At 39.2% G+C, this 224743-nt stretch overlaps 6 protein-coding genes across 10 annotated transcripts; 4 read left to right on the top strand and 2 right to left on the bottom strand.

Moving 5' to 3' along the window:
- Positions 1-1834: 1834 nt before the first annotated feature.
- BDH2 (3-hydroxybutyrate dehydrogenase 2) lies at positions 1835-13737 on the top strand. The gene is made up of 10 exons (XM_021531457.2): positions 1835-2097; positions 3441-3521; positions 4924-5002; positions 6880-6976; positions 7554-7662; positions 8843-8903; positions 9572-9685; positions 10208-10266; positions 10967-11059; positions 12349-13737. Exons 2-10 carry the CDS (start codon positions 3450-3452, stop codon positions 12400-12402), a joined length of 738 nt encoding a protein of 245 aa, XP_021387132.1. The 5' UTR covers positions 1835-2097; positions 3441-3449; the 3' UTR covers positions 12403-13737.
- Positions 13738-15067: 1330 nt separating this feature from the next.
- LOC110471142 (sodium/hydrogen exchanger 9B2) lies at positions 15068-35606 on the top strand. Its single transcript, XM_031504705.2, has 12 exons — positions 15068-15399; positions 17995-18094; positions 19267-19450; positions 20763-20933; positions 23591-23733; positions 25515-25642; positions 26535-26710; positions 27243-27349; positions 28480-28629; positions 30943-31051; positions 31219-31355; positions 32338-35606. The coding sequence occupies exons 1-12, from the start codon at positions 15083-15085 to the stop codon at positions 32575-32577; spliced, it is 1962 nt and encodes a 653-aa protein (XP_031360565.1). The 5' UTR covers positions 15068-15082; the 3' UTR covers positions 32578-35606.
- A 2998-nt stretch (positions 35607-38604) lies between these two features.
- On the bottom strand, positions 38605-46072 carry CISD2 (CDGSH iron sulfur domain 2). Its single transcript, XM_021531458.3, has 3 exons — positions 45906-46072; positions 40036-40247; positions 38605-39027 (listed from the first exon to the last, which is right to left on the bottom strand). The coding sequence occupies exons 1-3, from the start codon at positions 46006-46008 to the stop codon at positions 38938-38940; spliced, it is 405 nt and encodes a 134-aa protein (XP_021387133.1). The 5' UTR covers positions 46009-46072; the 3' UTR covers positions 38605-38937.
- Positions 46073-59296: 13224 nt separating this feature from the next.
- Positions 59297-81711, top strand: UBE2D3 (ubiquitin conjugating enzyme E2 D3). Of its 2 annotated transcripts, XM_077782957.1 has the most exons (8): positions 59297-59718; positions 73647-73710; positions 73796-73827; positions 76187-76264; positions 77091-77196; positions 78531-78624; positions 79140-79189; positions 80219-81711. In XM_077782957.1, the coding sequence occupies exons 1-7, from the start codon at positions 59695-59697 to the stop codon at positions 79186-79188; spliced, it is 447 nt and encodes a 148-aa protein (XP_077639083.1). In that variant the 5' UTR covers positions 59297-59694; the 3' UTR covers position 79189; positions 80219-81711. The 2 variants fall into 2 exon arrangements, with proteins under 2 accessions (XP_077639083.1, XP_021387131.1); XM_021531456.2 differs by lacking the exon at positions 79140-79189.
- Positions 81712-94001: 12290 nt separating this feature from the next.
- Positions 94002-145790, top strand: MANBA (mannosidase beta). Its single transcript, XM_077782959.1, has 18 exons — positions 94002-94214; positions 102681-102775; positions 103266-103371; positions 105371-105541; positions 108103-108226; positions 110647-110822; positions 113433-113543; positions 118486-118637; positions 119727-119844; positions 121930-122016; positions 122516-122683; positions 124635-124853; positions 126142-126306; positions 128000-128144; positions 134383-134525; positions 136233-136490; positions 138698-143639; positions 145404-145790. Exons 1-17 carry the CDS (start codon positions 94032-94034, stop codon positions 138920-138922), a joined length of 2646 nt encoding a protein of 881 aa, XP_077639085.1. The 5' UTR covers positions 94002-94031; the 3' UTR covers positions 138923-143639; positions 145404-145790.
- NFKB1 (nuclear factor kappa B subunit 1) lies at positions 144121-201784 on the bottom strand. Of its 4 annotated transcripts, none has more exons than XM_021531451.3 (24): positions 201618-201784; positions 190360-190412; positions 189110-189194; positions 181793-181833; positions 179331-179429; positions 172197-172345; positions 170538-170701; positions 169606-169764; positions 167910-168014; positions 165969-166060; positions 165262-165400; positions 162725-162847; positions 161712-161798; positions 160689-160883; positions 157527-157668; positions 154293-154407; positions 152119-152320; positions 150298-150467; positions 149366-149468; positions 148336-148460; positions 147435-147501; positions 146943-147115; positions 146633-146810; positions 144121-145006 (listed from the first exon to the last, which is right to left on the bottom strand). In XM_021531451.3, the coding sequence occupies exons 2-24, from the start codon at positions 190402-190404 to the stop codon at positions 144819-144821; spliced, it is 2946 nt and encodes a 981-aa protein (XP_021387126.1). In that variant the 5' UTR covers positions 190405-190412; positions 201618-201784; the 3' UTR covers positions 144121-144818. The 4 variants fall into 4 exon arrangements, with proteins under 4 accessions (XP_021387126.1, XP_021387125.1, XP_077639084.1 ...); XM_021531450.3 differs by having other exon boundaries at positions 160689-160886; XM_077782958.1 differs by having other exon boundaries at positions 181793-181830; positions 201618-201724.
- Between the last annotated feature and the right edge of the window lie 22959 nt (positions 201785-224743).

Below are 224743 nucleotides of genomic sequence, written 5' to 3' on the forward strand. Positions count from 1 at the left end.
AAGCAATGGACTGCACCCTCTTCTGCTTCTCCCTTCTAGTGAAGGGAAAACAAACCAGATCATTGAGACAAGATGGACTCTTATTAACCTACTTATCTGTATTGTGAGACCTACATTTTGTATGTTTTATATGTTTTATTGACAATAAAATGTTAAGTGTTAAATATGTAAAAATGTTTTTGCTGTTCACTTGTGCTACGATCCAAGGATGCTGACTGCAACATTCAGTGCCTAAATGCTACCAAATTACTATCTCTTATATGGATTTCATCACTTCTATCATTATTATTCTTCTTGTCGCCATCCTTTATATAACCTTCTGCAGCCATTACTCATGCAGAAGCTTACTGTTGTCAGAGTTGTATGTAATTCTTTGAGTTTATCAGAAAATGGTTGAAGTCTGAAACATAGATCCTCCTCACTTTCCTCTCCTCTGTGCCCTCTACTGCCAACTAAACAGGAGTTGGGCATTCAGAACATGCAATCAACTCCATAAAGGATGAAATCATCATGAGATGAGAAAGTCATACCTAAGGAAGATAGATACCGGTATCAAAAGCATCATCCTTATCTTATAGGAATAAATCTCTGTGATGTGAGGTCCTGTTTGGGTCACCCAAACTGACAAGCAAATGGCTACACTGACATGTTCCTGAGCATTCAGCAGTTACTGAAACTGGGGGAGTCGCACGAAGATTAGATACCTCATGGATGTACTTCTTTAGCAAAGAACCAACTTTCTATTTACTTTAAATGGTTGAAAACTGCCAGCTACTGGGCCTACTAAGAAGGTGCAAGGATTTATTTCAATCTCTTGCCTGGAATGTGTTTTGAGAAGCTTTTTAAAGGCATGATGAGCCAAAAATATACAAGGTATATTTTATATTATTTTATATAAAATAAATACCATTACAGAGTTGGTCACTGCAATGTCTTCTTTCCAACCACAGCCACAGGTATTTATTTTCTGACAGGAATAAATGCAAAGTGCTGGGGTGTCGGTGGTGGTTTTTTGTTTGTTTGTTTAGTTTGTGGGGTTTTTTGGTGGTTTTTTTTGTTTTTTGAGGTTAGTTAGAAGTTTTCTGTGTTTGTTACTTTCTTTTATTTCCCACTATGATGAACAAGATTTCCTTTAGCTTACCAGCATTTTGGTGTTCTAATAAATAGACTGACTTATTTTCTTACAGAATTGGGAAAGAAGGCATGAATATATAGATCTGCCTCTTCTATATACAATTTCCATTGGATTTTTTTTGTTAATTATTGCTTGCTTGGAACAACTAAGTTCAGTGATTTTTTTATGGGGATTGAACTAAAAATAGCAGAGACTTACTGCAACAGGTCTGTGGCTGAATTTGGGTGGCAAAAGCCTTAGGGGCAGAAGGATAAATTATTTTAGCATATTAAGTCATTACAGGTTTTGTTTACTGGTAAGCTGTTTTAAAAGGCCTTAAAAGCAATCATAGTTTAGCAGAAAGACAGGATAAACTGAAGTTTGTTTATGTGTGCCCCAGTTTATCCACAGAAGTAGCTTTTTTGAAAACTAACTGATGTTTAGGCAGGACACCAAATCCCTTAATAGTACTCTCAGGTAGCTTTAAGTCTGGTGTGGACTTCTAGCTAAAAAGGTTTGTTCTAGAATTTTTCAGTCTAATGGTATTAATTGTGCTTTAATATATGCATGTTAAACCACTAGAAACAAAAGATACGTTGGTAAATCACCAGTTTTAACAACAACAAAAAATAATCACGTAAGTTTTTGGAATTTGATAGTTTATATTACAAAAAGAAATTGCTTGGAAAAACATGTTTGTGGCCTTTTGGTGGGAATCCTACTGATCTCTTGAATTCCCATTGTAAAAGTCAGCTAATGCTGGTCATACTTCTGTATCCTTTCCTGTGCAGGAGAAAAATCACACTTTTTTAAAATCCTGAGTTCACTAGATGGCAGCATCTCAATATGTCAACAGGAAATTACGTTAGTCTAGAGAAATTTAGCAAATCCCAACAAGCACAGTAGAAAAAAAAAAAAAAGCCCATAGAACTTCCTTTTGTACAAGGGTCGGTAAATATAACAAAGCTCTTTGAGATCTCTTGGTAAGTAACTATATTAATATTTATTTGTAAATGCTTCATAGAATCAGTATGTTCATAAAACCTGATTGTTGGACTCAAAAATGTATTCATAATGCATTTTGCTTCCCACATGTTAAAGCAATTTGAGGAAGTACTCAAACTGATCCAGGTGGCTTTTGGAAAGAAAAAAAATTTTTCCATTACATTGCTTCAGAAGTCTAATTTGTTGAATGTGTAACCTTCAGGAAAACAGTTTTGCTGCAACTTTTGTCAGGAAAAACATCTAACAAAACAGAATTTCTGATCAAAATAAAAAAAAATTTATTCAGAAAGTGGGGCACTCAATTTGACTTGGTAATTTGAGTCACAGCATGTATTTAAGCATCTCTAGAGGACAGCATTGGCTGCTAACATAGGGAGGATTATGGCAACTTTATTTAAATTTTTTTCAGTGAAGTAGTGTGTTGGATTTATGTGTATATTTAAAGACTTTGTTCTTATGCCACCTTTCTACACCCATATCTACATAGACAAAGTTGCTTGGAAGACTATGAAAGTGCAGGAGTTTTACTTATAAGGAATGCAATTAAGAAACTCCAGATACTACACTGTGATTGGAACACAGGGACATCACTTTTTAGGAAGATCTTTGAGACTCGGCATTTGTTTTCACTTGTTTGTCTGTATTTTGTTAAACGTAACACAGCACTTGAACAGGGCTGTATTTTGCCTTTTGGCTGCTCCACCCAGACTAAGGTAGCAGCTCCTAAAGGTTCCCTACTGTCCCAAGCACACTCTGTGTTCCCTGAGAACAGGGAACAAGAGGCAAGACTGGGAGCTTCATTCCCCCACACTTTCCTTGCTTCACTGGGGCTGGGAGCCTGCTGTGCTGGAAGATTCCTAAGGCAACTGAGGGCAGGTACCAAAGCCAAGGCATTGTGTGGAATGTGCTGCAGTCTATGACATTGAAAATTTGTAGAGAAACGGAAGACAGACCTGCTTTCTGAGAATACCATGGACAGTGGAAACACTTGATCATAAATCACTGTACTGCTGTTTCATCCTGGCTTTTTTTTTTTTTTTTTTTTCACATTTAAGAAAAAATAAAATCCAATTTCTGTTATAATGAAGCTTAACTTCTGAGCTCAAATGCCTTTTGACTTCTTGAGATACTTTATGTATAACTAAAAAAAAAAAAAAGATGGGATAGCCCTGTCTCAGAACCCTGGATAACTGAGGGTCACATGACACCCAAACAGTACACCCTGGATCATGTCTAGTTTTGGGATATGTTTTCATTTGATTCCTGGGGGTGATGTTTGCTTATCTTTGTTAAGTTTCTGTGCCATCCCGTGCCTGTGCAGGTCAGCACCATGGGGCGGCTGGATGGGAAGATCATCCTGTTGTCTGCAGCAGCACAGGGCATTGGCCAAGCAGCTGCTATTGTAAGTTGGAAAATGTTTGTTCTGCTGGGCCTGTACAAGGTCTCTCATTCTAGTTTGTCCAATGATACCTGCACCAAACCAGTTCTTGAATTAATAAACCATAGATGAGCCCAGAACTACCCAGTGAAAAAGTCAGGGAATAATATCATGTAGGCTTTGTGCTGTTCCAATTTATGAAAATCTTCAACTCTGAGTGAAGATGCTAGACAAGGATAAGAACAAGATTTGAAGAAAGCTGCATATGCTTTTCTAACAATATATGGTTTGTACTGTCTGTACCTTTTATTCAGTATCACTGGATACTGTGAGGATCCCCTACAGTAAAGCCAAGGTATTTTACCTATATTTGTGATTGACATAACCAAATTCAGATGACACCAACATGATGAGCAACTGTAGGAAACCCTATACAAATTTTGTTTGATTACTGTTAAACAGAATTCAAGGTTTCCAGTTAGCTTGTAACTTCTTTTGACCAGTTCTTCTCCTGCTACTTCCCTTTTCCATAGCAAATAAAAAATGCAGTAGTTATCTCATTATCTCTGTAATGTAATTAACAACCCAGGAAAAGCTCCTGTAGCATTTATGCTGGACTGGTTAGTTTCTCATGCATGTGGTTGAGAACACAGAAGCCTGCTGATCTTGGCTCCTACGTGAATCACTCAGTCCAAGGAGCATCTTCCAGATGGTTTCACTTTGTAAATATCCAACAAGCCATGGAAGGCCGGTGTGTTTAATGTCACTATCCTCTTAAGCTGCACTTGGGATGCTTATTTTGAAGATTAGGGGTACAGTCCAAGATGTCAGAATACTTCTGACAGACTTTACATTGTTAGCTGTTGATTTATCAGTAATCACAATAAAAAGAAAGGCTTTTGAGGAGACCATCAAGGATGAAGCAATGTCTCTGGTTAAATATTGAAAGTTATGCTGCTTTTAATATTGTTCTATTCCAATTACTTCGATACAAAGGATTTTGTAAAAAAAATCCTGGTTTATGACTTCTGCCTTTACCTGTCAAATTTCATAACTTTAACAACAGATTTAAATTAGAGTTGAATTAGTTAGATTTAAATCTAACAGTACAGACAATTCTAGTCCCATTGCTTACTAGTGCAGCTAATAAAGGCAACAATAATATCCATTATCTTAGTCTGGTTACTGTTCTTATACTTTATTTATGGATTCCTTCCTTTAGGGAAAACACCTTGAATCTGTCTTATCACACAAAGTTACATAATTGTGTGCAACTCTCTGACATGCCCAGAATGAAAACAGAGATCAACTGCCTTCAGCTTGGCTTGGCTTCAATTTCAAGCCAAAAAGCACCTGAAAATAAAACATATTTTATTTCTAGTATGACCTGGAATATCTAAAAATAAACTGCTTCTGTGTTCTCCAGGCTTTTGCTAAAGAAGGAGCCAAAGTCATTGCTACAGACATCAATGAGTCAAAACTGCAAGACCTGGGGAAATATCCAGGTAAATGGCCCTACAGTAGGCATTAGTTCAGCTCTTACAAGTTCTGTGTAGGCTGTCAGAGATACATTTTGAGGATAGGAAAGCTTGAAAAAGACAGAAAAAAAAGAAAATACCCAGACTAGTTCTTTTGATGTTTGCATCACTTTATGCTGTGGTGTGAAATAAGAGATCTAGCATGTAAAATATTGCAACATCAGCATGTCAGAGTATTATTCCAGACATGTGGAATAACTGATTTTCTTGTGTCACAGAAGAAGTTGATATTTGTTTGCTAGAATAGCACCCATTTCAGTTACCTTTTGGCTTCACTAGGCTAATTTATCAAGGGCATCACTCTGGAAGGCATGAAATGCTTCTTTCTCTGATCAAGAGAACATCTCACTGTACAAAAAGGTAGACCTAGCGTCTTGCATTTCTATGGTCTATACTTGGCTTGTTCTTTTAATGCATTCCTTACTGTCCTGTAGAATCCATATGTCTTCAGAAATTGAATTCTAGCAACACTACGTATGCCTATTCTGTTTGTACAAATGTTCAGGCCTGAAGGTGGTTTTTGTACTGACACCACAGGAACATGCTTCAAGGAGCAGGTTTTTGTATAGATGTGTTTCTAATCACAAGTGGGACATTATATTAAAAAGTATTTTTTCAATATTGAAATAAAAATAAGACTTGGATAAGAATTTACAGCTGAAAATGCTTCAAACTTAACTTGAGAGAAGAAAGTAGGTTTAAAAAATTCCTACTAAAGGCTGAGAGCAAAATACACAAAATCACAGCTGGCACAGGTTTTAGCATGAATATCAGGCTCTTCCAACTGGAGCTCACAAGAAATCCCTTTGCAATTGTTTGGGAACTTGAGGGCTTTTCAGGTTCCTTCTGAAAGTATTTGGGAAAATGTTACATTTTTTTCCTCTGCCAGTATGCTCATAAGGAAAGAAATAAATTTCTATATATTCAGAGCCATTTCCATCCTTTAGACATATGATTAATCAATCTGTAATTCACCAAGACTTGGCACTTTGAGGTCTTTGAATTTTATCCAGGAGTGGTAATTCCAATGTGATGTTAGTCACCAGCCTGTAGTCTGATCAAATACACAAATCGCTTCAAAAGTGTCTCTATCATTTAACTAAGGCACAGAAAGCCTTCTCATGGGCTTGTTGCTTTGGTTTCAAAAAACCCTAGGGTTTCATCAATTTCAAATCAAATTCTCCTTTGACAGCACTTGGATGCTTTACAGACAGCTTTACAGTGTTTCATGGAATCTGCTGGGTTGGTCATGTAGTTCCATCTAGTGCTCAAAGTGGCACAGGTTAGAGCAGGTTGCTCAGGTCTGTGTTTAATTAGGTTCTGAACATGTCTAAGGATGGCATTTCCTCTGCAGGACCCTGTTCCAGAGTGATTGCCCTCATTATTTTAATAGCTTATGCAAAATTGGTTTTCCCTATTAATTATATAAAGCTCATTCATAATATCATCAACTACACATGAGAATGTGGCATGTAGTGGCACTGTAAGACACATGTAACTAGTTCCAGGTGTTATTCTATGATAATGAGTGTGAAAGTTCATTATGATTATATAGATTCTATAATTGTTCTGTGCAAGAGTATAGTAGAATTCAATTTATTTTGAATGTTTTTATGGTAAATTAAGCTAGCTCATCTGCTTGTGTCATACTGTATAACAATTAAAAGAGTTGGTAATTTTAACTCCCTCCTGAAATTTTAAATAGCATGATATGCTGTCCCAAATTAACCACTGTACTAACTTAATCACTGAGTGAATTGAACTGTGCTATCCTCAGCATATCAGAAAAATACTCAGCTAATCCTCAATCAAATACATTGAAACAAATGTTGTGGTTTTTCTAGGCATTCAAATACGAGTTCTGGATGTCACCAAAAAGGAGCAGATCGAAAATCTGGCCAGGGAGATTGAAAAGATTGACATCCTCTGTAACATTGCAGGGTAACCAGATTCTCTTTGCTACTGCTATTTTTCTAGTTTTCCCTGTCCTCCAGAACTCCTTTATATTACTTCAATGCATTTTATTTGTTATATTTTAATGGATTTTATACTCTTAATAAAAACTTCCGTGTGTTTTCATCAAAGCTGAACTTTTTTATACTCTTAATAAAAACTTCCGTGTGTTTTCATCAAAGCTGAACTTTTTTGTACAGCCACATAGGCCAAGACAGAACAGCTCTGGAACTTTATGTTTTGCTCACTCTACTGATGTGGAAGGATGTACTGATGGCTTTGGCCCTTTGTACAGTTTGCTAGTGCTGTGCCTTTTTTTTTTTTTTTTTTTTTTTTTTTTTTTTTTGTGGTTTTTCTATTGCCGTCATTTTGTTGCACATATTGAGTCTGCTTTGTGTCCTTGATAGTTATCAGAAGAAATACACTGCTGCTTGCATTCTTCAAAGGAGCTCTTATCTGCCTGTTTTCAAGGTTGGAAAAGTTAATTACTGCAAAGCAGTGGTGGAAAAAAGGGCCATAGAAATGTAAACCACAGACAGTAATCCACTTCATGCACTCATTCTAGGTTTGTTCATCATGGAACCATTCTGGAGTGCGAGGAGCAAGACTGGGACTTCACGATGAACCTCAATGTTCGCAGCATGTACCTAATGATAAAGACATTCCTTCCAAAGGCAAGGCTGGGCTGCCTGTGACTTTTAGTCTCTGCTGCATTGTTTAAAGCATGACAGATCTCAATTGTTGCTACTGTGACAATATACAAAATACAAGAATGCCACTTTGGATAGTGGAGCCCTTAGATTACAGTGATGCTGGTGTATAACATTCTCTGCATTGCGTAATATTTCAAGTAGACAATTTATCTAAAGGATATGGTAGAGAAGATTTATTTGGGGAGCTGGCCTATGTAAACTAGCTAAAATACTTCAGACTTAATGCAGAGCAGTGAGGGAGACATTACAATACAGTGTTAATGTATTATACTACAGCACACAGCTGCACAATACCACTGCTACAAATTATTAATAAATCATCTATATTAATATTAATTTTATACAGCTCTGGAGACTACCTTGTGAAAAAATTCAGGAATGCTGATACTAACATGCTGATTAGAGCACAACAGCTCAATGAATGTAGCAGCTTGAAGATGCTTCTTGGTTTTACATAATCACTTGGCTTGGGTCTACAAAAGTGTGTGGACTGAATAAAGTGTTTGCATTCCCATAAATGCAAAGACCAGATTTGAAAATTGTGACCATGATTAGATGATAGCTCCTCTTGCCAGTATTGTTCCAGTTCTTTTTGCTTGGTTAGTTTGGTTTTTAGTTTGTTTGGGGGTGAGTTTTTTCTTAGCTGAACTTAATTTTCAAAGTTTGGGTTTTTTTAAGAACTTCAAGCATATCAGATTTTAGGATGCCTAAAAAGGTTGTAGCTTAAAGAAAATTAGCTACAATTCATAGATGCTAGAGTTTTGGACTTTAGTCTTCTCCAATACAGGAAGAGTTTGAGTGAGATCAGTGAGTTGCTGCATTGGTAGATGGTGTGTGCAGATGTCTGTATGGTGTCACTTACTGTCGTGACAAGAGGGCAATGCCTGAGAGGTGGCAACCAAGGAAAAACATCCTATCCTGGCATAGTTTGCAATCCTGACATGGCTCAGGGGAACCGAGTGAGAATTTCAGACTCTGCTTTACTGCTTCAGTCAACGGCACCTACCCATGCCAACTGAGCTTTGCTGCCCTGTGTGTCAAGTGCATGTGGGGCTGTTCTGTGAGTTGCTGTGGGCTGTTTTGCTGAACCTGCAGATGACAAAATAGTTTGCATTTGAGTGACATAAGTACTCTTTTGCAGATGCTTAAACAGAAATCTGGAAATATTATAAATATGTCTTCTGTGGCATCCAGTATCAAAGGTCAGTAGCTTGCTGGAGTTCATATAAATCTTTAAGGTGATGGATATACAATATAAATATTGTATAAACTTTGAATTTAGAGGACATTCTAAATTCAAAGCTATTTCTAAATCCTGTGGAGGGATCAGTTAGGAAAAAACAAGTGAACACATTCAACTCAAACATAAATGCAAGGACAGAGATGGAAAATTGTAGAAACTCCAAGATTCTTACCTCTGAGCTTTTTCAATGTTTTGTAGCATTCTTTCTGCCAGGATTTATTAACTAAAAAGATACTACTTCCAGTCCTATCTTGGTACATATGTTCTTCAGAGATATAATAAAGAAATTACAATTATGTAAGTGCTGTTAACTAGGCTTTCAAAAGAAGCCTGATCATGACTAACAGATGGATTTCTGCTGTTCCTAAATTTTTGCTGCTTGTTACATTTTCTAGACTACTCCCCAGAGTTACACTATTGAAAGATTGTGTACTTTCCTCTGGTGTATACCTGAGTAGAATTCTGGCATTTTGCATTTCAGCTAGCCTACCCTTATGGAGAGGCTACAGCTGCTACAGGAAATGCTGGATTCCAGAAGCAGGTGCATATTGAACAATCTTGACTCTTTCTTTTGTTTTTCCTTTTTATCTCTGTTTCTGTGCTGCCTTAACACGGATCTTCTGCTAGGAGTTGTGAACAGGTGTGTCTACAGTACTTCAAAGGCAGCAGTTATTGGGCTAACAAAGGCTGTGGCTGCTGATTTCATTGAACAAGGCATCAGATGCAACTGCATATGTCCTGGTAAGTGTTCTTACGTTATCCTGTGATCTAGGAGCAGATGCTACAAGGCCAGATTGAGTCTGGCTTTTTTTGCAAAGAATAGACTTGCAAATGGTAGCTAAAGTTACCAGCAGTCTACAAGAACAGAGCATGCTTGAAAGGCTTAATATAGTAAAGTTGTTAATCTGTGGTTAACTGGATGTTTAGTCTGATTAACCCAGTATCTGCACTTTATACATACATCATGCAGTATTTGAATGTTTTTTTTCAAAGATGCAGTCTCAGAAGTTAGAAGCAGGCAAGAGCTAGCTAACAGTCTGACCATTGTTTAACCATAAAAAAGATATTGAATCTAATTCTCAAAACTCTTGCTTTCTATGGAAATTTAAAATTCTGTGCTCTATTGGTGGCTTTGCAGTCTTTCTCCTGAGTTATATTACTAAGTTACACATAAGTGTTAAGACATAAAAATAGAACAAGTAAACTTTTGTTGTGATTGCTGATGCAGTTAATTTTTAACACTGAATTTAAAATTGTTCTTAGGAACTGTTGACACACCATCTTTACAGGAAAGAATCCAAGCCCGGCCTAACCCAGAACAGGTGAGAAAACAATTTATTACCTTGGTCACATGTATGTATGTTTAACTCTCCTTAAAAAAGAATATATAGCTGCACTTCTGCCCATATTCAAGAATAGTTTCAGAGTAGTGTGGATAACTTAGTATTATGTCTCCTTTGAAAGTGTGGTCAGCTTGAACTTGAGACAGAAGCCTTATGGCCAGACCAGAACTGAAGCCTCAGGATAATACTGATTAGTTGAATGTAGAGGGGCTCTCATCCATGGAAGCAACTCCAAGTGTTGGTTACAGTATCCAGTGCAAAAGCAAAGGACATTTTCTATTGTGTCATGTGTCAGCCACAAGGAAGTGCAAAAACAGTATAGACAGGGCGTTCTGGCCTATGCATTTTTCAATGTTATTTGGGATGCTTAACCATCCTTATCATATAATGGCAAGTTCTCATTTGCAGGACATGGGAATATCTACCACCAAAGGAAGAAGGATTTTATTTGCTTTATTCTGGAAGCAGAGATTTAGCTGCTTTCTAAATGTCACCTATTTTTTTTCAGCCTGAAATTCACATCCCTGATGATTTTGTTTTTCCAGCTTTAATTTCCTACTTAGTGTACTAAAGGAAGTTATGACTAGAGGCCTGTTTCCAATATTGCTTTGTAGATGTCAATAGGTAAAAAATAATTGGGCTTTTATTTTTGGTATACCAAATGCTCTTATATATCCAGGCACTGAAAGACTTTCTAGCCAGACAGAAGACTGGCAGGATGGCTACTGCAGAAGAAGTGGCCCATCTCTTTGTGTACTTGGCCTCTGATGAAGTAAGTATGAACAATAAAATGTCCTGTCACAGAATCCCACGCTACTTTGCTGCATCACAGTAGAGAGGGTACTTGTTTCAGGCCGATTTACATTCTCTTTGAGCTGGATTATTACAAAAATAAAAACCAAACTATGTTCTTTTACAGAGTTTATCCTGCAATACAAAAGGCATTCTGAATGTTGACAGTGATTGCAAGGCATTATTTGGTGCCATAGCCTGGTAATTTCATGTCACCTGAGCAAATTGACTGACTCCAGATCATCCTGAATGGTGAACAAAATGAGCTTGTCAGCTTTACCAAGCTCACACCATGGCTAGATCATGTTTTAAGGAGGTAGAATTAGTAGAACTACTGAAGATTTTAGCTAATGCTCAGGGTAAATCTGCCATCCCAGCATAAGAAAAACAACAGACCTGCTGTGGTTGTTACACACCAGACTCCTGATGAGCACTGCAAACAGCACCAACACTAATGAGCACACACCAACGTTATTTCAGCTGCTATAAATTTACTGAGACTAAAACCTGGACTGGACTCGTCTGGATGTGTCCAGCAGTCCTAATGTCCATGTCAAAATACTTCAATGGATTTATTTCAGTATTAATGTTGCTATCTATCAATAGTCTATCTAATGTTGCTATCTATCAGTATCTATCAGTTACTATCAGATTATCAGTAATCTATCAGTAGTCTATTAGCATTGTTGAAATACTAAAACAAAAATCTTTGTTTTAGTATTTCCATAATGCTAACAATTTTTTCCAGTCTGCTCACAGGGTTTTCAATGGTGTGTAAATAGAATTCCATGTTTTCAATATATTTGGCATGTTTCAGCAGTAACATAGGGAAGAATGTCAACAGCTCAGATGCTTATCCCATGTCCATATAATCTAAGTTTTTAGTTATGTCCCATTATAATTATTGGCTGACCTGGTCAGATTCTGCTCAGCTGAACAGACCTAATTAACATCACAGTGTGAGGTATTTACTCCTTCAGGTAAGATATCTGAAATGTAGCTTTTATAAATTTGTACTCTCAGGATGCAGTCTCATCTTAATGCCTCTAGTAATACTTTTGTCACACTTCCTTGAATTAAGTAAAAGGCTTCAATTTCTATGTTTGTTTCTATTTAGATAGTATATTAGTTACTCAGGTATTTTTATACACTTATTTTTGTTTTACAAAAAGAAAGCACATTTTTTTTAATTTAAAGAAAATGTGTTTCCCTGTAATTAAGAGTTGTGAAAAATTACTTGAAATCATTGTTTATTTTATGTCATTTCAGTCTGCCTATGTGACTGGTAATGAATTAATCATCGATGGAGGATGGAGCTTGTGATTGACTCTACCTGCAAATGGCAATTCATATTATGATGGGCAAAAAATGAGGATGGTGCTTCTTGCAAAGATTGAGATCATGCACGTGATGTCTTTCCCAACAAATTTGCTATCTCTAGATTTATCTTACTGATTAACTTTTCCTTAAATAGAGAAACACTGGAGTAAAACATACTTCATGTGGCTTCAATTTATGCCAACTCCAAAAACATGAAAGAACAGCAGTTTAATGTTTCAGATTTCAGGAGGCCAAAAATATTATCCACGTTACAAAGTCTGAGTTGTGTTTTAAGCAAGATCTGAGTGAAAGGAATTAACTATTATCTTTATTCTCTTCTTATGAGGTATTTGGAAATTAAATGCAATTAGGTTTCCATGTACAGGAACAACTATGCAAGGGCAATATCCTAGCAGGTATGGATGGGGTATATATGAGAGGAGTATTCTTACATACATGGGTGAATCTTCATTAATATACTTGACTTGTAGCACAAAAGCAAAAGGAATGATTTTTACCACTCTAGATAGAGCCAATATATTTGTCTCCAAAATTATGTACTAATATTGGACAAATTCTGTAAAATCTGTTGCTAGGTGCTACACTTTAGTACTCTATATTTTATTCTCAAGTACCAATACAGCTCACACTAAAGCACGAGGCAAAATGTCTCTGAAAAGGACTGTTTCTACAAGAGTGTGTGCTGATGTTTTTATTGTGATAGCACATGGTAGCTTTGATTCATGAAATAGAAACCTATTATTGTCAAGTTTCATTACTCTGGGAAAAAACATAGGTCCTGACCCAGAAATCTAAGGCAACGAATAACCTGAATTCACAAAGCATTTGTTTTGCTAACATACTGCTTAAAACCAACATGAATTGCATGGTCTGACTGCCTATAAATATAGTTACCTTTAACATAGCTCCATTTATCTAATTAATAAATGAAACTCTATGTAATTTAATATATATCTTCATATACATTTTATACATATATATGTGAGGGAGGAATTAAGGGCTAAATGCTACTTAATATGATTCATCAGTAATCAAAGCACAGGAAAAATGTACAGTATTGTCTGTGTGTTTCTATAGCAACATAAACTGCCATGTTTATAAAATTACTGCTTAAGCTTTTCAGTATCAGCTGAGACATTAATATAAATTACCTGATTTCAAAGATAATGAAACACATCTAGTTAAAATCTGGTCTCTTATTTTAAAATAATTGTATGTAAATCTAGATTTTACAAATGAGAAACACTATGAACATTGATTTCATTTGGCTTATTATGGGCTTAACGTTTACCTTTAATCATGGCTGGAACATTCTGACCTTGTGTAGATTGTTTATGGGGTTTTAGAGAATCTAATGTTTCAATCAAGTGACCCTGGCAGCCAAGCAGGATCAAGCTGGGGCACAAATCCAAAGTTATCCAAAATGGCTCCAAAAATGTTCACAGACATAAATTCAAATATTAAAAATTGAGGCTGGCAGGACATGATTTCAATGGTTTCAGAGTTTAATATGAAAGCCAAAGTCCTTCTTTTGTAGTAGGTGCAGAAGACTTACCTTGAAAAGAGAAAATTTCCCCACTGCAGTAACACAGGGAACATGTACTGTGTATTCTGAAAATATAATTAAGAATCTGAGAGAAAAATCATTATACTTATTGCACATTGACCATCATTACTTAATGTTTCTAAGCTCACTTAGAAGTGGTTGTAGGTGATTGTAGTATAGGGTTGCTGCTCAAAAATGGCTGCTGCTGCTGTTGTTGTCAAAGCACTTGTGTAAGAAAATAAGTAGCACTTGCCTTTAAATTGCACTAAAGGCACAAAGGGCTTTTTAGTGGTAGGCCAAGAATCCGATGGACCAGAAAAGTAAAAATCAGCAGTACTTTTCATGGAGGTGTTAACAGTTGCAACTCTGAAACTCTTCCAATGTCATGAGGTTTTTCAGCAGACTTGCAGGAATTATTAAAGGAAAATGCTTTTTAATGCTCTTGTGACCTAATTCCCTGGTTTGTTTTTAATGAAACTGGGTAATTCTTTTTGTTTTCCTTCCACACCAGTGATAATATAAAGAGGCTTTTTGACTTTTCAGATTTTAGGTCAAATTTTTCTCTTGTGAGGGAGGGAGGAATAGACTTCCCTGATTCCGAGTCCTTCTGGAAAATTTAATCTGATCAAAAAATGCTTTCATTTTCTCTTGGATTTGTATTCAGCTTAGTTCTGTGTGATGATACCAGGATCAAAGTAGCAACATGGGGTATTTGACTTGCCTTTCACATGGACTCAGTGCAGCTTGCAAATTGAGGGTTGAAAAAAAGAGAAGGTCTGAGAGAACATCTCGTTACCTCATGTGCACTTACAAATAAGGTGGATGAACTTGCTTTATCTTTAAGAAGTCAAAATGCCGGGATGGGAACATATGCAAGTTGTGTTTGTTCGGGGTGGTTTTGGAGATTGGTTGGTTGGGTTTGGTTTTTAATTCTCCTGCCTGTGCCAGTGCATTTTGTCAGAGCAGAATCAGCATTAGCTCCTTACCCTTTGCTTGCACCAAATCTCCAAGTCCTCCAGTGCTGTAGTCTGGGTTGAAGGATTGCGTGTGGCTCCCCATGCATCTTCCCACAGCCATGGGAAAGGCAGCACAGAAAGCCTTTTTCGTGTGTACTGGATGCAGCGAGTCTCATGGGCGACTGGCTACGAAAGAGACAAAAATCTTGGCTCAGGTCTGGTCCATCGCTCCCACCACCTGAGAGCTCGGACGCGGCCGTCTCCTGCCGCGCTTCCCGCGGTGCCCGCAGCGGGGCCCGCGGGAGCCCTCGGCGGCATCCCCGGCGGCAGCTCCGGCCTGGCGGGGCTGTGGCTGCGGAGGAGGGCCTGTCGCTCCAGCAGCAGCGAGGGAGGAGGAGCCGGAGCCGTCAGCGGGCTGTCCCGCTCGGGGCTGCGCGGGAGGAGCGGGTCCCGGCTGGGCGCCCCGCCGTGCCGCAGGTGAGCTTCGGGCCCCTCTGGCCGCGCTGCCTCCCATCCCCTGCAGCAGGAGGGGTGGGAACGGAGAGCGGGCGTGGCGGGCAGGAGCCTGCTCCCGGGTTTGCTTGGCGCCTTTTTGTGAATAATGATGGTTTGGGTGTTTTAATCGTTGTTTGCTCTGCCCGTTGCTGCGTGGTGTTTGCGGTATTTCGTCTGCGTGGCTTTCTGTACCGTGTGTGTGCAAAGCGGAACGCTGAGAGGCACCGAGGCAGCGGAGCTCCCGCCATAGGCATGCACGTGCCGTGCCTGTCAGCTCTCCCTCACTACCCATTCAAAAACAACTGAAACCAGAGGATATATGCAAACCTTTCTGCTTTCAAAACGAGAAGAGTGCATTTTACAGGGAGGTACTAAAATGGGTCTATTACTGGCTAGTCTCCATGGGATGGGCCTTTACCCTGAGGTATAAATTCCTCTCAGTGATTTCTCAGTCACTGATTTTTGTTGGCATGGAAGGTGAAATTGAAAAACCAAAACCCCCCTCCCCTCAAAAAATCCCAAAACCTGTGAACTTCCAAAAGACCCATGCTAACATGAGTACACTAACTACTCACTTTGGTCCTGTTGCTCCAAAGGACAGTTCTTGGAAGTAGGTTCTTGATCCTGCCAACAGAGTGAAGATCTGCCACAAACCAAGTAAGGACAGCACTGTTAGATTCCTTATTCATTCCCTGAAACCATTCCTGTTAAGCAAAACATTCAATATCCCTGCTTAGTCCATCTTGCCTGTCCCACACTCTGCTGTGAGCAGCACTTTCAGGAGCTGAAGCTGTGGTGAGGTGGACTTGACATTCTCAGAAGTATTAATAAATTAATTAACTCTTAGAAGTATTAATTAATTTTGTGTCACCTGCTATGTGACTGATCTGGGATGTTGCCTGTGCCAAGCTGGATGGAGAACAATATCTTTCTGTCCTTTGCTTGCACACAAACCAAGTGCAAAATTAAGTACGTGAATCCACCCTGGGAAAAGTGGTCAGTGAAGGGAAGGAGGGAGGCACTGGTAGGTTGCTGATACTTTCTGTTCCAGTTAGGAGGATTGGCATTTGTGGATTCCCAGTCCCAATGAAAGAATGAAAAAAAAAAAAAAAAAAAAAAACCACCCAAAACTGAAAGTATTACTGATGTCATTAAAAAAACCCTAAAATCACAACCATTTGGTTCTGCAAATACTAATTAAAAATACAGAAAAGTACTGAAAATTGAGTTAATAAACACTTTACCTTTAAATAAGAAAGGGGAAAAAAGCAAAACCATTAACTTATAACACATTGAAAGTGTTAGCCTATAACTCTGTATTCTTCTGCTGTGCCTTGGTCATGCCTCAGGCGAGTTTCATATCAGAAGAGCTCAAACAAAACTTCATAGGTGTTAGAATGGCCCTTGTCTTTATGGTATCAGCCCCTCCCAAATATCAAATATTTCATTTTAAACTCAAGGCTTGATAATTGTGAGAATCAGCTCTGACTTACTTCCAACCATCTAGCAAGAAAGGAATTTCTTGGCTCAGAAGTTCTGGCTTAACTTCACTGGTGTTTTATATGGCCAGAGCAGTGTAAAAGACTTGAAAGAAATTTAGCTGATGGAGAATATATGCCAGCCTTTGCTCTAAGAGAGAACACTATCAAGCCTTGTCTCCAGAAGTATGCCTGCCCCCCCTTTGATGGCTCACACTTGTGAAACTACAGTAAATATGTGCACCACAAAATATCTGACATACAAAACAGTACACTGCCATGTCTCTTGTTAGAATCTATGGGACAAGTAGTGGACCAGTTAGAGTTGAGCAAATACAATGATAACTATCCACAAATTACTTGGATCTTACTTCCGAGTCTGAGAAGTACCTCCATGGGATATAATGAGTAAAAAAAGAGCCATGTTTAATCAGGTTGCAAGCTGTGAAAAGTCCTGATCTTTATTCAAACAGGCATTTTCACTTTCTTAGATACTCAGTCAGTATCTTTGTAACTAGTAGCATCTAATAGAAACACATTGTTAAAATTCCTCTGAAAATCAACCTGGATGAATCAGGCTTGAGTAAGGGGGAGAGTGTCCCCTCCTCAAGTTTTATAAACCTCTTGGAGTTTTAGAAACTGTTGTTGTTCTAACTTCATTAAATGTCACTTGTACTGACACATGTACACAGGACCTGTGACACTTTCAGAACTAATGGTCCTGAGCGGTGCTGACAGCAAATAAAGGTTATTATATACTGAAAGGAAGCATAAATAGATAAAAATTACAGCCATAGTTTTAAGAAGGAATGAAGAGGTTATCACAGATAACTGTGATTCTAAAACTCAGGGGGGGTTTTGGGGGATTTTGTTTGTTTGTTTTTTGTGCTTGAATTTCTAAGCTTAATACTGTTCTTCAGTTAGTTTCTGTCTCTTATTCTTAGGTACAGCATACAGAGGGACACCATTAATCCTGAAACGGGGCAGAGGATTTTTCCATGTGGTCTGTGGGGAAAAGACATCACTGAGAAGTCACCCATTTGGAAAACAATGTTTATTTGCTTCTCTTTAACTTTTTCACCTTTATTTCTTTCTTTAGGCTTGCAACAATGGTAAGGGAAGATGTAAAGGACAGTGAAGATTCTCAACCGTCAGTATGTGAGAGAAATGACATGATTCCCATGCATGAGCAAAATGAGGTAATTAACTAGGATCCTAAAGTATCGTTCTAGTAAGACAGAATCCTCCTTTTCCTTTTTAAGAATGAAATTCTTAACGTAAAAGGCACTTAAAAGTAAGCACATAGTATTGAGTGTATCTCATATAGATATCAATATGACACATCCTTATGCACATGGTGATCATAGAATCATGGGGTAAACAAGTAACTCCATGCTGAAAACTCATGAGATTTATGTTCCATTCATGACTCTGAGTAAGGAATATAATATATATATATATATATATAGAGAGAGAGAGAGAGAGGGAAGAAACAGAAAAATAATCAGAAATGTGGAACTAATCCTGAAGAAGGGCCAAACCGCATTATAAGCAGAATTCCATGTCTACAGTATGACAATATGCTGACATGAATAATCATACACGAAAGGCAGATGATTAACTTGTCAAAAATAATGCTAAAATTAAGTGAGACATATCCAAAAATGGTCAAAAAGTGCTTTGGTTATAAATATGGACAAGTAGTGTACCAGTATAAGAGAACAGCTTCAAGGAATGACTCCCAGTTACAGTATTTCTGCATATCTACTTTGACTTATCAGCTTGAGCCTTCCAGCAATGGATCATGTGAGTAAAGCTTGTGCTGGCCAGCTATGCTATTTCTTTCAGTTTTGTTTTGTTTTTTGGTTCAAGGCTTTGCAAGAGTAGTTATTTAGGAATTATATTAAAACTACCATCTCCCTGGAATGATGCAAATCATTCATTCTACTGTGAAATCCAGTCTGGAAGCATAACCTTATCAAACTGTAGAAAATATTAATAAGTGTTTAGTTTTGTACACAAGACAAGCTGAGCCTGGCCTGCTATTATTGTTTCTTCATCAAATATGCAAATATTGTTACTGCACAGGTGCTATATCTGTTGGGACAGGAGCCCTGTCAGGTGCAGATAAAAAGGCAAATGTCCTGCAATTTCTCATGTGCAGTTCTTGGTGCCGCGCAAAAAAAACAAACACAGGGCCAGAAGTACAAAAAATAACATCAAAGCTGGGCATTCTTATAGTGGTTGTTCAGTTAATGTGGTCACCTGTAGCCAGTATGGATCCAGTGTATCTCAGCTGACTTCAGGTGGTGCACACTACTTCAAATACATACAGTGCCACTTCTGAGGGAGTCTCCTTGTTTGCCTTCAGCAGGGACCAACAGCAGGAGCCAAAGGTACTGATGGGAATGCACAAACAGAAGAAACTGCTCTCTTGAACCACTGCACTCAGCAACCTCCAGAACCTACAGCAGGGCCTTCAGTTCCTGCAAGGGCATGGAGGCAAATATTTGCTTGTCCTCCTCAGGGTTTACTGGCCCAAACAGTGACAAATGGTAGGTAAGAGAGACAGAGTTTAATTAAAATGAGAAGTACTTGTTTCTCTGAATGGGATTATATCTGTCTCCTGTCCTTAAAAATAATGAATGGAAGTAGCCGTGTTTTACTTCTCACACCATTATTTGAATGTTTTAGCCAGAGGGAATAAAAAAGATGAAACAAAGGTTTGAATGTACAGTTTTTGTCTCTCTAGTCTCATATGTTTACTCTGGTAGGTATGTTTTTGCACTGCAAACTGTTTTTATCAGAAAAAAGACCTCCTAATTTTTGTCTTGATAGTTTGTCCTTAATACCACAGGCTTGCAAAGCCAAGAGTCCTCACTACAAGGCAAACGGAACTATTTTCCTTAGAATTTGTGCTAAACTGAAAGCTCCCAAAAGAGAGCCAATTATTTAATATTTTTCCTAACAAAAGACTTTTCATGTGTCTTTGCTTCCACAGCCACTTGGAATTCTTAGGCTTTTATGTTTGGAAATCTAATGGTCTTCCTTTGCCACCCATCACCCTCAAGTAAGATTAAGAAAACTCCAATCTGAAAATGCAGGACATTTATTCATCACATTTTTTTCTTCTCCTTCAGTCTTCTGTTTTACATGCATGCATGCATGCCTGTTTTCATTGGGCAACTGTTGGAACAGATTGGTGAACCTTGAAAGAGCATAATGTTTTTGCATGCTTCATAATATTTTCACACACTGTTCTCATAATATTTTTCAGGATTTTTTCCCCTCTATATTATCCTGCTTTGATGGCTGTATCAAGGGAAGTATTTGTACTCCAGATGTCCAGAGACATGACCCTCTTCACCATTTTTTTTCCCAGAGATAACAATGTAGTGCACAAACCCATTCAGCCAAAAAATTATACTTCAGTTCTTTTAAAAATTAGACTGGAGCTGCATTCATCAGTTCAAAGATATGCTAGACTGTTCAACAGTAGATTTTACTGTGGTTCTGAAGTAGCTGAAGGAAAATAAGCAAATACAAGATAAATTAGTGAATGTGTTTCCTGTGAGTTTGGAACCTGTGAAGTACTTTTTCACAGCAGACCAAGGCTCACTAAATTTATTTTGATATTTAATGATGTTCCTGTTAGCAATTTTAAAATATTCTAGCATCTATAAAATGAGAACATCAGTCTAAGGACCCTCAAAGATTAACTGCATTATGATTAATTTTTAAGGTAAGTAATTTCATTTCTAAAAAGTCATAGTAATTTTTTTCTTCAATAGCAAAAAAAAAATGTGATCCAGCAGTAAAGTTGTTGTTGAGAGATTATTAAATATTATTTTTTTTTGTTTGTTCCAGTTGCATTTGTGGTCCTGGTTTGGGCTGTGGTTTGGTCCATAACTGGGGCTGAGTGTCTCCCAGGTGGAAATCTCTTTGGAATTCTGTTTCTTTATTTCTTTGCTGTCATTGGAGGTAAAATTTTTGGATTCATTAAAATACGAACACTACCCCCTCTCCCTGCTCTTCTGGGTAAGATATCCTTCCTTCTTTTCTTCCTGCATATTTTGTGTTGTTTAAACCATCAAGTAGTATTTGTATGGGTTTGGATTGGGAACAAATAAGCTGTGTCACATTCAAAATCTGTAGCTTTTCCAAATTACATTTCTGGTCCTCTCTGGAAAGGTGCAAAATTGCTCAGACTGGCTCAGGTGAAATTAACTAATTCTCTCTTCTTAATTCTATGTGGATCAGAGAGCTGTTTGCCTACAGACTCAGTTTATTGTCCTTCTGTCACAGTTACTTTAAATTTGGGTTTTAAGTTTACCAAACAGGAATATCAATCCAGACATCATTTTACAGTGGAATAGTAATCTCCTTGAAAAATTACTGCTATTTCTTTAGTACCTCACATAATGAAAATGTTTTCCTAAGAAAACGTTACAGCAATTCCCTACTACTGGAAGTCCAAAGGATTTCTTTCTTCTCCTTCCTTTATTTCAAGATAATTAAAACCTGAGAAAATAAAATTACAACAAGGAATAATTCTTCTGCAGAGAGTTATTCTGATTCAATCATAAACTTTTTTTTTTCACATCAGCATCCTATTTTATCTTACATAGAAATGCAAAATAGAAATGGGAGATGAAAATCATGTTAATTCTGACATATTTAAAATCTTTCCTGGTTTGATTCCTATAGGAGGTTTTGTAGTTGCTTAGATGAGTACAATATTTTGAAGTGCTGTGATGTCAGTGAAGCTGGCAATGAAGCTCCAAGTTCTTCTCACCAGCTATATGCTGTCCCCTTGCTATCTTTAGTGCAGGAATGAGTAAAGCTGCTGACAGACAGTAAAACTCCTCGGCGGGGTGGGCCTGCAATGGCCAGGTGTGACTGTAGCCTGCACTGCTGGTGTTGTGCCTGACACAGGAGATCCACACACGGCTCTGTCCAGGCAGTGTGTGTGCTCTTGTGCTGCCTAATTTCACCAGAGGAAAAAAATTCAAATGAGAGGGAGGGAGGTTTTGCATATGGCATGCATGCCTGCAGTATGAACATGGAATGTCACAGATGGGGATTCTGCCCTTTCTAAGTTAACACCCCTCTTAAACAAATAAAAGTCTTTCTGACCATTTGGGTTCTGTTTGTTTGGGAGTTTTTAATTACATCTGTATCTAAAAGCTATGAGTTGAACACTTAAACTGCTTGTCAGACAGGTAATACTGGACAACAGAAACTTCAGCATGACAGCACATGTCTCTTGAGTTGTTTAGGACAGAGTTAATTGTTCTGATCCCCAGTCTTTGAGGAAAACTGGAGAAATCTATGACTCAGAAGACAAGACAGGCAATGTCTGTGAATATTCTGGTTTTGCATTTAAAATACAAACCACGTGCTCTTACATACCTATAACCCACTTTTGCTAAGGTCCAGTAGAGTGTAAGGTGGCTGCCTGAGCATTTAAGCACCTTGTTGTAAGCCTCTCTCTCAGGAAGAAAGGAGTGAAATTGGTACTGAAACAGCCACATAATATATTTTGGGTGCATGTTGCAGAGAGGTTTCTGCAGCAAGAAGCACAGAGCAAATCAGCTGAGATATCCTTTGAGGTGGAGATTTTTTGCTTTGTTAAGTAGATTCCCAGATCAGGGTAGCTCTAAATGTTGCAAAGAGCATGTGAACAGTGCCAGCCATATATAATTGCCATGAGGTCCCAGAAATTAATGATGATACTGTTTTTCTGAGAGGTGGTAGAAAGGACAATGTCTGAAAGTTTAGAGTGTCCTGTGACAAATCAAGTTCACAGTCAAGGCTCACACTGAGCTGAGGCCAACCTGAACACAGTGATTTGTTTACTTTTTGTCTTTTTTTAGTTTCCTGTTTCTAAACATGCCTAATATAAAATTATGCCACAAAAATGTATATTTGAATCATCAGGACTCACAATGAATCCTCTGTAGGTCCATATTTAAAGTCAACTTTTCCAGTACTTTTCCATATCCTTCCAGAGCTATGGCTTCAATAGCCTTTCAGGAAGTCTCTGCTTGGACAGTTTTAATAATATTTGTAAAATGTTGTGTCTTGCAAGTAGCTCAAATAGAGGATAAAACAAAGTTTCTGATTTCCCTTCCCTTTTTTGCCCCTTTTTTGTGTAAGAGTCTCATTGCCAGAGCACTTTAAAATGTTTGTTAGTCCATGATGAGCTGGTTTAGATTATATTTCCTAATGACTGCAGCATTATGGTTCCTGTGATACCTGCATTTCTTACACCTAAGATGATTCCCAACTTCTGAGATAAACACACAATATTAGATGATCTTCCTATTTTTGTATTTAAACAAGCTAACAAGAAAAAATCTCTAAGAATGCAGAGGTGTCTTTGCTAAGTATGACCTGCACCTGGTAAACAAAGCTGAGTTCTTTTGGCTCAGACTAAAGCTGTGTATCAGCATCCTAATGATTTATTTATTGGTGACCAGCTGTGTTCTGAGGCCACTTTCACTGCTTTAAATGTGTTTATCTCTTCTCATGCCTCAGTCCCATTGTTAAAACACGGCTAATAATTCGGAATACAAATTGTTTCTTTTTCTCTCATAAAAACATGATATGGTGTCTATTTTTAAGGGTGCTCTGCAAGCTTTTCTTGTGCAATGAAAATTCATTTGACAGGAGCTTATTTGTTTTGACTTAAGGGATGCTACTTGCTGGTTTCCTCATCAGAAATACCCCGTTCATCAGTAACTTTGTCCAGATAAACCTACGCTGGTCTGCAGCACTGAGGAATATTGCTCTTTCCATTATCTTGACCCGAGCAGGACTCGGCCTGGATCCAAAGGTATGGCACCAGCCATTTGTGTGTGGTACACTATATAACAGCAATAAAAAGAAATTGAATAATTTATTCCATTAAGAATATTGAACTGCTCAGTCTTGGAGCATCTGCAGATTAGATCATTACAGAAAGCATCATTTCTGTGGTATAATTATATGTATGTTAATATTGGCAGCTGGATTTGTACAGTAGGCAAGCCAGCAAAAAAAAAATCTGAAAAAAAAAAGATTTTATGATCATTTTAATTTCCTGAATTTTGTGAGTGGAACATATTGTGGATGTGTGCACTGTCATGGTCTGTCAGGAAGAGTTTATGCTCCCTGACAAACTCCCTGTTAGTTTATACTGAAAATTTGAAACAATGCAAGGGATCCTCAGTCCTTGAAAGAGAATGTTTTTGTGTGGCCAGAAATCCAAAAATCCCAACCAATCAAAAAAGTGTAAACCCTGTGTGACTTTAACTTTTTTTTTAATCATTGCCATTTTAATGCAAATATGTTAATTGCAAAGATGAATCCTGCTGCACTACTGAAACAATGATTCTCATCACAATGAAGCCTGTAGCAGTCCTGTGAACAAAAAGTAGTCTCTGCACCCTAAGAAATGTGATACTTCATAACTTGATGAAGTCAAGGTTTTGCTTATTCAAAATGAGCTGGCTGAATTACAGCTGTACCATACTGGCCCCTCCCTGTTGAAGGAACCACTCAAAGTTTATATAAAAGTTAGATAAAGTATGGGTAGTTTAGAACATCTAAACTCATTTCTCTTAACCAAGAAAAACTACAGAGTTGCCAATGCTGCAGTTACTTAGGAAAATAAGGTTTTGTTAATATTGGAAAATACCTGTTTTCCTATATTATCCTCATCTTATTTTCCAAGACGTTGAGGCTTGTAGGAGCATGAACTGTGTGTTGTTGACGCAGCTTGGATGCCTAGTTCTGTGAGACTGCATTTCTTTCTATTCATAACACCTTTTTTTTTCTGAGGGAACTTAATTTTTGACTCCTTTTTCTTCCATGTGGTAAGAAAACTGTCACTTGGACTCTGTGTGTGGTAATGCTTCGATGCAGTTACAATTGTTCCTCATGTAATGAAAACTCTGAAGACAAAGAAGTCAGTTTCTCTTCTCAGTCCTGATTATGCTGGAATAAACTGGACTGGTAAAAAGTGGAGCTCACTGATTTTTTTTTTTTTTTTTTTTTTTTTTTTTTTTTTTAATTTCATGTCAAAATTAGGGACCTGTCCTAGCAGGCTCATGTTTGTGACTAGATATTAAAGACAGCTCTTAGAAGCAAATTGTGCAATTATGCCAATTTAGAATTTTTTTTAAAAGTTGCTGAGCCAAAACAAACTTAATCTCTGAATATCAAGTGAGAGACAGACAGCTGAAAGATGCTTGGATCCTTGTGTCAAGTCAACATAGTTCTGCAACTTTTCATGATTTGTTCATAGATTTTGGGGCAATTTTTGGAGGTGCTTGTGCAACTTCTGGGATTACAGTAAAATCTTTTATGGATGGAGCAAATGACAAGAAGCCAAACAGAATTTTCTGTTACTCCTTCCCGTGACATTCAGGAACCTTATCAAGCCTAGATTCACTGCCACACTTGAAATTTTATATCCAAATCTGGCTGGGCTTGGGGTTATCTGTAGTTTAGGCCATGTCATGTCCTATATGCATCTCAGACAGGATTCTTTAACAAGCCATATCAGATTGTAAATGTTTTTCCTCTCTGTGAAGCCAAGGGTACTGACACTATATTGTGCCTGTATGATTGCAGGCTCTTAAGAAGCTCAAAGCTGTCTGTTTACGGCTTGCTTTCGGACCATGCCTCTCAGAAACAGGCACAGCTGCTGTCCTTGCCTACTTGTTCCTGCATTTGCCATGGCAGTGGGGATTTATATTAGGGTAATGTATTGCCTTTTCTCCTGTAAGACAAAAGTGCCAGTTTCCAGGCTGCAGCTCAATGATCCAGCTGAGGTTGGTTCTCTGTGCCAAGCAGACACCTCAGTTCAGTGTCATTTGGGAGGCTGTGCTCAGCCCCTCTGGTCTTCTGCCTACCTTTTATGTCTGGTTCTGTGGCCTACATAAAGGTCATATTTTCAGACTGCAGAGGAGTACTTGCATCATTACTCTTCTGTGTTTGTGACCTGAGCACTTGAAGAAAGAAGGATGGTGCAATCCTTTTGAGTCTTGAACCACAACAAAGGAGGCTTTTAGGGACAGAAAATTATACCACAGTTTGGAGAATCTTCATACTGGAATTCAGAAATTCCACACAGAGAGATGCACATAGGACAGCCTTCCTGTCACAAGTCAAGGATAAGGATATGGCATAGTACATTCTCGAGTAACATCCTTGAGAGAAGACCTTTTCCATCTAGCCCTATTATCTAAATTCGTGGACTTGGGCCAGACCCATATTCTAGAACTCCTTCTCTGACACACACTGAATTTTATGAGAAGGAACTGGGCTACTGTGTCATAAGCATGTCTAGACAAGGTTTCCAGATGGGACAGTCAAGGTGTCTATCAGGGAGCACAACTGGCCTGCAGTGTAGACTCCAGATTTAGTCTGTGGAGCCCTTTACTTTTAATGTTACTGAGTTGGGCAGAAAGTGAAAGCTGAGTGCAGATGCACATAGAAATATCCATGCTTGTAATTAGAGGGGAAGGGTCAGGAAAATGCTTTACATAAAGGTATACTTATTTATACTTCAAAAGAATTAAGGTCAGAACATTTTGAAGTTTTTTTAGTTCAGTGCTTTCTTTTTGAGATGCTGAACCTATGTGTTTTCAGTTTTGTTCTAGGTGCAGTCTCCCCTGCTGTGGTGGTTCCCTCCATGCTGATTTTACAAGCTGGGGGATATGGGGTGGAGAAAGGTGTCCCAACTTTGCTAATGGCAGCTGGCAGCATTGATGACATTCTGGCTATCACAGGCTTCAACACTTGCCTTGGGATGGCTTTCTCTTCTGGTATGCTGGTTAATTTGTACATGATTAAATGCAGAACAGTGATATTTTGGAGAATGTGTGGTCTGTTATAGCTGACTGGTTTGTAACTTAATGGCATCTTGTTATAAAATTCATGTATAGCCTTAAATACTGAGATGGAAATTACTCATGTTCAAGAGTTAGTGTAACATTGTCAGCTTTGAGTTGTGGGTCACAATAACTTTCAGAGAGCATTTTTTCCATTACTGCTCCCTTAGCTACCAAGTCTGGGCCCTGCATGCCCAACATAATGCTTGGAAATTTCACTGGGTTTGGCAATGTTCTTACAGTGGCTCTTTCTCTGGCTTCTCTTGCACACTTTCTTGGCATGAGCTTTCAGAGAAAGGAAGTTGCACCATCCAGTTCCTTCAGGCCCATAGGTTCCCTCCTGAATACCTTTGCCCCAAGTAATTTAAGGCAGACACTGTCCTGGTATCACCCTCATAGGTGTAGAGCATGGTTTGAGTGAGGGTCTGTGGATGGCTACTGAATATGTTTTCCTTTTGCGAAATAGGTTCTACTTTGTACAACGTGCTCCGCGGAGTGCTGGAGGTCACTGTTGGCATAGCAGCTGGGGGAATTCTGGGAATGTTTATTCGATACTTCCCAAGCCATGATCAGGTAAAAACCTAGTTTAAAAAAAAATTACAGTCAAGTGATCCTTTGCTAAGGGATTATTTTCCTTAGTTATTGGTTTCCAACCTTCCTGTGAAGCTGGCTTTGGGGAAAGCTTTTTACAGTGCTAGCAGCTTCCAGATTGCTAACCTATCAAGTGAGAATGTGTTTTAAAGGTGATTACTTATTTATTGCACCAATAATAATGTATGATCTCATAGTCCTTCCTGATGGAAGTTTGGAATCCAGCTCACCATCCTGCTCTCATTGAAGAGAGTAGAAATGGAGGAAGCCTCTGATACCCATTTGAGACAGTAAAATAATACTTTATTAGATTGATGCAGAACACATTTACTTGTTTAAGATGTATCCAGTAGGCTAAGATTAAAAACTAATAAAGCAGATGTATTAGAGGTTTTAAGTGATTGCCAGTATTAATTGTAAGGTATTACTTTCCATAAAAATTACATTTATAGAAAGTGGTAAATTAATTTTCTATCAAGGTGTAATTAAATGAACAGAAAATTGTGGAAGAATGCAGATACGCTCTGGACTGTCAAAGTCAGTATTCAGAGCATCTATTGCCCTCAGTGGCATCAAATTTTCTTACTAAATAATGTAAGAAGTGTGATACAAGAGCTAAATGGATAGAAATTAGGAACAATGGTAGATAACTGTCTGCTGTGGGACTGAATGAAATAAAACTAGATTATTCCTGGCAAATGTTTGATTTGTCATTAAAAACATCTGGTGGCAAAGATTTCACCTTTCCTTGGATAAACTGTTGTAAGACTTGACTACACAGGTAGAAAATCCTCCTACCGCAGAGTTGAGGCAGAGCTGCTAGAACAGAGCATCATGTTCCTTGTGATAAAAATAGCCTAGTGGCAATAAGAATTTGGATGGGTAGAGGAAAAAAAACCACATTTTGAAAATTTGTATTCTTAGGAATTAATGTCTGAAAAGAATCCTCAATCCAACTGAGCAGTTCAAGTCTCACGTGGAAGCTTTGATTCCTTAAAAATTATAAATTTTTAATTTTCAAGTTCTTGTTTGCAAAATTAATGGGAGTGTAACTTTTTCCCCCATTTCTGAAAGAAATTAACTTTTTTGTTTGTCTCTTTCCTTCACTGCAGGCATCTTTGGCATGGAAGAGATCATATTTTGTACTTGGACTGTCCATGTTTGCTGTTTTTGGCAGTATATACTTTGGCTTCCCTGGATCAGGAGGGCTTTGCACATTAGTCTTAGCTTTTGTTGCAGGTGTGGGATGGTCTGATGAAAAGGTGAATTTTTACATAAGAAGCATATCTTTTCCAAAGTCTGGTGAATGTACAGTCTGACAGGAGCTTGAATTTCTGTCAGAAGTGGTAATAGTATATTTGTGAAGCGTTAGAGGGTGTACAGATTTAAAACAAACAAGCAAAATAAAACCCAACCAAACCAAGCAGAACATTCCAAATTTGTTTAGGAAGTCTTTAGTTTTTCTCAGGCCAGAAAGTATGTATGTCAGTAGAGCAATATGTATGCCAATACATATTGAGAATTGAGAAATGCTCAGCTTTTCTTAGACATCTTAAAGCATATGAAGGAGACTTAGTTGTGAAGGCATTTGACAGTAGCAATCCAAAGCTTCAATTCCCAGCTCTGTGAGTGTCTGTACACAGTCACTTTATGGTGAAGCTTACAAATGGGTGTCCAGAATGCAGTTGTGGACATGGCCTGAATACCCTTAGGGTATTCTGTGGTTTGGAGGAGGTGAAATGAAAAGCAGTGATTAAATATCCTTTCTCATCTTTCCCAAATCCTAGCCAGTGTAATTAGGATAACTTAGAAAGCAGGGTGCACACAATAAATAATTATACAAGGCCATACAAAAGACTGTTTTTTAGTCACTTTCTCCTAGGTACTAGCCTACTTCATCTTACTGCTGCTGCCTCACTGCCTTTCTGTACCTTGCTATGTCTGACTACCTCTTCTGCTTTATACCCATCTACATTTAATGTTTTGAGGGCATCTTTCTGTCCACAACTACAGCTTTGTGACATTCAGTAGAAGAAGGGGAAGAAAAAGGATAGGGGGTTAGATATACTACAGTCCATGTTATTATCCCCATCTTGACCATGACTTTACAAAGACACCAAGGTTTGTTATAACAATGAAAAGAAACTAAGATTGTCCAATTTTAAAGGATGAAAAACTCTTCTTGGGTCTTAAGTAGTTAAGGACATTACAACTGATAAAGCTCTCTCCTGGAAAGCTTTTAAACCATTTTGGGAGGAAGGACCTTAAAAGAGTATATGCAGTCTATAAAGGCTTAGTTTAAATTATTTTGATCTGTGAATGAAGCTTCATGGCTTTAAATATATTGATGTCAAATGCCTTAGCTCTCTTTTTTTTCTCAGATAAAGCTAGAGGTGTCTGTGTACTCAGTATGTTACCATGGTTTTTGTGCTGAGCTTCTCAAAGTCCACTGCCTCCCACTGTGCAGTCCATGGTGGAAGGCACTTAACAAACACTGTCTACAGAGAACAATGAACATGGAACCTATTCCTGGAACAGTCAGATGGGCAATAAATAGGCTGAAATCCATAAAGAGGGGATTTTGGAGGGCTTTTAAAAAAAATTTTATTTTATTTTGCCCAAACTGAAAAGGGTGAAATAACAAGGAGAAATGAGGCAAAAAAATATTTATATATATTTCCACCTCATTTTCTTCAAGGTTACAGAAGTTTTTGTGTTACTGTAACCTACTATTCCTTGACAGAAGAGCAAGACATGTTGCAGAATCAGTCCCAAAGAGAATACCAATAATGGGACATGTCTACGCCCTGGATTGATTATTAAGTGACAGAGCACTGCACTTACATTTTCTGCACACTCCTGCCTGAAGGCTCATTTGCTATCGTAGAACCCACTTAATTAAAAGACAAGTGCTATTTGATATGCTGTGTGTACCTTGTCATGTAAGTGGAAGATTCCTGTTTACCCTGTCAGGAGTTGTTTTAGGAAAATTGTGTAAAGCTCAAACATGAGGAGAAAAGATGGTTTTGCCTTTATACTCTATTGCAGTGGAAAGTTCAGCACTTGTTGCTGCTATGTGATTTCAGACTTGCTTCTGCTGACATGGAGAGAGGCCTCTGAGGGAGTGCAGCAAACAGTTAGGTCATGATTGAAACTTGGGAGAGTGTTGACTCTGCTTGGCTACAAATGGAAGAACATGTTTAGGCATGCAGTTCCCAAGGGCTCAGAAACTTCATGGCAAAGCTGTTGAAATTACATCTTTTTAAATACTGAAAATCAACAACACTTATTTTCCTTCTCTTGTCTGCAAGCTACTCTGTTACTGTTCAAACACCAGTGCTTTTTATTTCTCCTCTCAAAACATCAAACATTTATTTATTAGGACAGCTAGACTCAGTCTGACCTTCAAAAGGTGTACAACTGATTTTGAATGTTGTAGTATTTGGTCAAAGAAAGAGGAGCAGTTCTGGACAATCTTTATGAAACATTTTCACTTTGTCTTATGATTACTGAACTGTTGTGTCTATTTGGCCATCTTTTTGTGAATTTACAGATTCGTTTTGTTTTTATTGCAGAGGGAAATAGAAAAAATTGTGGCAGTTGCATGGGATATCTTTCAGCCTTTTCTTTTTGGTTTAATTGGAGCAGAAGTATCCATTACATCTCTTAGGCCTGAAACTGTTGGTAAGATCATTGACAAATTTTCCAGCTTTCATTACTGGCTTTGAAAGAATCTCTATAAAGAAACCTAAAACAAAGGCTATGATTGACCCTCCCCCCACCAAAAAAAAAGAAAAAGCAAATAGAAGCACCTATGCACAAAAGTACTGACAAGTGTTTGTCTGTTGCAGGGCTCTGTGTTGCTATATTAGGCATTGCCCTAGTTGTGCGAATCATAGCAACATTCCTGATGGTGTCTTTTGCTGGGTTTAATTTCAAGGAGAAGATATTTGTCTCACTGGCATGGATTCCCAAAGCCACTGTCCAGGTAAACAATCCAGCACAACTTTCATTCCAGGCTAAATCTATTTTTCCTTGGCAAAGCTCTCTGTAACTAGCATAGCAGTAAGCAGGGAAAGGCTCAGGCTCAATGACAGCTGAATATAAAATATTGACTGTTCATACTCTAAAGGACTTAAACTGCTTGAAAAGTGTCTGGAGAACTTTCCATGTGCAGGTATTTTGCTTGCATCCTAGGTTTACTCTTTATAATGACACTGAATTGTACATACACCACAGGAAATTTAACTATTTCTCAGCCATTGCTGATTATTGTGCCTTCACATACAGATTCTGAGACCTCTCAAAGGTAAAAGTATTTCCCTCTTACACATGACATGCCTGCAAGGACAGTCACATCAGAACTCAGAATGGGTTTCAGTTTGTGATTATTTTGGTAAGGAGTAGTCTGAGAGCCATATTAATAGAGATGGCTCTGGTTAGGTACATTCCTCCTGCTCCTTTATTTCAATGATTGTCAAGTAATTTAGACTTTGCCTCAATAGCATGATTACTTGCAAACAAAAGTTAATAATCAAAACAGGCAAGGCTTATTACATGATCAGTGAATTGAATTTTCAGAAGCTGCCACTAGTTGACTATTGTCAGAATACATTCTCGAAGTGTGGCCTTTTCACAACTGCAATACACAATACACTGGCCAGTTTAATTAATCACATATTCTCCATAAATGTGGATAAAATGGCAGCTAAGCAATGTTCTTCACAGGAGGAAACCACACAGATAAACTCATTAGCTTAGGAAATTCCAAGGATAGTCAAGTGAAAATTGTTCTCATAGGTATAATATAATGTTTACTTTGCTATGTACAGCCTAGAAACAAATGTGTTGAATGTACTAAAAATGTCAAATTTATGTGAAATGTTGACTAATGATAGGTTCCCTTTTTTCCTCATTCACTGCTAAAGATTACTTCTTGCTCCATCTCAGCAATGTTTTCTTCTCTGCAGGCTGCAATAGGTTCTCTTGCCCTGGATACAGCAAGACAACATCAAGATGAACAACTGGAAAAGTATGGAATGGATGTACTGACAGTAGCTTTCTTGGCTATCTTGATCACTGCTCCAATTGGAGCCCTGGTTATTGGCTTGGCAGGACCCAGACTTCTGCAAAAGGCTCAGACAAATAGCAAGGAGGATGAGGAAGGTGCAGAGGTTGGAGAAGAGGCAGAAGCCTGTGAACCTTCGTAAGACAGACAACTACAGCAGTCCGGTCCTTTAACTGCGACACTTCTGTTGAGTAAAGACAGCATGTCTAATCGTGTTGGAGGAACCTAAAACTATCAGTCACCCCTGCTATTTTTAAAGTAGCCCTGGTGGAGTTCTATAAAATATTTTTATGTGAAGCTGGTGCCTTGAGATGAAATAGATGAACATACAGTGAATAAGATGACCTGGCAATGAGTCACTGAGAAGTTAGCAGTCAAGAATTACTTGAAATGTGTAGGTGGTGAGGCCAGGGAGAGGGTCAGAATTGTTGAGGCATGGAGTGGAGTCATGAGGTAGAATATCAGGAAAAAAAAAATGGGGACTAATGTGAATAACTTCTTGATGGTTGAAACTGGGCTGTGAGATGACACAGTTCTACAACTCAAAGAAAGCAACTTCCAAGTAAGAGATGGCTGATACATAGTGAACAAGTCCTGCCATCAGTTGGTTAATGATTGTTGATTGATTGGTTGGTGAGTCCCTCTCCTTCCTCATCTGTGTTCCTAAACTTGCATTTCCCTGTTGCTGTTCTTCCTCACAGCTGAGCCACTCCTTTGTGCCTTCAAGGACTTTCAGGTCTGGTTGTATAGCAAGTGGTACTTATATGCTCAAAGAGACAGTTGGGGCCATCATAGACTGGTAATAAAGATGTTGGTGCCAGCAGAAAGAAGGATGGAGCCTGAAAATGAGATGAGGGTTGTGGGATGGCTGTAAGGACTGGGGGAGGTTGTATGGGATTGGGATGGCTGCTTCTTCACCTGTGTAGCTCAGCCTTCCCACAACATGATGTCAAGGGAGATATGCTGTCCTACAACCAGGAGTAACCTCTGTTGATCAAAATCCTGCTCTTGCCTTTTAGATTTGGTACTTGACAGATACCAGCAAATCTCTCTGGCTCCAAGTAAGTTGTTGCTAACTCCATTCTGAGGCACAGGGTCAATACAGCATCCATCAGAAACTGGAATTTACTTTGTTATTTTTTGGAGGGGCTACTAGATTGTGGCTGTAACTGAGGTGGAAAACACTCTCCTGCAGATTTCTACACTACAGTTTACTGAACTCATTTTACAGGATACTGTGTAGAATACATTTGATGGTGTCTAGATTTTGGCATTACTAAGAATCATTTCTATTTTAGCTTTTAAATTTTTATATGCAAAACAAAAAATTTGCAAAAATACTTTTAACTACTTAAATACTCCTGATGTTAACACTACTGTTTGCAGAGTCATATGCCATACAGATGAGCTGTATATGCATGCCTTTGTATAAGCCTTACTCTCTAAGCAGAAGAAAAGCTTCCTGAGAAATACTTGTATTTCATAGCCCTTAGTTCCAGCACAATGATAAAAATACCAGGAAGTTCTTTGGTAAGTCCCCTGAACAGTTGTCAAGTACACTGTATTGCTCTAACTATGCACACTGCTGTTCTGCTTCCTTGGGAATGTACCATCTTTAGTTCAGTTCAGCTTTGTCTCCTGACCTGAAAGGAAGATGCTTTCAAAGTGCATCTCATGGGTTTGAAGCTGGAGCAATGGTTAAGGGTGTTGTGCTTGGTTGTTATTGTGACATACCTGGCCCTCTGTGCCTGTTCTGCCTACTTCACATGCACTCCTGGTGTCCCCCTGGCCCAGTCCTGTTCAGTATCTTTAGTGACGATCTGGATAAGGGGATTGAGGGCACCCCCAGTAAATTCATGGACAACACCAAGTTGGGTGGCATTGTCGATCTGCTGGAGGGCAGGAAGTCTCTGCAGGGGATCTGGACTGGTTGGATCAATGGGCTGAGACCAACAGAATGAGGTTTAACAAGGCTGAGTGCTGCCCTTGGGTCACAGCAACCCCAGGCAGTGCCACAAGCAGGAGAAAGAGTGGCTGGGAAGCTGCCCAGTGGAAAAGGGCCTGGGGGTTCTGGTGACAGCAGCAGAACATGAGCCAGCTGTGCCCAGGGGGCCAAGAAGGCCAAGGGCATCCATCCTGGCCTGTATCAGCAATGGTGTGGCCAGCAGGAGCAGAGATTGTTCCCCTGTACTCGGCACTGGTGAGGCCACAGCTCAAGAGCTGTGTCCAGTTCTGGGCCCCTCACTGCAAGAAGGACATTGAGGAGCTGGAGTGTGCCCAGAGAAGGGCAGCGGAGCTGGAGAAGGGTCTGGAGCACAAGTCCTGTGAGGAGTGGTTGAGGGAGCTGGGGGTGAGTGTTCAGCCTGGAGAAGAGGCAGCTCAGGGGCACCTTACTGCTTACAGCCCCCTGACAGGAGGGTGTAGCTGGGTGGGTCGGCCTCTTCTAGAATGCAACCAGTGACAGGATGAGAGGACAGTCTTAAACTTTACCAAGGGAGTTTTAAGTTGGACAGGAGGAGGAGTTCCTTCACAGAAGGGGTTGTTAAACAGTAGAATAGCCTGCCCAAGATTCCACGGAATCATCTTTCCTGGAAGTGTTTAAGCAAAGACTGGACATGGCACTGAGAGCCATGGTCTGTTTGACATGGTGGTCATAGGCTGGATTCAGTGATCTCAGAGGTCTTTTCCGACCTCATTGATTCTATGATTTTGTGAAATGAATGTAGTTTTAAAAGGAGGTTGAGTATTTGGAAATTGTAATGTTGGTAAAGCTAACTGACAAGATGAGGAAATAGTGTTCAGTTCATCAGTGACTATAAAATAGTTCTACTTGAGTAGACTTTAAAGGAGTTCACTTTTTTGTAAAGCTTTGTAAAAAGTAGAATCCTCCCACAGAGATCACTATGCCAAATCTGGAATGTGTTCAATAACAGAAGTGTGATGTTGTAAGGATTACAGCCCTTTAAATTTGGACACAACCTCAAGTACAAAAGCAAACCTCTGATGAAGAGCTCTCGTTTGTGATAGCCTCTAATACTTCCTCCCCAGCAAAACAGCATCTCATAAATGGGATTCACCTGTTCCTTTAACCTCAGTGTGCTCTCAGTTATACATTAGATCACTTCCACAATTCTGAGTGCCTGAATAAACTATACCAATTAAAACTTGTCATCTTTTTTGTTAATCTGAGATTGAATAGATTTTTCTTTCCCTGCCATTTTATGTCGGCATTTCTCAAGAGACCCCTTTCCCCCAGCTTTTATTAAATCTTCAAAAAGTATCAGGTTGGAGCTACTACACAGACCAGCAAATCTAATATTAAAAGCTTTAATGCTTTATAATGTTCCCTCTCCTTATCTTCCAGAAAGAAAGAAAACACTTGCATCTTTTTGTTAAATGATATATCAGGACTAAGAACTTAAGAGACTAGGTTTTTTTAGTAAGTATCGTGACAGTTTCAGCTACCTTTGAATAGCAACTAACTTCGAGAGATTTCAGTTTTTATCAGAGTACAGGTGAAGCATGACATTAAAGACCACCTCCCTTTTAACAAAATGCCTTGAAAATAATTACTGAATAAGGCATACATTCAAGCTAATTTAATCATTATGCCATGGTATTCTCTTATTTGCAGAAAATAAGAGCACAATGTGCAGTAACTGATAACCAGAGTCCTGTTGCGATGCAGACACAATCACAGGCATAGTGTGAGGAACCTCGGAGCGTGCTGTTCCAGAAGGTTCACAAGAATCTCTGCAGCAAAAAGGTCTGACAGCAGAAAGTGTTCCCAGCAGTTACAACAGGCAGCATATGGAAAAAGACAGAAATTGTCTATCTGCAAGCAGGGAGTTGATCAGGCCAGGGGATGTGATGATGATGTGATTATAATCACTGGTTACTCTCTCTTTTTCAGCCAAATTGAGCTTTTTATGGAATTCAAACTCAAGTCTAAAATTAACTGGGAAAGAGTCATGGTGTAATACAGCCACAAAATGGAAGATGGTTCCTGCATCTTGCTTTTTAAGTAAAGAATGCAAGAGATCAAATTTTTAGTCAATTGCACTTCAATTACATTTACTTTGTCTAGTAGTTGCCCCAAATCAGACACCTTTCTCTAAACCTGTTTTGCAAGTTTATTTGTAGTCCATTGTAACCATGTTCAAATTAATTATGAAAAGAAAGGAAAACATTGTTCTTGTAGAAAAAAATGGTTGTCACAATATGCTGATTTCAGTTTCCTCAGATCTTCAATCAGGACTGAAGACCTGGTCCTCAGTTCTGCTCTTTATTGGTACTTAGGGCAAATTTATTCCTGTGTATGCCGCTTCCCAATTAGATTAGAAATGTCAGGTAATAGGTTCAACTTTTCAGTTGCTGGTGAGATACAGAGCTGTACAAGCACTTCAGCTTTTAGCTAGCTAGCTATCTCTGTAGACCTCAGAACAGATTAGTAAACTGAGATTTTCTATGGAAAGTTCTGTGGACATGAGGCAGTATTACCTTCACAGATTTTGAAATGCAAGGAAATGAAGATTTATCTTGCTTGTGATTCTCATTATATTATCTTGTGGAAATTACTAAAATGTCCTTTCTACAAAAGAACTTGCTCTTGCAACACTACAAATTTGTTCCATACCCTTACAGATATAAGCACAAACTAAAAACTCTGTTTATCCTACAGCCATGTCTGGAGTTTGCTTTTAAACTATCTCATCTAAGAGCAAGTAGGGAGAAAAAAATAGTTACTTAATCAAGTTGCGTTAAAGATAGAGTGAAGAGGTTAAACCTTATACTGTTCTTCTCTTCAAGAAGCTTTTTGGGAGAAATAAAACCATGTTGCTGTATTACTCACTAACAAAGTTTGTCCTAATTTAACAGGTTTGGTTATGATTTCAGAGGAAACCAAATACAGACGTATCCTGATAAAAGCTGGAAGCACATACAAGCCTGTGTCTAGTAAGTCTGCTACAGTAGACTGTGATTTTTAAACCCTGAAAAAAATATCAAAAATGGGGCTTTACATTTCACAGGAATTTCTTCACCAAACCCAAGAATTGGGGATTGGTATTCTATATACATCTGTAAGTGAAAACAGTGTAAGATACTTACCTTTATGTATTTTTCTCTGTTATGTTTCTTTCCTAATACATTTATCATTTGCTCATCCATTACGGTAAGACCACCATGAAGCATTTAAACAATATACATTATACCATGGCTCCGTTACACTTTGTAAAAGCAGGCATTTAACACACAGTCACATCCTAATCTGCCATCTTCTGCTGCAAGGCAAGACGTTTTGGAACCTAGAACTACAGCTACTGGAAGAGTAATGATCTACCTTAACTCTGCTGTTGCTGCAAGAGCCCTTATGTGAGAACATCTTTCTGACTCGCTTTCTGTTTCAGCACTGTGGTGACCAGCTTTGGCAACAGCTCTGGTGCTTCCCACCTAAGAATAGGTCAAATGAGATGCTGTTAAGGAAAGGGTGAGATCTCTCATGATACCATTGTCTAAAACTGTAGCATGGACCAACTTTTTATTTTTAAACTGATGGATACACTATTTCATGGGAGAATTAAGCATTTCAGAATAATTAATTAGAAATCTAGCAGTTAGGTAAGTAGTAACTATCTGCATCTGAATTTAAGCCTCAGCACAGCAACGTTCTGACTTGCCTAAATAATAATTCTGAACGGGTAACAAGCCAAGAGAACACCTCAGCTCTGCATCCTCAGTTCTGTCTCTTAACCCATTCATCCCTTGAAAATTCCCATTGCAAAAAGTAGTGACTATAGTGCAAGGGAACTTGCAGGAGGCAAATTTGTGTTTCCTTACCATCAACACAGGGCCCGAAATACAGGAGTAATGGTGGTGGGTGACCTGCTCAGTAGTTTGGTTTATATATATGGCCTGGAACTGCCAGCACTCCACCTGGGATGCTGTGTGAAACTTTCCAGCAGTGTGGGCTTTGTCTGAGCTGAGCTGTTTTGTCTAAGACCAACAAACTGCCCAGGCCAGATGTTCAGCCTTCATGACTCAACACTGATCTGCTGCCTGAATATACATTCACAAAGGAGGAAGCTGATATCTCTTTCTCCCCCACTTAAGTACACTTAAATTTGTTGCTGAAAAGCAAAGTAAAACATGATTTCTCAGCAGAACAAACTCAAGAGAAAAGTGCACTTGAAATAGTGACAGTTTTATAATTGTATGCTCATACAAAAAAGGCTTAGTTGTAGAAAGTCAATTTATTCTTGAAATAAACGACTTATTTACAGAGCTAGGTACTTTACAGTTTTACAAAGCAGGCAAAATTCTTCTCAGAATAAGGTACCAAAACAGCGACAAATTCGTCACTGTCTAAATGCAGTTTATTCCAAAAAGAAATCTACAGCAATCATGAAACTAAATCATACCAATCACATAACAAAATGCTGTCTCTTGCAACTACAACAGTATAAAAGACTTTTTATCAGTCATGATCTAGATTACACATCTGCTATACTTCTTTCTTCTTGAGTATTAGTGGACCTACATTATCTCCTGTTAATTCATTGTGCTTGTTGTGGGAGCCATCACAGACGGGGAACTGAAAAAAAACCAAACACAAGGAATTAGCATAATTCAGTACAGAAGTTGCATGGTGATTTCTGTGTTTCTTCCTATGCCCTGAGTACTCTGGTAATGTTGCTAGTTCCTCCTGTGATGTCCTGGTTCAACGTCAAACTCCCTGTCTCCTATCAGACACAGGATACTAAGGAAACCAAACACAGTTAATGGGTAGCTAAGTTTGTGAGATCCTAAAATAGCTGTTTTTAGACACAAAGAAAGGGACAAAGCCTTTTCCATGAAAGAACAGCAAACAGCCGTCACAGCTACAAATGGATTTACTGTGCAACTAGTAAGAGTGCTCTTAATAGATTTAGTCATTTGCAACTAAAAAGTACTTTTTAAAGAAAAGCTGAAATACTTTGCTGAAGTGCTAAGTCCAAAGTGAGAATAGCTGAGTTAAGCTTCTTCAGTTCAGGGTAGACTTTTCTGTTTTTATTAAAAAAAGGAAAGCATTTGGTCCAGGGAGAACAAAACCAGAGTGTGGTCAGGACATTCAAAACTGAATCAGGAAATGAAAACTGAGGCAAGATGAAATGCACTCATTTACATCTAGTTGATTTGGGGGATATGGAATATCCCAACCAGTCATCTCACTGCTCTGGACCAGATGGCAATCACCAACACAGGCCCAGCCTTATTTTCATTCTAATATGAACAACTTTCTAAGCATTGTTTTTTACAAAATAAAGAGTAGTTATCTCTTAATTACTTGCAATGTATTTCCAAATAGTAAAACAGGTTTGCTTGGTTTTGTCCTACTCACATGTGGTCACTCCCTAAACATTTCTAGAAAAACCCTACTGTGCTTCTTTCAAGTTTCTACAGTTGCTTTCTTCACGTAGACATGTTTTGCTATTCTACAAAGTTCAGGAGCATGTTCCAATTCCATACAAAGGCAACAGCTAAACACAGCAATACACCACCAAAGCACTGCTAAAAATATGCAAGTTTCAATCTCTAATCCTACAGTAGCACAACGTCTTACCGTCTTTGAACGCCAACACCTGCAGTAAGCTTTAGTGAGGCACAGATCTTCAATGTTTATCTCATTCACTACTTTGGGATTTTCCTTCTGGATCTTGAGGTTAATCAAGCTATCCTTCTGCTGTTTCTTCTTGGGGAGGAAGGGACGAACAGCAAGGTAACCGAGCAAGGCCAGCACGCCCAGGAAAGGCAGTAACCGCAGCCATTCTGAAACTAAAGATAAGGTGGTAGATTCAGGGTGGCTTCTGACTCCACTCCAGGATGCTGCAGCATCAGCTACTTTCACATGGCTTAGGCTGAGGGTATGAAATGGGGCTGCTCAGTCAGCAGGACCCTCAGGGCAAACAAGATTCCATTGGTGAGTCTCAAGGGAAAAAAAAAAATATTTAGATTAAGTCCTAGGATTTACTCCAGCGAAAGTAAAAATCTGACTCCTAGAATTTAATCTGAAATTGAATTTTATCACCCTAAGAGGATGATTCAATGGAAGATAATAAATACAAAACAAATAGATTTACTGAAATGGGCAACCCTAAAACACTGGCAAAACCTTCAGAATCTTTCTGGTTTTATTTTTCAGACCTGTGTTTGCTCAGGGATCTGCAACCAGTTTCTACAAAAAGGAGAAAGAATGACACCTAAGATCAGTAGGGCAAGTCACAGAAAATTGCTTTTTACGAAGGTAAGGAACTTCTTTCAAGTACAGGTAAAAAAAATAAAAGTATCCACTGCAGATCTGGCTGCCCTATTATAAATCATTATAAATTTTCTAGGCATACTAGTGAGAGAAGACTTACTAGACTTTTTAAGAAATATATCAATAATTGGCATTTATCTATATATAATATTTTTAAAATTTAAATATATATATTTATATATAAAATGTATAAGGTGGATCCACTTTTCCAGCAAACATGCTGTGGCAATACTCTAGTGCAATTTAAATACTGTGGTACACTAAAGGTTGAGAACATTTTTCTGAATTTCTGAAGAATATATTAAATCTAAACACTCATACAAAATAGAGTTTAAAAATACTTTAGAAGAGAAAGAAAAAAGTATAACAAGCTGGAGCACAAATAGCTGCACAAGCACCTTTTAGACAAGACACTAATCAACTTACTCTTCTAAATTATTTAGGATCAGAATATAGTAAGATTTTGTTCTACAGTTTGTTAATTGAAATTAAGATGTACAAGAAAGAAAACACAACAGAGCAGGCTAAGTCTGCCAGGTGGGTTGTAGCCCTGAAAAAATACATTATTCTGTATAGCTTTTATCTGTACTAGTAAAACACATGATTATAATACTTCTAATACTAATACTTCTCCAGTGGATTTTTCTTAAAGATTTAAATTCTCTGGAACCAGACCATGTAATGAAAATAATTTGTGGGATTATTTTTTTGTTCTTTGTTGCCTTTGATGTGACAGCCACATTTAGTGCATTTATCTGGAAATGCATCACAGCTGCATAAATGCTAAAGGCACTGCAAGAAGTCTCAGCAGTCATTTCCCAACTGCACATGCAGCAGTCCCTAAAAATCACAATTCACTATATTCACTAAAACCCACTTCAATATATTAATCTCTGGTGCTCTTTCCTTAGTTCCTCCAACAAACTGCAAGCCCTAAATAATAATTAACACTGAGATATTTAAATGTTTTCAGCTGCAAGGAATCCTGAGTTCCTGGACAGCAGTGCCTGTTTGCCTTTTCTAGCATTACTTTTCTGGAACATTCCATCAATTCCATCAGGAATCCAAAAACATTTTCTGACCTTACCTGAAGGACTGACTTGGAATGTATTTCAAAAGAGAGGAAAAATATTTGGTCACTAAAAAAAATTTCCAAACTTTGTATTTAACCTGTTGACAAAAATGTGGATCTCTACAAAGTTACTCCTCTGAACTCCAAGACAGAACAGGCATTCCAAGAGGCAGGAATTCCAGGACCAGGCCATCTGTCAGGTGTGTGGTGAATATAACTGGGCTAAAATTGACACACAAAAAGGACACATCTCACACTCTCATACAGCATCAAAATCGGAACAGTGGTCATGTCTATGAATGGCTCACAGCCAGTTGGGTTCATACAGCTGAAGGAGGAATGTGATAGCTGTGATAGCTCTGAGAAAGGAAATTAGAAATAAACATGAATAGGATGTACAAGGCTATAATTTAGGATGGTTATTACTTAATATTTGTACTAAGATAACTGTTGATAAATAGTTTTATCCTCACTAGCCAGTAAATTCTGTGCTTACTTCTAACCTGGGAGTTTCTGGAAAGCCCCCAGTTTCATTCATGTGTACACTAATCATAAACTGGCTTGTTATTGCCAAAAGACTGCCAGAAGCTCCTGTGTTTAAACTGAAAAATCAATGTGATCATGTTCTAAGGCATGAGCTACAAGACACTGTCAGAGATCTTTAGGCTGGGTGAGCAGGGTTGGGAAAAACCCTTCATCCACACTAATGCAGTGATGCCTTCCTACAATTGCAGACTGCTCTGGTTTTGAAGCCATGCATACCTTTCTGAAGCAGATGTAGGGCAATTCACAAGACTTTATTTTCACAGCTGACAACTCAGAATTCAGCCATTACACTGATTCTGGAGATTCTTTATCGGTTCTGCTGCCTGGGGAGAGGCAGATTTTGGAGACAGAAATGAAGAGTAGTGTATGGAACAGGTCAGTCTTCAGACTTGTGTTAGATAGAGACTATTCCCAAAGTTAAGTCCTGGAAAATATCATAAACCAGAGAATTCCAAGAAGCTGAGCCAATGGATATTTTCAAGGAGAGGTGGTCTTAATTTTTAGTCCAACAGTAACATGTCCAAAACCAAAAGAAATACATATACTATGAACAAAGGTACACACCAGCAACTGAGAGGAAAAGCAAAGCAGGTATTTCCTGCTTGTCTTCCATCAACTACTCCTTTGGTATCTTTGACTTATGTTTCAGCTACTTTTTGTGGAAATAACCCTATGCAGACCCAAAAGCAGCTTCTTACAGTAACAGCTCAAATGCAAATCAAAATTTTAACAAGTAATAACTACCAGTCAAAAGGAATATTGGAACTGTGTCTAAACTAATGACATTATTCAGGAAAATTTGAAGTACTTACTAATTACATTCTCTTCAGGACTAATAGGCAGATCTTTCCTGGTTTTGGTTGTTTGCTATTTTGAGGTGAATGTCTGTGGCATTTTAATGACACCTTCCAGGACAAAAAGCAATGCTGGCATGAGACATTACTGCTCATTTCACTGAACTTGACAATGAAAGACTAAAGAAGCAATGACAAGACACAGAAAGAGGCTTCTGAGCAGTACAGTGTGATATTTAGATAGCCACTTTCAAACCCAAGGTCAAACAGTCTTTCCTTCCTCCCTCACTGCTTTTACCTTCAGGAGGTATGCACTGGATATTAACAGTCTTTCTCTTCAAACAAGCAGTTTTTCATTCCGGTTTTGTAAGGTCACACCATACAACATATGTCCAGATCTTTAACCAGCACACTATACAACATCCTATAAAAAAGTCAGGGTGCTCCATATATTTTTGTTCTGTTGTTTCTAAAACTGGTGCACTACAGGAACTGCAGTTGCATCTGCCTGCAAGCTAATAAGAGTTTATAGAAGCAATGAAAGAGTTAAGAAAAGACTGCACTGTTCCAAATCTGGATTCTGGCCTGCATTTGCAAACAAGATCTATGCTGCCCAGTGTTTCATACTGCTGGTCCCTGATTAAGTTCATTAGATGCCACCAAAGGGCAAATATTAATGCACTTTAAATGTTTTTAGACCAGTGTTATCTCACTTGCAAAAAAGGAGTAAAGTCTGCCATTTGCCAAAGAATATACTTTGTAATTTGTAATAGCAGCAAACACAAAAGGTCACATTAATTTTCTCTATTGCCTAATAGTCTTTCCCTAATGACAATTCAATGCAAAATAACCCCAGCACTGGGAATCCCCTTCTCTTAGAGGATTGTAACTTTAGGACAGGACAAAGACCACAACAACACAGAAGAGGCAGCACTTGCTCAAGCAATCATTTTCTCAAATGAAACTTAAGACAACAGCTCTGCGTGCAAGTAAGCACACAACTCTTCAACCAGCCACCACGTTTCAATGACTTTGAATAACCTTTACACCCTAAGAGATTATATTTTTTTAATTTAGGTGCCTAGAATGCAGTGTCCTACACTATACTTCTCACTGTGTTGCATTTACCCTATGCCATAACTTGAAGCACCTGTACAGTTTTGCTTTTTTTCCTCCATTTTCATTCATATTCACCCTGGGTGGAAGATGTATAAGCACGGTGGAAGGTACCAGTCTAGCTTACTATTGGAAAAGAATGTAAAAATATAAAACTGTTCTCTCTATAGCTGTGTATTTTTAAATATACCTTTGCCACCCATTTTCAGAGTCCATCCAAAAAATCCCAAAGAACTAGAGGCAGTGGATTTTTCAGTTATTAAACTAAAAAATACTCAGCTCATTAAATCCTACCAGTTCTCAAAAGCAGTTTCTGACTCAGCTCCTTCTTTTGTTTGAACTTTTGTTTAATATTTTTTTCACATGTTTGGTCTACACTTAAGAAATCAGTTATTTGCTTCTTGTCCTTTCTCCAAATTCAAGGAAGTACCCTGAAGTCAGTGGGGTAAACAGTGTGACAGTTCTCCCATGCTGATGACACTATTTAAAAACCCCAAAGCCCTGATTTTGGTCTACAGGCCAAACCTTAGAGGTTTTCAGAATAAATCATATTACTACTGTGCACTATAAGTACAGAAACTGTACAAATAAAATCCTGTTGCAGAAAGACATGGTTAGACAAGTGAAGCAGTAAGATATTAAAATATTACTAAGCTCAACAAATTTTAAGTCATGTTGTGGTTACAAGGGCAACTGGCTTCATTAGTAAACTGCCAAATACTAACAGGAGAAGCTGCACTGTTCTATAGTTTGTTTTATCCTCCCCTCCCAACTTTGCAGCAGTAGAATTTCCCTATTTGGTAAATATGCTTGTGGAATAAGAATAGTTAATTTAAAAGAGATTTGCTCGTTCTTGAGGAAGACAATGATACTTGCAGCTCACAAGCAGCATAAACATGCTGGAAAAAAGGACTGCTCAAAGCCAGCTTTAAATAAACTAAGCCTGTTCTAAATTTAACAATTTTCTGACACTATTACAGTCGTGGTGTTAAAGATATAAGGTTGATTCTGCACTTTGATGCTTCTACTCTCTGTGGAGTGCTCTTTCCTTCTTGTCACCGAGCTAATGCTGTCACTTGACACTGCCTGTGGGCCCCCAGAGCCTCGGTGTGCAAAGCACTGAGCACCCACAGAAGTCGCCACTTTTCTTTCCTGTTCACTCTGTCACAGGGCTACAATCGATGGACTGGTGTTTCTACTCCCTCTCACACAAAATACTTACCAAAATCACTAAACTAAAAAACTACCCTAACTTTATCTTTGTGGCAGGTTCACAGAAAGAGATTTTTTTTTGTTTAACTCGGTACAGATGCTGTCTGTGACCTGTGAAGAAGACGAAGAGGAGGTGCTTTCGGCCTCCGGCTAAATCCCAGTCCGTCTCGGCGCACGGCCTCTGCTCACCGGCGCTGGTTCCCAGAGGAATTCCAGACGCCAACATTTTACTCTGTCCCTGCCCTTCATGCTGACGGCTCCCCCTGCCCCACATAGCCCCTACACCTCCTGTCGGGCCATCCTCCTGCTGCAGCAGCTCAAGGTTTGGGCTCCCCCGCTCTGTGACGCGGCCGGAGCGAGGGGTGAGAGCGGGGTCCCGGGCAGCACCGACCGCGCCGCCGGGGCGGGAAGGGGGTCCCGCTCGCCCCTCCTACCTGTGAGGCGGATGAAGCCGCCGACGCTCTCGGGCAGCGGCAGGCGCTTGAGGTACGCGGGCAGCTGGACCTTGACGATGCGGGCCAGAGTCTCCAGCACCATCGCCGGCCTCTCCCGCCGTCCTCCCGCGCGCCGGCCCGGGCTGCGCCCGCCGCGCACGCGCCGAGGGGCGGGGCCGCGCACGCGCCCGGGCAGCCCGGCCCGCGCCCCCCGCGCGCCGCCCGCGCCGCCAGGGGGCGCTCCGGCCGCCAGGGGGCGCGCGGGAAGGGACGGGACATGAGGGACTGTAATCATATGTGGCTTATGCTTTACAGGTTTCATGTAATTACCTGTCATCACCCTGCTGGCATTCAAGTTTCATTTCGTGTTAATGGTCTTATAAATATTGAAGTAAAAAGATTTAAAGTTTTTCTTCATATGAATGAGGTAGGATAACAGTGCTGAGAGGTTAAAATTACAGGGAGAGGTCCATCCTCCTTGTGTTTGGCAATAATTTGCACAGAACAAGACCTATCACGTCTGTTTGTTTGTTTGTTTTCATTTTATCTTATATCTAGGAGACGTAATTTTTTGGCATAGAAAATCCTCCCTCTATAGGCAGATGAAAAAGTGGGAAGGATGTAGCTGTTCTGGGTCAGTTTAGACAATCCATCCAGACCTGGAGATTCTAACATCAATCCCTTGGTCATGACAACACCGTTTGGTTCAAGGTGCTTTGCTATCTTAAGTGAATCTGTCAAGTGCTAGTAGCATATAGCACAGAGCATGAGAAGGAAAGCTGAAGCAGCACAATCCTACAAGACCTGTCTCCTTCCTTACGTGATCCTGATTGAAGCACAGTTCTCTCTCCTCCCTCAGTATACTGAAATCACACAATATCTATCCAAATCAACTGTGTACTTTTCCTGCTGGAAAATACTGGAAGCTAAGTTTAGGATAAATCAATTTTTTTTGTGCTTCTGGCCTATTACTTTTCTACCTGTGGCCCTACATAAACATTTCCTGATGAATCATCATCTTTAGCTAGTGGGAATATTCCTGTGATCTCAGAGTATCTAAGTTCCCTACCTCACATAAATTTATTCATGTAATGACTGTGTCTGATGTACTAAGATGATTCCTTCTTGTCTAGGTAGATGCCAGCTATTAGACAGGATAATGAAAGAGTAAAACATTTGGTTATTCCTGTAAAAATTGTACATCAGATGTCGTGATGTGACCTCCTTTATGAGACTTTCTGAGGGAAGAATACATAAGGTAAATACTCCAGCTCTAAATCAAACAACTTCACACTGAAGTTGAGACCCTCTGTCCTACTCTCCTCCTCTCCAGATTCTTCTGCTCTTCTGGATGCTGGGAGCACAGGAGACATTTTGGGGAAGCTCCCGAGCCTTGCTGTGCTGCCTTTGATCAGTGCTGCATTCAGCACACTGCAAATCCATCTGCACATACTGCAGAGAGGAGCTGCTAACCCTGTGCCCCTCCTGTTGTGTAGGGATCAGCTGACACAAGTCACGGATGGGTTTGGTATATCAAAGTCTGAAAGTCACAGATTATGGCAAACTTATAAAGAAAATGAAACCTGACTGAGATCTTTAACCAAAGCAGAAGCAAAGTGTGGTCTTTAGAAACCCAGTTTGAACCAGAGTACAGGAGATGCATGTTGACCCTGCACTTTGGCTACAGACTTCCTGTTTGCTTTAAGGTGTGAAATGTAAGCTTCAGGCTTGCTCAGTCCTGCAGGAGATAACTGGATTTTACAGAGCAATACATCTTTAGGCGCCACATCATGGGTTCAGAACTTAGTCAACATCAGGAGGTTTAGCAGGCAGGTGTGACATCTTCCCTCTGTTACACATGTTTAAAACCCTATGTGGACATTATTATTCCAGAGGCAGATTGCTTCTTCAGGATTTTATCAGCATATTTTTCAACTCAAATATCAATATTGTTTGGTATCTAGAAAATTGTCTTACTTTTTTTTTTTTTAGGTAGAGTAACATGCAACAATTCGTTCTTGTACATTTAGTTTAGTCTGTGAGCTGTTCAAAAGTAGAGATTGTCTCTTGCTAGAGTGTTTCTTGCTAAATTTGGCCACTGAAACTCTAGTATTGGGAGGGTATATAGAAGTTGCTGTAATAAAAGAGCAACACAAAAAGCCCAAACATAGATATTTGAACTGAACCTAGGTCACCTGTGTGGAAAGATTAATATTGCTTTCAGCACTAGGTTTCCTCTATCACTGGGATTTTCCACCTAGCAAGAACATTAGATAAAATGGAGCATGGAGGCTACATGAAAGGATAGCCATCCTTAGGGCTAGCTCAGGTCTTTGACATGTAATTCCCCAAACACTGCCCAAATGAGAACCAGCCCATGCTTTGATAAGAATGGTAGAAAAGTTTGTGGTGCAGATGATGTTTGGCAGAATTTGTTCTCGTCACTACAACATAGCTGCACTGGTCCCACTCACAGCAGAAATAAGAGTTGCCTTCAGCATCCACAAGCTGGTTGGTCCTGGTCCAGCAGAGTGAGGAAAGATGAAAAGAATCTGTTTGTGTACCTCCTTATATTACCCTTTGAAAATTGCTCTGTTTCCCTCTGCCCTTAATTCAGCTGTAAAATGAGATAATATTTACTGATCTCCTTAGAACATGTGAGATTTGCAAAGGAAAAGAACATTTATAAATTACATATATTTATTTTATTTTACCAAGTACACAACAGTAAGGATAAAAGATAAAAGGTTCTGAGGCAGCAGACACACAGTTCTTACATCAATAAAACAAACCTAAGTAGCACAGTCATTTGCTCAGTACTCTTTCATGGTATATGAGCTTTTCTATCAAGAGGATGTCTGGTGTTGTTTCTACCAACAATGAAAATGGTAGAAACTTTCCTGGAATTGGTATTGCCATTTTCTAAATTGTCCACCTAGAATAATGTCTGCAGCAGGCTAAAGGTACTACTGCCAACTAAAAGGGCTGCCTTCTGTGATCAGCAAACACAAGTCTCCTGTCTAGGAGGAACCTAGAGCTCTCCCTTTGTATTTGAATCATTTCACAGTGGGGTGTGATTAGCTGCTGTTCCTGCTGTATGCAAAGATCTCTCTCTCTCTTCCACTTCCCCAAAAGCAAGCAAAATCATTACACCCTAAAAGAGCTGTGGGAACTGTGATTCACTTCCTGCATTATCTCCATCAGCTAGTTATGCAGCACTGTCAACATCCAACTATTAAATAACTGAATCTCAAAAACTAAGCAGACTGGCTTAAAACTGGATATAAGACCACATAGATACAGTTACTTTCCTGTATTTTATGCATAATAACATTATAAGCAAGTTGCAATTGCACTGCACACAGGTTAGGTTTTTATTTCATATTTTTACATCCAGAGGTTTAGATGCCCAGAGAAGAAAGCTGAATGTTATGCTTTCACTTGGCTCTGAGACCTGGCACCTGAAGTGGCTTCTGCTGGTGTTTATTGAAAATAGTTACCTGTCCATGGTGGGCAAAGTGTTTGAGAGAAAAATAAGTCAAGGAAACAAATCACATTTATAGCAAAATCAGTGGGGTAATCATGTTATAGCATAATGTTTATATTATAAAATTACTACTAAATGAGCAGGCATTACTTTGTAATCTAGCTAATGTTCAAGAATTTTACAATGTAGCCATTATGTCTTGAAAGGAGGTGCTATCATAATTGCCTAAGTAACTGCAGTGTCCCACTAACAGCATGTGTTATTGTTGAAGTTTTTAAATCCCTCCAGTTTAGAATGGCACTTATTGTTGGAGATTGTAGGGAATTAATTTTGAAGAGAATGGCAAGAAGAATGTAAAGAAAAAGTGCAAGATTTCTAAGAATTGCATCAGGTTCAAACATGGCAACTTTTATTTATTTGTAAAAAATGCCATGCTTTGATCTCTGAGCCATGTGTTTAACACTTTAATTCCTTTCTTTGATTGCTACTGCTGGAGAGTGGGAAATGTTACCCATGAGTTGGGTATAAAACAAAGTTGAATAAATCTCCAGCTCAAGAAAAAAATAAGTGTATTCAGTGCTAATTTCCCAGATATCCCCAGCCAAAGTTCAGTTACTTTCTACTTACATTGTAGGGGTTTTTCCCTATAGCTGGAGCTGTCTTTTTATGAAAGAAAAAGACCAGGTTGTCACTGGTAGTGGTTTCTACAGCTACTCTAACAGCTGCAGAAATAGCACAAGATGAAATTAAGAATATCCCCTCTGTTACCCTGAGTTGAAATTGCATTTATTTAAAGTACAGAAAGCAACAAGTTGTATGACATGAAACTGTTGTAAAAAACATTAGTCAAGTAACACTAACAATGCACAAGCAAGTGCACAAAATTTCATATTGCAATGAGTTTTAAATTTAGACACATTACACAAATCACCCAGTTTTTCCATCCACACTAGGTAGCTGATCCAGTACATACTGCTTGTGAGGATTCAGAATGATCTGATTGCTGGTCACATACAGACTTGCATACATTTGGAACTTCATTGGCTTCCAGGGAACTGCTATTTCACAAGTTTTACTCAAATCAGAGCAAGTATCTTTAGGATTCACTAATATGTTCATAAGAGACCAGATATGTTATTGATTTGTAGCAAGTTCTGCCTGGTTTGTTGCAATAAATCAGACTGCAAAATCCCTGATTGTCCCCTGGGAGGAAGCTGCAGTGATGGAAAACAGATACATCCTCCCCTTCACTAAAGGACCTACAGAGGACAAAGCTGACATAATCTGGGAAGTACACACTGTTAAATGAACAGATGTGAAGTAAAACCACTATCAAAACACTCCAAGCTGTGCTCATTATGGGAATTCTGGGGACAAGAAGCTATATATATATATATATGTCAGTATATTCTCAGCAGCAGACCATTCTCCTTTTTAAACTGCATTGATGAGTGAAGACTGTCTATTCTTGGCCAGATACTTGAGGATATATTTTTTTCCCTTGGTACTTTACTCCCTTGGCATAAGAGCTGTCACTGAAAGATATTTCCTTCATTTTGGAAGGCAAAGGTGAGAATGACACAAGACTAATTCCTGTGACGCAATATGCATTCTTTGGCACCAGCTAATTATAGCTCAGAAAAAACTACCAGCTTCCCTGCTCAGGACAGAGCAGATGATCTCTGCTGTGGGACTGCACTCTGCTCTTGGCTTCTTCCTGTATCACAATGCCCAGTGACACTGCAGTGAAAGGGAAGTTTATCATCCCTTCTCAGACAGCTGTGCAACAACAGCACTGAGGAGATTTCTGAGCCTGGCTCCCCTCTTCAAGGTTAGCCAGGTCTGGCACTGACAATAACCCATACCCATTCTCTGTCATCTCACAAGAATAAAGAAGAGCAAAAGAAAAACCTCAACCCCAAAACACCATGCCTCTTTAGTTTAGACAAGCGTATGTCCAACAGATGGAGATGAAAGCCAGAAAAAAGTAGCTATCTTGATTCCAAGGCTATGACATGGAGCAGTATTACAGCTGGTAAATAAGATTAATACAGCCTCACTTATGCCTATCTTACTAATGCTTTTTGTTTTCTATTTTTTTCCAGACATTCCCCATCCTTTGGACCATAATTTAGTTATAGCACAGTGCACTTCTAGATCTACACAGCTGGCTGTTCCCTAGATCTTTAAGTTACTTCATTTACTTTTAAAGATACTGCCAGAAATTTTTATAAATTTTGTACTCCAGCCCAGTGCACAGAGCTGTACTGTCTGTAAATATTTTTTTAATAAAATGCTTTCTCTGCTGATTCAAAGGGGAAAGAAGTAACTAACACAAAATATAGGATATAAACATATCACCCGCAAATTTACAGAACTCACTTTACAGGAAATGTAATCTTAATGTCTGTGAAAGTTACATGATCATTGAGAGGCATTCATGTTGAACAACATGCTAGGAGAGTGCTTTTGGAAACTAGGAAAAGATCCTGGATCCCCTTTTTATTAGAACAGCACGTCTTTTATTGAATGCTAATTTTGTGGGAGTGTCTATAGTTAATTTATTGAAACACTTGAGAATGTTTTAAACTGATTTCCCAAGAGGCATTAAATTGTTATTAAGTTTTTTTTACTTTCGTGTGAGTTACTTTGACAGTTTCAGGTACAGAAATGTTTTGATTATTTAGGAAACAAGTAGTAGAAACCATTGATGCACAAAGTCCCTTAAATTGCCTGTCCAACACAATTTGATACTGTCAAATATCCTGAATGATGAATGGGTAAGGGTATCATTTAGTCTCCAAGTACCTGAGTCCTCCATTTCTATTGTAGCAGTGCTTTTCTTATATGAGAGTTAAATGGAGATCATAAAAATCATTTAAGATAAGCCAACAAGTAATCAGGAAGGAAATTATATTTTTTGCTGTTATTTTGAATTTAAATTGCTATGACTAAGAAAATTAGTATCTTGGATTCCACTACCAACTCCTTAAATGAGTATTTTTCAGGGGGCTTTTTTTTTTTACAAGACAATACCCTATTTTCCAAAGCAAAACAAACCAAAACATTTGCAGTCCTCATTGTCTTTATAAAAACAGATTCACATTTATTGCTTGGAAAAGTGACAAATCCATGCAGTATTTCTTGAAAAACTGAAAAGCATGCTTGACCTTGAAGAATGGAAGTCAGCAGGAGTACAGAAGCCAGGTTGCCTTTGCTTTATGATTTGCAATATTTTCAGCAACTCGCCAACACCTGGCCATATTTCATTACTACCATGACTGTCACAACCTACCTTCTCAGAAATACTGCCCTGGTCCATCCTCCTAATGATAATGATGAAATAACTGGCTAATTTCAGTATTGGTGACTTAGAGTCATCAACAATATTTGCCAAATTACAATAAGACAGCAAACAAGAATAATATTCCATCCTTCTAAGAGATATATTTGGATGTAATTACCTGGGTATTTGAGGTCTAAGTAAGCTCTCGGATACCTTGTGGTTAACTGGAACGTACCAAAGAAAAGATCAGGCAAATCTTTAAAGATGAGATTGCTCAAAAGGACAGAAAGAAAGTAAAATGACTCCTCTTTGCAATGATAATTGGCTAGTTAAAGCCCTTGTCTAAATAAATAGCATATATTCCTGACAGTTCAAAGACAAACAAACAAACCAACCAAACAACCAAACAAAAAACCTGAAGTATTTCTGTGGACTTCCTTATTTTCTTAAATCATTAAATTAAGTCAATATGCCATCAAACAATTAAGACACAGCACTCTATAAGACATTGTAATAATTTCCCCAGAGAAACAGCATTTTTTCTGTATAAAACACAATGGGAGAGGAAAAAAGAGACGAAGAATGTTCAAGAAAAAAAACCCTCTAAATGAAGAGTGCCAGCAAGTCAACCTGCTGCCTCTGCTGAAGTGTAATGTCTTATTTAGTTACAATTCGCTTGCAGGACTGCCTCAGAAGGAGGCATGGCCAGGAGAAGCAGTTTGCTGCAGGCTATTTGTGACATCAATGGTACTAGGGCTCCTAGCTCAGCGAGGGTCTCTGCCCCAGGTCTTCTGGAAGCACTGGCAGGCTGGTCTCTGCAGGGAAACCTACTGAGATAAAAGGTTGTTTATACTTTGGTGTAGGAAATACACCATCAGTGTCCTGATTAGCTTAGGCAAACTAATTCCCTTACCTCTAGTCAAACAGTGAAAATTGTACTTTGTGTGTAGCTGGGCAGGTGACTGGAAGCCTGCGCTTCAATAAACACAGCCTGGTGTGACCCCTGAACAGCCGTGCCCATGCTGGGGAGCCCGTGAAACACCTGAACTGGCCTGTTGGAGTAATACCTTTAAGCATTAACATTTTATCTGAACCAGCAACTTTAAAGCCTATTAGGTACACTGCTCAAATCCTTTCTTAAACCCAAACATTCCTCAAAGGTTGTGGTTTGCTTAGTACATTTGCATCCTGGAACAAGCTCTGGAGTAGCAACTGCATTAGGATGGTCCAAATCTGGCTAGCAATCAATTACATCAAAGTAATAAAAATAGACATATCTTGAAAGCGCTCCAGAGAATCCTTTGATATCTCCTTTAGTAAACACAATAGGTCAAATTACCTACTGCTGAAAACTGCTGTTAAGAGCTTGGTCATTTTCAGTAACAGTGTGGCCCATACAGACTTAGCTGGCAGTCTGAAGGCAGCCTGAGGGGACAAAAAACAGGTACAACAAGGAAAAGCAACCACCTCCAAAGGGATAGAGTAAAGTAGGTCACCATTAAACTCCTTTTTGACAAGGTCTCCAACTGATGTACCTTGGCCTCCTGAAATTGATAAAATTCCTGAGTTGCTCCAGAGAGGGGTTTTGCCCTCTGAATTCAGCCTGTGTTACCTTGTTTTGGCAACAGGGGATAATTGCTTAGCCCTTCACACCCCTCCTATTTTGCCATGTACATTTATGTTATCTATGTTTATTCGGGCATGTAAAGAATTCATACAAAAGGAGGAAACAGAGGTAGTTAGTAACTGTATGACAACAAAAAATTTCAGTTTTCAAATTTGGCATCATAATTGCACCACGCACATGCTCATCTGACTTTCATGCTTTAATATCCATAGAGCTGAATCAGCACAGAAAATGAACATTCTTGTTGACAAAAACTGCTAGTGACTTGACAGGGATATATTTTTCATCTAGATCAAATAGTAGTTTTGCTGAGGAAAAAGAAGGAGGTACACTCTATATGCATACTAATAAATAACCTGTAGTGGTTTTCAGAGATTCTGTTGCTTAGGTCTGTGAAAAAAGCATAAAGAATTTTATGTTGTCAGGATTATTCTTGTAAAATAGCTCTTATTTTCTGGAAGGATTTCAAGAGAAGAGAAAAATCTTTAACTGAAAGAAAACTATGTTGTTTCTATGAAGATAAAAAAGTGCCAAACAATGACATGCTATACAAAATCCTGAAGACCAGAAGATTTTGTGGGGGACTTCAGTCTATTTATCTTGGTGTAAGTTACTGAAGTGTTCTATGCTCTTGTGAATCCCACATGACTGTGCAATGAAAACTTAGCATATCATTATTCAACAAAGCACTCCAGGTTTTCACTGGGAATCATATGTAGTACTAAACTCAAGGCTTTCCAACTCCCTACACAAAGCTGCAACAACTTAAAATGGATTGATGCAGGGACTCGGCATTTTGCTCCGTGACTTAGAACTGAGATTAAAAGCACTTCTAATTCAAAGGAAATGTGGATTAGCTTGGGAATTGTTTAAGTGAAAATGTCAGAGAAGCTGTTGAAGAAATAATGGGAGATGAAGAATTGGCCAAGTTGGAATATGAAGAAAGTTACCTTTTATCTAGTATTTCTTAAAAACTAACTGCTGCCTAACACACTGACCTTGGCTTCACTCCAGATGTGAAAGGGGGTTGCCTACCTATTCTTCCTAACAGGAGACATAATGGTCACAGATGCATCAGCAAGGAAACACAGCACTGCTAAGGCTGTAACTGTGACCTAGTCATCCTCACTGAAGAGGAGAAGCCCACAGCTACACAGAAGGGCCTGATGATCTTTGGAATTTGAAACAGATAAAGTGGAACCCAATGGCATCCCCAAACCTGTTTTTTTCCACTGTCTTCTAATGGCACTTGGCAAATTCAGCATTTTTTGTTGTTGTTGTTGTTGTTGTTCTGTTAAAAAAAAAAAGGCCAATGGAACAATCTTGTTTTGTCCACTTTCTCCTGTGATCTTATTCTTTCTGGTATCCACTGAATCAAAAGGGTCCTCAATAAGGTGAGTTTTGCTCAGATTAAAGAAGGATTTGTCTGCAAGCTTGATTTACAATAATTAAAGGAAAAACAAGTTGGACAGGATGCTGAAAATTGAGGCCTGGTAATACATGCAAACAGGGAGAAGCTGAAGCTGTTGTTGTTCATCTTAGTGCTTTGTTTTCCAGCAGCATAAGCTGAAGTGCTCCAAACAGGAACTAATAGTAATCTATTGGATGGATTAGATGGATATCTTGCTTTTGTTGAAGTTTTTTTTTTTTCTCTCCTAAAATGGAAAATATTTTTGGAAAACATTTCCATCTTGTTTCCCCCTTTCCTCTCAGATATATGAAGCATCTTGTATGGAATGCTGCTTGGTGTCCACGATGTTTGGTTGCTCCACCTGTCTTGAAGGCAGGTAGAATAGCATGCTCCAAATATAAAACTGGTTGGTCTCGGGCAAGCAGAACTGAAAAACCAGCACTGATGTACAAGTAACCTCTGTAAACCTTTAAACTAAAAGGCTGGGCTGCTTTTCACTCAAATCCCCAAGGGGCACTGCTGTAACAGGCAAACAAGGCAACCTCCATTCTTGGCTGGACCATCCATTCCTATGTTGGACCATCAGGAAGTAGCTGAAATGGACTGGTGAATCCAGCCTTTGGAGGCTGTTGATCACTTGGTCACACATGGCTCTGGAACACCATATTTGAAAAAACAAAATTTAAAGACAGGTTCAAGACAGCTGGTCTGCTCTCAGTATTTTTGTGCAAACTGTTTATTACCAGGCCACATCTACTGAGGTATTTTGCATAATAAACCTCTAAAAGTCTAACCTGACTCCACTGCTGTGGAGGATTAGACATGGTAATACTTCTCTACAGCCACTTCTGAGGATTAGCTTCAAAAATCAAATTAAAATGAAGCAAACACAAATAGTTCCACAATAAGTTGCAACACCCTTATTCAGTAACCATCATCTGCACCTCTTGCGTTTTATATTACCATATGAGGAATCTATGCAAAAGAATATACATACTGTGTGTGGTAAAGCTGAAAAACTCTGCATGGGCAGATCAACATATTAAGATTTTGAGGCCTTGTTTGCCCACACATTCCTAGTGAAGTAAAAAAACTATTTGGTTTTATTTATTTCCAAATACTGAGGAGAAAATACATGATTTTTACCTCACAATTTGAGGAAAAGGAGGTGAGAGTGGAAAGCATAATGTTCTCCAAGCAGAACTGTGTGCTTGTGACTTGCAGAACAGGTCACAGAACTGTGACTGCATGTCTTGTTTTTCATTCCGACACAAGCCATAATTTTTTTTTTCTCAAAGGTCAGTATTTAAATGTGCAGATTTGTTTTTTAAAAATGACCAGCAAGTGCAATGAAGTGTTTGCCTAAACAAGTATACTAAACTAAAATTTGCAAATCTGTTTCTGAGCAATGGCTATAAACAAGACCTATCCAGTAAATTTGAAATTCTCTTTGGGGTCAAATGCTAATAGACATTGAATTTAACACGTAAGAAAACTTGATTTACCAGATTAACAATTCCAGTTGTCTTAAATTAGCAGGGGAAATTACACACTGCCAACAGTATGTTTATGCTGTTCTTAATTTCTTTCATTATACAGAAAACGTGAATCACAAGTCTGATCAAAAATGTTAATATAAAGTCATATTAGAGGTCATTAATCTCAAATAATAATTACAAAATGTAAAACTGGAATACTGCCAAGTATCTAAATCTCCTGAGATGACAAACCATAATGAAGCTCAGAAAGTTTGTGAGCAATTTACAAGGCAGAGCATCATGTCTGTGGTGCAAAGATAGACACGCTGGTGATTTGGAGCCGTTTAATAGCATCCGTAATCCAAAACTGGAACAGCAAGGTGTTCTTCAGCAATATTCTTGACTAAGATGATAAGAATGAAAATCAAATCATTTGTAATTACACTTACTGAACATGCTGTTCAGTACAATTAAAAGAATAAGCAAAAAATGAAGACTACATAAGGAAGCTGCTAGGATTGGTTTAGCAGATCATAGCAAGATAACTGGACTTTAGAAGTACAAGGTATTGTTTACTCTTTTGCTTGCAAATATCAGTTTTAAAAAACAATGGCAGTTCTACAACTGTGCTATTTTTAATAATAATAAAAAACCTCCACTGCTCTCCTAATTCACTGCTGCCTGTTGTCAAGCTTCATACTGAAAATGTTGTTACACAGTAAGCTTTTCTGAATATACTGCCTTCTCCAGACCAATAATAATTAGTATCCTAGACAGCAAGACAACTAACACTATGGCACTAAAACGAACACAAATGGAGCCCAGTGCCATTATGTGGACATCCCCCTGGACGTCAAATGTCATGTTTGTCACTTATACATTCCATCCTTACAGAAGAAGGGCAGTCAGGCAATCTTGCTCTTGTTTCACGGAAATGGAGTAGGAGTCCTTCCCCTTGTAGAGAACAATGTATAAACCTGCACCATTTATTACGGTGCAAAAAAAAACCCACGTGGCTGAGAGTGATCTGTTGGCACATGCTGCACAAAATAAAAAGCCTCCAAGGAGCTGAAGTGCTACAGAGGGTACTATTGTATATAAAACAATTGTATCTCATCCTCTAGAACTACCTAAAAGATTGTCATGAGCTGCGGGTCAGTCTCTTCTAGACTGCCTGCTGTGAGGGGACTAGAGGAAATGCATTAAGGTGAGACAGGGTAGTTTCAAATTAGGTATTAATTTTTCTCAATGTTTAGGTGGTAAAGCATTGGAACAGGTTGTCCGGGAAGGTGGTAGAGTCACCATTCCTAGAGATGCTTAAGAGGTGTCTGTTAACTGGCACTGAGTGGTAAGGTTTAGGGGGTAATGCCACGTGATGGTTGGGCTTTATGATTTTAAAGGTCACTTCCAATTTTGATGATTATATGAATATATGATGCATCTGGCCCTTGGACTGACAATCCACGTCACCATTATCTTCCCTTTGGTGATGTTTTGTCCCCTGTACTGAGACACTTGGTTGGACGTCCTCGTGTATGCCGATACGCCACTAAAAGGAAGCGTCCAGGCCCCTTACCCCCACACCAGGCCTCCGCTCTTCCGGGGCAAGAGCAGAGCTTCAGCTTCGTCACTCGCACCGCAGCGAACGCTGCAAACCCCATGGCTCGGGGGCTCCCTCCCTGCTCCGTGCCCCGGCGCTGCCGGCCGGCCGTGCCTGTGGGAGCGGCTCCTTCCCGGGCCGGGCGGGCGGTGACCCCTCCGCGGCGCCGGCCGGCGGCTGACGCGCGGAGGAACACCGCGCCGCCGCGTCAGCGGGCGCACCTAGATCCGGCCGCTGCCGCCATTTCGCGGGGAGGCGGCCGGGGCGGACCCGCCGCTAGCGGTGCGCGCCCGCCACCGAGCCCCGCGCCCGCCGAGCTCCGGAGCCGCCGCGACCCCGGCAGCCGCGGGCAGGAAGAGGCGCACAGCGCTCCCGAGGCGGCGGCGCCCACGGGCAGCCCCAGAACCTTCCTTCCCCTGCCCCGCCCGTTCGCCCTTGGGCCCGCCCTCGGCCCCGCCCCCCGGAGCCGTTGGCGGCGGCGTGCCGGGCCCGGCCCCGCCTCCCTCCCTCCCGCGGCGTCCGGGCCTGGCCAGCGGCGGCAGCGCGGGGCTCTCCTGCCCTTCCTCTCTCGCTCTTCCCTGGGCGGGTGACGCCTCTCGGCTCTCCCCGCACTTCGCACCCTCTCCCGGCCGTGACGGGAGGCGGCGGGCGGAGCGCTCCCCCGGCAGCCTCACGGCCCCGCTGCCCGCAGGCAGGCAGGACTTGGGCGGCCGGCCGGTCGGGCGCCCCCCCGGCTGTTTCCGGAGGAAGGAGAAGAGCAGCTGCCCCCTCCCCCCTCTCCGCCTTCCTCCCGGTTCTCCTCCTCCTCCTCCTTCTCCTCCTCCTCCCTCCTCCCGGCCCCCCGAGCGGAGCGCGGAGTCACCGCGGCGCGTAGACGGGCCCGGCACTCGCACACACACAATGGCGCTGAAACGCATCAACAAGGTGAGTGAGCACCGCGGCTCCTCCTCCTCCGCCGTCCCCCCCCTTCACCGCTTCGCCCTTCTTTTTATTGTTATTTTTGGGGTGTTTTATCTTCTCCTTCTCCCATCGCTTTCCTCCCCCTCTCGCCCCTGGAGTCTCGGGCGGGGGGGGGTGGAGGGGAGAGGCGGAGGCTGAAGAGGCCGGGCAGCGGCGGCTCCTTCCGGCGGGGCCGCGGCCCGGCTGGGGCTGCGGGGCCGCTCTCTCCGGGCCCGAGCTCGGCCCCGGCCCCTTCCTGAGGGCGGGGGCCGGGGAGGTCGGAGAGAGGCAGCTCCCGGGGCCGCTCGGATGTCAGCGCAGCCCGGGGTCGCTGCCGGTGCCCTTAGGCCGAAGCCGGCCCGGATGGCGGCAGCCCGTGTGTGCCGAGAGGTTTGGGTGCGATGGAGGCGCTGCCCGGGCAGCAGCTGGGCCCCTCGGCCGGGTTCTCCCCTCTAGTGTGCAACTTCTCTCCCGCATTGTAAGATGGCGGCGGGTCCGCCTGGCCCGGGCGCTTTCCGGGATCCCTCGCGTTCCGCAATAACGCGGAACTGACACACGGAGCAGCCACCGCGGCGCTGCCCTCGCCCTGCAGCCGCCCCTCTCTGCCGCCCCGGGGCTCTCCGGGCACCCGGGAATCCATCGCCTGTCCGGGAATCGCTTCTCCCCGCGACCGGCCGGGAGCGCGCTGCGCGCCGCCGCCTCCCCCCGTTGCACAATCGGAGCCGGGTGGAGCAACTTCGCGGCGGCTAACTCGGAAAAAATGCCGAGGTGATGAAAGTTTGGTTTTCTTTTTTGTGTGTGGGGGGGGTTGTTTTTTAAGATACCTCTCCCAGGGCTAGAAAGCTCCCGGCGTGAAGTTGCCCCTAAGTGGGTTTAGGTTTTGTCGGCAGGTTTGAGAATTGCTGGGATGTAATGGCAAAATGCGATGGGTGCGCAGCGGCGGAACCGGGAAGTCGCTGTTGGTCTGTGCTCCTTCTTACGCGAGCTACGTGGAGCAGTTACGTGTTTCAAGAGCTCAGAGGAGTTTCTTGGTCATCTCATAGCCTGCCAAGATGGCAGAACGTCAGTGTGTCCTGAAATCGGTGAATTTCAGTGTACAAAACGCCTTTTGTAGACAGTGTGTAAACTTCATGCCGCCTCTTGGTCTCGCTTTAATTTCACACAGTGCTTGTGGTCGTATTTTAGACAAAACAAGCGTTTTTTATAACGTTTTTAGTGAATGGATAGTACTGTTACCCTCGAAAATTTTAAATCCCTTCTGTGTAGATAGCTGAATGGATTGTCTTTGAATTATGGCTGTGCTCTGGCAAGGATTTCAAAACAATTCCTTTAGAATCTGCCATCAAAACTTGTTCCCTGTGTTAGTGGATGATAGCACTTGAGTTGAAACACAGCTAGGATACTCCCTGGTATGCTTTGTCATCAGCTCATGCTTATGAAACACGTTCAGGCACTGCAGGTAGGAATTTATTGTCAAATGTAAACCAAGACAAACCCCCACTTATGTAGTAATCTGGTGGTCAGAACCTGGAAACGATTCAGCGTGACTCTTGAGCCAGTAAGTCATCTCTGACTATAGCGTTTTGGCCTGTTGTGTACACTTTTGTATTGGTCCTTAATCTCCATTGCGCTGTGTAGTAGCAAGGTTCTTCCTTTATCCAGTGCAAGAGTTTACGGTTGGGAACATAGCTGAGCTAGGGTTTTTTAGGGCAAGAGTTTAGGATTGGGAAGATAGTTAGCTCTGTTAGTTTTTAATTTTTGCCTCCTTTTTTTGTATGTGTTTGTTTGGGGTTTTTATCAGTTTAATCACACCACATTACAAGATAGACTTCTAAATTCACGTGGAGTTTGTAGTTCTGATTTTTGTATTTGCAAACCTGGAAGATGACCTTAATTTGTGGAATGAAGCCAATCTTTGCATGTTGCTTTCTTCCTCTATTGGTTTCCAGTATAAATGTTTACAGAGGCTGCTGCTGACATAAAAAAAAAAACAGTAGGGCCAGTTCTATAACAAAATGGTTGTGAATGTAATTTTAATCCTGTCAACCAGTAAAATCCAGAGAGAGCGGTGTTGTCACTGATAAACTAGGATTCCCTGTCTTCCAATTGTAAGATCACAGATCAAACCTTGGAATTCTCTGCTTCCTTGTAGTATGTCTTTATCAGTAGATGAGAACAGGCTAAAGATAAACCAGGACCTCAGAACATTGTAATCACCATAGCTGATTTAGTTTGTGCTATTACTTGTCAGAACTAGAATTCATTGTCTCCTGCAGCAGATGACATCCTGAATGTACCAGTGAAGATATTTTCAGTCAGTTTGGTTGACTCCCTCTTTGTGGACTTGACATATCAAGCAAAATAACATTTTTCATTATATTGAGTAAACTAGACTTGAGACTCTGTTAGAGTGTGTGTGTGTGTATCTTTAATTTGAAGTCTGTTACACATTCAGAATGCAACCACTCGTAAGACATAACTGGCAAATTCTACTTCTGATTTGAAAATGAATGTAAATTAGTATTTATGTATTGGGTTGTCTACTTCTGGAACACCCTGTATAAAGCACTCCCCAAACAGAAGTAGCTGCCAGGTACACGGCCAATCCCAGAAAGATTATTGTTATGCTGGAGTTTGTTGTGGTATCAGTGCCATCTGCTCTGGGGGCAGCTTGTGATCAGTTGGCAATACTCTGTCCTTGATATGGCTTGCTTTGCAGTTGTTTCATGATAACAGGTTCTTTTCCCACAAAATTGAGTGTTTTCTTTCCTGAGGATGAAATTTTTCTCCTCCCCCGCTCCACCCCCCAACTAGAATTATCAAGAAATTCACGTTGATTTATGAGCATGTATCTAAATGCTTGGTGTATGCTGTGGCACATTGTCTTGGTCTGAAGTGTCAACAGTGCCTGCTAAAAACACATCCTGTAATTGCTGCAGCATGCTGGAGCTTCCTCTTCAAATGATGATGATCCGGTAGCAGGGAAGCATTTATGTAGGAGTAGGGAATCAGGAATGCATAAAATTTGGAAAACTTGGAAATGTCACATCATTGGTACACATCCATTTTATCACTGCTGTACATATCCATTAAAGTGAGGTAATGTAAGTGGCCTAAGTGATCTTGATAGGCTAAAAATAGAATTAATACAGGAGATGTATGCAAGAAATGTCTTGTCTGTGTAATCCTTAAGAAAGCTTGTGCCTGCTGTGTTTTATGGCCATTTGATTAAGCATAGCACAAGCCAGCATCATTATATTGGAATAATTTATTAGAAAATCTTAAGTGTAGTTGGCATCCTGGAAGATAAAGGCTGAAGGTGGCAAAACCATTTATTGCTACTTAAGTGCAGATAGAAGGCTTCCATTGACACTGGTGGAGTGGAGACTGAATTAACTATTTTCCTTAGGCTATAGCCTCCAGCACAGTTCCTAGATGTATAATTAATTGCAGCTTTAATCCCCCTTCTCCAGATGCCCATAGTAAGAAATGCTGCTAACTCTGGAAATCCAGTATTTTTCAGAGATGAAGTGTAATTTGCATCAGTGAGTCCTGCATGGAAATCTGCATTAGTTTAACCAAAGTTGAAGAGTTGGAAAGCCAGCTTATTACTTTATTTTTAAACTGCTACTTTTTTCTTCTGAACTTGGTTTGAATTTAAAAAACAATCTATAATAAAGCTCGTTGGAATTAAGTTTTCTTCTCTGGATGAAACCCACAACACTTTTGTGGGCAGTCTTGGATTTTGTTTAATGGGCTTTCTCAGAGTTGGAAGTTACTTGATTGAACTCATGCTTTGAATGAATGTCTAGAAATAAGTTTGGATTTGTGTGTTTAGGGGCTCAGAAAGTTAAGATTAGCTAGTTAATGAAATTCAGTTGATTTTAAATGCTTTAAACCTTTGTAAGTACTCTCTCTGTGTATTGAATTACCTTTTTTACTGAATTTTACTTTTGTTAAGAATATTCAGGGCTAAACTAAGGTCCTGCCCTCGGTGGGTAATCCAGTGCAATTGTCACACTCGATGGTAAGAAGGTGACATTGAGCCAGAAGGTAGTGGTTGGTTTTTAAATCATGATACTGCAGTAATTGCAGTAATGGAGTTTGGGAGGTCCTAGTATTGAAAAACTTAAATGTTTCTGAATTGGCTAGGTTTGATACTCTGTATTGAAGACCAGCATTTATTAATAAAGTATTGGATGTGTTTTAAGAACTGGTCATTTTTTTATGAGAGAGGAAAACCAGTGCTTCCTTAGCTAGAAGGTTTGGATGCAATAACTTAAAGATTTTTCTTCTTAATTGAACACAGTGCTTGTGAAACAAGTTCCCGGTCAGCATAGAACTTTAAATATGTGCATTGGAGTGGGAAGAAAATGGGGATTATCTGACTTAAGTGATCTAGAGAACTTCAGAGATCAATATTCCATTAGATGGGTACTTCTAGCATACTTCAGAAAGAGTCCTCTGGCGTATCAAGGATTTAGGTGGGATAATCTATTCGGAGTAGAAGAGTGGCCATCTCTTACAATCATTCCAGCTTTTAGAGATCTGATTTTGAAAGTAAGTCTGTGCTTTTGCTGTTATTCCTAGTGTGGATTTCTTCTAGGCCTGACGTGGAACTCTACAGAGCAAGCTCCCTTTGACTTGCTGCCCAGTCTGTAACCAGTTTGAGGCTTTTCTCTGAGCTCAAAATTAATGGTAAGAGTGTGGAGAAGGATGGAAACAGCTGCAAGCAGCAACTGTTGGGTACTGAGCAGTCAACTGCCTCTTGCCAAAGGCATCTCTCTATTCCTTTTGGAGCCCAGTTCCAACCTAGTGATCTCCTACCCGTGGATGTGTTCTCTGCATCCACTGGGTTGAACTGTTGGAGGAGAGAGAGGATGGAGGTTCTTAACCTTCTCTGAGGTGTCAAGTGACAGGTAGTAAGGTGGAGTGGGAAAGGGTTGAGCTTTTGTGTCATTCAGGTTAGGGTATTGATACGTCATTCCTGATAAATCTTTCTGTTGCAAATATGAAGGTTTTGCCAATTTAACTGTCTGTCCTGTAATCTTGTTTAGGTCACTCCCCTGTATCTCCCCAGCATCAGAGCTGGCAGATGGGAACTTGTGGTCTGCACTTCAGCATTAGGTCTGATCTCTCAGAATAAACTGACTTCTGCTGATGGTTTTAGGCTAAGATGCTATAGCTCACATTAGAAGGGCTGAGTTACAGGCATTCTTTCCTGTGATTGATTCAATGTAGTAACCTGACAGTAGAATGTGCAGAAAAAAAATTAGGAAATGAAAGCAGCACTGTGAATGTGTGGTTATATGTATAACTGCAGTCAGTAGTGCATTTTTAAATGTGGTTGCTTTTTGCCAAGTTGATCTTAAAGTCTTAAACTGTGTAGAGTTGCACATGCTCAACAAAGTTTTGTGAACTTTGGAGTATAAATTTAATGTCATAAACTCTAAGTGAAAAATGCAGGAGATTAAAAAAACCAACAAAGCCAGCTTCTCTTCACTGGTCTTCTTATAGGGCACAGATCTGATTAAATTTGGTAGTCATGTTGGGGAAGCTTTGCAAAAAAAATAGTTTCAATTACATTCACAAGTTTATGTTTATGCCTTTAGCAACTCTTTGTAAAACACTTGGATGTAGACAAGGTTTAATACTGGAAAATAGAGCATTGCAGGATTCGGGACTGAAAGCTAAATAGATGGGGGGATTTTTACCAACAGTAGACTTCAGTATGAAGTTTTTGTGTAAAGGAAGTCTTTGTTCTGAACATCATCCCTTTGCGACATGTGATACAATAGACATCTTCAAGATCTCCTGCAGTTTTTTCCACTGTAATTGTGATGGGTTTTTATTATGGTCTTAAAAAAAGCAAGATGAGAGGATTGTGGGCTGCTTTGCAAATGTTACGGCCCGATGGAAAAAGGTGACCAACATTTAAATCTCTCCACAAGCATCTGGACACCAGAGTTGCAGGCTGAACTGGGTGCAGATGCTGAAGTGCTTTAGGGCTTTCTGATGGGGAAGGCAATAAAATTGTATTAAATATTCTGTTAACTTTATAGTGAGATTTCTCTGTAACCTAGAGTTAGGTTGGCCAGGTATTCATCACTCTGTGACTCTGTGAGCTCTTCTAAGTATCTAATAAATATAAATAAGTGCACTGCTCTCAACCTTTGTTGGCCTATTAGAGTAGTAATGCTAAAAAAAATCTCTTAAATCAGATAAATGCAAAGTTTGTTTTTCCTTTTATCCTTAGCTGTAATTTTTTCTTGCCTTGAATAATACAGGAAGATCTCCTGAATTACTGTTTGCCCCATGAGCAAGACCCCCTTCTATTCCCCTACTAGAGGGTGTAGTCTGCTCATAAAGGTGCTTTGAAACTATTTTTTAAAAAAAACTTCCCTCATTTATTTTTTAAGATTCTTCTGTAAATGACTATTCTCTAGCTAGCTGAGGTGGATCTCAGCTGTAAGAGCAGTTGTACTCCAGATAGTTTTGCATTTTGTTCTGGTGGCAGTTGGTTTAGTTGTCTTGGTGTGAGTTGATTTTGTGTAACTGTACCTAATCCTATAGATGGGCCCTTAGAATGATGATGAAGGGTAGTTTCAGAAATAGCATAATATAATGAGGTAATATATGCTGTAGCTAAGGCAGTATAGTCAATCCCACATAGTTGTGTCCATAGAATACACCCCTATGGTATATTGTAATAATTTTCACATGTGTCTTCGTATTCATACAAAATATGGACTAGTGGAAGTGAAGATAGTTTTTTAAAAGGAAAGCTGATTTCCAGAGTTTAAGTTAATAAATGAACTTCAGAATAATATATCAAGCTACTGCTAAACAATGAATTCACCCTGCTGATTAAATACATGGTATTACTTGTTAGAATACTAATTTGATAACTTTTTGTTACACTGTCCTTGTTTTTTTGAGAACATGGAGAATTCTTTCAGCTTTTTAGAAAATGCAGACTGACTGATGTTTTATTCCATTGAGGCCACTTGTTGTTTCTACAAAAACTTGTCCTGTGCACTGCCAGTCTCCAAATTGTTGTTGATGTTGCCTTGGCAAACTCTGGGACTCTTCTGTCACGTGGAGCACCTGGTGTACAGGTGCCACTTCTGGTTATGTGTCAAATGCTGCTCCAAGTTTCTGTGCCCTCAACAAGCTGAAGGGCAGCATGTTAGGAGGTTCTTGCATAATGCTGCCAAACTCCAGCATCTAAGGAACATTAAGCCAGAACTTGTGTGAAAATGTCTAGCACAATGCCTAAATTGCATTTCTGAGAGGTAGGCATCGGGACAGAGTGCCTTACTTAGAGTATAAACTTCTTTCCACCTGCATCAGTTTACATTTGTCTGTACTGAATTTCACCTGCCCCTTTGTTTCCCAGTCATACTGTTTCATTTAGCAAGGTGTTTCTTGTGTGGCCTTTATTTATACCAGTTACCCTCTTCTTTGAGGTTGACTCTGCATTGTAGTTCTGCGTTACAGAACCAAAGATTATTGTGGTTCTTGTAGGAAAAAACTCTAAAGGGAAAAGGCATGCAAAGTTTCAGTGTCCGATATTCAGAAGTTTGGAGATGGCAAATACCCAACTGTCACTGAATTGCCCAGTAGTTAACCAGTACTTCACTTCACACTTGCCCCTTCAGTGTACTTTAGCCAATGTATACAGTCCTTATCCTACACTGAGCATAGGAGTGTTTTAATAAGCTCTGCTGTTTTCAGGGTATGGTAATTTGTTGTAATACCTCAGAATTGATGTGTGTTAAGCAGTCAGGTTTTCTTCATCTTGAGTAAGACAGCTTCTGTGGTTTTGGTTACTTTAGGGGAAACAAACTGTACTTTTGAGTTCAAAGCACAGCTACAGGTGTGTAGTTGCCACTTCTAAAAAGTTTGTTCTGAAAGCCTTTAGGGAGTGACCAGGAAAGCAAAGTCTGTAACTGCATTCTTTTTCCGTTTGGATCTGTTCAACTGCTTTGCAAAACACTGGACTAAGTAGCAAACCATTTTAGTTGCAGTAACTCTGAAATTTCCCAAAAACCATTACCTGTATTCTACACCTTCCAGATTTCAGAACAGATGAGAGCAGCTGTAGACAATACTCTCATTCACGAAGGGCTTGTGTACTGAAAGGTAGGTTCTTTGAAGAGATAGTAGGTGGTCACCTGAGTAGTTTATATCACAGTCCAGGTACACCGAGTGATTTAATTACAGTGGCACAGCAGTCTGGCATTTCCTTCCTTGAGTGCAAGACTTAAATCATGAATATTTCAGTGTTTGTCTTCTATTATGTCACAATGGTATTACGGCTAGATACTATACAAACAATCTTGGAGTGTAGGCTGAAAAATCCAGTACTAAGGACTGAAGGGAAAACCGTGAAAAATAGAAGCAGAATAACCAAAATAGGGAGAATCACAACTTTTGCATTGCTAGTTGTGTTTTGGGTTTCTTAAAAACCTTTTTGTGTTCATTGTCCTTGCTGTTTTTTCTGACTGCTTTTCATGTGTTTTCTCTGCAGAGTTGCTCTAATGCCTTTTTTTAATCAGAGGAACCTATGTCTTTCTGTATCTTTTCTGCACTGCCATTACACATTGCTTTTATCTATTTATTTTTTGCCAAAAGGACAGCTTGTTTGAAACAGATAATTTTCTGCTTGCTACATTTTTTGTGATGTCTATTATGCCATTGCTTTCTTATTCAGCTTAGAAATCCACATTCAGTGTCCTTACAAACTTACACTGCTTCCAGGTGTAATTAATTTCCATGCTGAAACGAATGTTTCAAATGCAGGTGTGTGGGATGAGGCAGGAGTTCTTCACTGCTTGACACTTCTTAATCTTCAAACAGGCTTAAATGTTCTTCCCCTCCCTTTATAGCTGCTTCCAATCCTTCCTTCTTTAAAGCTGTTTTCAGCTGTGAGCTAATGAGTAAGACTAATGCAGTGATGAATTTTTGGTTGCCTAGAGTTTGAAATACCCTGTTTGACACATCATTAGACAAGCAGTCAAGTTAATAAATGTTGATTTTTTTTTGATTGGCCTAAGCGTTCTTTTTTCTCTTTGTCCTTTTCTAGTAGGATTGGGGGTAGGTTTTTTTTTTTGTGTGGGGGGGGTTGTGGTTTGGGTTTTTTGTGTTGTGATTTGTTGATTTTTTTAAAAACATCTGATTTAACTTCATGTCATCTTTCATGTCCTCCAAGTTATTTTCTGGAAATTTAAGGCAAACCCCTCTAAATTAACCCCTCTAGGCTTTCTTGAGTACAAACCAGAAAGCTGCAATCTGTAATTTTAACAAATACCTGTGTTGTGAAGTAATATTAAATATAACTGTGAATTAAGGCCTGTGGAGGACAATCTTCAGTCATTCTGGTTGGATTGATCTTCTGTCACTGTGTTTAAGTCAGCTGCTACTATCATTAAAAATAAGGCCTGGCTATTTCCAGCTTAAACAAAAAAGCCATAGTAGTGCCACAGGGAGTATGGAATCTGACAAATGTGAAGAAACTGTTGGAGATGCTGCGTTATTTGGTACCTTGCAAGAAGGCAGCTTGGTAGGTACCAGGCTGTCACCTCTTACAGAATTTTCTGGGACCTGAAAACTTCTGTTTTCTTGTTCATGCATATTTGGATGAGATATCCTTTGTCAGTCTTTAAAATTAGTTTCTTAATTCTTTAAATGGCTTCTGTAATCTTCTAAATAGCTGGTAGAGGAGAGTTGTTTGAAGGATTTTTTTTAGCGACTCTTATGTCAAAAAAAGATACTCTGGTTTTATTATAGGATCATAATTCTGCATTCACATTTACATGACAAAGTTTTGAATCTGCACTTGAAGTTTAAGCCATATTTTCTATGTTAGTTACAATTATATTGCTGCAAAACAAGCAGGTTAGTTAGCTTTTTTATAAGCATTTTTTTTCTTGAAAGTACTGGTTTATGGTTTTTTGTTAGGTTTCTGATAAATATATAGTGAAATAGAAGAGAGGAGATAAAAAATGGGACCTGTTTCACCAGTGAAACTGAATCTTGCTAAAAATGTCATGTGAAACTGGCAGAGAACAATGTGCTGAATTTGTGTTAGTGCAGATCTGTCTGTTGCAGTGATGGGTACTGCTGTTCTATTTCTATTGATCTCTGTTTGCAAAACTCTGTTGCAGAATTGTGCATGTATTGCTCCTTGTCTGTTACATTGCTGTTGTCCTCTTAACAGTAGCATTGGTGCTTAGTATTTTAACAGTGTTCTAGTCTGTAAAATACTGAGTGACTAATCATCCTTGTGGAGGGGTAGGAACTATCACACTTTATATTTGGAAACTGGGACAAAGAAACGGTGACATGCTGGAGCTGCACCAGAAACCTCTGGCAGTGACAGAGACTGCTGGCTACGGTTGTAATTCAAGACTAATCCTTTCCCATAGGTGCATAGCGTGGTACTCCTCACCAAATTTGGGTTATTGCTTCTGTGTAGTCCTTCACACTTGCTGCTTGGGAGTTTTGTTTTGGTTTTTCTTTAAAGCTACTTCTAAAGTGAAAAACTGTGACAAGCGATTCCAGGAAAATGTGAGTTCTATTTTGGGGATTTTTAAGAAAATTTGGAATGTAGCTTAATATCCCTTGAGAAAGAAAGCACTACTGAAACCATGTTGACCAAAAGAAGCAAAGTTGGAGAAGTAGGTATGGTAGAAGGAATATGAGAAGCAGAAAGCTTTGATGTAAAAATATTAGATTCAATACTTACTTGTTATAGAATTATTATTACTCTTGATTGCTAAGCTGAGAAAGTAGATTTGTATATTGCTGAGTGGGGAGCTTTAAAAAAAAAAGACTTCTTCCTTTCCTTAAACAAAATGCTTCAACTGCACTCCAGATCTCACAGCCCACGTGCCTCTGCTTGTTCCATTTCCAGTTATTCCAGTTTGCCTGTTGTGTTCAGTAGAGTTGTAGCTTTCAGAAGGAGGTGCTTTTTAAAGTTACTCAGAATTTTCCACTCCCTTATTGTACAAAGCCCCCCTTTTTGTGTAGATGTGAAGTGTCACTCAATAGAGAGATTAAGTAGGTCTGGTGTTACTGTGAACCAGGATTTGCTTCATGTTTGTCCAACATGGAGTTCTTCCACAGCCCTTGACACTCTTCTGAAGTAAACAGCTTTACTACAGACTGTTCTGACCGTAGTATCCCGGAGAAGCAAACACAAGAGCTTATGCCACCTCAGCTTTTTTACCCCAAATTTAGTGGGTGAATTACTTGCTCTGTGAGTGAAATGCCAACTGGTGTACCATTTGTTCCCAGAATTATCTGTATATTGAACTGCTTTGATTAGCACAGTTAGGCTGGGTTTTTTTACTGAGGTGTTTCAGACCAGATAAAACTTTAGTCCTTTAGTCCTTTTGTTTTGTTCGCTGCTACTTTGTTATTTTGAGCAGCTCAAGTAGTTAAAAGAAGTATAGACATAAATTTTGAAATGATTGGAGCCTAGAATATTGAAACTCACTTGTTTCAGCTTTAACTTTTTTTTTTTTTTTTTTAGTATTACCAAAGAGTTTTTTGCAGAAATGTATCACTGGAACTTAATCTAATTTATGTCTTACATCTGCAATTACTTTTCTTGGTTGAATTATTGATGTTGAATTACTAAATTTTCCTGCTGTGGTAAGGTGCCTATTTTTATATTGGGAACTGAATTCTTGTTTCTCTGAAGATTCTAGTACCTTTTGAAGACCTCTCTAGTCTAAAGCACATATCTCTGACAGTCCACTTTATGCTGATCTTTTCTCATCCTTGTCTTCATGCTACTACTCAGTTTTATAATTTTCATAAATGGCACAAAGAGCCTTCTCATAGTTCTTAGTCCCTGTGACAGTTTTGAAAAAAACCTTGAGGCTCTAAATGTACTTCTACTATTAAATAAATCCCGTAATAACTGTACAACTGTATTAAAATAATAACATTTGTGTCTTTCTGCTTATTCTATTGCAATAGCTTACTTTAAGGGACATATCATTTTTCTTCTCAGATTTTGGAAATGATTGATCATTCTTAGAACTGGAAAATACATTTTGATGAGAAATAAGCCTGATTAACAAAATGTGCTGCATTTGTTAAATGGAAAAAGATGCCATAAAAATTAAAAAAACAAATTCTGTCAGAAGCTTCTACTACATTTTTTGTTTGCCTTTACACGAATAACTTAAATCTAAGTTAGCAATTTTTTCTGGTGGTTTATGAACAACATATGGACCTAAGAAGTGATATTTAATGACACAAATAAGTGTCATCAGTCCCCCCAGTAATATCTGGAGAGTAGCTAAATGCATGTACTGTGATGATCTGGAAAGAGCAGTTTCCCACACTTCTACAAACAGCAGCAGTGAATTGAGCTGTGCTATTATTAACTTCATTGTCCCATTGCTTATCAAAACTGATACGGTTTCATTTTGTAAAACAGTTTGATGCCAGTGCAAAATGGAAATATTATTAACTGGAAAATTTCAGAATTAACACACGTAAGGACAGGAAACCTGGGACTAAATTTTCTTGGTGTTTGGAGGGAAGGGGATTGTTGTGGGCTTTGGGTGATGTGGTTTTGTTGTTTGGTGGGGGATGGTTGATTGTGATTGGGGGTTTTTTTTGTGTATGGACTTGCACATGCTGAAGTGCTGTTATTCTTTCTGTGTTTGCAGGAGCTATCATCTTACCAAAGAACAAGGTGTTTTATGTTACAAGAAACATAAGCTGGGGTTTTTCCCACGTTTTGTGTTGGCTTGTACTTAGTAAATTTTTATGGAGTGCAGAATTTTTGAAACCTAAAGGATGTCGTTTAGGATCTTCCCAGGCAAGAGTTAGTTAGCTGTCTGGTCCGAATATGCATGTTTCCAGCATAATCGCTATATCTGGGTTTCTTAAATGTCTGACAAATTTCTTGGTTGAATGGCTTGTATAGACTTCCAGGAAAAAAAAAACAACTTGTGTGAAACTGTTAATGTGTAAAAGAGGGGCTGAATATTTTGCCTTTTCTCAAAACTTCTGCATACATTGACAAGTGCAGATTTATCTGTAGAAGCTCTTGAAGCACATTTTAGAGTCAAGGGAATGCAGGGGAGAAAGAAGGTGATTGCTACATGCTTTAACTGAAAGTGTAAATTTAATTTTAAGACACTGTCCAAAATGACTTGTGGAGCATTAAAATAGTTGAATGGAGAGCCTCTTTGTTTCCTCACAGCAGTATTGTTACTGCACAAGGAATCCTGCATCTGAAATGTCTGTTTCCATTCCTCTGTAATGGGGGCAGGAGAGAGCTGTTTATGCAGTCCAGTAATTTATAACTTTAAAGGCATAGTTGTCTTAAATGCAAAGTTTAAAATAAAAAATACAGATATTTTACTTGATTACAGCACTTTTAAGCCTCTTGAATTTTCTTGTCTGTTTTGATCTTTGTGAAGGTACATCCTTGCTGCTGGTAGTGGGTTAAGTGAAACCAAGTTTCTGTGGGGTTTTTTCTTGCTGTTCTTAGTTCTAATGTCATTTGTTACGTACAGAGTGCTTCCTGTTTCATGAAGACTCATCAAGTTTCTCTCCTTCCACTTCAGGCTTCTCTAGACTGGATCCTTGTCAATATAAATTAAAAAGTGATTAGACTTTGAGGGCTTAAGGCTTTGTGTCCTGCTTTTTCCTTCATCAGGAGTGTTTTCACAGTAGTGACAACATGTATTTGGAAAGGCATAGTCATTGTAGTCATAGGTGGTTTTGGTGCTACTTAGTCTGTTATAAAGATTTTTGATACTGATATAGTGGTTGGTAAGAGTTGTCAATTGCACATTCTTCTGTTTGCATATGGAAAAACTCTAAAGGGTTTTGCTAGATATGAAGTGAAAATTACTATTTTTGGTTTTGTTTTCTTAAAGGAACTTAGTGACTTAGCCCGTGATCCTCCAGCACAGTGTTCAGCAGGTCCCGTTGGAGATGACAGTAAGTAACTCTAAGTTTTATGTTTTGTTCTGCTGACTCAAAGCATATCATGCCTAGATAATAATGCGGAGTTTTTCTTTTGTAGTGTTTCATTGGCAAGCCACAATTATGGGACCTGTAAGTATTTTAATTCTTGTGATGTAATATTAAATGAGTAGTTCCTACTGAGGAGAAAACTGGGGTTTTTGGTTTACTTTTATAAGCTCCCCTTATCCGACTTAAGCTCTAGAGGTCTTCATTGTAGTAAAGGAAAATGAGGGAGGGGAAAAAGCCCACCAGTTCTGTTGTTGTTGTGGTGTTTTTACAAGGATGCAAATTTAAGCTGAAATAATCTCTAGAGCAGTGTTACGTATTATTACTAAATATCTAGAAACTTTGTTTGCATATAAGGTTTTCTAAAGTTTTACTCTAGCATGAACTTTGTACTAGGACCTGGTACTACTGTCAGGAATTAGTTGGGATGTTTTTGTGTGGATCTTAGAAGGGAATCCTTATTTGGTCTAGAGTAATGCTGAGATCTTGAATACTTGAAAGAATAGAAGAGGGAATAATCACTGAAATGGGAGGTTTGTTATGACTGTAGAAAAAAAAGTCAGTATTGAATGTTCAGTAAGCATCTGAAACCTGAATGGAACTTTTTCCTCATTAAGGAAGTAAAATATTTGCTTTTGTTGAAAACAGCCTGGAAGCAGTTCACATCTGGAGTTTTCTGATTATCTGTATTTAAAAGACAAAACCTGTAACTTGTGAAGACAAGCCTTCAGTGGGGCTACAAAGTAGGCATTAAATATCAGGGATGCTGAATTACCCTGGCTTTATATATATAGCTATAAGTGTGTTATTAGGAGGTGGCTATTAGAAGTTCACTGGACGGAAAAATGTCTCTTCATCCCAAAGTACCTGCTCATCATTGGTTGTAACTAAGTACCTCAAAAAGATAGAATTGTTCAATAGCTATATTCATACTTAAAGGGCAAGGAGTGTTGTGTACTACACTGTGTATGATGATTCTATGTGGCTGGCATCTGCATGGTCACGAGGTATTAAGCATTGGTTGAATTTAAATTGGGATTATTATTTTTAGTTTTCCCTTGTGGTTTAATAATGTACAGCTCCTTTTTTCCCCATGTGGTTTTCGTGGTGTCAGAAGGTCTGCGTTCCTGTTTCCAGGCTGCGCAGTATCCTGACAGAAGTGTGTCAGTGTGGTGTTAGTAGTTGTGTGCTACTGTGGGACTGCCTTTAATAACAGACAGGGATTGTAGAACCAATCATCTGGTCTTCCTGACGATTGGTGATTTTCCTGGATAGGTGTATGACAGTGTGCTTTGGTTTAACACATTTTAAAGAAGAGTTTCTGTAATTGATAAAAAATACAAGAGGTTATATTTTGATCACTAGATTTCATCAGAGACAGAATAGGGTATAACCCACATGTTGAGGGTTTGATTCCCTTGTCTTGTGTTGCAGATTTTAATTTTCTCGTATTTAAGTAATACATAGTTATTTCCTTACATTGGTAAAACAAAAAAATGCAGACATGTACTATGTATGCCTCAAATTCATCTTCCCTAGCCCTGAGTCCAGAATAACATCAAAGTATTCTTAAGGTTAAACAATTAAATTGTTAGCTCTATTTCAGAAATTTAGTTGTAATTTTGAGTTAAAAACCTTTTGCTTCTTTCTTCTTGTAACTACTAACCTACACAATCCCTGTTCAGTCGCTCCAGTTTTTTTCTTCTCCTTACTATCATGTTTTTTACTTCCACATTTTGCTTTACTGCTTATAGTTGACACCTGAATGAATTATACCAGTTATTCTTTCCTTGGAGCAGGGAAATGTGAAATACTCTCACATAGTAGATTACAGTGAATTTCTGTTAAAGAGAGGAAAAATTCACTTGAATTATGATTATTATTTTGTTTGTTTGGTAGGATGGGTAGTTGAAATTTTTTGTTCGGGTCTTTTTGGTGTGGTTTTTTTTTTTTTTTTTCCAAGGAAACAGGGGTCTAGATGTGTACTCAGAGGTCTTCTTCAGGGCTGAAGCTATGGACAGAATTTAGGAGGCCATGGGAGTCCACGGCCACTCTAAACTTGGGTGGTCACAACAAACAAGCTCAAAACACAGAGCTGGAGGGTTTTGAATCTGATGGGACCCACCACTCTGTTAACATTACTTCTTGGAGCTATCTTAGAAGCATTCAAATGCTTTTGCTCTGTAGTCCTGAGTGGATTCTCAGAACCACTGGGTTTTGTGATGCATTAGCTTGGAGAGGTCTACACAGAAAGTGACATGTATGTGTTCTGTATTACTTACAGTAGGAAGTAGGAATTGAATTTTAATTATGTCTCACTTTTATTGGTGGATTAAACATTTTGGTTTAAACAAATTTCCTCTCCATTTATTTAAAAACAAGATCTTCAGTGATATTTAGTCCTAAAGATGATAATAGGAGAATTATTTGTTTGCTTTGACAGAACGACAGTCCATATCAGGGTGGTGTATTCTTCTTGACAATTCACTTTCCCACAGACTACCCATTCAAACCACCTAAGGTAAGTATTATCATGTCATTTGTGAAATCGGTGCTTTTTAAAGACCAGTAAAGGACAGAAGTTGCCAGCCTCTGTATTGTAGTATTGTCGAGATGTCACTTCTTTTCAGGCTTTCTTACCATCTATTAGATGTCTGGGTCCCATTCTGACTGCCACAGGAATTGGGTGTGTTAGCATGTTCTTAATGAGCAAATCCATGTGTATGTATTCTGAATGTCGTAAAATATTTGGGTTCATTTCTGGTTTTCTGAATTGATAGGAAAACTTCATTAGCTTTGTGTTACTATAATATAATTTTTGCCAAGGAGACTGTCAAGTATTAGTGTGTGTAGCTGTTGGATTGGTCTGTAGGAATGTGACACTGTGGGTAAGGATTTACTTGCTGAGTGCCTAAAATCAAGTGAAGGGGTATTTGTTAAGAGTTTGGCAGTAATTGCAAAATATACTCTTTTTTGGTAGCTTTATCAGCCACTAGCTTTGTCTTCCATTTTTCAGTCAATAGGAAGGTGTGCTCTTGGAGTTACTGCAGTGTTGGAAGTTCCTTAGCTCTGTGACTGCAGTGTAGCTGGGGTTTAGGCACTGCTGTTGGGTGTCTTCACCAAAGGCAGCTGGGATTAAAACATGCATACATGCCTTCTCTCTGTTTGAAATAGTGCCTGGTAGTGGGAGACTCAAAGCTTGTGGGTGCATTTCCCTGAATTTGATGCAGTTTAACTGCTTAATCCTTTTCTTTTAGAGTAAATGGAATTAACTGATAGCTTGGCTGAGCAGAATGGGTGCAGTTATTGTCATAGACCCAAATGCACTCTTTGTTTTTTTGTTGCAGGTTGCATTTACAACAAGAATCTATCATCCAAATATCAACAGTAATGGCAGCATTTGTCTTGATATTCTAAGATCACAGTGGTCTCCTGCTTTAACTATTTCTAAAGGTAACTTTTGTGAAGAAGTTTTTCCATCTTGTGCTAAATACAGTGCTTTTAGCTTTGATTGTGTTCTTACCCATCTCTTTGATTTTCCCTTAACTTAAGCTTCCTCATTCAAGCCTGTGTTTTGCCAGTTTGATGATACTGCATTTTTAATGGATTTTTTCCTAACACTTTCTCATATATAGCTGTTTACGGCCTTGTCTGGCCATTTACTTGCTTCAGTATTCCTAGCAGAATTTACCAGCTTGGGCCCAGAGGAATTTGCTGGCATTTGGATTGAAATAGACCTGTGTTGGGGTGTTTGAGCTAAGGCTAAGAAACTGCTTGTTTGGAGCTTCCCATGTAGTTATACTTGCATGTTAAATGCAAGCTTAATTTCAAGTCAGTTTTTCAATACTGAAATTTGCATAATTTTTTCATCCTGCCTAGAGTTATGTGCATAGTTCTACTGGCATATGTGTGGTAAATGAATAAATCTGTTATTGATACATACTGCTTTCTACCACAGTGCACTGGCATTGCATTGCATTACTTAATGAACTTAGTTTACTGATCCTACTTCATGATAAATTGATGATGTGTTGCAAGAGGAGATTTGTGGCTTTCCTCATTTTACTACAGTAAATAACAGATAATTCTCAGATATTTTCATGATGATCTAATTGTTTTGCTGCAAAGCCACTGGTCACTGTGGCTTCAAAAGATCCCTCAATGTGCCCTTTTGTCTCTAGAACTTGTAATTCCTGTCTGTCACACAGTCAGTTTGTTATTTAAATGTGGATTCCCTGCATTTTAATGATTCACTGTTTTCTTCCAAAGCTTCTGTGAAAGTAGAAGATGAAGTCCTCATAGTTGCCTACAACAGTGTTACTGAGTTATTTGCCACATGTGTGTAGTTTTCAGTGCAGACCAAGATATTCTTGCCTCATGTACAACAACAAAAGAATTCAGTCTGATTTAAAAATTAAAAACTTAAATTTGAGGATTTTCTACTTTTATTGATAAGAACCGTGGATATGCTGTTCATCAGAGTACATAATGTGTTTTTGTTGGCTGCTATGTTACGTCATAATCTGGGGGACAGCAGTGCTGTTCTTGTGTGTGTACTGACAGCTGTCAGTATTGGGAAATAGGAAGCAAATAGTTCTTACAAACCTTTTAGCTAGTCTAGGCTTTTTACTTAACAGTGAGTTATGAATTTATATTGGCTGTTTATCAGGAAAATACTTTCTAGGTTCTGTCCTGTGATGACATTGTGCTAATGTAAAGATCTATGCTCCATTGTTTCTGCTCTTGTCATTCCTCTTTTGCTATTGAGAATGCTTTTTTTTTTACAGTTCTCTTATCCATTTGTTCGCTGTTATGTGATCCAAATCCAGATGACCCACTAGTGCCAGAGATTGCACGTATCTATAAAACAGACAGAGACAAGTAAGTACAGAAGTGTGCAAGACTGGCATTTTAACAGACTGTAGGAGTTCATTGTCAGACAGCAGTTGTGTTCTGTGAGCCTTTTGTGAAGGTCTGAGATGGAGAAAAACGTGTGTATCAAAGAAGTGAATAGTGCATAATTTAAAAACAAAGGAGCTTAGCATCTTTGAAGTTGTGGGTGAAAGAGACTTTTTTCACGTGCCTGGAAGTATTTTACAGTATATATATTACTTTTTTTGTTTTTCGGGTTTTTTTTTGTTTACCATGCATAAATCTAGTTAGATCTTCATAAATGTGGAAAAGACAGCTTTTTGTTGTTTTGATGCCTTCGTTTGGCAGCAGTTTGACCTTAAATTTTGTTTCTTTCCTTGAAAATGGGCGGCAGCACTTTTTTACCCGTGTTGAAACAACTTTATTTCCCTTAGGTATCTTTAACATTTTGCACAGATAGAATTATATGAAGCAGATTTTGGGGGGTTTATATATATTAATGCTAAATATATTTGTCCAATTAGGTACAATAGGTTAGCAAGAGAGTGGACAGAGAAATACGCTATGCTGTAGGGTAAGAATATTTGCAAATTATGGTGCATTTAACAAAATGGAAATTTGTCAGCACTTGGGTGCTGCATGTTCTAAGGCACTGGATTAACTAACAGATAATGGATGCACCAATTACTGAACGTGGAAATTTAACAGCTTGATCTGTGGTTAGTGTGTAATGTATTGGCTAGTCACTGTTTCTCACAGATACTACTCTTGCATGGTCAAACAAAAAAGTTAGTATGAAGTAATTACTGAGTTTTGAGCCATTTTTTAATTTGTTCTGGTAAGTATTTTACCCAGATTTTATCAGAATTTGGTTCAAAGTGACGCCCAGTAGCAAGACCCCATATATAAGCTATGAGTGAATTCAGACAGTCCAAATTTCAGTTATCTTTAATCAGCAGTGTCTGTCTTCCACACATAAACTCAAAAATGTATGGGAATTATGTTCTGCTTGTATAGTTAATTATTAACTTCTTACTGACAAGCATGGAGTTAAGTGTTAACTAATTGTCAGCTCAGTTCCTGTGGAAGTAGTATACTTTAAATAGTCTTAAATTTTGAGCAGTATATTTGTGTGAAAAGAATATTCAGTGCAATGAAATGCTTAGTGTTGGTTTTCTTTAAAATCAGAAATTTGACATTTTGTATCCAGTGGCATTATTAACCAAATAATCTTTACTTATGGCATGGGATATATATTGTAATCTTAACCTAAGAACAATATTCAGATAAAATACTTGACTTGTTTATTCCATCCCAGATAGGCTCTGTTTCTTCTCTTTTAGTATTTTTTTTCATAACAGACTTCTAGCAAATTTTATCGTCTTGACTTCAAGGCTTTTCCTTAAAACTAGAGAATGTCTGTCTTAATTGGTGTAGGGAGGGAATTGTTGCATATTTTGAGTTCAAGTATGTCTTGGTACAGAAAGAGACTTCTCACAGTGAATGAGAGAATGGAGAGGTGGGAATAAAATCATATTTCATCATAAACGATTTAGGAAATTGTCATTTTCATGCTGATGTTAATTCCTGGTTTTGTCTGCAGGTACAACAGAATATCTCGGGAATGGACTCAGAAGTATGCCATGTGATGCTACCTTAAAGTCAGAATAACCTGCATTATAGCTGGAATAAACTTTAAATTACTGTTCCTTTTTTGATTTTCTTATCCGGCTGCTCCCCTGTCAGACCTCATCTTTTTTTATTTTTTTGTTTACCTCCTTCCATTCATGCACATGCTCATCTGAGAAGACTTTAGTTCTTCCAGCTTTGGACAATAACTGCTTTTAGAATCTGTAAAGTAGTTACACAAGAACAATTGCCCAAGATTCAGAATTTTTTTAATGGAGCATGTGTATTATGTGGCCAATGTCTTCATTCTAACTTGGTTATGAGATTAAAAACAAACATTCCTCACTGCTCTAACAGATACTGAAGATACCACCTGAAGGGGGGAGGGGAGATGGATGTTCAGTTTTCTCCCATCAAAGAAGTAACATTGCTGTAGCAACATCCATCTTGTTCCAAACCTTCCAGTGTTAGAGAACTGAGGTTTTATTATATACTTTTGCTCATAACTGATGTGTCTGGAGAATTGGTACTGAATCTATAGCATCAGCAGAACAGAAAATGTGATGTATCTTATGCATGTCAATAAAGGAATGACCAGTTCTTGTTTTACAGAGAATGGAAATTGGAAGTCAAACATCCCTTGTATTCCAGAATAGGGTTTAAGAACATTTTTGTAATTCATTTAAATTTTGTTAGGAGGCTTGGAGCTATTAGTTAATCTGTCTTCCAAAACACTGTTTAATATAGCACTGAATAAATGATGCAAGTTGTCAATGGATGAGTGATCAACTAATAGCTCTACTAGTAATTGATTTATTTTCTTCAATAAAGTTGCATAAACCAATGAAGTAGCTGCCTGGATTAATCAATATGGGAAACAAAATCTTTTGTAAAAGCAAAGCTGGTTTTTGTATATACTGTTGGCATTTGCCTCATTGTTTAACATCAAATAATGATGTAAAGTTCAGTAGAGTGACTTCTGCCATTTTCAGTTCTAATGCTCAGTCTGTTGCAGGTTGGCACATTGCTCGGCCTGGTGGATGCAGAATTAATAAGCTAACATAGTCGTGTAGCCGTAGTAGGGGGCTGCACTTGGTGCTGGGAGCCCAGCGTTCAAGGATGGACTTGGGACCCAGCAGATCTGAAGTGGTGTATTGTGGAGATACTTCCTGATGCACCTGTGTTTGCTGACTGAGAATCTTTTTCTTCACCTTGTACACTTGACAACTGAAAGATCTTAATGTGGGGGTAATGATGAGGCAAAAAAAATTATAAAATAAAGTACTGTTTTGATGTGGGAATTGTCATGAGGCTGTGTTGAAGTGACTTTACTATGTGGGATGTTCGTTACCATTGAAAAGGACTTGTTCAGCCATGCTGCCATTTACATTGATGACTATTTTAATGCAACAGACACTTTCTTCATGTCAGGTGACTAAACGTGAATAAAGACTCATTGCTATTGGATTTTTGTTCTACAAGAAACATTGTCTTGTGCCATTAGTTTAACTTTAAGCAACAAGGGCATTATTAAACACCTGACTCTTTGCTCCCCTCTTCCTTCATATTTTTCCTTGTTTGATCCTTTTGGTCTCCATTCTTAACAACCATGGCTTCATTTTCTCTAGTCTTGTACTATCACTTTATTGTGCATCTGTGACTTCTCACTGGCACCACTTTTGCACTGCTTATAGTTATGTACATTCTGATTCCTTGTCCCCACATGGATGTGGAAAGCTAGATGTAAAATAAATGTTAAACCTTAATTTTTATAAAAATTTGAACATGTAGTTTGGACATGGTTTGTTCTGGTTCTAAACTATGAGAGTAAACTTGAAATGCTCAAGTTCAATTGGCTTGGAATTTAGAAACCTGGGCGCTCTTTAGCAGTACATGCTTCAGTGATGACTTTCTGAAATCTGTTGAAGTTGCAGTTCATTTCTACTTTGCTAACCAGCTTTCACCGTTTTGCTGGAAAATTGGAATACAGTTGCCAATAGCATTACAACTGAGGTAAAAGTTCATATTCTTAAGCTTAAAAATGTGCTGGTCTCAATTCTTTTTTATACTTGTGTTAGTGTGATGCTTATTACTTTGTCCTGGGAGTCACAGCCTCTGAAATCACATGATCAACTAGGAAGATGTTTTGTGAAGTGTAAGGCAGTGGGTGCTGGAACACAAGGAGATGTGCATTATGAAGGGTCAGGGAAGAAGAATCTTGTAAAACATTACATGGAAGATGGAAGTCTTGTTTGGACTTGTACCTGTTTCTTTTTTGCATCTGTCATGTTCCCAAGGAAATAATTTTTTGGAATTACCAAGTGTGTACTTTGATGAAAGAATGCAGATGGACTGTAGAAGTTCTAGATGGACACTGAAGGTCTGAAGTGGGAAACAGGAGGTGTGTTGTCCTTGAAGCAGACACCAGTCCTGTCTGGTGCAGGCTTCTTGTACAAGTTAACGTTTGGGCTTCCTCTTCAAGCAGGGGGGCAAGGGGAGGAGCTGGTAGACAGCAACTAATACAGACATGGTGAAGAAGAATTCTAAGACTTACCAAAAAAAAGCTTAATCAGTGACTACCTTAGTGAGTACCTACCAAAACAAGCAGTAGTCTAATAACTACAGTCAACCTTGGTTCCTTTGAAACATAGGGAGGGTGGAAAATTGTCCATTGGAACTTAATGTAAGAACTGAAAGGTTTGGAAATGTGAGTTTTTCTGTGCTGCTATAGTAAAATACTTTTTTTTTTTTGTCACGATAAATGCTGCGATAGCTTCAGTGGGGTCAGCTTCATGCTAGAAAATTTGGATTAAACAAAATTATTTCAAAGACTTGAGAGTGAGCATAGAGAACAAAATGTCAAGCCAAGACATGTAAGAAGGAAAGAAACTACAGTGTTCTTTCTGCAATAATTTTTTAAAGAATGCTTGCTGTGTTTTACTGAGGTTTGAATTTAACAACACAATTGTAATCAATTTGTTAAGTTTCACTTGAAAAACCTTGAGTGGTTTTAAGCACAAAAAAGTCTTCCAAGGATGCAGGAAAAACTTTATCTGTAACATTGGTAGGGATTTTTCTGGTTTTTCTGTCTTCTGATGTACACAGCATCTGTATTTGTTATAAAATGAATATATACACGTTTTTGCATGCTTGAGTAAAAAGATTGTACTCAGTTGCACTGTGCCATAGTTTTATATAAAGACAACATATGCTAACTTACAAAAAACTTGGCTTTAAGCAGACCACAGCAGTGAGATTTGGTTGCTGTGGAGGCATGGGACTAAAGTCTGGCAAATAATTAAAAGACAAGCAGTTAGGAGAGGGATATGGTGACTTACAGTACTGGTCCTGTTAGGCTGGGTCATTGTTTATGCCAGAAGTTTGCATTAATCAGATAACATGAGGGTTTAAATACAGCCAGAAATGTTCTAAATAACTCCATTGTATTATGTTTTGCAGCCTCCCTTTAATTATTCTCTCGTAATTTTATTTCAAACTCTTACTGCTTTAAAAAATATTAACAGGCATTATCATCTGAAGCAGATACCTTGGGTCCATCAAACGTGGCTGGTGAATCAGACGTCTTCAGTCTGCAGATCCCTAGTAAAACTTAAAACTTAGTTGGAATTCAGCTGAAGATTTCTTGCTGTGTTTATAGCTGTCAAAAAGCCCATTAAGTGGGTTGTTTTTCCCTCATTCGTTTGTAGTTTATACATGAAAATGAGACTAAGATAAAACTTACAGTTAAATTAAACAAATTAGCGCTAGAAGAATGGAATGAGATAATGCATGATCAATAAAAGATCTTAAGTCATTAAGGTTATTTTACTAAACCACAGACTATACTAATTCCTTCAAATGTGAAAAAACAAAGGTTCTGATTGGATTTATCTGCTTTCTGGTCTTTGGTTCTTGTCATTGAATGGATGATATTTTACCCCAGCGCCTTCAATATAAATACAATGTAGGTATAAACTGAAGAACAGTTGGATTCAGATCATGATAGGCAATTGTGTATTTTAAAAGGTAGATGGAATTGTGGCTAAAATACATTATGTATAAGGCTGAGGGCTTGTATTTTGGCAACAGTGCAGGACTAATGCAGAGAAAGCATGGGAACAGGAACAGGAAAAACTAAATACATGATGTCAAGAGAAGGTACAGAAGGTAAAGATAAAAGCTGCCTGTATTACTGTGAAGTGAAAATGGGCTGCTGTCAATTCATGCATTCTAATATAAAAGCAGCTGATTTCAAAATAATCTGGAATGAGATAGTTGATAAATTTAAGTGTCCATCTTAGTCTGACAGAGAATAGCAATTCAGAATAACCCTTAACTGGAAAACCAGTTCTGAGTGCAGACAGACAAACTTTTGCAGGTGTGTGTAGTGTAGAACAGTTCCTAAATTGATGTTTGTGATGGTTTAGCTGATGCCCATAAACTGACTTAGCATTCTTGGTTAAAGCAGCAGTAAATTCTGAAGTAACTTTGTCTGCAGTGCATTTAGAAGCAAGCACTCAGTCTTCTGCAGGGATAGTTTAAAGTTGTCATTGTATTTTTTTCTGTGCTACAGTGGTTGGTTTAATATCAACCAGTTGTGGGGGAAGAGTTCATTAGCTCCCACATAAGCAGGAGTAAGGGCTGTAACTATTTCTGGAGCAGCTGTGTGTCTTGGGTAGGTTAGAAGAGGTGACAGACATAATCTTCACAGTGATAGGTGCCAGAAGTGAAACAGTGAATTTGATAGGACAGCTGTGTGTAAAGTAATACCTTCAAATTTCTCTGGTAAACATCTCTGTTTGCCCAGAATAGCTTTTGTTTGTTTGGGGTATTTTTGCCTATGCATTAGAAGTATTGGTTAGACTTCAGTATATTCTTTAAACAGTGAAGGATTTTAATTCATCATGGGACAAAGCTTTATCAGGACACACAGTTGAACAGAATATATTGGTTTTCAACAGCTTTTAGTACTCATCTTTGATCTATGGGGTTGTTCCTGTGCTCTGGAAGAGTAGGCTCCTCTCTTTAAATGGCTTCTGCTGAGATTGATTGCTTCCTCTTCTGGAGCTTCAAGCAGAAATACTCAAACTCTGTACTTGGGGAATCCTAGGTATGGCAGATTAGGTAATTCTGGCTTTTGTCTAAACTTCATTAATCTTCATATTAAGTGTGCATTGTTCCATCACAGATTTAACATGCAGAGTATGAACAATTGCTTAGAATATGGTGATACAAGGTTATCTTCATGGGAGGAATGCTAGCTGTAGAGCTGGGCAGCTGGCTTTGCTCCAGCTGCTTCGGCAGACCAGGGTTCTGGAGACAGAATTTCAAAATGCCTTTAGTTTTATCAGGGTTGGGAATTCTGACTCAAATTTAGTCTCAGGTGTGATCTCATGTTTCATTAGAGGGAATTCAAAAATTAAGCTGTTACCTGTGTTTCGAAGAGCTGCCTGAGAGGTGATCTCTTAGGAAGCATTTGTAGACACTGAATGTGGTAGTTTTATGTGTGCTGAGGAGAAGTCTGTGCTTGTTTGTTAGTCAAGCCTGTTTTGTTTTCTTCCCTCTGGCCAGGTAAGCCTCACCACTTCTTAATTTACAGTCTTTGATGCAAGTCAAAAATGAAACTGAGCAGTCATGAGTCTTGGGGGGATTTTTCCTGTTCTGTTTGTTTTGGTTTTGATTTGTGGGGTTATTGGGGTTTTCTAGAGAATGTTGTAGAATAGAACTTTCTACTAAACATGCAATTCTAATCCTCTTGAGATCTAGAGGAACTGCAGTTTGCAACCTTACATAGAGAACTTCATGTGAGTCTATAATCCCCTTTTCCTGGCAAATTTATGAAGGTAAATAGTGAAGATCTGTCATAGCTCTGGCAAAGATCACTGTTGAGTTTGAAGCTGTTAATTCTTTGGGGAAGGATACTCTTGCAAAAACAAGCTTTGCAGATTATTTGCCATAGTGTTAATCCTGCTCTGACAGTAATTGCTTAAAATTAATTTACAGATACATCAGTAATTGAAGGATCTATTCAATTTAACCATTATTTTATTATCTTTCCTATTGAAAGGTTTGGAATGCTCTTGTTGGAGCAAGAGGTCCAGATCTCTGCATAAGGTTCTAGATTTTGTGTCTGTACTCAGAAGAACATGGAGGAGAGGATCACTGTTAGTTATTGTAGGAGTTCTCAGGTAACAAACTTAGTGGAACATGGCAGTGGTATTTTTCTAGAATGGATTAGTGCTGGTTGAAGAACTGAATTTAGTATTTGGGACTGGTAGTGTTCAGTATCTGTTTGAAGAGTTAAAGTACTGCACCTCTCAAGCATGTCTGTCTGGTCTAAGCTGAGTAACAAGCTACCAGAGCACAAGTGCAGATGATGAGTCTAACCAGCATTAAGAGGTAGAACTTTATTGTGTAAATGAATAGTGATCCCCTGGTTTTATTGGTTGGTTGTACTAAGTGCTCTGTTTTACAGTTTGAGTTGTATTTCATGAGGATATCTCTTAATTAAGTTATTGCTTACAGCGTGACTTATTTTTTCTGAGAATCTGTTCCAAATTCATTGAAAGCAGCACTTCAAGGTATCATCCCACAATCACAAGCAATTGAATTAAGAGAGGAGGTAGATAGATGGCTGCTACTTAACTTAGCTCTTTTTGTCCTACTTGTTATGTGCTGCACTTCACACTCAGAATTACCATTTGGTGCAAAGGATGTGAATTTTCATAGCTTTAACTATTTATAAGCTGAGAAAGAAGTAAAAAAGCATTCTTTTTGGCTTAACTGAGAAAAGCTTTGAAAAAGTGCAGGTAACCCTGAATCATATTTTTGCACATAATATTCTTTCCAATACTAGTAAGACTGATGTAGAAAAACATTCCAAATTTTCAGAGTGGAAGCGTGAAAAGACAGGTTTGTGGAGAAGCATTGAGCAGTTACCTTAAAATTTTTGGATGCAAATTTTAACTTGAAAACTTGAAACAGCCTTTCCCCCCGCCCCCCCCCCCCCCCCCCCTTTTTTTTTTTTCAATGTGACTGGTGTGGCGTCTTAATATCTTACACATGCTGTGCTGTGAGGGGTGGGAGCAGAGAAAAAAATGAAGGTGAGAAGTTGCCCTTTGCTGTTCAACTGAAGCTACATCTCTGGTTCCCAGGGCAGGAGACCAGATACAGAAATAGGTTATAGTTGACCAATCAGCCGTCCTAGACTAAGAAACTTCCTTAGGTTTTTAAGTTATGTGAGTACAGGTAAAACAAAGGTCATATATATATTAAGATCAGGAATCTAGAGTGCAGATATATAGAGTGAAGGGTGAAAGCTCAATGTTGTAAGCCTCAATGAGGTTTTAAAAAGAAGTTCCCATGAAGCATATGGTGACACATACTTCATGAATAATTTAGGGTGTGGACAGAGGAGAGGGCAGCCAGCTGTACTTTCTGAGCCAGCTGCAGCAAACTGATAAGCTCTTCTCCGAGTTCTCCTAGGAGGAAGTAGCAGTAATAGTAGTTGGTGGTTACAAGAATATGGGTCATTGCTGGGAAGCTGGAAGGATAAACAGTGGATCAGCATGCCTGGTAATGAGAGCACAATAAAAGAGGTCATGAAAAGCTTCCAAGTTCAAGCTACCACCAAGATGTTCACCAAACAATGAGTGACTTTCTAGTCATGCAGCAACTTTATGTCAGCATTAAGCTGTCCAGTGCTAACTGTGAGAGCAGGAGGTGGCAGAAGCTTAGCTGTACCCTTCTGTCCTCCAAGTAAACCTTCATGTCTCTGACCAGGTACGGAGGACTCCAAAGTGATTATTGTGGACAAATTGTTCCTTGTCAACTTGCTAGGCATATTGAAGTACTTCATTAGATTGAATTTCCTAAAATATATTTTAAAAATATTTTTAAGTATCTTTTTGGTGTGGTTGAAAATCCTCAGGACATTTGCAGGCCTTTAAAACAGTATTTCTCAATATGATGACTGTTGATAAACTGTACTGAAAATATGCTGAGAGAATCAACGTAATAGAATCTTTATTGACAGATTAGTACTCAAGATAATTTTGCATCTTGAAACTTCTAAGTTCTTAATAGCATTCTGGAGTCATTATAGCTTCCTGTGATGAAGAAACCCTTTCCTCAGAAAACCACACCTTTGGAAATGGTTGTTTGCTGAATGCTGTTTATTATACTAATATGTTAAAAGTGCCAAAAGCTTAGGTGGCTGTTAACTCTTCAATGCACTAATTGAAACTTTAAGTACTTTCAGAATGTTTGGCACTTCTGTGAAATGTTCTGTTGACATCAAAACGAATACTGAATGTTTAATACAAAGTTTAATTGAAGTTATATTGTATCTTTTGTCCTTTCATTAGATCTATACTAGTTCAGACTAGCTGAAGATCTTTGCTCTTGCTGAAACAATTTGGGAGGAGATTGATTCTCTTGGGGTTTTTACAACCTCTGTATGGGCTGCTATGGCCTTTGTGCTTATTGATAGTCCTCATGGTGAGAAGAGTTCTTCCATGGAACAGTGACATTTGTAGCAGCAATCAAAGGCATAGGGACTAATTTGAGCACCAGATTATTTGGATCCACTGGGCTGAGAATTTTGCTATAAACAAAATGTGTGAGTAGTATTTTAGCATGGCCACACCTTGAAAGGGTCTTTCTCTCACCAAGGACTTAGCTGAAGAGACAAGGTTATTTTCACATCCCTAAAGCTCTTTTTCTAATGGTTCTAGCCATAAAACTACTGCCTGCCTTCCCTTCTTCCAGTGCAAATATCAAAATACTAGAATTCTGACTAGTACCAAAACAAAAGATCTAGTCAGACAGTAGGAGAGGACACAAGGAAATGGAATGAAGGTGTGTCAGGGAATTTCAGGTTGGACATTAGGGAAAGGTTCTTTACTGAGAGGGTGATTGGTCACTTGGAACAGGCTCCTCTGGGAAATGGTCACAGCATCAAGCCTGACAGAGTTAAAAAATATGTGGATGTTCCTCTTAGTCATATGGTTTAGCTTTATTCAGTCCTGCAAGGAGAAGGGAGTTGGACTTTTGATGATCCATATGAGTCCTTTCCAATTTGAGATATAATCTATCCTTACAGTACTCTTTGTATACTGCAGTAGTCTTTTCCTTTTTGTTGCCATGAGAATCAAGCACATAATGCATTTTTTTAAACAGATGGGTGTATATATAAAGGAGTATTTTTAGTGCTGTTTATGTATGAAGTCATTTGGGAAAAAAATACAGCCCGTATTAAGAAGTATGCCTGTTTCATGAATTGCAAGAGTCAGTTTTTTGTAAATGTTACTCCTGAGACATTTGTACCAGTGCAGCAAGTGATAGGGCACATAGCTTCCTGGACTGCATGAGGATGAAGCTCTGTTATGTACAAGGGTTTTCACTGGAATAATTCAGAGAAGTGGATATTTTTGCCTGTGTAGCCATGATCTTGGCTTATGCTGTTGTCTAATTGGGCTTGAGTTGATTGAGTGAGAACTTCATTGATTAAGAATTCTGGAAATTCTTACAGGTGATGAAATAATCATGAATCTTTCAAGAGAAAAAAAAGTGTCTTGTCAAGTACCCACAGTGTTCAGTAAAGTTATTTTGACTATTCCCTGGTGTTTGCATTAGAGTCATTTTGGTAGAAATGAAGGGACAGAATTTTTCCTAGGGCTGAAGCCAGGACCATTAGCCACACTGAAGGTCTGAGAAACAGAGGTCCTGACCTGCCCCAGTGGTTTGTTTGGGGTCACCTAAGTTAGAAAAATAAATGCAGTTCCTAGCTGTTTCAGCAACTCTGAATCCATTTACATGTACTCATCCAATTTATCAGCTACAAACCTTTGTTGACATTCTCTTAATACTCACCTGCATAGAAAACGTTCATTAAAACAATAGGCTGGATGTGTGCTTCGTAGGTAGTGTGATGTATCTCGTACATCCTGCTCTCAGCTGGTCCAGTGTCGCACACATGGGCTCAGTGAAGCCTCTCAAACTTCCATCATGGGGAAGAGTTTGCTACCTACAGATACTCACATGTTGAGAGATTTCATTTTAAGCATTCAAAGACAAGTTTTACTGTGGTCACAGATGACTGTCTAGTTTTAAGCCTCTACGAAAAGGCTAAACAACCTGTTTCATAGTGTCTGCATTTGTGCTACTTATTTTCTGTAAGTGCCAGAGAATCCATATATTTTAAGTACATTTTAATGAGAATTGAGGGGGAGCTTGGACAGCACCATACAAGACACTGATTTTGCTGCTTATGAAACAAAGGGTAAATGGCAATGATCAGTGTTACATAATTTTATAAATAGATTAGGATTGATTCAAATTTGTTTATAAAATGAAGAGAATAAAAGCTGTGGGAATTCTGCCTTCTAAATAACATGACTTTAGAAATCCAGTCATGCTGGCTTTGAAGATCCTTAGGCTTTTTTGTGCCTGTTCTGTGGAAGGTGGTGACCTGACACCTAAATCTTTGGTTTAAGTGCATCTCAAAGCAAGATGTTATGTAGAGATACAAATACAGGCTTTTGCCCCAGCATGCCTGATGAAGTTGAAGGTGATACTGAAGGCATCACCTGTCTTTCTGCTTCTGAAATTTTAAAGTTATTATTACGTGTTTTTTGCTTTTCCCCTTCCATTACAGCATTTGCCTGGAGCAGTAGCTTCCCTTCTACATACTTATTTTTAATTACTCATGATTGTTAGTGTTGGGTAATTTTGTTTGCTAAGGAAATCCCCTCGCAGTGGCCTATAGACTTTGCCATAAATATGAAAGAAACTTCAGGCCTACCATTTAGATTGTCACTTTGTATTTTGCTCATGATAACCAACTACAGTATTGTCTTCTAATGATGTATTAATAGTGTCCTCTAAAAGCAATCTTAATTTATTTTTTAATTTTATTTTTAACATTCTTTTGGATGGAGTTCAAAATAAGTACAGAATAATGTCCTTTAGAAATCCATAGCTGGAGAGCTCCCTGCATCATATTATCTTTACTCCAGTGCAGAGAGTAACTGTTCTGTACAGTGTATGTGTTCCACAGATGCAGTCAGAAAACAGAGTTCTGGCATTATGTTGAGGAGCTGTGGAGCTTTCTTATGGATATTCTGTACTGCCTGAAGGTATTTACACTCATACAAACATGTATACACTGATATTGCATCTTTGACAAATGGTCTGTGGTGGCAGTATCCGCAGCAGCACACAGTTACCAAAAGAGAGAGCATGCCCTGGTCTGGGCTGCTGTGAACATAAGTCCTGTTTGGCTTCAGAGGTGTTTACCTTCAGCAGAAGAATGGTACAGGGTGAACAGGTGGGGGCAGTAATATCTTGAAGTACTGCATCCAAATCTGTGAGAACCTTTTTGTTTAAAACCCTTACATGAGCTTATTGAACATGAATTTGAAAGAGAACATCGCAGCACCCTGTTGTAATGACAGAGATTATATAGCATTTGGAAACAAAGGACATCTGGATTAACATGGCAGAATTTGGGCAGCTACAGTGGAACTGCTCTGAATTTATTGTAATAGAGCCAAAGGCATGGTTTTGCCTTCAGCTTTTTGTCTTAGTTGATACAGAATATCTGCTTGCAGTATCATAAAATAAGAATTGTATTGATCTCCTAAATTTGTGGTATTTCAGAAAGAGGGTTAATAGAGTACACACTAAAAGAAAGTACTCAGTTTATCTTGTTTTGTGCCTTAAGATTTAAAAAGATTAAATCACAGCCTTTAAAATTCATATTTTGAAACAGCAAAAATGTCATTTAAAAATACCCTCAAACAAACAAAAACCAAACCCTAAAACTGGGACATGAAAATGAGACATGGTTTAACTTAATTATAAACCTTGAACAAGGAAACAGCATGTTCTCAGAATACTTAATTACAGCACTGTTTTTAGGTTGAGGTCTTTTGGTGTGTGTGTTGCTCCAGTCAGTCTTAAGCAGAAATAATAAAAGGCAAAGTACGGAAGTACAGTAAACATCGTGAAATGCAGTTTCCTTCTTACTGGGAACCTATCATGTGACTTGCTGGAAAAGATTTACTAAACAAAAAAAAAAAAAAAAAAAAGAAAAAAGAAAGTAGTTTCTTTTTTGACCGCTGTAAATCTGCTTCTTGAGAAATAATATCCTGTAAGATCTCTCAAGCAGCACTACAATGTTTAAATGGTTTTAGTGTGGTATCAGTGAATTTAAGGAAAGAACACTGAAATGTTTGATTGCCCTGAAAACATTACTCATTGACAGATGAGGACAGAAACAGAGTACGGCTTTATACTATTAATCTATAATTATTTTATAGTGTGGACTAGTAAAGGTGAGAAGGTGCTAATTTTGACTGAATTTACAGCATGCAAAGCCAGTTGGGGTAAGTCAATCTAGGATGATAGCCTTTTTTGGCAATCTCACTAAAAGACAGCTGGGAGTTGAGCTGGAACAGGACCAGCATTTCAGTTAGTTAGTATATTGACACACAGCAACTATTCTAACAGCTAAGTTTCTACATGGCCTTCTGCTGCCCAAAGGTGTGGGTCCCAGCTATCTCTTTTAAGTTAGCAGCAGAAATTTTTTAAGAGAAAAAAAGATCAGCTACTGTCTCTTTGAGTCAGTATTTCTCAGAACTGCACCCCCTTTTGTGCTCTCACAGGTGAAAATATTAACTGTGGCTGGATTATATACTTTTTATTGGAGGTGAGTGGAAGGACTGAAATTTTTGTATTGCATTGAAATAAAGGGTTGTCTGCTCAAAACGATTTGCATCAAAAATATATAGGTATGTTGACCATGCTTCAGTCATGCCTTAAAAGACAAATTTTAGAGTGGGTTGCTACAGTATGCTGAAACAGGTGTGTGAAAGCCAGGAGCAAAAACAAAACTCTGGTGTTCCTGTTCTTGTCAGTCTGGGAGGGCCTGGTGTGAAACATTGCCAGTTTATGGAGGTGAGCTGGAAGCCCCTGCACCCCCTGGTGCAGTGGGCACAGAGCATGAAGTACCATGGGTGTTACACCTGGACAGTAGTTAAAGCCTTCCACAGAGCTATTTAAAAACTTGTTTTAATTCCTGCTTTTGGGCTGTGAATGAAGGGGATTAACTTAGCAAGGGCACACAGGAAAGCTACAGTGTAATTTGAAAACCATAGTTCTTGTATGTTCTTTCTTAGGAGCTGATGCTTCTGTCCTTTTGCAGAGGAATTTACTGATTTTTCATACACAAAATCCACAGCCCTTCTTTATGAGGAAACCACAGTACTTTGAGATGTCCATGACGTTTGCTACAGTTTTATATGCTTCTGTAATTTTATGGGAAAAAAGATGTGGAAGTCTGAGGCCATATAAAAGCGTCACGACTCGCGGGGAGCCAATATTGAGAGAACCCACTCCGGTGTTATCACAGCTCTTCCTCATCCCTTGCCGCCTCCCTGCCGTATTCTAGAGCTCCGAGTGCATTTGCTGCATCTGAGAGATTGGTTACCCGTACTGGAGCTCCCCTTATCACTGCACCGCCGCGCCTCTTGGAGAAAAGCAAACCATCCGGCCCCTTGGCCGCCGTGCCGGGGCAGGGCTGCGCGCCGGGAGCCGCCGCAGCCGGGGCGGGAGCGCGGCCCGGCCGCTGTCCCGCGCTCAGCGCCAGCGCCGCCCCGGCCGCCCGCAGCCCCGCGCGCAGTCGCGCTGCACCGCCCGCAGCGGCGCCGGCGTCCTCCCTCCCATCCCCTCCCTTGCTCCCTTGGAAGCGCCGCCCCAGCTCGCTGGTGGCGGTGGCTGTCGCCATGGGCCTCGCTGCGCTGCTGCTGCCGGCGCTGCTTTTGCCGCTGGCGGTGTCCGCGGGCGGCCCGGAGGTGCGCAGCCTGCGGGGGAGCTGGCGGCTCCGCAGCGGGAACGGCTCGGTGGCGCTGCGAGCGGAGGTGCCGGGCTGCGTGCACACCGCGCTGCTCGGCCGGGGCCTCATCCAGGTACGGTACCGAGAGCCGGGCCCTGGAGCAGCCCAACCCGCCAGGGCAGCCCGCCTCGAGGGGAGAACCCAGCCCTCCCCGCCGGGGCAGCCCGCCTCGAGGGGAGAACCCAGCCCTCCCCGCCAGGGCAGCCCGCCTCGAGGGGCGAACCCAGCCCCCAGCACACAGCCCCGTCCCGGCAGCTGCCCGGCCGCTGCAGGCTTGGTTGGCATCGCCGGGGCAGCAGCCAGGCTTCGTTTGGTGTCTGCAGTGTCCTCAGTCCCGCATAAGGCCGAGGATACAGATGGAAGCTTTGCGCTATGTGAGGTTGTGGTTTTGACACGCAGCCAAGGTACTGACACCAGATACTTGCAGTATCCTCACAGTGTGTAAGTCATGCGTACCTATAGTGGTGCCTCAAAAGAATGAAGAGTTAAACCTACACTCCTAAAATATGACTCGTTGATGCAATAAGTTTAGTGTACTTAGGCTATTAAAAGCCCTTTTAAAACTTGTGGGGAATATCAGAAGAGTGGAGGTCATATATACACCCATTCTACCTCAGGAATGTATAGTCTGAAACAGAAAAAGTTAAAGTACTAACTCCTGTCTCAACACTCTGAAGAACCTTTTCTGCTTCTGTTTATGTTTGTCTCTATTAGATTTTTAAATTTATAGAAAAACAACAACCACTTTCTTGGAAAAATTTTCAAAACTGCAGTTGCATATGGATAGCAGAGTAATCTGATACTAGCACAAGGTGCCTGTGACTCAGACCTGATGAGAAACGTGGCACTAACTGGATCATTGTTGAAATAAGATAACCTTTTTAAAAGGAAACTAGGAAAAGGTTCTTGTGTACCTGGAACAAAGAAAGAAATAAAAACCACAGTGAAGTTAACAAAGTCGCCTATAAAGGTGATAAATACAGTTCTGTGCTGGAAAATGTACTGTTGTATGGAGTGAGTATATCATATTACCCTTCCTTTATTGTGGGCCCAGTGTTACAGTTCTTATGCATAATTTACTTAAAAAACACATTCTGGATGTATTTTTAAAATAAAAACACATTTTGTATTTTTATTTCTTGGGGTTTAGGCTTCAGCTTATTATACTCTGATTAGAGAAGTAAAAGGAGAAAGACACACCCTTTGAGCAGGATCATTTTAGCATTTTCTGTGTTGGCACAGGTTGGGAATCCCAGCACTAATAATAGATTCCAAAGAGTGTCACTGCCAGATACAGAGCATCAACACTGGAAAAAGAACTATGCTATGAAGGGATAGGGAGAGCTATGATGATCTGTTGACATCTGCGTGCTAAGTGATGTGACATCTTGGACACTAAGAATTAAGGTTTCAGAAGGACTCTTCTGTAGTTGGCAAATATGCAGAGGGCAGGGAGACTTTATGTGGAGGATCGGTGAAGGGAACTGTGCTGGTTTCTCTGATGCAGAAGTGCACGCGAACATCTGGGGTGTTTGGTTGTGCTGGGAGGTGTTGCTGCAAGAAGTGTGAATAATCATCAGGAGAGAGAGACTGTGACCAATTCACTGACTCAGGCACACAAGACAGTGATGTAATGAAAGACTCACATTTAACTACTCACACTAAGTACACTTACAAGTGAGAAGATGTGATTGCTAATTTAAATGCATTGCTGCAAACTGACTTGTAATTTAGCAGTGTATTTGGAAATGAGGATCATGAACTCTCATGTGCCTGGGCAGAATCCCAAGCCTGCACAGAGGCATGAGAGCTTAGTCAGTGAGCTGGGCAGCAGTGGGTGCTTGGCTAATTAAATCGATGATGGTTGGTTGTGGTCACTTAGAGCGTGTTTACTTGAATACAAGTAAGAACTTGTTCAAAACACGTGCTGATACAGCTGGTGGACTGGAAGCTGTTGCCAAGTTGGTGATGTTGCTGTTGAAGTGCTGAGTTAACCAAAATGGTTCACTAGTATGGTTGCTTAATCTCTGGACTGGGCCCAGCTGGTGTCTTACTAGTTCCAAGCTCAAAATGAGACGACCTGTTTCTATATATAGGTGTGTACAGGTAACTCAAGTCAGCTTAAACATATTCTTACTCAGTTTAGCAAAGCTCAGTTTACAGAAAGAAGCATTCACACCAATTTGCACCAGAATAACTAAATTGTTTTAAAATCACATTTTTGTTTAAAAGATGGAATGCAGACCATACCAAAACAGGGGAGCAACCTTAGCAGATTTGAAATCTATTGCAGATGGTGTTAAATGCTTTGCATTGTGCAAAGCAGCAAGTCTGTGTTGTTTGGAAGGAGTCAGTGACATCATTCATTATTGCAGTGTGAAGCTTCGTGCTGCAGAGGGGGGTTCAGCTGTTTGTCCTGAGGTTTCTTCACTGTGGTGAATGTGACCAAAAGTTTCAAGTGCAGCTGCCTAAAATCATGTTCCTATATTCCTGTTTATACAAAAGCATACACACTGCCCTAATTGTAGAGGAATAGAGCACTGGTTGCTCCATTTTTTCCAGAGTTCATTATCTCTGGAAATCAGCCTTTTTTGGTGTTGGGTCAAGTATAGAAATGGGAGATTTATTATAGATGCCTAAATACAAGTTTTGGTCTTAAGTATTTTTTTCATTTGCTCCTTTTACTCTTTGCAATGGAATATAGGATCTTGGTTCATTTTACAGAAGATGTCACTAGATCAGTAACCCAGCTGGTAATTGAAAGTGGAGATTGATCTGAAAAGCTGTACCAGGAAATAGGAGAACAAAGCTAGTGGGAGCAAAATCATTCTGGATAGCAGGAACCCTATGTTCAGCAACCTGGTGAAATCTACATGCTGTTTTTGTGTGTGATTTGGAAGTGGCAAATCTCACTGCATCCTTTGCTTTTGTATCCGTGAGATTTTCAATGGGTTAGCACCCAGAAAAGAAATTTAAAGCAGAGTTTGGAAGGGTCTACTCCAGCAATGTAGCTTAGTGGGTATCTCACAATGACAGGAACGAGGGCAGCAGGGGGACGCTGATTAATATTAAGCCTTCAGAACATGGCTTAGATTGCAAGACTAGGCTGCAAGCAATTTATTTATCATTGTGTGGTTCATTTCAAATTTAGGTCGACACACAAACTGTTTCTGCACAGGGATGCCCTAGCTGATTGCGTGTCTGTAGCCTTACTTTAATCTGCTGTGCAAGCCATACACTGGAATTGAAAAAATCTCTGATGCTGAGGGTTCATTACTCATCTCCCTGGATCCTCTTAGCTTTTGTTCTACAGATATCTTTATTCTGGCTCATAAAATGTACATTGGAGCAACATGTCTTTCTGAATGCACCAAATGCACATGTCTCAAAAAATGCTCTTGGGGAAGACTCTTGAGTTTCCAACCAAAGTATTTTTTTCTTTCTGTTCAATCAATGTAGTTCAAATGCTGGATTAACTATGATAAAAGTTCTAGGGCCAGGAGATTGCATCAGAGTATGCATTCGGCTTGATTGTTTTAATAACATTTCATTAAGACACTGTAGCTCTTACTACTATTTACATGTAAAATTGAAAAAAACACATGAGAAATGCACATAGAGAAGAGTAATAGTCATTTGCATGAAGTTAGAGCCAAGCTTTGTTTTGAATGAAGACATTTTACAAACTTGCAGTGAATCTGTTGCTAACCCTGCAGCTCTGGAAAAAGATTGGCCAAAACCATTTTGTCTGAAAGTTTTGTTTTTGACCACTGTTGTCAGTGTAGTATTTTATTTAGGCACTGTTCTGGTAAGCCATATGTACCCACAGGTAACTTGCTTATTAAGTCTGTGTGCTGGAAATAGGCATCCTCTACCACATACTGTCCAGGTTCTGCACAATGCCATCTCTTGTTGGCAGGTGACTCCGGTGTATTTCCAGTTCTGAGGACTAGGGCTGTTACAGCTGGATTTTCTCATATGACAGCCATTTGCATTTATACATAAGGCTGTTCTGTCTTATTAGTTGTCACCTAGACTTGTATGGAGTATTATGAGAGGTCTGTAAGTGTGATGCTGATATAGAGGCTGGGTAGCAAGAGCATGCACTTGACAGAGAAGCGAACAGTGCTCTTGGTCATGCTTTGATATCAAAATTTATTAGAAGAGACAGAAGTTTATGTACCTGAACTGATAGCTCTACATTTCTGGAATGTAGTGTGGTTTTCTGTATCTTGTTCTGCATTTGTATAAAATACACTGTTGTTTGTTTTCTGATATTTCATCACAACTTAGATTTTTTTGGAACAAGCCAGGTAACAATTCCATTTGATATCCTATGGTTCTGGTCAGGTTAGATGGCATTAATTGTTGGAATAGTTGATTATTGTATTATTTTCCATTGAAATACAGGTGCTCTGCTGAACTGTGAGAACACGTGCAAACATTCAAACCCCTTAGTAAATCTGAGCATAAATATTAGAGGACACTTAATTTTTTCTTTCAAAAGCTTGTGATGTTAAAAGAGGTAAAATTTCTAGTGGTTTGTTAAATACATCCAAGTATTCAAGTAATATTAAGCAGTGGGTATTACTGTGTTACCTTTTTAGTCATATTTGACTTAGTGTTCTGCTGTGACACATCCTGAACATTGACAGTGACATTCAGTTTACTGCTTTCTGAGAGCAGCTACTGAAATTTAGTTGCTTTAGGAGGAACTTTCAAGATTCACACTCTGAGGATATGGTCCATTCATCACTACTGTTAGTTCAGCCTGACTTCAAGCTGTGAAAATTATTTATGTCCTGATTGCTGTTGCTTGTGATGTTAAGGTGCACATGAGTATAGGTAAGTAGATATTAACTATTTACCTTTCAATCTGAAGTTGCCCAGAGCAGAATCATTAAACTGTAAATCATGAAACATCACTTGCAAATTTTATTTTGGTGATCTGTTGCACCATCAGAATTTTCTTACAGTGTACATGATAAAATATCAGCAGAGTTAATTTATGAGAGAAGAGCATGCAAGTTGACTTCATAAGAAAAGCAGGGTAAGGCAAAATCATCTGATTTTTGTTCTCTCTATTAAATTTCAATTTATTACATGCAGATCTTCCACCTGGGTACAGCTGACTCTGGTGTCATTAAGGTGTTTGTGCCATGCTCCTCAGAGCTCCTGGAGCCTGGGTGACCGGGAGGTGTCCTTTCATTGGGCCAGGGTGTGCCTGGCACCACTCGCTCGCTCACTTGGGCTTGGAGCCTCACTTCTCCTGTGTTCGTGTCTCATCCGTTTCCTGCTTAACAGGAGAAGCTCTTAGCTTGTATCACCGTAGCTTTTCAATATCCCCTTAAAATCATTGCAAGGAGAACCTTCCATCTGGGCACTGGCAGTTCTTCATTGTAGTGGTGCCAGCGCTTTTGAAGTCCTGCTGATGTCCTGTTAGCCGACCTGGAAATTGCTTCCTTTTGATGATCTGTAGCAGGGCTTTTAACCTCCTCTTAGAAAGTGATTTGCTCCTTGTTTACAGCGTTGAGGCTGGGAGCAGGGAGCAAACAGGCAGGCAGCTTGAATACTTCAGATTTTTCCCCCAAATTGCAGGGAGCAGGAAAATGCAAGGCTGTTATGTTTGGTGAGATCTAAAAATAGCTATAGTTGACTCCACCCCTCTATGAATTGCTCCCAGGATCACACTGAGCTGTTGAGCTGTTGAATGTGAAGTGTAATAGATGTGCAGCCTATTTCCTACCTTCTTCCAATTTCTCCCTGTGCCTTTAAGTGATTTAAATTTGTCTTTTTTTTTTTATGCACTTTTCTGAACTAAGCCTTTCATTTTGATGTGAAATGATTTAATGTGGGATGAAATTCTGTTTCAGACAAATCCAAACACTTTGGCTTACATGGTTACATCTTCCAGCACTTAGAGCAGTTGTATTTAATAATGGAAAAGCCAATAACCTCACAAGTGTATTGGCAAAGTAAATCTACTTTCTTAGATGACTTTGTTGTGATCATGCGTTTCTCCTGAACCTTTAGAATTGTCTTAAAAGCATTGCTTGAACGTTGCCACGACTGATTTTACAACACTCAACATTTGTCATGGTTAAAGTGGCTGACCAGCTATTAGCATTTAACAGCTTTTATGTGATGTATGAGCTGTCTTACTGGTTAGGTAGCAATGGTATCAGTAAACTGTTAAGTTTTACATGAAGGTACATGGAACTGTGAGCTTTCCATCGAAAAGGGCATATTTGCACTTTCTATGACACCTATTTTAGCAGTCAGTGCATTTCTTGAAGTTTGAAGACTTTAGACTAGTAAAGAAGAAAGCTCCTTCTGGAAGAAGTATCTTCAGTATATTCTGAGATTTAAACATGTCACTCTGTAAGCTCCTGTAAAAGCCCATTTGGCGATCAGATTTCTGCCTCTGATAAAAGATTCCTGCGTTTCTGCTGCTAGACAACCAGTTTTGTGTTTTCTTGTGTTTTCCAGAAATTAGGACTTTGTTCATTAACATCTCTGTATCTGTGCTTTTGTGGGAGAAATGGTGCAGGTTTCTTTTCTGCAACTTTGCCAAGGCACTGATGTTGATTGTGTGACCATTAACCAAATGGCTTTACAGTCTGCTGTTGGTAGTGCATTTGCAACTTTCACATCTTTTGTTAAATATTTCATACATACAAGTGACAAATATTAAAATTTAACATGCACATTTTTCAAAGCATAATGTGAAATAAAATAGTATGTAATGTTAAATACGAATATGTATGTACATGTAAATGTATATAAGATGGTATATAATGTTAAAGCAAGACTTGTCAAAAATGTGCTTTCTAAAGTACATATTGTGGGGTTTCACAGTGTCTGACATTCTATGCTTGCCTCTCATTACCTGAGTACAATGATCTCAGTGAATTTTCTTTTATAAGGCTAAATTTTACATATTAATATACATTTATTGGCTTTAACTTTTGCATCTCAATAAAAGTCTGAGATATATTCCCCAAAAGTATGGAATGGATGTCTTAAAATTCAGTAATAGTCCTGTAAGCTCATGATGACTTAACTTTTAAAGAATACACTGTATTATCAATGCAGAAGTCATAGTTTTACTCAGGTGTCAAGGCTTTTCCTTTTTGACTCTTCCCTTATAGTAGGAAATTTGATTGACTGTAGCATTTAGAGGCAGGGTGACACCTTTCCCTCCGTATGAGCCCAAGGAATGATGTTTGTATTGCTGTAGGACTCCAGAAGGGTCTGTGCTGCTGAGGAGAGTCACTTAGATGTTTTGATTTTGTTCTGCTAGGTAAATAAATTTATGTGTTTATTGCAGAGCCTGACCCTAGTAATTGTAAAACAAATTTGAGGTATAAGAACATTTTTTTTCAGAAGATTTCAAATCCCAAATGTTGTTACTATGCATACTGACTCCTGAAATGGGGAGAAAAAAATAACTTCCAGCAAGTAGGAAAGAAAAAAAAAAAAGCTGATTTTTTTTAGTGTGACTGAGAATATTCAGGATGGGTATTTAAGCGTGTTGGTGCTGTAGAACACTCCCATCAAAGAAATCCTTTACGCTGCTCGCCTTTCTCTGAGCCGGGTTGAGTCATTGGCCTTTGTTGGGGGCAGCAGCACAGCCGTGCTGCTGCTGCAGGGGCTGGAACCGGGATGTCAGGCAGGGAGCCGGGTACCGGCACTGACAGGGGATGGGACACTGCCTTTCTGCTCTCTGACATGGGACAGGACCTTTCTGTTGCCTTTGTGGGAGGTGTGAGGCCATAGGATGTCAGGTCCTTTAAGCTGGGTGATGGACATGGTGACCTGCTGTAAGGTAATACAGCATGAAGCCAGAAAGGCCGAGGACGTAGCTTAGACAAACCATGCCTTCTATTCTTCCTAGGTAGTGTTGTTAAAGGGAGAAGGACACATTTGATGTAAATGCAATACCACTCTCAAAAGTAGTCATTTAGTTTTTTACCAAAATGGTGTTGCTTCTCCTTCTTCTCTTTCTCCATCCCTCCACATACAACAATTTCATTTATCCTTGCCACAGCCAGTCTTGCTGACAAGGAACAACTGGTTTATTTGCAGTAACTTTAAACTAGAGATTTGTTCACTGCTGTCCCTGAAGGCCTAAAATGCTGTTTCTCTGCCTCATAAAATCCTATTAGTCTTACTTTCTCCATAATTATGAGGGTGATCATGTTTCTGTTCCTCTCATTAAGTCACAAGCTCTCTGGATGTATTGGTTAATTTCCAGACCAGTAATTTCTTGTGTAAAAACAAATCCTGCTACTTCTAGTTTGAGTGATTATAGCAGACAGGGTTTTGAGTTATAAATAAAGTCAAATATTACTAAAGCTTTGCTTTCATGTAAAATTTCAAGGGTGAAAACGAGTATCAGGACCAACTAAGGTGGATTTTGCATTTGCAGACTGACTGAAACAAGAACTGTCATCTAATGGATATTGTGATGCTTTTTATGCAGCAACACTATTACTAAATAAATAGTGTAATTTTCTTTTTGTTGGTCTGTCACTAGGATCCATACTATAGATTTAATGATGTGATGTACAGATGGATCTCACTAGATAACTGGACTTACAGCAGGATGTTCAAAACTCCTTTCGACATCAGGTATGCAGTAAAGATATGTCTAAAATAGTTCTCAGCCATCTTTCATGTAGAATTGCAAGTTAATCCATTAGCTCAAAATCTGCTTAATACTTTTGTATCTGATAAAACAAATTATGCAATCGTGCAGCTGCAAAGCTGTTGCTACAGAACACTTTAATTGCTGATTTTTTTCTTTTTTTTTTAATTGCTTGTTAAAAATTACTTATGAATTGTCAGCTGTAAAAAGATTATACTTAGGCTAATTGAAAGCTATCCCATGTAATACCTGGTGGGTATGTGAACCTGATGTATTCTTGAGCATGCTGACTTGAGCTACTTTAGCTGTCATATTAATTTGACTATTTAAAGGTACAATGTAGCTACACTGAGTCAAAAGTAGCTACGGCAACTGCTGGTATAATAGTGATGCACATTTTTATATTGTGTGTCTCCTGTGTGTTTTAACTCTAGGTATCCTGACAGTTTTTCACACATATGTTTTCTTTTGTAGAAAGTGGCAGAAAATTAATTTGGTTTTTGAGGGAGTAGATACAGTAGCACAGATCCTGCTCAACAATGTCACTCTCGGAAGAACAGACAACATGTTCAACAGATATGTAAGTAATGTGTTTATTGCTAAAGGTGCTTCTGTGTTTTCTTCAAAGCCTTTTTCTTCTGAGCACTTCGAGTGCATTCAAGTATCCATCAAAGTAGGTGCTTGGATGCAGAAAGTATTGACTTGAAGACTGCATGTACGATTAGGTAAATGCTAGAAAGGGAAGTATACTTACCTTTTCAGTAGCAGCTGGGTACATGTTAGAAAGGGAAGTATACTTACCTTTTCAGTAGCAGTTGGGTCATATCTAGAGGTGAATGTGCGTTTGTGCCTTATCCTAAAGGAGAGGACCAATACAAGAGGATCAATTCAGCTAATAATATCTCTTGCTTCTTGGGATCTGTCCCGCCTCCAAGAAAACTAAGCTTAAATCTGTTTTATTAGCTGTGAATCTACTTAATAATTGGTATTAGAATGGTTTACATGTCAATACTGCAATGAAAATGCACGTGCTGTAAAGCTTGTGTGTGCTTTCATGCTTTTGTTTTTTAAAGAGGGTGGTTTATTTTTAATATGGTACTTTGGATAACATTGTCTTGCATTTTGGAGCTTCACTTATGTCAGCATGAGAGTATTCATTGTGGAATGATCTTGAGAGTGGCAAAAACATTCAGACTAATTTCATAGCTTTAAAATACAAAATTATTCTGGTATTAACATAAGGAGCAATTCTTGCTTTTATCTTAAAGGAATCAAAAAATCTGAAGAGTTAAAGGAAGATTGGTAGTGGAATAACTGAATTACAAATGAAATCTGGTGTCTCCATATCTTAGCATTTACCATTCTGGCAGCTTTTATTGCAGAAGCACTGGACTGAGACATAAGACATTCTGCCACCTGGATCTGTGTGACCTAGGACAAACCACTTAGTTTCTATTTGACATAGTTTTACCATCAGTGAAATAAAAAATTTTGTAGAGTTTTGATGAAATTGTAATTATTTCCTGTTTGGAGAGTATCTAAAGGTTTGTCAGTAGCAGGCTCTGAAAGTTAGGAAGTGGTATTATTTTGTCCATATTTCTGCAACTTAATTTTGTGTCAGATTGTAACAATTCATGAAATGGCTTTCACTGTAAAACCAGAGTGTGCTGCATTAAATTGAGTCTGGAGTTACTGTGACCCAGGCTTGTGCCTTGTTCAGCTGTTCCACATAGCAACAGCATCTGCAGGAAGGACTCTGAAGGGTCTGGATTGGGGAATGCTATTTGCTTTCTAATATCCTGTTGTATGTTACAGAAAGAAGTGATTCTATCTGGGCTGCTCCCAAATTAAAGGAAAATGGCCAAGACTTGTCTTTTCACAAATGAATACTCTGAGGAATAAATGGGTATTAGCCATTGGAACCATATTGTGTTGATAGCACAGGATAATTCTGAAACTGAACAGTTCTCCAGCCACACTGAAGGGGATTTTGTGACCTGCTGAGGAAGCCCCCAAATGCTTAATTTGGTGCTGGCATAGAATGTGTGTCTTACATTTGGGGGATTAGATTGCAATTTATTTCATTTTGGGGAATGAAACACAGCTTTGCAGCATTCATGGACAAGGCAGCTCATTGCCTTGTGGTAGATGAGCTGGCAGCACAGTGTGAGCTGGAAGCACTTCTGTATGGAGCAGCTCTCTGAGTTGGAATACCGTGTCTTTCCAAAGATACAGATGGGTTCTGGATGAGGAATGAGGGTAAAGATTCTCTTGCTGTCCTTGTCCTTCAAGTACTTCTCTGTGCAAGCAAAGTACTGCAACCTGCAATGAGAGCTTGGTGTGAGGAAAGGGGTTTGCCCAGAAACATTTCCTTCTATCTAGAACATTACTGTGTATTTTTTTTTTTTCAATTTACAAAGTAGCTTTTCTTTTCTTTCAAAACCGGATCATGCTGAGACTATATTTCAAAAGCTTTTGAATAATATATGTATGGTATTAAAATCCCCATGTAATACTGATTATAAATCTCATAGATAAATGTCAGCATTGTAATGGTTTTGTTCTGTGTTTTGTCCTAGAGCTTTGATATTACCAGCATGATCCAGGAGGTCAATTTGGTTGAAGTCCGTTTCTTGTCAGCTGTTTCATATGCAGCGGAGCAGAGCAGATGTTACAAAGCACACAGCATCCCCCCAGCGTGCCCTCCACCTGTGCAGAAAGGAGAGTGCCACGTTAATTTCATCAGAAAGGTAGGGGCAGAATTGGCTGTCTCTGGCTTCAGGCTGGAAGAGGAATGCACCACAAGCTGTCCTTACAGTTGTATTCTGTAACCTGCAATGTTGTTTTATAAGTAGGGCATATTTTTCATGCAGCTTCCTTCTCCCATCCCCCCTAGAAACCTGTAGTCTTGTATGTTGACAATACAGGAGGCGTGAGAAGGCCAGGCTTCATATCAAAGTGATAAGAATGTTTAGAAGGCTGTTCTCATCAAAGAGACAGCAAGGAGACTTGCTGCTAAGAGGGCAAGATAGCATTGGGAAATGTGTAATCATTCCATTTTGATCCACTGGGTGGGTTTAGCAATGTATACTGACAATAGATTTCACTGCTGCAAATACCAGTGTGTTATAGCCAAGGCTGTAAAAATCTCATCCAAGCAGCTTTGTGAGTGTTTGCTGTTGCTCATGTGCTGTGCTATTTATATTGGGCAGCTCTGGCACGTCCCAAGAAGTGTTATCTAACTGGGAACATGTTCTCATCTTATTACTGTTGTGAAGTGTGATTTATATGTAAATATTCAATGAAAACAACAGTGTAATATAAATTAATGAAACTCAGAAACCTTGATTTAAGATATGGCTTCTTCGCTGTTAAAACTTAACTTAGGGCAAACTATCATTTGAGTAGCATCTCATGTATTTCTGATAGCTTTGCAGCAGATAGAGGCAATGTCTAGATGATTTTATTTTCTAATTTGTCTTTTTGGGAGTTTTCGTGTATTTGTCTCTTCTTAAATGCCTTTCTTGATAATTATTTTCAAACTTTGTAATAAAGCCCTTCTAAAGTCTTCTCAAAAAATGACTCGGATTCTGTAAATCTGGTATTTAAATCTGGATATAATTTCCTTTAAAATTTATTAATGTAAACATAGACTTCACATTGTCCAGGAAAGATCCTTCAGGGTTAAGAGGCTGTCTTTATTTCTGCTTGCTGCTACTTTTATTTTTGCTACATTTTAGAAAGTTTATTAATTCTTCTGAGTCCACTGTGTTTCTCAGAAATCAGTGCAAGGAGAGGCTTGGAAGGAGTGGGGCATTTACTCAAGCTCTGTTCTTATTTATAGAGCAAAAGAGACTTGGAGTTATTTTATGCTTCACTGAACTATACCTTTAAATTTGTTAGAAAGTACCCTAGTGCTTCTTCCTCAAATGAAATTTTTGACTGTACTTGGAAACTGCTCCAGAGATTTCCAGAAACATTTTGAATTCCAGGTATTGGCAACAAGAGCAGCTATGTCACATCTAAAACTAAACAAACATACTAGGACATTGCTATAAGCTGGTTGCGAGTTTGTGGCAGAACACAGACCTGTCACTGCTAACATACTCCAGCGATACAGGCGTATTGTTCTTGTGACATACTGTTTCTGTAGCAGTCTCTGCAGTATTTTTACTGAAACCTGCTGGTCTCTCAGTGATTAATTGGTTTATTTTTTATAAAGGGAAAATGACTTTCAATTGGACATGTTTTCTAAGAATATGTTATCCCTAGTTTTCTGTTTGAAATAGGTACAGTGTTTGCTTCCTGGAAGGCTCTTTTGCAGTTTGATAGACAGGGAGGCTGACTGGCAATGCAAGGGATAGGCCAGGCTTGTGCAATGTGGTTTGCCCAAATTAGTATGCCTTGGCTGTAAGTTATTAGTCTCTAAATTTAGAACTGTGTGTCACTGTACAAGACTTTAGGAGATCTCTTGTATTTGCTTTGGGGGCTGGGGCTGTGTGAAACTTGGAGGGCAGCTGAATAGATGTTGTCAGGGGATTTGTTAAGTAGAGGTCTGACCAGGTTTGAAAACAGCTAAATGGAAATTAGCATACTTACTTCTCTGCCTGAGCAGCATTTTATAATTCTGACAGCTATTCTGATGTTAGTACCAGAACTAAGCTACTTCTCAACCATGTTTTTGTTCCCTTTGTTTTTGTATAACAGAACCATAAAAAGGGGAGAAACAGTGAACATGACTGAACTACACAAATACTCCAAACATATCCATTTCTTTCCTTGTATTACTCTGTGGTGTTAAAACTGAAAAATAGGAGATAAACTATTTCATATATGTTTTTTAACTTGATACTGTTCTTCTACAATACTGTAACATTTCTAATTGTCAGTTTTCTGCTTACTTTGTCTTTTAGGTACAATTAAATACTGACATTACAAACAAAGATAATTCACAACTGAATTGAGACTAATCTCATGGGTTGTTTCTTTGATCTTTACTGTTTGGGATTTTAATGGTGTTTTTTTAGTGGTATGCTAAGTGTTGTTTTGCTCTTTTGGTAATACAAAATTTCTCCGCACATGGACGTTTAATACAAAACTTAATTTTTGGTATAATACAGGTTGTAGCAGCAAAGTTCTGGTCGTGAATTAAGAAAAAAATACTGTAGAGTCTTCTGGATTTATGGAAACTGGAAAAATTCTTTCAGTGTATGTCAGTATTTTATTCCCAGATAGCAAATGTCTTATTTCTGGCACAGCACCAATGTCTGTGAAAAACAGGCATTTGTAACATAATCATTCTGTTTTCCAGGAGCAATGCTCATTTAGTTGGGATTGGGGCCCTTCTTTTCCCACTCAAGGAATCTGGAAAGATGTTAGGATTGAGGCCTATAACCATTATCACCTGATTTACTTTTCTATAACTCCTTTCTTTGGTAAGTCTCTTATTTCTTCTTGTTATTGGTTACACCTTTAGAATACAAACCCATTTTATTGGTAAGCCAAATTAACCATCAGTAGGAAATGTTCTATGGGTTTTTTATTACTTTGTATGTAGTTCTTTCCAGAACACACCTTTATTAGGTATTGAAACAGTACTTCAGTACAAACAATAACTGTTAAAAGTGTTAGAATTCAGAATCTTTTTTTTGCTTAAAATCCCCGAATAACTGCACAAATAAATGTAGTATAATTGAGATTATCACCGGTTTTTCAGTTTTGGAAAATTTCCTTTCTGTTGGCATGCGTTTTCACCAAGACTCCCTGTAAATGTCTCACTTTCGTCTCACTTCCATTTCAAACAAAGGCAAAGCTGCTATGGAAATTTAGTTTTGTGTTGGAAGGACAAATGCACAATGAGCAGAGTTCGAAGAGTGCTGAGTTTTCAGGACACAACATGCAGTCTGAGAGAGAAAAGCAGTCGTGCTATGCAAGGATAATTGTTAAAGCTGCAACTGGAGAGGATAACCTCATGCATTCTTGCTACCTAACTTACCAAACCGGTTTCCTCTCTTGCAGTGGTCTCTCTGATTTTCCTCTCCTTTCATTGATCATTGTAGCTGTGCAAAAGTAGTTAATTTTCCCTTGAAACTGTCTGCAAATGGTGATATGCCCAGTTGTAGACCACCCACATGCTTTTTTTCACTGCTTGATGAGCCCAGTGGAGTATAGGCTAACACGTGGGTCCTCTGCACTGGGGTGAATTTCGGCCCTCAGGAATAGATTTGTTGTGTATGAATAAAAGAGGAAGGCATCACTCCATGGCTGCTTTTAAAGCATCCTGAAATAGCTGCAGGTCTTAAATAGAATTGATGTGACTGGAATTTCCATGGAAAGCCCCAGCACAGATTCTGCTTTCTGAAATTCAGTTACAGTAAGTCTTTTATGGTCCCTCCCACATTCCCACAACTCCACCTTCTGGTAGGTAAAGTCTTGCTCTCTGGGTAAAAGTGGAGAGGGCAAACCTCTTTCCTTCAGCAGAGAGTGGCTTGGAACCAGAGCAAGAGCTTATTAGTATTTGAACATAATAACGTTTGAAAAAGAAAGAGTCAGTGAACAACCTGAATTTATGCTGCATATGTACTTTCATTGTTCATCAGATTTAGTGTCATAGCCTTTTGACCACTGAGTCTGTAAAAGATCCATTGTTCTTGGTTTCTCTGCCTAGACCCCACAGTTCAGGCAGTTACGAATGAGTTGGAATTTCTATATGCTATTGTATGGGAAGAAGAATGCACTGTAATGTCTGACCCTTATAGGGTGGGTACTTTTTAACCTTTTCCACATTTCAGATGATCGGTCTTCACTGGGTAATGCTAGGTGTAGTATAAACTTGGGAACTCAATCATTGCTCTTCATTCTGTGAAAGACAGTGAAAATCACACCAGGGCTGAATGCAAGTCTTTGTTTTTTGGAGTGAGCTCTCTTTCTCCTGTGGAGGAAGGAGAGCTAGAATATATAAATGAAAGGAGAAAGTAAGTTATTAGTAGTTTGGGTATACAAAATGTGTCTTTGTTCTAGTTCTCCTTGTTTTCTGTTTTGTTTGCTTTTGCTTATATGTTAACCTGCAATATTTGAAGTATAGGATTAGCTAGGCTGTGTTAGTAGCTAGGCAATTCAACTACTGAAGTTAGTGGGAAATTTACACATACATCTTGAGTACCCTTGACCCTGGCTCTCCCTCTTCAGTAAGCTCTATAAAAGAGAGGATGCTCTGTGGTAACTTCAGAGTCATCTCAGGGAAGTCATTAACTTGTTTCTTTCACGACACATGGGTGGGAGAAGGGATATAAAGATACAGCCTGTCAAGTCTAGACACAGTGGGCCCAATTCATCCCCAGTGTAGCTCCATTCATTTTGTCCAGTGAGTCTGGGATGAATTCAGCTCGTTTTCTGTTAATACTGGTTTTGTTTCATTGACAAAAGTGATTGTACTGGCTTGTGATTACAATCTTTCCCAAAGAGTACCATGTTCATGTGAGTGCTGACTAAAAGCAAATACAATGTCTATGGGAGTTGGTGGGAAAAAATTCTTTCCTAATGAAGTGACTGGTGTCAAGGTCTCTGACTTTTGTACAGAACTATGAAAAAAAAAAAAAAAAAAGCCCTGGATGGCTTTTGAATTAAAAAAAAGAGTTAAAAAACATAAAAAAAAACCATAAATCATATTGCATTTTTCTCTTCCATTGGACGCACTAAATAAGCAGATTAACCATGTAGGATGGCTGAGACACAGCCTGAAAATTGTTAAATTTAATCTTAGGTGATTGAATATTTTCTTTAATGAAGGATAATGTTAACTAATAGGTATATAAAAATAAGTCTTAAATCCCATTTTTTCTCCCTCTTCACTTAGCAAAGAGTGTTCAGCAGTGGTATCTTGAAGTCGAGTCTATTTTTGATGTAGTCAGCTCCAAGCCAATTGCAGGTCTTGTGACTGTGAACATCCCCAGGTTACAAACGCAGCAGACATTCAGTGTGAAGCTTCAACCTGGAGAAGGCAGTATTGTGCTGCTTGTAAACATCAACAAGGTAAAGAGGTGTGTGTGGGGAGCTAGTTCAGCTGCAAGATGTTTCCCCTGGTTTCCAATATGACTTTCTGCCTCCATGCCACTTTTAGGCCTCCTTCCTATTCCTTACTGTGTTCCTAACTTTTAACAGCAGTTCTGTATCCCTTATAGGGTAGGAGAACAGTTATTTTGCTTTTTAAAATCTGATGTCTGTGGAGCTATGTAGCTCACTGCCAAAACGCGATGAAGCCTTAGAAAGAGGTCACATAATCACTGGCAACTCTTAAATGACCTTTTTTGAGGTATTTAGGTAAATAACCTTTGGATACTCTGTGTCACTTCACTGTCAGCAGGTAGCAGGTATCTCACATGCTGCTGTTTACTGGACTGACTGGGACCAGAATACACTACAATACATAAGATTTTCCCAGGAGGGAGAGGAAACATTCCTCAGGCCTCTCAGTAGATATTTACTTTCAGGTAAATAAACACAAAAGAAAATTTTGTGGAGTAATACTCCTTATATTCACTTGTAGTCCTTTGGATAGGCAAGTCTCAGGAGGTGTTTTTGACTGGTAGAAGGTGCTCTAATGAGGAGCAAACTCCATTAAAAAATCAGTCTCCAGCCAGTGGGCAGAGTGGGAGGCCCGGCAGGTGCAGCAGGAGCCACACCTGATGGAGTTCTCCACGGGAGCTTCACTGCTGCAGCACACACATTTGTGGGTGGGTGATGTGCTGTGAGCAGGAATGTGGGGCTTCTGACAATACTGGCAGTTAGTAGCATTAGAGGGTCTGCCTTCAAGCTCTTTTATATTTTACTGGCTCTGCAGTGTTTCTGCATTGCTGTGTAACGCTGCATCTGTTTTCCCAGTGTGATTGCATTGTCCGTGTGTATTATTGAGTTCACTTGTCAGTTTGCATGGAGAGAAAGCAAGCAGGGTGTTTGTGTTACAGTGTGCACACTCTGTGACTTGTGTATTTATGTGCTTTGTTTTATTTTGACACAGAAGCTTAGAAACATACAGTTTTTGTTACTGTTGTCATCTGACATGCAAGTTACATGAGTAATTTCCAGTACCCAGTTTCTTTTAAAGCAACCAGGGGTCTCTGCTTATCCTTTTAATGGATTACGTTAACCAGGCACTGCAAAGTGAAACTTCAAAAATTATTTTTTGCTTATTTAGTTGTCCCAGCCTCAGAAGAGATCTGTTAGTATAGTGCAACTGCAAGCCTGGAAGGAAGCAGTTCCTTCAGAGCAGAGGCAGCAGTGTTTCATTATTCTTTGTGCACAAAAGGCTTTGCTGCATGAATTCACATCAGCTGATTTTATGAGAAGCCCTTAAATGTCTACTCTATTGATGAGGCTAACAGAGCCCTTACTCTGTACAGAGTCGTGTGGTGCATGTTAGATACTGAGACCTCACCAGAAATGTATTTCTAGTTAAGAGCTTACTGCAGATTACGTTGTGGAGTCAGTAGGTGTGCGAGTGGTACATTTGCCGAGATGTGTATCAGCCTTCCTGCAGTTGCCACGCAAAGTACTGTGCTGCCAACATGACAGCATTTTGCTTATCAGCTAGTGATGAGCAGAGGGTGACATCATTAGTGGCCAATGAGACACCCAGTCGTGCCAGGCAGCTGCGAACACTCCCTTGTTGTCGAGGCAGGCGCTGAGTCTGTGCTTCCGTTTGTATCCATGCAGTGCAGAGATCAGTGCTTCCTCACAAGCAGTTGTGAGAATTCTGTATCGAAGAAGCTGAAAGACATATTCCTGGTATATTCATCGTTGTATCCAAGTATAGCTACAGCAAAATGTATTGCTGGGCTGCTTTCTGACCTCAATTTGTTTGAAAAGGTTGAGGCACTCCTTGCATTACTATATTCAGTGCTGATCCCTCCATTGTTTGGTTTCATGCATTATTGCTTTCTTTCCACAATTTTTGTGTTATGCACTCAACTGGCAAATGCTGGCAACAGGAGTGAGTGGCAGAAGTAGGCTGCTAGAGTGAAGATAAATATTCTGTTATCTTGGAGACTGTATTTCATGTTTATAAAAATTATGGAGTACTAATGATGTGATTAAGAAACATACAGAGACAAAGCAAAAAAACCACAGAATGAATGAAAGAATTTGACTTAAAAGTTTGACATAAATGAAGCGGGCAGTATGGTTATGTATTACCAGAGTCACAGTTGAAAAGTGTTACTGCTGTATATTGAATATTGCATGGGATAGGTAAAAGGATCAATGAAAGGAGGTGTATGATACTGAGCTTAGTGAATAATGGCTGCTCCTGACTCAGATATTTGGGGTTTGGAGGAATAGTGTCAGTGTACCTCAGCTGAGGAGTAGCAGCTAGATGTGTGCATGCATGTCCAGGCATGCTCATGGCCTGTTGTGGATACAAAATGAAGTGATAGCCTGGACTTGAGCAGAAGAAATCACACTTCTCTCTTTAAATGATTTTCACCTCAGAGCTGCAGCTGGAGAGAACATTAGCATATCTCAGCTGAAGCACAAAACCTCGTTAGGCTTGTGGTAATTCACTCAAAGATATCTGAACCCTAGGTAGGTGCTTTGGTACCTCTTGTTAATACACATTGCTCAGACTTTCTCCGTTTTATGTTCAAGAGTGCTGCAGTGGAGGCTTGGTGGCCAAATGGACATGGAAAACAAACTGGATACAACATGACAACAACTTTCATGATGGAGGCAGGATGGCAGATGGAGAAGTTTTCAAAGGTGAGCCCTAAAGTTTGATTATATCTGGCATTGCACTGTTAGTGTTAGGACATCAGCTCTGCATAGCGGGATGTCTAGAGCTCTGCAAAGTTTTGCTGAGTTGTAATATGCATGTGAAAATGCTAATGAGAAGTGAGGTTTTTTAATGTCACCATGTATGGCTACCTCTTTTCTGGTAGTCTTTCCTTGTGTGGATGCCTTTACTTATATTGTGGCTGCAAGATGGTTTACAGTTAACCAGAAACCTCAGAAGAGAAAAGATGTTTACTTAAGTTTTCAAGCTTATGGCAAGAAAACAGCACTTCTAAACTTCATTAACCATGCTCTTGGTTTTATATCATGCACTGAAAAACCCTTTAGATTTCTAGAAGATTATGCAAAGGCTTATTACTGAGATTTTTCTTACTAATTCAGTTTGTAAAAATTTATGGGATAAACACATTCCTAAAAACCTAACATGCATATATTTATTAGAATGTGGTAGATGTGCTTCAGGCTTAAGAAAAGGTAAGATCTTAAATATGACCATAAAAGTAGCATTTGGGGTTTTTTGCATAAGGGTTCTCTTAATTATCTGTTTGGTTTTACTAAGAAGCCTAGAGGAGGTAATTTCCAATTGTCCATTAGAAATAAAAATTCTAGAGATTAGACTGGCCTCCTTATGCCATGAATATGTGGAAACAACCACATAAATGCATGCATTTATTAGATGTTTCTGGTGTGTATTGCTTTACTAAAAACTAATCTGGTCACCAGGCATCTAAACTGCTATTTGCTGTAACATTTGTTAGTATGAAAAAAAAGTAGGAAAATTAATAGCTTCTAATGTTGTACCTTTATTGGACTAGCTCTAGCTTGATTATGAAGTAATAATAATAATAATAATATAATAATTTGCTCTGATTACTGTTTAATTTTGAAACAATTAAAAACTCACACCAAGTAAACACAGCATGTGTTGCGTGGAAAAACTGCTTGTAGGAAATACAACTGTAAAACCTCTAAAAGGGAAAATTCTGTTATTACTATGTGAAAACTGCACAATGATAAGAAAGCTAATTCCATTTGGGTACTTGTGTCAGAATATTTCATAGAGCTCAGGGGCATATGATCAGGGAACTTCATGGTCTACAACAGAAGCCTCTTATTTTTTTCTCCTTAAGAGGAAAGAGGGGAGGGAAAAAACCAAATGCACCACATAGTGGGCATTGTGAATTAACCAGCATATGATGCCTTTACAGCTCACAGTGTGAGGTCTGATCATCCTTTCTGTGTTTGGGGAATCTCTTAGATTCCAACAGACACTTATGCATGCACACACCATCACCCCCCAGACAGAGCTGTAGGAGTGGAAAAAGGCTCTGTATGTAGGTTTTCATGTTGTAGCATAATTTTCTCTCTTGTCAGCAGGACTGAACAGCAACGTTCATATAGCTCAGTAAGAACTTTGAGTAGTTCAGGAGATACAATCAGGGATTAATGTTCCTGAAAGTTGTTTTGTTGTCAGTTCTGTTGTCCATGTTGTGCTGACTGTATTCAGGAAGAATAAATTTCCTACTTCCTCGCTTTTTTTTCCCCTCAGAAAAAAACAGGTGAGACATTTCACAAGTGGTTTGTGTCCATATGAGTATCTACTTAACTTTGGACAACAGAAAACTGAAGCATGAGAATGTACATATGAACAAGCACAGCTTGATCTTATGTCAGATTTGGCTGCTCCTAACTTGAACTACTTTCTGGATTCTGACATGCTAGAGTAGTCTTCAAAACTTAAACTAATCCTTTGTTAATATTTCTGGGTGGCCTTCCAGTATGTACTTGCAGGAGCTCTATAGAGCTCTAGCCAGCAGTGCTGGGAATCTCTTTGACTCAGAGAAGCACTTACTCATTCCTGTTCAGAGTAGCAGAAAAACAAAGCAGAATAAAAGCCAGCACCTAGGATGGGATGTGGTTTGGTTTTCCATTTGAATATTTTGTTTTAGAGTTTGTTTCTCAAGATAATGTGAAACAAAGTCGTATCGCCCAGTGACATTGTTTTTTCTTGATGGAGGGTCCCGTTTGCTATTGACAAGTTGCTTATTTCTTGCCATCCCCACATCAAGAAATTTATTACCTCTTTCATTGCCCCATGAAGCATTTGTTGCTTCTCAGTTCCATTTCTCCATCTTTCTGTATGCTCATTTCTCCAGCATTGTACTGAGTTTTTCATTTTTAAGGCTATTTTTGTACTTTCAAGATCTTGGCCTCCAGCAGGCTTTGTAGTTTTCACATCACTTTCATGCCGTGTGCTAATTTGTTAGGTTACTAGGTTGTTCTGTGATCTCAGTTCAGCTCTAGGCATCTTCATCCTTATTACTTTTCCTACTGCTAAATATGGGAATGCCAAATGTGATCCACGGGTCACCTAACTGTGTACAAAGCCTTTGTATGTGCATTAAAAAGACAGGTATCTCTTTCATAATTATGACCAGAACCAGCTGATTGGTCTGTGGTGGCTAGAGAGCCTCTTGTGTGTGCCCTGAGACTGAGAAATGCTCAGTCCTCAGGCAGCAAGCTCTACAAGACAGATTTTGAGGTGGCCAAGGTCTTGGTAGCCAGAAGGGCACGTAGCCAGTCATGCCACATGGTGGTTGTCTCCCATTGCCCTTCTTTTACCCCCCAAGGCAGAAGGAAGCTGTAGTAGGAGCAGGAAGATGTGTTGTTACCAGCTGACCCTGGGAAACAATGGAGTTGTGCTGAATCTTGAAGGCCTGGGAATGTGAGCTGAGGCTAAGGAGCTTTTTCTCTTGCTCATGCTGTCTGGGTGGTCCTGGCTGAATGCTTCAGCCTCTCAGATTGCCTTGGGTTTGGCCAGTTGCACGAGTTCCACTTGAGCATGAATAAAGCAGTATCACATTACTTCTGTTGGTAATATAAATACTCCATTACAAATGCACTCTGACACAGTCTCAACCTGCCTGGTGACATCCTAAATACTTTGACAGCTCCAACTGCAAGTCCCATTCCATTAAAAAAGAGCCACAATGGAGACTGAGCAGTTTTTCTCTGAGTAATTGAATTCACTGCAGGAAGGTCAGAACTTTTTTGCTACTGCAATACTCATATTGTAGTTTTTCTTTTGTAGCCTTCAGGTGTTAGAGTAACTGCAAAAGTTGTATGAAACATTGGTAATTATTTAAATTCAACTGCTCCTGTTAAACGAAGTCTGCAAAATTCTAGGAATGGTTGCTGCCATGATGCAGAGCTGTTTAGGTTGAGCTGAGTGATAATGTGACCTCTGCTAATACATCTCATTTGTCACACGCATTGTCTCTATCCAGGTATTTGGTTAATGATTGTCCAGTTAGCTTAGAAGCAAAAAGTGGTGATTTTCTTTTTCTTCCCTACCTCTAGAAATAGGTTTCTATTTATATGTGTAATTTTTGGTAAGCTGAACATTCAGAAAATGCAGTCCCATAGTGGGATTAATAATTTCCCTTTTGAACTATAGCCATGTCTGATGTGTGAAATAAAGAATTGCATTTTGTCTTAAAGATAGGTGTAGATAGGTGTATCATTTGCACTTAACTAGGTTAATTTTAGCCTGATTTACTGACAGATACTTGCCTCAGCTGAAGCTTGTGGCAGAGAGAGAACAAGCTGTACTCTACAAACTGACCTTTTGAAAAGGTAAAGCAAATAGTCATCTGAGAGAGGAGTGGTTGCTGTCTTAGGAGTAGTTTAGAAAAAATTAGGTTCCTGCCTTTCTGACCCAAACCTGTTTTGGCTAAAATTTACTATTAGCCTTCCTTCCCTTTATTTAATTTTCCAGTTTTCTCCCTATGATAATGAGCAACAGGTACAAGAAAGAAAATGTGTTTTCTTCCTGACTTAAAGAAGTCAAACTGGAACAAGGATGCAGGAGAAAATATTTAAAGTGTCCTTGTTTTCTGAGCTATTTTCCAGAAGAGTTTGTAGGTGTGCAGGAGCTGATATGGCAGGTGGGGAAGGCACCTGTACAAATAAAGGGTCAGTGATGTTGCAGTGCACTGCTCCCTCATGGCTGTTTGTGTCAGTGCAGTCAGGATGTCCCTCAGAGCAGCATGGTTGCTTGTAGTGAAGTCCTAGAAAACATCTAGAACAATTTCCTGGGAGCTTCAATTCCACCTGCAGCAGGAAAAAGTTGTTTCAGTATCACAATGCCATATATTAGGCTAAAAGAGCAGCTTTACAGTTTGGCCTCTGCTTCTGCTTGAGATGTGTTTTATCTTTAATACTTTATTCAGAGTAAGTGTTTATTTAGCTGAACTGATTACTCGGAGTCATTATTGCTGATCATGCTGTTCCAACACAGCTGTGATGGCCAGAGGGCCCTTCACTAGCAAATTGGCATTTGTGTTTGCATGGATGTTTTTTTCTCTGTACATGTTACATCTGTTGAAAAAGTATCATTTCAGAGCAGTAAAAGGAGAAGATCTTGCTTGTACTACATGAATCTCATGCTAGGCATTCAGGGACAAGACTTAAAACTGAGCTGCTGCAGTTTCCTGGTAGAGAAAAATTGTGGATTACATGGTGTTTCTGATCTGGTGCAACCACTGTACTTCTCTTTCTGGCCTTCAGCTGGACTTTTGACTGGATTCTGCAGAAACTAAACTTCATCTGTCTCTTCCTTACATACTTGTGTGCACCTGTATTGTTGTTTATTCACACTTTCTCTTGCTCTCTCTTAATATGATAGCAACTTTAAAAAGTGAACAGGCTTATTGAAAGAATTCTTTCTAGTACTGTTATAGTGTGTTCTTTGCAAGCAGGAATTTAGGGATGAGACCATGTCTTTTGACTCCTTGCCAAATTCTAAGCTGTTATTGTTCGGTTTAATCCCTTTGTGATAGTTTTCTTTATTTATCTCGTTTTAATTCCTTTTTTGTCAGCTTTAAATTTAAGTTTTGTGTCTTTACAGGTTTATTTTCGGACAGTAGAACTTGTTCAGGAGCCTATTCCTGGCTCACCAGGTCTGAGTTTCTACTTCAGAATCAATGGCAGACCCATTTTTATTAAGGGCTCAAACTGGATTCCAGCAGATTCTTTCCAGGACAGAGTGACCTATGACACGTAAGCCACGTTTGATGTTCTCTAAGGATAAAGGATAAAGTTTTCCTCCCTGATTCTCTCTCTCTACACCCTGTATCAAAGGTTGGTTTTGTTGGGTAAAACTTTTGAGGTAGAACACTAATTGTTGTGGGTGGGAGACTTCAGAATTAGGGCTTAATTAACAGGAACAGATTTGAGTGTTCAAGGCATGAAGGTGCAATTGCTGGTGGGATGGTGATTGCTTGCAGTTCATAGTTACTGGCCTTTCAGGTATTTTTAGGGATGATCCTCAGGTTCTTTGACCTTATCTGGACACATCCATTGGTAGTCAGAGGATGTGCACTTCATCCATGTCCTAACCCATGTCATGCAGTGTTATGTAGGTGCATAGTAGCCTCTCCCCTTTTCCTTATCTCATCTAGGCTACTTGGATTTCAGTGCATAGCCCTGCAGAGATGCAGGTGGGGTAGGGGCTGTACTGTACTTGGACTAAGCTTTGCTCTGGGGTATTGGGGAACCAGGACAGCAGGGCAAGCTGCAGTGTGCATTTGCGTGCAATTTAGAGGCTGCTAGTATGATTTAAGGAAAAATGAAGCCTAAAATTCTTAACATGAGATTCCCAGTCTCAGTATTTATCCTCACCCTCTCACTCCCCCATTCTTGCTATGCATTACAGAACTCACATTCCTGATTTTGTTTAAACAGAATTTGAATTAAATTAATTGACATACAAAGTAAGTAATATCAGAGGAGAAAAGACCTACGTGGTTAATAAAGCATAGTATTTCTAAATTTGGTCCTGCCAATACTCCTGTAAAAGCATTTACACATGTGTCACACCATCTATTTCATAAGTGTTAACAGAACCAAGCAACTTTTTCTGCACAAAAAATTGCTTTTTGGGAGCTCCGTCCAGACATGTAGGTTTAGAAACCAGAGTATTTTGATTCTTTCTGTTAGAGTTGTAAGTTGTAAATTGCCTATTAATGATTTAGATTTGGGTGGGTTTTTTGGTAGGAGCATTAGTTTCTTCGTTTTTTGTATAACCCAAGAAATTCTTAAGTAATACAACTTCACAAAACTTGTCTATCTCCTTTTTGTATTTGACAGACTAAGGCTACTCTTGAAGTCTGCAGCAGATGCTAACATGAATGCCCTTCGGGTTTGGGGAGGAGGAATATATGAACAAGATGAATTTTACAATATTTGTGATGAAATAGGAATAATGGTAAAAACAATAATACAGAATACTTATTTAAAAACTGACTAGAACTTGTAAATGAAAATCCACTTCAAGTTAAAAATAAGAAAATTAATACGTAAGTTCTAACCATCTTTCCAAAGGACATTGTAGAGTATCAACATGAGAGGTCAGATTACTAATTTTTTGGTTGGCTGGTTGAGGTTCTTTAATTTCTTTGTAATTTGAATGTCTTGTGATTACAGAGATTGTCTGTTAAATCTGGAAGTGATATTTTGGAGACTTTACAGTAGAAGGTTGCCATTGGTAGAAGGTAGCTGTGCTCTTCTCAGATGTGGAAATGGATTTTATTTATTTTAAAAGTATTTTCTTCCTTTTAGCAACAACTGAAAAGGTATGGGTGTTTCTGGTTCAAACTTTTCATTTGACCCAAAGACAAACATGGAAGGCATTATTCAAGGGGCCATTTTGAACAAGTTGTAATTTAATATAAATATAGCTGTAAGGTAAACACCTGCTGCAATCACTAATCCTAGATGAGTACTTTTATTATATAAGCTTGGAGGCATGTATTAATAAGTTATGATGAAGCAGTGACTAGATGAATGAAGGCCAAGCTGCATTTGGTATTAAAAATCCTGAGATGTGTGTTTGGTCTTAATCTACACCAGAAGAAACAGGGAAACAGAATTCATACCTTGCTGCTTTCAGATGATGTGCTTGCAAAAAAAAAAAAAAAAAAAGTTACATCTATTTTAGTGATCTGAATGAGTGTCCTAATTTTCAAGGTTTCTGAGCACTTACAGTTCTTTAATTTTTGACACTAGGCACCTTAAGTAGGCCACTTAGATCTGTGTCTGTATAGTGCTCAGTGCAAGATTTAGATCTTATTTAACAGCCAAAATAGCAAGTAAATGCAGAAAATCAAACCCTTTTTCTGGAGAAGGCAATGGGGAAGGCTTTTGGATTTGTTTCTTCTGATGGTCTTGCAAAGGCTTGAAAGTGCTTTAGAGTCAAACTGTGTTTAAGGAAAACCAGTGATAGCTCACTGAGGACAATAGTGAGAAAGTTTCTTTGAAGAAGGAGTTTTGACACCAACAGCCACTAAAGGATTATAAGTGATTCTGCAGCAATAGCTTTGCTTTTTCTGTTCAGTGTTAAGATTGTAACAATTATTAATGGCTCCATTATCTCCCACTGTCCTATTCTTTATCTTCAGCTTCCTTAGGGAATGTGTGCTGAAAAGAACCATGGAAAAGCATAGTCTCACTGCAATGAAAATGAAATTCTATGAGGAGCTGGTCTCTGTCTCTCTCCATGTAGCATGGTGTTTAGAAAAGTGGAGTCTGCTATAGACTCCTTTGGGTTAAGATGATTGTTCTTGAGGTCTCTCCATTAACATTTGAGATAGACTAGAAGGAGCCTCAAGGTTACTGCAATTTAAAAAACAAAACAGGTAAACAAGAAATGTTATCCATCTCATTGGGTTTCCGTTCCCATTTTTGTAATTCTCCTGCAAGGTACAAATGGAGTTCATTGTTCTTGAATTGAAAGGCTTGCTGTTCTCTAGCAGCCTCTACTTGATCTTTCTTTGAAGAGAAAGGTCATTCTGTTTTTCAAGCATGTAGTTTGTTTCTGCCCCTCTTACTGTGCCAGATTTGCTGATTTTTGGATCATTTTGTATGGAGGTGTTTTCTTAATAAGTACACATTAATGTCTGTTAAGTGTGCTCAATGCCACATCAGAAGAATTAATGCTTCTTCTCATTAAGTAATGGAGATTTGGTGTTATACCTGCAAAATAGTAAATATGAAATTGATCTGTTCAGCTGCAAATTGCTACATGTTCATGTTTCTGATTATTCTGTTGAAACTTAAAGAACTTCATCTACTGAGCAGTATTCTGCTCCTCAGTGTAGGCTGTCAGGACCTGATTCCTATTTCATAATCCTGGTGTCAAGGATAACCCCAGTGGGGACTGTGCGCATACTTGAGCCCTATGGTGAATGTGATTTGTTTTCTGTCTGAACAAAGACCTGTGCATCCCAATACATTTTTTAAGTATGCAAAGTAAATTACTGACAATTTTTAAAATCTTTCCTTTCTCTTGTAGATTTGGCAGGATTTTATGTTTGCGTGTGCGCTATATCCAACTGACCAGAATTATTTAGAATCTGTAAGAGCAGAAGTTTCTCATCAGGTATTTTTTCCACGTGTCAAAGCTCTATTTCACATTATCTATTTTTCATTGACTGACTGTGTAAGTTAGCTTTCCAAAAATGGTTGTTTTGAAGTTTTTGATAGTGTACCTTTATGTAGCAGACACAAAATGTAACCTTGCTAAATCTTCTTGAACTCCTCTGACTGCTTGCAGGAGTAGTTAGTCAACCAAACCACACAGAATTTATCCTTTACACATAGCTGAGTAGAAGTGGATGGTACACATGTGCATAAGGCAGATGTATGTCAGCATATTAGAAGTTTTCCCTTCTGAAGGTGCATATTACAAAACTTTGAGCCCGGTGGGAAGCTGTGGGAATAGTGAACCATATGGCAAAAAATGGGAATTGTAGGCTTAGCATATGTAATATACATGTGGACTTGTAATATAGCTAGTAATAAAGTGATTATTTTTTAAAAAGTTAATTGTTAAGATAAGTAATTTTGTTTGACTTCTGAAACTGTAAGTTGTATTTCAGGTGCGACGTTTAAAATCTCATCCATCGATTATTCTTTGGAGTGGTAACAATGAAAATGAAGCAGCAATTGCAAGCAACTGGTTCTCCATACCTTATTCTGACATAGGAGTCTATATCAAAGACTATGTGACCCTTTATGTGAAGAACATACGTGAAATAGTCCTTAGTGTAAGTAATTTCAAGAAACTGTAGGAGGAGATGGCTTGGCAAAAGGTTTTAATGTTGGAGCAAGCTGGAATTACCTTTTTTTTCTTTTAATTCTTTTTAGACATGAGGAAGAGCATTTTGACAAATTGCCCTTTCCAAGCTCTTCTAAACAACTCTCTAAAGTCAAGAGTTATTCTCCAAATAAAAAAAAAAATTAACTTACTTGTCTTTAACATTTTGTGATGTGTTAAGTAAGACATTAAAGTGTAGTAGATCTTGCTTCTTTTTTCCTTCCTGCTTTTAGCATGTCCACATGTGCCTTCACTTCCAGTGGACAAAAGTCAGCTTGCCCATTGACTAATTAATCTAGATGATGAGGTTTCCTTTATCCTGATTTTGTTGAAGAACACTGTGAAAAGCATTTAACAACCCTCAGGTATTTTAGTAGCAGTTGAAGAAATCTATAAAGATGTTACTTCTTCAGTATATGACTGTATATTTCTTGTTCTAATCAGGTAAAGGAAAAGAGATGCTAAACATTGAACTCATGCTGTGTTATTGATTTTGTAAATAAAATCTATGGTATTCTACAGTATGTGAAGACTAAGTAAAATATTTAGATGCAAAATTTAAACTGCGAGTACACAGTCCACAAACACCTGGAATACTTGATTAAGTCTAGTGTGATTTGGCACTACCCATTTTGCACAGGCTTTTTGGGTTTATTTCTCCTCTTAGAAGAGGAGATTCTAATTTCCGTACTGAGCTCTGTGTAAAGGTGTGCTGTGGTGTTTTTGTGATTAGCTACATGACTTGGGTGGCCAGTGTAGATGCAACAAAGTGAGGTGTTCTGGCTTGGTACTTGTGCAGCATTGCCATCCAAGACAGACCCATTTTTATTTTAAATCCATTGAATAACGATTTTGAGTGCAAAAAAGAACCACAGAGGGAGATCACTTCAGGTCCTGTGTAATACAAGCCAGCTGAGGAAACCTGTAACTACCAGTAGTGCTGGAGTTGGTAACTTGAAAAGGCTTCTACCTTTGAGCTAAAGACTTCAGGGAATGCAGGATTTCCTGTAGTAAATAGTTTCAATTAATTATTAATTACTCACACCAAGAAAAAAAAGGAAAAAAGAAGGATGGGGAAACAGGATTGTTTCTTAAAATGAAGCAAATGTGTGAGTCCATTACTGTGTTCGAGCCAATTGCGGTAACTTGTTACTGGTAACTAATTTGGACCTCTATCTAACTAGAAGTAGGGTGTTAAGTGAATTATACCTGCAAAAGAATTTCTTTAGTACTTTGTAGATTATTGTTAAAAGATTTAGTATTCTGAGTCAACTGAGACTATAAATAAAGGCAGCTCTGAACAATTTGAAATGTAACCCTTCTTGTAGTCTCATCCATTTTAGCATACAGAGCAAGCTAAAATGACAATAATCTGTAATGATACCATGCAAGCATTAAAAGCAGAACATCTTGGATTTGTTAGGACTAAATTTAGGTGATTGTTTAATAAGAAAGGAGAAAATCATGGCCTTGATCCTGCAAAAACACTGCAAAAGTAATAATTTTCCATAAAGAAGTTGTAGTACTCAAATATTAATGTTCCTTGAGTATATATTTCACAAGATACACTTTAAATAGCCTTCATTAAGAATTTAGAGGCATATAAAGATAGAAAATCTCTTGATGTGAGGAGAGAATCCCTCAGAACAGCAGAGCAAGCAGAATCATGCCCAGCTGTCCTCCAAGAACATAAGTAAGAAGCTAATTAAGTAAGTAAAGATGATGAATGTTAGGACATAAAAAGGGAATGTGTCCTAGGTGGTGACTCAGAAATTTGGAAGAAGTACGGTCTCCCTGCCCCCAAGCTCTTTTTTTCAAAAAGTGGTCTGTGTATTCAGATGGTAAAAGCCAATCACTTTGTAAGGGGGTTGTATTTTTGTTTTGTTTTTTTTAAATCTCAGGAAGATAAGAGTCGTCCTTTTGTTACATCCAGTCCCACCAATGGCTTGGAGTCAGTTAAAGAAGGCTGGCTCTCCCAGAATCCTTATGACACCCATTACGGTGACACACACTTTTATGACTACAACAGTGACTGCTGGAACTGGACAGTGTATCCTAAAACTCGTTTTGCTTCAGAGTATGGATTTCAGTCCTGGCCTTCCTTCAGTACAATTGAAAAGGTAAGGCTGGGCTTCTACACCTTGCTGTCCCCTTCGCTCTCATTTAGTGAGAGCAATGAATCTTTTCCCAAAAAACTTCTGCATGCAAACTGTAGTAATGTGTTGTTAGGCATAGTATGGCGTACATAGGATAGAGGTGTGTACTGGTGGGGAGGGAGGGAATGGAACCATACTGTTTCCCTCCTCTGTGTTCAATATACTTACCTTGATGTCGCAAGAGGGGCCTGGTTTGGATGAGAAACTATTACGAAACTCTTATTTCTGGTAGTAATTCTATGTATAGCTCAGTAATGTTTGACTAACATCTGTTTACTTTTGTGGTGTCTGGGGGATATGTATTTGAGAAAGAAGAGAAACATGACAAAAGCTGAATTGTACTGAATTTTAAAATGTTTTGATTTCTATGCATTACCAATTTCTTTCATTTAAATAATCTGTTTCTTAATGCATTGCATGTAAGAGGATTTGGTTTTGTCTCCATTAAATTTAGATATTATATGTTCTGTCTTACTTGTCAAAGTGGAGCAGAGACATAACACGCTGTTTGTCCATTTGTCCAGGGAGGGAAGTTGATATTCATGCATGCAAGCAAAAGGAGTTCAGAATCTTTCTTCCAATTTGCTGGGCAAAGCATATTATGTGAAGCATAATCAGAACATTCATCTATAATAATAACAATAAAAATTATCCAATCCAGCCTAAAAAGATAAAATTTAATAAGAATGTTTCGAGAGAGTAATTATAATGAAAACTTGGCAATAATAACTTAATGAGTTGGGCTGCTCTGTTGTCTTTAGTTGAAAAAATCTGGTTTATGGTAATTTGTTATCAGAGGCAGGTTTGAAAATGTATCGACATATGATTAGAATTTGTAGCCCTACTGACTTACATAACTTTTATACCTCAGTGTGGTTGACTAGATTATATTCTTCGATATTAATCTAGATGTTTCTGATTTATTATGAATGCAAGCAAAACTCTGAGGTCCCTTGGCCAGCCCAAAGCTTAGGACAATTAGATTAAATGCCACTGAGCCAAAAGTTGCTCTTCTGGCTTCAACAGCAATGTTTGTTTTCATTTTTTTGTACAAGGACTGTAAGCAAAGGCTGTTAGTGATTAGAAACCTTTGCATGACTGCATGAGGCACTGTAGAAATATACTACCAATTTTAAGGTTTTGGATTATATCAGTAGGCTGTAATGGATATCCTTTCCTCAATATCCTGGCTGTCATTAAATGTACTTTCTACCTTTTCATTCAGATACCTTATTTTTGTGGTTTTTAAAAGGTTTCCTCCCCTGAGGACTGGTCCTACACAAGCAATTTTTCTCTCCATCGGCAGCACCATGAAGGTGGCAATATTCAGATGCTTCAAGAGATTGGGCGTCATTTCAAGCTTCCCCAGAGCTCAGATCCTGTAAAGCAGTTCAAAGATATGATTTACCTCACTCAGGTACAATGATGTCTTCCATAGAAGTAGCTGTCAGTACTTGTTCCATTAAATTCTGTCAGCTGTTAGAGCTGGACCTGGTCCCTTAGGGAGTGTTCCATCATACAGAAAGTTTCCATTCTGAAGAACTGGAGAGTCCAGTTTAATTTGGAGCTAGCTTGTCTCTCTTTTATTGTAGAGAGATGCCAATTTCCATGATAGAAGGGCTGGAATAATGAAGGAATTACCCAGAAACTGGGAGAAAGTCTGTCTGAAAGTATGTGCTGCCTTGGTTCTTCTTCCGAGCTGGGAGAGGATGCAGGGATGTGTTGGGCTTCCATGGTACAAGATTATTCCCAGTGCTGCATGTTACTCCCTGTTCCATGTTTTGTTCTTCATGTGGCCCCTTGTAGGATCACTGCTTTGATTTTTGCCACATGGAACACGTGAACTTTGGAAGCAAGATTTTTTCCAAATAATGTATTTCTCTATTAATTAGATTAGTAGTAGCTTTTATTTTATTGTGGACTCTAATATTGATATTTTAGAGAATACATGTTGGGGTTTTTTTCAAGTCAGAAGCATGTATTTTGCTTTTAATTCATAGTAGTCCTACATCATGCTTGCTTCTTTATTTGTGATTTCTGTGCAATTTTTAAAAGATGCTAAGTAACTTTCTAATGCTATTATGCAAATTGAAAGTGCTGTTAATTTTTGGAGTGTTTCAAGAATTTGAGAAACACTCTTGATGGAAATAACTACACACTAAGTTTCTAATGTTTAAGAGCTGCTGTCAGCAAGTTTTATATAAAAGCAAAATTGCTTGAGAATTTTTGTCACTCTTGACAAGAGAACAAGGATAGACAATGCCTTGAAATTGAAACCGGGATAAAGCTTGCACCATGAGGTCCTGACTCAAAAAAGCTGTGAGAGTTTCTGTAAGGCTATGTCTTTTAAGGTCTTATTAACAGGTTAAACAATTTAATACCAAAATAAGGATAGCAAAAAGGATAAAGAAAGCAAATTTGCTTTAATGGTTAACTAGAAGTAATTTCTTTACCTTTTGGACTGTCCTAAAGACTTTTAACTTTATTTTAAGAATTTCTTTATATTTCCCCAGCCTAATAATAACCTATGTGAAGAACATATCAGTCAGTTTAGCACCTATTGAGAACTTGGCCAATGAAAAATTCTGAAAAGTGGTTTTTAGCTGATGTGAAGGAGAAAAGGAGTGGGAGTGCAGCTGAAAAAAGGCTGCTTTTCTGATGCACAGTTTTGACTGTATAGTGAGAATGTAAGTTCAGAGTGTAGGGGTTTAGACACCAAGTTAATGTATACAGAAGGAAATGCAGCTTAACATCATTTTAACCCCTCTGGAGGGGTTTATTTAAATCAATTAAAAAAATACTTATTTTAAATTTCATTTTATTTTCCTTATCTTCAATTTGCCTTCCAAAGACCATCTTCACTGTATGGAAGTAGCCCCATATGCGATTCTTGAAGAGTAATGCTTGCAAAGCTGTTGGGAGCTGCTAGGAATAGATCTCCTTCCAGCAGAGTTCCACTGCACTGCAGGTGGATACTCCTCAGAGCTCAAGTTTAAAGTTATATGCTGTTGCTGTGAAGTCTGTGTTGTGTATCAATCTATTCACACGTTTTGAAAAAAAAAGTAAAATCCAATGTGCCAAAAATAATTGTTATCTCTTTGTTGACCAAGGTGATGCAGGCTCAGTGTATAAAGACAGAAACTGAATTCTATCGTTTTAGTCAAAGTGAAATAATCAATGGAGAAGGACACACAATGGGAGCTCTGTACTGGCAACTCAATGACATTTGGCAGGCTCCTTCATGGGCTTCCTTGGGTAAGTTTGTGACAGTCTGGTAAAAAGCACCAGCTACCAGTTGTGCTTTCCTCATCTGGAAGTATCAGAATAAGAAATAAAGCTCTGTTCTGTCTCTTGAGTACCTTTACAAACTTCGAACATATTTCTGTCCATCCTTTAGAAATGCATTACACGATGGGATTTATGATATAAAAACAGAGCATCTGGGTTTCTTCTGTAGTCAGCTGGGGGAGAGATGATTATCTCCAAATGTGATTCATTGTGTCCATTGCTGTCTTGGGGCTGGAATGAATTATCTTCTCCATTGTGAATTTGATTTTCATAGAACTTCATAGGATATCTCTCACCTGGCATAGGTTCTGAGAAGCTTTTTATAGGAGATGACTGCCTGAGATTTGATGTCTAACTTGGTGTCAGATGAAGTGAATCACTCCTCATGACTAATTTATTCTGCTAATGTGCTATTTACACAGAATTTTTTCCTCATAGAACACAAAAATGATCAGACATATAAAGAGATAAGTCACTTAGGCAGTAAGAAGTAGGGGAAGAATGAGGAATGTGTGGTGTGATGGAAGTGGCTGTGTTTCATGTTCCAAACATTTTGTCTAGAAACCGTTTTGAAATGGAGAAGTTGTCCTATGGCAGCTGTATAGGACTTGGGTTGATTCTATTTCAATTTTAGTTTTCTCACATATTTTGGTTTTGAATATCTTTATTTAAGCATTTCACGTGTGAAAAAATATGAGCAAACTAGAAAAAGCTGAGAGAAAAAGTAAGACTGTCTATGGACAGTCTTGATGTACCCTTGGAATAAAATGGCATTTGACCTGGGTTTGGGAAAAAATTAACCCACACCATCCTCCCCCGTTTTTTCTGGGAGATGTTTGTCCCTTTCCCTTTTTTTTTTTTTTTAAGTAATCCAAGCAAAATAACTGCAACAATAAAGCAAAAACCAGTAGAAGAAAGAGGCTAATTTATTTAAATGTTAAGGCAGTGGTCCAGCTATGATGCTTATCTTTCTGGACTTTCTAGACTTGTATTAGGAAATGGAATATAATAATGTTCTCTTTTATGATTCTAGCAATGAGTGATGCTGGTAGGTTTTAAGTGCCTCAAGAGAAAAAGATGCTTGGAAAAGTGTCCCTTTGTAAAGACAGGTGTATTGATAGATGTAATGGTCGTGGAGACCATAAATTTCTTTTTGAGTACAGAGATGGCATCACTGTAGAATATTTATCAAATACTTGAATTATTCATATGTTGTTGAAGTTTAGAAGAAAGAAGCTCAGCAGAGATACAGCTGTCCCTTTGTTTTGTTGTATTCCCTCAGTGAGATGAGGAAAGGTTTAATATTCATTTAATTAGGCAGTGTGGTAGAGGGATTTTGAAATGCTAATGGCTGAAATTATGCAAGACTTCGGAGAAATTAGTTTTATTTGCACTTCAAAAACACGTTTCTGCATTTTGTTAGGTGGCACAGTAGTATCAATGAGTGCTTTTATTTAAATCTGTTACTTTGCAGAAAGTCATGGAGGGGCTTACATAATTTCTGGTACAAAGCAGAAATGTTTGCACATGGTGGGGAAGGAAGAAGGTAGCAAATGTTTCTCCTTTTAACTTTTACCTTGAAGATGTTTGCTTGGATTGAATGAAAACACAGCACAGCACTTGTGTCATAGCACTTCTGGCTTCAGCTCAGAAGTAAACAGCTTTTATCACAACTGGGTTCTGACTGTTAGTACCTAGCTGTGAAGCTGGCTGTGCCATGTTGGATGCTTTAGCATCTCTGCAGTATGTTTTGGTGGAGTGCTGTGACACTCCCAGACAAGTGTCACCTTGAGGTACCCAACTCGGTAGTCTTGAGATTCCCTTGAGCAGATAACTGGCTTTTATTGCAGGTTCAATATTTAGAGCCCCTGGTGAGCCCTGGTGCAGGCTGTTATGGAGAATAATTGATTTGAATTCATGAGGCTGAGGTGAGGAGAGAACTAGCAGCATGTTTCTCGGGTTACATTTAATGGTGTGAAGTCATTAATTTAAAGTAATTTCAGGGAGGTCTGTTTATTTGCACTCCTGCCATCAGGCTTCAGGGAAGAGTCAGAAAAAAGGGTATTGGGGTCTCACTACAAACCTAACTCTAGTTTCCTGTTCTGAAGTTTAATACCACAGAGAGTGCAAATCCCTTGTTTTAGTCAAGAAAAATCGAGGAACTTGGATTTCTGTAAGAATCTTTTTAAATGTGGGAGGAGGAGAAAACCACTCTAGGACTATTTTAAATAACTTTTGACTGTTGCCTTTGGGCATACATGTTTGTAACAGGAAAGTTTAAACCCAGCGGTTTCTCATGATAACTTCCTGACCTCCAGATTTTTTACATCCATTTTTGGGTGTGTGTTCATGGTGCATTTGATATGCAACTTTCCTGTTCTTAAAGAAAGGAATGTAGTTCTGGTCCTGTGGAAATCAAGACAACACAAGAAGTGAAAAATATGGGCTTTTTAATTAGCTTCAGTTTTCCTTGCTGTCTGAAATTACTTTGACAAATGTATTATTAAGATCCTGTTACTGGAAAAGTTGTCTTTGGAAAACACTTCCTGTGTGAAACTGCTACAGCAGTTGAGATTTGGCTCTTTAAAATGGCTCTATTTTTTCGGGAAGGGAAATAGCAGTCTAAAATCTGATCTCAGTTAAGCAGACTAATGATGTTTCAAACATTCCAAAACAATGGGTGTCATAGTAGTAGAGTGGGTTTTGAGATGGTGCAAACTTTTAAGTGTGTGGTTTGTTTGAATTTGTTTGATGGCTGGGGTTCTTGTTTGCTTGGGTTATTCTGTGGAAGTTTAATACTATGTTCGCTCTGAGTCTTCGCCGTAAAGGTTTTTTGAGGATCTCTACTGCCTAGGTATCAGACCTCATCTCTTTCCCTCTGCAGTGTGGCTGTGTAATCCAGTTGGAAATCAAGGCACAGCAGAGATTGAGAGAAGGACCAATTCAAAAAGAAACAGGATTTTATATTACACTAAGTAGCAGAAAATGTTCTGCATCAATTGCATTATTCATTTCCATATATGAGACAGCTGAAGCCTAGATTTTCATTATGTGAATTACACTCAGGAAAAAAATTCAAGTCAACAGGCGCTGAAACTTCAGACCATGCTGGGTAACTTGTCTGAGCTTGTGGTGAGCTCTGCCTGGATTCTGCAGTTAGCAACATCTTTTGCATTGTCAATTTAATTAATTGACAATTGAAATTCCAGGAAGTCCTGTAGCAGTCCTGAGGGCTTTAGAGATTTCAACCCCTTCCAGACTCTCCCTACCCATTTCTCATACAAGGCCCATAGCTTTTGTTTGTTGGATCAGATACTGCCCCCCGTGTTTATTCTGTTTCAGATAATCCATCCCCAGTCCGAATCTCCCATCTTTTCCAGTTTAATGACTGAAGAGTAATTTGTTAGCGCCCCCTATTTTTGGTAGATTTGTTCTTTAAACCACTAATATTTTCTCTCAGGAAGTGTCCTTGGAATGCCAGAGCATACCTTTGTTGATATCACCAGGGGATCAGACCTAGCCAGCACAGGGTTTTGAAAGGCAGGTCCTGCTTGACCAACCTGATCTCTTTCTATGACAAAGTGATGCAGTTGGATGAGGAAAGGCTGTGGTTGTTGTCTGCCTAGACTTTAGCGAAGCCTTAATGCCATTTCCCACAACATTCTCCTGGAGAAACTGGCTGCTTATGATATGGATGAGTACACTGTTCACCATGAAAATGAACTGGTTGGAGGGCGAGGCCGAGTGTGGTGGTGAATGGATTCACATCCAGCTGACTGCAGGTCGCTACTGGGATTTGCCAGGGCTCGGTACTGGGACCAGCTCTGCTTAATGTCTTTATCAAGTATCTGAACAAGGGGTTCAGATGCACCCTCAGCCAGTTTGCAATCAACACTGAATAGGGTGAGAGTTGCAGGAAGGCTCTGCAGAAAGATCTGACAGGCTGGATCGATGGGCTGAGGCCAGTTAAATGAGGTTCAACAAGGCCAAGTGCTGAGTCCTGCACTTGGGTCATAACAACTCCAGGCAACACTATGGGCTGGGGCAGAGTGGCTGGGAAGCTGCCCATGGAAAAGAACCTGGCACTGCTGGTCAAGAGCAGCTGAACATGGGCCAGCATGTGCTCAGGTGGCCAAGAAGGCCAAGAGCATCCTGGCTTGTGCCTGTGGCCAGAAATGGTAGGGAAAGGAATTGGTCTCCCTGTACTCAGCACTGTTGAGGCTGCACCTCAAATTCTGTGTTCAGTTCTGAGTCCCTTACTACAAGGACATTGAGGGGCTGGAGCGTGTCCAGAGAAGGGCAGTGGAGCAGAGGAAGTGTCTGGAGCTCAAGGCTTGTGGAAAGCAGCGGAGGGAGCTGGGAGTGTTTAGTGTTGTGGGACACACAAACACACACCCCCACACACCCCTTATTGATCTCTTCAACTGCCTAGCAAGGTAGGAGTCGGCCCCTTTTCTCCATTTATGAGTGACAGGATAAGAGGAAGTGGCATCATGTTGTGCCAGTGCAGGTTTAAATTGGATCTTAGGAAAAAATTCTTCACTGAAGGTGTTGTCAAACATTGGAGGAGGCTGCCTAGGGAACTGGTGGAATCACCATCCCTAGAGGTATTTACAAGATGTACAGTTATGGCATGGGAACTTAGGGTCATGGTTTAATGGTGCACTTGGAAGGTGAACAGCTGAATTTGATCCTAGAGATCTTTTCCATAATAAATGGTTCTACAGTTCTGTACTAAGAAGCACCAATATACTGAGTATGTTCATCAGTTTATCGACTGTCTATTTTGAAGAAATGCAGCTGCCTCTCCTGAAGTTTTCCTCCAGCCTTATCTTTTTGGTTTGCTTCAGTGCAATTAACTTGAATGCCAGTGGTGTTTTTGCTGGCAGCAGACTGATCTTACAGCACAGTTCAATCTTGTGTGGGTTTTCCAGACAGATATGAGCTTCTTGTTTTCCAAGCTAGCCAGTTGTGAACTTGCTGAGAACAAGGTATGTGTAAGGTGCTAAACTAAAGCTAATGCACTTATTCTTCATCAAGTTCATTCATGTCTATGTGGAGTGCAGATAATGCATGTTCAAGCCCCCCTGGGAAAGCCACAACAAACCTTGAAAGTGCTAAAAGCTTTGTACAAGAACCAAAACTAAGAGAGCAATTACTAAGAGAGTTACAACAAAAACATCTCACTAAGAATATTCTTCATACATCATAAAGCACACATCAGTTTTAAACCTGTTGTATAAAGAGCCAGAAACAAGAATAAAGCTAATATCTAACTTTTCTTTCCTTGTGAGATGGTGCAGCTGACTTTCTACTTCTTTTTAGAGCCATTTCAGTGACTGAATAGTGGTTGAGCAAGGACAAACTTAAAATGCAGATAGTGGGTGCTAGATGGAATGTTAATAGAGGAAGAAATGGATGCAGCTTCTCTTTCAAAATGATTACGTGTCAGTGTTGCAAAGCAAGAAAGCAAAATTGTTTTTTTTGGAGAGGATGCAGAGATTGATGGCTTTTCCAGTTTAATGGCAGACTTCCAAAGTATTTACAGTAATGAGGTACAGCTTGCCATTAAAGTAGCAATGTGAACTGTTTGTCATGTGTCTGTCATGAATACTAACTCCCATGGAGGAGGTGTTGTCTCTAGATCTTGGCAAATTTGTTTTGCCAAGCTCACAATTGTCTTTGATTGGGGAACTTATTTTTGTCTTTATTGCTACTGATGTCCTGTACGAAAGAACTGAACAGAGGACTGAAAAAGGGGAAGAGAGCACTTTGTATAAGTACCTTGTCTCTTTTTATAGTAGTGATATTCTGTGGCAGTGCCAGTGTGTTTGTCTGGATTCTCAACAGCACAGATGTTCCAGCTGCTTGGTTTATGTGTGGTATACTGTGTCAACCTTGTCACTTGTGTTCAAGGCTTCCTTTAACTGAATGACAGTGTAGCAGTGACAGGACAGACACATAGAAAGCTGTAAACTTTAGGGAAAGCTCAAAGCTTGAAAGGGCATCAGATCTTTTCCAGGGCAGAGCCTTGCCTGGAAAGAAGCAAAAGTACTTTCAGTCTTTCTTTGCACTTGGTAAAGGTGAAAAAGGGTGGAGGGGTTGTTGCATTGCCAGTAGCAGGACCAGAAAGCACATGCAAGGAATGTGTGACAAGGCAACCTTGGATTCAGTTTCAGTCTTTCTTCTTTTTAACTGTTTTTAGAGTATGGTGGTAAGTGGAAACTGCTCCATTATTTTGCCCAGAACTTCTTTGCACCACTGCTGCCTGTGGCCTATGAAGATAAAGGGATGTTGCACATTTATGGTGTCTCAGATCTTCATGAGGACCACAAGCTGACTTTGAGGGTAAGTGACACCTACCTCACTCTTGTGTGCCTCCTACAAAGATGTGAGAAATTGAAATAAGAGCATCTTTGTACAGACAAGCTTCAGTAAAGCCATGCTCAAGCACTGTGAGATGCAACTCCAGTGTTTAATCTTAGGGGCAACACTAACTTTTATTAAAGTAGTGTGTAGTGCTTCACAGAAAAAGGAATTGCTTTGTTTATAGCCTGTAGGTATAAGGCTGAAATGACTGTTGAAATCTTAAAGGTGGTTAAATAGAACAAATGTGAGAAATGGTACCTCACTACTTAACAAAACTCTTCCCTGGGTCTTAGAGCTAGATAACCTGATTAAGCAGGGGGGAAGAAAGGATTGTGCCATTACTTACCAGTACTCAGACTATATGCTTTGGAAAAAAGGACTGGATTATCTTCTGAAATATGAACAGCACATCTTTAATTGGAAGGTCACCTATGCATATCACCATTTTGCAATTGATGCCTATAATGTTTTCTGATAATGCTATAGAAACTGATAGGATTTTAAAGTCAGTATTTGGACTGCTGTGTTTTCTTGTAGACAGCAGTCTTCCTTTTGATTTTGTTACATTTTGTTGCTATTAATCATATGGCAGCCAGACCCCAGATGACTTTAAGGACCATTTTCCACTATGAGATACAGCTCCTCACATAAAGTGTGTCCCATGTGAAAATAGTGTGAAGGATGGAAAAACAGACCTCGAGACCTGGAATAACTCACTAGTAGTATGAGTATGTCAGCTCCTAGATTATTGTACTGTCTGGTGGGCTTCCATGATTTTTCAGATTTATGGGGTTACTTGTATGGAGTAATATATGGCACGGAAAATGGTTGCGATTTCTGGATGCTCAGTTTTTAGAGTAGGGACTGCATTTAATGAAATTGTTAATTTTTGGTCTGAGTTATTCTAACAGACATGAATTCAGATTTTCTGATAGCAGCAGAGAAGTGTTGGCAGTAGGATAGTTCTGATGAAAACTGTATATTGCACTTCATGAAGATTTGGAACTTAACTCTTGAAAGGAGTTAAGATCTATTTCTGACTGCAGCACTCCTGTTAAGGCAAAAAATAACTGAAAATTTATGAAATAGAATGTTGTAATTCTCATTAAGTGCTTAATTTACAAGTTGTGCCCTTTAAAAAGGGTGTATTCGTAATGCATGGATGATGTCTGGGAATGTATTTTGCTGTATTCATATAACCTTCATAATCCCTTTTAAGATGATGAAGGTTGCTTCTGTTTAAGAGTGATTAAGCAGAAACTCTAGCATACCCAGTTAGGTTGCATCAGATAATGCTGAGCAATCTCAAGAAAATCCTTTGAGTTTTTTTTTTAATCCAGGAACGGAGGAAAAGGAGTCAACAAATTATTCATTCAGTAATTCCATTTCCCAGCACTCCCTTGGTAGGAGTTGGCAATCTCTACCTCTCAAGGAACCTGGAGAAGACAAAAAAGTCTTGCAGGTCAAGAGCAGCTCCAGACTGTATGAAATGGCCCTCTTGTTAGGTTTTTAGAATGATCTAATTTTTATGCTGTATCTATTGTGTAGTTTCTTGCTAGGTGGAAATCATCTGGTGCTGTCAGAAAAACATCTGTTGTAATGCACAATCTGAAATCTAGGATGCTGCATTGTTTTACAGATGTAGCCTTTCTTCTAAGCTCTGTGCTGTCTCAATGTGCTTCATAGGTCGTTGTGCACGCCTGGAGCTCTTTGGAGCCCGTATGCACCCTTGCCAAAGAAGGTGTGACTGTTAAAGCACAAAGTGCTGTCCCCATCTACAAGGAGTCCATCAGTGACCTTCTGGAAAGATGCAGAAATTGTACCAGGAAAAGCTGTGTTATTACTTTCTGTCTCGTGGGAGAAGATGGGCTCCAGAGTCCTACAAACCATTACTTCCTTTCATCACTCAGGGATGCTGTGGGATTAGAGAAGACCCAGCTTAGTGTAAGCATCAATCATGCTAAATTACTGTGTTTAGTTTTACTAATCCTACTGTTTTGGGTTGTTTGCTGGCTATGCAGTGTCTGATTCCACTGAATGTTCTCTCTCCTTAGTTATTGCTGTTCTGGCTTCCAGGTTGAGTTCAAAATCGGATTTTTTTCTGGTGTCACTAGATGTCTATCCAGATAAGACTGCTGGGGTTTGTTTGTTTGTTCATGGTTTTTTGTCTGAGCTTTGTTTTTGTTTTAAAGAATGAAGTCTCCCTTTCATTTATTTAGATTGTCTTCCACCTTGCAGCATTGCTCCTTTCTTTCTTTTTTGTCCCTAGACAGCAAATAGCATCATAACAGCTGTTCTGGCTTGCAGACAGCACTGTGTATCAGGATGAGGTGATCCTAGTTCAGTTGAGTGTGGAGTGCATTATCATCAGCAGAATTTCCTCTGGAAGTGCTCATGCTCTCAGATCAGTGTAACATTGCTAACATGTAGTATTACATGCTCTTTTCTTCCTCCTTCAAATCCCTGCCCTCCAGTAAGGGTTCTGATTTGCATAATAGTGATTATTTCTTAATAGCTGGTATGTCAGTCTTCTAAACAGGCAAAAAAAAAAAAAAAATCATCCATCAGTGTTATATAACCCGGTCATTTAGTCAATTTGCTGTTTTTTCCTAGATTTCTTCTGCTCCTAGCAAGCTTGCTGTTTATATAGAGAGCTTGCATGCCCTGCGTGTGTGTGTGCACACATTTCGTTAAACCTCCATTCTTAGCATGTACATCTTACTGGAAAATTCTTAATCATCAAATGGGCAGGATGGGGGACCTTTGTGTTCTCACATTTAGCTTTCAAACTACAGCTTTGCTCTTTAGCACTAAACTGAACAAGGGGGGAATAGAGGTCTAATCTCTTTGAATCTGGACCAGCATAATTGCTTTACAAAAAGAAAATGGGCCAGATTTTCTCTTCTTATCTCTTTCACAGCAGCACAGCCTGCCTCCTGAGTATGCAAAGAAAAGAAATCAGCCTGTTTTAATTCTTTTTCATCTAGTGGTATAATCTGGAGTCTGAGTCATGCTGTGGGGAGGTTTTTTGTTTGTTTTGGTTTATGAATGATATCATCAATAAGAAAAGCTCTGCAACTGGAGCATTTTTGGAAAATTTCATTCCTCTGTATTTTAATGGTGTTGTCTTTGCAATATTAACTAATAAGGATAGCTATCAAGGATAAATGCAAAGTGGTCATTTAAGAAATGCAGCTGTGATTTAAAAAATTACTGTGTTGGGAGAGGCTAGTATGTCTATACTTAGTTACTAATAAATTAACTAGGCTTTCAAATACATTGCTAATCCAAGAGCTACCATTCGTAGCATTGCTTTTAAAAAGCATCAAAAGCATTAATATTTCTTCAGGAAACAAAATGTGTAGAGGATATGTGCTTTTTCTCAAAAATGAATAGTGTTGCTTTTCTTGTAACTGGAATATGATGCCTGCACTGAATGTAATTTGTTCTTTTTTTATAGATGGTTAACTGGTATTTGAAAGTTAAGTAGCATAATCGTTCATTATGGTGAATCGTGAGTGCTGCATGAAAATGTATCCTGGAGGGATTTAAAGTCTCTCTGAGATTTACGTACTGATAGAACTTAATACAAAACATTATACCTTGACCTTGTATTTTACAACTATTTTTAAAATATATAGCTAAATTAAGTATAAGGGCTTCATTGGCATGATGCATTAAGTCTTTCTGTCTTACTAGGATTTTTACCATCTTTTGCTTCTGTGTATTTCTATTATGTACATAATTGAAAGGGCAAGCTCTTTTAGTAGATGTGAATTGATAAATTGAGTGAAGTGTTGGTGAAAGGACAAATCTCTTTCACTGCAGTAAGTATGGGATATCAGTGCTATGTAGAACTCAGATTACAGTTATTCTCATAAAATTACTCAGATTATCAGTTATTCTCATAAGAAGATGGCAAAGGAATAATACTTCTTGGCATTTTTCCACAATCTGTATTTTTCTGTAGGAAGGCTCTAGTAATATTGTAGGTTTTGCATAATTCTCACATATGAAGAATACTATTTATGATCAAATTTGGTTGTTCAGCCTGTTTTACTGACATGCAGGTCTTTCCCAGTTTAAGTGTAACTGGGGTCTCCTTTAACATGTATTTTTTTAATAATACATATTTTTTATTTCTCTTTCAGGCCTCTGTATCCCAACAAGATGACATTTATATATTTGTTCTTCAGACCACTGCAATTGCTCCTTTTGTTACTCTGGATGTAGGGAGTATAAAAGGCAGATTTAGTGATAATGGTTTCCTCATGACTGAAAAGAAGAAAATGGTTGTGTTTTATCCTTGGGAACCTACCAGTGTTGAAGAGCTAAAAAGTTCACTAATCTTGACCTCCCTACTGGATGTTGTCTGAGAATACTTCATTTCCTTCTAAATAAAGAAGGAAACAGGAGGAGATAAAAAAATAAGAAGAATTTGGCTGAAGCTGAAATGACGTGCACTGTGAGCTCACTGAAGAACACACTGTCTCTTCTTGTCATGTTATCTTTACATTGAATCAGCAGTTAAAATTAACAACAGCAAAGTTTACATAATATATGTGGTGTATTGAAAGCACATCCATATTTTTTTCTAGTTTCACTATGCTGTAAGTGGAAATTCATTTTAGGATAACAGCAAGGTATGCTGGGAGCAAGGCAGAAGGACAGGGAGGGAAGCTGGGACTACCTCCACTAGGCCATGGAGCCATTCCATGGGCAGGTTGCTAAACATTTGGCTTGTCTCTCAGCTGTGGTTTGAAATGCAGCTGGGATCTTGCTGGGGTTCCACAAGGATCCTCTGTCCACCCAGGCAAATACTAATTTTCTTGCAGAGCAGAATCAGCATCACAGTAGGTGGAGTTTGAACGAGCTCTGTCCCTGATGTCCCTCGCTCTCGTAAAAGCAGCATGTGGGCATTACTTGCTCGTGGTGTGGGGGGTTTGGAGCACGTGTGGGGGGAGCAGCTCTGTGTTCCACTGGAGAACTCAGACTCGAGTTGTGATCGCAGTATTAATGAGCATGTTGATGCTTTGGTGTTAACCAAAACCGACATACTCCTGAGCAAGAGGAAGAACTTGTAGATGAAAGGGAAATGATTAATTAAGAGTTTCTTACAAATGCTTTATTGGGTCACCAAAACAACTAACTGTAGTTGGATCTGGTTCAAAACAAGACCTAACTAAAAGAAGATATGAAAACAATCCAAATATGGATGTGTATATGCCAATGTTTATAGATTTTGTAAAATAGATAGGAAAAATGACAGTCATGAGTAAAACCTAACAAATGCAGGCGCTGACAAAGGAAATTAAAAAGCTATTCTGAGAGACATCATGGGCTAACAATACCAGAAAAATCCTTCTGGTTTTTTTGGTGTCCTGGAATCAAGGTGGAATCAAAGCAGCAGTAAAGTCAATACAAGGTAAGAAAAAAAAAGTGGAGAAAATATGATTATTATGTACTGCTGCAGTGTATTAGAAAAAGAGCAAGTCTCGATGTCTTTCTTTTACATTGATGGAGAAATGTCTTTTCCAGCAACATCTAGATAGACTTTCAAAATGGCACTTAATAATGTTAAATAAATAAAACTTTGGAGGAATCACTTGTTTAGAGACAATCAAGAGACCTATCTGGAGATCAGTGATATTTGTCTCAGCATATGAGTGAAGTCTGAGATATGTAGAAAAACTTTTGGATTGCTAGAAGCAAAACCTGTTCACTAATTTGGATAGCTGTGATCTCATCTAGCCTGTCATAATTTTTAGGCAAAATCTTGAAAGAAATGATGTAGTACATGATTAATAAGCGATGAAGTGGCTATACAAATGAAGTCTGCCAACACAGTTATACATAACAGCATTCTATTATTTTTTTCCCCTGTTGCTTTTTGCAATTACGAGATTGACAGAGCAAAGTTTGGGCAATTTTTTAAATTATTGCTGTTTTTGAAGGTCAGGAGCTCCCTGAGGGGTAGGTCTCTTCTTTTCAATGAAAATCTTTAATTCAGCACTAGGTGCCATTATGAAAGATTAGCAATTGCTTAAGCCAAATACTTGAACTCAAAACAGAATTTAAAGGGGAAGGTTGACTGCCATTATTGTTTTAATATCCTTAATATGTTCTTTTGGTTTCCTGGTGTTGTAGCAGGTGTATATTTACAGAAGCTGTTTTCTCACCATGCAGCAGTGGCTGTAAGGTGTGTTTTAGTTAACCAGTGTTACTTTAGCAGTGGCATCGTGTGCTATACTGGTTACATTGTTCTGCCTTTGTCTCAGATTGGGGCAGAAATGGGGAAGGCAGCACTGGTACCCTGCCCTCCTATCCACGTACCCATCTTGCCAGCTGAGTGTTGTTACAGCTGCAGCAGCACCTGTACTGCCAATTCTTGTTGATGGGGGTTTGGCAGCAGGAGCCTTAGGAGAGCATTTGGTAGCTATGGTGCTTGTCCTCAGTGTCTTTACATTATTGGTGGCAGCAGTCGAGGGGACTGGCCGTGCCATTGTTCTTTCATTGCTGCCTTGCCATGTCTTGTTAAGGACTGGTGAATTCTCTTGTGCTGATGGCCTTTGTTTGCTCCTGGGCCCCTCTGGGCTGTTGTCCACTGATGGCAAAAGCAGCAGCCAGAGTGCCCCACAGCCATGACAAATGCCCTTCGAGAACAGAACTCGAGAACAGTTTTGGGAAGAAAACTGTATGGTGTTGGCTAATCTGTAGTCCTAAAACCATTCTCTGGCTGGGATTTAGGTGTGAACACATTCTGGGCTTGCAGAGACCATTTTGAGCTTTGGAGGGCACCAGTTTGTACTTTTTGACACACAAGGAAGACTTATTTTTCTCCAGTTTACTGAAGCATGTCCTTGGAACTTTTTCAAGTTCTGCATCTTCTCCAGGAAAGAAGCATGCGAATATATCTAAAAATTGCTCTCTAAGTAACTGTTCATAGTTCTGTTAGTCTTTCTTGTTACCTGCTGTTTGCATACCTTGTGGTCTGGACAAATTTTCTGCCTTAGAGGCACATCTTTCTTCCATACTGTTACTTCTGTTAGTTCCCTTTTGGTTTGGAGATGTGTAGCGAGACCATTTCAGTGACTTGAACCAGTGTCAGGAGCAGAGAAATGGGCCATTGACTTTATTTTCAGTACAGGAGAGCTGGGGTTTGAAGCTTACAAGCAAGCCTTTTTATTGTCAGAAATAAACAGAATCACTCTTTTCTTTCTTACCTACTTAGGGTACTAGGAACTCACGGTTTGAAATTTTTAGAACCGTTTTCAATCCAAGAGTTGTGTTTACATAACCCTGCTTTCCAGTCAGATGTTATAAGGTAGCAAAACAAAAGCCCCAAATTCATTCAATTAGTGTAGAAAACCAAAACTTAAATGAAAAAAGGCCATCTCTATAAGAAGTAGAGTCAGTCAGCAGAGACCTTTAAGTACCTGAGCTAGTGCTCTCCTGCATTGTCTATATGGCAAAGGTGACTGGATGGCTGAAAAATCCTATAGCACATAGGTTTAAATGAGCCCATGGGAATCCTCTGCAGCCTTGGAAAAACATACTCCAGCTTGGCTCCAAGTGGGACATCAGGCTGTTTCATAATGCTGAAAGGAGAAAATCAACTCCTTGGGAATTAACTTGCGTTGTCTTTTGTTGTAGGAGGAGTCTCGAAGCCAGCAAAAGTTTGGCCTGTGCCATTTGCCATTACTCTAGAACGGCTTTATTTCATCCAGACATGATCATCCAGAAAGGCCAGACGCTGTGGATGGTGAGTGAGTATTGACCACTGCACACTGAGCTAGCAAATGGGCACAACCATTCCTGTCACTGTAATTGGGGGAAGCAAGGAGAGTGACTCTTTTTCCTTAAATGTGTGAAAAAAGCATTTTACTTTCCAGGCAATGGAGAAAAGACAGTTCATACACCACTACATGTAGGTAAGATCTTTATCCTTGCAATCCAGAGAATCTCAGAATGCTGCTTAGAGCTTCCCACTACTAGTGATTTCCAAGTTTGTACATACATACCAAGATGATGCCAGGAAACGTACAGCTGTAGCAGCCAATCTAAAATCAAGAGCAGTTTAACTTTCTGAATCATTCATTTTATATCAGATGTAGAGAAAATCTGAAGAGATCTGTTGTCACAACTTTTGCTGCTTTCTATAAGTTTCTGATGTTTGTTACCACAGCAGAGTAGCAGAATAACAGAGTGAGCTCTATTCCACTGCACATACAGATTGAGGTTTCTCTCTATAAGCCAGGTGTAGACAGACACACTCAGTAGTATTTTTCTATCTCTAAACAAAGGGAAAAAACCTAAAAAGATTAAAGCCTTTTTAATAAATACACTGAAACTGAGAAGCTACGAGACTGTCATTTAATACACTTCCCTACACAGGGCCTAGGGGCCCTCCTGTGGATGATCACTAACCTGATAAACAGCTATTATGCAACAACATCTGGTCATGAAGGGCTTTAAGGAAATTTAGATCCAGGTGGTTTAAAAGCAGAGCTGGTCAGAACTAAAGCTAAAAGGTGTGCATAACAGCCAGGGTGCCCTGGTGACCTGCAGGATTGTAGAAACCTCAGTAAAAATCTCTGCCAGCACCATGAACTGTGTTAGAAATTCTTTGGAAGCAGAAGGTGTGTTTTAATTGTACAGCTCTCCTGGGGCTCAAAAAGCCCCCTCCACTCCTGGAATATGAGAACCTTTGCCTGTTTCTATTAGAGCTGAAATACAACTAGAACACTGGAGAAGTACATTAATTGTACAAAAATCTATATGCCTTAGACACTGCCTAGATGAGGGTTATAGATATAAGGACTGAAAGATAGAATGGCACTTTTACTATTACTCATCTTCTCTGGAAGTAATTAATGTTCTCAGTAATTCAGCTGGATTATAAAATTAATTCACAAGTTTTTTTCATTAGTCATAGTTCAATTCATTACAGCAGCTACCACTCTAAACATAACCATTTTCAAGGTTTATTTTGATTCATTTTCTCAGGAGTGACACCCAGGGTACTGAAGACTGAGCTGAGCCAAGAACCACACTGTCAACACTCCATCTTTGTGTCACAAAAATTGGCTAGAAGTAAGTGACAATGACCCTCTTGGCTTTTTCATCATGAACTCTGATGCCCGTTCTGTTTAGTTGGGCCAACATAAATTACAGGACACTCACCATCTCAGAATTTGATGTCAGACAAGAAGAAACACTGCTCATGAGCACAATTACTAACGGAGATTCTAGATAGCCCAAAGGAGAGCTGTCTCATCAGAAATTTGCTGAGACACTAAATAGTTGGTTTTAGTGTAAATGATTCTATACTGCCATAATGATGAGATCTAAAACAAGGAACAGGCTTTAATCTCAAAGCACAGCTGCTCAGCAGTAGCTGATGGTCCTGCTCTCCCTCCATAAAAGATACTTTAACTTTAGGACAGGTGGCTTGCAACCTTTCATTTATTTTAGTGCTTGGAAATCAGCATGATCATGTATCAATGCCTAAAACTGCATCTAAATCTTCAATACCGCTTGAAAAGTAATGTAAAAATCACAGCAAGCACAGACAGGAGAATTAATTTTGGGGTTTTATTATAAAAGTAAAATAAAAATAAGCATTTAAAAAGCACGCTTTTTCAAAAAGGAACAGATATAAAAAACTATTTACAAGTAGGAAAATGTCAAACTTGAAAAATTTTTTGAATAAGAGGCACCAAAGTTAAGTTAAAATACATTATTTGAAATATACAAGATTCTTTCAGGATTCTCTTTTTATGCCAAGTTGTCACTGTTGTGATTAAAGTAATGATTTTTTTTGCCAGCTATTTTATAAGCTGTTTGCATGCAACCGTGCTGCAAAAATTATGAAGAGAGCAGCTACATACTGTATCCTCTGATTGCTCGTGTGCTTAACCTCTTTAGTAAGTTTGTATTATGCATTAACAACTTCTTTTTTATCTGTAAAAGAAAATCCTCACAGGCCAGGGAAGCTCAGTCAGTCTTTCACAGCATCCAGACCTGTGTATTGATGCAGCAGTGGAGCCCTGGTTGTTGTAAATGGCTTGTAAATGAACACAATTAAATGTACTTGAGGAAGGAAGCAGTGGCCAGGAGTCACATGCTGCAGTTGCTATTTTTTCGGGTTCAGGTGGGATTCTTCCAGTGCAGTTTTGGTTGTGAGTTCCCTTCCCTCTGGCCAGGACGACACTGATGTAATTTGAAATGTCCCATTTGTTCCTGTAACTGCATATTGCTAATTGAAGATCACTAGTCAGCTATGTAATTGCTTTGCCCTGAACTTTCATGTCCATAGCCCAGGGCCATTTTGCCAAGTGTTAGTGAGGACTTGCTGGTCAGAGAGTCTGAGGAAGTGAAGCTCAGCTTGCGGAAGGAGGTCTCCACACCACTGTCACAGGTACTTTCGAGGTCTTGGAATCTGCTATTACAGAGCTCACCTGAGGGACAGAGAAAAGGGAAACATCATCATTTGTGTGGCTTAAGCAAGGTTGCTTTGTGAAAAGCCTAAGGAATACCAACCAACAGGGTTAAACTCTTCTATAGGAAAATAAGTCTACTGTAAGTTATTGTAATAGGAAAAGCTGTACTGAACGTTTCCAGGCAACTAAAGCATGTGATCTTATGTACTGCTGGCAGAGATCAGCTTGCAGTTGGAGTTTGGAGGGGATGAGAAGCCTGGTGCTCTGCTGACACTAATGCCGTCAGTGCACTTGGGTCAGAACTCTGCCCAGCTGTGGTGATCACAGGGCAGAAGGTACTCTGGTTCTCAGAGTCACACTCTGTGCAAGTGTACAACTCCAGGAGGCTTTTAATTCATGTTATTTCAACTTACAGATTTATTTTTGAGACAAACACTTGAAGAGCTTTTATCTAGTAAGTGACCCCAAATAGGAACAAGTCAGTAGCCTCTATCACCTGTGCAGCATCCACAGAAGGAGTGCCTGACTGCAAGAGCTGAAACTGAAGGTACAATGTGGGATCAGTGTGACTAAAACAGTGGTGGTACCTTAAGAGTTCAGTCTTGTTTTTCTAGACAAACATCTTAAAATAAACTATATGATGCCCTCCATGTTACAGAGGGAGCAGAACCCCTCTTACCCTTCAAGATGAATCTAAATGGGCAATATGTGTACAAGCACGTATTTGGGTGGGTGTGAAGGTTTATTCATGACTGACCAAACACTTTTCTATAGAGAATAAACTGGCACTGTTAGACTGGAATGGAGTGACTGTGGTGTTTCTTTTTTCTTACTAGAAATACCTACAGTGTTTTTACACAGGGTGTAAGTGTCCACATTTGGCTATAGGCAGCACTACCACTGTTTGTACAGGAAATAAAAAATGTTTTTGTTACTAAACCTGGCCTGGCAGTGACTGAACAGCCCTGGTGACAAACTTCTCACAACTCCTCTTTCTCCCTGCCCAAAATCACTGTAGGACCTCCATCGTTGAAGGTGCTCAGAACTCAACTGGACGTAACATGGGCAACCTCATGTTCCACTGGCCATGCTCTGAGCAGGTAGTTGTCCAGCAGGACTGCCTGAGGTCCTGTGTAACCTAAGCCATCCCCAGTTTCTTTGCCTACAGAACACTGGGCCATTTTGAAGTGCTACATATTGTGGAAGGAGAAATGTAATACTGAAGTCTTACTGAGAAGTTTAGGAGCCCAAAACACTTTTTTTAATACCACTACAGGGGTGGGGAGGGGGGAAGTAAAAAAGCTAATAGCACTTGTACACACCTAGGAGATAACTGCCTATATTCCCAGTACATCTAAGACATTACCATTAGGAAATGGCAGGTGTCTGGTTTTAGCAAAGGACAGCAGTACAATGAATACTGTGATGCAGGCATGCTGATTCAAGTGGTTAATATTTCCTCTTTTTCCTATGCCTAGCAGATAACTGTGGTGAGAGCAGCAAAATATTTCTAAAACCAGTAAGCAGGTGAAGCAGTATGTGCAAGAAGGCATGAAATCCTAGCAGTCCTAGATAGAGTGGGGAGGGAAAACTCAAAAAAGTCCTAAATAAATAGAAGTCTTCATATTTTGCTGTCAGTTTTACCTGTCTCTCCATTTGCAAAGGTGAGCGGTGATGATGATGGAAGAGCTTTTGCTGTGCTGTCTTCCCGGGGAGATGGTCTGCGTGAGATGGACAGTGCTTCCTGAATTATTGCTATGGCTTCTGTGTGATCCATCTGTCTCAAAGCAGTGATCAGTTCTTGAACTGTACCACCAGACACCTGAAAGAGCAGACATCACACACTCAGCATCATCCAGGCTGGCTAGAACTGAAGGGCTGTGCTGTCTGACTGCAGGAGAACGAGGTTCTCTATGTGTATCCATATTCTTTATAACCTGTTGCAGCACATTACCTCATAGTTATCCAGCAGAGTCTTCGATGGGGAAGGGCTCAACCTGAAGGCATTATTAAGTATGCCAAGACCCAGTTTTTGTGCTAGGGTGGACCAGTTTTTGGTTGGATCAGGTAATTCCAATAGTTTGTAAAGCTGCATCTTGGAATTCTCATTCAGCTCTCTCAAATGTCCTGGGGAACAGAGAAATATATTAGTTTATTATTTATACAAGACATGCACCAGTTCATTTTTAAGAAGAAACAAAGCCAAACTGAAGGCTGTTTGAGAGTTCAATCCCAGCATTTACAAATGTATTGCTGCAATACTGCAAATGTACTCTTTGTCCTTGAGACATCTTAAGGGAATTGTTCTCATTCTATGACTTGAGGGGTGGAAGGGCACCTCTTTTCTCTCACTAGCTCAGTTATAAGCAGGGCAGTGTCTTCTGCCACTACACTTTCAGTACTCAATTACTAGAGGGATATCAAGTCAAGTTTTTATAGGTGTTACCTTGTGTGAGTAAGTCCTCCAAAACCTCTGCTGACTCGTAGGGTTTGCCATTTAATATGTCATACACCTAAGAGAGCACATTAAAGTCAGTATTTAGGAGAAATCTGGTTAGTGTCTATTAAGTCTCAGCAGTGTTGTATAAAATTCCATCTGTAAATCAGCATTTTTCGCTCCCAGACTCAGTGTGACGAAAAATACTGTACAAAACCTGTGCTAAACTTTAGGGAGAAATCTGGAGAAGTTAAATATCCTTTTATTTTAAGCTGTGTCATCTGGCAACTATTTTCACGACACAGAGGAAGTCTTGGCAGTAAATAAACGGCAGTAGCAGAGACAGCAAGGAGCTGCTGCCTGTCTGCAACTAGTCATTGAAAACAAAGCCTGGGTTATATTTTCACCTAAGCTTGGTACTCCCCAGCTCCAGATTATTAGAAATGCTGACTGCTATCCTTTACATTAACACCAAGCCATATGCACAATAATCAGCTTAATCACTGTTTGGGTAGAACACAGGAATGCATTTTCCCACCACACACAGGCTGCAATTCTGAAGAACACTCAGCAAAGAAACCTATTGGAGAATGGGCTGAAACACAAGCTGCCCACCCAGGTAAATACTTTCCCACACTGAAGACTCTAGTGCAACTACTTCAGGAACTGCCTGGTCATTTCTGTTCAGCAGCATTAGTCAGTTCAGTGGACCTTTCCTCCAGTGCTGTTTCATCAGGGGAGTTTTATGGCTGAATTAGCTTAATTTTTGATGGCAAATTCATCTAATTAATTGCAATAATTTTGGATGCAATGAAAGGAGCTGTCTGAGAGAGCTAAACTATCCTTTATAATTAGAAAAAAAACACAAAAAAACCCAGCAAAAAACTAAAAGAGAAAACAGACCACATACCTCAGAGTTGGCTGCCATATCCAGTGGTGTTGTTCCAGGCACAATCCCTTCATCATCATCTTCATCCTCTTTCACATAATCTAAGTCAAACAATGGCTCAAAGTTCTCAATGTGAGGATTTGCACCTGAAAAACAAGTGTGTGTGGAGAAAAGGGGCTTCAAGTTGCTTCTCAATAATATTTAAAATATGCGTTCTATGTACTGAATGACAAATTGGCTAATTTAGCTACTCCAGGTAAATTATATTTTATGTTAAACTAGCAAGTATATCTTTTTTCAGTTATATTTAAATGCTGTCACATTTCTGTACAATGCTACTCTCCATTATAAAGAGGGGAAAAAAATGACAAGCTGATCCTTAGGGCCCAAAGAGTGAGGTCGGGTATCTACTGACTCCCAGTCCCATGTTGCCTTACACAGCCCAGCATGCATGTGATGAAGGGATGGTGTGATGCTGCTTTTTAGAGTGTCAGAGAAAGTTGGGAGTGTTTTTAAAAAGACCAAGCAGGCAGGCCTCAGCAATGAGAGGGTTGGGATTCTGTTTCAAATGAGAAAAATCAGGTTTATGTACAACTGACAAAATATTCTAATAAATACTCCAACCTAATTCTTCCAAAGTGACAGCAGTAGGAGACAGCAATAAGCTCATGCTTTAGTGATGGTATTTTTTTGGCTTTTTATTTCTAAAGCAGTCCCACACTTATCCCAGATACACAAAAAGATCTCTTCTCCACTTCTTCAGCTATAAAAGCTACAAAAGATACTCAAGAAACTTCCCAAAGTCCTCATAAATTTTTTTTTGACCAAGATAATTTGCCTTTCCAGCCATTAGATGGTGCTGAAGAGTGATTAGTACAGCACCTCAGAGCAGGACTTTGAGGAAATTCAGACCTTCTTGCTTTTAGTATCTGATTTCCTCCACCCATTTAAATTTAGACAAGTTCACTGGCACAGTCTTTTCTGCTTGCAGCCTTCTAACTTGAATTGTCACTGTGAAAGAAAAATCTCCAGCAAAGATCTATTTCCATACCTGCTGCTTTGAGAACTGCTGCCAATTTTGTTGAGCCCCTTCCAGCTGCTATGTGAAGAGGAGTTGTCCCATCATATGTAGTGCTGTCCACATCTGCATCACCCTAAGTTTTTGTTGGATGGTAAAAAAGAAAAGAAATCTGTACAATGCAGCTGCAGAAGCTTATGTCAGCATAAACACTGCTATTGTGCAAGTAAGCACCATTCCCTGCCTGATTGCATAAAAATTCTAACTGTGGCCTAAAAAGAAGGAATTAGAAAGTAACTACAACTGGCTACATGCATAGGATGGTAGTGTGTTCCAGTGCTAGAGCAGGAGGCACAGGGTCTCTCCAAATTGGTCAGGTAGATAAAAGCTACTTTGCATCCCCTGTAAGAGTTCTGCCATCTGATTGCCTGTGGCCTTTGGAGTGGGAGTGGTGTGCACAGAATCCTGCCCTCCTGCTGCTCATCAGAACAGCCAGGCTGGTAGCACACCCATAGATGGGCACAGAGGAAAGCTACACAGCCAGCTGGGGTGTGCAGAATGAAGGATACCAGGATCAAGGTGTTAGGATGAGACAAATATTTACAGATTACACAACTACATCTCTCTGCACATCTCTATACATGTTCTACTTCACACAGAAGAAGGGATCACCTTGTTCTTGGTAACTTCAGTGCCTGCCAGCATTATTTCAGTTAAAAAAAAAAGAAAAAAAAAAAGTTAGGGTCACAAACTCTGAATTCCTCAGCTTGGGCAAAAGCTTCCCCAGCAGTGCTGGACAAAACAGCAACATTACCTTGTAACTTTGCCACTATACCAGTTCAAGTAATCTAGTCAATAAACAGGAAGCTCCTCCCTTCTTCTGTCATTCTGAAGCATTCAAGGATTGTCAACAGCCTTTAAATATATAATTGAAAAGACCTGGAAGAAAGAAATTCTGTCCTTACCTCAAGCAAAAGGCAGCCTGCTAAGGGGATGTTCTCTTGTTCAACAGCCAAGTGCAGTGCAGTTCGTCCAGATTTTTGTTCCTGAGCATTGACATTAATTCCAGCAGCAATCAGCTGTTTCAGGCAGGACATGCTATTTGCCATCACCACCATGTGAATTGCACTGAGACCTACACAAAACCCATCCATCATTTGCATTAATATTTGTAAAATTCAGAAATGTCAGAGTAACGAGTTTCAAAGTGAGAAAATTGTAAAATGAGTTACAGTTACTGTAGTTACTTGAGCACAAGTAATGTATTTTGCCTGCTTACACACTAAATGACTATAGAATCATAGAATTGTTTGGGTTGGAAAGGACCTCAAAGATCATGTAGTTCCACCCCAGTCCTGCTGTGGGCAGGGACACCTTCCACCAGACCAAGCTGCTCAAAGACCCATCCAACCTGGCCTTGAACCTACTTTTAGGAAGGATGCATCCACAATTTCTCTGGGCAATCTGTTCTAGTATCTCATCATCTTCACAGGCACTTCTGTCTTAGATCTAATCTAAACCCACCCTCTGTCAGCTTAAAGCCAGTCTCCGTTGTCCTGTCCCTACATGTTCTCATAAAACACCTCTCTCCAGCTTTCCTGTAGGCCCCCTTTAGGTACTGGAAGGTGCTGTAAAGTCTCCTTGGAACCTTTTCTTCTCCAGGCTGAACAGCCCCAGCTCTCCCAGCCTGTCTGCAGAGGAGAGGTGTTACAGCACTGTGAGCATCTTCACACCCTCCTCTGCCCCTACTCCAACAAGCTCATGTCCTCCTTATTTACGTCGGGGGCCCTAGACCCTAAGAGAGCACTCCAGGTGGAGACTCAGGATGAAGTTAATAATGTTAATAAATATGTTCTTTGTGCATAAATTGAAACTTGGAGAGTCAAACCATGCAAGGAAAAAAAAATATCAGACTATATGATGGAACAGAAGGCAGAAACTACAGAGCTCACATAGATCATCTTTCTGCCTTAAGAAAATAGGCTTAAAAAGAAACTCTGCATCTTGGTGCTAAACAAGTAGGTACCCCACACTGGCCCCATCTGCCACTGAACATCTCTTCTAGAAAATGGTTTGGAGAGTAACAGGTATATTTTAGTATCATCCTCCTGTAAAGTCACAGTAACCTGACACCTCAAGAATACCTGCACCAGAAAGATAATAAAAAAGTCTTTTTTAAAAAAACCAACCAACACACTACCAAAAAATCCTCTCTGAAAAACTGAACACAGTTTTTTGAATCCATGATGACAATTTTAGGTCAGACATTTCACAATCTGTTAGAGCAGGAGTACTAAATTAAAATCTCCTGTGCACTGAAAAATGGGAGAACTGTCTCTCTGTGGTTATTTTACAGGCTTTAATTCTGTATGGTCACAAAGTACCAGATATGAAACTCAATACTACTCCAGAAACTATTTCTAAGGGGATTTCATTCACTGGACAGGAGGAAACATTTTCTTCTGGGGGGATTTTTTTAAAAGACCAAGGGTGGCATAAGGAACAAGATGAACACAAGTGTTTGAGGTTCTGTGAGATTGAAGAGAATGTACAGTGACAAAAATTCAAATCCATGCTGTGTCATATGACCATTACCAATCTTCCTGTTCTGTATAACCAGAAAACTGACATGCCTGTGCTTTCTCACCTGTGCCTGTGCATATGCAAAATGGCAAAAGATGTTATTTTCAGGGTCTATCTACCTGTGTAGCAACACAGTGTTGGTAGGAATTGTGGTGTGTTTGTCTAGCAGGAAAGAGTAAAATACAGCCGTTATCTTTCCATACCTTCAGCATTGGGGAGGTTGACCATGGGAGATACGTTCTCATGCCTGAGGAGTAGACTCAAAATCTTGTCATCTCCTTCAGTAGCAGCTAAATGTAAGACAGAATTGCCGTGGCGATCCAGAAGGCTGACATCTGCTCCAGCCTTCAGCAAGTCTTCCACCACCTTTGCCTGCTTTGTGATTACTGCCAAGTGCAGGGGGGTCTGCAAGTGACAGAAGCCATGAAAAAATAAGCACCAGCTATATCACTTGTACAGAAATCTCTGAAAGCCATAAAATCTCCTCGTGTGAGAAGACTGTACACATATGCAAGCTTTTGGTTTGTTGGCTTTGGAGTGCTGTAGCTTCTTTTCCACTGAATACTACAAATAGGGTTTCTACTTACTGGAAATAAAAGCTGCGTTGCCAATGTCAGCAGCTGGACTTTGGGAGGAAGAAAGATGTTGCCTGCTCTATAAACCAGGACACTGACCTAGCTATTTGAGCATTGCAGTGCAAGGGACTCGGGAAATGAGATAATCCTTGTGTCCCCCTGCTTCCACAGCTGCCCCATCACCAAGCTCATGGCACAGTGGGAGCACACATGTTTTCCAGGCCCTACTCAGATCCTTTAGCAATGAACCATGCTTTCATTTTGCTCCTGAATCACAGATTTGCAGCCATGGGCATAGGAGTTCCTTATCTCAAAATGGCTACACAGAAAAGAAGAAAATCCTGCAATTATGTGCACTTGTCAAACTGCAGAAAAATTGTGCATTTATGCCATGTGTGTTGAACTAGCTGATCCCATTTGCACATTCCCCATTTCTCCGCACCTGCAGCACTGAGCAGTGCTCAGACTGAGAGGTTTTGGGACCTTCCAAAGGTTGGTTGCATATTGCATTCTTGTCAGTTCTGAGCAGCATCACACTGAACATACAGATGCATGTTATTTAAACAGTAAGCATTCTAGTGTGCTCTGGAAAATAGTATTTCCAATACTAAAACAATTTAAAAATTGAGTAAGGTTCCATATCTAGATTATATTGACAGAGGACTTTAAAAATAAAGACTAAATCCAGTTCTGCAGAATAAGCTTGTGTTTGTCAATAGATCTGTCAACACATTTGCAATTAACAACTGCATCTATAAAAGGTATATGTCAGCTTTCAGAATATCTGTAGAGAAAGAAAATTCTAGCCCAAGCCTACACTCTCTTCTAGCAATGCCTTAAGTTGAAGGTAGGAAGAGATGTAGAGGTTCTGGTAGTCAGGGATTTATTTCCTGTGTAGAGCCCAGCTTTGCTTCCTGTTCCTGTTAAACACAGGGCACAGAATTCAATTCAGAACCTTCTGCTTACTTCCAGCAGCTTCCACATTTCAAACTTTCTTGTAAGAAAATAAAAATGTGAAGGAAAACAAAGAAGTCAGAATAAACCTTCTGGGACAACCTATAGGAATTAAAATTTGCCTTTACTGTTTGCAGCAAAACAAATGACACAAGTGTCAGAGTGCTGCTCAGTGGCATGCACAATCTCTTTAAAAGATTCTTTTCCAGGCAGGTTCCCACAGCATTTTTAGAACTTGAATTACAATGCAAACAGGCCAGACTATATATAGTTGAGGAGGCAGAACTGTGCCTGCCTGTTCTTTTCCTCCTAGGTAAAAGACATGGAGATGGGCTTTTTTCAGTTATTGCAGAAATGAAGAGGAAATCTTGGTGCTCATGTGATGGGCACAAATACAATCTGGGCTGTAGGAAGGGGATTGGTTATTATGGCTTCCACATGTGCCTACAGATAACTGATGACACAGGAACTGACTCATGATCCCAAGTTAAGCAGTGTCAGAAAAGTCAGAGGAGCCAGGAGCTGGCACACTGTAATCCATACCTCTGGTTTAGTAACACAGAAGCCAGATACTGAAGCCATGAACTGATGAATTTACTGGTTTTAGCCTTTTCCACAGTTAACCCATGGAGACACTTCTGTTACCATCAAGGAGAATTATGGACTAAACCAGTGAAAACATGCTCTCTTTCCTCCACAACCTTCCAATATATCCTTCTTTCAAAACTTGTTTGCATCAGTCTGATCTCTTTCCACAAATTGTGGGATTGCACAAGACAGCAAGTTGTGCAGTTTTTTTTTTAACTGGCTATACAATCAGGAACACTTGTACCCCCACAACTGCGCACCTGATAGAGGTCATTTCTCATGTTAATGATGTCATTGTAATTCAAATCGGGCATCACTTCCAGGAGGTTTTTCACCAGATCTCTATGAAGGTGGATAATTGCTAAATGAAGGACACTGAAACAAACAAAAAAACAGATTAACAAATTCACATTGTTTTCAAACTTACTACAAAAATTTCAAGACTTTGCTGTAGATCTGACTGAATTCTGATATAAACACTTAACTACTAGAGATAATGATTCCAACACTAAGTACAAAGACCTCAAATGAATCCCACCACTGGGAAAAAAAAACAGGTCAGAAGGTAACTGTTTAACCCTTCAATCAGAAAAGCAAACTCAGGATGGCTTTTGCTGGCCCTCAGCATTACTTTAGTACTAGGCTAATATACAAAATGTGCAGTACAAAACAATTGTTTCAGAAATCCGCTGATTCTCTGCTGGTTTGCTGTTTTTTCATATTTTGAATTATACAGCAGATAAACACTTCTTACTGTGAAAACCTTCCTGCATAATTTCCACAAGCCTCTCTGGTACCAAAGCAGATTTTCCCTTATGGTTTTCCCCAGATCTGTGGGTTTTTCTTTATTTCATTTTCAAACAGAAACATGAAGAAGGACTCAGGCCCAGTGACTAACAACCACAGGATTTGCAACAGTGGCCAGAGGCATCATGCCACAAAAGCACCTGTTTTGAGACATGAGTGACTGCATAGCAAGTCACTTTACTTCTGCTGGGTTAATGCAATGGCCCTCCTGTGCTCTTCTCCAAAGGCAGGTCCCTCACCACCAGCGAGCAGCTGGACACAACATGACACCAGGAAAAAGCAGGCTGTGAATCCATCACCCCTGTCCCACAGAGCTCCATTTGCCTTGCTACCCTAGGACCTGAAAATCATGGCCTTTGAAACATACCCTGCCAAGCCCTTCATTGGCAGATGCTGGCCAACTTCTAGACTCATCTTTCAGCAAGTTGCTGCTGACACAAAATATCAGCACAGGACATGTGGTGTGTCTGTTAAAGCACTCCAGAAACACCTGAACAGTCTCACATTTACACTTTTGTCAGAAAAATAAAAAGGAAGTTCCATGCCATTCAGGGCAAGGAATCATCCTGAAATGAGATGGAGAGCAGTCAAAACCAGAAGATATTTCAAAAAACAGGAAAAGATCATTTACAAACCAAACTCATCCTTAAAGGGCATTTTTTATTGATTCGATCTACTGCTACTGGAAGTATCATGGCACCTTCCCTCCTTCAAATCTTCCGTGCTGTACAAACAGTCCCACCATTATTGGAAAAGTGCTGTTTCTCTGCTCTGATAGATGCTTTTTATTATGCTCTGTATCATGCTGACATTTTATTTCCAAATCTCAGTACAGAAACACATTTGTTCTTCTCCTGCTTTTAGTTCTCATTTCAGCAGCAAGTATTTTAATCTTACCATACCATTATATGTGATGCTGCTGACTAGACCATGAAAGGTCAGTTCAATTTTGTAAACATTCTTACATGAAAAAATGCATTTAAGCACCACTGTAGAGCCATCAGGTATCAACAGAGCAGTGGTACTGATATAAATACAGTCACAGCCAGTGTTACAGAGTGTCCAATGTAAATGCACACTAATCATAGGTTTCTGGGTTCTGTCTCAAAGCCATAAATTGCTGACTGCAAAGTTTTTTGAAAGGCTTAAGCAAAAACTTTGTAGTTGCCATATAATTTTAACTATTAAAGTGACAACCAGAGCAATTTATTAATTAATTTTGACCTTTTTCTTCTCCCCCAAGAGACCTAGAAGACAATCACCAAAGCTTCACCTTGTCAAAAAGTTATGAAGTAATACAGATGTGTATTTGCTCACAGAATAAATCCATCTCAGGAGAAAGGGAACATGAATTTGAGCCTCAGATACTTGCAGGTACTTCTTGATTCAGCAAGAAAACAACTATTTATTATCATTCTAAAAAGTATTTTAACTTAGTTAAAATGTCCAAATCTGAGAAGCACATTTTTGTATTTAAATGCAGGGCCTACTTTCTCAATACTCCTCTAACTCCCCCCTTTCTTTTCTTAAAGACAGAAGCTGTACAGTCCATAGTGCTTACAGATTTTTTTGCTAGCTCCCACCTCATTCATATTCCTCCTTATCTCAAAGCAGACAGTAGGTTTCCAGTTGGAAAGCAAAGCTTGTAAAGTAGCTCTCTCTGATTGTGCAATCCTGTGTCTGCAATTTGAGGCCTATTTTCACTGAAAATTGAGTGAAAATGTAACATTTCTCAGAGTAATTGAACAGTGGGATACAGGTCTCGGTCACTTGAAATTTTCCTTCTAGACAGACACCTTGAGGCTTATCTGGCTTCTACTGTTCAAAACACTAAAATTTAAGGAAATGTAGGTGATTGCACAGGGCCTTCCAGCTAAAAAGTGAGGATGTGATAGTTTCACTTGGTTATGCAAGAGATTATCTTTGTATTTGTTCAGAACCCTTCTGCTGAATTTAGTTTTAAATAACTACTGATCATTAGTTCCTCACAGTACTTTACTCCGAGTTCCACAGAATCTGCATGGCTGTAACAAAATGGATTTCCACTCCAGGTCACATCATGGAAAGACTGATATGCAAATATTAGCAGCCAAGTCTGCCACAAGAATCTGTGCAATCCCTTGGAAGAAAACCAACAGAACAGTACAGATGTAAACAAGAGCAAAATAATGTCCTCTGGAAAGAACTCTGTGTCAGTGGAAGAAATGCAGTATGGACCCTCCAGCTATTGTTTCTACATCTCCTGAAGCACCTGTATTTCTACATCTACTTGAAGCATCCTATGAAGACTTAAGGATTTGCATGGAATAAAAACCAGGGCACTCTTCTTCAGCATCAAGCTGAGGGTCCCCATACACTGTGTATCATGATGCAAGCACAGCAATTCTCACTCAGTCAAGATTTTAAGTAAAAAAGGGCAAAGAAACTCAAACTCACAACCTGCTCAACATACCCTCAATGACCAGATTATTTTCTGACAGGTACTGGATCAATGAAGTTTATAGTGTACATGACTTCTTTGCAAATGAAAAAGTGTCTAAATGACAGCTGTACCTCTCCCAAACTGCAGAAAGGAGAAGTGGCACCTTCAGTGACTGGCACCTATGAGGGACAGAACAAATTGACTACACCGTTCTGCCCTCAAACCAATTGGTTTCAACCCAGCAAGTGCAGTGTGGTCAACTCACTTGTCCCCATTATCATCCTGGACAGCTGTGAGATGGCGCTGAGCTGCCAACAGCATCTTCACGTCTCCAGTTACGGCATAATCGAAGAGAGCGTTGCAGTGGCGCCTGGCAAGCTGCATGGCCTTCTCCAGGAACAGAGCATCTGCAACACAAAGTTCCCTCTTCATCAGCTCACTTGTTTTCCTTGGAACACCACCTACTTTTGAGAAGCACTTGTGCTGTCACAGAAATGCAAAGTGCAGACCACCAAGTATTGTTCACTGCTTCACTGAGGTGGTTGTTAATTTCTTCTGAGAGGTAAGGACAGAGGGACTAGGTGCATGCTGAGCATTCAGGCAGCAGGAACCCTGAGAACAGTCAAATCTAGAAGCTCCCTCTGGTTTGACTGGCACTGAATTAAGAGCACTGACGTGCAGTTGTGTGTAGTGAGACAAAAAGGAGCAGAACTTGGATCTGGAACTTGCAGGTCTGAGTAGTTTTGCCTTGAGGAAGCTGAGGCACGGAAAGCCTAGGTGACCCATCAGATATTGCAGAGAAGCTCAGAGAAAAGCTGTGAAATAAATGCAGTGCTTTGCACTCCACCAATTCAAATCATGCCTAGCCTAAGCAGTCTAGCCTGCTTTAAAGCACAGAGAGTCTGTTCTGTTTAAAACACTGCACTTTTTACAATGCTTAGTATTTGTATCCTGATTTTAGAATTATAAAATGGACAGGCATTGAGATTTCAAAAAGCAGAAGTTGTCACGGTGGGGTGGCAAAAGGGAGAAACGGGAGAAAAGAAACTCATTTGTGGAAAAAAGTAACTTTAGCTGCTCTGTCAATACTTTTGTGGTTCTGTATCAGCAAGAAACTAGTGAAAATGAAACAGATGAAACTACAGCGTCATTCTGTGAAGCAGTATCATCTGAAACCAGCCTGTATTTTAAAGTTTTGTGTTTCTGTAAAACCTTGTAAGGTTGGGAATTACAAAGTACAAACAAGTACAACAGACTGTGTCATTTAAAGCACACATGGTGAGACAATAGCCAGGATTTCAAGCTACACAAAACCAGGCATTTAGACCAGGTCAGAAACATGTCCCTGATGAATACATCACTGCTGTAAGGCAAAGACTTACTCAGCTATCCATGAAGTTTATTGTTCTGGCAAGTACATCCCTGTGGCTGCTATACTATATGCCTGGGCTGATGGATTTATACACCAAATTTGTTATATTCAGGATACATATTCAGATTAAAGGAAGTTAGGCAATTCAGTCTTGTCTTGTTATACACATTTCCAAAGATCAAAGAACTGGATGTTGAAACTCCCTGGTTTTCCATATCAAACACACAGGAAAGATATATCCTTCAAAATATTATATGTATCTTTTAGTCTAACAACCAAAGGATCTAGCCTGAACTAGCTATTTTATGGAGCCTGTTCTTCTGCACCAATTCTTTGTATAATCTGGAGCTAGAAATTGCCTCCTTTCATGCCATGACAATAGATTTAAAAAGAAAAAAAAAAAGGTCAGCCTCCTGCCTACAATATTAATTGCTTAGAAAACAGGTAAACAATTCAGACCCCCTTCTTCATGACAGCTAAATGGACATCGTTATTTCTACATATCAGGACAAGGTTTTATTTTCTGAACCAGTCATGGGATTTATCACAACTGAAACTACAAAGAGCAGGCTGCTTCAGCACCATCCATTCTCAGACCACAAGAAACTACACCTTGGAGGTGTTTACAGCTACAAACCATCTCCTGTGCCACTTTGGATTCTCAAGCCACAAGTTTCTACTGCTGTTAATAGCAAGTGTCAGACAGGGCTGACACTCAAGGTAATGTGCTGTCTCCCTGGTCCAGGGAATACAAAAGTGGTCTAAACCATATTGCATTTGGTAAAAATCAGAACCAAGACATTCCTTCGTGCTCAATTCCTACCCATTACCATGTCTCTCTAGTCCAACTACTGTTTTTCTATTTTATGCTAAGCATGATTACTCAAATCCTTTAAAAAAGTGTCCATCAACTGTTTAAAAAAAATCCAGGAAATGCACACCTTGCTGTCTGGGAAAGGGTGATTTGTAGTCTTTATATATTTTAGAACTCTGCTGCTAAACCAGTTCTGTTGACTACCCTTGCCTACCTCCTCCTTTCATTTTGTTCCCTGAAATAAAAAGACAAAACCCCTTACAACAGTATTAAAGGTAAGATAAAAAAAGCAGTTCTTTATTCAAAGCTTCCAGGTGTGTCCATAATAATGGGCTGTGGGCACACCCAGTAACAGATTTCTACAGTTTTTGTTAAGTTTAACAAATTATCCTATCTAACAAACATTGCCCAATTAGGAGAGCTGTTGGTTAGGTAATTTTTCCCCCAGGTACTGTCTCACTGAAGCTGATCCAGGGCTTCTTTGCTCCACTTCCTGTTATGCCTCCTAATATTCTAATTGGAAAACAAAATGTTCTTCCTGTAGGTCCTCTACTTGAAAATAAGACTAAACACTACTTCAGGAGGGTGTTAGAAGGTTAGCTTGTTACTCTAAAATCTAAGAGGAAGGGTAGGAAAAATACCAGCAACTGTATAGCCACATATTAATGGTCTACAAAGCTACAAATATATGAAAAATACATAAAAAGCAAAAATTTTTAGGCACTAGTTTGATGTGTAACACTTTGCTACTGCAGTTATTTTACTGTGTATTGGCAAAATGTACACAGGTCCCTTAACATTTGAAATTCAAACCAATAATGGCTACTTTGCACGCAGTTCAACAGTATTGCAGGGAAGACCTACTGCAAGTCACTAACATCTGTTAACTCATCCACTAAAGTCTCTCAAGTATCAAAAGCCAAGTCAACTGCTGAGTTATATTCCCTCTGCCTTCACTGCTTGCAGCTTCCATCCTCACACAAGTTTATTCAAAGGCAGTATACATGCCCAGCAGGCAAAGCTTTCTCATCTCCTTGCATGACAAGCAGAAGCTCGTGTCCAGTGGCAGTAGAAAGGTGCAAAGTTATCTACAGAACTAGGTATAGGGACAGTCCTTAGATCTTGGGGAATTTTCATGTTCTGAAAACAGCAAGCAGACATTTTGGAGTTTCCAAACCTTTAATGCTTGCTCTGCAGTACTGCAGTTTGATTTACCCTAAATACATTTATTGCTCACTTACCCCGCCACCTGCAATCTGCTTTGCTTGCTTCTGTTTTACAGGAAAAAACAGAATCCTCCTTTTTCTCATTAACAGCAGACGTTCTGCACTCAGTCCTCTCCATGGCTTCCGCCTTCATGTCACATTTCATGTCCCATTGGTCATTTTGTTTATCACAGCTCTTTCTGTCTTGTTCAGCTGTGCAATTTGATAGACCTTCTAACAAAAAGCAGAATCATTAATGTTCAGTACTGTTGCTTTTTATAATACAAATGATAAAACTCAACTAGACAAAACCAAACCCTGAAAAGTTAATATAAAAATTTACTTCAATGTAAAACTTAGCACTAAACTCACAAATCATAATATTCCACATGCCAACACACATGGACAGACAGTGATGTGACTTGCTCTAAAGTGTTGCTAAGTCTTTGACAGCCTCTGCTTTAGAAAAAAACTTTTATATATTACAACAGATTTACCTCTCTTTTCATGGTACAAGAATGTAAGTCTAAAGTACTCACACAAAATCTAGTGGAATTACTCAGACACATTTTTTTTTCCTAACAGTAAATTCATCCCCAAGACTCAGAAAGCATCTATGGAGTAATCAACATGTTACATCTGAAATTACCTTCCTATTTTAGGAAGACAAGAGCGTCCTTATTATTAACTTAATCTTTTCCATTGATCTCTCTGGGCTACAGGATAGTACTAGACTGTGGCAACAAAGGAGGATACATTTTCTGTGGGCTAGTCCTTGGGTCATCTGTAATCAGCACATTCAAGCAAGCAAGAGGGCTGGTGGAGGGGTTTTAGTCACTGCTGCTCAGGACTGCACAGTAAAAAGGAACTACACTTGGAGAGGAAAAAAGAGAAGCAGGGCAGTATAGGCTACACAAACTCCTCTGCTGCCAGAGGTTTGAGAAGAGGCCCTCTCCAGCACGCTTAGCTACACCTGCCTGACACTTTGGCTCATACTGTAGAAGAAAATACAGGTCAAACTCAATTCAACTGTTGGAAGAAAGACATTTATGCTGTTACCATGTTTCATGCCAGCACTGGACTTTGTTGTGCCAGGGAAATGCATCCCTCCAAAAGCAGAGTATCCATATGAAGGAAAACTGAACCCTAAAGAAAGGAGAAAGATTAAGAATCAATAGTATTACATCCTAAAACAATGAGAACACCATCAAAAACATGAACCTAAAGAACTGAGATTTTGTTTTCTGCACACCTTCTGCTTTATTTCATCCCATTAATTTTCCAGGCTAAAGGTGAGCTCTCCCCTACCCCTTCAAAAATCCAAAGAAATTCTAAGTGGTTGGATAGTGACACTCTCTATCCCAACATCCATAACACCACACAAATGTAGCATCCCTATGTCTTTCCTCTAAAACTCAACTGAAACATCACAAGCTGCCTCTGTGCTTTTGAATCTTTGTGATTACAACACATTAGTATTCTGGTGTTATGCTATACATGCTGCCAGCCATACATGAAGCAATTTAAAAGCTGCTGCTCTATTCCCTGCTCTAAAAAAAGGGTTGTGGTTCAGGTGACATTTGCTGACCTACAGGTTTTTCTGCTGCAAGAACCAAAGCAATGCTCTCATGATCCTGCATATCAGATATATTCTGATTTCAGATAAGGCACAGTAGAAAATTTACTAAAGAATATCTCCAATTTTTTAACAGTACTTTGCACTAACAGGGTTAATTTGCCAAATTCCACTCGTGGTCCAAGAAACAATTCAGAACCTGTTTAATTTTAGACACCCAAAATGACAGCTAACTGAGCTGTCTCATGAATGTCAGTGCCTCCAAGGCTCTAGGACACAACAAAGCTTCCAAAGTGGGAAGGCAAACGGGATGATGAGGTGTTTAGAATAAGGAGATTCTTGACTGAATTGAGTAACAGCAGGATAAAGGCAACAGAGTCAGATCTCAAATGCCTAGGAGACAAAATCCTCTTTACATTTTAAAAGTCAGCATAAACATCTGTGCTGCTCTCAAAATAGAGCCCTTTTCCCTCTTTGCCCAAAACTGCTGCCTTACCAGAGCCAGCACTGCCACCTGCCCCTCCATACATGCCGCCACCTCCAGTGCCACTGCCTCCGCCATAGCCATCAGAGAAGTTCGGCATGAGCTTCTGTCGTTTCCTTTGCACTTCTTCTTTATCTGGGATAGAAGGAACAGAGAGAATAGGGAGTCAGTCCTGCTGGTGGCAGGCACACAGGGTGTGCATACAGAAAGCATCACAACAGTTACTGGTTTATAAAGGAGGATGCGGAGTGTGATAGAAGAGTCAACTCTCCTCAAGCTGCAAATAGCAGAAAATCTTTGTATGTACTGGGGCAAAGAGAATTCCTCTGAGAACAAGCCAGTGCCACCTCCTCAGTCAGACCAGCAGCATTGCTTGAGCCTGCTTGGTCTCTTCAGCCATGTCACTGCCTTGTGCTCCAACTCAGGGGACACATGCAGATATGTCTTGGGGTCTCAGAGCTTTCTTCAAAAGTGTCTCGTGTACTTAAAGCTCCGGAGATCAGTGGTCCCAAAATTCTTCTATGTCTAAGCCAAGTCATGAATCAGCACAAGTGATCCAAACCCCAAAATGGTTGAAGAAAATTTGCTTTTGGGAAATATAAGCACAGGCTCTTCTCTCAAGCAAATCAACTTCAGAAATTGAGCCTTATCAGAGGATCACAAGGCACTTTTGAGTTTCAACAGTGCAGAGTACCTGCAGTGCCCTTTCAAGTTTTGTTTAAGGGATGGCAAGAAATGGTGAAAATTATTTACTTAAAATACCAGCCAGTAACAGCCACTAGAACAAAGAGAACTTTTTTTCAGACAGGGACATATTGCTGTCATACCATGCTAAGTAGCAGGAAAAAAATAGCCTAAACTTATTTAATAGTATAAGTACAAAATAAGACTTAGTACCCCTGGAAAACAAAACACAAACATTTAGAAAGGACTATCCCAATGATTGGGGGAAGTGAAAATGTAATGACAAGAGCTATAAAAATAGGGATACAAACATTACATGGGTTAAAATCCAGTAGAACTGTTGAGAAAAGAATGAAATATCATTTGCTTATTAAACCATCTAGTAGTTTTCAACAGCCATACAACAAAAACAAATTTCATGCACAGGCACATCAGTCAGTGCATCAGATGAGGCAGCTGAATACATGAGACAGCACACTGACAAAGCCACGTGCATTGTTTCCAGGTACACATGATGTTTAAGTATGTATGCATGCACACATCAGGCATACTCACACTGACGAGGAGAGAAAACCCTAGAGAGCAATCTAGTCAGAGAAACACAAAAAATCCACATACACGGGTCTGAGTTAGTGGGAACATTTGCAACAAGGGAAAAATATAGTTCCTAAATGGTAATTTCATTATAAGGTTGTATAGGGGATCTGAAAATGCACATAATGTTGAATTAATTTTACTCAATTAAGAGGCACATAAAAGAGGTTTGCTTCAAATCTGGTAACTTCACTCTGAACACTTCACTTCCCTTAACAATTGTGCAAGAGGTTCCTGAAATCATTACCAAGAAGAAACCCTCTGGCAACTCTGGAAGCTTTGTCAATTAATGCTTTGTGCTGTTTTATTCTAATAGTTGTGAAGTAGACTCACTTGACCACCACCACTCCCTCCTCAACTGTCCTGAGTCTCCCACCACTAATGCACATTTATTTTAGAGATTTTGACAGGGAATTGATTTCAACACAGCCCTACCTTAGGCACAGAAAACATTCAAGGTTAGAATTCAGTAGTGTAACCTGCAGGCAGGTAAATTGCTAAGCAGAAACATAATCTTAATACAATGAAACACCAATTATGACTTGGCCCTCAAGGCATTTCCATATCATCAACATGATTGGTATTTAAAACCACAACTGCCAATGTCATTCCCATCAAACATTTCAAATAAAGACTTCAAAGGGCACAGATCTACTGATTAAACTCCTTTCCAGCAATAATTTAGAAAGCAGGTCCAATACTGACTCTTCTGCTAAGCAACTAGAATTTTAAACAAGAGATTGAAACAGCACTTTACCTGCTCACACAAGAAATGTCTTGGGCTTACTAAACTAGTACAGCCAATTGGAAAATACAGAAACATCAGTGACATTGGCATGATGGTAAAAGGGGAGAACTGCAAAATATGTGCCTTTCCACCAGGCACCAAACAGGTTGTGGTTTAGGGTTTCATCTGAAAGTACTGACAGTAAAATCTCTTCCGGTATTATCTGTCAGAAACTCAGAGGAAAAGTGCCATCTACTGTATGGACAGGCATGTGTGAATATAGGGAATCTGCAAGGAACAAGCCCCTCTCGGAAAATACGCATGGATTTATTGCTTACCAGTCCTACAACACCACTAACAAAACCCATTATAAACTTACCACGCTGCAAATTGACTCTGCCCAAAACAAGGAGGCAAATATATTTTCTAAAAATAACAGCTAAACCAAAAAATTCCTCATTAAACCACTTCTATCTTATTAAAAACATTTCGAGAGACCCTACAGTTTCCATTCCCAATCTGTAGAACAGGCTTAATGAGTTACCTTTGATTTCTGGATAGTAGAGAAAAGGCTTTGGTTCGCTTGTTTCTAGATCAGATTTCCTACGCAGTTGTACAAACACAGATGCTGGCTTTGTGATATTGACATCTCGGTATTTGGGTGTTTTGAACACAATAGCAAACTGTGAAGGAAACAAAGACAAACATATCTGTCACAGAGCATGACTTTTGACAACTTGGCTTTTACATGTGCACTGTTTTGAAGGCATTGGTTTAGGGCTCGGGAGGCAAAAGTTCAGAGCAAAGGGCTATTACAACAATAAACTTTCATTTTAGCTTTCAGTTTCACTTCTGAGGTTGACTCCTAAAGCCTTTTGGGAAAGACAGAACTGCCATGCTAAGTGTTACCACACCCCGTATGTCAGTACTGCACTGTTAGTCCCCTCATCCTTTAGCATCTCTTCTGTGGCTTTCTCAGTGAGCTCTCAGAGCTTTTATGTGGCCTATCCCATTTTACAGAGGGTGCATGTTAAACCAATGGGGCTTTCTCCTTATTTCCTTGAACTGTATTCCTAGTCATCTAACAGATGTCATTAAAGAACTGTTATGTTTTTATTATTATTAAGAAGCAAACAAAGAGGAGGTCAGTACAGGATACAGATGCTTTTACATAATTTACAAACTATAATATAATCCTAGCTTACAGAGATGGGAGAATCATTAACAAAGGACAAATGCTCTGTTACTTACCTGTCTATGTACATCCGTAGGAGAAAAATCTCCAAAGCCTTCCCACATACCGCCATTCTCATCCTCTTCATAGAAACGTATTTGAATATCATCTGCAAAGAATGAAAGTAACACTCTGGGATGTTTGTGCATTTGTTTAACCTTGGCTGTGGTTATTTCAGGTATAAACATGGTTACTTTTTGGCTGGATGAAAATACTACAAAATACATCAATTACCTTTATCTGTTTTATGAAAACAGCAGAAGTAACCCATTTTCGACATCAACTCTGCATCAGCCTAATCTTAATGACTTCACTGAAGTTGCTATTTACTGAGCTGTAAAAAGAGAACTAGGTTCACATCATCTTCCTATTCTAGGGTTATAAAACATTCCAGAGGAGCCTTATTTGGAACAAACATGTAAGGAGGGGAGAACTTGAAGTGTGAAATGTAGAAACCACCCTCTCTCCTCCAACAGTTTCAGTTCAAAAAACTGTAGCAAAACCTGAAGTGCCACAGTTCAAGTTCCGCTTGCTGCTGGCAGAGTGCCACGGTGGAGCTGCAGCTCAGAGATGTGGGGAAGTGTGAGCCAGCAGCGTGGCAGCAGGGATCCTTCACCCTCCAAACAGCACAGGCCAGAAACATGGCATTTGGCTTCTGCTGCTCTGAACAAATTTTCTTTCATTCTCTTTCTATTTATTTATTTATATTTTCAGGAAAAGCATCTCACTGGTAAATTCCTTCCACAGCACTCCCATGAGAAAAAGCTAGAAAAAGCCTGTTGTCTCTTAGGGTGACTGATGCAGGACAGGCTTCTGTAGCAGACAGACTGCTTCCCCTGGTGCCCCACCTGCTAGTCTCAAGACTGTGAACCACCACTTCAGTCCTGCTGTCCTGCATGCTCAAGTTCCTTCAGACAGGAGGTTTCTGAAGGCAGTGAGGTCAGGGGAAACCCCAGTCTGGCTGAGGGGAAACCCCACCTCAGGGCTTCCACTGAGTCAGACATTTATTTATTTATTTTGTGCCTAAGAGTTATGTTTTATCTCAGTCCTCTTGATGGCAGAGAGTAGATGCACTATTAAAGGAAAATAGGTCTTTCAAAGTCCCTAAAAGCCCCCAAAGCTTTCTCTCTTCCCAGTGGTAGAAGAGCATTTAGAAGAAAGAGAGATGGAAAAGAACAGCCTGCACCAACAGAAAATGTCACAGTGGTTTTAACAAGATGAGGAGGGACTGCTCCAAATAGATGAGAACAGGGCACTCACTCTACCATGTAATCTACACTAGGGTGCCCCAAGTACTACCTGTAGCCAAAAAATACGAAGTATCTCCCTCACTCCCATCTTTTTTCCTTAGCCCAAATATAACAAACCACATTTAACCATTATCTTCCAATAAAAAACCAAAGTATCCTAATCCATACTGCTGAATTCTCACACGTTCAAAGCCATGAGCAGAGACTGAAAATGAACCTGTGAGATGTATCTGTTTACACTGAGTAACCTCTACCATAGCATATACATAAAAATAAAGTTATTAGCAGCAGTGCTGAACACATTAAGCTCCCATCCATGGTTAATAGAGAATACTCACACTTGCTCTTCACAATCAGGAACTTAATAATAAATCAAAAACTTCAGAATAATTCAGAACAGGCATTACTTAATGGAGTCAAACATCACCCTGTAAGCACCACCCCCCAAAATTCCAGAACACGCACAACTTGAGAAGAACAAAGATGATCACATGGTCCCTGTGGAGGCACAAGAAGCTGAATTTGCTTTGCAATAGAGTATTTGGATTTATTAAATCTCTGGACTGCTGCCTTGACTTCCAGAAAGGCTGAGTATCTACAAATCCTGCTGCACTATCAGAGTGGGACAACACTAAAGACAGCACGGAAGGCTTTATGTGTACTCCAGATCAACACTCTGGTGTTCCTTACAATACTCATTACTCTTACCTTTCTGAACTTTGTCACAGAGCAGGTAAATCTCTTCCCCTCCTGTCACACACCCTGCTGTTCTGTCCATTCTTACAATTTTTAGGTTGGAGGCATTGGGAGCTTCTATTGAAAGGGAAGATGAAAAAAAATTGCTTAGACAGTAAACCAGATTTAGACGTCAAAAAACACAACCAAGCACAACACACAGAAATGCAATAGAAAGACAAGCTTCCAATACAACCTACCTGAATTTGTCTGGTTTTTTAAACATGAATAAATCAAGGACTTTTCATACGAAAGACAATTTCCTATCTTCTAAGCTTTGACTGAACTGTGAACTACAAAATAAGGTCCCAGCTACTGCAGCACAATTACTGCATTAGCAAGGTATCCCAGCAGTGAACTGCACCCAGCACCCTGCACTAGTACTCGTTTTATGACAACAGGGCTGTACAAGAGAATGTCAATTTTTCCTCCCTGCTTTCTGACAGAGTGACACTTTTGAGAGCCGTTTCCTGTTTCCCCCTATCTACAGTGCTTTGCTTTACACTGTGGCTTACTTGAAAGCATGCCAGTTTTTGGCCAGTGTACTGGACAGTGATAAAAAAGCCCACTTCCACAGATCTCCATCAACAGACAACTACTGGTCCTCAAGACAGAACTATCATCTGATAAGTGAAAGTAGCTGTTATAGGCAAGTTATGCTACCACAAGTTATGTATGTTCTGTGAAGGCTTAAATGGTGCCAATGAAGTATTCAAAAAAACTCCCAAACAAAACTCAAGAAAAATCTTCTGAAATCAGCAATTAAGAACTCACCTTGGGAGATCAGAAACTAGTAACTGACATCTGTGTAGCAACTTACAACAGCAGAATCATGCATACAAAATGTCACCTTTGTTTGTCTCCATAGTTTAGGACAGAATTTTTGACTTAAATATATTTCCCAATTAACAGCAAGGCACAGACTATAGTAGAACAGTTGCATTTAGAACCTTTTGATCTAGACTTTGTCTTTAAAAAGGAACAATATAGACATGACTGATGCACAAACGAAAAAAAAAAAGGTACTTTTCCTGAGTCATTACAGAATGACTATCAAGAACATGGGAATCCACAACCTCAGGAAGGAAAATTCAGGCAGCAGAAAGGGTTCAAGTAAGATGAGTCAGTATAATTTAACAGCATAGGGGAAAACATGAAGTGAAAAAAATTCTCTTAGAAAAAAGACAAATAAAGGAATGGTCTAAAAAATACTGACAGATCTAAAGGAAATGGTTGCATTATCTTTTAAAATATGGACAAGCAGATGGTCTGCAAAACTGAAAGGTGTCAAATTCTCAACAAAGAAGCAAATCTTTTTCCTCACATCTCATGTAACAACACTTTGTCACAGACAGCAACTGAAAACTCTGCAAAAATCAAGCCCTTCTTATCGATATAACAAGAACTTACAAAATACTCATAATAAAAGTGGCAGGATTAAACATGCTAACAGCAAAATAAAATCTTCCTCTACCGCTTACATTGTCATCTATTAAAACCAGAATCATACTGTATGTACACTGACAGACATGGGGCTGATTATCCATGGGCTATTTACTTGTTTTTCATCAAATACAGGGCTAGATGAGTCTACGTACAGCAATATCTACCTGTCATTTCTGTGTGTACAAAAGTCTGCTCCTAATTTAAAAAGTAATTAAATACTTACTGCTGTCATATATTGCATCCGATATTACGGGATCGAGTCTCCGTGTGAAGCTGCCATTGCTGTCGGGAAGGAAGGCTGTGAACATGAGCCGCACCACGCTGAGATCCATGTCCTTGGTCTGCTGTATGGCTGCCTGGCGGATGATTTCTCTTTCCCGTTCTGGAATTGACAGACAGAGGAATTAACACAGAGGGTAGTGCATCCTTAACAAAACAGAGAGAACACACAAACATCCAAAGGCATGGATAGGGAGGAAATGTCGTCTTTTACATGGAGCATCCATTGGGTTTTCCCTTTCTAGGCAGAGTGGAACAACTATTCAAATTATACTGTGTTCATCTTGCAGTTTGTGCATCAGATCTTATTTAAGTTATATAATTAAAAGACAGAAAATTACTATTTTCTGCTCTCAATTTATAAAGGTTGTGAAAAAGATGAAAGCCACCCCTAAGGACACCAGGATACCGGATGTTAAGAGCAATGAAATGACAGCTGGCCCCGTTATGCAGTACCTGAAAGCAATGCAGACCACAGGTTTTACAGTGATATGGGTGAGATACAGCTGAATGAAACAGTGACCTCAAAAGGAGGTCTAAATTAATTAAGGATATCATGTCTTACTGCAATAATGCAAAATTACTCTATTTAAAAGCTTAATGTGCTTTTAAACAGCATAAGAACAATGGAATACAGGTGCAGAGGTTGGTACATGCAGCTGTGGAAGGAAGTTTCTCCATTCTCAAGTATGCATTGACAGCAGAGTCCTTTCAGATTCCCTAAAACATGGCAACAGTGCACTACCTCTTAAAAGCACATAGACATTGGTTGTTGCCCTACACAAGGTTTTTTTCTGGCTATGAATCAATGCTTTCAGAGGCCCAACCTGTTTTTAATAAAATACCAATTAGAACCAGGTCATCGCTTTCACATACCAGTTAGCTGCCTGTCTTCACATCCTTCAGCCTGCAGATAGCTGAGTTCTGGATGCACCAGGAGTCCTGGGTTGTATCCCTTCTTGCAAGCATCTATCATGCGTGTTTCCAGAGTTTCAAACACCTTCTTCTTTGTGACATGAAGTATTCCAAGATTTGCAAACCTGCCAAATTTTGATTGGGGGAACGCTTTAGGAGAGACCTGCAGCAGGCAGCCTTTCTCTTACCAGGCAGAGCTCCACAACACAAGCCTACAGAAAGACTCTACAGGCTCACTTAGGCCCTATTAGTGTTTGAAGGAGAATTTTCCATCAAGAAAAATTCAGTCAAGATCACAAAACGTATAAAATGTGCACCATCATATGGGTGCACTTTCTTATGGCATAAGTAGTAATCTGTCAGGTTTCAGATTTCCACTGGGAAAGCATCTTACAAAATGTTGGAAAATCTGGTAGTCACACTTTATTTGCTGTGTCTTGGCAATGACATTGATATGTCATTCTGTGTGTCTGTTAAACAGAGCAACTGCTCAGAGTATGCTCCATCTGTTCAAAATGGTTTGGAGAGCAAGCTAAAAGGCTGAAAACAGTGCAGTATTTTATAAATAAAATGTTTTAAGGAAGGCTCTGGTCATTCTGCAAGACACTTTGGGTATCTATTTGAATGAAAATTTCCAAAGAAAAGGTGCATTTTTGTAAAAATCTCCTGACATACTGAAAAATCAATTAGATTTGGAAGTATGAAAACAAGACAAGAACTCAATTTTCATGTGGGTCAAGTGAGGACAGGAAAGCTGGTTCTAAACATCTGATGAAAAACAAGACAGGTTAGAAAATGAGCCAAACTTTTCAAGATGAAAAGGAGCATTTGAAATAAAGCTATTTAAATTGTGAGCGGTAAAGTCAGTGCACTGGGCTTGGACATCAAAAGTTACAGTTTAAAAGAATCTCTCTCTCCCAACCTTCTCAGCTTTTTAAACTTCATCATCTTCACCAACAAAGACATTCTTGAGATCACAGAACTAAAACTCACAGCCAGCATGAAACCTGATCTAAGCCTCAAAACACGGTTGGGAGCTTCAGCTCCATTCACCGATATAAACAATTATTCCTTCAAATTAAACAAGAACAGGCCAGCTACAATTTCACTACAGCCTTTCTGCTTTAAACTTTGAAAGTTTGACTTATGCAGTATTTTCATGTTTATACTTGCCCTGCATTAATTTCAAATTTACTAATCCTATTTCCTTAATGCTTTCCATTACATTTCTATTGACAGGTTTCAATGAAAGTAAAATATTGATCAAAGAGGTAGCAAAATGGTAACACTAATTTTAGTCCCTTCTCTGATCAAAACTCCTTGCATTTTAAAGAATGGACTTACAACACAAATTTAGACTGCACACCAAGAGATTAAAACTATACAAATTCTAAGTAAAAATTAGTTACTTAAATTTATTTAGCTTGCTTGGGGAAAAATTCTACAAAGGTGAACAAAAACCCCATTAAATTTTCTATTTACGATACAAATAAAAACAGAGATCAGGATGCAGAGATGAGTGCTCCACAGAGCTGCCTCTTAGGAGTTTTTCTGTACTGCTTTTTATGGTCTTGATGCTTTCCCCACAGCTCAGTTTTCCAGAGGAGTTCCCAGACTTACCCTACAACCATGTCCTTGGGTCCTGCAATAACCGTGCACACTCCGTCTTCGCAGAATTTACCCACCAAGCTGTGAGCGTGCAAGTGGACGTATTTCCCATTAGTCACTAACTGGACAATCACTTTTGCAGGTCCAACATAATTGCAGATCTGTAAAGAAATATGTTAAAAATGTGGGATAGTTTGCTTACTGTTTTTTAAACATGGAACAAGTAATGATTCCAGGTGAGTATTTTCTGTCAGTTAAGTACAATCAAGTTTACATGGGAGAAATGTATATGCATTTCTTAATGAAATACAAATGGCAAACTAACTGTATCAGATCACCACGTTCTTTTGCAATTAAACTTGACATGCAAATGACAGAAGCACTGACCAAAAAATCTAAAGGCAAGCCTCACCTGTTTCTTAAAACATGAATCTCACTTTTACATTCTGACCATTTAGTCCACACTGCTCTCCTTAAGTTTCAATCAGTAAACTGAATTCACAATAAATATTGTTACCCATTAAGAAGCATATAGAAAATTAAACTCAAAATACTGCATTGTTTAGCCCAATTCAGAAAGACTTTAAAAATTACTTTTAAACATTATGATTGTTCTAAAACATTTTGGCCACATTACAATGACTCCTCAGGTAGAGATTTTACAGTGAATAAATTCTAAATGAATAGGCATTTTGTTAGTTCAATGGACTTCATCAACACTCAGTCCAGTAAATATCTCCCTTAACTGTACACAAAGATATGTAATGAAGTCACATCTAGGATTTTGCTGGACTTGAACTATGATAAATGATATGGTTTCTTTCATATACTCAATTCTCAAAGCCTACAAACCTTTTTTTACCCCTTGCCACAGTTTCTAATCACCATACATTTTTAACAGCCTTTAATAAATATCAATGCCTCAAAAACACATCTAAAATTACTAACAACATACCATACTGGTAAGTTATTTGCTTTACATATATTATTTAGAGCTTTATTTTCTTTCCTCACTCTAAGGCAGTAATACTCCAAGGCTGTTATGGCTTATGCACCACTTTCAAATTATGGTGAACATAAAATTACCCCACTTTTTAAAAAGCAAACATTACCTTCCCTTCCAATTCACTTAATTAACCCTTTTATCAATGCTGGGCTTTTCCCCCTCCTCCTCTAATTTTTCTTCTAATTTGCCTTGGGCCAAGTTCTTTGTATTACAGCAGCTTATAGATCTAATCAACCAAGGTATTAAAGGATCACGATAAACATTAAAGTGATGAATCGGTGATGAACTGAATATTTAAGGTTATATTGTTGATAAAATACTGATAGCGAGGGATTGCCTCAATTTCACCACATTACTGAGTCCTGCTAGCTTCCCTCACTCCAGTTAACCCCTCTCTTGAACCCACCCCATCACAGCTGAAACACTTTGCATATGTACAATGTGTGCCCTCCCCGCCTTCTTATTCACAGCTGAAAACAAAAAAAAAAAAATCTCAACTATGAAGAAGTTCCAGAAGGAGCAGGTGTGCAAAAGCCCCCTCATTACCCACTCCTGCTAGGTAACTGCGTAATACTGCAGTACATTTTACAAGCAGCAGTTTCTAAAATACAAGACAGAGGGCTGATGCTTCCCTCCTGTTTCCACATTAAAGTCTGGACTGAAACACTACAGAGATGCAGGATAATCACTGCTGGACTATTTCTGTCATTTACCAGCAGAGAGAAAATTCTTATGCACCTTTCACAAAGTAATCTGAAAATAAAAACAACTGCATTTGGTGCTACAGTATGTCACCACCACTGCTACAATTAACTTTTCAAAAAGGTAGCTTTAAAAAAAATATTTCCATTTTACCCCTCACTCAATCAGCCTTTCCCTACTACAAAGCTCCCAGCACATCTGTAGTGCTATATTCACTAAGAATAACATAGTGTTCTGGTGTCACATCAGAAAAGTTCAAGACAATCCTTCATCAGCTGTAGAAACCACAGTGAAACTGGAGGCAAGACTGCTGCACGTCAAGGACTTTCCAGCCTCTGAAAGCACAGATTGCAATCTGCTCTGTTACTCAGCTCAGCATGATCTTTGCAGCCTCTCCTTCTCAGGGGAAAAACAAAAGGGCTCCCAAAATGTAATGCCTTATGTAGGTCATAAGGCAAGACATTTTTGTCGCCCAGTCTGATGTTCTATGCTGCAAGAGGACAGAATGTCTCTGAACACCTTCTACCTTTATTTCTTATACACAGACTTTCCTAATTGATTTTGAGTCATTTGGGATAACTTGGTGCCCAGGAAAATAGTGTGAGTGGTTAAATATCCTTATGTACCATAAATTAAATCTGAAATAAGTTTTCAATGTCCTCAAATCATGCCACAATTTCAGAATAATTTAAAATTAATTCTGGCACTGAGGTATACAAGTAACAATCAGCTTTTGCACAGGAACTTAAGAAACACTGTCAAAGGCCTGAAAAGGTAGAAAGTATATTACAATGCTGAATAGGGATTATGGTTTTGACACAAAAACAGACTCAGCATGAAGAGGAGATAGCATGTGGATGCTGTATGGCTCAAAATCAGAGCTGAGATCCAAAAAGCAACTACTGAACTTTAAATTAAAGGTGAGGGGAAAAAAGAAAAGAAGTTCCTGGGCAGAGTATAGCTGTAATACTTGATTACATCCTGTACCTCCTGAAGCAGCACTCAATTGATCTGATAAAGTTAAAAGGCTGCAGGCTTACATTTATCTGCTCTTTCTGTTTGAGAGATTTGTCTGACAGATTAAAAGGAACCTGTAAACTCGAAATTGAGTCAATTTCAAAACAAGAGTAGAAAGTTTTTTCAGTTATTTCATGTCCTCCTGTAATCCAGATCCCAGCCAATTTTTATAGGTTCCAAAACTTCACAAAAACTTTAAAAGAACATTTTCACACTTCTAAGATGTTTTTTCCAGTTACTCTTACAAGCAAGAAATGAAACCAATTAGTCAACAACAGGAGCAAATGATGGAAAAGACCAAACCTACAATGCCAGCATTACAAAATCACCTATTTCTCTTTCCAATTCTTTTCTTAGAGCAACTGCAGCCCCAGCCCTGCCTGTCCTTCAGTGTGACTACTGCTGTCCTCATTAGGCATGTACAAGAAGTGTTCCAAAGATGAGGCATCACTCACTCTTTATAAAGAGTCTGTTTTTACAGAGCAATATCCCTCTTTTTTTCAGTTGCTAATTAAAGACAAAATATTTCAGATGTGGTACAAATCATGTAGGCAACTGTGTACTTACTTAATAGATTTAAGAAAAAGGAATGTAAGGTATTTTAAACCAATGGGAGCTGAAGATCTGATCCTCTGACTGTGAGGTCACTCTAATGGCAAAAATATGGAGCTGGGTGCTCTGCTTTACAAGCCCATCTGAAGAGATTCTGTGCTTCCTATTCAGCTAAATCAGCCTTACCAGTAAAAAGCTCAAATCTCACTGAATTTTCAGTAGATTTTTAAGAGGGGTAAAGATTTATTCCAAGAAAAGTCTGCTTTTCTTCTCCCATGTTTATTCCTTAATTCAGCTGTTAGGTGATTTTTTGACTTGTAATCAGCAATCTGTATCACTTTACATTTAATTCCTATTGGATGCGAGGAGGAAAAGCAAATAAATACGCTCCTTTTGTCACCAAGGCTCATCAGCAAAGTAATTTTCCATAAATTCTCCTCCTGAACTCAATGTGCTGAAATCCCTAATTCTGAGAAGAACTCTTATCTCCAAACTGAGGTATAATTTGGGATAGCCTCAGGACATAACTAGCTGGGCAGTTCTATTGGTGTGCCTGGGTTCAGGGCTGCCTAACTGGTGTGCAGCTTCAGTTCACAAGCCAAAGTGCTCCACAAACTCTTGTGCAGAGAGATGGTGCTCTTTAGCTCAGGCACACCTCTGAACTTCGGGCTGGAGCTCATTTACATCCAGTTCACAAAGAACAATGAACTAGAGACTGCAGCCACCCACATAGATTTGCCCCCAAGGAGATGAAAATTCAGGACATTTCTTTCTCTCTGCTATTTTCAGCAAGTTCTTGTCACACCTGAAACTGGATCAAACACTTCAGTGTAAAACATGGATCTGCCCACACGTTTATACATGTAAGGTGAGTGGAAATTTTCTGCACAAGTTTTATCACATTTTTTCAAATGTATAAAACCCAAGCAAATTATAAATAAAAAAAATTGATAGTTAAGCATGCTGGTGATAATACTAGACTTTGCTGGTTTATCCTTTCTTTTTATGCTACTGATTGCTTTTTTCCCTGGATAAAAAAGTAATGATGAATAAGCGGTTCAGCAGCTTTGATTGCAACTATTCTATACAGTAAAATTTTCAAGCGTTGTGTTACTTGCACTAAGTACATGAAAATGAAATTTAAATTAAGAATTTTAGGTTGTAATTATTAAACAATTTCATTGTAAAATGTTTATTATCTACAACTTCTCTGCTCTCCATATTGACATGCAAAGTTATATAGAATCCTCTGAATATGCAAGACGTTTTTGATATATTACTCTTAGCAAAGACAGGGCTAAACAAAGGAACATAATTCCACAAATCATTAAAATAATTAATGCAATTTTTGATATTACAGAAAAATATACACTGTAATCTAGACTCCATTAGTCAGGGCTGTTCCATTAAACAAGAGGTTTTACACCAATTCCAACTTGCTGGCCAGTGCAGGTTTGTTTCATGATTGTTGCTCGCTTGACATGAAGTGTAAAGACTGGCATTGCAGAACTGCCACATTAACTCCTGACCTACACCATCTACTAATATACTATACAGGGAGAGGTTAAACAGGTAATTAAATACCAAAATACCTTGCTTAGAGACATAGCACAGTCTTTAAAACTCTAGCCTTTATGTGGGAGATATGCCTTGATGTGTTCCAGCTTAATTTAAAAAAAAGGGTGAAATTGAACAGTCCATATTATGCAAGAGGTTACATCCCATAAATGTGTTTTCTTTTGGCCTCCAATCCATCATCCTATGAAAACAGAATAGGGAGACTGCAATGTTTTTTTGCACACTGAGGATGGCTATTTTCAGGACACCCCATGGTAGCTACTAGTAAATTTTGAGAGTTGGCTAAATTCTCACAAAACAGATCTCACTGTGAGATGCACTGACCACACTATGGCCAAGGGTTTAAAGATCTGTCACAAAACCTCCTTTATTACAGTACAGCCAAAGCTCATACTACTATCCTTTCACTGCATTGTGATCAACTAATGTAGGTTTTATAGTGAAAACGCTGGCACAAGAATGAAAAAAAAAACCCACTAAAATAAAAATAAAGTTTAAAAAATCAAACCAAAACAAAAAACTCCAACACAACAAAAAATTGCAATTTTCAATTGTGCTCCACTCAGTTACAACAAAGTGAGCACAATCTGACAAAAGGCAGAAAAGACTTACAGGAAAAGGTGTGAAACACTTCTGTCTTTATTGGCACCACTTGAATCAAGAACAGGCACTAACAAGCAATGGCCTTGAGGAATTTACTTGTGTTCCCTTACCAACCTCTCCCAACAGGTGTTGCCATGTGGGGATTTGTACTAGGAAAAAAACCCAGATGCACACAGTGGGATGGGAGGGAAGGGATGGATGTGTGTGTGTGTGTGTGTGTAATCTCTAGATGAAATTAAAAAATGGTGATCAATGAAAGTAGAAAGTTTGAATGGAAAGCCAAAGAACATTCTGCTTTCTAGTTCACTCAAGGAGAAATTCCATTTCCTGTATAATTCCTTGTCATGCTACCGTGTGACCTACCACACCTTTATAAAGTATCTCTTGTATTATTATCATTACAGATTGGAATCCAAAGATCTGGCTCAACTGAAATAAGTTATTTTATATCTGAACATTCCAGTGAAATTTCATTCATTGGTTCATCATTACTGTCAAAATAGGAAAGAAAAAAAACAAGTAGATCATTTGCCTGGGCTGGTAATTTTTCCTCAGAGTTTTGCAAGGCTTTATGAAATCAGCTTTCCCAGACTCGTCTCAATTCACAAGACTATCAGCCCAGGCTACCTCAGCCATTGCTGATTATTTTCCAGTATGTTATGCTTATATTGGTTCATTAAGAGATGTAGCTGTTCCAAACTCCAGCCTTTCCCAAGAACTGTGGATGAGCTACATAAACTGAAGAGAACAACCAGGAGTGGCACACACCAAGGCAGAGGTTTATTGCTTGCCACTCTTCCCTCCCCTTCTTTCCCCATAAAGGAGTAAGAGAGCGCCAGAATTAGAATACATTAAGAAATAACACCAGAATTAGAATACATTCACCCTGCTCCTTAAGCAAATTTGTAGTGCAGCTGTTCAAAGATGTAATGCAATAAGACCAAGGCTTGCATTTAAGTTAAAAAGAATACTGAAAAGACACAGTGTAGCTTTTCCATACTTCCACAGAAAAAAAAAACATTTGCTGCGAGAAACATAGGCAAAGACAGTTCTCCAGTCTCAGAATGACTCATCACTTTTCTAATCTTCATATTGTGCCTCCATAGAACATTTCTTTGATTAACATATTTGATTTTTTTCTCTGGGGTGGGGGGGAACCCCACAAAAAAAGTTCAGTGAACACCTGAATATAACACCGTTCCTATTAAAATGAGAAGCTCTATGTTTACTTTAAAGGAATTAAGCTCCTAAGAATGGAGTACCCTAGAGATACTGAATAAGGGGTAACATGGACAGGAAAAAAAGGGAAAACTTGGTATATAGCATCCTAGAGTGAAGTGGAGTAATTAAGTAGACTCATGCTTTGCAATGGAAATGGAGCAACTGAGCAGCTCAAGCCTCGCTAAAACTGCACCTTAAGGAAGAGCTCCATTAGTCTGCACAATGGCAGTGAGGTAGTAGGTGCAGATAAGTTGCTGCTCAACTGCTGGCAGATACAAATGGTGCCAAAACAAACCCACACATCTTAGGGCAACTTTATTTTCAACATCAAATGTGAATGCTGGGATTGAAATGTAGTCTGTCTTGAGCAACTTCATACAAATTTATGTTGCTAGGCAATAAGGCCCTATACACATACATATGATGACACTTGCATTGACTTCAGAATTAATGCTTTATGTCCTTACTTTGACTTGAGGGTATGATTTTTTGTTCTTTTCACTAGAGGCACCAGGAAGTCCACCGTGTGAAGGCCCTTCACATACATATCGGAAACGAAATCCCCTCTGTGGAATAAAGGAAAAGAAACTTGAAAGCTGTACAGAAACAGAACCAATAGAGAAATAGCACACACAAAGATGAACACACACCCACAAACAAGACTCACCCAAATGGAAAAGTTACAATTGCTCATCCGTGGAAATGCTGAGTGCTGGTTAATAAAGCATCACTGAACTGTAGCCCTAGAGAACATGTTCTATTCTCACTTTAACACACAACAGCATCCTCATCTTTTCTTTCAGTTAAGTGAAGATATTTTGAAACAGAGAACTACTTATACTTTTAAAATAGGATACAAATTCACATGTAGAGAATGCAAGAGCAGATACTCTCTCATTGCTGCTAGGTAGACAAAATTGAAACAAAGAAAAAGGAAGTCCAGAGCACCATAAAAGAAAGTACAGGGATGAAATAGAAACACTTCTTCCTTCTGAGAAAAACGTATGAAAGCTGTATCTCCATGTGAAATCCAGAAACAGGACGAAAGCTTCAGGGGAGTCTGTCTGGGTTTCATCTCAGCTACGTAAGTAGACATCTGATTATACTTTAGAGAACTGCAGGATATTGAAAACCAGTCCACAGCACAGCTGTCCATCAACTCCATTGATTAACATCCCCTTTATTTTACATGACAATCACTAAAGCATGGAAGATGCAACTCTTAAGCAAAAGTGTCTAGTAACTCTAATTAACAATATATTTCATGTAGTCCTCAGTTTTGCTTTCAGATCTACTCTCCAGTCCTGCAATTTCTGGCAAAATCCCCATCTTATATAGGTTCCCAGTGTTCAAATAGCACCAGTTAGTCTTGTGGCCTTTTCCAAGAATCATTCAGCTTCTTTCTAGTAGAAGACAACTCCGAATTTGAAGTCTGTATTAGCTGAAAGTGAACAACGTGCCTTAAAATTACTCCATAATATTGAAGCAGAAACTTCAGTACCTATCTCACCAAAGCCTTTTCAGGCTAAGAACTTGTTTACCATGCAAATGTAAACTTTTATGACTTTTATTCAGACCTCACCAATTGCCTTCCTAAGGTGAGCTGAGTGACCCAGAGTACTGTGCATGGAGTGCCCAGCTATGATGAGCTTGAACTCAAGCTGATCAAAAGGCAAACCTCACTGCAAAAGGCACCCTCTGCAGTCAGGACACAGCACTCTGCTGATGGATCACCCTCATCACCCTGCTGTAAGCCCCTGCCCAGCTTGCCACACAGGTACTCCATGAGAGGAGCCACTTGCAGAGAAGTCCCACATGGAAGCAATGGTTTCTCCTTATGGACTGTGCACTGCAGGCTCCACTGTGCAAAGACATGGCCTGATTCGGGATGAACTTAAAACAATGAGGAAGATGCAGCATATTCTTCCAAGAGCTCACAGCACACTGCTGTTTCACTTGGTGCTGTGATGAAGAGCCCTATTCCTGGAGGGATGCTCCAGCACAAAAATGTCTTTGGTTTGTGATTGAAACCAATGTTCTCCATTGCCTCCTGCCAGGAAGACTGGATTGCAGTATGCTTCTGCAGAAGATCAAGAGGAGGATGGGACAGCTTTTAGCCACTGCCTTCCCCTGTTTACTGAACAGCTATATAAGGTAGCATTTTATGCAATTCACAGGAAAGGCACCTCCATACTTTAGCAGCTTCAGGAGGAATCCTTGTAATTGCTGGTGCCACCAGTCAAAGGGAAACAATAATAATACCCTGGCACACTTCCGGGCAATCTTCACCCAGCAATTACTTTGTACATCAGCTGCATGAAAACTAACCAGTGCATTGAAATTACTTCTTTGCTGTCAGAGGAGCATGGGTCAGCATTTGCTACATAACAGAAAAAAAGTTTCATTTGAGTACTTCATTTTTCTTCCATTATTCAAAGCACACAACTATAGCTAAAAGAATCTCAAAGGACAACTGCATTTCTTGACAACAAAACACAAGTCAGAAGTTCATGTAACTTGGGAATTGTTTTTATTTTTAACTTCTTGTATTTCAACAACTATGAAACAAATCCTAAAAATCTTCCATGTTTCATCTATTAGTTTATGTTTCCAAATACTAGGATACTGTAACACAGTCACTTCTAAGATGAAGAGTCTATACTTAGCAAGGTATATTTTTAAAACCCTTAAGAGTGGTTTTTTTGTATTTTGACACTTCCAGAGAACAATAAAGATGAAAACAGAACAAAAACAGGAAATGCTTTAACTACAAAAGTAAGAGTTAAAACTCCTCACATTCAAGTGCCACATTTGTTCTGAGAGCTCAGACTTTTCTGTGCTCTTTTTTATTTAAGTCTTAAGTTTATTCAAAGCTGAATGTAGTAATATAACTACCTTAGACATTTTCAAAATGTAGTCTTGTTCTTACCTGTTTTGGCTGTTCTATGATTTGAAGATATGGTCCATCTGCTAGCATAAAAGAAAAAAAGAAAAGTATTAATAGAAATTGTATTTCCATTACTATAATTAATATATAACTTGTAGGGGTAAGACTCTGTCCTTGAATGACTTAAGATAAAATTTTTGAACGCATCTAAGTCTCTTCAGACTTAAATTTCAATAAATTATTTAATCATTTGGCAGTCTGTCACTCCCAACTAAAGACCAGTGGAATAAGAAGAGAAAGATTAAGTCCAAGAAGTTAATTTTAGCTTTGAGAGCCTAAATGGACAACTGATCACTCATTTAAAACTTGCAACGGTGAAAAAGAACAGGATCCTTGCCTTGCCACTGACAGCAGTCTGGCTTCTTGAGCTAAGGTTAACTTCTGTATTTAAGCCCCTTGGGCTCTAGAGACTATACTCACCAGCTTTTGGCCCTAGGGCTTCCTACAGAAGAGGTGCTTTTGAAAGTCAAGAGACAGCCAATGGGAAACTCTGAGGCTTGAGAATACAGGAGGAATTCAAGCTGTCTCAACATGCCCCAAACAGTAAGAATTGCTTTAAAAAAAAAATCCTGGAATGGAGAAGACTAAACAATTTACATTCTTTTAATAATTTCAGATACATTTTTAAATACAGTGTATTTAAACACGACTGGGTCTCTAAAAACACTGAATACACTCTATTTGACTACAAACACAGATTCTATATTGAGATCATCTTGAGCATGGTGCCAATACACAGGATTATGTTCTACTAAAATTCTATTTGTGTCTTTTAAAGAGGCTTCATTAAACAACTTTCAGTCTCATACAGGGGCTAACTTCATACTATAAACCTCATTCAAAATTCGCCAGTTTATATAGCTTTTGAGTAGGCCCTAAATCTAATGAGAAGTCAGTGTCACCAGGGCTAAGCATTCATCACCTGATCAAAGCTTAGCTCCAACTTTGATCATTTAGATTATTTACATCAAGAAGGAAATCTCTATGGGTGGATGGCTGTGAAATCTCTTAAAAATGCAAGCCACTGATGAGTCTCAAAACAACAGTGCCAAGAGCTATGATTACTTTCCTCTCTCTTGCTAAGCAGTCAAGATGATTTGTATTTCAATGCTAAAAGATCTGCTGTTTTCAAAGAAGACCCCAAATGACAGCTTCACTGGGAATACCTACATAATATTTTTCCAGCAGTATTCCTGTTGGAATTCTGTATTATCAGTTCTGCTCTGTCACAGGTATTAATGCTAAGGAATCGAGCACAGATCTTTACAGAACAAGCTTCTCTCAACATGGAAGTTTTAATAAATACACAGTAGATGAAATTAGTATTCTACTACAGCAGTTAGCTGACTCAGCAACTGAACTAACTTCATGTCAAATTTATATTACAAATATTATAAGTCACAACAATTTCACATTTAAAGAGAAATTATTTCCCAAGTCCACCAACTGTACTTTTCTTTGAAAAAGTAAACAATGCTTCCTAAAGTAATGAAAAACAATTGCCTCAAGACCATATATACATAATCTTGCATTATAAAGCAGGAAAAACGATTTGGTCTTCAGGAGCTCTAAAAGATGTAGAGTAATATTTAGCTTTGGCCTTGTGATTCAATTTTTGTCTGTAACAGACAGAGTCAAGATGAGCTAAGCTAGGTTTAAGCAATGTATCAGCACTTAAATTTAAGACCTCTTTTCACAGACCTCTAACCCTCCTCATGCCTTAGGTACCTGACAAGTTATATTTTAACAATCCAGAAGCTATGTATTTTCTGGGCATTGGCAGAAATAATGCACCTAAAATACAACAGTGTGCAGTTCAACTTTCAACAAAGCCTCCAGGGCATGATCTGCCAAGTAATTGTTCTTTGGCTCTTTTCCTCTTAGGAATTAATTTTCAAGACATACATGTTGGGTTAGCACAAAATACTATTGCTTTCTCTCAAACATTAGTCAGAAAAGGAAGTGCCCTCATCCAGTGGCTAAGTGGCTGCAGAAGTCCCCCAGGACACATCACACCCAAATTACAGCATAAGGAAATTCAAACTCCTAAGAGAGGCATATGCACTATCTTGGTACATTGGAAAACTAAAGAAGAATGCTTCATAACACTGAAATGGTTTGACCTGGCATGGCACTTTTGAAAACTCAGGTAAATTTAAAACTTAGGATTGTGATTATTCTGACCTCTTGGGAAAAAAGGTTATAAAAACCATACAAATATATTGATGAAAAAATCATAATGTTTTATATACCAGCACTAGAAAAGTGCAAAAAAGATGCAGTGTAAATGTACAAAGCCAAATTAGATGTCTGTTCTCATTAAGCCGCATTATACAAATAACATACCAATGTACTTAAAAGAGTTTTTTAAGGTCTTATTTTAATCTTTGAGTTCCATGACTAAAGATTTTCCTTTTCTTTTTTTTCTTTTAACAGTGAGTAAGTAATTCTTAGGTATAGCATCTGAACCAGACACAAATAACAGTACAGAGAAGGCATTCTAATGCAAAGCACTTAATATCTGAAATGCTACCTAAAATTAAACCAGCAATGTTCAAGAAAACATCCAGGCATAAATGGCATATTGCTTTGATTATAAAAAAGATTTTACTTAGTGAAAGATCTCATTTTCACTAAGATCTCCTTTTCAAGATCTCCGTTTTCACTGAACTCTCTGTACTTCCCAGGGGCACATTACACAGCCTAACATTGGCTATGTGTGGTTCCTTCTTTCTCTCATCCTTTCCCACAAGGAAAAGAAAACACATTTAGTGTTTTGCACACAGCAGTTCTTAATATTTTGTTTCTATTAGTAGGCGTGTCTTTGTCTCAGCAGACAAAGAGCAGGAACCTGAGGATGAACACCTTGTAAGAAGAACTAAAAATGATGAGATTTGTGATGATCCTTTGTTCCAGCCTGGAAGGTGCTTGCTTTAAGTTCTTGTTTAAGGAGAGCAACCCCCTTTTAAATGCTAATCAGCCACAAGAAGGAACACTACTTAATGCACAGCTTATGTTCCACTTGCGCCCTACAGAGAGGCTGAAGGACGCGGTCATGGAGCTGCCTCTACACAGGCATGGCTCTCATGCCTGCCAAGAGCCAGGTTTGACCGGAGTGCTCCTGGTGCTTTGCCTAGCACTGTGAGAGCTGGGAGGCCAAGAACTGCATCTACAACATGTGATTCTCCAGCCTGGAGAGGCTTTGCCACATCCTGGCCATGTTTCAGGGCTTCTTTTTCTGTGTTCTCGCCTCAGTTGCCACAGACCGACTCGCATCCCACTCCAGTCTGAGTCACAGTCCCACTTCCCCACGTCTTCTTCAACTGCCAAGTTTCTTCATTTTCCTTCCTGCCTGAGTCAGAGGCCCTCCTGCCCCTTGACACTCCCACCCCTTGCATTCTTCTTCTCGACAGGCCTCACCCTACACACACACACAAAGGAGCACCCATCCCAGGCTTCCCCTCAATTCCTTCCCTCCAAAGCAAAGTCAAGGAAAAAGAGGTCTGTCAGGCTGGTGGGATATCCCTGCAAGCCTGGCAGCTCTGTTGGGCTAGTGGGGTCCTGTGTCTAACAGCTTCCTGACTACCCAAAACCATTCCATTTAACCCGCAACAACCAGCGAACAAGTATCCTCCCTCACATCCTCTCTGCTGGTGGCCTCCAGAACAGGCATGGGACCCTTGTAATTTTTCTCTCTGGACATGAATGGAAACACTCGTAGCCTGCAGGCTTTTATTGTTAAATCCCACATCAACTCTCTCGTGTCCATCCTGGCAGTGCTACCTTGCTGCTGAGAGCTCAGACTGGAGACCTAGTGCCCTATCCTTCCTAAAGCCTTGTTGTAGCATTTGCATGTCCTACCCCTCAGGGATTCCCCTGCACAGGAATACCCTCTTGAATCCCAGCTCTTCAGTGTTCAAAGTATGATGTTTAAAGCAAATGGCACATGAGACTTTAACTTCTTCCCTTGGTTCACTCTTCCAAACACAAGCACAGGAGATCTAGAAAGAACACCAGGACCTTATGCAAGTCTGCCCAAGCTCCTGAGGATTAGGGCCACTACTGTGGAACAGGGAAAATGAACACATCTCATTTTTGGTGGTGGTCTGGTCTCCTTGAACCTCTAGTATTATCTGTCTCTAAAAAAAATGAAAAAGGAATTTTAAGTTCCTTCTTTTCCCTGTATAAGTTTTTCATTTTTCACAGCAAATGTCACACAGGATTGGAAAGAGGAGGTTAAAGAAACAGCAGAAAATTAATTTTAGCAGCCTCCAGGCAATACTGTTCAGCTCCTGATGGCTCTGCTTCAACTTCAAAGTTTTAAAAACACACCACCTTAATGCCAAGAGCTAGTTAGACCAGAGCCTCTTGAAGCAGAAACAACTAGGCAGTTCCCAAACCCACCTCTACCTGGGGCACATTACGTGGCTGTAGATGACCTTGGATCATCATGAGGGAATACAAAACATCCAAAATTACAAATCCCTTAGCTCAGAGCTCTGCCCATTTCCCCTCCAATGTAAGGCATCACTTTGTTTCTCTACTACACAGTGGACATCCCACTGATGTGCACACACTTTTATTCTGCCTAAATGCATGCTGTGGATAATGCTCCCTCCATCCCCAATGCCACTAAGGATCAGTACCTAACCTACATAATCAAAGGCAGGATTCTTCCCAGCAAGCCAAAGAAGAGGCTGACTTCATGAGGTACTGGCTTTTCTGCTGGGAAAACTTGAACCACTTAACTACTACATCTTTAGAGCCAAAGTAACAAAAAATGTTTAAAACAGACATACAAGAGAGAAAAAGAAGCAAAGGCACTTGAGCACTGACAATGATGTTCAGAAAATCAGTGCCCCACCATCTCAGAGGTTTTCTACTATTACTGTAAATGTTAATGTAGCAGCAGAACATCTATCACCAGAAAGTCCCCAAATTCCCCAGCTACTTGTTGATTTAGCCCTGCTGGCACGACACAGCAATCCATGGTTATACATTAAACCAGTCTGCCAGTGTAATAGGTCTGACATTGTGCCTTTATGGATGCACAGACTAAAAGACATAGGCACCACAGCCAGATCATGAGGAACAATTAATGCCTTTGGTTCTTTCTGCTTTTATCATCCATCTGTCCTTGAGAAAAATTGTTTTATTTCACACTCTCCATATCTCAGCTGGAAGTACTTCTGGAAAACCCCACATGACTTTTTAAACTGACTTTGTTGAGTAGAAAGACATCATTAGTTCCTGCTTGAAAACCACTAAAGTAGAATACGAAAAATTATTACATTATCTTTTAACTGAAGAGCCAGTCCATAGTAACAATGCAGCATATTTTCAAGAAGGAGAGGAAATAAGCATTACTGGGATACTGTTCAAGAAACAAACCAACCGTGACATCATCAGATGCAGCAGAAATGATCAACCTTTTCTGATTTTTTTTTAATTAACTTTTTGCTTGTGATAATCTGAAATCCATGATCCATTATTGAATCCCATTTTGTGCACAAGGAACTTGCCACCTATACTGCAGCAGTAGACAAGAGCAGCGGCATGTATTAAATAAAAGCCTTTTTTGAAGCAATTTTTCAAATTAAGGACAGAGCTAGACTTAGCCCAGTAAGAATTTTCTGCAGCTGCAGAGCTCAGTGAATCCTTGACTCCCTGACATGTTTTTTGAAAACAGCTGTTTTCTACTTTAGATGGGACATAGTTATCTGAAAATTAGTTTTATATATCTGAATAAATTTGTATTGAATGAGTCTGGCATGAAAAATACGGAGTAAGCTTAAAAAGTACATGTAAAAGAGCTAATTACAGGGAAATTTCAATAACCTTATTTGTTCAACAGAAACTGGGATAAAAAAATCCCTTGGTCTATAATGTACAAGCCCTTTAATACTACACAGATGAATCTTACTGAATGATCTTATCTGCCTTAACAAAAATACACTGTAAACAAATGATTGCAACATTCATTTGCTGGATGTTTTTCCATATTTGTCAAGAGTTTTGCTCGTGAGAACATTTTATCTTGAAACAGAATGGTCTGTACCATGTGTTTCTTGATACTTTCTTGCTACTACTCTTTTAAGAAAACAAGGAAACACTAAAACAGTAAGCCTGCTTTAATTTTTATTCTATAAGCAGCATTTATTATTACTTTAGGATGGAATTTTACCTATGAAGGAAAACGTTAAATACTTATTTCATTTTACCCTTAACACTTTCACTGCTGTGAACTGTATCAAATCCTGCAATCAGAAGTGGTTTGCACTTTCAACTGACTAAAGTAATTTGCAATACCTAAGACACCAGCTACATCCTAATACAACAGAGTCAAACAGATAACAAGAGAAAGCTGTCATGTTAAAAGACTTGAACAGCTATATTGGAGATTTATTTTGAGAAAAAAAAATCTTAAAAAGTTTAAATTAAATTTTATTTCCTTCTTCCTTTTGTATCAGCTGTTCTAATAGACTAAGCAGGAGAAGAGAGCTTTCCAAATTAATGCAAGAATTAATATTTATAAAGAACTTTAATAAGCAAAACCAGACCAAGGTTGATCAAGCAGCTGATACTGACTGAGCTATTAAACACTTGTAATTGTTCTTACTGTTCTGGAAGCATACTGTAAGAGTTGCTTATCAGACATTTGCAGAATACCATTTGCTTATTTTCAGTGGTCTGTTGCAAAATCTGTATGAGCTTTCAAACTAGTGTTATTGTTCAGGAAATTGTCAGGTGCTTCTATTACCACACTGCCACTTCACAGGAAACAGAGAAGTCAACAAGAAGGAAAAACACATTAGAATGGTACAGGAAGTTAATATTCTCTGCATTTTATTACTGAAAAACAAGCACCTTAAGAAATACTACAACAAGTGCAACAGCATTCAAAAGGAAAAGAAGCACAGGTTGCAGTCTGCAAACTGGCAATAGCAACATGTAACTCGCTGAAGGTTGAAATTCAGAAAAAAAGCCTCAGCAAAGTAATTTATAAAATCGGGTCACTCAGAGCTCTTTGGTCACTGTCCTGGTTTCACCTGGGAAACTGCTGAAACTTTCAGTTTCTGTACAAGCCACAAGAAAATCTCATTTGTCTCACTGCTGAAAGTTTCATGAGGGGAAGAAAGATGCAAGATGTAATAAAAAAAAACTAGTTGACAACCTGCAATCTACCATTCTGACACACACGTTGGTAAACAAAAAAGGCTCTGAAAAGGACTTCTCAAAAGAAAACAAACAGGAAGAATGAGCAAGACAATGGCACCATGGAATAGTGAGGGTTCCTACCTGTTCGTAGTGGTAAGTCTGCAGTGATGTAATTCGTGCTGTTAAATAAAGCATTCATTCCCATGAACTGATCCACCGTAAACATCTACATTGAAGGAAAATACTCTTCATTATTACATATATGCACAGCTGCATAAAACATCTATCAGCAAAGCACTTCAAAGTTCTCTGCAAATATTGAGACTGCAAACACCTTGCTGAATTGCATAAACATTTTATAGCTATTTTATTTTTGTTGGCAACAGCACTGCAAGGAGACTGACAGCACCGACCCAAGTTTCACCAGAAACATGAGACCGCACCAACCTCAGCACAGTTTCCAAACACCCACTTTGCTTACCTGCACTAACAACTATAAATCCTAATGAGCTTAGACAGTAAATTCTGAAAATCTAGCCCTAGATGTCTTACTAAGAACCTATTCTGAAAATCTAACCCTAGATGTCTTACTAAGAACCTATGAGTTTTCATTTCCACTTCTCTGATCAAACCCCACCAGACTATATTCCTTATGTAAATATATTTACAAGCTCTAATGTGAGAAAACAGTACATCCAGATAAAAGTTGTTGTTTTGTTTTTGGTTTTTTGGTTTTTTTTTTAAACATTGTTATGTCCTAACTTACTGTAATTGTTGTCAGATATAAATCTATCTTTTTCCAAAGTGGAGCAAGCATAAAAGAGAAAACAGCTGCTTTTTGAAAATTAAGGTGAGTAGAAATGACCTGTTCTTCACTTAAGCTTTTCACCCACACACCATTCTCACAGTTCAAGTAATTTATGGAATGATCTAAGAAGATCAGGAAGAGCTCCTGAAGAGCTAGGCCTGTAGATCTGCATGAGTGAAGCAACGTTTTAGTCATCACTGTTAATGCAAACATCAAAAAAATTTACACAAAAGGGCCTTTTAGGACAAAAGGGGTTTTATTTTCAGAAATACTCCAATGCCCACCACAAACGAAATTCCAGAGAGGTGTCACAGGCATGCAGGGTATAAAAATAAGTATTTTTTTAAACTGTTTAATTCAGCAGGCCTAGCTTTCCTTCTCATTTCAGCCATTTAGCCAGTGGCAAGACACTTTACAGGTCACATAAAAACCAGCTCAGGGAAAAAAGCCCTGATATCTGCCAATGCAGAATGATTTTCTATATCCATATTAAGTCTAGGAAACTACAAGACAGTATGAGAGAAGGACAAACAGACAGCCAGGAGAGGATATGGGGATACTGAAAACACGGAAATTCACTTACTTGGGGATCAGATACTCCCATAATGTAGGAATCTTCTGCTGCCATTTTAAGTCCTGAAACACAAAAACATGATTAGAACTCTTTTTTTTCCAATGTAGAGCAATAGAGAAGCCTAGAAAGCATTCAGAGTTAAAAGCCCAATCTCTGACACTTATTATTTTACTCATAACATTAATGATTCCTAAAATACTTCCAAAATTCCTCAGTATTTGGAAGGGACAATGTAAGGAGAAGATAGGCTACAGCTAGGATTCTCCATTGCCTATTGCCAAGAAATAAAAAATTACAGTCAAAGTCCAGAAGTAAAAATTTCTTAAAATCAGGAATTGTTTCTGTCTTTGCTCTGACTATTCTGCCATTAGACTTTAGGCAATATCATTACCATAGAAATAGCAGAACTCTTTCTTTTTTGTACAATAAAAATAACATTATGAGCATTCCTGAATGAACCGTGTGAAGGTTCCCTTTTCTTATGAAGTATTACTAAATGCAAATAAAGATGCCCAAGAAAGAACAGACAGCATTAAAAAAAAAATAAATAAATAAAACCAGCAATCTGTTATTGACTAATTTTGGACACCTTTCTTTCCAGGGATCCACAAGTGCTTAGGACACATAACAACTCTGAGCTGACAATGACAATTATGGATGCACAGCATCCATCACAACTCTTTCTCACAGGTCTACATGTGAATTCTGAACACTGGAAAAGTTTGCTTGGTTGTTTGCTACTGGGACCAGTAGCGGGCCAGAGGTAGAACCTGTGATTTTTTCTGAGGAATTTATTAGGTCTCTTAGAAGATACTAGTATCAGTGTTATTTCCTTTCATGTAGATATTACTAAAAGAACTACAATTTCACCTATGCAGAGCTCACTAAATAAGGCTCTCCAAGGGAGTATCTGAAAATAATAGTAGGACTATTTCAAGGGACTCATGTCTGCATTCAACAGACACTAAATAAGGTTAATAACTAACAGAAGACAGAAACAGGTCACTGGCCCTCATATTCTACCACAGTGAACACAAGCCATGTTTGCCAGCAAAGAGAACTGGGAAAACCTACTGCACTATCAAAGAGAGGTGCAAGAGATCAGCAAGCCATCAAAGAAAAACTGAGTCACTATGTACCTTCTACAGGAACTAGAAAGGCAATTATCAAAATGAAAATTGGAATACTTGGGTACTTCACCTTGATGGAGGCTCAACTCTACTTGCTAACAACCTCCAAAGACAACACAGTTACCAATTTCCCACAAAGTAGAAAATGTAAATAAAAATATAATGGAGAAATAGGAGACACTTCCCAGATTACTTCAATGAAAAAGATGCTTATGTGGGTACAACTGTAGAAAATAAAAGTACCCAACTGACTAAATCAATTTTAGAAATATTTACAGGGCAGAATTTATTTGTAGGATTTGTGCAAATATCGAATAAATGGTCATAAGATTTCAGCCAAAAATTAATAACAAGCAGCCAATATCACCAATGCTGTACTTCATCACCTAATACAACACGATTTCAGCAAGATAAAAAAACCACCAGTCAATCACATTAGCTCATAGGCACATTCCACAAAGCATTATTTTCATTAACCATTTGCCATTGTTATTATTCATCTTTATGGAAAAAGTCAACATACAAGGCATGATAAAACCTTCAGGATACAACAAAATTTACTAAGATGTTTTTATTTGACTTCTGTTCTGTAGAAAAATAAAAATAACATTATCACCAATTGACAAGTTACTTAAATCACTGAAATAACTTGTAATGTTCTTCTTACTGGATGATGTAGACAGAAAACAATCTGAGGTCCTCAACAGCCAGCTTTATTTTACAAAGTGTCAGAAAATACCCACCATGCTACACCACCCATCTTGCTACACCCTGATTAGGTAACTGTGAGTGCAAGTGCCAGGTTTCTTCTGCAAAAATAGAATAAAAACTAGCCCTAACAATCTTGTTTGGTGATGTCTCATATTTAAAGACTTAAAATTTCATCTGTCACATATGCAAAATTGTGTTCCAAAATCCCAGAGTTTCCAGATGACATGGTAAATATGCTTGTTCAGAAAAATAAAATATTCTGAGGAGCTAACATGAATGGCATCTGCCCACTTGCCTGTTTGCTCGATGTATACTTTGCCAAACTTTCAAACAAATCATCTCATAGCTTCCTCTGTAAGCCACAGGATAAATGTAATAGTAGGTTCTATTTTCTTGGCCCTTTTCTAGTTCCTCAGGCTGCACCCCTCTCCCTCCAGCAGAACTCTGGAGGCAAAAATCAGTGTCCTCACACCTGCCACACTTCTGGTCACATCTACAATACATGATTTTCCAACAAAGTAGAAAAATAGCACAGAGGCATTACTTCTGAAAACTTCTTATTTAAAGTATTTTGATGTAAAAATTAAAACCCATTTACGAAAAAAAAAAATTAGAGTTCTACGTCCATCTGAATCAGTCCTTCAGTTTCACCTGTGTTGAAAACAGTAATTTCTGGCTTTTTAGCTGATGCAGTGAGCAATGTCATGACACCAGAGCAGCGGCTTTTAAAGACATTCCCCCAGCAGTGCTACGTTCAGCTCTGGGCTCTTCAGCACCAGGAACACATGGACGTGCTGGAGTAAGCCTAGAGGAGGCCATGAAGATGCTCAGAGTGCTGGAGCACTTCTCCTCTGCAGACAGGCTGGGAGAGCTGGGGCTGTTCAGCCTGGAGAAGGGAAACCTTAAAGCACCTTCCAGCACCTGAAGGGGGCCTCCAGGAAAGCTGGAGAAGGACTTTTCACATGGATGTGCCAGGACAGGATGAGGAGGAATGACTTTAAACTGACAGAGGCTGGGATGAGATGAGCTATAAGGAAGAAATCCTTCACTGTGAGGGTAGCAAGGCACCGGAACAGGTTGCCCAGAGAAGCTGTGGCTGCCCTATGCCTGGAAGTGTCAGGTTGGATGGGGCTTGGAGCAATTTGAAAAACTTACTGTAGTGGAAGGTGTCTCCACCCAGGGAATGGGTGGGCATTGGGACTAGATGGTCTTTGAGGCCCCTTCCAACCCAAACTACTCCATTATTCTATGAACATGACACTTGGAAGCAGCAAGGTAATTACTGACATACCACCCACTCAGCTGTAGGTAGGTACCAATGAATGCCCAACCAGGTACCAAACACTACCTCCCCCACATCGTAAGTGCAGATGCCTCTTACTTGAGATCTCCTGTGTTCAGGTCAGCTGCACAGCTTGGGGGAGTGGTTAAAGACATTCCCTCTGGCCTGAACGTTAAGACAGTGTATTATGAACAGATTATAGTTTAGATGTGCAAACACACACCTTTGTGTATGTAAACTCACACTTAATTGCCTTATCAGAACCTGGACAAAGATTAATCCAGCTGTTTAAAATAACCCTTCTAAATTACTGAAAACACTCAGTTTCACTATATTTTGTCCTCTCCTAAACCAAACAGATAACAAGTGTTCTGGGAGCCCTACCTTCAAATAAGCAGTTGTCTCCCTAGGATTTATTAAGTTCACCAAGCCATACACTTCCTCTTACATGGAAATTGATGCAAATCCAGGAAGTCAGCAAAATGATCAAAACCCCAAAAAGACAGAGAAAAATAGTTCTACCTGTGTGACCTTTTATTGGCCTCTTCCCTTACTGCTCCAGTTTCTAAGCACCTTTCCCATTTGCATCAGGTGGTAAGATTAGCATCTACCTCGAGTAGCTTTGTTCATTCTTTCATTATATGAGCTGTATTACAGTTCAGAGATTGCCACCTCACTCATTTGAAGATGACCAGATTAAAACTGCTTTGTGGAAGTTCATGTTATTATAGATGCCAGCTTCCTGCGTAAGATCCAATTCCCACAAATTGTACTGCAAACTAGAATCTACAATAAAAAAATACCCCAACACCTGCAGACCACAATCAACCACAGAGATCTCCACCCTGGAGACTGAAGTTTTTCAGATAATGGGGCACAGGAAGCTAGACATTTCAATTCACAGTATTTAAGTGTGAAAATTCAAAGGTCAGTGAAGAAACTTCATTTAGCTCCTAGTGCAACAGGAAAACATGAAATCCAGCTTGCCCAAACCCACACAATTATACCTTCTGAGAGTGAGTGTGGGGATGTGTGTGCATGTGCATACATATTCTTTTCTCCTCACAGCAGGTCAATTGCCATTGTGAAAAAGGTTTAAATAGAGAGAAAAAAAACTAGGAAGCCATATATACACATACAGGAGATGACTGTTGCACCAAACAACCAAGCAAATCTAATGGCAGGTACTTTGCACCACCGCTCCTCCTTATTAACCAAATCATACAAGGTACAAGTGGCACAGCTGGAAGAACATGATTTATTGTATTCTGAATATTTGTTCTAAAACTTCAAAAGGAGCAGCCGTTTAAAATGAAAACAACATAATTAATGTAGGAATGCTGTAATCCACGAAAAAGAATTCTCATTTCTCTTATCTCAATCATTTGATTTCAGAGCTCTTCCCTGTTATTCTCCCACATTCACTGTGTCTGTTTACCTTTTAAAAAGCAGGATAAATTTCCTGACCCAACTGTTTTCAGCCCCCCTGATTTTTCAAGGATACAGACCCTTCCCTTTACTTCTATTCAACTTTCCACCCTGAATTTTAAGCATGAGGTGAACCCTTGTTGGATGCACCAGTATCCAATCCAATTCCTAAAAATGTGGAATGGGACTTCTCTCTACTCCCTTTCTGCAGAAAAACATGATCTTTATCACCCAGTTCATTGCACCTGAGAACTGAAATTAATGTGATGGATGTTCTCCCACAAGGAAATTTATTTAAACCATCTCTTACTTTATGACGTTTTACATCATCCTGTTCTCACCTTTCAAAGCTGGGATTCAGAAAGCAAGCCTCACAATGGGAAACTTAACTACCAGACTTCAACTGACTAGTTAAACTGAAAGAACAAGTCTTCCTGAAAGTTTTCTAGCAGAGTGCTTTTTATCTTTAGCTTGGCTTTCACTGGAATTCACCTGTTAAATATAAACTTCTTTAACAGGACACTGAATGAAATTAATTAAATTCAGTGTAGTTATGCTCTTAGCCTGTTCATTTTGCTTACTAAAACTAAGAGAGGAATAAGGATAAAATTTAAGCAAAGATGTGTCTCTTTCATATATTTTAAGTATATTTTAACTACATCAGGGCTATGAAGCGTGGCAGATTATCTCATTACAGAGAACTAAATTTTTAGGAACAGCACCAAATTTTCAGAATTTCTGTAGCAACTATGAAGGACTGAGGTAGAAACAGTAAGTGCCATATTGTGCAGACAGGACAATGTTGTTTTACCTGCTGTTTCTTCCTTAACTTTAGATGGCAGCTATATATCCTTGAGCCTCAGTCTTCCACCCTTTGCAAAACAGAATCTGAATCTCTATAGGGACAACTGTTTCAGAGATTTGCATTTCCCAAACAGAGATGCTGGGAAAAGGTATTGTGCAACAAACTCTTAGGGTTGCTGGGTCAGGGCTGGCAGCAGGACAAGAGCTGCTGAGATGATTTTGGCTGGAGGCCAGAGCAGGATCTGCTCTGACAAAGCAGAGATATGATCCAAGCTGTTTAGTTTCAGCCTTTCACCACTGCAGTCCCTTGGAAGTCAGGATGCTGCCCACCCCTTTCACTGCGCTGCCTTTTCACCTTGCTTCTGGCCACCTCTCCAAGCAGCACTTCATTTCCCTTGGAACCCACTCATTCTGCCCAGAGTGCCAGAAGTACAGCTCCAGAGCACACTTGTAATTCAAAGAGATGATAAACAGCTAATGTATTCTCTAATATACAAAGTAAACAGAACTCAAATGAAGGGAACATCATGCATACTTTCACCCACAATATTGGCATAGATGTCTTTAGGACAAATATGAAAGAAAAATATGTTCAAAAATATAAGAAGCGATTGTTAATTCGCTCATGTTGACACAAAGCCACATCTATTATGTTATTTTAAAGGGATTTTAAGTCAGTAATTAAATAGATTTAAAATTTGCCTTTAAATGCCAGAATGTTTACTACTATTTCTTCTCCCAGCTATGACTTCAATACCTGGGGAGGTAGGGAGCTGATTTAAGGAACCGACACTTAATTTTTGCAAAAGCGGCATAAGGAAGTTGTATTTTTCACATTTTCCTTCTGGCACTTCAAAGATGTGGAATCTCTCAATAGAGATTTGAGTGCAATTCGTCAGTATAAAAGTGTAAAAAAGTTTGTGCAGAGAGACATTTTGATCAAAGATTCTAATTTCCTCTGCAGAAATTAGAATCTTTGCAGCTGCAGTAATGCTGTTGCAGCTGCAGTAACACTACATAACCCTAAATGACATTGTTTGTTTTTCTAATATAACAACCCAAATTGCCTCCTCTTGTGACTAATTAAGCCTGCTTATTATTTCCTGTTGGGTGGGGCCTGGCAGTTGTGTTTATGTATTTTTAAAATTTTTTAATTGCTGATGTTAAAATTTTGAAGTATTTTCAATCATGAGCAGATGCATTAGTTGACAACAGTATAAAAACTACAGAATAGATGCATTACTTGACAACAGTATAAAAACTACAGAATATTTTGAAAATTAAATCAATCACAAGTACTTGAGATTTCACAAGTGTGGTGCTCTAAATCAGAATTGCTGGGTGCATAATTATTTTATGAAATCTAGAACCAAATTTATTACAGCATGTAACAACTAAATCTGAAGAAAAAAAAAATCATAGCATAAGAAAATTTCCTTGGCAAAGAGTAACTGGACTACCTAAAACATATTATATAAACTATCTTTGCAAACAGTATTTTTGTTTTATTCCTTTCCCAAGTATCAAAGTAGTGAACTAATATGTTAAGAAGAAATACTAAAATGTCATAAACATACAAACTGTTTTTCCATTATATTGTTGGAATAAGTTAGAATGTTTTTGTTAAAACACATTCAAAGCAACTTAAACCAAAGGAATAAACAGTATTCAAATATATGGCAAACGTATTCTGGTACATGTATAATGCTAAGTAGATGTACAAATACTGAGGTTCAACACAGAAAAACACCTGTAGTAACTACATTGCATTTCAGCCATATGGCTGCTAATGTTACTTGAACTTCTGAATATGATGTTAAAATGCTGTTACTTTTTCCCCAGATTAAGATCAATCACTGAATGTTCTTTGTAAATAGCTCTAGCTCATATAAAAGCTGTTCATCAAAGTCAAATTTTAACTCAAGAAGCCACACACACACCCATTTCATAAGCCTGAAGTGTAATGAATCATTAATATTAGGCTGCAAACCTTTCCTTTTTTTTTTTTTTTTTTTTTTTTTTTCCTTTTGGCAGGGGTAGAGGGGGCAAGGAAAGAAGAGTGTTTCTGAGAAGCCAAGCAACATGGAACTCCCAGCTGCAGAAGTTCAGCTCACAGAAGGTTTGCTGTGTCACCAGCTACAGTCACACAGGCTCAGGGCTCCTACTGAAGACACAGCCTCACACTTCATGAACAGAAAATAGCCAGGGCTGTTACCACTGCAGGCACAAAGGTGAACTAAGGGATTCTCAGTGTCCTTTGGGTTCTGAACAGCCACTGAAGTCACAACGTGACAGACTCAATTGCTTAAATAGCACCAGTAAGAGAAACCAAACAGGTAGAGCCGAGTCCAGGATCATCACAGTCATAGCCAGTTTTCAAATCTACAGATGCATAGTGGCTAACTAAGGTTTAATTTTTTGCTTTTTCCAAAGAAATTGTAAAACTCCTGCAGTCTCAGTGTTGTACAGTAACCTATGGCACAACAAAACTCACTCGGACTAAACTAATAAGACCAAAAAACCCACCTGGATTCTTTTGTTTATACTTAGTGTGCTAAAATGTGTCCGTGTTTAGGCAGATAGAAACGTGACCTCTCAAAGAAAACAAAAAAATAAAGCCAACCCAAGCAAAAAACCTCCAAACAAACCCAGACCACACAACTCAGACCTACTTTGCTCTTGACCTGTCGACAGTTTGCCTGGAGGACACAATGAAACATGGGGGTATTTCAGTTGAATATTTTAAATGAAGGGAAAAATAAATGTTTATCTGTCTCTCACTGCTTTTCAAAAGAACACAGAAGTTGAAAGGGAGAAATAATGCTTGGAATAGTAGTAGAAGCTTCCTCCCTGCACATGATCTGTCAGCTCCACCTAAATGCTAAACAAAGGATTTTACCTTGAGACCATAATAACTTGAAACATCTTTTAAGGCCTTACTTTTGAAACTGTCAACACTGCCTCATCAACATACATGTTTAAATGAAAGCACTGAAGAAGATTCACTGAATTATTTCTATGCTCAAAGTTATATGCAAACAGTGCCTGACTGACCTAAGGGCACAGTTAATGACAACCATAATTATGATCTTATCAACACAGAACTTCATAAAAGGTTCACAGCTTATTTTAAAGGACATCAAATTACAACTTCCACTTCTAAAATACCTCTGTCAGAGCTAAAAGTGACCAAAACCAGGAATTGCCCTTTTCATTACCTGCCTGAACCATTCATTATCTTCTCTTTGTTTTATAATAGCTGTGTTATTTTGTCAGAGAACCAAAAGAAAGCTATCAGTACGTTGAAAGAAAGGATTTTTAACTAACTGTAGAGCTTTCATTAGTTGCTTACATAAACAAGTAATTTTATTTATGACTGATACTCTTGTACTTAGAGTTGGCAAACACAGCAGTGAAAGGTGAAAGTATTTCAGCAAGTAGTTTGGAGCGATCTGTGAAAACACAGTAGAATTAATCAGCATCTCTGAGGACCACAGGTGGATTTTCTCATCACTAGCTATACCAAAAAACCAACAGTAAGCTAGTAAAAGATACATTTTCTCTCGCTGTATCTTTGCAACTTCAAAAATGAAATCTACTTTGCATTACAAGCACCTCTGATAGTAAAGACTCACAGGCCTTCAAACTTAGTTCCCATCTTTCCAGAGTCAGCAATATGCACAATAATATGAATTCCTAACAGAACATATATCTTTGCATGTATTGGTTGCATGTACTCATGAGAAAGTGGCATGGGAAGGTTTTGGAAAAGGCAGCAATGAAAAGGAACCTCAAAAATCTATTAATTAGCAAATTTGCATCAATGATATTTATTTGCAGGTATCTATTATTGAAGTCACATAATGCCACCTCAAGGAAAAAAAGTAAACTAAATTTATTATTGAATTTTTAGAAGTAAAATTTTAAAGAAAACTTACATTTATTGTTTAAATTAATTTTCAAAAGTAAAATACGTAGTAACAGAGAAGTAACCAGCACTGCTATTTTTGAACAAATGAAGCAGGATATCATCAAACGTGCACATAAATGAAACACCAGTGTCTGCTTTCGACCCTGTCTCCCTCTTACTCCTTTTCTCTGTCCCAACACTTTTATCCAGCAGACTTTTCTGATTTCAAAATAAATACTACCAAACCACTACTGAGGTGTTGCCGGAACAAAGTGAATACAGATAGTTAATTTATCTGTTACAAACCTGTTTTTTAAAAACACACGACACAATGCAAAGTGATATAAAGCTGCTCTGTTTTATAATTTTAACTCAAAATGTATTCATTTCTTGCACGAGACAGTAACTACATTTTTTGATGACTCTACCACTGACTGACATTTCTTTCTTTATAAAGGGGACAAAGGGTGGAAAGAAAGCTTTTTCCCTTCTGTTTTGTATTTCAAATTAAGTTCTTTAACATGTCTTGCATAGATTTCAGCACTGAGGTTCCCCGAAATCTCCATGCACTGTGGCACATCCTGACAATAGTATTTCTGCGTAACTGTTAGTTAAATTCTCAGGCCAGGGAAAATTACGGAACAGAGAATCTGTTTCTGGATGGTTACAGACTACGTTTTTCTCTTTCATTTTCTCATAAACTGTAGCCATTTCTGTAGATTACAAAACATTGCTGACAAGATGCTATCTTAGAATGACGTCTTGGTTAACGCTTTCCTAGAACGGGCAGCTACTTTCTTTCATGAAAGAACACAAGTGCTTTGACTGAAATACTATTTCAAAAGTTGATACTACACAGTCCACAGCAGAGAGACTCCAGATGTCAATAAAATCGAAGTGCTCTATTTTCAGCCCTGTTCTGTGAGCTTGACAGTGCTGGTGGTAACACCCTGCAGCATGTAAGGCACAAGGCAATACGGCAAAGAATTCATCCACTTTTCTCTGTGAACAGAGTAAGTGAAAAGAGGACTTCTGGAGCACGAAACATGCCAAATATGATCATCATTTTAGAACTATTTTAAAATATCTTGATAACAAATAATATGTATTTCCTTTAAAACATTATTCTTAAGCGAAGATTTTGAGCATTTTAAGACAGGAAGTTGAAATGCAGCAGATGATCCCTTGCCTCCAAAGTCTTATTCCCCAAATGCTCACAGGCACTGAGATTTACTTATTTTGAAAATACGCAGCAGTACACATGATGATAACGGCCCAAGAGCACATACCTCATGTCACAGAAACAATACTCCGATTCACATTCACGTAAAATAAGTCAGCAGCTCTCCTTCACCAAAGCAGAAAGCACCAAGAGATGAAAAAATAATTGCGATGATGAGAAGTTCGATATTCTTGGGTTTCAAGGTCAAATGTAACTGAGTAATCACTGCAATAACACTCCCGGTCGCGACGAGAACTTTTGGGTTTCACCACTTGCAACTACGTTACGTTTAAAAACCTCACTATTTCGTACCTCCTAAATCAGTCTGCGGCACTCTGGGGCAGCAGCCAAGACCAGCTCACCAGAGCTGCCAGAACCAGCCCACGTTTCCGTGGTGCCCACCTGCACTCCTGAGCCCGGCCGGCGACTGTGCCCCGGCCGCGTCCCAGGCTCAGCGCGTCCGTGTGTCACCTTCGAAACCAAAAGCGACAAAAGCAGCGCCTCCTTTGCCTACGAGCACCCGCTACGCGAGCGGCAGAAGCTGGGCTTGCAAGTTTTTTTCACTTTGCTGTCACGGGCACCCCTTCCCTCGCCAGGAAGAGCCCGGTAACCCAGCAGCAGCAGCAAAGCCGGCATCCCGCCGCCTCCCCGGGCTGGCTGCAGGCGAGAGCCGCGCAATCCCTGCCCCAGCCCAGCGGAATGCCCGCTCCCGCCGGCGAGGACGCGGAGACAGGGGAGAAGGAAGGCAGCGAGTGCGGGCCGGGGCCGCCCGGGGCTCACCGGAGCAGAGCTGGCGGCGCCTCCTCCTCGTCGTGCTGTGCCGCCGGCGGTCCCTCAGCGCCGCGCCATGTAACCCGGCGTGCCGCCGCCCGGCTCCGCGCGGAGTCCCCCCTCCTTTCCGCCCGCCCCACCGGCGAGGGCGCCCGCCCGGCACCGGCCTGCGCAGCCTCCGCCCCTGCCGCCGGCCCGCCGCACTTCCTGCTGGAAATTCCCGCTGACGCTCCGGCAGCGCGGAGGGCCGCGCGGGCGGGGCGGGAGGAGGCGCGGCCGCGGCAGGGAAGGGGCCGGGGCGCGCTTGTACCGAGCCGCCCGCTGGCCACGAGGTCCCCGAGCCGGGGACGGGCTCACCGCCCGGGTGAAACCGCGTAAACACGCGGGTCCTTTCATCCCAGGGCAGTTACGCCGCCGCAAGAATCATCCCGTCCTTGCCCACGCTCCTTGGACCACGGCGGAATTCGCGACATCTCTGTGGATACGGGCCCGACCCGGTGGCTGCCGAAGTTTTTTTGACCTCTAGATATAAAGTTTGGAAGGCGAGAGAGAGACTCTGCATGGGGTGAATTTAACCCCCCTGCCGCAGCGCCTGGCTGCTAGCTGGCTTTCCCAGGCAGTTCATTAAAGGAAATTTTCCGACTCTTGCCGCCCGATGCCTGCCGCCGCTGGGCAGGGAGTACGGGCTGCACGGCACCATTTGTGTGTAGGCTTACACAGTTTCTGACAGAGCAGGCTCCCAGGTAACTTGGCTTCTGTTGAACAGTGCCAACCATCAATAATGTGATTTTAATACCAGAATCCAGGTTTGCAGCATGGTAATCAAGTCTCCCAGACACATTTAACCAAGGCTGAAGCAAGGCAGCTAGAGCCACGTTTAATTGGCACAAATACTATGTAAAACAAGTTCAAATATTTTTATGCTAAATCTTAAAACGTCTGGTTTGCTAAGGGTGACGAGTGTCTCAAATGAGCATCCAGCATAGCTCTCTGAATGTGTGTTTGTGCAGAAAGTCAGCAGCACGCCTCTGCGGAGTTTTGTTATGCTAAGGCCACATAACATGGGGCTTCATGAATGAGATTAACAAAAATCATAGCTTAAAATAAGAATTTAAAACCTCAAACATATAAAGGAACCAAGGAATATGACTGTTGCTTTTTTTGTGTTGAAGCAAGTAATTGTAACCTAGAGCAAAAATATGTTCAAAAGGAAGAGAGGCCAATCATAAGCCACCTGTTGATTGGAACAAAATGAAAGGGGTATTTTTACCAGAAAGGGAGTAGATTCAGATGTTACATTTTGTGTCACATCTCTGTGTTGGAGCAGAGAGACACTATTTAAAATGAGAGCTGAGAATGCAAAAGAGAGCTCGGAGATGAAAGGGATTTTCTTTGCTGTCTTGAAAAATGACATTTTCTACATGTTAGACATAAATATATAGGAAGAGGGAGTAATTTCCTTTTTTTGGATTGCCACTCATGCTCTGTGATGCAATTCTAACAATGCAGTCCCCCATTCTCTTCCCAGTACATACTGGGAGCTGAGAATGACTCAGCATTTCCGAGTAAAACATGTTTTCCTTATTATATGGGGATATTCAAGACCAATATTATTTTTTTTTTAATGGAAGAAAATGCATTGAATTAATAGGAAAGAATTGTGAGGAAAGAATTGTGTCCCAAAGCCCTTGAAGGAGGAAGTCTAGATGGATTTTAAATACAAAGATGTTTCAAAATAAGATTCGTTTGGAAGGAAAGGTGCCATGTCATACCTAATCAAAGGTGTGCTCACAGGGCAAAACATGTATGAACAAGTACCAGGAAATCAGACAAGGTGGATAAATTCCAAAACTTAAGGAGACTTACCTGGTGGATTTATTTTAAAAGGACATGCATTTAAGTACTCAGGCTTAGCTTTCCCTGTGAAATCTTAAGCAGCTTCCACAAAAATCCACAAAAATAAAATCCTCTTCTCAATTATATTTAAAGCATAAATTTGCCTTTTTTAGAGCTTAATACCATAGCTGAAGTGTTATTTCTACTGACACCCACAGTAGTGCCAGGCTGTAAGCCCACACTTTGGTAAAATTATCTTCACAGAACACTCTAGATAAATGTACTGCTTTATAGCCCAGGATTCCCACTTGAAGAGCCAAATAATTCTGCTCCAACCACTGAGGAAATCGGGCAGATAATACAGGCTCAGTGGTTCGCAGTGATGAAGTGCTGCCTGTTTCCTGAATAACACTGGTTTCCACTATTACCATCAAGTTATTTCAGTAGCTGGACAATCTCAGCCCAGAGATGAGGAGCAGGTGATCACACCTGAACCCAAAGGAGCAAATGCCTGCTGTTGAGCTGTTGAACCACTGTGAAATGGTTGCAGCCATGTCTCTGGCGGCTGGGCAGGTGCACTGAAGGAAAGGCTTTCTAGCTGTACGCTTAACCAGGCTGTTTCACCTCAGTCAGGTGGGGGACATTTAAGTTTCCTGATATGCAGATGTAATTTAGAAGCTGAGCCTCTTCTCTGCTTGGTTTGCTCTGGGACTCCAGATATACAGATCTCTTTCCAAGGTCAGAAATCTTTGGCCTCAGTATTTTTTAATCATGTAACTAATGATAGATAAACATCTAAGACAAGCAGAGATTTTTTAAAATAATCAGTCTTTAATTGATATGTCTGGATTGGAAAAACTCATGAAAGTTTCTTACATTATTTGTCTTCTGTTTCTGACGCATGTATTGGAATCAGGATAGGCTCTTTTCATTCCTTTTGACGTAGTAGGTTTGAGGCTAAAGCAGGAAAAGGTAAAGGAAAGTTTAAAATAGCTACTGAGAGACACTTCCTTTTAAAGCTTTCAACTGCCCATCTTCATTGAGCTACTATGCCATACTATCCAAATCTATTTCTGGTCAATCCATTATTTCTTTCTCATCCAGATAATCCAGAACTGCTAACTTAAAAACTGATTTGCCTTACATAGTAGCCAATGATTATCTTAACACACTTCAGTCTCGTAGAAGTTGTCAGTGTTTAGCCAATATTTGCTGTTGGCATTGCCATTGTCTCCTGTAGCTTGAATCCACCACTATCACAGGAAGAAAATATGTTAAAAAAATAAAAAAAAAGTTGTATTTTAAAGATGGTGTCATCTTTCTGAGACTATATATGAAGACCTAATGAAGTTGACAATAGAAACTATATTTGAAAAAAATATTCTAAATAGCCAATGTACATTTGCAAAGCCAACCATTTGAACTGCAGCTAGCAGGGTGTAGAGTTTAATGGTGCTGCTGAATCCCTATGTTGCAGCATTCATGAGAAGTACTTTGTATCATCTCTGTCATTTTTGTTGGATGTTGAACTGGCTGCAATTCATCACATACTTCATCAGAGCAACACCCTGCAAGGCTCTGAACAGTGTGGTGGCTCCTGTAATTACATAGGCCACATCCCAAATGTACCTCTTACTTGCTTCCTCCAGAGCCACAAATCAGACATGGGATCTCATATTAACCCCACTGTAGTTTAGGCATGTATCTCTGCTGAAAGACTAAATTTCTGATGTTTTGGGTAAGACTGCCAGAGCTGAAGGCAGGAGTTTTCAGTAGTGAATAACTACTGGGGGACAGGTACTGGGGAGTTAGTAGACTTAAATAAGAGAACCATGAAGCTGTAGATATGGCTGATGGGTATAATTATCAGAGAAAAGGGAGCCTTTGGAGAGAGCTAGAAGTAAACAAGAAAGGGAACACTGCTCAACATTTACTTACAACTGTCATACATGATAGGGTATCACTTCCTAAAGGACATTGAAAGAGCCAAGTAGAGAAGGCAATTTGATATATATAATTTTTGGAATGGTTAGCCTAGCCTTCCCTTAATTTGTCTGTGTAATGCTATGCCTTCTTCCTTCTTTTCTTTTCCACTGGCAGATGATTACTCCAAAAGTGGTGGTTTATAGATTCTCTGTGAACTTGCTGCAAGGTAGCTGCTCTCAATGGAGCTACCCAGACCACTGTGAGAAGTTGTGAGCTGACCAGTTCATCAGAGCATTGAAGCTGCTTCATGCAGAACATACATTCTCTTCCAAAAGTGTGGCCTAGGCTGGTCCTACTTGGCAGCCCAGGTTTAGTGGCCGAGCAGAATAACACTGTACAAGAGTATGTGCATGTATTGACAGAATAGAAATGGTTGTGTTTGTAGAAACCATTCAGAGAACCATTAGTGTAGCACTGTAGCAATGTGGAGTTCATGCAGATTAGAGCCCAAAGCAAACTGCTCCAGCAAGTGCTGTTACAGTCAGGAGCTGTGCTGTCTGGTAATAAATCTAATGAACTGCCAGTCAGGTCTTCAGAATCTGGGCCTAATTCAGATTGTGAGTGATTCACTTATTGCCACTCAGCTATACAACACCTTGACCAGCCACTGAAGTAGAGGGATGGGTTTCTGCCATTTGAGTTCACTGGCAGCAGGTCTTACCAGTCCACTGCATGCACTCCCTTCTCTTCCCACCTCCCCATGTTATGATTAATATCCTGTGCTCTAGTCATTATTTAATATATGAGATGATTGGGTTCTCTTCATAGTATTTTGCATATCTGAATGATACATACTTTTGACTTCTATCTGATTACATCCATCAGAACCTAGTTCAGGTGCCCAGTTGTTTTCCCAAGGGACATATGTTCTTCTCATTACACAACTGTGGCTTTAGTTCTTCAGCAGTGTTTCACCCAGTTAGCTAATGCAAACAAAAGCAGCTGTTTGTTGTCATTATCACTTTCTTTTGTCACTTTCATGAAATACATGCTCAGTTCAATCTATGAGGTCACTTTGGGTCAGGTGTACTGAGTAGGACCGATGTTAACACAGTATAGAAAGTTAAATTTAGCTAACTTGATTTATATTGCTGCTGTTTTATTGCTGCAGTGCAAGGAAAATTCCAGATAGCTAAGCATTGTACAAATATATAGGGAAGGGGTTTCTTCTGCCATAGGAATTTCAACATCTAAATATATGTAATGGAAAACAGATTATGAAAACTGAAAGTGACATTCACTACTGTTTGAACTCATGCAGTGATTAATTTAAGTCTTCTACTCAATTGTTGGTAGAACTAAGTTATGATTTCCCAAGCTGTTTCTGTTTCAAGTTTTAAGCTTTTACAGCAACTAGTGATACTCTTCTTGAAACTCCAGTCCTGGAATATCTGGATATGGCTAGTTTTTTTTTTTTTCCCCAAGTTGCCATGAAAACTTAAAACTTATGTTTAAAAAAGCCAAAAGTGTCAATGTTCAAAAGGTATTTTTTAAACTGATGTGATTCCCTTTAGGCAAATCCTGTGGGCTTAGAGGACTTTATAATTTTGTAATCATGGGGCGTTAACAACAATGAGTGGTGAACTGAGATAAATCACTAGTGTAATGGATCAAGCCTTCCAAAAAATACAAGATTATAAAAGGATTATTTGGAGGGCACTAAAAATATATTGCCTCCTAGACAATCTCTGTCAAATAGATTTGATTTCACTAAAGTTCATAATTTTTAACCTTTTTCCCAAAATTATGAGGGTTTGAAATGTTTTTTAGCAAATGTTTTCTAGACTTAGAGCTGCAACACCAGAAACAATACAGGTACTACCTAAGGCTAAGATGCAACAGGCTGATGAAAAGCAAGACAATATGCAGTGTAATGACAGAAGGAGCCCTGTGATAGAGCAGGGTCTCAGGGCTGGAAACGGACCTCAGTCTGTTTTTTATCTACACAAGAAGTAGGTGGAGGAAGCAGGGTGTTCTCCTTATTCTAGTTTCTTTCTCAGTTCCCTTTGTGATTTACTGTTTGGAAGCGGAAGCTTTGCTGATAGCAGGACAGTCTTTGATTATTTCCCCGGTGAAAGAGCACAGTACAGAAACTTTTAAGCTATAAAGATCCCAGCACCAAAGCTGGGAGCATTATGGCCATGTGATTCTGCTGTTGTTCCCAAGCCCATTGTCTCAGATGCTGTCGTGCATCCATGGCCTGCCTTGCTTTCAAGGCTAAGGAACACCACACAGTGCTTCAAACATTCAGTAGGTGAACTTGTATGGGCTCAGGGTCTCTGCCCTCCTGAGACCTGACCTGAAAGTGCATGTGACTTTTCTCACCTGAGGGCAGGGAAATAGAATTGCAAAGTCTGCAAATGTTGCTGTTTACCTAGACGTCCAAATAAGAATATGAGAGTACAGTTTAAGCCCTTGGGTGTATTTACAAGAGCTCTTCCCAGCTTTAAGCATTGTGCTGCCAACAATTGGCTGCACCCAAGACACTCCCTTTGATAGCATAGTGAGAACTGTGCTGCTTGTGTTCAGATCAACAGCAAACTCTTGTTGACCTACCTGGGTGTAGGGCTGGCGGCTGAGGGAGGATCCCTGCCTTCTTCACAGACTTGGAAAGCGTTCTGACAGTGGGCTCACCTGGCTGCAAGTCGTAAGGCATCTGCAAAACTGTAGTATTTTCTTGAAGCAGCATTTAGCTTTGCAAGTGTCTGTTGCTCTGCAAGAAAGTAAAGGTGTGTGTCATGTGTGACTTTATGAGTGCTTCTGGGGAGGTCCAGCTGGGTCTGCTGGAATTCTGACAGTGCTGCAGACAGGTAAGAATGATGTTCTTGTGACAAAAATGCTGTTCTTGCTCTAAGGATAGGGAACAAAAGCCCAAAGAAATGAAGATTGGAAAGATGAATGGTAGGATGAAATTGAAACACAAGATTCATTTTCCTCACAGGTTTTGTTGCTACATAGGTTAATATATCCACCCTATCTTGATTTCTGTGTGCCACGCTCAGACAGTTCACTTGGCTCTGAGGCTCACTGTGTCCTGTCCCATACCATGAGAATACTTGGAGGAGGTGGTTGTGCCATTAGAAGAAAGTAATTTGTCATTGCATGATACTACAGGACCTGCCTGACTAGAAAGGTTGGACACACTAGTATAGTACTTGCTATTTCCAAAACAATTACCCCTGTTGACTTCATTGGCAGATGTGAGTGATTTTAGTACTTCTGTGATCAGACTTCAGTGTCTTAAGCACCTAGAAAATGAGGAACGCTGACTACCTGTAAATAGTTTGGCTTATGTGATGTGACAAGGAATTCTAGCACATAAGAGGAGACCTCACAGCTCCGTGGTCAGGATTAAGGATCTGATGCTGTCTCTTCAATTAGTTATCTGCTTGTTTGTTATAATCCGCCCAGCTTTTACCAGGAAATTAATGAAGGCCCTGTAGAAAGCAGTCTTTTTAATGTTCATTTCTTCTCTAGAACAGCCCTATCCTAACAATTCAGCGTGATACAGTGCCTTGGAGTAGCAACTTTCACACAGAGGGAAGAAATTTTTCTAGAATTATAAACAGAAAATAATCTCCCCTTAATAAGAAGTTCCCATTGATGGTTTAGTGGCGCTAGAAGAGTAATCAGCCCCATTCATAATATGAAGACAAACTTGTGGTTAGAGCAAAAGTCTCAGAATGGGGCTCTCTATGTTATCTTCGAGTCTAACTTCAGGGAAGAGCAACGTGACCACTTACGTTAAAGGCTGGAGGGAGAGGGAAGAGATAAAATAAAAGTAAAAGCCAGTGACCAATTCCTATTTAGTATTGAATGCAACCCTTAAGTTATTTCCATTTTGCAAATAAACCTCCAAATCCTGATTTTGCTCACTTGGTAGCAAAACCTTATTTTGATTCTCCACTGGCATGCAGTAGTGTGATTTTTCTGGTTGCATGAAACACCCATAGTGTGTAGCTGCCACAGGTCAGTCTCCTGATCTACCAATAGTTTCACTAAGCCATGCCTTTAAGGAGAGCAGCTTTAAAACCTTGAAATGAATATTACTTAAATTTGAAAGTGGAAGAGACAGGGCCAGTTTTAATCAAAGTACATATGACTCATCTTTCAAACTTTATTGATGTTTTGTGTGACAGTCACACATGTCTAGCTAAAAAAAAGTCTCCCTGAAATTGGAGCAATTTATTTCCTCTCTAGAACATGCTCTGCTTAAGGACAGTACAAGCTGAAACAAAACTGTTGAGCAGGAAGGTAAATCTGAAAACTGGACTGCCAAGCTATAAACTCTTGATGCCTTTTATCACAGGAAACTGTATAAAATGTCTATCCCCACTAACTTTTATCCAATATGACCTGAAACTGTCAGGCACTACTGCATCTCAGGCATTTATTAGGCCTTTGATGTTCCTGAAATTGAAGAATTCTTCTCCTCCTCACCCCTTTTAGAACAGAAATATTTCTGAAATCATTGATGGTCTCTCCCCACAATATGAGGTATACACACATTTCCTTACTTGCCATAAAATACTGTAAAATCATTAAACAGTCAAGCAGCACTGCAAATGAGGACGCTGTCATCTCAAACTCTCAGGAGCCTCCTGGTTTTCTGAGGATTCCTGCTGTGTTTCTCAGACTATGATTCATGTCTTTAACTGAACAGGTCAGAGATTCCAGTAGAGAAGCCATGCAGTGCATGCCCAAACCTGTTACAGTTCTTTAACCAGGGGCCAAAACCAACCACAAGTGTTTCTGTTTCATCACCTGACCCCTTAACAGAAAAAACAGCTATTGCATTTTATTATACTTGTTGTTGAGTTCTTCTAATAGCTATGCAAAGTGCCTCTTTTTCCATGTGTATATCAAAGCTGTATCAACATGAAAAAAAAAAAATTAAAATCAGTTCTAACTCCTTTTAACTCCTGCATGTACTTCTGTGCCAGGACTGCTATAAGGGCCTGAACTAGACTCTGTGTAGAAAGCGTGTCATCAACAGAATACTTTGCCAGATTATCACTTGCCATTTCTAGAAAAGAAAGCCTGCATTGATTTTGAGTTTTAATCTCTTTTACTTTGATTTGCATGGAAATGCTTGAAAGATGCATTAGAGAACCAACACAATGGAAATAAAATGCGTGGCACATATATAAAAGTAACATCTCATTAACAGAGACCACCCAAAATGTAGTCCTGCCCTGAAATCTGTAGAAGAAATAGACATATTATGCTTTTAAGATCAACCTTAAAAGGCATTCAGCAATTTGAACAATCTCCAAAATTTCCAAATTTGGTAATAGTCACATCAGACATTAATTTGTTAGGTAAGTATTTCTGAGCTGTGAACAGCAGCTCTGGAATCTCCAGACTTGCTGAAGTAGATCTGAAAAAACCTAGGCAGCATGTCAGACTTCCTACATCTAAACTTGTTTAACAGAGATGAGAGGGGAAAAAATAGAGCGGGAAATTCTGAGTAAGTGGAGTCAGTATTCATCAGTGTCTGTCTTGGCCACACAAGAAAGGAGACAAACTTGACACAGAACAAACAAAAAAAAATCCCCAGTGGATTTCCACCTAATCCATGCTGTTAAACAGACACCTGGGTACAGTACTGTGCCTGCCACTGCATGAAGGTTTTCCATGGAAGAGCTAGATGTCAAAGATCCTAGTACCAGCAGAAGGTCATCAAGCTAAGGAAATTACTATTAAAATAATACCTTTCTAAACATTAAGTAGATTAGCAGTAAGCAGACTGGGGATATCAGTAAAGGCAGACTGGCACTCATATCACCTAGTAAGCGGCTACTTCAGTCATATGAAAGAAAGCCTGAAAAGCTGTAACAGGACTTGAAAATGTAGTGTTCTCCAGCATTACAGTGTGTGGTGTATCAGGAGGACAGTAATAACAGAAAATATCTGTGTTTTTTTCTTAATTATATGTGGAATGTCTAACAAGATTAGCATAAAGGTTCTTTGGTTTATGGGCTGTGCACCTTTTTTTTCCTTCCTGTCTTTTTTTTTTTTTTTTTTTTCCTTCCTGAAGAGCTATAAATACCTTTTTCTTTTCAGAGAAAAAAATGTTCAGTGATGAGAAATCTTTTTCAGAGCCATTCTGTTTCTGAAGAACTCGTGTACTTTGTGATCTGTGGGAAGGAATGTGGGAAGCTCCTGAGGGATTTTGGGCTATGCACTGTGGAGAGAACACTAAATTGTGAGCCTGGCTCCTATAAGACAACATCTGTACCCTGTGAGAGCTTTTAGATTGTGTCTCAACAGGATTCACAAGGGATGACAAGCACAGCCAGCTTGTGTCCAAGGAAATCCTCTGCACAGAAAATGAGCAGAGCAGTTGGGCTAAGTGAGCCTGAAGGATATTTAGTGATAGCAGGAGAAATGTGAGGCAGACTGAGGTGACAGTGTGCTTGTCTGGGCAAACAGACTCTGAAAGTCTAGAAAAGACCGTGTTATGAGTTGTCTGTAGGATCAAAGGCAGGGGTCTTGTTTCCAGCTATATGGACAGGCTTTTGAAAAATTCTAGAGAGGAACTGATTCTTGTGGTAAAATGGGTCACAGTGACACAGGGCATCAAATTTAGACTGTGATGTAGAAAACCAGAAAGCAGAACTTCCATATGGGATTTTCTGAAATGTGCCTGGTACTATATGTAGCGCTGACCAGATTTGCAGAGCTAGCTTCCATATCCAGCTGTGAAAATGACGTCAGAAGGGAAGTTTGAAAAGCTTTGGGAAGTGGTCATTTGAAAATGTAGTGTTATAGCAAGTGAATGTCCTACAATACACAAGCTCTTCCTTCCCACAGAAACAAGTATGGCAGAAGGTGACAGATTTTGAGCCTTCAGTTGGTGTGGGGTCAAGATGCTATAGGATGTGATCCACCATCCACAGACTGGGCAGTGAATCACAGCTGAACCATTGTGTTTCTTTATAAAGCTGACTCTCCTAAAGCCTTACTTTAAGAAGATGAAGGCAACAGAGTTATTCCTTTAAAACTCTTACAACTAAATTCACCCCTTTTCACTGATTTCTAAGAAATCAGTGTATTCTTTTCAAATGGACATAAAATTGTTAAGATACCCAAAATTACCCCATACTTTAGTTACTTTTTACAGAACATGAAATTCCATAGGCTTATGAGAGCTGCAATGCACTGATATGGCTTGTGTATAATTTGTTGTATAGTTTCTACAGTTTCTATAGGGTTCATTACTATTTGATGCAAACCATATAATTTCTGCCAGTATGGATACATCATTGTTGTTTTATTTATGGCAAGGGCAGGTTATTTTAATTTATTGCATTGCTTTTTCTTGTGTTTTAATATAAAACTAGTTTTAACAGCAAAATGGTCCCCAAAACACTGCCCTCAGGATTAGTTCAAATTCTTAATAAATCATTGTTGTCTTCATAACAGACACTAATACCAAGCCTAATTAACACTTAAAAAGCATCTTCAAATATTTAGACAAGAGCACAGTGTGTATGTTTGGGAAGAAGGGAAGGGAAGCAGTTCACTGGTGTAGGATTAGAGGTTCATTTAGTTGGGCTGCAGCCTTCAACCTTTCTGTGCCTTGACCTCATTCTCTGTTTGCAGGGGAGAACCAACTCAAAAGGTACTTGTGAGGTTATGGCTAATAATACTAGTATTTGGGGTTTTTTTGTTTATTGTAGAGTTGAGGAATATAAATCAGAAAAAAAAAATAGAGAAGAGCAATGGACAATCAGTACTTCTTCAGCCCAAATTCTAATGCATTTCACTGAAAATGGCATGGGAATACATAGAAGTAGAACAAGGAAAATAGAACACTGTATGATTGCTCATTCAGTGAACAGTGGCTTGGAGTGGGAGCTGTAAAAACGATGGTATAATATAGAAAAAGGTAGTTACAGTGTATTTGGATAAAATACTAGTGTTGGTACATGAAATAAGGATATGCACAATACCCAAATGCTGACATCCTTGTGGCTGACCCTGATATCACAACCATAATGTTCTTTATAGAACTACATGTAAAAAAGTGCACCTTAACTGTATTAAATTCATTATGTGAAATATAAAGGATTTAATATAAGTTTAGTTGGGTCTTACTAGCTCCAACCTTGTGGCAACGAGTGTAAACCTGGGTAACTGAGCAGAGAACCAGCTTCTATTTCCTTAGTGTCCTTACCACTAATCTGGGCTTCTCACTGTTTTTTGTGGAATCACAATCCATAAGAGTGACTTTAAAGTTTTGAAGCATTTTTTTTGGTAAAAAAACCTCCTCTGTTGGCCCTTGCTACTTGGCAAATATAAAAAAAATTATGAAGTCAGATGATTTAAAGGAAAACTGTACAGTATTGCTTTTAGATATAAAAATACTGATATTTTTTATAACTATCAAAAATCCAACCAATAGTTATGTCCTGGAAAGATGATAACACATCTCCCTTACTTCCCTCCAACATGTCCTCTTAGAGCAGGAACCTGATTTAATTTGGGATGGGGAAGAGGAATCTTTGTAAATGAGCACATTTTGCATCCTAGAATTTTGACAACCAGAGGGGGAACATTTTTTTTTTGGTCTTTATTCTGACTGTTCTCCCACGACCTGTTTCACAAAAAAGGAAGATAAGGTTTTTTTAGTAACCAACAGTATTTGCAAGAGGGAACCAGGAAAATAAATAACTGTATAGCTGCTGCCACCTACAGTCTTACTGAAAAATGGCTTCGGGAGAAAGAGCAGCATAGCATTAATTTGATCTCAAATGTCCACCCAAAGGACACTACAATGTAATGCAAAAGATTTAAAGTAGTTTTAGGATTCACCTATTATCCTGAAATGCCTTTCTGAAGGAGATTTGAATCAGGTCCTGTTTGCCTAGCCTTCATTATGTGATAGTTGATTTTTTTTTTTTTAATACTAATCACAGAATAATAGAACTGTTTGGGTTGCAACAGGCCTTTAAATGTCCTCTAGTCCAAATTTCCTGCAATAAACAGGCACATCTTCAACTAGATCTAGTTGCTCAAAGCCCCATCCAGCCTGGACTTTAATGCTTCCAGGGATGGAGCATCCACAATTTCTCTGGGCCTCCTGTTCAGGGTCTCACTACACTCACATTAATGATTTTCTTCCTAATATCCAATCTAAGCCTGCCCTCTGTCAGTTAAAAGCCATCGCCCCCACATTACATGTGAATGAATTGCTTTAATAGACAGCAGGTATGAAGAGGATTGACTTACTGCTGACACCATGGAGATGAATGCTCTTGTACAGGTGAGCAGATGCAAGGTGTGTCCCAAAAAGCATGAGGGTTCCAAAAAGCTTCAAAAGGGATCATGATCAACTCTGCAGTAGCTGTCCGTGATCTTCCTGGCACTGGGAGAGCAAAAGGTTGAAGCAAGAGGTGAATCAGACAAAAACAAACTTGCTTAGAGTGGGAATTTAAAGCTGTGCTCTTTGTTCAAGTGCCCTGTTACTGCCAGTAAAATACTCTCTCCCCCTGCTCCATTATCTTCCTGATGATGACAGCTAGATTCCAAAGGCTTGACTCCAAAGGGCAGAAAATAGGATATCTTTTGGGAAACTCACTCATCTTTATGGAGAAGAAGATACTGAAAACCACTCAGACCAGCTGCCTTTTTTATTTTCCCCCTCATCCTCATCTTTAACCAGCCAATATGGTGCAGATGTGTTCAGGTGTTTGTATCACCCTGTACTGGAAGTAACACATGCTCTTGGACCTATGTTCCATTGGTAATCTGCTACCAAATGTAACTTCTTGCAAAAACTTTTTATTAAGCATATATTTAACAGTCTGAGAGTTGTTTTCCGGGCTTTAGGCTACAGTAGTAGAAATCTTAGTTCCATTTAATGGCAACATATAAAAAGTACATAGTTTTCTATTAATTATAGGAGCTCCAGCTTCACCTTTTTTAAAAGTTTATTGTCACACTATAGCTTTCATTTTGGTATCTTAAACATAGTAATCAATCAAATCCAACTCCCATGGGCCTAATTGGTCTTTCAGGCTTGAATTTGTCACTGGGTTTGGACAATGATTACCTGTATATATATATTCTTTGCAAAATGAAAACAGCCTTACACATAATCCAAGCATGCAAACTGGAAATCAGGACAATGTTGGCAGCAGCTGCTATGGCCATCATTGAGAAACACATGCTGCAGGTCTGTGGCTAGAAGAAATTAATTAATTAATGCTGGTAGCAACAGGTGTGGCATGTATGGCATTGAACTGTCTTGTGGCTCTGGATTTGTTAGGAAGTCAGAAACTTAGAAAATGTTGTATTAGTTTTGGGGTGATGCAGGAATGGATCCAACCCATGTCTCTATGCTCCTTTTATGGCAATGAAATAATCATTGTGGTTATATAGAGAAACACAAGGATGATTCTGTGAGGCTAACGTGCTACAGAAGGATTTGGATAGTTCAGCTCCTAACTCTGGGACAGTCTGTGTGACCTGGAGTGTGCAGCCCATGCCGATAAAAGGCTTAGACACAGCTCCTGTTAGAGTTTAAGGGTATGAGACACTTGAATTTCATTGCAGATTTGTTCTTTAATCTGTGTCTAATTATATAACCTGAGATAAAGTTGGTATTTCTCTCCCATGCTGCAGAATTGCCTTTTTTAATTGTGTAAGCTTTTCATTTAGGACTGTTTTTCACTGCTATGTGAAGAGACCAGTAGTAGCACCATCTGAATGGACAGTAAGATAATGCAGAACAATCTGTAGGAGTAGTGATAGTAACCACACCCAGACACAGAAGAGAGTTAAGAGCTTTCTGTTCTCCTCTTGAAACATATTTATTTCACTGACAAGGAGTGAAGGGGGAACTAGACTGACATGCTTTTCCTGGAAAGGAAGGCATTACTGTTAAAAACCTGTTACAGTTTTTGATGGTGTCTTAAGTGTCTAAGATCTCTTGTGTTTCTATCAATTGACAAATGATTGCTAGAAGACAATGAAGCCAGGAATGCTTTTTGAATTCTTATGATGCCAAATGAAGGAAAAATAATTTCTTGTTTCTAATGGTGTCTTCAGTGCTAGAAAGCTTCTGTGATTACTGGCAAGGCAGAGTGTGACTTGTTCCTGTAGCACTCTCTCAGACCCTGCATCACTGAGAACTGCACATGGCAATGCCACATTGTTTCCTTTCCTCTGTAGATCATCACTGTGTCTTTTGTGCCAAAACCACAATTTTGGCAGTGGTTCTTGCCAAAATTGACAAATACAGTGTAGCTTAATGACTTCTTATTTTGACATTTGGGAAGAATCAAATAGAATCAGACTTTCAATACTACTGCATTTTATATTCTTCATTAGACATATATTCTTCATTAGACATTTCAGGTAGAACTGTTAGACACCTGAAAATGGCTCCTGCTCCACCTTCCCTGTTACTGATACAGCAAATATTTCACACTCAGACTCCATTGTCTTTAATATTAATGTATTATAATTGTAATGAAGTAAAAGAGGCTCAAAGGAGACCTTATCACTCTCTACAACTTCCTGAAAAGAGGTTGTAGCCAGGTAGGCATCAGCCTCTTCTCCCAGGAAACCAGTGACAGAATGAGAGGAAATGGCCTCACCTTGTGCCAGAAGAGATTCAGGTTGGAATACCAGGAAGAAATGTTTTCACTGAAAGGGTGAAAAGGTCAGGCATTGGAATGGACAGCCCAGGGGTGTGGTGGAATCATTGTCCCTGTAGGTGTGCAAGAAGTCACTAGACATGGCACTTTGTGCTGTGGTCTGGTTGACAGGGTGGTGATTGTTAAAAGGTTGGACTCCATGATTGTGAAGGTTTTTTCCAACCTTAATGATTCTATGATTCTGTGATAATTAGTTACAGGCTAGCAACCTTTTACAGAGGAGTGTGTGTTCATGCCATTCCCAGATCTACATTATAAAGAGGATTCTACTAAAGAGGAATTTTACTCCTTCAGCCCAGCTGAGTTACTTAGGAAAGAAAGTATGAGGTATTTCCCCTCTTTCAGTGTGCTTCAAAACCTGAATTTGCTGGAAACCAGTGAAATGGTTGTAGCTTCACCATGATTAGTCTCATTGGCTTAGATCAACTACAGAAGTCATAAAGAGTCTTCTCTCAGTGGCAAAGTTTTATGCAGACAACTAGGCTAATGTCAAATCCTTGATGACTATTTCATGCGTCAATTGGCAGGAGTACTTAAACCAGGGCAGGGCTGTGGGCTTACATTAAGGGCTTCCTCAATTTTCTTCATGTTCATTTTTAGGAGATAAATAACAGAATATAATTACTATAAGTTTGATACAACAGGAGCCTTGTACTTTTTAAAGAGACTCTATAAATGTTGAACTAAATTTTACCATAAATAGGAATCTTCCAGAAGGCACCTTGCATTCATTTAGGAGACTCATGGTAGTCCACAGGCTTTTCTTTCTGAATTTTCTTGTATGTTTGGAAAACATTAACACATTAACATTGACACATAAACCAAATCTTTCCATCTCAGGGGGAGGGTGATTAAAAAAAAAAAAAAAAAGGTCAAAAGTATGACAAAAGTAGAAATTCTCATATCTCATTTATTTTATTTCCTGGGTGGGTGAAAGCCAAACACTTGAGGCATCCACCCACCCTCTGGAAACTTTCACAGTAGCAGGTATTACCTGCAAATATTTCAGTAATGTCACAGTTCCAAGTGAATACTGGGAAGTGAGCAAGTAGTGGTACTAAGTTGTTAGTGGTGTTCTCTCTTTATAAAGGAGTGTTGGCACAGTGCTTGAACACAGAGCTCCTCTCTGAACTGCAGTCATCTAAATGTCTCCTAACTGAAGGGCTGCAAGTGAACATATTTCTTAGGATTGTGTGTCTAATGGATAAAAAAGATATATTGTAAGTGTTCCTCTGGTATTGTGGAGTGATACTATGATACTTGTTGGAAGCTAGAGCTGGACACACATAGAGTAAACTAAAAGTGGTGCTGATTTATTTTCACTGTCTGTAAACTGCAGTAGCTCACGTTGCTCTTTTGTGAGCAGCTCAGCACTCTGCATAAGGGTAGGGTTTTTGAGGGCAAGATAAAGAGCAGGGCCAGGGGACTGCTGCTGTTATCTCATCATGCTTCCTTACCAGCCAGAGCTCTCTGTGCGTGCTCACGATTTCTGCTCTTGGCTCTAAACACCGAGACCAGAATCTGCAGTCTGTATGGGATAACTCAGGCAAGAGTGTGCTGATGTTAGGGGGTATTCTTACATTGCAAGTGCAGCTGTGACTCAAATATGATTTTTGGGGTAGGAGCTGTCCCTGCTCTGTCCAGCTTTTAGCACAATGGGGTTGTAGTCGGGGTTTACATTTTGCTACCAGAGGACAGCTATAAGCAACCAAGTCTTGTTGAAGGTGTCCCCACCCATGGCAGAGGGGTTGGAGCAAGATAAGTTTTAAGGACCCTCCCAACCCAAGCCATTCCATGCTTCTATGATGAATTTTTTATAGTTAGTAAAAAAGAAAAAATGTGGGCATGCTGCCATGAGATGTGGAAGGTAAAGCACTTTCAGTCAGTAAAACAATGGTAAAATAAAAATAGCCTAAAAACACCCTCAGCAGAAATTATAATTATCCAAAGTATTTCCTAAGTATTTTCCTTATTTCCAGCAAGTATAAAGAAGTGTCTTTCACCTGAAGTTTGCTAAAATCCTCAACGTGGTAAAAGCACTTGAGAATATTACTAGGATTACCGTAAGGGAGTGGTAAACATGTTTTTCAGTGGTGTCTGCAAGAACTAACACATCTTGGAACACATGGTGTTACCACAATTAAAACATTAATCTTCAATTTTGTCTTTAAAGCTTTACATCTAACTTTAAGGACTATCAAGATTTTTGATGCTGAATTCTCAGTGTAAGTTAGTTACTTGAATAATACTTTCTCTGCAATATCTATTGAATATCTATTCAAGAGTCCCAAGCAATAAACTCTGAATCACAGTGATGACCATCAAAGGTTGGTGGGGTATTTTCAATAACAACTGAATTTTAAAATCTAGTCTATCTAGATGGAGACACTCTGCAAACATCTTTGCTTAATTGCTTATTAAAGTAGGAAGCTTGAAAAATTTTTAAAATCTGCTAACATAGCCAAAGACTGGCTTAGCTGAAGCAAAGACCTTCCATGTGTTTTGGTAAAGCACTTTCTTGAAAACTGCCTTGTAAACAGAAACCAATCTATTTCACTTACAGAAAGAAGAAATTAGGTATCTATGGCTGATTTGATTAAATTATACTGTGCTTTGTAGGAAGCAGAAAGTAACACTGCTGGTATAAAAAAAAAAAATAGCAAAAATTCCCAGAGGGGTGAAAAAACGTGTGATGAATAAACAATAACAGAAATAGTATTGCTCATTTCAGAGATATTTTCAGAATATATTACATAGACTTGGATTTGCAATTATGTTTGTAAACATCAGTGAAACTACAGAAGTTGATAAATACAGGTGTGAATGAGTTTGTTATTAGGAGCAAAAGTCTGATAGTCCAGTTTTCAATAGTTCTTAAAATTTGCATGTTTTGTTATGCTTTTATTACAAGCACATCAAAATAATATTATAAATTAATTGACTGCATTTTTGTTACTTATGTTGTGCATTCACTTACAGTCTTTCTTTTAAGTTCAAGGTGATCAAAAGAGATCTGCTTGACAAGAAATGTCTTCCTAGTTCACATTTCAGAAAACCTTCTGTTGAAGACCACTGTTGGACAAGACAACTACGTCAGTCATTGAACAGACTCACATTTGAGCAGGTTGAAGAGTTCTAGTGGAGAAAGCTATTTTTCTGACATCTTCCTAGTCAAACCATTAGTTTCACAAGCAGACATAAATTAGTGCTGCTTGTACCTTTCAGAGCATTCAGAAAGAAAATGGGAATGAAGAGACACTGGTTGTTCAAATACATGTTTAGGTAAAAAATTATGTAATAGCACAAAATCTTTCCCCATGACCTCATGTGTTATCTCTGCTAATTTATTGGATTGTGAGGGTTCACTGTTCTTGAAGGTCTTGTACTAAAAACATTCTTTATGTTTGCGTGTCAATCAACAAACTAAATACTTAGTGGATTCTCAATCTAAACTTCTGAACTATCTCATAGCTATTTGATTGCATTTACTAGCTGGGAAGACACAACAAAATAGTCCAGTTTTTTGAGAAAAAATACTTTGCTGTTTACTGTTTCAGCTGTTAAAGGAGCCAGCTGTGTGCCTCACAGCACATTAGGTTGCTTTGTTACTGAATTTCCTGTTCATTTCCAAAACTAGGTCAGGTTAGATGCATCTGAAACTTGAAAGTAAAAGGCTTCAGGGAGAGTACTGGTGACAGCAGAAAAAGAGATACAAGTCAAACCCTCTCTTATTTCTGCTGCCACTTCACTGATGCTGCTTTCTAGGTTTAAGAACATGCATCCCTTTCCTTCCCCAGTTTGAAGATTAGAAAGCTTCCTGGTCCTTTATAGCAGGACTAGAGGAAAATCAGACATTGGGATCCAGTATTCTAAATCTAGGGCAATGGCTTTTGCAGGATGATTTAAGGATCAATTCTTGAACTGGGAGAGATAGGTAATAAAGAAGCCAAGCCTCTAAACTGTCTGGTAATGGTGACCCTCTTCAGTGAAGCAGTGAAATTGTTTGGAAAGCCTCTTACCAGTAATTGCAGCTGTTTTGTTGACTGCACAAAAGAACTGGTTCGTTCTGTCTGTCCTCTTGTGTCTCTACTGGAACTTAGCAATTGATCTGATAATATTTACTTGTAAGAAGCCATTCTGTAGTTAAGGGAAATATTGCTTGCAATATCTAGATATTGGGAAGAGGGGAAAAAAGCTTTATTGTGTTTGCAGACAAGTCCATTGTGACCCCATGATATAAACTCAGGAGCACTGCCTGACCCTTCAGAGTAGGAAGACAGTGCTGAAGTATGAAGTATATGGATTTCTCTCTCTTGCTGTAAATATAGAGAAGAAAGATCTGAAACCAAACTTGGTGATCTGGTCCCTGCTGCCTGCTTTCCTATGTATTTTGAAGTTAGTTGCATGACATACAGAAAAATACTGTTCTATATGTCTATATAATATATTGTTCTAGCTAATTGTCATAGTCACTTTAAAAAAAGCCTGAAAACACCCCCCACCCCACCCCAGAAGGGTACTGCTCTGCAGCTAAATTTCCACCAAGGTTTAATTCGAGTGTAGTTCTGTAGTGACAGAATGGCTGACGACAACATAAGGATGAACTGCTAAATTCTTATATAAGCCTGCAATGCCATATACCACAGTAGGTATCTCTCTACTTGAAAATCCAGAAGCCGAATCTCAAGTCCAGTTCCTTTAACCTAGAAAGAATGATTTCTCAACTTAGGCATTCATAAAATGTATCTGAAAGTTTTTATATTTATGCAACCTTTAAAGTATCTCCGAATGATTGAGACATAATTGTGTCATAGGTGAGGCGGTTGTGACTTGGAGCCCACATGCACAAGTCCTGGCATGTCTTTACTGGCTTCTGGAATGAGGAGCATAGCTTAAGGACACCTGAGGAATTGTAGACTGAGTCATCTTGGGTTGTCAGTTTGGTCTCAGTGCCCTCAGCAGGAGCTGGAGGACTGAAACAGCAACAAAAGAGAGGAGCTGATGAGGGTATGAATTAGAAATTTAAGCTGGAAAAGGATGCAGAAGAGGTGCCAGGAGAAGGAGAAGGGTTGAAAAAAAAAGGGTGCTGGGAACTAGACTTGAGGAACCACATCACACTGTCTATTTTCTCAAGTAAATCCTCACAACAAAGCTGGAAAGCCTGATTTATAATGTGGAAATAATTTTCTTCTACCCCAGAGTTGTTGTTTGTGCAGAGAAGGCCACAACAGTGACAAGGCCCATTTTCAGTTGTGCAAATAAATAAAAAAGTTTCAAATTGTCCTTTTAACAGCATGTTTCTTATAAAGCATCCAGCACAGTCAGATTATATCACTAAAACAAATATACAGTCAGGCATAAAGCCAGAGGATCAGTTACAGTCTGGTTTATCAAGAACAACAGTTCTTGTTTTGGAGCAGAGGGAACCAAAATACTCTAGCACTTGGAGACATGGTAATTAATGGCTCCTTAATAAGTACTTGGTGAAAGGCTGATGTACTGGGTGTTCCCTGTAAGTGACTGAAAGACACATTGTTGGTGTGGCAGAAACTCAGATCTGGGATTGTACCTGAATTCTTTCATTAGGTCCTTGGTTTCTTAGCAAATATGGTTGCCTTTGTGCCTCTACTTTAATGTTAGCACTCTTGCGCATTCTTAACTGTGTCTGATATGGGATAAAATGGCAATTCAAAGGCCTTTCTACCCTGCCAATCCTTCCCCAAAGGGTTTTAAAAGTACATATTTTTTCACTAACACATTGGCATGAGTAACTCTTTGTGTGGTGTACATATGCTTTTAGAGTCCAGGTTGGGATGACATTCTTAAAATGAATCCTGTAGACTGCACTAAAAATAAACTAATGTTCCACTCCCAATTGAAGGCTTTCAGATCCTGGATTCTAATGTAACTTTGTAGTATGGTTATTCTCTAATTAAGGGCAGCTTCTGTGGGTTAGAAAGTGTACTATGTCTAATCCCAATGTAAATGAAATGTATTAGCTCTTTGCCGAGCAAGTGTTGAGTAACTGTTTGCAGTGTATTAAAAAAAAAAAACAAACCAAAAACCTACCTATATCTATTTGGTACCTATGCTGTAAAAAAGAAGAACTTTGCCAGAATGTACTTCATCTTTTCATTGTAAGGATAGACTTCATCAACTTCCAAACAAATTTTAAGTTTTATGAGTGAGCTCATCAGTGTTTGACAAATTCTGTCTTGAAATATACATTGATCAATGCATATCAAATATACATTGATAAAAGGCCTCCTTGATTGTTATAAGTTTTGAGTTTAATTTGCATAGCTAAGGACAAATATTTCAAATCCTATCAATTTTTCTGTATTTACCCTGATTCTTTTACAGTTCATCCTGTATGCAATTCTGTGCCTTTAAAGGATCTGAAGAGGAACATACTCAGGTTGTACAAGTCAAGAAGTCCCATGCTTATACTTTTCTAAACCTCATGTAGTTTTAACATTTGTGCAAAGTACATGTACAATTTTGGAAGAAAAGTATCCATGTTGATCTATATGAATTAAAAGGACAAAATTGTTCTGCTTTGATAAACATTAAAATTTTCAAGTAGGTGCAAATAATCTACTGTGGTTCCAACCTAAGAAGTATAAAATGCTTTTCCTGACAGCACTGTGCCATGTCATCACAATGCCCATTTTGCAGCTTGAGGTAGGACAGCATCGTGATATTTTTAAAACAGATTTTTTAATAGACTTTTATGGAGAATCAATCTCTGGTTTGGTAGGTTACATGCATAGATCTCTTGGTAATGTAACTGTTTAGTATTAGGTAAATGAGCAGGAATAGCATCAGTCCATGGGAAGGTGGTGTGCTAAAAGTAGATGAAGTTGGCTGAGAAGACATGAAGTAATTTCTCATGACATGCTTCCCTGATTATGGTAACCATGCTTTCAGCATTGCTACTAATGTGTAATTAAGAACATTAGTTTAGTAAGCTGAGGTACAAAGCAATTTTAATTGACAAAAATCCTTTCTTTCTAAAGTTTAGCTGAGACTTACTAATTGAAGACTGCTCTTGTGCTGATGTTTTGGAACTGTGTGATCAGGGAGAGGGAGGAAAAAGGAAAATAACTTGCCCTTCTGCTCTGTGTGCTGCTTGCAGAGGAATTCTTGGCATTTAAACATAACAAACTGAAAACAAGCTCTGTGCAAGTAGAATGTCTTTAGCAGATTAAAGGGAGTCCTACCTTTTGATACAGCACTAAAGCTGTAGAGTCACAGTCATTAAACAGTGGAAGCAGAACAGCCCTTGCAATTCCAGAAGAAAGGCGAGGGATGGTTTCTGATGTTGGAGGATGGAGAGGCTAAACTTCATTTGGAGGAAAAACAGTAGGTATACTGCTTCACGCCAGATCTGAAGCTGCAACTAAACCAGGAAGCATGATTTGAGCACCTTGAATAATTTAGTGTGATATGAGCCAGAAGATGATGAAGAGCTAAGGAAGAACCTCTAAATTTCCTGGTAAATATTTGTCTATGCTTAATTTAAAATGATTTTTTCTTGTTGGTGTTCTAGTTGCTGAAAAATTGCCTGCAACTGCTGGCATTAAGCATAGTTTAGAGCAGTCTTTGGCTGTTCAAGGACAGCAGGGATTTAACACCTCTGTA

Source organism: Lonchura striata, chromosome 4, assembly GCF_046129695.1.
Source record: "Lonchura striata isolate bLonStr1 chromosome 4, bLonStr1.mat, whole genome shotgun sequence".
Classification (NCBI taxonomy): domain Eukaryota; kingdom Metazoa; phylum Chordata; class Aves; order Passeriformes; family Estrildidae; genus Lonchura; species Lonchura striata.

Excerpts from the sequence above, each read along its gene's own strand:
- MANBA (XM_077782959.1), top strand. The coding sequence starts at position 94,032 with ATGGGCCTCGCTGCGCTGCTGCTGCCGGCGCTGCTTTTGCCGCTGGCG. Across the intron at positions 118,638-119,726 it reads GACAGAGTGACCTATGACAC|ACTAAGGCTACTCTTGAAGT; the intron begins GTAAGCCACGTT and ends TGTATTTGACAG. Across the intron at positions 134,526-136,232 it reads ACCACAAGCTGACTTTGAGG|GTCGTTGTGCACGCCTGGAG; the intron begins GTAAGTGACACC and ends TGTGCTTCATAG.
- CISD2 (XM_021531458.3), bottom strand. The coding sequence starts at position 46,008 with ATGGTGCTGGAGACTCTGGCCCGCATCGTCAAGGTCCAGCTGCCCGCG. Across the intron at positions 40,248-45,905 it reads CGGCTTCATCCGCCTCACAG|TTTCAGAATGGCTGCGGTTA; the intron begins GTAGGAGGGGCG and ends CCTTATCTTTAG. Across the intron at positions 39,028-40,035 it reads GGTGTTGGCGTTCAAAGACG|TTCCCCGTCTGTGATGGCTC; the intron begins GTAAGACGTTGT and ends GTTTTTTTTCAG.
- UBE2D3 (XM_077782957.1), top strand. The coding sequence starts at position 59,695 with ATGGCGCTGAAACGCATCAACAAG. Across the intron at positions 73,711-73,795 it reads AGGTCCCGTTGGAGATGACA|TGTTTCATTGGCAAGCCACA; the intron begins GTAAGTAACTCT and ends TTTCTTTTGTAG. Across the intron at positions 77,197-78,530 it reads TGCTTTAACTATTTCTAAAG|TTCTCTTATCCATTTGTTCG; the intron begins GTAACTTTTGTG and ends TTTTTTTTACAG.
- LOC110471142 (XM_031504705.2), top strand. The coding sequence starts at position 15,083 with ATGCAGCGAGTCTCATGGGCGACTGGCTACGAAAGAGACAAAAATCTT. Across the intron at positions 23,734-25,514 it reads GACTCGGCCTGGATCCAAAG|GCTCTTAAGAAGCTCAAAGC; the intron begins GTATGGCACCAG and ends GTATGATTGCAG. Across the intron at positions 31,356-32,337 it reads TTCCCAAAGCCACTGTCCAG|GCTGCAATAGGTTCTCTTGC; the intron begins GTAAACAATCCA and ends TCTTCTCTGCAG.
- NFKB1 (XM_021531450.3), bottom strand. The coding sequence starts at position 190,404 with ATGGCAGCAGAAGATTCCTACATTATGGGAGTATCTGATCCCCAA. Across the intron at positions 149,469-150,297 it reads CAGGCTGCCTTTTGCTTGAG|GGTGATGCAGATGTGGACAG; the intron begins GTAAGGACAGAA and ends ACAAAAACTTAG. Across the intron at positions 145,007-146,632 it reads CTTTGCAAATGGAGAGACAG|GTGAGCTCTGTAATAGCAGA; the intron begins GTAAAACTGACA and ends TCTGTCCCTCAG.
- BDH2 (XM_021531457.2), top strand. The coding sequence starts at position 3,450 with ATGGGGCGGCTGGATGGGAAGATCATCCTGTTGTCTGCAGCAGCACAG. Across the intron at positions 7,663-8,842 it reads TAAAGACATTCCTTCCAAAG|ATGCTTAAACAGAAATCTGG; the intron begins GCAAGGCTGGGC and ends ACTCTTTTGCAG. Across the intron at positions 8,904-9,571 it reads TGTGGCATCCAGTATCAAAG|GAGTTGTGAACAGGTGTGTC; the intron begins GTCAGTAGCTTG and ends ATCTTCTGCTAG.